The following is a 288358-nucleotide window of genomic DNA, read 5'->3' on the forward strand; positions in this document are numbered from 1 at the left end:
TTTGTGTTTTGGGGTGCTTAGGGATTCTGTTTTTGTGTATTTGACTATCCATTAATGCTAATTTTTTTTTTTTTTTTAAATAGATTCACCCAGCTTTTTGAATTTTGAACTTTCCATTCCAAGTTTTAAGATATATTTATTAAGTTACTTTGCCCATTTTCGGTTAAAGTATTTATATGGCAGAAATTTATTGAAATTTAGGAAATTCTTACTTAACATGACTGTCTTATTTGATAAAGAGAATGCACAAACCTTCAAACGAAATTAAGTAAATTTACAGAACAAATATATATATTTAAAGGATTTCAATATCATAATACGAAAGTTGAGCTACTGACAATAGTAGAGACTGCTAGGACTGTGCAGACGACAAAAGCCTGTCACTTTCAGTGCCAATTGATTCAAGGTTAAGTTTGGATTTCAAATATAAATCATTTATCAAATACTTAGTATTTTGTGCGTGTTAAAAGCATTATGAATATTTAATTAGACAGTTGGCTCACAAGTTCATTGACCCAGAAGAAGGTAAAGTGGATGAAAGTTTTAAACTTCTATCAACAAGAATGGATCGTGTTTATAAAGCAGTGGCAGATGCTGAAGTAGAAAAAGTAAAAGAAGTCCTTCCACCTCATTATAGATATCTCGAGGACGTAAGTGAAATTGTTATACATTACCATCCTTAAAGCAGCACGCCTCCAGATTCACGCTAATTTTTCATGAAAATTTTTAAAATGTATTTTAATGTATAATATTATGAAATAACCAAAAGGAAACAATTTACAACCCACGTAAATTATCAAAAAGTGGTCAAAATATGCATAAATAGCTCTTACTGTGTTAGTAACGCAGTAGAAATATAGTTGTAAATACTAAAAAATCAGTCATTTACCGCACATAACATGTAAAATATTACTTGAATCTTGAATCATTTTACTTTTCCTAAAATCTTAGTACAAATGTCTTAAGTTTGATTTTATTGAAATTCTTTGACTCATCTGGAGGCATGCAGCTTTAATATCTTAAATGGACTTGCCCATCATTAAATCTTGATAAAACCATTCATCAATTTTAGGGGAAATTTTAAAATACATATCGACAGAATTGCCAGTATCAGATCATATTCAAATGGCACTGTTAGAATAGGTAAAATCTATTGCTGACAGTAAAAACCCTTCTACCTGTTGTCCTGCCAAGTTCTTTGCATATTTCCATGGAGTGGGGTGGTTAGGGGAAGCTATCCAGGTGGTTTATGGAAGGTCAGAGGTTCTACTTTGATGCAAACTTATACCAGAATTAATGCATGGATGGGCACCTGAGGTCTTCCTCCGCCAGTAAACCTAATAATAAAATATATATTGGAAATGTTATTTATAACATACATGTATTATGTCTTTCAGGATCTAACATGTCTTTTGATGACTAAAATGATGTTGGTATATGTTTCAGGAAAATTTCAAAGTAAAGAAAATACGAAGACTGTCACAGCCCATTGTCTCACCGTCTACAAGGTTTGCTTATTATTTATATGTCCTATCCCTCTGTAGACACAAGAAAATGTATTTTTTATTGAGTACTTCTGCAGTTTTTATTTTATTTTAAAACCATTTGGGGTCCTGGTTGTCTAGTCAAGTGTGAACAATTTTCTGAAAACCACTGTTGATTTGAAGGTAGCTTTTGAAACTACAAATTTATTGGATCAAGTGGTGGTGTTGGTAGTTTTCAGTCCAGATCATGGCAGTAAGCCACATTGAATTTACAAGAGCTTAGTTCAACCATCGCATCTGTCCCGGGCAGGCTATTAAGTGGTTTGCCAGTATTATTTGCCTCCATTTTTGCAAGGAACTGAAACTTCTGTAAATGCCAAAGCAGAGGTACAGTAGGAATGACCGTAGAAAAGATTTCATGATCAATCACAAGGAAAGTGGCATGCACCGTCAGGGAATCGAACCTGGGTCGCCCAATTAATAGTCCAACCCTGTACCTTAAGCAAACTGGACGGCTTTTATTGAATGAAGACAAGAGTTTAGGAATTTTGTATGTATCCACCAACATTAGCCAGTGTTCCTCTACAAGTTATATGAGTAGCAAAGCCTAGTGAAGCCCTACTCCTATATGAATCATAGTCTTAGGGTAAAAATTTGACCTTGTTAAAATGTGACCAATTGACTTCTGCTTAGAAAAATTTGGAGTGTTTCTCGCTATAGATTTCAGATGAGCGATGTAAGGCCATCATGACCCTCTCGTTTAATGATTTATCTAATTTGTTGCTTACTTTGCAGAATGTTAAATAGTGCTTTAGATGAGAAGAAAGCTGTATTAAAACCTATCCCACCATCACTAGAGAGGCAGTCAACACTGAATGGAATAAAGGAAGGTTAGTCAATCTAAACATATACCTGGTGACATACATGTTTATTCATTTCAGGGTGTACTTTTCTGGATTTTGTTTACATTATGGAACAAGTGTGTTAGTGGATCTTATCTAGAATCATTTATAAAATTTCATTCTACTGAGAAAAAATGAGCCACGTCACTACAAAACCAACATAAAGGGTTTGCGACCAGCATAGAGAAACTGATAGCGAACAGCATGGATCCTGAACAGACTGCGCAGATGCGCAGGCTGGTCTGGATCCATCCATGCTGGTCCATTATGTTGATTTTGTCGTGACGCGGCTCAAATAATTCTACTGGGAAAATTTCATTATACCAAGAGGTCTTAACATTTTGTGTGCTAGAAGAAATATCAGGTCTAGGACACATGTACCAAGTTAAATCAATGCACACATTGTTACTTTAGTGCAGAGGAAGGTAGTCTAGTACTGGTGTAACTCTCCAGGAACGATGTTTAGGAAACTAAACGCCTATATGACTGAAATACTGTTGGGAAAAGGCGTAAAATGAAACAAACAAACAAACAAAAACCTTAGTGCGCTAATGGGTTAACTTCTTATATAATTTTATAGGAATTAACCCATTACTGAACTAAGGTGACAACATCTTGACCATCTAAAAAGACCCTTTACTGTCGATTACACTAACTTAGAATGTAGTATTTTACATTGATATATCCAGTAATGGTAAGGTTACAGATAAGTACAAGGTAGGACAAAGGGAGATAATAATAATCACTTGTTAGGAATAAATATTTTTTAACATGCTTTGTAAACTTTATTTTCAGTGCCAGTGAATCCAGTTATAATAGATCCAAAAACCAAGAAGTTACACGCCATCAATCCATTGAAATATTTCCCTTTTATGTCACAACAATTTGTGAGTATAATGATTATTTTATATTTTAATCAACAATAACATTTTTTTTAAGCATTAAACACCTGACAGAAGCATATAGCCAATAATTAAAAATTGATGTCAAGTGGTGATTACCTGCCAAGTTAATAATCTTACCAAAGTTTCATGCATAGCTAATAAAGTAGGATTTACGAAAAGATTTTACTTTATGAGATATACTGCTATTACAATATACATATATTATATTATTACAGCAATAGATATATCTTTTGATCTTTGTGTATTCATATTTATTTTTCAAAATTCATACATGTATTTATTCAAATTATGTCAAAACATTGTATACGCAAATTATTGTATAAAACATTAATAGCTATTTTATTTTATCACAATATTACAATGTACTTGTACCTCTTTTGTGACCCTGTAAAAATGGTTTAGCCATGCATATATTTCAAAACTTTCAATCATCTAGACAAGTTTGATTGGGTAGTTATTTTTTCCGAAGGAAACTTTAATTATGTTATATTGTAAATTTACCATTTCAGTTAAAAGATCAGTATGAAAAATTTAAACAATATGACATAAATGGTGACGGAACACTAGACTTAAAAGAGGTACTAACTTCTTTTCTTTATATAATTTATTTATCCTGTTAGTACATTTTGATCAAATTTTATTCAATTCTACATGTGACAAAATTGACAATAATGACATGCCCTCACCATAAACATAAAATAGGATACTTTTATTCTACTTCTTAGGAGTGACATGGTGTTTTATGTGTAGACTCTAAATGAAAGTGGCATTTTATGTTTTGGATTTCTCAAATAATAGTAATAACATTTTATTTTTTGGCAAAATTTAATAATAGTACTAATTAGTATAAAAACATGTTTTTTTGTTTATTTGAAAGTAGTTTTTACAAAATTGTTACTGTATGTTATGTATGTCATGGAAAAACCGTGTAATTGGCATTATATATTCTGGCTAAATGAAACAGTTTTGTTTATTTAAAAGTAGTTCTAACTTAACAAAATTATAACTGTATGTTACATGTTATGGGCATACTGCGGAATGGGCATTTTATAGTTTAGCTAAATGAATCTGCTACTGATATACTAACTGTTCTATAATTGTATTTTGATGTAGATGATAGAGATAGTAAAGGAGTTAGGATTTGACTTTAACGTTCATCAGCTACAGGAAGCTATGGAAGAGGTTGACCGTGACGGCAATCATTGTATTGACTTCTTCGAATACATGCTCATCATCGATAACATCTACCGGAAAAGAGGTAACTTTAACTTTACTGACATCCTGAAAACACTGTTGCTTCTGTTGTTTAATCACATATATGTGTCAATTTTGTGACTCCGTAAAAATGGTTGTGCATATATTTTGATGTGATGTCATTTGCGTTATACAAACATAGTGTAAATGTTAGCATTACACTACAGACAAGTCATTGAAAAAATATTCTGTAAACACTCTTTAATTTGGACATGTGATAAATAGAATATTATATTCGTGTAAGTTCAATACTGAATTTATTGAACTCATTGACTAATTTAATAACATTATGCTCGCCAGAGGCTTGCATAATATAACTATTTAACTCATTCAATACAGTATTGAACTTAAACTCATTCAATATCCTCTATATAGGACTATCTGATGATGATTATTAACCCTTTACCACATATATACGCGAAACAACGCACTTTCGACCCCCCCCCCCTTTTTTTAGGCCTCAAATAGTAAAAAAATGTCCTATTTTGGCCCGCAACATAAGTTTTCGTTTGAGAAATGTTGCTAAAAAAATTGAGCACTTTTTCGGCGCCGCCCCCCATCCAAAAGATACATCAGGGGGTTGCCAGAAGGGGGATGTGCCCCCTTCTGTTAGGGGGGTTTGCAGGGGGGCGGAGTCCCCCTCATCGCCAAGAAAATTTTGGACTTGTGAGAGGCTAAAAATGACCCCAGGTCGATCATAATGTAACGTTTAACAAACGCTGAAAAGCCTTTGACTCTATCTCAATCCCTTGAGCAGTTACAGCACTTTGAAATAAATTTTGATGGAAAAAATCGAGGCAAAATAGTGATTTTTGGCAATTTTGAGATGTCCCCTCGTTGCCATGGTAACAGGAAATTTAAGACTGAGCATGTCGTTACAAAGGCAATGGTCCAGTCAACATTGGTGCCAAGTTTGATTAGTATTGAAGCATTTTTCATAGTTTCATAGCAGTTTGAACTTGTAACAGGAGGCTTTTCAGTGAAAACGGCCATTTTTCACAATATGCTCATGGGGGAAAGGGTTAACTAAAAAAATTATAAATCTTACAAAACAACAATTTTTCACCAAAATTAGGTGAAAGACCACATGTGAACATGGAAAAACTAGTTTTTAGGTGATTCCAAAGTTTTTCATCATTTTTTGTTAACCCTTTACCACATATATACGCGAAACAACGCACTTTCGACCCCCCCCCCTTTTTTTAGGCCTCAAATAGTAAAAAAATGTCCTATTTTGGCCCGCAACATAAGTTTTCCTTTGAGAAATGTTGCTAAAAAAATTGAGCACTTTTTCGGCGCCGCCCCCCATCCAAAAGATACATCAGGGGGTTGCCAGAAGGGGGATGTGCCCCCTTCTGTTAGGGGGGTTTGCAGGGGGGCGGAGTCCCCCTCATCGCCAAGAAAATTTTGGACTTGTGAGAGGCTAAAAATGACCCCAGGTCGATCATAATGTAACGTTTAACAAACGCTGAAAAGCCTTTGACTCTATCTCAATCCCTTGAGCAGTTACAGCACTTTGAAATAAATTTTGATGGAAAAAATCGAGGCAAAATAGTGATTTTTGGCAATTTTGAGATGTCCCCTCGTTGCCATGGTAACAGGAAATTTAAGACTGAGCATGTCGTTACAAAGGCAATGGTCCAGTCAACATTGGTGCCAAGTTTGATTAGTATTGAAGCATTTTTCATAGTTTCATAGCAGTTTGAACTTGTAACAGGAGGCTTTTCAGTGAAAACGGCCATTTTTTCACAATATGCTCATGGGGGAAAGGGTTAACTAAAAAAATTATAAATCTTACAAAACAACAATTTTTCACCAAAATTAGGTGAAAGACCACATGTGAACATGGAAAAACTAGTTTTTAGGTGATTCCAAAGTTTTTCATCATTTTTTGTTAACCCTTTACCACATATATACGCGAAACAACGCACTTTCGACCCCCCCCCCTTTTTTTAGGCCTCAAATAGTAAAAAAATGTCCTATTTTGGCCCGCAACATAAGTTTTCGTTTGAGAAATGTTGCTAAAAAAATTGAGCACTTTTTCGGCGCCGCCCCCCATCCAAAAGATACATCAGGGGGTTGCCAGAAGGGGGATGTGCCCCCTTCTGTTAGGGGTGTTTGAAGGGGGGCGGAGTCCCCCTCATCGCCAAGAAAATTTTGGACTTGTGAGAGGCTAAAAATGACCCCAGGTCGATCATAATGTAACGTTTAACAAACGCTGAAAAGCCTTTGACTCTATCTCAATCCCTTGAGCAGTTACAGCACTTTGAAATAAATTTTGATGGAAAAAATCGAGGCAAAATAGTGATTTTTGGCAATTTTGAGATGTCCCCTCGTTGCCATGGTAACAGGAAATTTAAGACTGAGCATGTCGTTACAAAGGCAATGGTCCAGTCAACATTGGTGCCAAGTTTGATTAGTATTGAAGCATTTTTCATAGTTTCATAGCAGTTTGAACTTGTAACAGGAGGCTTTTCAGTGAAAACGGCCATTTTTCACAATATGCTCATGGGGGAAAGGGTTAACTAAAAAAATTATAAATCTTACAAAACAACAATTTTTCACCAAAATTAGGTGAAAGACCACATGTGAACATGGAAAAACTAGTTTTTAGGTGATTCTAAAGTTTTTCATCATTTTTTGTTAACCCTTTACCACATATATACGCGAAACAACGCACTTTCGACCCCCCCCTTTTTTTAGGCCTCAAATAGTAAAAAAATGTCCTATTTGGGCCCCCAACATAAGTTTTCGTTTGAGAAATGTTGCTAAAAAAATTGAGCACTTTTTCGGCGCCGCCCCCCATCCAAAAGATACATCAGGGGGTTGCCAGAAGGGGGATGTGCCCCCTTCTGTTAGGGGGGTTTGAAGGGGGGCGGAGTCCCCCTCATCGCCAAGAAAATTTTGGACTTGTGAGAGGCTAAAAATGACCCCAGGTCGATCATAATGTAACGTTTAACAAACGCTGAAAAGCCTTTGACTCTATCTCAATCCCTTGAGCAGTTACAGCACTTTGAAATAAATTTTGATGGAAAAAATCGAGGCAAAATAGTGATTTTTGGCAATTTTGAGATGTCCCCTCGTTGCCATGGTAACAGGAAATTTAAGACTGAGCATGTCGTTACAAAGGCAATGGTCCAGTCAACATTGGTGCCAAGTTTGATTAGTATTGAAGCATTTTTCATAGTTTCATAGCAGTTTGAACTTGTAACAGGAGGCTTTTCAGTGAAAACGGCCATTTTTCACAATATGCTCATGGGGGAAAGGGTTAACTAAAAAAATTATAAATCTTACAAAACAACAATTTTTCACCAAAATTAGGTGAAAGACCACATGTGAACATGGAAAAACTAGTTTTTAGGTGATTCCAAAGTTTTTCATCATTTTTTGTTAACCCTTTACCACATATATACGCGAAACAACGCACTTTCGACCCCCCCCCCTTTTTTTAGGCCTCAAATAGTAAAAAAATGTCCTATTTTGGCCCGCAACATAAGTTTTCGTTTGAGAAATGTTGCTAAAAAAATTGAGCACTTTTTCGGCGCCGCCCCCCATCCAAAAGATACATCAGGGGGTTGCCATAAGGGGGATGTGCCCCCTTCTGTTAGGGGGGTTTGCAGGGGGGCGGAGTCCCCCTCATCGCCAAGAAAATTTTGGACTTGTGAGAGGCTAAAAATGACCCCAGGTCGATCATAATGTAACGTTTAACAAACGCTGAAAAGCCTTTGACTCTATCTCAATCCCTTGAGCAGTTACAGCACTTTGAAATAAATTTTGATGGAAAAAATCGAGGCAAAATAGTGATTTTTGGCAATTTTGAGATGTCCCCTCGTTGCCATGGTAACAGGAAATTTAAGACTGAGCATGTCGTTACAAAGGCAATGGTCCAGTCAACATTGGTGCCAAGTTTGATTAGTATTGAAGCATTTTTCATAGTTTCATAGCAGTTTGAACTTGTAACAGGAGGCTTTTCAGTGAAAACGGCCATTTTTCACAATATGCTCATGGGGGAAAGGGTTAACTAAAAAAATTATAAATCTTACAAAACAACAATTTTTCACCAAAATTAGGTGAAAGACCACATGTGAACATGGAAAAACTAGTTTTTAGGTGATTCCAAAGTTTTTCATCATTTTTTGTTAACCCTTTACCACATATATACGCGAAACAACGCACTTTCGACCCCCCCCCCCTTTTTTTAGGCCTCAAATAGTAAAAAAATGTCCTATTTTGGCCCGCAACATAAGTTTTCGTTTGAGAAATGTTGCTAAAAAAATTGAGCACTTTTTCGGCGCCGCCCCCCATCCAAAAGATACATCAGGGGGTTGCCAGAAGGGGGATGTGCCCCCTTCTGTTAGGGGTGTTTGAAGGGGGGCGGAGTCCCCCTCATCGCCAAGAAAATTTTGGACTTGTGAGAGGCTAAAAATGACCCCAGGTCGATCATAATGTAACGTTTAACAAACGCTGAAAAGCCTTTGACTCTATCTCAATCCCTTGAGCAGTTACAGCACTTTGAAATAAATTTTGATGGAAAAAATCGAGGCAAAATAGTGATTTTTGGCAATTTTGAGATGTCCCCTCGTTGCCATGGTAACAGGAAATTTAAGACTGAGCATGTCGTTACAAAGGCAATGGTCCAGTCAACATTGGTGCCAAGTTTGATTAGTATTGAAGCATTTTTCATAGTTTTCATAGCAGTTTGAACTTGTAACACAGGAGGCTTTTCAGTGAAAACGGCCATTTTTCACAATATGCTCATGGGGGAAAGGGTTAACTAATATATAGTAATATCATGCAGTAAAATCAAACATTTCTGCATTTTTGGAATCAGTTTCTCACGTGAAAAAAAAAAGAAAGTGCATATTTTTGAAGTTTCACTCATGATAATCCAAATTGTTAAGCATTTACTTTGAATGAACCATGAACATTTTTTATCCACTGTAAATGCTAAACTTAGGTTCAACATTAATATCTGACATTTACATTGTTTACCTTCTAAGTGCTTTGTGTACAGGAAGTAAATATGGCAAACCATCAGCAACAGGAATGTCTGTACATATGTGTCCTTTTCTATAACATATGGCACAAGTTATGATTTGTAAGGAAAATTTTTCTAACACAATATTTGGCCAATATAATAGGGCAAAAGCATTGTTAATTCTGATATGTTTGACACATTGTTTTATACTCAATCTAAAAAGCCTATGCTCTTAAACTGTGATACTTGTATTGTAGATTCGAATTTATTAGCATACTTGTGCCACTTTAGCCGATTCCGTAAAAATGGTATTACACGGTTGTGTTTTCCTGACAATTATTTAAAATAACTTAAAAAAAAAAAAAAAAAAAAAAAAAAAAAAAAAAAAAAAAAAAAAAAAAAAAAAAATAATTTGTTGTTACTTTTTTGCTTTATTCAAAATTTGTGGAAAATAGATTCGCAACTTGATACCTAAATACCATGTTGTCAATAAACATAAAAATATTACATCAAAATGTCTATAGTAATTAATATACCTTACTTGGAATGATATTTGTCAGTTTATAGATATCAGTTCATGTTGACCCATGCTAATGTTGAAATTTAATTGGTTTATTCAAAGTTACATTCCAGATGAATGAAAACTCAAGTCAGTCTGGATAAATCACTCTGTGATTATATTACATAGCATTTCAACACTTGACCACATATAAACTGTTGCTTTTCTTAATAGCTTTCGACATTTAAGTCTTCTTCAGAAAATTATTGATAATTGATGTTTATAAAAGCAACATTTCTAAACACTTGACCATAAAAAAAATAACAAAACTGTGCAAATTGGTGCTTACTATGAATTGTATTTGATTAGCCTTTTTGCAGTCAGAACTGTAATTCTTTAACTTATTTAGTATATTCCCCTTGAACATTTCTTATGAATTACAGAGTATATCCAAAATGTTGTGCTCACTTTAATTTTACAGTCAAAACCTGTGTTAAAAAACCACCTTTGAATATAGATAACCCTGCAAATTAAAGGCCACATTTTGATAACCCTTCACTTAATAAAATGTGATAATGTAACCTCCGTATTATGTCCACTTATCTATAAAGATCATTATTTGAGCAGCGTCATGACAAAAACCAACATAATGGGTTGCGACCAGCATGGATCCAGACCAGCCTGCGCATCCGCGCAGTCTGATCAGGATCCATGCTGTTCGCTTACCAACTCAATTACAAGTAGAGAAACTGATAGCGAACAGCATGGATCCCTGATCAACTGCGCAGGCTGGTCTGGATCCATGCTGGTCGCAAACCCATTATGTTGGTTTTGCTTGTGACGCGGGCTCATTTGTCTCCCCCCCTGGCTGGTCTTTCTTCACAGGTTGGACAATTTGACAGCTTTTTTATCATTCCTTACATTTTTTTGTGCTAAAGGTAATATTCATAGATCATTTACATCATTTATTTATATTATACATGAAATTGTTCATATTTACATGAAATTGTTCATATTTAAATTGAAATTGTTCATATTTACATAAAATTGTTTTATATTTATATTGAAATTGTTTCATATTTACATGAAATTGTTCATATTTTACATGAAACTTGTTCATCATTTACATGAAACTTGTGCCTTGTTTGAAGAATCTGTCTATATCAACCACTGTGATATCTAGTTTTTTGTCGAATACAATTTTTTAATGAACTAATTGTTTGTTGTGTTTGTAAATTTCAACAAAACCAAAACTTATAAAACAGGAAAGGAGATTATTTAACATGTTCAATGTTTTGTACATGTAGTTGTTATTCTTCAAAAACAGTCACTGTACTATGGTAGAATTATATCTTTTTAAGAAATGATTTTTTTTACAGAGATTACATAGTATGAATACATAGATACTGTGTCAGTTGGCATTATTTTGATTTCTTTGATAACAATAACATAACACGATAGGCCCATGACCCTTCACCAGAGAGGGTTTAAATCCTGTCCTGGAGTTTTGATTGTTTCATGTGAGGAAGCTTTACAGCAAGCTTACAAAAGGTTGGTTGTTGTACTTGGGTGCCTACTCTTTGTCTGAATTAATGCAGGAAGAGACACTGAAAGTCTTGTTCACCAAGAAAGCTGGAGAAGTTGCCATTTGACTTCTACAGTGTTGGTTTGACTGAAAATCCAACAAAACAAATAAGGCATGCTTGTTGGATGGGTCCAACATGGAAGATATTTATGTCTTGAATTTCTTTTTTTGGTCAAGTTCCATACGTCACATCCAGGCAGTAAAGGTCATATGGTGACTATCAAATTTAAATGGTGGAGGGATACCTCAGTCTTTGAACTCTAACCTTAGTTTAAGCTAGACTGAAAACTTTCTCTATAGCAAAATTCGAAGTCTGTGGCTGGATTCAAACAGACAGCAATAAAGAAAGTTATTCAAAGCCAACAACCTTAATCACATGGACACAGGGGACTGTTGTGTGTTCAAAACCTATCTAAAGTCTAGATAATGAAATTTGAAATTGTAAAAATGCCTTTGGATAAGTTCATTTCACTGCAATAGTGCTCACTTGCAGAATAATTCATAGGCCAACAGCATGAATGTTTCTACTTACTCCTTTATTTCTATTATGGTATTTTTTGTCCAAGATGACATTAAAATATAATATTAGATGTGACATAAAACTATATATGATAATCAAGGTATTGAAGTATTTGCTAATAAGTGGAGAAAATGTAAAGGCGGCTGGAAAGCTCCGTCAGTAGAGCCTCGGAATGATATTCCCGGGTTCAAGTCCCAATCAGGCAACACATATTCTCACAGTCACCCTGTGACATGATAAAAGAAGTACACAACATGTCTTTACAAAACATTTTATTTATTCTCAGCTGACATTTATTCTACTTTAAAATGAAGCAAAATATTCAAATACAACAGTTAATTTATTACCTCCCTTTAATAATTTCTTCTCTAGATCAATATATAACCGTCAATTATCAGTCATTTGAATGGTACAAATAGATTCTCTTTTTAACTTTCAGTTTGAAATGCCAGAAATATATCTATTGCTCAAGGGTTGTATTGATCAAGTTGGTTTTTTTCCTGTACCTGTTTACCTGTTAAAAGTAACTAATCAAGGGAAGTAACTGATGACTGCAAATAATTTTGCCAAAAAAAATGGAAGACAAATGGTGTTGTTATGGCAACGGTTGCCATTATAAAATCAACTCCGTACACATTTGATTACACATATGTCTAGCATAATACTACAACCACTTTGAATATTAAAGTGATATTTTTAGGAATCTTAAAACTAAATTAATGAAATTGTTTCTATACAAAAACAAAAACAAATTTACCCACAGAAATGTATTCATATTAATACAATGCAGATGAGAAAATGTATGGATTTTGTTTTTATATATAATTAAAGAGTTCTTTCCATACTTTGAAGAATAATTTATTAATATGTGATGTTTTAAAACTTAAACTAGGACAAAAATTGAGGCCTAAATTTTAGGACAATCAAGTTTTTCAAGAATTGCAAAAGTTTATCAAGAGGCGTTTAACAGAACATCAAAGCTTTTTATATAAAACACTCATTTACACACACTCACAGTCTTCTAAACGATTCATATAACCATGTGTAGCAAAATTATGTACATATCAGGCACATGTGTTTGCATAGAAAATGAAGGCACTGTTAACATAATAAGATTAATCCAACGTTATAGTAAATATTTCTTGGAAATAAGAATGTAGCGATACTTCAATGTTAAAATATTCTATTTTTGATTTTTGTCTCAACATTGTATTCCTCCCAAAGAGGAAGTCTGTGTCTGTGCTTGATTCATGTAGTAAATAAGACTGTCTTGATTGGAAATGATTGAATAATAACAATGTTTCTAATATTTTGACCAGCTCTTAACGGGTGTGTACCGAATTAATACTACTTTGGTTACAAAGGTTGTCTTTGGGAGGAATACGGTACCTTCTTCCATGAATAATGTTGTAAAGAATTGTATGATTAATTTCAAAAGTCTGTATAGAAAAGTCATGCAAAGAAAAGCTCGACGCTATGCCAGTTTTGTACATGGGTTTTGTACATATCGGGCAGTATTGACTAGAAGACACTCAACCATGGTTCAACTTTCAAGCATAATGCATAAAGCATCATTTTGGTAATAGCACCATATGAAATCAGTATATAAAAAATGCTAACTATACACATGTATTTTTCAAATAAAGTCTATAATACAATGAAACACATACAGAACAAAAAAAAATACAGTATATCCCTTAAAATAAAGAGATAAATACTTGAATCACAATGGAAGATGTAAATTAAACATACATGACTGAATTCTCAAATTAAACTAATGAAAATGTCTATGAAAGAGTACAAAATTATCAAATTCTCTTTTCTCTCAGAAGCTTTACACAAATTTTCAAGCCTTTATGGTAATATGAATATGGTTGTAGAGACGCTTTACCTAGAAAATCTCATACACACTTGAACAACGACTTATTCTCATTCTAAGATTTCCCGCTTTAAAGAGTTTCTGCTAAAAGGAGTTCTAATTGAGCGTTACTATTATAGTCGCTAGCCAGTGTAACTCGTTGACGTGGAGTAATAGTTGCACGATCCACGTCCGTGACATTCTATCAGAGGAGTGGCAACGGAAATCTTCGAGACAGGAACCAACCGATGCGAGATCGGTACCAGCTCCATCCCCACCAGCACCGGTTCCCTGCAAGAAAGAATCAATTACAAATAAATGAAACAAACAAATATATGAAATAAAAATCTAAATGATATCAAATGATAGAGAAAAGGAACAAAATGTATGTTAAACAATCAGAACTCATTATTTCTAGCGACGGTTAATGTTTAAAAAATCAATAATTAAATCTTAAAAGTAAAATATATAACAAAATTTTTTAAATCATTTAAGATTATCTAAATTTACAAATTTTCTTTTGAATTATATAATACTTATAGAAGATTATTTGTGTATCTTAGACTGTATTAATTCATTGAACAATTTTTTTTTTTTAACATATATAACATAACATATATTTTATTAGTCTTAAGCACATTAACAGCTCATCGACATTTACATACAATATGACAGTTGTACATATAAGGCACATGTGTGTTTGCATAGAAAATGAAGGCACTGTTAACATAATAAGATTAATTCACCTTTATAGTAAATAATTCTTAGAAATAAGAATGTAGCGATACTTCAATGTTAAAATATTCTATTTGATTTTTGTCTCAACATTGTATTCCTGCCAAAGAGGAAGTCTGTGTCTGTATGACAATGTTTCAACCATTCAGGCAGTCAAGAAAATATCAACAAGTAAATATATTATACCATGAGGAAACTGTATCCAATCCAGAGACCAGTCCATCCAATAGGACAGTCTGGAATTCTCATTGTCTGACTGTGTACAGCTATTATCTGAAAAAGAGTTAGAAATAATGAAAATCACTTAGAATCAGTCTGGCATTCTCATTGTCTGACTGTGTATAGCTATTATCTGGAAACACAGCAAGTAATAATGAAAATCACTTAGAACAAGTCTGGAACTTTTATTGACTGTGTTCATTTGTGTTTTTTTTAAGGATTATTTATAGCACCTCTATCAAGTCTGTAATTTCCAATCTTTTGAATGTAATCCTGAGCTTTTCCTTTTTGATGATTACAATGGGCAATTTCTATGGTTCCTAACACTATATTAGTATTTTTAAGGCATTTTTTTATATGATCAGTGACATTTATAAGAAAAAATTCCAAAATACTTTGATCAAACTGTTAACCTATCAATTAATGTCAAATGTTTTTACCTCGGACGGAGCTTCACAGACCACACATCTGCTGATATACGGCTCAATCTGAGCGCCCTCTACAGGGTCCATCATGGCCGTCATTGGCTCGGGCGTGGACAACCAGTAGCTGTAATCACCCCGCCATGCCACATTACAAACGTTGTTGATGTTACAGAACATGAATGGCATAGTGCTAAACTTACGCAGACAACTTCCGGGCTGACCTAGAAAAACAAAAATAAACAAATTTGTATCAAAATTCATTACCTTTTCCATTTTTAAATCCCTTCATAAATTACTTAAGGATCTGGTCATCTTAAAGCACAGAGTTTGATGCTAAAACAATATTAAAATATAACAAGTAATAATATTAAAATATAACAAGTAATAATATTAAAATATAACAAGTAATAATGTGAATATGAAAGATGATTTAAATTTTATGAAAGACAAAAATTATTCTAACATACTTCTAGCAGTTTATAACAGTCAATCAATGATTGGGTAAAGCTATCAAGCATAATTATAATTGCATTATTTATACGCTGATTGAGCTTTTGATGTATAAATGTTTCAAAAACAAAAACCTTTATAAAAGTGAAGTCAAGTCTTAGTAACAACTGGTAATATCTAAACACAAAAATTGCCTCTTAATTTTTCCAATAAAAGTAATAATATTATAAATAGTTTTAAACATCTTATTTTTTTTAATTCTCATTTTCATCTGACATTCTTTTTTGGTGGCTCATTAAAAGAAAACAACAATTTTCAGGATTATAATTACTAACAAATTCATCATAAGTAGGTATGTTAAGATGGTAGCTATTTAGGAGAATAATGGAGTATGATTATCACATGCAAATATAATACTATAAGGGAGGTCATGCTCTTTGTTATAAAAATTATAATATATAATATTGACTCTTAAGTCAAATCAGCTAGTGAAAAGGAAGAAAAAAGGTAAGTTTTACTCTAAGTAATATTTATCTCTACGGAACAAACCATCAAGGTCTCTGACTTTGAAGCACTTGCAGCCCGCACCCCTCCACACACACACACACTGCTATGGGTTCAAATCCCACCAGGAAGTTTGGGAAGAGGCTATCCAGCTAGCTTACAGAAGGTAAATGATGTAACGTCAAAATATTTGCACAGCTAAGCAATACCATTTTTCCAGTCGCAGAAGCGGCTAGGGTATGTGATAAATTCTGATATAAAATGTTTCACTTTTAATTAAATTATGACGAAATTTCTTCTTTCATGATAAAAACATACCCACTTAAACCCTGCTCTGCCAACCCCACCCCAAAATAAAATCTAAACAATACCTATAAAACCATTCAATGATTAAAAATGTTTTGTTTTAAATGAAAGAATGAAATGTAATTAACACAGTACATATAACACATGTATGATCACTGACATCTTTCACGAATATACCTAATTCCTGACCATGAGTCTTTCCGTTACCCTGAACATAGGCAAGAGAATAGCCGTCCCACATCCTGACTGTCCCCTGTGGACATCTCGGCTGGTAACGATTCTGACTATGTCTGTAAACACAGCATACAGTAATATATTGTGTACAAATATTGCACACGTGTAATACTACATAGTGTAAAAATATTGCATGCAAGTCTTACACAACGTGTTATGTTAGAATTATTGCATTCATAATTACACTGATCATGCCTTTATTACACACTATGCATTACAATGTCAAGACATTATTACTACATGTAATTGGATTGTAACATTGGAATATTTTCTTTCTTAATCCTAACAATATATCCAAAACATTAGCCCTGGAGAAGCTCCACAGTCTCTCTTAACCTACCAGATAGCACATAATTTAATGTTACAAGTTGCAGAAAATCATCAAAATCAACAATCCAGTAATATATTGTGATATTGTGATACCACTAATCAAAGTTCTAGAATATTTCTTGCAACAAATTGTGAAACTAAATACAGCTTTTCTACCAGCTGTGATGTTTTTGAAAAGACCTTTAAAACTTATTAATGGTAGTAAAATTAAAACTACACTTGGATGTTTACACCAAAGTTCTTCTTATATAAAGACCTATATGCAATGTTCAATAAAGTTTCAGCTAGAATATTCAGATGTCTGAGTACAGAATTGATCTGCCCTGTTTTATACAGCCAGCAATGGTAAAAATTGAATAAAACTAGACCTATCACTGAAGGTGATAAATACCCCCACCAGCAACTTTTTGAAAAATAAGTAGTCTGAAGAAAAATTTCAACACAAACTATCAACTGTGTACAAAGAAATATTTCAATTAATTGTAATCCCAACTGGGGTCTCCAAATAAGCTTGCTTTTCACAAAGTTTGATTACAATATCTCATTCCTAACTCTAGTTATTGTCCGGAAACCATTTTTCTATTTTAAGGAATGGTGACCTTGACCTTGACCCCAGAGGGTCCAAATGCAATACAACCCGGTCTTCATATAAGCTTGCTATACACCAAGTTTGATAACAATATCTATTCCTAACTCTAGTTATTGTCCGGAAACCATTTTTCTATTTTTAGTAACGGTGACCTTGACCTTGACCCCCAGGGGGTCCAAAAACAATACAAACCCAGGTCTTCATATAAGCTTGCTATACACCAAGTTTGATTACAATATCTCATTCCTAACTCAAGTTATTGTCCAGAAACCATTTTTCTATTTTTAGTAACGGTGACCTTGACCTTGACCCCAGGGGGTCCAAATGCAATACCAACCCAGGTCTTCATATAAGCTTGCTATACACCAAGTTTGATAACAATATCTCATTCCTAACTCTAGTTATTGTCCGGAAACCATTTTTCTATTTTTAGAAACAGTGACCTTGACCTTGACCCCAGGGGGTCCAAATACACAATAACAACCCAGGTCTTCATATAAGCTTGCTATACACCAAGTTTGATTACAATATCTCATTCCTAACTCAAGTAATTGTCCGGAAACCATTTTTCTATTTTTAGTAACCATGACCTTGACCTTGACCCCAGGGGGCCTAAATGCAATACCAACCCAGGTCTTCATATAAGCTTGCTATACGCAAAGTTTGATAACAATATCTCATTCCTAACTCTAGTTATTGTCCGGAAACCATTTTTCTATTTTTAATAACGGTGACCTTGACCCCAGGGGGTCCAAAAGCAATACCAACCGGAGTTTCCACATAAGGTTGCTATATACCAAGTTTGATTACAATACCTCATTCCAAACTCTAGTTATCGTCCGGAAACCATGATGTGGACCGACCGACGGACCGACCGACCGACCGACCAACCGTCCGACCGACCGACAAGCTGACTCCTATATACCCCCCCTAAACTTCGTTTGTGGGGGTATAATAAAATTGTTTGGATAAAAAAGAAACTAATGAGGGACAGGTACACACACTGATGTTATATTCTTCACTTACATCAGAAGAACATATTCTGTGTATTCTGGAGCAGTTATATCAATCAAACAGCCATGCCTATAAATCAAACAGAACATCAGCACACATCATGCAAAAAGTACATTTATGCCAGCATGCAGGTGATATGACTAAATCATTATCATGTCTCCCACCAGAATGACCTTTGAGTTTGTATTATAAATATCTATATCTAAATTAATGACTTATTTTGAGTCATGACTTTTACCTAGATCCTGAGAATGTGCTCGCTGGTTGCCTACAACGTAAGAGAGAGAATATCCATCCCACACCTTGGCGGTACCCGAGGGACAATCGGGTAGGTATGTCTGCTGGCTATGTCTGTAAAAGTATCGGTACAATGTATCACGTGATCAAACCTGTAAACGGCCGTCTATAAATAGTGCCATTGTAATCTTAGTTTCCATGTTTGTTTTTTACTTTTATACAAGCTAAAAGTCAGTAATTCAGATATACATTCTGCACAGAAGTTTCACTGTTTGTCCAAAACTTGTCTTACTTCTTAAAAAAATTGTTGAAAACTTGCCTTACTTCTTAAAAAACCCTGTCTACTTTACCAAATGAAATAAAATCTTAAAATGTTTTGAAGTGTTAAACCCCATTTATTTTCAATGAGCAAACTATTAACCTATTTTTCTCCATATAAACCCCTCAAAATGTCATAGAATAATCTTCTTTTTAATTTTATTGTTTTCTTTAAGTGAAACAAACCTTATGGCTTAAAGTTTTGTCAATTTGCAAAATTCATGACTATCTCATAAATCATATTATTAGTTACTTTAAAAGTTTTAAAAAAAATTCTGGAAGAAACCCACCTCATACTGGTAATTTATAAAATATTCAAATATCTATTCAATGAAACAATGACGAATTACAAGTATTGAAAATGATTTGAGCTGCGTGACAACAAAACCAACATAATGGGTTTGCGACCAGCATGGATCCAGACCAGCCTGCGCTTCCGTGCATTCTGATCAGGATCCATGCTGTTTGCTTACAAACTCTATTTCAAGTAGGGACACTGATAGCAAACAGCATGGATCCTGATCAGACTGCGCAAACCCATTATGTTGGTTTTGACATGACACAGCTCATTTTTATGATCAAAATGAGAGCATTTCAATAGCAAAAGCACTTCAAAAATAGACATAACCTTTACACATTAAACATATAATACAGCAAATCAAAATCCAAAATTTACTTCAGCCTGACTGCCAAATATAGACAACACAATTATACATAACTTTAAACTGCCAAATCTTCACATAAAAAGGTTTCCATTTAAACATCAAATATTTCATATAAAAAGCTTTTCATTTGAAAATAAAAAGTTTCATATCAAAAGCTTTCCATTTAACATCAAAAGCTTTCCATTTTGACATCAAAATTTTCATATCATATGATTTCAATTTCAACATCAAAAGTTTAACCTCAAAAGCTTTCCAATTAACTAAAAAGCTTTTCATTTTAACATCAAAAGTTTCACATCCAATGCTTTCAATTTTGACAACAAAAGTTTCACAGCAAAAGCTTTTTATTAGACTATTAAAAGTTTCATGTCAAAAGCTTTTCATTTTAATGTAAAAAAAGTTTCATATCAAAAGCTTTCCATTTCAACATCAAAAGCCTTCAATGTAACATCAAACTCAAAAGCCTTCAATGTAATATCAAAAGCCTTCTATTTTTAACATCCAAAGTTTCACATCAAAAGCTTTCCATTTTGAAATCAACAGCCTTCTATTTTGAAATCAACAGCCTTCTATTTTGAAATCAACAGCCTTCTTTTTTTACATCAAAGTTATACTGGAGCAGTTTTATCATTGTTTTCTATAAGCCGCGTCACGACAAACCAACATATTGCATTTGCGACCAGCATGGATCCAGACCAGCCTGCGCTACCGCGCATTCTGATCAGGATCCATGCTGTTCGCTTACAAACCCTATAACAAGTAGGGAAACTGATAGCGAACAGCATGGATCCTGATCAGACAGCACGGATGTGCAGGCTGGTCTGGATCCATGCTGGTCGCAAACCCATTATGTTGGTTTTGTCGTGACGCAGCTCAATATCCTTTTTCAATTTGTTACAAAAAGATCATTTTGCATTCATTTTATAGAAGCTTTCAGCAACAATAAACAAGATTAATGTCATGCTGTAATCTGATGTCAAGGCAACAAAATATCAACAAATTACCACTTTTTTCTTATCTTATACCAACATTTAAAAGACACAACCTGAAAAATTCTTTTCTTAACCATTACTTTAACATTCACAAACTTTCAAGTGATCAAAGGGTATCACATATACACACAAAAAGTGCAACACACTTATGTATTTTGAATAGTCAATTCTATAATAAAAATATTTTTCAAGTAAATACTGTTGAATCATAAAAGACTGGAACAACATTCGGTGTTAACATAATTTATTATGTTACATTGTGTAGGAAGCTATAAGCTTATAGTCCAATCCTGGAACCAACCAGTACTGAGCAATGAATGTTAAGTTTTCTTGCTCAATGAAACAACGGCTTGTCCTAACGGGTTTCAAAGCACACGGCTAGAGATCATTTAATTTAATTTAGATTGTATGAGAACAATCATGTTTGTGGTGGAAATTTTTACATACATTACAGGTTGTACTATGTACACAACTGGTTGTACATGAAAAAGAATTTATGTTATAGTAGTGAAACATTTGATTATAAAAAAATGAAGAAAAAATAATCAACTCAGTTATTTGTCCTTTGTTTCAATAAGTACAATTAAAGTCATCAAAAGAAAAATTACCTTGCAAAGAAAAGGCCTGGACCGCCAGTGGCGGCACCATCCAAACCTGGCAGACCTGCATTACCAGGTGGGCCGGTATTACCATTACGTCCTTGTAACCCAGGAAAACCGTCGTCACCTTGTTCTCCCTTTACCCCTTTAGGTCCGTCCTCCCCTTGGAAACCACGGACACCCTTCTCGCCTAGTATACCATCTAGACCAGGTAAACCTACATGGGGAAATATATCAGATAGATAAATATCAGAAATATGACACCCAAACTTTTACTCTTAACTCGCTGCAACAGAAAGTGATTTAGCCTTGCCACCAGGATTGCACCAGGCTCAATTCCACAAACCGGTCCCAACCGGAGCAATCTTTCCCAAGCCTCAATTTAGTTGGTAGTTTAATTTTTTGTATTTCAAAAATGAAATCTCAAGAACTTCTAATGGGTTGCTCTACTTTTAAAGGGATACAAATCCATAACATAAATTCAACAGTTTATTGGTTAAAAACATCAACCTGTAAAACTTTTATAGAGTGGAGAATTTAATTTGACATTTATTTCTGAAATGAAAAATGTCCACTTAATAGACAGGTTCTTATGTAGACCAGAATTATTGTTACATAAACAGACAAATTGTATTGTTCTACAAATAGACAAGATCAATAGTTGTTATATGGAATTAAACAAATGGGAGTTTTTCCAAGCTTATTCTGAAGTGCAAACTTTTACTGTTATAGATTCACAAAGGGCTACCTTGCACAAACAATTAGTCAACCTTTTGCTCTTATTTTGTTGGTACCCAAAGATTAGCTCGGAAATTAAACAAGAGGGCCATGATGGCCCTGAGGTCGCTCACCTGTATATAGCCCCCGTCCCCCGCCCCCGGCCCAATTTTTACCCAAGGGCTTTTATTTGTTTATTTGAACAGACTTGGTAGACACCCATAAGAAGATGTTTCATGCAAAACATCTAAGTTCTAGCTCATTGGGTTTTTTAAAAGAAGATTTTTTAAGTTTTTACTATACACATATAGTTAAAAACAATGACATCCCTCTGGCAGGGCCAGTTTTGACCCCTGGGCTTTTATTTGAACAAACTTTGTAGATATTTACTTAAAGATGTTTCATGCTTAATATCTAAACTCTAGTTATTTGGGTTTTTTCAAAGAAGATTTTTAAGTTTTTGCTATGTATATAAGGAAAATCAATGACCCCCTGGGCGGGGCCAGTTTTGACCCAAGGGCTTTTATTTGAACATACTTGGTAGACACCCATTAGAACATGTCTCATGCTAAATATCTTAGCTCTTGCTCTTTGGGTTCTTTAAAAGAAGATTTTTTAAGTTTTTACTATATGCATATAGGGAAAATCAATGACCCCCTGGGGCGGGGCCAATTTTGACCCCAGGGCTTTTATTTGAACAAACTTGGTAGACACTCACTAGAAGATGTTTCATGCCAAATATCTAAGCTCTAGCTCTTATGGTTCTTTAAAAGAAGATTTTTTAAGTTTTTACTATATGCATATAGGGAAAATCAATGACCCCCCGGGGCAGGGCCAATTTTGACCCCAGGGCTTTTATTTGAACAAACTTGGTAGACATTCACTAGAAGATGTTTCATGCCAAATATCTAAGCTCTAGCACTTACGGTTCTTTAAAAGAAGATTTTTTAAGTTTTTACTATATGCATATAGGGAAAATCAATGACCCCCGGGGCGGGGCCAATTTTGACCCCAGGGCTTTTATTTGAACAAACTTGGTAGACATTCACTAGAAGATGTTTCATGCCAAATATCTTAGCTCTCGCTCTTTGGGTTCTTTAAAAGAAGATTTTTTAAGTTTTTACTTTATGCATATAGGGAAAATCAATGACCCCCTGGGGTGGGGCCAATTTGGACCCCAGGGCTTTTATTTGAACAAACTTGGTAGACATTCACTAGAAGATGTTTCATGCCAAATATCTAAGCTCTAGCTCTTTACAGTTCTTTAAAAGAAGATTTTTAAGTTTTTACTATATGCATATAGGAAAAATCAATGACCCCCTGGGGAAGGGCCAATTTTGACCCAGGGCTTTTATTTGAACAAACTTGGTAGACATTCACTAGAAAATGTTTCATGCCAAATATCTAAGCTCTAGCTCTTCTGGTTCTTTAAAAGGAGATTTTTTAAGTTTTTACTATATGCATATAGGGAAAATCAATTATACCCCTAGGGCGGGGCCAATTTTGACCCCAGGGCTTTTATTTGAACAAACTTGGTAGACATTCACTAGAAGATGTTTCATGCCAAATATCTTAGCTCTAGCTTATTGGGTTCTTTAAAAGAAGATTTTTAAGTTTTTACTATATGCATATAGGGAAAATCAATGACCCCCTGGGGCGGGGCCAATTTTGACCCCAGGGCTTTTATTTGAACAAACTTGGTAGACATTCACTAGAAGATGTTTCATGCCAAATATCTAAGCTCTAGCTCTTACAGTTCTTTGAAAGAAGATTTTTTAAGTTTTTACTATATGCATATAGGGAAAATCAATTACCCCCCAGGGCGGGGCCAATTTTGACCCCAGGGCTTTTATTTGAACAAACTTGGTAGACACTCACTAGAAGATGTTCCATGCCAAATATCTTAGCTCTAGCTCTTACAGTTCTTTAAAAGAAGATTTTTTAAGTTTTTACTATATGCATATAGGGAAAATCAATGACCCCCCGGGGCGGGGCCAATTTTGACCCCAGGGCTTTTATTTGAACAAACTTGGTAGACACTCATTAGAAGATGTTTCATGCCAAATATCTAAGCTCTAGCTCTTAGGGTTGTTTAAAAGAAGATATTTAAAGATTTTTCTTTCGGTTGCCATGGCAACCAGAGTTCTGCATGGAATTAAATTCTTTGAACAATTTTTAAAGGTGACCACCAAAGGAACATTCCTGTGAAGTTTGGATGAAATTGGCTCAGTGGTTTATGAGGAGATGTCATTTAAAGCAAAAGTTTACGGACGGACGACGGACGGACGGATGCCGGACGAAAAGCGATCACAAAAGCTCACCCTGTCACTTTGTGACAGGTGAGCTAAAAATATACTGAATTTCGAGAGTAAATCTTTTGTTTCATAAAATGACAAGATTTATTGTTCTATTAATAGAATTGATTGATTGTTTTATAAATACACTACATTTATTTATTTTTCTTAAATAAGTGAGATATGAAAAACACATGGTTGATGTCGGAATGGAGAAGTGAGAAAGTGTATCGATTTATCCTGCTTTTGTCTAGTTTAATCATGTTTTTAGATAATTTAAATGGTTTCATTATTACTTTTTTTTCCCGATAAAACAGTGTTTAATTATTTTTTCTTAGCCGCTAAATATGCGACGTCATTATAGGCTAACCATGTGACATACTGGAGCTAGATAAGTTTATTCGGCAAGGCTTTATCCAGCTGATAGCAGTAGAGGAATAAATTAGCCGCGTCAGGACAAAACCAACATAATGGGTTTGCGACCAGCATGGATCCAGACCAGCCTGCGCATCTGCGCAGTCTGATCAGGACCCATGATGCTCGCTTACAAACCCTTAACAAGTAGAAAAACTGACAGCAAACAGCATGAATCCTGATCAGACTACGCGGATGCGCAGGCTGGTCTGGATCCATGCTGGTAGCAAACCCATTATGTTGGTTTTGTTGTGACACGGCTCAAATATTGTTTCTAGAAATAAATAGAATTTATTGCTGTACTGCTGTATATTTATATAAATAGACTGCATTTATTACTCATGAAGCTTACCAGGTTGTCCCTTGATGCCGTCTAATCCAGGATATCCCTGCCTACCACGTTCACCTTTCTGTCCGAAGTGAATCTGCCTAATTTCTCCAAGAAACGGATCACCAGGGGCTCCTTTCATACCTGTCCAACATACGTAAAACAAAACACTCAATATATGATAAACAAGCAATTATCATAGTATTGCAAGCAATGCATAAGTCCCCTACCGGCTAGAACCCCAGCAACATTCTAATGGGCCATTGGCCATTCAATTTTACCAGTGAATGAATGACATGAATGAACTTAAATCTTTTGAGTTCTAAGTTTGTCTATATCATAGTAATGTGTTAAGTTTCCCTGCCTAGTAAGGAAATTATGTTTATACAACCTTGTCATATTATTACGACGTGGGATTTTAAAGTAAATCCTATAAGAAATGAAGATCTTGGAGTAAAAAATACCAATTTCTCAAGTTCAAGGGGGACATAATTCTGAAAATAGTCTTGCTAGAGTATTTAACCTTCTCAAAAATGTTGAGTGATAATAAGAAGCATATATAATATTATGAAGTTTGAAGTAGATACATTAGGAAATAAAGAAGTTATTTACAAAAGACAACATTTTTTTTCTCATAATAATTCTAAGTTCAAGGGAGGTAATACTGATAATTTTTGTGCTAGAGTTGTAAACCTTGTCACATATGATGTGGTTGATGACCAGAAACTTATATTTAAAGTTTGAAGTAAACACCTTAAGAAATAAAGAACTTATAGTGAAAAAGCTGAAAAATTTAAATCAGAAATCTTGAAATTCAGACTATTTGTTGCCATAGCAACCAGAATTTTCAACATAGGAAGAAAAGAAAAAGATGTGCATAATCTCCAGACTGCCATCTACCCATATTTCAAGATTCATAAAAATATTTTCAGTACTTTTTGAGTTATCACTGGATCCAGTTTATGTGTTAAATTTGCCATATTTTCAGACTATTTGTTGCCATAGCAACCAGAATTTTCAACATAGGGACAAAAGAAAAAGACGTGCATAATCTCCATACTGCCATCTATCCATATATCAAGTTTCATAAAAATATTTTTAGTACTTTTTGCGTTATCGCGGGATCCAGTTTTGTGGACGGACAGACTGACAGACGGACAGACAGACGGACGGAGGGTAAACCTAAAGTCCCCTCCGGTTAAACCGGTAGGGGACAAATAATGTCATTATAAATATTACACACAAAAGACACTGTGATGATGGCATGTCACACAACAGTTTATATTTACAAGCAGGTCAAGTTGAATAGCTGAAAAAACTCCAGAATATTTGCAGTCACAAGCGGTTTTGAAAATTTTTAGCTATCATGGACCGAAAAAGCAAACTCCACCATGTCACCAGTGTCCATGTATTTAACTGAATAGTTTATTTCTGTGTGTCATTTTCTGGTTGAAATATTGCCTTTAATATCAATATGATTACAGCATAGTCTGCCATCTTTGACCTAAAATCACTTCTCTATCATCCAAAGTCCCGCCATTACCTTAAAGCTCTGCCATGGGTCCTTAAAGATGCTATCTATAGTTACTGAATTTTTCACAAAGGCAAAGAAGGAAATTTTAAACCAATGAACAGAATTTTCCTAATCTTTGCATGATGTAAGAGATTTATATGAATCATAACTGAAAAAGATTTTTGAGAAAAAAAAAACAAAAAAAAACATTTTAGTGAATATTAATTGAAATACAAAAAAAAAAAAAAAATAGATAAATAAAATAAATAAAAACAACCCAAAAACGGGGGTCACAGTCCTTATTTTTGAGATAAATGCCAAAGAAAGCGAATTTTGCTTGTTTAAGGCCAGTCTCATACATAAATAACCTTCTCAGATAATAAAAATGTATTGATTGTTCTATATAATACCACCATTACAAGCATGTATTATTATATAAGATACTGACCTCTAGAGCCATTGTCTCCTCTTAAACCGTAGAATCCATCCAAGCCATCGTTTCCCCTCATACCTTGCAGACCAGGTAACCCTGGTAACCCATCTTCACCACGTTCTCCCTCAACTCCGGGGAACCCTGCCAAGCCACGATCACCCTGAAATATATACATTAATAATATACTTTTTAATTTATACACAAATACTTTTATATTATATCATATGTACAGGATATTGAATGAGAGTAGGTTTAATACTAAATTTATTGAACGAGTTGAATAAAATCATATCATGCGAACCTCTGGCGAGCATAATGTTTTTTTATTCAACTAGGTCAATAAATTTAGTATTGAATCTACACGAAGATAATATTCTATTTATCTCATATATAAAATAAGAATGGTAAACTGTTGAAAAGAGTCGTTTTTCATTGATGCCCCTATAGTGTAATGCTAACATAAGCTAGCATTTATGTTACCGGGTATGTTTGTATATAACACAAATGAGGTCATGTCAAAGTATTATTACACTTGTGTACGAGCTAATATCGTTCTTAATTGATGACTTTATTACACTCCTGCACCGTGGATTATGTGATAAACACAAATATTGCCAATTATTAATTTTCATAGTGTGATATTATGCTCATTTTTAACTGAAAAAGTTCAGCTGAATTTGTTTCATATTTCAAAAGATTGACATTTGGTATAATGTGTTTTATCAACAATTGATAAAGGAAAATTAATCAAACTAACAAAAAACAAAATACTTAATTAATAAACTACCTAAAACTAAAAGAGAAAGACTTTTATCGATTGCACTTTGCTCATAAACTCAAAAAGGCTATTTATAAAAAATTTCCTTGGGTTATTTGGTTTATTTATTTTGTTTGCATATCAAAATATAAAATTAAAAAAAAATTACAGTAAAATGTAAAGTTTTTTAAATTTTTACCATTAAGCATGCAATTTATACGTGAATGAACACATGGTCACTTTAATATACATGCAAATATTCAAAATCCAACAAAAGTAAGAACATACCCAACACATCTTATTCAAACTCAAAAATTACTTACTTGTGTTATTAACTAATGTATATTAAGGAAATTTGTATGTTCAAATTTATTATTAAAGAGTTTTTCAAAACAATATGAAAAAATTCAACTGACCGGGAAACCCTTGAAGCCTCGAAGTCCATCTCTACCGAGACCGCCTTGCTCACCGTCATAGCCTGGTTCTCCCTTCATACCATCCAAGCCAAACAATCCTGACCTTCCCTGGAAACCCCTTTCACCTTTCTGACCTACAACACAATACATAATAACACAACATGACATTAACTGCTTATAATAAGTGTTAACAGCTCTTTCCATAGGCCAAAATAAAAAGCATTCCATAAGAGACGACGCCGCTCACCAGCGTCGCCAATGATATTTAATTTCGTTTTTCATGATGAAAACACGAAACATTGAGATGTTGAGATTACATTTTATTTTGCATGGCAACAAACTATAAGTGAACAGATAACTGTACAGATTACTGTAAAAGCTTTTATTAATTGTCTACATTTCACATTTGTTTATTTTTTATAGAGGCAACCATTATGACTCTCTTTCCAAGTATTTTTACAACAGAAGCAATTTAATTGGCTCATTTAAAATTGTTATTAACAAATAGATTTCTGGGTTTTTTAAATAGTCGTTATCCAATCAGTTGTAAGTTCATTGTCTGTAAATGAAAAATGGACATGTATTTTTAAAATATTAAAGATCTAACAATGCTTAACAAGAGCACCGCTAGGCGGAGCATTATATGCCCCAAAGTCTTTTTTTTTTTTTTTTAGTAAAGATGAAGCATTTGTTAGACATTGGAATTAAATAAAGTATTACCTCCTTCAAATAACAATCCTCCTATGAAGTTTGAATATTGTGGTCCAAATGGAACTTAAGTTATGCCCCAGAAACTGTTTACAGTTTAAAGGTAATAGTGACCAAAGCCTTTGACCTTGAGACCCCAAAATCAAGAGGGGTCTTCTTGCCCAATATGGACAATCATCCTATGAAATTTGAATATTGTGGGCCGAATGGAACTTAAGTTATGCTCAAGAAACTGTTTTCAATTTCAAAGTAATAGTGACCTTGACCTTTGACCTTGTGACCCCAAAATCAAGAGGGGTCTTCTGCCCAATATGGACAATCATCCTATGAAGTTTGAACACTGTGGGCCAAATGGAACTTAAGTTATGCTCCGGAAACTGTTTTCAGTTTTAAGGTAATTGTGACCTTGACCTTTGACCTTGTGACCCCAAAACCAATAGGGGTCTTTTACCCAATATGGACAATCATCCTATGAAGTTTGAACACTGTGGGTCAAATGGGATGCTCCGGAAACTGTTTTCAGTTTTAAGGTCATAGTGACCTTGACTTTTGATCTTGTGACCCCAAAATCAATAGGGGTCTTCTACCCAATATGGACAATCATCCTATGAAGTTTGAACACTGTGGGTCAAATGGGATGCTCCGGAAACTGTTTTCAGTTTTAAAGTCATAGTGACCTTGACCTTTGACCCTGTGACCCCAAAATCAATAGGGGTCTTCTACCCAATATGGACAATCATCCTATGAAGTTTGAATATTGTGGGCCAAATGGAACTTAAGTTATGCTCCGGAAACCAAATTCTTTCAGGCATATAAAAATGAAATTTAAGCCACTTATTACTAGCTTCAATAATATACTGACCAGGTCACGGAAATAAAATCAAGCCCAACTGCATCTGTGTGGAAAACTAACCAGTCTCTATCCTCAAAGCTGCTCCCTCTAAATATTTTAAAAAATTGACATTTCTAAAATTCCTACTGATAACTTCTAAATGATCTTTAAGTAAAGTGAGAATCAAGTACCCAGTATGTGATATTTGTCAACACAAGGTGATGTTTTAAAAACATAAAAATTTCTAAAAAAGGGGAATTAGAATGACAACAAACCTGGCATTCCTGACAGTCCATCCAACCCTCTCATTCCCTTGGCACCACCATAGCTATACCCGTCCTCTCCACGGATACCCGGCAGACCTGGTAACCCATCTAGTCCAGATTCACCTACATACCCATCTGGACCGGGCAGTCCCGGCAAACCATTCGGTCCACGATCTCCGGGCAAGCCAGGTAGTCCTACAACAAGTTGAGGTTAAATACTGAATCTATTAAATGAAGTGAATAAATAGATGATATGGATGAGTGTAGATTTAATACTTAATTTATTGAACGAGTTGAATTCCAGTCTCTGGTGATTACAATAAATTTAGTATTGAATCTACATGAATATAATATACTTTTTGTCACGTATATAACTGTTTAAAAAGAGTTATTTTTCATTGACTCGCCCATAGTGTAACACTTATATTAGCACGCTATGTTTATATATACTGCAAATGATGTCATACCAAAGTGTTATTGTATCATAGTTTGGAGACCTGTCTGTTGATAATGTGTCTGAGTTAAATCATATACATATACATGCACAGTGAGTGCGTTAACTGGAGTGCAGGTATTAGTTACCCGCACTCCAGAGCATGTCAATTGATTGGCTCATTTTTGCTGGGGTTTACTTATTGTGACGGCAGAGAAAGGGAAAGCGATAGAAATATCATATTCAGATGCTTGTTCATTGGTTACTTTTTTTCTGGGTTTTCATATTGTGACAACAGGGAACATGATTTTATGTTGGACTATGATACAAAAGAGAAAGAACATCAAAACACTTGGCAATCTCGTACAAATCAGATAGCCTCATGATTCGATGCTCTTTCTTTTACATACACTAGTATAATATTATTTCCATTAAATGGCTTTATTACACTCCTGCGCCATGATTTATGTGATAAACACAAATATAATATATTTAAAATCACTTTTAAACTAATTATTTCTCTAAAGGAACAAATGTCCACTGAAGCATTTTTCTTAATACATCTTAAGTATAATTATAATGGACATACATGTACATGGTTGAGCCAAAAGATATATCAACATTACCAAAGGTCCTTCCCTAATCTTAATAGAAACTTATTACCTAAAGATATCTTACCTAAACTTATCTTAACAGAAAATTATTACAAAAGTGTGAATTTTAGAATTCTTTTTAGAAATTTACTAATTTAGAGATAGGAGCTTCATATAAAAGGAACTCCACTAAGGTCCAAAGACTTAAAACTTAAAATTTGCAAATCTTACAGATATCAAGTGTTTTAACTAAAATGGGAAAATAGGAGAAATATAACAAAGAAATATATTCAGAATTAAAGATAAAATTGATATATGTGTGACTAATCACTATTAGCTGCTTTTAGGTGAAAAGCTTTGCAATGCTTTTCATTTTTGGGTCTTTTTACACTACATAAATAATTATTCGTAAAAAAAAGGGTGAGGAAATGACCTGAAAATTTGCACTTAAGCTATTGGTATAGACCTACATCAATTGGTACACATATCTCAGAAAAATATTTCTAGTCCCGACATGTCAAAAAAACTCAGTGGAGTCCCTTTAATGTTATAGAATACAAGAGGGCCGTGATGGCCCTGAGGTCGCTCACCTGTATATAGGCCCATCAAACCCCCACCCCCAACGTTGCAGGGCCAATTTAACCCAAGGGCTTTTATTTGCACAAACTTGGTAGACACTCACTAAAAGATGTTTCATGCTTAATATCTTAACTCTAGCTATTTGGGTTTTTTCAAAGAAGATTTTTTAAGTTTTTGCTATACACATATAAGGAAAATCAATGACCCCCGGGGTGGTGCCAATTTTGACCCCAGGGCTTTTATTTGAACAAACTTGGTAGACACCTATTAGAAAATGTTTGATGCTAAATATCTTAGCCATAGCTCTTTGAGTTCTTTAAAAGAAGATTTTTTAAGATTTTTCTATATGCATATAGGGAAAATCAATGACCCCCTGGGGCGGGGCCAATTTTGACCCCAGGGCTTTTATTTGAACAAACTTGGTAGACACTTATTAGAACATGTTTCATGCTAAATATCTTAGCTCTAACTCTTTTGGTTCTTTAAAAGAAGATTTTTTAAGGTTTTACTATATGCATATAAGGAAAATCAATGACCCCCTGGGGCGGGGCCAATTTTGACCCCAGGGCTTTTATTTGAACAAACTTGGTAGACACCTATTAGAAAATGTTTGATGCTCAATATCTTAGCCATAGCTCTTTGAGTTCTTTAAAAGAAGATTTTTTAAGTTTTTACTATATGCATATAGGGAAAATCAATGACCCCCTGGGGCGGGGCCAATTTTGACCCCAGGGCTTTTTTTTTTAACAAACTTGGTAGACACCCATTAGAACATGTTTCATGCTAAATATCTTTGCTCTAGTTCTTTGGGTTCTTTAAAAGAAGATTTTTTAAGTTTTTACTATATGCATATAGGGAAAATCAATGACCCCCCGGGGCGGGGCCAATTTTGACCCCAGGGCTTTTATTTCAACAAACTTGGTAGACACTCACTAGAAGATGTTTCATGCCAAATATCTAAGCTCTAGCTCTTATGGTTTTTTAAAAGAAGATATTTAAAGTTTTTTCTTTCGGTTGCCATGGCAACCAGAGTTCTGCATGGAATTAAATTCTTTGAACAATTTTTAAAGGTGACCACCAAAGGAACATTCCTGTGAAGTTTGGATGAAATTGGCTTAGTGGTTTATGAGGAGATGTCATTTAAAGTAAAAGTTTACGGATGGACGGCCGGACGGACGGACGCCGGACGAAAAGCGATCACAAAAGCTCACCCTGTCACTTTGTGACAGGTGAGCTAAAAAGAGATAGGGATTATACCTCCAGGTGCATTTTCTCCAGGTGCTCCTGGGAATCCATCATATCCTACATCCCCTGTAACAGATATAAAAACAAGTACATGTCAAAATTAACTCTACAGCGACCCAATTAAAATACTCCAGGAACTTGGCAAACATAGCTTTTCAGCCCTACTTATTCTGCCGTAAAAAAAACAAAAACGTTTACAATTTACATCTTGTTAAATGTATCGATAAGAACAATAATGCACATTGAAGCTGTAACTGTTAAAAGTTTGTTACTACCATGGAAAAATAACCAATATTTGCTGATTTCTGCATAACATTATATGATTAAACAAATACCATTTTACTTCAATCAATATCAATATATTTCTGTAAATTTTCAAAATTTCCTTTCAATCATAGAAAATAAGTTTGGTTTTACTTTTCAAATGTACACAAATAAACCTAATTTGTTTGTCATTATTAAAAATCATCACGAACCTTGCATTCCTTTGATGCCAGCTAAGCCTGGAAGTCCAGGAAGACCTGGTACTCCAGCCATACCATCTTGTCCATTAGGTCCTGGCAAACCGGGTAAACCAGGTTCCCCATCTCGTCCATCTAGTCCACCAAGACCTCTCTCTCCTGATAGACCCTTGATTCCATCTAGTCCAAACATTCCTTGACGTCCAGGGAAACCATCTGCACCACGTTCTCCTCGACGACCAGGCTCACCCTGGATACCATCTAAACCAGACTCTCCCTTCAAACCAGGCACTCCAGGTCGCCCAGATAAGCCATCGTATCCCTATTAATACATTTTGACATATTAATAATATTTTTACCAATGTTTATACCCACAAAAATTTGTATACCAGTATAATTTACAGTGCAATATATATAACCACAATACAGTTTCAACAGTACTAATAACAGTGCAATATATATATTTACAATACTGGTATTCCAATACAACTAAAATGCCGTGTTTATACCCACAAAAAAAGATATACCAGTTCAACAAACAGTGCCATGTACATGTTAACCCACAACACAGGTATTAACAACATAAGTATCCAATTGTAAGCTTGGACAGATAGACAGACAGACGACAGTGAATTCATCCCTATATGTGGCCTCTACACTATAGCAGGCAGCACGAAAAAAAAACTAACAAACAAAATAACTCAGTGAATATTTGCTTATTGATTTTTAAAAATTAAACACTCAAAAAATGCACTTACTCTACGGCCCTTTTGTCCGGTGAATCCTGGGAAGCCATCTTCTCCCCTTCCTCCTTTTAAACCAGGTTGTCCGGTTCCGCCTTGTTCACCGTCCCTTCCATTAAAGCCATTTTCTCCTCTCATACCATCAAGTCCTGAAATAAACAATTCATTAATACATGTTTAGAATAATTCATAAATACATGGTAGAAAAATTCATGAATACATGGTTTCATCAAGAATATTAATAATTAAGTTGAAAAGACCATTTTTTTTGCCGATTTTAACACATTTTTTGTTCATATCTAAATTGTCAGTCCATCTAAAAGGGTTTCCTGAAAAGGTTACCAATAATTACCAATTCCTTCACAAGTGACTGTCAACTAACCACACATGATTTCTGAATTTGCATTAAGAGGAAAATGACCATAGTTTATTACCTGGTAGGCCCATATCTCCGGGACGACCTTTAAGTCCTGGGAAGCCATTTTGTCCGTCTCTACCATCTACTCCAGGAGATCCGGGTCGGCCTGCAACAAATTAACACAAATGTATGATAAGTTTAATTTTAACATTATCTCAACATGAATTTAACATAGTTACGGGTTAAAGTGGTTTGGTCTACAATTGGCACATTTTTCCAAAAGTATTTCAAATATTGATAAAAACAAAAGAATGAAACACTTTGATATTCTAATAAAATATTTCTGAAAAAAAAAAAAAAAAAAAATGCTGATAGATTTACCGTAAAATTCCTATTAAACGCCCCCGGGGGCTCAACATTTTCCAAAACGGGGGCTATTATTACAACACAGTTTTTCCTAAATCCAAAAATCACTGTAAATACATTTAGTGTTAGCAAGTGTTGGTAATAACATTAAAAAGTGTTAAGATTTTAAAGTTCATATTATACATATTTGTGTTTACTATAAAATACTATGGATTCTGAATGATTTGAATAAAGTTATGGCTTTAATTATGAGTTCAGCACTGATGAGAAGGTTGTTTACCTTATCAAAAGGCCTGGGGGGCCTTTATTAGGAAAGGGGCGTTTATTAGAAATTTTACAGTATATGCTATATATATAGATGTGTAATATCAAATCATGTATCTCACATTCAATATAAAGATTTCTTCAGAGATTAGTTTTTCACGTATGATACGAAATACTATCAACATAATAATCTATGGTATAACAGAACAATATACTTTAAAATTACTAAATGTTGTATTCAGTTTAACAAAGTATCATCTATCCAGTTTTTTAAAACAAATACATAAATAAGTATATTGCTAAATCGATTGCTAACCCAATTGATCGATCTTATTCCTGATTTTTTTTAATTTAATTTAATAATTTAGAAGCCTTTCATTGTTACCTGGTTCCCCGTCAATAGAACGTCCAAATTCTCCTGGTTGTCCCTTTTCCCCAGGTAGCCCTGGCAACCCTGGTTCCCCTGCTCTTCCATCCTCTCCAGAAAATCCTGGTTCCCCTGACATTCCTTTCCTGCCTGATGCCCCATCTTGTCCTGGGAAGCCATCTCTGCCTGGGAAACCAGCATTTCCTGGTTCCCCCTTAAGACCGTCTAAGCCCTCTCGTCCAGGTAGACCTGGGATACCATCTTCTCCACGGGTACCTATATAAGTAATAACTCATGTAAGAATTTAATCATGAATTATAATACATGTAAATGTTGCTTGTGTGCCCATTTGAAACAATGGCCAAGGCTTCACACTTATTTCTCTTTTTGTGAATAATCAAGTTGTAGGTTTTTTTACCAGAAGTTATAACAATGACAAATCAAACTAGAAATTCAACTACAATGATTGGTTTGTGAATGTGGGAGTATATGATTTTGTTTACATTTAATGACCAGCATATGTAATCACTGCATTGTGAGCATTTCTTTATAAAGGGAGTAATAATTAGCTCACCTCTATCCCCTGGTTCTCCATTTAATCCATCTATACCTTTGGGGCCTGGTGTTCCTGGGCGGCCCTGCTCACCATGCTCACCCTTCAAACCTGAATTTCAAAATATATGTTTATCTAATGTTAAATGATGCTATTTTTTTGTTCTTGATTTTTAAGCATGACAATACAAATATTTATATTTATTTTGAAATCTTTCCTGAAGTTACATAATTATATTGCTTTGTTAATCTGTAATAATCTGACTATACGAAGATAATTTACTTTAATTACCTGGGATTCCTGACATTCCGGGGTAACCTTTCGGCCCACTTGCTCCATTAGCACCTGGGTTACCATCTCTTCCATCAAACCCTTGTAGACCAGCATCTCCTTTCATACCTTTCTGACCTGGGAATCCAGGAAGACCATCGTTACCACGGATACCTATAAGTCCAGCTAGACCATTTTCTCCAGGTGCCCCTGGTTCCCCTTTGTATCCTGCAGGTCCCCGGTATGACTCTCCCGGTAAACCCTTTAGTCCTGGTAAACCAGGTAATCCATCACGGCCGTACTCTCCTGAAAACGGCAATTTTAAAATTTAAAATGATTTGTAACACTTAAACAACTAATGAGTTAACTTTTTTTGCAAGCTTTCATTTATCTTTTTATTAACTTATTGATAATTATGACAATGTATTCCTGTCTGTACCAACAGCTAATGTGGCGGAGTGGCCGAGTGGTTAACGCGTCAGACTAGTAATCTAAGGATTGCTTACCGCGTGGGTTCAAACCCTGTCAGGGGCAAGCTGTTGTTTCCTTGAGCAAGAAACTTTACATTCATTGCCTAGTACTGGTTGGTTCCAGGAACAGATTCAAGAGTATTTCAATAAGCTTAAAGCTTCCAACACAAATCAAACTAAAATTAATTTGTATAAACTAAACTAAAAGCTAATGTTAGATCTTGGTATCTTTTAGATTTAGAACTTTAGTTGTTAAAGTGATATCAATATGAAAATAAATGAACAATTATTTTAGCAAGCTTGTCACACTGCAACAATTTTTGTGCAGGCTGTCTTGGCTTGGAGCTGGCAGATTATTACGTCATTTATTGTACACGACCTGTCTTACATTGGGGGGTGTAAGACAAGCTGTCCTAGCACCAGTATAAACGGTAGATATTCCTGTCTGATATGTGAGAAGAATTAATCTATAACAGATGTTCAGCAGTAAAAGCAACACATTTTATACATTTAAAACTGAGACAAACTTCAAATTTATGTCAAGATTTTAGTAAGTTGAGTCAAAGAAAATAACTTACAGGACATAAACAGGACAGAAAATTATTTCATTGTTCACCTGCTGATAAGCCTTTGCCAACAAGTATAAGAGTCAGGGGGCATCCATGACCGAGTGGTTAAGGTCATTGACTTTAAACTACTTACCCCTCACAGCTGTGAGTTTGAATTCCCACAGAGACTTTGGATTCATTCAAGTGAGGAAGCTATCCAGCTAGCTTAGCAACGTCAGTGGTTCTACAAGGGCACCTGAGGTCTTCCTCTACCAGTAAAGCTGGTAAGTCGCCATATGATCTATACTGTGCTGGTGTGACATTAAACCCAATCAAATTAAGACTTGGATAGCCTGAATATCTGTGCAGTGACTGCAGACTGACCAGGATTTATACAGTGGGAAGCTCATTTTTTTATATTTTTATATTGAAATCCCTTTAACATAGAATGGACTGTTCCAAATTCAAAGTTTGGCAAATCTGGTACATAAATTCAGGATTAATATTTGTTAAGACTGTAAAGTGTACCTTCCATTCCTTTCAATCCAGGACGACCTGGTAAGCCATCTTCTCCGGGTGCACCTGGGAATCCATCAACCCCTCGGAATCCTGGTCTACCGACATCACCACGTGAGCCAGGTAATAACTGACCAAAAAACCGTCCTGGTTCTCCCATCATACCCTACAAAACAAATATAATTCTAACAATAATTTAAGCAGCATACCTCAAGAGTTTTGTTAATAGTTATGATAATATTTCTAAAAAATTTTATGAGAAATTCAGTAAAGGTGTTATCAAGTGGATAAAAAAAAGTAATAAGAGCATGCCCAAGGTGTTCAAAAGTTAGGGCTCTATCAGATTCTACATGTGAAATAAGGCTTTGTGCTAGAACGGAAATTAATGGTTAACAGCCGATCTAGTAACTTAAAGACAAACTGATTAACAAGAGTTCTATTTTTAGATTTATCTCTATTGTCAAGATTCAAACCTGTCACCTTATAGCATCATCCTTACCTTTGGTCCTATAAAGCCTGGTGATCCATCAGATCCAGGTCTGCCTGGCTCTCCAGGTCTCCCATTGGGACCAGCATCTCCTGGCATTCCTGGGAAACCCTTAGCTCCATCTGTGCCCCTAAATCCAGGTACACCGGGTCTGCCATCTTCCCCTAGTACTCCAGGTTCACCCTCCCTACCTGGTTCACCAGGGAAACCAGGTGACCCTTTCCTACCTGTTTGAAAATAAGAATAATGGTTAGAATTCACAAGAAATAAATAAGTATTGTTTTGGGGGTGGGGTGGGGGTTGTTGCTTTTTTGTTGTTGAAATTCACAACAAAATAAATAGTGTTTTGGAGATGGGGGTAGGGTTGCTTATTTTTGTTCTGGTTTTTTAAAAAACATTGTATAACTCTTTTTTGTTAATTTATTTGGGCTTAAAATTTAATATATCCTGGTATTGAATAGAATTTGCTTAATTAAAGATCCTGTGTGTTGTAATTATGGTTGTTAACACACTTCAGTGAAATTTTATATATGTATAACACATAATAAGGCTTCTAAAACAATTTTCAAACATCGAACAATATGTAAAATCTGTACTGCAAATATTTGTCTGGTTATATGTAATCATTAATATATATGCACTCATTGAAAATTTGACTAGACTTTAAACAGAAAATAAATTTCTAATTACCTCCCTTTATTCACATGAAATGTAAATTAGGTAAGATCTTTACAAATAAAGGTTTTTTTCAAACTTACAATATTGATATATCTTCATTTGAGCATTATATTTTTTATATAAAACCATAAAAAAATTGAGTTACTGGTTCTTTATATTTGATAATCTATTTTCAAGACTTTAAAAATATCTTAAAGGCAAATCTATTTAACTTGATAATAATAATATTTAAGTACATACCTCTGAGTCCTGGGAGACCGTCCATTCCCCGTAAGCCAGAGGGTCCCACTTCACCTCTCTCACCTCTGATTGGCTCAAAATCTCGATCTTGGGTAGGAGATCCTTTTTCACCTTAAATGTTACACAATGTCCATACGATAACAAGATATCTAAAATGTTGCATATCTAATGTGTTTTTTACATCAACATATTAAATGTGTACTGATTATTTACATATTTAATGAGTACATCAAGGCATTAAATGTGTACTTATTATTTACATATCTAATGAGTACATCAACATATTAAATGTGTATTGATTATTTACATAATTATCTAATGTGTACATCAACACATTAAATGTGTACAGATTATTAACATATCTAATGTGAACATCAACACATGTTAAATGTACTGATTATTTACATGTCTAATGTGTACATCAATACAAATTAATGTGTATTGATTATATACATATCTAATGTGTACATCAACATATTAAATGTGTATAGATTATTAACATATCTTATGTGTACATCAACATATTAAATGTGTATAAATTATTTACATATCTAATGTGTACATCAACATATTAAATGTGTATAGATTATTTGCATATCTAATGTGTACATCAACATATTAAATGTGTATTGATTATTAACATATCTAATGTATATACCATGTATTGCAAGCATATACAATTAAAGGTGAGATAACAAGTACCTTCCATGTCCAATCCCTGTTTCTTTCTTGGGAGTTACTATATTTTAAGTTGATTTTTTTTTGTGCTGGCTTACAATACAGATTTTTTTCTCGTGAGAAAAATACACAGTGATTATTCTGCTGATTTCAGATGGCCTAGATATAGATTGTTATCCATTTCAACACTAAAAACTGATGTAAACTGACGTCAAAAACAATGTTACAAACATACCTCTTTGTCCTTTACTACCAGGTGTGCCATCAAAACCAGCAAAGCCCTTCAGACCGTTAAGTCCCGGTCTCCCGTCAGTGAAATCTCCCATCATGCCCTTGAATCCTGGTGTTCCTCGTACTCCCGGAATTCCGTCTAAACCGTCGAGTCCTGGTATACCAGGTTTACCCTAAGCAAAACATAAGATTATCATCTAAAACTGTCATTGATTCAGTCAAAGCATATTGACGATATATACAGTCAAAGTGTATTAAGCGACCGGGCAAGGGAAAACACAAAACGGTCCGCTTAATGAAACGGTCTCTTTAAGACAGTCAGCATGATATAAAAGTAAAAAGTTATAAATGACATCTTTTTTATCGTGTTGGATGGGATTGTTTTTTCAACTTCATTTTTATATAAATGTTGAATAAATAAGTATCGCTCCCGATAATCTAAATGGATGCAAATGTAAAAAATAACTTTCTGATTTTTATTGACAAAACAGGTTTGATCACATTACGCTACATGTTTTGATCATTTTTTCAGAATTTTTAAAACTTCCCGTTGTTTTTCCCTTGTCTCCAACACGAAAAACCTAATATAGTGAAGATGTTTTCTTGATTTGTGCATTTTCATTTATTTGAAAAAAACAACTACATCTATTTGTACGATATAATTTTAATGGCTGATCAAGTTCAAGGTCAATTCAATGCAGTTAAATGTCAACAAGCGAAGCGAATACACCATCTCAGTATGGCCGGGAAGCGTTGCATTGTTTATCCCCGATTATTTGGATAATACACGTCACGCGTATACTTTACTTCATTTGCATACGCTAAAACGGTATGGGAAAGAAGAGTTTTTCACAGTTTATTGTTGTGTTTTTATTGTTGACACTTGTGACATAACGAGGTGGCGTTCTCGAAAAAACAGATTATTTGACAGGTAAAAGTGGTCTTTTAATGAAAAAAGATTGACTGTCAATTAGGTGAAAAAATAGGCGGTCCGCTGGTTGCGCGTTGAGCAAAAGTCGCTTAATACATTAAAGATATAGAGAGAAAATGATCGGGGGGAATTTAAAGTGGTCGTTTAAGACAAAAGTCGCTTAATACACGTGGTCGCATGGGCAAGTTAGACTGTATTGATATATGACAAATATCGGCTATACACCAATATATCGATAAATACTCCTAATTTCTTGTATATAATACTTTTTCACACCTGTTTATATAATTTTAGTAAAATGAATATTCAGTTCATTCAAATATGTTGTGTCCTATTTCTAAATGATATTTGCATGATTTCTTTCTATCCAAATTTTGTCATCACCACAATGAAATGTGTCCATTGTGTGACAACAGATTAGTGTTAGACATGGCCTCCTGTTTTTGTATTTGTTCTTAGTGAATTTTCATAATTTATAGACAATTAAATAATTTATAAAAATAATCTATCTTTTCAAATGTGTATTGATTATGATTGACAGAAAAATATCAACAATACATCGATATCTGTCTCTATCGCTGACAGCTCTAGTTATGTCATACTATTCAGTCGTTTAAGAACAAGTTGATTATAAATTAATATCATCTGAAGAACATTATCATTTATCATTTTTATTTTCTCAATGTAAATTTTTTTCTTTTCATAAACACGATGATCAATTTGAACATCAACTTTTAATGTTGCAGAGTTTTAATATGAGATGCTAATTGGGACTTGAACCTAGGATGTGGCTTTAGCTTTTTTTAATTAATTACCTTTGTGTGAAAATCATAACTTCAAAGCTATATTTAGAAATGTCACATCTTACTCTAAAAATTGAGATAATCATTTTTAGCTTGAACCAAATGAAGGAAAATCAGTGTGAATATGTGAATATCTTTTTTTTAAATAGCACTGTCTTTTAGAAATCATGCCTGGGCACCTGCACACTTCTGGGGGCTGGAGAGGATTCATGACAATTTGAGAAATAAAAGTTCTTTCCCTTGTATATTGGCTTCACTTAAACATAATTCACTACATTTTACAACAATAAGTTGTAACTTAGTTACGACTGTGACAAAATTGCAACAGCAATAAGATGAAGGTGAAACTAATTACTTTAAGTCCTCGAGGACCCGTTGATCCATAGTCACCTCTAGGGCCGGAAACCATCGGACCCCTGAGACCCCCCAAACCTTCAAAAAAGGGGCTCCCTTTTTTTTTTTTTCCTTTACTTTTTGGGGAATTTCAATGGAAAAAACACCGACCACTTTTCCAGGGGCTACCCGGGACCCCTCATCTCCAAAATTTTCCTGGCAGACCCTGTAATATAAACATGAAAAATTATTTACACCTTTAAATAAACCTCATGTTTTGTAGAGTACGGTGAGGATGGCTTAGATTTTATTTTATTGAATCAAAGAATATAGCCACTACCTTTTTGAAAATTATTACATTATACCTGTATTAAAAAAAGCAAAGCTAAATTCTTGCTCAATGACCATGACCTTTTGATCGCCAAGCACAAGTCTTACAACAAGAGTATCTCAATTGACCTTTGTGACATAAATGTATAACATGAATAAATCAACGGCAAAATATTCAACAATGTAAAGGAGGTGAAGAATATATGAATCTTACACTGGTTGCCGGTACAGACCGGAATATCTAGCTCGAGGGTGACTGTTTACGGCGGTAACGAGGCTCTGCCGAGTTTCCGCTAAACAGTTACCCGAGAGCTAGATAATCCCGTCGGTACCGACAGCCAGTGTTTGATTCTTTTTCTTGCATATTACATATCAATTATTTTCAGAACAGAAATTACGAAAACCTATATTCTTATTACGCACTTTTTTCTTATAGTAGCGTATGAACGTACAACTTCATTCATAACGGTTAAGTGACGTCATCCAAACAACGCAATTCATTCATAAAAGGCGCGCAGCAATGACGTCATCTAAAGCACGCGACTTGTCTTACATGGGGGGTGTAAGACAGAGTTTTCTAGCACCGGTGTAAACGGTAGATAATCTTGTCTGATATGCAAGAAAACACAATTTTAAGCTTTCCTCTCTAAATTTTCCTAAAATTAAATCTTATCAAAAAAATGTAAATTTTAAACATGTTTGTTCTTGTATCTATGACAAATGCATATATCCATCTATAACAAATATATATATCCTTCACAACTATAGAATGTAGATCAAAGATTTTCTTTCTTGTGAAATGAGGCAAGGTCTGTCAAATAGAATCACATGATTCTGACTCAGGACCCTTCTATTTGAAAGACATTGAATGAGGTAAATTTGAAATAAAACAAGTGCTGATATTGGCAAATTTTTCTAATTCTATATGTATCCTTGACGACATTTATTTTAAAAAAAATCAAAGGATTTTCTGAAATCTTGTAAAAGACCAGTAACATGATTGTGTGTAAAGAAGGAAAACTGACAATCGTAACCATGGTGGTATAACTTACTGGGCGACCTTGTAGACCTGGCTGTCCTGGAAAACCATCATCACCTGGTATTCCTTGGCGTCCGGGGTTACCGGGGAAACCGTTGTAACCATTTTCACCTATATATACATATATATTATTGAAAATTAACTCAATTATAGACGAATTAATAAGCGATGTTTTAAATCAAATCAAAAATAGGAAATTAAAAAGTATCTTTATATACATGTCATCCTTTTCAAGTTAACAACAACTTTTACTCTTTGCTCATTAAGTTGCCACGGAAACAAGCTGATTCCGTCTTTAAATTTATAGAAGAAAAAAACTTTGAAAATCAGGAAGTGGTTTAAAAATATTTAAGATCAAGAATTTTTAAATGCAACATGCTTTAAATTATACACTGCATTTTAATGTTTAAAAATATTAGAATTGTAAAATTTCTTATGATATCATATAAATAAATGAATATAAATATATGTACATTTCTACATTAAATAATATATGTTATTCAGGTATACTTATTTGTTTAGCATCATAAACTTAAAAATATTTTGAATTGGATAGGTTAATATTCCTTCATAAAGTTGTATATGTAGTTAACAATGGTATAATAGTTGGCTTGAAAATCTTAGCATTTCCTTTAGTCTGTTTGAAGAGACAGCCTATCATATGTGATATTATTTTTAAGGTTACTTGGAAAGTAAATAAGACAGTATGGACTGTATCTGGACTGTATCTTAGAAATGTTATTGATTCTCTTACCTGGATATCCCTGGTTTCCTGGTTCACCTTTCAGTCCTGGAATTCCATCTGGACAGAATGGACAGTCATCACCACGGCGACCAGGCCTTCCTGGCAGTCCTGGATTCCCATTTCGTCCATCCTCTCCGTCAAAGCCACGATCTCCGGGGAAGCCAGGCACACCTGGTGGTCCAGTCACGTCGATACCTGTACCAGGAATACCGGGGAAACCAGTCAATCCAGCATCACCGGGAAAACCTGGTAAACCAGGCCGACCATCACGTCCTGGAAGTCCCGGGAAACCATCGAGTCCAATCACAGTCTCTCCAGGCTCTCCCCGGTCGCCGTCAGGTCCATCAGTACCCGGCCTTCCTGGCAAACCAGGCAACCCATCAACACCAGGTAGACCTGAAAATAGACACAATCTTTGATGCATGTCATGAGCACATTATCATTAAAAACTGTTATACAATTAAGGTAACACAGGTTTTGAAAACATGAATAATCACTGACCACTACTTTCCAATACTGGCAATACACAAATGTTAAATCTTTTTTTTTAGTCTCGATGACCTTGACCCCAATCAATTTCAAATTCTAGGGGTGAAGGTGTGTATACAATAACTACATAAGTAAATATCTGAGATAAATAGGCAATAAATGTTTTGTAACTAAAAGTACTTATAGCCTCAATGACCTTAGCCCACATTGACCAAAAACCATACATAAACATTAATTTTACTTCTATTGCACAGAAAAGCATGTAACAGCATATCAAATACCTAAAATATTAGCTTTTTTGAAAATCTGGGTTCTCACTTACGCTTGCCAATGGCGCCGAATACCACAAAATATTAATTCTGACGTAAAAAATCCTCCATTTGAAAATTCTACTGGTGCCAGACAACTAGCACAACGAAAAATCAACAAGCAGCCAAAAAATGTAGAAAAAATAATTTTAACATCAGTGACTATATCAACCTTCATGAAAAAAAAAATTATTTAGGAAAATAAAATAGAAAACATCTCACCATTTAAACCTCTCTCTCCTTTGACAGAGTATCCTCGATCTCCGGGCTCGCCCGGTAGACCGTCCAAACCTGGCGGGCCAACCGGTCCAGGGTATCCTTTCGGTCCTGGATCCCCAGGAAAGCCTGTAATGATGAAGAAAATAATGGTACTGATTACAATAACAAAATATATCAGTAAAATTTTGCTATCTAAAGTTTTCTATCTCTTAAGTAAGATCTTCTTGTTTTGTTTTTTATACATAACTTTTTTTTTCCATTGTAAAGAATTCTATTTTTGTTGAGTTTTTCTTACATTATTTATTTTTATTTTTTTTTCAAAATTCATTTTTGTATTTTTTTTCCCATTTCAAGGAGAATAATTATTTTTTCTTACTTACATAATTAATGCTTTTTTGTTTTGTTTGTTTTGTTTCTTTGTTTTTTTGCCTAAGTAAAAGTAATCCATAAGTACGCAAAAGTAATTTTCTCTGATGGTTCTAGTAAAACAGGCTTAAAAATAACACAGAACAGAATTTACATTATAATAAAATACCTTGTAATCCACTATATCCTTTAGGACCAGGCAGACCTTCAAATCCTGGAAGACCCTTCAATCCTCTGCCACCACCCTCTTCACCTTTGATACCCTATAAATATCAATCTCAGTCAATACGTTGCTAGTTTGTTTGGTGGATAAGTTAGTTTTAATGTTGTTTTTATAACACAATATTTTAGGGACATCAAATCTCAGCGGTTGGTCCAAATTACCAGCTTTCCTCTATACCTAACCAGTGATAAGTAATTTCTCGGCAAGTGACTGACTATTAATCCCATATGACTTTTGTTCACCAATATTATCCCGTTGAAAGTTAGCAAGTTAGCATGCATTAAAATGACCTCTATTCCACCAGTATAGAGCTATGCCTACCTGCATACACGTTCAGTGTGGCCAGACTGTACACTGTTGACAGACTAACTTTTAATTTTTTGTCATGATATCCCCACAATTGATAATGGACAGTTCCAAAAATGGAAGCTAGACTAGTCCATTTAAGAAATTCAGTAGGTTAAGAGTTAAAGCCGCACACCTCCATTTGAGGCAAAATATTTCAAGAAAATCAATATTGTGAAAATTGTACTAAAATTTTAAGAAAAGTAAAAACATTCAAGATCCAAATTATATTTTACATGTTATGTGCCGTTTAGGACCAGTTTTGCAGTACAGAATTTTATCTACATATTTCTACTGCGTTTCTAACACAGTAAGGGCTGTTTTTTCATATGTTGACCACTTTTTGCTAATTTTCTTGGATTGTGCCGATTGCAATATGTAAATTACTATATTTGATTACCTCACCATATTTTACTTTAAAATACATTTCCAACATTTTCATGAAAATTAACATGAATCTTGAGGCGTGCTGCTTTAAAGCCATGCAGCTTTAAGAATAGTTTATAATATGAGTTACGGTACTAAGCTTTCGTTACATACAATGTAATTTCTGAATTACAAAAGAAACTACTGAAACCAAACTAAACAATGCTCTAGGTTATTATTAAGTACATTCTGTTTTCCGTGTAATTCACACCTCTGAATTCAAGAACTTCTAAATTCTGGGAGACAAATGTTTGATAAAATGAAGGATACATCAATCAAGATTGGTGTTCAAAAAATTCCTCAGGTACAAAAATTTCTAACAGTTACTCACTATTTCACCCATATCTCCAGATTCACCCGGATACCCTCGGTCTCCGTTCGGCCCTTTAAGACCTGGCAATCCTGGTATACCTGGGCGACCATTTTCTCCTTCCATTCCCTTTAAACCATAGGCGCCAGGAGGTCCGTCTTTACCACGTTTGCCCTGTAGTCAAATAAAAACTTGATCAATTATCATATGACAAAATTGTGATTTTATTATGTCATACACTCCTATGTTCTCAAGTGAAATGAGCAGCGTCATGACAAAACCAACATAATTGGTTTGCAACCAGCATGGATCCAAACCAGCCTGAGCATCCGCTCAGTCTGATCAGGATCCATGCTGTTCGCTTAACAACTCTATTTCAAGTGGAGAAACTGATAGCGAACAGCATGGATCCTGATCAGACTGCCCGGATGTGCAGGCTGGTCTGGATCCATGCTGGTCACAAACCCACTATGTCGGTTTTGTTGTGACACAGCTCAAATGAGAAAGTGTATGAATATGAATTCAATACACATGACAAACATTACAAGTAAAATTTGCAATAAAAACAAATTAACTGTATGCATGCATTTACCATCAGTTGAAAATTTAAGTATTTTCATTTACTGAAAATGACCATATTTTTTTATCAGTTAAAAATGACCATATTTTTATCAGTTGAAAATGACCATATTTTTATCAGTTGGTTTAAACATATTTATTCAACAAAACATTTAACAAGTGAACAATATTAACAAAGTACATTTTGGGATTGGGCAGAAAATGACATTATATTTTATCAGTTAAAATGACCATATTTCATCAGTTGAAAATGCCTGTATTTTCATTAACTGCAAAAAAGACCATATTTTTATCAGTTAAAAAAAAGACCATAAATTTATTTCATTAACTGAAGATGATCATAAATCAACTGATAATGACCACTTTTACCACACCAAATTGAAAGTACAATGTACATAATATGATTTAAATACTTACAAGTCTTCCTGGTGAGCCTTGTTCACCCTTCGGGCCTTTTGTCCCTGGCTCTCCTGTCCTGCCCTGTAACAGATAAAATATTGTAACATTTTTGTAATATTGTAACATACGTGTTTTATTGTAACATATTTGTAATATTGTAACATATCAATTACATTGTAACATATGAATTATACTGTAACATATCAAAAATACTGTAACATATGAATATTATCGTAACATATTTGTAATATTGTAACATATTTATAATATTGTAACATTTTTATAAAATTGTAACATATTTATAATATTGTAACATTTTTATAATATTGTAACATTTTTGTAATATTGTAACATATTTATAATATTGTAACATTTTTGTAATATTGTAACATTTTTATAATATTGTAACATTTTTGTAATATTGTAACATATTTATTTATAATTTTGTAACATATTTATAATATTGTAACATATGAATAATATTGTAACATATGTAACATATTTATAATATTGTAACATATTTATAATATTGTAACATATGTAACATATTTATAATATTGTAACATATATATAATATTGTAATGTATTCATAATATTGTAACATATTTATAATATTGTAACATATTTGTAATTTTGTAACAAATTTATAATATTGTAACATATTTATAATATCGTAACATATTTGTAATATTGTAACATATTTATAATATAGTAACATATTTGTAATATTGTAACATATGAATAACATTGTAACATATTTACTTATAATATTGTAACATATGAATAATATTGTAACATAGGAATAACATTGTAACATAATTATGAAAAAATATCTTTCAAAGCATAAAAATACATTTAATAATGAAATGTGTGGAAACATCTGTGTGGTACCATACAAGAAAGGACTCCAGCAAGTTTGTCAGCTTTGATAGCAGGAATTTGAGTGATTTGGGAATTTTTTGTAAAGATTGGGAAACAATAAGAATATTTGCCATTGGGAATGGGTCTGTACACTGGGAAATGGCACAAGTTGTTGATATCCCATTGTTTATATACTTTAAACTAGGGGTGTCGCGGTTATCCGTTTAAACAGGTATGGTCAGTTTTTAGCTTAAAACTGGCTAGAAAATTCAATAACCGGTAACTGAGGTTAGTATTTGACTAAGGGGTGGAAAAGTTTTAAATTGATTATAAATATTACCTTACTTATTTTATGACAAGATTTGACAATTGTCTGTATTTTAGTTGTACTCAACAATGTATTTTTCCGATCTGATCGAATACGGTATAACCTCAGCAGAAAATAGTTACTCCATATTTGGATATGTATTGTAATCCTTTCGCATACAACAAAATATGAACAAAATGGCATATCTTGTCATTAAGAAACAAAGTTAATGTTCAAAATCTAAGGATTTTATTAGTACAGTTGGTTAATAGTTTAACACAGTTATTACGTCGCTGTTTACATGGTTAGCATTTTTTCTAACTGTGACACCCATAATTCTTATCAATACCACAGTCATACTATTATCATTTCTTAAATAACAATATTGCTATTGAAAAGTTTATACAGATTTACATATACTACATGCTTTACGGAAGAATTTGAACAATCACATAGAAGGTCTATATATATTTTTCTACACAAAGAATTCTTTTCTCACAGTCAAGTTTTTAGGGGTATTTAAACTTCTCTACAGCACAAAGGCCGACATCTTAACTATGAATCAAGTTATATCAAAGTCAAATTACTGAGATAAGTGTACTTATAAGAGGGTAACAAGAGACTGTGTGTTTTTGTTTTCTTATAAAGAATGATTGTTCAAATGATATAAAGTATTTTTGAGTCACATTTATTTAAAAAGATCTTTTGTACTATCTTGTTACTTAATTAATAATATATGGGAACAGTTTATAAAAAAATATGACATGAAACAAGATTTCAGTTATTCGAAAAAATATTAATTTTGTTAGTCACACGGACACAGTGAAGGTCATATGGTGAGTTTCCAGTTTTACTGGAGGAGGAAGACCTCCGGTACAAATACAAATAAGTGCACTATTTCAGACGCAAGCAGGCACCTGAGCAAACCCACCAACTTTTCATGAAATAGCTGGATAGCTTCCTTAAAGCTGCATGCCTCCAGATGAGTCAAATATTTCAATAAAATCAAACTTGAGAAAAATATACTAAGATGTAAGGAAAAGTAAAAAATTTCAAGATTCAAGTAATATTTTACATATTATGTGCAAATAATGGCAGATTTTTCAGTATTTACAACTATATTTCTAGTGCGTTACTAACGCAGTAAAGGCTATTTATGCATATTTTGAACACTTTTGGTAATTTACGTGGGTTGTAAGGCCATTGATAATGTGCAAATTGCTACCTTTTGGTTACTTCATGAAATAACACATTCAAATACATTTTCAAAAATTTCTTGAAAATTAGCAAGAATCTGGAGCCGTCCTGCTTTAAATGTTTCTGGCATGAACCCACAATGGTGATGGGCGAGTAATTTGAAGTTTGTGATCTGAACCATTTGGCCACGGTGGCCCCTTGATTCAGTTTTATTTTAACAATATTTTGACAACATTTCTGCCTATACATACATAATAGAAGTAACTAGAACTATCACTAAATGTGATTAATACCCCCACAAGACTGCTTCGGAAATAAGGATGTTACTAGTAACAGAATACCTTGTAAAAGAATTGAAATATAATTATAGTAATGGTTGTGGGCAATTAAAGATAGTTGTGGTTCTTATATGTTGCATTTCCTTTCAATGTGGTTGGCCATTGATGAAGTTTAATTGAATAACTCTGTAATAAGTCCAGAAAGACAAAGAAAAGGAACAAAGGGCAATAACTCTATAAATACTGAAGAAAGAGTTATAGTTCTTGTGCACTGCACTTCCTCTTATTGTGCTTGACCATTGTATGAAGTTGTTTTGAATTCAAACCAGTGCGTTTTAAGTTATGCTCCTGACAAGGAAAAGTATCAAAGGGCAGTAACTCTGTATTTTGTCAAAATGGAGTTATGGCTGTTGTGCACTGCACTTCCTTTTAATGTCCTTGACAAATGTATGAAGTTGTATTGAATTTCAAACAGTAGTTTTCAAGTTATGCTCTGGACAAGGAAAAGTAACAAAGGGCAATAACTCTGTAATTAGTCAAGATGGAGTTATGGTTCTTGTGCACTGCACTTCCTCTCAATGTGCTTGACCATGTATGAAGTTATATTGAATTCCAACAATTAGTCTTCAAGTTATGGTCCGGACAAAAAAGGCAATGGTAAAGCAACAAAGGGCAATAACTCTGCAATTACTTTAGATAGAGTTATGGTTCTTGTGCACTGCACTTCCCCTTATTGTGTTTGACAATTGTATGAAGTTGTTTTGAATTCCAACCAGTAGTTTTCAAGTTATGCCCCGGACAAGGAAAAGTAACAAAGGGCAATAACTCTGTAATTAGTCAAGATAGAGTTATGGTTCTTGTGCACTGCACTTCCTCTCAATGTGCTTGACCATTGTATGTAGTTATATTGAATTCAAACTATTAGTCTTCAAGTTATGGTCCGGACAAAAAAAAGCAATGGAAAAGCAACAAAGGGCAATAACTCTGTAATTACTTTAGATAGAGTTATGGTTCTTGTGCACTGCACTTCCCCTTATTGTGTTTGACAATTGTATGAAGTTGTTTTGAATTCCAACCAGTAGTTTTCAAGTTATGCCCCAGACAAGGAAAAGTAACAAAGGGCAATAACTCTGTAATTAGTCAAGATAGAGTTATGGTTCTTGTGCACTGCACTTCCTCTCAATGTGCTTGACCATTGTATGTAGTTATATTGAATTCAAACTATTAGTCTTCAAGTTATGGTCCGGACAAAAAAAAGCAATGGAAAAGCAACAAAGGGCAATAACTCTGTAATTACTTTAGATAGAGTTATGGTTCTTGTGCACTGCACTTCCCCTTATTGTGTTTGACAATTGTATGAAGTTGTTTTGAATTCCAACCAGTAGTTTTCAAGTTATGCCCCGGACAAGGAAAAGTAACAAAGGGCAATAACTCTGTAATTAGTCAAGATAGAGTTATGGTTCTTGTGCACTGCACTTTCTCTCAATGTGCTTGACCATTGTATGTAGTTATATTGAATTCCAACCATTAGTCTTCAAGTTATGCTCGGGACAAGGAAAATGCAACGGACGTCTGGACCGACCGACCGCCTGACCAACCGACCACCGGGTGACTCCTATATACCCCCCTAAACTTCGTTTTTTGGGGTATAATAATTGCATTAAAATAACAAGTTATTTACATTTTCTTTCTATTTCTAAAACAGTCATGCATGTTTTTTTTGTTTTCTTTTGCATATATTGGTCAGACACTTCAAACCTCTTACTTTTGTAGCAAGCCTACCACTAGACAACCTGTCTTGATGATCATGTTAACAAGTAGAATGTTTACACAATAATGTACATAGTGTCTAGGGATGTTATTCAGATTTACTTAGAATATCAAATGAATTTGCTTATTTCTTTTTTGCAGTTGGCTAAAAAAAAATTTCGGAAAAAAATTAATTCATTGAAACCATATGTTTTATTTGTCAATTACACTGTCTCATACTTGTTAAAAAAAAACATTTAAGTTAATTTGTTTAAATCTTACTATACATATCTGTAAAATTTAAACCAACTGGAAATCTCAAATCAAAATTGACTGATTCTTTTATTTCCTCCAGTTATGAAGAGCAAAACATGTAAAGCTTGTAATAAAAAATGTGTTTTAATATTAGTTTGTAGTCTAAAATAAAAGGACTGATGTCACCATAGAAATTTTATTTACTGCATTCCAATACACACCCTGCCATCAGGGTGGCATGAAATCAGAGATGGTGTACGGACATAATCCCCTTCGGACAAAATCCCCTTCATGTATTTTTGTATATCTGGACATAATCCCCTCCATGGGTGGACATAATCCCCTTCATGTGTGAAATTTTGAAGTGGACAAAATCCCTTTCATAAAATTGCTACCTAGGACAAAATCCCCCTCGGAGGAATTTTCGGTTTATAAAGTTGGTATGAGAGCAACATACTGCATTATGCTGTGTGGTAAATATCTTAATGTATAAATAAGTAGAAAATATTTCAGCAGAAAAGCACATTCAATTAGCACATTTTAATCACATTAAAATTGCTTTGTTAACCCTTTCCCACATGAGCATATTGTGAAAAATGGCCGTTTTCAGTGAAAAGCCTCCTGTTACAAGTTCAAACTGCTATGAAACTATGAAAAATGCTTCAATACTAATCAAACTTGGCACAAATGTTGACTGGACCATTGCCTTTGTAACAATGGATAGTATATATCAATTAGAATTATCAACATATACAATCAATGGAACAATTATTGGCTTATAAAAATGTTTTTCATACTAATCAATTTAAAACAATTAAATAAATTGCCTAATCAAATATGTGTTATGCAGTTGATAATTTACCATAACTTTAATGAAAACTTCTAAACTAAATAAAGGTTAAATATTGATACATAATCATAAATAAAAAAACAAAAGTTTATATTATTCATCAACTTTTAGGGAGTAGAATAATACATTAGAAACCTCTGAAACAAGGGGATTTTGTCCGGGTAGTGAAGGGGATTTTGTCCAGCCTTGCAAAAACCTGAAGGGGATTATGTCCACCCATGAAGGGGATTTTGTCCGGGTAGGCGAAGGGGATTTTGTCCGAAGGGGATTATGTCTGACATTCGTCAGAGATATCTAGAGGAAAACCTTGTTAATTACTTACATCATTTCCTCGTAGTCCCGGTAACCCTCTTGGGCCTTCCTCTCCTGGTTCCCCTTTCATACCATCATATCCTTTGTATCCCTTTAGGAACTTTTGGTCCTTTGGGTTACCTTCAAATCCAGCTGGTTCCCCAGGTTCACCCTGTTGTCCAATATCTCCAAGATCACCCTGACAAGAAGATAAATATATATATTATTAAATATGATACAGAAATCTCTAATTTGCTGTATATAATTAAAAATGCTAATTAGAATTTGCCGAACCTTTCAACCTTTCCGCCTTTTTCAGCCGCATTTATTATACATACAAATATATTCAGACAAAACGAGGGAAGTGATGTTACACAGCAGAGTCAAATTAGCGTTTTTAATTAAATAAATATCATATATAATATATAATAAATATATAAAGTACAGTCAAACATGTGTTTAAGACTACCTGTGACTTAATGTCACCCTGAAAACAAAGGCCACTCTTCAACATTCCTTCATTTACTATAAAGAACAAAGTAACCTTATAATATAGACCACTAGTCTGGTCTATAAAGGACATGTTTGGTTTCTTACTTGGATAGTCTTTGTTAACAGGTTTATCTGTATGATGCAACAGCCAACTACTAACATTAATTTTACAACAAATCCCTTATTTTTCAAAGCTTGTGAAAATATTATAAAGTATTAAAAGATGAAAATAAAATCAAATCTTTAAGTGTACAAATACAGGAATGGTAACATTGAAACTCTATAAAAAAAAAATTTCTTAAAACAAAAGAAATCTTAAAGATATACTATGCTCATCTTTGAGTAAAATATCTTAATCAAAGAAATTTGTTAAAACCTATAAAATCCTTACAGAATATGTTTAATTTGAATAAAAATATGAATTAACTATGTTATGAAAGTGGCTTCCCCTTTTACAGTACAAGTAAAGTTGGTATTTTCATAAAAAACTGCCAGTTTTTTTAATGACACTATATATTTATATTGTGACCACCTTTAGTGTGTAGGGTTTTAAACATGAAATATCTACTTTGTGTGAAGTCAAAACATGTTTATTTTATATTTACAAAGAGACTGTGTAGCAATTACCAATAGTTCTTGATATCAAATTTGAGCATTTAACAAAATCAATTTTTTATGGCAAAGAAAAAATCATTATCACATTTACAAATTGTGAGGCAGAGTTCTTGCCCTTAATCCTTATAATAAAACTGTAAACATTATTTTCAAAATTGAAGTCATTTACCAGACGTTAACATAATGATTTTTTATTTACATACAGGATCGCCTTTTGGTGACAATTCCTGGGTATCTCCGGGTTGACCCTGTGGTCCATCCAGTCCGTCCGGGCCCCTCTCACCTGGTGGTCCTCTAGGGCCATCAAGTCCTTGTGTGCCAGGTCTGCCGGGGAACCCTTGTAAGCCCTAAATAATAATAAATAACGAAAAACATGTACTTTTCTTTATATTTCACAAAAATTTACAATACACATTTATGATTCATGTCAACAATCCAAGGTGTAAAATATGGAAAAATAGATCCAAAAATGTATAAATCTCTTCAATGGAAAATGATTGTATTTTAATCAGAAATCTTATCTCAATATAACAAAATAGCCATATCCCTAACCTTGTTACCATGGTTACTTCTTTTACTTATTATCAATGTATGCAAAAAAAGAGTTAGTGTTCAATTGCATGGGTGCAAGTTGAAAATTTGGAAAAACCTGAAAACCTTTCTTCATAATCATTTTCCTACATAATCTAATTGTAAAACATGATAAAATTTGTCACAAAAACCTGAGCTTCAGGCATATGCCTGAAAACTTGCACCCATGCAAATGATGATTAAACTCAGAAAAAGAAAAAAATACAATGAAAAATCAAGCTGGAATATATTATCAAGATTAAAATAATACTTACTGGATATCCATCCTGTCCTGGGTCACCAGGAGTTCCTTTCTCGGAAAATCCAAATTCACCGCCATCTCCAAGATCTCCCTAAAATTAACACAAAATATGCTACAAATGATATTCTTGAGTAATCTCTCCTTTTCAAGACTTAAATACATGTATATTCTTAAAACATTTCCACTTTGATATTTTCTTGAGTGATTTCCCCTTTTCCATACTTAAAAAAAATTCTTGGGTGATTACCCTTTTTAATACTTAAAGATATTCTTGAGTGATTTCCCTTTTCCATATGTAAAGATATTCTTGAGTGATTTCTCCTTTTCAATTCTTGAGTGATTTCCCCTTTTCCATATGTAAAGATATTCTTCAGTGATTTCCCCATTTCCATTCTTGGGTGATCTCCCCTTTCCCGTACTTAAGGGGGCAGGGGACATATTCGGATGATGGCCCCGGTCAAATTTTTTAATAACTCAGACATGGTGTTTTGAAGGTACTGATAACTTCTGATATTTCTCTGTCATTGTAATTCTTTCTTGTTTGTGTGTAGGAAATGAGAAGTATTTTTGGGTTTTTACCCGAAACTAAGCATTTTGGTAGCTTTATATGTATTTCTGACTCTCCGAATGGAGGTGAAGAAGTTAAAAATCAAGCTTTTGACAGTTGGCGCCAAACAAGTAAGAAATTTCAGATAAATTTTGTGAAAAATCTAAACGTACGACAGACACTTTATTGGTCATTTCTGAAAATGCCATAGCTTGCACTGCGTATTACTGATATTTTTAAAGGAATCGGGCGGATTCTGGAGTAATGCTTCACCTTCATGAAGATTGCCATATTGGTATTTTAGGTGTGATTTTTGGCTGGGTGGGGGTAAATATAAATTGCTGTCAGTCATTTTTTGAAGGAGCAATGCATGCAAACTATTATTTTCTTCAATGTATGTCATATATCATTGAATAATGCTGTGCAACTGGTTATCTGCCTGTGAAACAGATTTTGAAATATTTGGAATTGTGTTTCTGGTCACGCTGAAATACAAAATTGTTCATTTTTAGGTCCCCTGCCCCCTTAAGATAACAAGCTTTAAATGCTTGAAATTACAACTGGACATACGTTTATTATATTATAAATAACAAATTAAGAATATTTTTGTCATATATACAAATAAAACATTGAAGTAAAACTTACCTTAGGACCTGGTCTACCATCACGACCTCTAGAACCTGGTCTACCAGGTAAACCATTCACTCCCGGGAATCCGGCTTCACCCTGGCAACAATTTATAATTGATCAAACATTAAGTTATAACTCATCACATGAAACATGTAAAATTAGAAATATTTTTTTTTTAATTGGGCACAAAGGTAGAAACACCTTTATTAACAAATTATATGAACAAATTACATTAATTGTCACTGATTAATGAACATAAAATATTTTAATGTCATCACATTGTTCATCAATCACCAACATACTTTAAATGAATTAAATTTATCTTGTAAAGTCATACCTTTTATTCCATAAATGGTCAGACGGGGCACACAAAAAAACTTTTAACACTCTCCAATGAAATTTTTTTTTTTAAATTTCATCTCAAGTACAAACAATTTAATTATCTATATTCTGAAAGCATAAATTTTAAAAGAAGCAAGATGACTTGAAATGAACTTGCACTAATTACAGTAATTTCTGGAAAATAATTTAGACATTGCTTACAACAGTAGCCTCATTTATTTCAATAATTTTGCATTTTCAACTTTCAATACAAATAATGGCAGAAAATAATGGCACAACAGAATTTTTGAGTAAAAAAAAAATAAGATATAAACTTACCTTGGTACCATTACAACCATCATAGCCTCTCTCTCCAACAGGTCCTTCTATTCCTTCCAGACCCTAAATTATATATATTGAAAATATAATGACTTATGTACATGTACTTTTCATTTTTAACAATCACTATTTCTATAAATATATTTTTCATATACTGAACACGATTTCTTTATCAAGTACATAAATTTATTGTAATGTTAGTATAAGATTTATTCACTGTATTATTTCTTCATTAAATGATTTATTTATTTATCAAATAAATAAATTTAATGTAATATTAGTGCAGGATTTCTTCACTATAATATTTCTTCATTCAGGGATCATTGGTTTGAACCCTTCTCAGGTAACAATCTTATTTCCTCATTTGACACCAGTACTGGTTAGCTCTAGAAAGTGAACTCGTAAGTGATTACATAAGTTGCAAGAACTTATTCAATATCAAGCTAAAATAAATATCTTTCACTAAACTAAATGCACATCATCCATGTACATAAACACATGACAAAAAATACAAGAATACTTACAGGTGTGCCAGGTACTCCAGTGAAACCAGGTAACCCTGTGTCTCCCTGTAATTAAACCAATCAATTAGAATGAAATTATTGTTCATTAAAATTTTAACAAACAAAAATCAAAAATCAAGCCAGAAATTAAAATAGTAACAAGACAAGTTGATATAACCGAAGATCAACTTGATTCAAACAAAAACTTTAACACTCACAAGAATTAACCAAATAGGTGTATTTAAATTCCCTGTAAAATGGAATAAAATAATTAACCATTAACATGCTAGATCAGAGTGATTAGTTTTTGTCACCAGTACAAAAATTGATTTAAACATGGTCATCACTTAGCCTGCAGGCCGCAATTGAATCTAGCAATGCTACCAGTGCAGTCTGAGCTGTCTGATCATGGTTTACACTGTTTACTTTGCAGTCACTAAATATATTGAAATTTTCCCTTAAAAAATGATGAACAGTTTTGTCTATACTATTGTTTGATTTTATTAACCTGTCAATTCCATACTAATTATACGGTCAATGCACAGCATATATTAATATTCGATAAATGTTCGGTAAATTCCGTGAGAGGTACGCAGTAAGATGTGATTAAACTTATCTAGTTTTCGATGAATAAGTAACACTGACCGTTTATGGCGCACAATAGGGTGAACTACGGGTATATTTTAATTCTGAATGTCCAATATATTGTAAGATCGAGTCAGAATATGTCCAGGTTTTTTTCTTATTCATAACTATTTTTTCAACATTTTTGAAGTTATGGTTGTTTCCGTTTTTAATATGTTTTTGCACTTTCTTTGTAAAATACTATACTTTTGTATATAACATTGTTATTATTATAACTGTTTGTTATAATAGAATTAATTCTGGAAATTCATACGGATTAAAATCAATAAATGTAATTTTCAGTACCGTAAAATACAATACAAAATGTGACAATTCAGGGTTTCTTAGGTGTTTCATATCCGTGTAGACAATTTTGCAGGCGCTTGACCATTTCATTAAAAAAATCTTAAAAATAAAGAAAGAATAAGTCTAAAAAGAATGCCGAAAGAAGGGATCGAACCTCAGACCTCTCATGCAGTAGGTAATCACTTAACCGACTGCGGTATTGCGGATGTTACGAGAATCTTTATTAAGATAGTGAGAGTTTTCCAAACATTATTTATATACTCCATATTAATTCTCGTAAAATAAACGGACACAACCGAAGTGGGATCGAATATTTAAATGAGCGCTATAATGTATTCATAATTGACAGGTCAATAAAATCAGACTATAAATGATAGACAAGTGCTTTATTACTAAGGTCTAGTATAAATAGTCTTATATCTTTAAATGACGATATTTTTCATAAAATTTGCAATTTTATAGTAACTAAAAATTTAATCCTTTCTGATTATCAAAAGACCAAAATGATATTTCTATCTATCACACATCCGTGCCAATTTTGTGACTCCCTAAAAATGGTATTGCCTTGCCGTGCATATATTTTGATATGATTTCATTCAAGTTATACAAACACAGTGTAAAGACACGCTTGAATGTTAGCTTTAGAGGGTCTTTATTTTGGTGTGTGATAAATAGAATATTAAATTTGTGTAAGTTCATTACTTAATTTATTGAACTCGTTGAATGAAATAATAATATGCTTGCCAGAGGCTTGCATAATATTATTTTATTCAATTCAATGCAATAAATTCAGTATTGAACTTACACTCGTTCAATATCCTCTATAACTGCAAGCAACATTTACTTCAACTTTAACCCTGAGATGGTTTATGTATAGTATACAAGAAAAACTCACCCTAAGCCCTTTTGGTCCTTCGGCACCCTCTGAACCCTGACTTCCACGTAGACCACGTTTACCCATCGGTCCTTCTGGTCCTGGGAACCCTGGGAAACCCTGAGATCCTCTTAAACCAGGTAGCCCAACTGCTCCCTAAAATATTTATATACAACAATTGTAGGCATGGTAACTCGGTGAAAATTCTGCCCAATTTAGCTCTTGAAAATAAAACATTATTATACATGCATAAATATATGCATAAATATAAGAAAACCTGAAAACCCTGAATTCAATATTATTTCAATTGGTTTCATATAGAAAAACAGAGCTTTCAAAAGTAGAAAACTCTGAAAACTTGTACTGTAAATTAACAATACTGATCTGAGACATTTGAATAATTCAATGACCTCTTTGATGATAACAGTTCGGTAATTAACTAAATATTATTCGGATATTGCCAAAAATATCGTAATAAATATAATTTTTTTAACAAATACAATTGAAATATTACTTTACTGGGAGCTCCCTTATGCCTTGACAAATACATACTTTCGTTTGTGCAACCTTACATTGCCTGTATGAATAAAATATGACAACATTAATTTAACAAAAAAATAGTCAACATTATATTTTAACAAAAAAGTGCGATCAACATTTATATTTTTCAACCTTTCCAAAGCCTGTTTATGAATAAAAATAAATGTCAACATTTTATCGATTTCACGAGAGGTGCAAGTTCAAATGTTCAGAAAATCTCTAAAAAACTCACTGATATTAAGCCTATCGTAATAATGTTGGCTGTGTTCATGGGTATAAATTCAAAGTGCAGATTGGCTGGCTATTTGTTACTTTACTGTTTCTTTCAGCACGTAAGTAACGTAAATATGAGCCGCGTCATGACAAAATCAACATAGTGGGTTTGCGACCAGCATGGATCCAGACCAGCCTGCGCAGATGCACAGGCTGGTCTGGATCCATGCTGGTCGCAAACGCACTATGTTGATTTAGTCATGACACGTCTCATATGTCTTTTATTTGCTTGACACTCATTATACATATACAGTATCTTCTCGAACTTTGGCAACTCATAACATACAAAATGTTTCATACTCTGGAGACTTTTCTATTGAAAATGTGTCAAGAGTTAAACCGTATACCCATAAAAGCACAGTGCACTAACTGTCTTTTGAGGATCAACAAAATAGAGCTTTTTCATTGGCTTTTCTGACTTATTGTGATGAAAGAGAAAGAGATAACAATAGAAAAGTCAAATTCAGACGCTCTTACATTGGTTACGTTTCTCTGTGGCGACAGGTAAAGGTTTTTATATATTTGCCTATGATACAAAAGAGAAAGAACATGAAAACACTCGGCAATCTGATTTATACTTGGCTGCTATGACCCCCTGGTACAAATCAGATAGCCTCGTAGTATTTTACCAGGATTTGACTTAAGTTCAATAATTTTTATTGTAACAACTAGCACTTGGATGAACTTACTGAAATGATCAAGGGAGGTAATTCAAACAAAGTAATTGCTTCCAGATATTGTCTCCCCTGATACCGAATGATTTCAGATTACTCATGAATGTCTTCAATTTTGCTTATTTGTCAATGAAGACTATTTTTTGGCAAAATGAAGATATTGTGATAATGAATTTTGCATTGTAAAAAGCTATAGCCATAATAGGTGTCAAAGGGCATGACATAATTGTGAGACTATATGTATGAAGGGAGAAAACTCTTTTGGGGTAAACTGTTTTGCATCAAGGGAAGTAATTTCAGAGAATGTAGATTCCATAAGGATGTGGGAGGTTTTTTTAGAAGTTGTTAGATAAATTGTAAGATCTTTTATGCACATTTGTTTTAAACATCATATGGATATATATGAACATAAGATTAAACTTTTTAAAAAATGGACTATCTTTTTTAAAAGCATGTTTAAGAAAATTGACAGCAAGTCCCCATGCTCCTTACTAGTCTAGTAAATTAAATAGTACTGACTTAAGGGAAAAGTCATTTTTCATACAAAGTTGTTTTCACTTATATACCTTATTTGTAGATCTACATGTATACAGTGATTTTTTTACAAACTCATCAGTGTGGGTCCTAGGACTCGCTGAGCTATAAATCTATGAGTCCCAAAATTTAGCCGACTAATCTAAGTTACAAGGCTTAAATTATTGCTTTAATGTGCTGCATTATGAAAGGAATATTATACTAATCAAGTTGTGAAATGAAGAAAAAATTAATATTGATTTCCTAACATTAATTACAATGCTCACGATACTGAAATAATTCTTAAAACTGTCAAATAATTAATACGTTTATTCCATTAATTTATTGAGATTAATCAAAACCTTCATTTTTCCATTAATATTTTATGCATTAAATATTATCTGTCATTAAAGCACTCTTAATAACTATGTATGTTAGTGATAATCTAGTACGACACATGCATATTATGCAGATCCCTTATTTCTGAGAATAGAAATGATTATGTGACCTAAGAATCCCTTTGAAGAAATCACTGAATTTTTTGGTATTATATTACCAAAATTCTGGACTCCTGCAGGATCTCCCTACTCAGAAAAATGTAGAATATTTGTGACATCCAAAAAAAGATGCACAAATTTAATAGTGGAAAGAACCTTTGCATTGCCACCAGCTAATAATAATCATGAGCCTTGGACTCGGGATGCAGATACAGGTCAAAAAAAAAATGCCATCGCCAACGCGAAGTACATAGTCCATCTAAAAATACTTTGTACGTTGACTATAAGATTTTTAAGCCACAAAATATAAAACTTAGGAACTATAGACAATTATCAAAAAACAATCAAGTAACAGTTTTATATTACATGAATATTCCATATCTTTCAGTATAAATATAGTTAATAGAAAAAAGAGTGCAGATGCTGATGTGATAGGCATATCTTCACCAATATTAACAAATTCTATTATGAGTATCTAATTACGAAAAACAATTTCAGCCATATCCACTACCTTCCAAAATTAAATAAAACAACAATATTGAAAAAAAAAACTAAACACTAAGCATTGACAGCATATCAAAATGAGATAGGATTCCGTTAAATTAACGAATCCCTGTTAAAGTATAACATGTGAGATTACTCAGTCAAATTTGAACACGCAACGAACTTCTATCTAGTTATATCAAATAAATACGAAAAAATTATATGTACTTGTACAAAAAGAGGGAATAAGAGTGCTCAATGTAAAAAATGCCCCGTGTAAGATGCCCCACTTATCGTCCCGTTAAGAATCATATCCAGTATCCCAAGAAATAATATATCCACGAGATAGAGTGAGTAATTGTAAACGGAATCACAGGAAGTCGTTCATTCTTGGAACTGGATAATTGATGTCCTAAAACACATGTATATAAAAAGTACTGAATTGGGATAAGAATCCTGGGCGTAGTACGATAAAACAGACACTCTCCTACAAACACGTTTTCAAATCAATTATCCGCAAGTTATTACAATCCGGGTACCCACCCATCTTTAGAATATTCTTCATATACTCACCGGGTAACTACAAAACTTTCAGCGGAGTATCCTTACGCTATGCCAGCTTCTGCAACCGGAACTATTTTCAGTAGCCTTTTTATAGAAAAATATAAATTTCGGCAAGTTCGTAATTATTTGTGAAAAATCATCATTTATTTACAATGTTTTCATTTCACGAATAATTTTCCTTCATTGGTATATCCGTAATTGATAAACTAATGTAAAAGAAGTGTTATTTTTTCTTTGGCGGATGAATATTTCCTCGACAAAGCCATTCAACATCTCGTGCTGCGCACTTTGCCTGTCAATCATATGCAAATAACCCGTGCAAACGAAAGTAGGAACATGAAGTGCTAACTCAAAAGAGTTTCTTGTTTAAAATGTTGTAGGTGTAAAGGATATATTTAATATCTGGAGTTAACAATATTGTTTTGTCGCACAAGTGCAATTTTTGACATTCCGTTTATTTGAAAAGCATTCCGTAGGCGAAAATAGACGCTCATTCTCACAACTTATTTCCTGTCTAGACCTTACTTATGAATAAAGCGCGCTAAAAGTAAACTTAAAGGCAGGAGATACTAAAAATTCTTTTTTAAGTGGTCAGTAAATACTTTCTTTATATTGCAAACTAAATACGAACTCAACATTTTTAATTTGTATCTTACGGTTTGAAGCGTATTCGGAAATTTTGGCTCCGCCTTCCGTGAAACCTGATATTCCTTAGTTCTCGCCATTTATCTGGAAGCTGGAAGCACCTAGGATCGGAGTAACATCTTAGTTGAAAATTATTAATGAAAGTGTGTTTTATATAACTTATTTTGGATAGGAGGGTCGGGGAGTGGGCAGCGCTGAGTCCACTCAGCTGTTTTAAGTAGGAATTCTTTTTTAAAGCCAGGAAAAGGGCTTGGAACTCGTAAAAAGGTGCTTTCTTGAAAGCCGTTTTGAACGGCATAGCTCCATTTTTACGGAGCGCTCTTTGGTTTTAATCTGGATGTATATATAGAACAATCATGGATTTAAGGTGAGTTTTTGCATTTATTTTTTAACCTAAAAATAAATAATAATGATTTTCATTTTATAAAACTATTTTTGACTTTTGATTATTAAGTTTATAGCGTTTTTTCTTGGCGTTTTGAGTATTACTTGATTTCCCCTTGGGGTGCCCCACTGGTGCCAATTAAGCTCCTGTCTGGCAGACTGGTTCTTAAGCGTTTGATTATATGTTAATCTGTGTATTGAACCATACTGATTAAGCCACTATCATCATTATAGTCTGATACAATTTGTGTCAATAATAGATATATTAGACAATAAAAAATGCTTGAGACCACGATTTACAATGATATATAGCATGAACCCCATAGTTTTATTATGAGATAGAAATTCTTAGTTTATTTCCATTTTTCCTTTTATTAAAATTATATCAAGCTTCTTTTGTTTCCTCCTGTAGTTATACGGTCTTCAGATCCAAGTACGGGTAAGTTGATCATTTGAAAATGATTCAGCATTTTAAAAAAACAATTTCTCAATTATACATGATATTATTTAAGTATAATTAAAGGAGGAAAATTTTTATCACATGTGCTATTACTCAAAAAATTTATATCCCAAAATGCGTAAATTGTCATATGCACCATCCTGTAATATTGACCTAATAAGCGTTTTTCCTTTGATCCTGTGACAGTCAATATTTTTAACGTTGACTATGTATGGTGAATGTTGAGTGTTTTTAAGGAGTTAATTTTTTAATATTTATCTCTGGGGTCTTATTGTTATACATTTATAAAGTAATCAGTGATTACTCCCCTACGTAGAGTGTGCAATACTATTGTTGGAACAGAACTTATTTATAATAAGTGTTATGCACTGTGTATGCCATATATATAGGATTCATTTTTAATTTGATTAAGAATCTTATATATTTGAAACATAAGCCAGTTGCTGATAAGCCTATGTAACATTTGTGTGTTTATGTTAACTTTGTTGTTTATGTCTTTTCATATTTCCTATAAAAAAAATTCAAGTTTTTCTTATCTTGAAAGGTGAGGTTGTTTATAATAAACATTTTATTTAGTTTGGAATGTTCAAAACAAGTTGTTTTTTTGTTCACTGGCATTATCTTATTTTATTTTTTCAAGAATTCATTTTATAATGATAGAGCTCTTTTAAATATAATACATTTAACTAGTATTTTAAAGTCACTTTCTATTCATCTGTTCTATTCAGTTCTATGGTATTTTTTTCTTCTTTCTTCAAATCTTTGTCATGTGTGCTCTTTGATATTTGCCAATGTTCTTTAGGTCAAAGATAAAACTTATGATAAGTGGTCAGCATCCTGTGGTCAGCAAATCTAGGCCTGCAGGATTTTTTCACACCTCTAGCCGTTCAAACATAGATCTACTTATTTGCTCTTATCTTTCATCATGGCACATATGTCAAATGGCTGCATTATTTCCTGACCACCTACTGGGTTCTAACACTTACTTATTCCATGTCAGGGTTATCATAGGAATTAGACACAGGTTTCTTTTGTTTCTAAGTAAATAATCATACACCCTGTCTGCACATGTAGAAGGACAGTTGGACTTGAATAAACTTTAGGACTGTCATTTTCTTATCTTTTGTTTTAACAGTTTATTATTATAATAATCATCAATAAAATATGAACTTACAGCTTTAGAATGCAAATTAATTATTGTTTGTAATTTAAGTGTTTGCAGATGGTAATGAAACTTTGCAGAAATGTATGTTGTATATTGATGGGGAGATTCTGCCAAGTCCATCAAGATTTCTTATCTAACACTGAATTAAAATATGACAAAAACTGAAAAGTAAACTTTAACTTAGCATTTTTAGGTCAAAATGTCAGACTTGAAAATGTTAGCAAACAATTTAACCTATATTGAATTAACATTACTGTACCTGCTTTAAAAAAGTTAGCATTCAATATGTTACCTGTATCATATTAATTATCTCCCTTTATATTTGCTTCTCATACTGATTACCTCCCCTGTTTAGTATAAATTTTATTAAAAGTTTGATAGTTTTGAGAAACATGTCTGTTTATTCTAAAGAACAACAATTACAATCCAATTATAATTTCATTTTGACAAATTAGTAAATAAACGTTTTGCTACTTCTAACATTAGAAATTATAATTTTTTTCAGTGTTTTGTAAGAAGTTTTGGGTGTTGTACTTTTACTTCAGCATATAGAGCAAAATGACCATTAGAATAAAGTTGAATTGTTTTATAATACACATTTTGTCACCTTAGTGCATTGATGGGTTAACTTCTATTAATTATATAAGCAGTTAACCTGTTACTGCACTAAGGTGGTGATTTGTTTCTAGTAATGTTACATGACTATTTTTAAGTTACAGATTTAAGACATGTTTTTGTTCTTATTATAGAGAGTAAGAAATCTTTCATAATCATTTCATTTCTCAGCTCAAGAGGAATTTTCTTTTTGCTTTCTACCATGGCTGTTGATTATTATCTAAGAATGATTTTATCTATAACAGATCTGTGATCCCAGAACTCTGGGTGGTTTCATATATAAACATCTTGATCTTGGATTTTCACTGATTAACTGATAAGCCCAGCCTATCTGATACTTGATTCCTAAAATCCATTAACAAAGTGTGAAATGACCAGGATGTATATCTTGATCCAATTAACTAGACTGACCATTAACTTTTAAACAGCTGTATCAGCTGTTTATAATTTGTGCTGAATCAGCAATAAATAATTAATAGACCATTCTTAATATTATACAGCTATTTTTAGAACATGAACCAGAACGAGGCGTAACTGGCAAGCTGATAAGCCAGTATAAGCTGTGTATACATATCTTTGGTTCCTAACATTAATTTCTCATTTGTAGAGTTATATATTAATCAAGACAAAGTTAATCCCTCTATAAAGAAATCAATTATATTTATGAGGTATCCATTTATAAGAAGTGAGTAAGAGAAGAGATTTTTTTTTTACTTTCGGTTTAAATTTTGCTGTCCTAACATAATATAAGGTTTATAGATATAAATCTGTGGTGTCTTGTATTATATAATCTTTGTTGTTCTGTTATTTATGGATTCTTGATGCCAGCATAAAGGTAATTGCAAATTGAATCTTACAGATAAGCCCCTAATGACCTGTGGTAAATCTTTATCAGATGTGTATTGGGTGGATTATATCAAACATTTATTGACTCAGTTATAAAGACCGTTTACTATAGTTTCTGCCTAGCCAAATTTTATGTATACATGTACTTTATGAATTTTTAATTTGTACTTCCCAATACTACCAGCAGATACTGGTTTGCGCAATATAATTAAGGGAAATGCCATAGATTACAGAGAAAGAATGAATTTTCTTATTTATTTCAAAATTTAATAAAGACTAAACTTTAATACTTCCTAATATTATATTGTTTTTATTATCCTTTTTTTATTGAAAACCAATTTAAATATACATATAAAAACCATCACATCATCACCAGTTTCAAAAAGTTCCATTAGATCTCAACATCTGACATGCATCCATGTAACAATGACACAAATGCAAACGTGTGCATGTTCCTTTGTATTTTCAATACAAACTCAGCTGAGTTGCAGGGTCTTTACATCTTTTTGGTCTCCTCCAGTTCAAGCCTCATGAAGCATTTAAATATCATTTTCTTCTTATGTTTCTGTAGACCCATAAGATGTAGATGGTTGGCCAGTGGTACTTGTTGCATTATCTTCTTCATTCTTATTATAGACAATGCTGAAAGATATATATTTTACCAAAACATATTATTTATTCAATATCAGTGAGAATTTAAATGTTTTTTTTCTATATTTAAAGCAAATACATTTATTAAACATAAATAACCATTATATTATATGTATTTAAATGAAATGATGAATATGTGTGTTAAATCAGTGACTTTATCATAAAGATTACCTATCAATGAGCATTTTCTTTGGTGAAAGAATTTTTCTTCTAAGTGGCCTTCTTAATTGGAGTTGTTTGTTCAACCCAATTAATCACTGGTGGAATAGAACCATTTTTAAGTGGAGTCCAGTTGTAATCCTCAGTTTAAAATGTTTGGAACACACCACAGTAGATGCAGTGACCCTAAAATATACAACATATATATATAATAAGGAATGATATGGTAACTATAATAGTCAGCTTCAATCCTCTATTTGTAACATAAATTTGAACTGATAATAATTTACAAGTTTCAATTGCTTGTTAGATTAAAAGCAAGCAGTTCTCCCATTATTTTATTCTAAATTTACAAAATCTGTATTTTTACAAAAATATTATTCTGTTCATATAGTGGTCAAAGTTTACAAAATATTATTTTTAGGTGCTTACCTTTTACAATGACCCTTTATCCCTTCTTATCTTAGAAAGTTAGTCATCCATAATTTGTTGTGTGTTTTATTTTAATCTTTATCCTTTGGAATATGGTAAATTATATTTACCATCAGAATAGCACATTGGGACACAAAAATGATAATAAGAACTTTTCTTTGTTAACACCCAACATCGTGGCTATATAGTGAGATAAGAGTGGTCAGTGTGTTTACATTTGTGCCATTTAAACCTCGTTCTGGTTCTGGAATTCCAGGTATGCATATAATTTGAGAAGGGTCTATTCTAAGCTTTAGCAGCCTAAACTCAAAATTTGACACATATGCATAATTTAATGCCAAAATTTAGCAGGCTTAACTCAAAATTGGACACATATGCATAATTCAATGCCAAAATTAGATTAATTTATCATTTATTTGTTGTTTTTTTTTATTATTATTATTCCTAGGCATTAGGGGTAGACACAATTTATTCATTAATTTAAGTGATATATTATTGTTACATTCTGAAGTGCTATTCACAATGGTTTGAAGATTTGAGTTAAACAGGTTTAAATGCTTTTCATTTTACCTCATTTTGCATCATGAAATAATTGTTCTAAAAAAAACAATAGTGGGCAAATGATCTGAAATTTTTCGCTTAAGTTGTTGCAATTGTATAAGAATCTCCAAAAATTATTTCATGTCCCATTCTGTCAAAAAAATCTCAGTGGAGTCCCTTTAAGATTACACATATGTGCAGACAATTACACATATGTGCAGACAATTACACATATGTGCAGACAAGCCTGACTACTACACATATAGTACAAGCAAGTCATTAAAAGTGGAGGCATATTAAGTAAAAAAATTAAGTGTTCATTTTTTATAACATTTAATGCATTTTCAAATAAATCTCTAAACAAACTCCTTTGATGTTGGTAATGAGCAAAAACAAAGATCCTCAGAGAAAAAAACACTACTATGGAAATTTATACAGTAAATTGTATGATAAACCCAAGAATATATTAACTACAGCAGACACTCATAGGAAGTTAACATATTTTTCTGTAAGATTCTGGAACAGTTGTGGGGGAGTTATGATTAATTACCCCTTATGTTAAACTCATCAACATGTAGACAGCAGACCTTTAAAACAACATCAGACTTGAGCTTTTTCCCTGCGTAAAGATTTGTTAAAGAGATTTGAATCGCATAAAGTTGTACTTTAAGAAATTTTTTTTATAATACAGCATTAAAATCTAATACGACTTTAAACCCAATGGATGCTCCCTACTTTGAATTGAGAAATGGATGCTCCCTTCTTTCTGAGATTTACCTCAGGTATAGAACCTGGTCAGACTTCAGGTTATTGAAGCTTTTCATTGGCTCAGTTTCCCTAACTCAGTTCCATTTTGTTAGGATTTTATAGGTTCTGGCTTCATTACTCAATTATGCAAGCGGATTTCAACTTGCGCAAGCGGATTTCAACTCGCGCTTTCATTGACCCAATCTTCATAACTATAACATTATGCAAGCGTTTTATTGGCTTTGGCTTATTAGCTCAATTATACAAGCAAATTTCAACCCCAGCTTTCATTGTCTCGATATACCTTTCTATAACATTATGCAAGTGTTTTAATGACTCTGGCTTATGCAAGCAAATTTCAACTCCAGCTCCCATACTGGCCTGTTTTTCTCATTACCTTCTTCTGTGGTATTCTTTAACTCCAGCAATTCCTACAACTGATTCATGAAGCAGACCAAGGAAAACTGAAACTTCTGAAAATATTTCCCATCTTGTTAAATGAGGCTTTACTGATGTGGCGAATTATTGTTCCTATGTCGTTTTTATTGTGAAGGAATGATGCCAACTTGTGTCCAATTATTAGAAACTTTCTGTTGGTTATTGCCTTTCTATTATCACCACTTTATTCTGACTCTTAGAGTATATTGCTTGAGCCATTGCTGGGAAATCTTTTGATGTTCATGGTATATATAATGACATGTAGGAGGGAAAGAGGTATTATAGGAGAGTGTGTGGGTATTGCAAATGCTGTTAATGATACTGAAAAATGATGCATTGAATTCCTATGTTTAAAGTCATCATCATATTTTAAAGGTAATTTAAGACAATGCTGGGAAGCAAAGGTACAAGTTTTTAGGCATTTGCCTGAAGTTCACTGTTTAGATTAATTTTGTTTTCTTACTCCTGAAAGCGCTCTTTTTCTACCTATTGAAATGATACTGAATTAAGGGCTGCAGGGCTTCCATTAAGTTTCAATATTTGGAAGTTAGATACTGCAAAATCTCTGATATTGGAAGTCACATTATATAGGTAAAGAAGATTCAAGAAGTCACAAGAGTAAATGACTCCCAAACTTCCATTAACTGAAGCCCTGAAGGGTTTTCAGGTTTTCGGATATTTTTAACTTGCTTCCATGTTAATGTGCATCACTTACTTATTTTATTACTTTTCTTTGATAAGGATATAAAATTATTATAATAAGGAAAGAAATATATGTGGTCAGATAGTGTCACTCTGTTGGTTGTCAATTTTTCATTACAGAAATAAGAATAAGTTTACAGTTTTTTAAGAGGACTTGTACCAAATACATGTTATTAAATGATCACAGATCTTTTAACATATTTTTCCTTATGTAAATAAAAAAATTGGAACCAATCAAACTGTTATTCAAACTGAAAAGTTAGCAAAACTAGTGTGAATAAATCCACCGAGAATTTTATCTGGAAGCTGTCTGTTTTGTAAGGATTAACAAAAATCTTGAAAATATTAATTAATCTAAGCACATCACTCATCCAGTAGGCTCTGACTTAAAACATTCAGCTGTTTATACAGTCATTTTCTATATAATTTGTGAAGTTGGCATTTAGGATAGTGGTTTTCTTTAATTGATTCCATCTGGCAAGAGTAGGAGATTCCCAGTGTATGTGAAGAAAAGTCTTGTCTAGATATATATGAGTCACTAAGAAAATCTGAAAAAAAGGGAAATGAGAAAAAAATGAAAGAAATGAAAATAGTTTAGAGGGAAAAGATTAATTCTACTCAGTCAGCATTTACAGTTAAAACCCACAGGCGGCAGTATCAGTGTTTGGAAACCCCACCCCTATCTGCCCCTGGACCCCTACTACAACCCTGAAAAAAAATTCAACACTCTAAGGCTTACTATAAGGTACCAAATACAAAACCACCGATGAAATTATATAAAAAAAAAAATTTTCCACTATCAAAATTATAGTTATAGAAAGGTGTAAAGCCTACTATATGTCCATTTGCCAAACAATGTGGAACACGGGAAATCGTCGTTTCGGCGACTGAGGCGCATTCCGGCGGGATTTCGCTGCATCATTCATTTACATCAATAAAAAGAACTTGAATTCCACAGCTTACTTAATTCAAGTCCAATGAATATCAATATTCTATCGATTTTTTCTATTTCACGGTAATTTTTGACTTGTCGTTGCCATTTTGGATTCTGATACCTGTGTGTTATACGCGATCTGATTGGACGTCCAATTTGGCTCGTCCAATCAGATCGCGTATTTCAACCCAGGTATCAGACTGCAAACTGGCTACGACAATTCAAAAAATACCCTGAAACAGAAAAAAATCGGAATGATAGTGATATTTGTTGGACTTGAATTACATAAACTGAGGAATTCAAGTTCTTTTTATTGATGTTAACGAATGATGCAGCGAAATCCCGCCGGAATGCGCCTCAGTCGCCGAAACGACGATTTCCCGTGTTCCACATTGTTTGGCAAATGGACATATAGAAGGCTTCACATCTTTCTATAACTATAATTTTGATAGTGGAAATTTTTTTTTTTTTATATAATTTCATCGGTGGTTTTGTATTTGGTACCTTATAGTAAGCCTTAGAGTGTTGAATTTTTTTTCAGGGTTGTAGTAGGGGTCAAGGGGCAGATAGGGGTGGGGTGTCCAAACACTGATACTGCCGCCTGTGTTAAAACCACGTTCAGGCCATCCTTAAAAAAATGTTTGTTTGCAGTAACGCGACCGACTCACAAAATTTGCCCCTACTCAAAGTTTTTTTTCATGGTCTGGATAAAAAGATTTTTTTTTTGAATCAGAAAATTATGCCTTGTGCTTTGTTTTTGTTCTTTTTAAGGTTAATAGAAGAAATAAATTGTAGGTCTTATTAAATTAGAATTCAGTTATCAATTTATTAATTGTTACCAGATTATCAAAGCATATATTGTCCAGCATTTTGAAATTCCATGTTTATTTGGGAGTACAGTTCAATAAAAAAAAAAAAAATTGACCTACCTACCCACCATGAAAATTCTGGGTCGGGTTACTGCAAAAATTTTTTAAGGATGGCCTCAGCTGAAAGTCCATGCCAACACAAAAAAGTCAAAAGAGTTTTGTATTATGAACATTAAAACTTTTCCACAATGAGTAATACTTAAATTTTACCTTTTAACTATTGATAGTTACTGTAAGGGGTTTCATTGTATTATTTTGATGTTAAAATATTCGGAATGTGCAAAACATGTGCATAGAACTTAAGGCTGTCCTTGAAAATCTTAGCTTTATTTCTATTTCTTTGCTTTGTAAGTAAAAGACGTTTATATCTTTCTTTGATGTGAACAGTATTTTCTTTCGACGCAGCTGCAATGTGAATTATTTTGATATGCTACAATAAACTCATTTATTTGTTTTAAATGCAAGAAAACTGCCTCGAAAATTGTTAAGCTAATATTTCCTTTTTACTTGCCAATGACTCAAAACTTAAAAATGTTAAAAAAAATTGAGGACTGTTTAAAGTGCAGCCATAATTATGTTAAAATAAGACTTCTTTTAAAATAAAAACCTCTTTTTCAATTTTCCGGTCTGCGCTATATGTCTGCACTATTCGTTTAAACACATTTTAGGGTAGCTCCGTACATTGTTCCTTCAAGAATGTACGAGAGCAGAGAGCACATGGCTCGTAGGCTAAGTATTTTAATGAGGTTAGGTCAAGTACATTACTCACATTGCTGATGTTCTGCTCTGTTACATATCTCCGTTCTCTCATACTTTCAACGCTTGTGCTCCTGTTTATACTCCCCTTGCTTCTAAACTCTTTATTCCAGTCTGCTAAACCTTTACATGCTGGGACAAATTGTCCGCTGCTAAAATTGTTAAAATTGTTGTGTGCAGTTAAAATTGTCAACTCCTAAGATTTATTTTTGCTAAATATGTAATTGTCGACTGCTAAAATTCTAGCCTGCTGAAATTGTTCTAACTATTGTCTGCTAAAATTGTCAACTTCGAAAAAAATTGTTTCTAATTGTTGTCTGCTAAAATTCTCGCCTTCTAAAATTGTTGTCTGCTAAATTTATCGTCTGCTTAGTTTTTGAATATTGAAAGTAAAATAGTAAAGGATACTGGCCTTCCTGTCTGGTACCAACATGTTTGCAAAGGCCTGTTTGGCCATAATTTTTCAACTTAATATATAAGAGGACTATAAAAGTTCTCTTCCCAATTGAAATTCTTGAAAATTATAAAGTTTTCCCAAAAATCTGAACTTACACCAGTATTTTTACTTCCCAAATTAGCAATTTTAGCATTGACTTCCCAAAATCAAGAGGCTAAGGGAAGAAGTTAGAGCACTGTGGGGTAGCTTTCAGATGGCTAAGGATTAAAACGCAGAGAAGGCACCTGTCTTTTATTCTAGAAATTTTATGATTTATACTTCCCCATGAATAATCATAACACTCTCAGACAGGAAGTAGGAAAGTTATTTATGATGTCTTCAATTAATTAATGTCATTTATGCAAGATGCCATGGATAAACTCTTAGAGAAGTTTATTATTTAAAAGCTTTCATTTGCAGACATACTTAGCATCTTTATGGTCTTTATAAAATATGTTTCCATCATCATGAAAACAGTTGAGCTGAAGGCATTTATTTTGTAAGTTCTTGATAGGCAAGGTTTTTGGTCATTTTGCTTCTTCACTGCAAGGTTTTTCGTATTTTCATCATCATTTTACTGTCTTTGTCATTTATGTGTTTTAAATATGGTATCAGTCAACTTTTGGATGTTTATTCCAGAATAAAGTCATTCATTCTTCTAAATAATTCTTTTTGAAATTGGCTAAGAGATATTTTATTAACAGTTTATTAAAACCAGCTGTAGGCTTTTAAGTTAAGAATGTTTTTTCTTCAGTATTGATAAGACCCATCATCTGCAAAGCCATTAGTGTGCAACTTCAACTAAAAAAAACAAACATTTTCACTTTACAAAATAATGTACTAAAGTTGCCATTATCAGATAGGTTTTTATTTTAATAACTCAGTAAAACTTTGAATATTTTCTTGACTTGGTTGTATGAAAGTCAATAAAAAATTAGGCTGTCCTCAACTAATTATCATACAGTGAAACCCCTGATGCGCAGCCCCATGTACAACAGTTAGCTTATAAATTAAACCAGCTGTATCAATCCTTCCCAAAGTAAGACTTGACAATAAATTCACAAAACCTCACTAAAACAACACCTGTCAACAACAACCAACTGTCTCGTTGCTTTGTAGCAGTTTTAATGTAATTCAACTTTGGACTTAATGTAGTCAAACCTGTGATAAAGACCAGTCTGTGAATAAAGACTTTTTTTCAACAACTGTTCATTGATTTAATCAAACAGATTCACCCCTTAAGCGAGACCACTTGTATATAACAACCATGTTTGGTCTCTCCTTTAGATAACCTTTGTTGACAGGTTTGACTGTATGAAGGTTTGACATATCTTTTAACTATAACACTTTTCAACTTTTTCATCTACAATTTAATGAAATTATTTATGATTACATTATACAATATAATAATTTATTTCAGCAGCAGCGGAATCGGTCGGAGACTCAGCCGGAATGTGGCGGTTGTACGACAAATAATGGATGTAAATGTGTCGGAGAGAAAGGATCAAGAGTAAGTCCCAATAAAACTTCTTATAGTACGATTTACTGGCATTTCTTATAGAAATGTTTGAATAGCTTTTTAACTGACTTTCTCATCATATTATATTCATAATATTATACTATCATTATTATTATAATCATAACCGGTAATTATATACTTATAAATGAAATATTGATGACGTAAAATACGTAGTTTCATTTTCCATATTTTCACTGTAAAAAATTAATTTTTCACTACAGTGAAACATATTTTCCATATTTTCACTGGTGTCTTGCCGTACTACTTTTCTTCTTAACTCAGCCAATAGACAATACTAAAGAAGCAGTTTTAAGGTCAAAAAGAAAAAGAAAAAGTACATGATAAACAGAAAATTCAAGGACTGGACTGCAAGAGGAAAAAATAGTAATTGTTATAAAACAGTTAAGAACCAGTGAACCCCAACCCACTATATGATATACATATATATATATGTGGGTTTTAACACAAAATGAAGAAAATCATTCTATTTCTTTGTAGGTTTTAACACAAAATGAAGAAAATCATTCTATTTCTTTTTGTTTCCAGGGTTTTCCAGGACTCCCAGGGCCGCAGGGTCCTCAGGGAAACACTGGGTTTGAGGGACCAGAAGGGCTGATTGGACCTAAAGGCATTAAAGGTGAACCAGGCTCAACAGGTATCCACGGTCCCAAAGGTGACAGAGTAAGTACTTCATTGTTTATACATAATTTTTACATCCTCGTAAATCACAATATTAAGCTGTGAGGGGCCTAGGGCACTGTGTGTTCTGTCCTTGTAGGATTGGGGAATTTTACATTGTCCTTTCCTCATAGGGGAATTTTCAAGCATTGTTTACAGCGCTAGCATACCCAATAAAGTGACAATATTTATGTTCCTTTATTATTACATATTTAATTTTGCTGCATTTAGCAGATGTAAGTTTTTTTTTTGAAGTTGGAATTTAAGATAATAACAAAAGGGCAAATTTCGGCAACAAACTTAGTAAAATAAGAGCTCTGGGTGTGACAGAAGTGCCTTCATAATGATAATCAGTTTGTATATTTTGGAAATGTTCATAGAATGTACCAATAGAATTGGTCTGCGATTGAAAGTGGTTATCAAAAAGTTTGATAAAATTATAAAAAATTAACAATTTTAAATAGCATCATATTGACAGGTCTAAGCGGGATAAAATTCAACTCAGAAAAACATAGAAAAACAAATTTAGACTTAAGTCAGTTTGTGAGGCAGTTATTATTAGAATGATTATCAATCACTGATAATTTTATACCTCAGAAAAATAAATGCATTAAAGTGCATGATGTTTTCCTATAACTGATAAGTAATGCTAGTATTCCTAGATTTTGAAAACATTTGAGTATACATATAGTTTACCTGTATTCATCATTTTGGCGAGGGTTTGTATTATACAAAAAAAAAATCTTTAACTTGGCACAGTTTTGACTCCGGATTCCAAGTATCATAGATTTGGATGATAAATATGTAGATATGAAATTGTGGAAGTCTATGGTGCCTGATGTTTATCACAACGATGTCAGACTGGTGATGCCGTGATGCCGTCTGCTTTATGTCAGAAATAAATTCTGACATTTTATAAGACCAATTGCTCAAAGAATTTTAAAATCTTTGTTTCAAATGGTGTAGAAAATTGAAGATTTTTTGAACAAATTAAAGGGGGATGCCGGGTGAAAGGTAGTGTTTGTCATTATCCAAACAGACCCCGACCTGAAGTTAATTTAGTCGAGACCACCAGAGTGTTACTTGAATGTTTGACATACATATGATAACTTCAGGAGCAAAAAAATTTCAATACAAATTATCTCTTATAACATGCAAAATTTCAAAAGTTTTAAATTAAAAAAATTGAAATTGTCCTTTGTACTGCATCTTTTAAGTATAAGCATGGAAGAATATTTTAAGAGGCATACCCCTTCATTCCTGCATAATTTACTGAAGAGCAATTCGTTGAAAGACAAAAAAAAACTGATGGCATCCAGTTTAAAATTGTTTGATTATGTTTTTGTTTTTTTTGTTTTTGTTTTGGGTTTTACGTCACATCGACACAGTATAGGTCATATCGCGACGTTCCAGCTTTACTGGTGGAGGAAGACCTCAGGTGCCCTTCCGTGCATTATTTCAGGCACGAACGGGCACCTGAGTAGAACCACCGACGTTCCGTAAGCTAGTTGATTATGTTTAAAGAATACATTAAAATCTTGAAACAAAGTGATCCCTCGGAAGCATTAATCACAACAAAATGACATGAAAATTGAAGACATAGATTGATTGTTGATAATGAATAAGTGCAACATCCTGCATCCAAAGTCGTGTTTTTAAGAATTTTAGGCAAAATTTTAATTGAAGATATACATTGATTATCAAGGAATTTCTTCGGAATAAAAATCCTGTTATTAATACAACATTGTAAGTTAAATTAAGATAGAAATAATATTGAAAATTAAAAAAAACAAAAAAAAAAACCCTTAACAATGATATTGCAAAAACTCTTAATGTTAAATAAATAATAAATTTAGTGTTTGAAATTATTTTTTATCCGATAGTATTGCAGTATTTCAAATGAATCGTAACATATTTACTTTGGTAAATCGGCAAACTATTAATGATTCTAGTAAATCATCTGTTTATAAAAATAATTCCAAACAATAAATTGGTTAGTGTGCCATTCTTGACCAGTTTTATTTTGTAAATGCTTACTAATAAATACCAGTCGATACTTAAAAATGCACTTTAAAGATTTGAAAGTTATTAAAATATACAATAGTGCTGTATTTTTTGGTTGGGAGGCAGGATATAGGATGTTGAGTAATTTTGGGTGTGGTTTTACAAGAATAAGTGATATCGACAGCTTGGTGTGAAAGGGTCGTAGCTCATTCTTTATCAAAAATGAGTTTCAACACTTTCGCACCAAGCCCTCAATGTATTGAACTGTTTTTAAAATAACAAACAGTATGTTTAACTTATGATACACACTTTTTTTATGTTTAACTGCCTACTGTTTGGTTTAAACATATTTATTTAGCTGGAACTTGTTTCGCAATCGCAATGGAGTTTAAATAAATATGTTTTAACCAAAACGCCTACTGTTAGGTTTCTGTCAGTTAATAACATAAACTGTTGAATCAATCAAAAACAACTGCAATATCAATTTACAACATTTATCCATGGCAACACATAAAAACAAGCTGTTTATAATTTATTATAAGAGTACATTTCTTGGCAACAAAGTTTGGAAAATTCAGTTTGCAAAATATTCTGTTAATTTAATGGAATCATTGCAAGTTTCATTTTAGATAATTATTTTGACGAATCATTTTCCCAGCCTGCTAGATCCCATTATATTATATTAAAATTATTACAGAAAGTGTTACTGAAATATTAAGAAAGATTTGCAAATTTTCATCTTTGTTAGCTGGTTAAATAAATTCTCAGAAGTTAAGATCACCATTGAGCCAAAATGATAAGGTTCAATAGATTTTTGTTGTATTTTAAATTAAAAAACATAGAAAATGTTCTTTTCTTTAGGATTACCTATTGTATTTTGTTCTATTTGGTTTAGCAAGTGACATATAGAGGATATTGATGGGTTTAAGTTCAATACTGATTTTTTTTAACTTTGATCTATTTTGATAATATTTGTGTATATATGTTGTGTATATGTTGTGTACATGTAAACTGATTGTAATAATGTTATGCTGAGGCCCACATGGAAGATCGGGAAACTGAATGTGTAAGCCTCGTTAAATAAAGTCGTTACTTACTTACTTACTATTATGCTCACCAGTCACAAAAGCGGCACAGGTGTGTGATAAAATGTAATTGTTAAAGAAAAAAGGATTAAAAAAATGACGATTTTTTTTGGGTTGGGGGGGAGGGGGAGGGGGGGGGAGATATCTTTCAATTTTGTATCTCAAACATGTGTGCAACATTGCAAATATTTTTGGTAGTTATTTATAACTTTGATGTATAAACAGGTGTGCATGTCTGTAAATGCAACTTCCTTCTTTATTACATTGTAACTGTACCAAATCTTGTGAACTCAGCATCCCTTCACTGAGTCTGGGATGGAACATGATTTTTACAAGTTCATTCACCTCTGTAACATAGGTTTGTAAATCATATGTTAAACTATGAGTTATGCCAGATTTACGATATGTGTAGATGGAATACCAGGAAGTCAATGTACATTTGAGACAATTATATGGCTCTAACAGACCATTTAGAATTCCCATGTTCTTCAAGCAATTTAGTAATAAATCAAAATCTAAGACAGCCAGTAACCAATTTTCAGAAGATAAGAAGAACTTTTAAAACAAATTTTTACAACTTGTCAACAACAAAAAGACTGCTCTGATGAATAAAATAGCTCACTCATGCCATGTTCATAAACTGGCCGTAAAAAGTGCACTAAACTGTACAAAATAGTGTTCCAAAGTGCCAAATTAAGTTCTGCTTGATTGAAAAGCTACAGTAAATGGATGCACTTGATTTCCATTTGCCATGTGCTAAGTTTGTTCAGTTTATATTTACTGGTATGTAAAACAGGTGCAGCCAAAAGCAAAGTCTTATGATCGGATAAAATGTACCTGTTATACAAACAGCTAGAGAATTTACAAAGTCAGATGAAAAAGCTGCCTACAAAGCAGTATTCAATATTATAATTACCCCTTAACCAAGCTAAATATCTTAAATGGACTTGCCTATCTTTCAATCCGGACAAAACCATTCATCGTTTTTTTTTGGGAAATTTTCAAAATATGCAGAAGCATGATCAGATGTCAGGAATGTGCCAGCTGATCTTGATCTGCAATGGTCACATGGGTAGATTAGGTCACTTGCAGCAGTCAATGGAACAGTTTTAGAATCAAGGGTTATGCATAAAAGGGAAGTAAACCTTTTTAAAATACAAGGGAGATTATCTGATTTTTTTTAGCTAATTCAAAGACTAGGTTAATGGGTAATAAAATATGGTTTTTCTTCTGATTATTAGGAGATTGACCCCATCCACCTTTTTTATGTGGTAATTTTGTAATAAAAGATAGGAAGCAATAGTTACATGTGGCTGAATGGTAAATTATTTAAAGATTAACCTGGCAAAAGTATTAAAGGGTTAACCTTTGTGTAGGAGTAAAGTAGAAAACCATGCATACACATGATGTTTCTTAATATTCAGCTATGTACAGGACACCACTCCCTTTGCTGAAACAACAAAATAACATGAAATAACTGCAATAGTACATACTGATGTTTTACTTGGGTATATATTAATTATACCATGTACTCAAGTCATAAAATTAGTTCCGAGTCAAACTAATTGTTATGAGCATGTCTGTTTGTGAACAATATTTGTGCATTATAATGAAGATATATACCATTGATAGTTTGCCAAATTAGATTATCCCATTGCTTAATCATCATATCAAAGCTAAGACATAAGACAGAAAGTGTCATCTTTTTTGCCATGCCCCTATATACTTAGCAGGTGGGGGGAGGGCATTGATTTGCCTTTGTTCATCCTGCTGATTGCTGGCCTGACCGTGTGTAAACTGACAAAAACAGTGAAATGTGACAACATCAGTGTCCTGTGGACACATTTCTAGTTTCCTTAACATTTATAATTTTATTATAAAGATTGCATATAATACATATGATACATGCATATTTAACCATTATTAAAAGTGGATGAACAAAGATAAGTCTCCTACAGGCATGAGAGAGTGGGAAAGCCATATTTTTTCATTAGTAAAATACATAGTTAAATCATCAACCAAAGCTGCTGAACAAAGAAAAGCCTCTTGAAGGCAAATTATATATGAAATAAGAGTTGTAAAGGTTTTTGATGTAATGCTCTTCACACAGAACCTGCTGTTTTGTTTGGTTTACTAATTGCTAAGCTGTGTAATATTGCAGCTAGATGGATGACTAGGAAATGTTTAATGTAATTGGCATTCATTAGAGAAGACAGGAAATGTGAAAGTTGTATGTTTTATGTAGAAATCTATCTCATCTTTCTGATGATCTCAACAGATTACCTTTCTCTGACTCAAATTTTGTTTGTATATAAGCCAGAAATTAAGATGATGATGTATGTATTTACATTAAAACAATTAATTAATTATCAAATTATTGATAGAAAAAATATCATCAGATCCACTATCAATTTGAGTTACTAATTAGATATTAGACTAGACAGATCTTCCGTGGTGGGGTGGTTTTAAATCACTTGACCCTCACTGCTGACTGTTTGACCTTTGACATGACCTTTAAGACATGACATTCATTTGATAAAGGTATGGGAGAGCTGATGATTCTGCTCTAATCAGGTGCACGATGGTATATGAAATAGTTCACAGAGGTGCACAAGATCCTTCCTACACCAGGAAAGTCATAAGTCATAGTAGGACCTTTACAGTGACAGTGCAAACCATATCAGAATAATAATTACCCCCCCCCCCCCCCCAAAAAAAAAAAAAAAAAAAAAAAATATTTGATTGAATGCTATTGGAAGCTTTGAATATACAAACTGTTGTTTCCAAACACATTCAGTATTGTCAATAGTTTGAAAATGATTGTCAATGTATTTTGATTTTGTTTTCCTTTTATTTCAGGGTAAAATGGGTATGCCAGGATTTCCAGGTATCAGCGGTATTCCAGTAAGTATTCGTTGTATTTAACATGTATTGTTACTCTACCCAAAAATTGCTTCATCGGCTAATATTGGTTGACTTGTATTTGACATGATCATCAGATTTAATTAGTAGGTTATATTTTTACAGAATATTAACTAAGCTTAGAGACTTAAACAGTATGAAAGCTTTATGTACTATGTTGGTCCCACTTTTTATTTGGCCATTAGACGACTTTCAGCTTGTCGAAAATTGTTCACTTTTTGCTTACATGCAGTATGAGGGGAGTTAGTGTTAAAAACAATAGTCAAGACAAAGAATAAGTCTTGAAGTTGATAAGTTCAAATTGAAGATGACAAGCAGAATTTTATATGACTCATATACACTCGGGTTCAAGCAAGTAAAAAAATTCACTGCCAGGAGAAAAAAAGATGATGACACTTATTTAACATGCAATATTTATGTGGTGCTGGACGCTATCTTGGCACTGTGCTCCAGATTTTCCCTCCATGTTTTTGTGTAATGTACTTTGCTTGTTTACACTGATTAGATCTTGTACATATCATTGTGTACCAGAATGTCAGAATGCACTAGTTCATATAGGAACAGATTGCCAAGATTTTGGGGTGGAGATTATTTCAGATAATAGCCTCTAAGCAAAGTGATAGTAGAGAATAAACTGTAGCTACTTGTACTGTGTGTGAATTCTTTGCTTATGTAAAACTCAAGAAAGAATGTGAGTGAATCATAGATGCCGTATATCCTAGCTTGATTTATAGGGCAATGTTTGTTGTACATTTATTTACAACATTCATGAATCTATGAAATTTGTTGGTGTACTTATGATGTTACTCATGAAAATTAGTTTTAGTTTTCAGAAAATGTCCATACTATATAATAGAAAGATTCCTTTGTCATAAAATATAGTAGGTTTTGGCTTTTATTTTATAAAAAAAAAATGTATAAACAAAATGTATTTGTATTGCCTTAAAGGGATGAAAAGAATACAAAGAACTTGCACAACTTTTAAACTAGCTTTCATGGCTTTTAAAAATTATTTTAATTATGGTGTTCAAACAATTGACAGAAAAGATAGTTATCAATATTTTTTATGGATTTCAATGATTCATTTTTAATCTACACGAATACTCAGTGCTTTGATATAGTTTAAATGATGGTAAAAAAATTAACAAAGGGATTAGGGTTATGGCTGTTTGGTTAACAGGCTGGACTAGTAATCAAAGGATCTCGCTAGCCGCGTTGGGTCAAACCATGTTAGTGGCAAGCCTTTGTTTCCTTTAGCCAGAAACTTAAACACATTGTTCAGTACTGGTTGGTTCCAGGGATAGATTTAAGAGTGTGTCTAAAAGCTTCTTACACAAGCTTTTAACATACTGATTAGTGTTGTTGGGATAATTTTTTGGATTTTCATTATTTTTAGCCTCTTTAATAGTCATTTTTGCCTATATCAAATTTAATTGAATTGCTTTATTGAAGATGTTTGGGATTTTATTTCAAATTCCAAATTTCATCCATTGCCTTAATAATTTCTTATAATTGTACATTCAATATTTTAAGGGGTATTTATATTTTGTGTGCTGTATTTCAGGGTTTGCAAGGTCCCCCAGGTCCAAGAGGTCCAGCAGGTCTTGATGGATGTAATGGAACACAGGTATTTATAAATTTAGTTAAGGATAATGATTTGCATGTATTTTTCTTTTTAACAGAAACTTAAGTTATTTTATCCACAGGACGAGTCAAGTGTTTAAATATTCTGAAAAAAGTTCTTTTTAATCTAAAGAAACTAGATATACATGCTAAGACTGTTTGCAGAAAAGTTTATTCTATTTCTTAATAAAGGAATTTATTACAGATATATAAATAAATATAATATTACAAGTATTACAGCTTTGAAAATTAAAGGATATAATTATGTTTGTTATGTTTGTGCAAAAGCAAAATGTGGATCATTTACTTACTTTTTGGTAATTTCCTTAATTCAGATTTTTTGAGAGGAAAATTTGAACATGGACTGATATGAGTATATTCTAGGAATTTTCCTCTCTGTTAATATTTTCATGGTACATTTATACAAGTACCATCCATTAAAAGTATCAATTTCATAAGCTTCTGCCAAGAACGAAATTCTGAATGATTAATAACTCTTCCAGACTCACCTGCCAGAACCTTCTTTTTATAAAGAATAGAAATTTTTATAAAAAAAATGCTTTGCAAATACTGAATCACAAAGTTTGATATTTTCCAAGATAAAAATTCATCAGAATTGCATTCAAAATAACTTACATTTTAACTAAATGGATTGTGACACATTAAAGAAAAGGTGAAACCTTTCTCCATTATAATAAACAATGGTAAAATATTTCTGTTCTTTCATTCTCCCATGGAGATAGATGTACTTTTAAGTAGGAATTCTGGCTAGGTATTCATGATAAAAAAATTATCTTCAGCAATGATAAAATATATTGCTATTTTCTCTTTTATTGAATGATATTTTAGGAAATATTGAAGTAAAGACTGATTAAAATGTCAGAGGTAAAGATTTGATGTGATAAGGCCAGGGTGGTGCCAAGTTTTTCCAGGTTTTAAATTTGAAGTTTGGATAAAAAGAATGATTTACCCATATTCATTAAAACTTCGATTAAATTTGATTTGATTGTAAAGTAGGGGATCTCCAAAATAATTGTTTTACTTGATTCATGATTTTATTCACATTGAGTTAATTAAGTTCACATTAAGTTAATTAAGTTTCATAATACATCATCGTTTTATGCAATACTGATAGTTAGAGTACTCTGATCATTGTTTATGTTTGGTAGATTAGTTCAAGAATCTTAAACAGAATAAATATACTGATGTAGACTAACAAAATAAAGTGTCTGTTAAGTTAATTCAGTTAGAAGTGCATTTCCTGGCCTATTTTTTTCTGCATTCCATTGTAAATGAATGCATTAAATGTGATTGGCAGTAATGCACTCCATGGGGAACACCTTTGCTAATGTGTATAAAGTTATCTAGAGGAAACCATTAATCTTTTTGCATTTCAAGGTAGAAATAATAGCCATCAGTTTAAAATGTTTATTATTAATGATTACCACTGCCAGAAAATCATTAAGCTCTTAAAACTTTCCAGATGGATCTTTGCCATAAATGATTCTTGAGCACAATATATATTCTTTTACTTAATATTTCTTCTTTTGCTTAATATTATTCTTCTAAATCTTTGAATTAAATTGATTTGCTCTGCTTTAAATTGAACAGTCCATTTGAAGTTAAAGTGAGGGGTGTCCATGGCCGGATAAAGGTTAAAGGCCAATGTACTAAAATCTTGTGACCTGAATTTAAACAAGCATTAAGAGAAAAATAAATCATTTGAAATATTTTGAATGTAATTTATTAGTTAATGTCTTTATTGTAAAATATCCTGTTTATAATTCATTTTGCAGATATATTTAGAGTTACCCTTAATGTTCTATTTTCATTTATGTATTTTATTTCAGATATTACATATAATGTTTTTACTAGTGCAATGTTGATAATTCAAAGTTTAATGTTTAAATAAGATGAAAAAAATCATACATACAAACAAACAAATAAACAAACAAATAATATGGTTTGCTAATAGAATAATAATATAATTTTGTCTTGTGAATTTGTTGAAATTATCTTTATTTCAAATCTAGGAAGAATATGTTTTAAGCAAAAATGATAAAATCTGTTGTACACAATCATAATTATAAAGTAATTCTAAAACCTTTTAAAGATTAACTTAAGTATTCATGTATAGAGACATGGCTTTCAATTGCCATCGAGTGTGCCAGATCTCGTAGAGGCCTTTTCCTATGAATTTTCTTACTTGATTTTGATAGGTCAATGTTTAAGGGAAAGCTTCATTAAAATTTTTATGTTTTATCATACTTAAAATCAGTTGAAATAGTGAATTGAAAAAGGAGACACACGTCAAATACCATGTTCAACTTTAACTTCTTTTCCTTACCAGTACATCTATATATCTGTATATCTATCAGTTTCAGTCACAAATGACCTTCATCAGGATCTGATCATTAAATACTTTTAAATATGATACAAATGAGTTCATAGTTAAAACTTACAAAAAAAACATGTCACTGTTGTTTTTTTCATTTTTTTTTTTCATAAAAGACCAAGAATTAAGGTGACAGTTTATACCATCCTTATTGAATATAAGGTTTTATAAACCTTTAAAGAAACATAAAGATATGTTATAGTAAAGGTGCAGTAATCAAATTAAACAACAGCTGGCTTTTTCTTTTATGTAAGTCTTTCCACAAAAGCATTACTAGGTCAAATCTATTTCTGCCAGGTTAATGGTGTTAATTACTCTCAGCAGGTGCCCCATGTCAGAGTAGTTAAAATTGATGTTTGCATAAGTGGCCTGGTGCTGATCATGTATATCAGATACCCCTGACTGGTTCACCATCTGATTTTTGTATAGACTGATACCATACTGGTCTACTTCACAGTCTAGATTTAGATAAGTTAAACCAGTCTGCAATTCATTATCTATAGACTGGTGCCATAATGACTTAAGTCTTTATACTGAAAGAGATTGATTAAGTCACTCTGCTATCATCTCTTCCTCAAGCCAAGAACCAGAATGGGCTATTGGTCTGTGAGATTACAAATATCTGAAGAATGTTTATACAAGTGTTATGGACTGGAAAAGAAACATATATCTGATATGTTTGTAAAAATGTCAGCAGTTCTGTGGGAGCCTAAGAACATCATTCAGTCATTTAGGAGATATATATATATCATTATAAAACAGATTTTTTAGGTACCAAGGGTCTAGATATTTCTATTTGTGTGATTGTAAAGTTATATTTGAGTTAATATGTGGAACAAATACAATATGCTATAAGCTAAACTGTATGAAGCTATATCTCTGCTGCTTCCACTTAACAAATTTTATGTTTTAGTTTTGAAAAAGAATAGGTCCAAAAATGTCTGAATCAGAGAAATATGATTGTTACAGTTTTAATCCTGATGGTCAAATCAGGTTTTTTTGAAATTTGAAGGGTCAAAGAATCATTTCAAGGGTCAAATGGACACCCTGAAATTTGTATATATCCTAATGACCAAATGGCACATGAAATCATTGCTAAATGGTATTTGTTTGGGAACATCTTAATCTGCTAACGTACAATGTTTATATGTTAAATAGGAGAGACATTCTATGTTATAACTCTTTCTAGAAACAACCATTTTGAGATTACACGAACAATATAATTTTACTGTTTTACAACTTCTAAAAATATATTTCATTAGATATATCTTTATATCCTTTAAGAAGAATAGAAATAATTATTGATATTAATTCTGAATTGTAAAGAACAGCATGGGCCAACAAATCCATAAATAATTTCAACCATTTGGGCCAACAAAACCATAAATGATTCCAACCATTTATGATACTTCTAATTCTATTTATAATTCTAAATGTTTTCTAAATGTGCAAAATACTAAAATTTTGCAGAGTTTATCTAGTTTTATCTCTAAACTTCCATTTCCTATACTTCAATTTCCTTGAAAATTGAGGGAAACTTATGCAAGTAAAAAAAATTCCTCACAATTTTTATAAAACAATTATAGCAATTTATTGTTAATATAAAATCCATGCAACTTGATGCAGGCGGAATAGAATGATTTCTCAGACAAATTAAATCATTCAGGGTTACAGTAATTAAGTTTTATATGCATGAAGGCAATAATGTAAGGTTTTCTCACATTGGTTTATTATAAGTACTGCTTTTTCACAGACTGTTTTTCATATTGAAATTGGAGATAAAGATCTTTTGAACAAAACAAAACTAAATAAAATACAATGTTCAATAAACAAGGAGAAAACATAGTTCTGAGGAGCAGTGTCTATAGAACAAAAAGAAAACATTATTGAATTAAAAAGAGAAAATAATGTTCAATGAACAAAGAAAAAATATATGAATTAAGAGAAAGCAGTGTTCAAAGAACAAAAATAATGTTTAAAGAATAAAATAATGAGGAAACAATTTTCAATGACCAAAGGGAAACAATGTTTAAAGAACAAACAAAAAATAATGTCCAAAGAGGATACAGAAAAAAAAATCAAATAACAAACAGAGAAAATGTTTATAGAAAACAGAGAAAATGTTAATAGAACACCACAATCATTGCATATATTCCAAACCAAAGTCAGGCCAATAGATTTATAAATTGTCTATAGATTTAGTATGTTTTTTTTTTTGGTTAGTGGGAGCTTGAATAAAAAAAATAACTTTTACTGTAATTGTTTTAATCTATAAAATGTTTCAACATCTGACCACATTTAGAATTTCATTTGCTTTTCATATTATAAAAAGTCAAAATTACCATGTTAAATATCTTGAATGGACTTGACCATTCTTTCAATCTGGATACAACCATAAATCATTTTAAGATAAAATTTCAAAATATATATCTACCACTGTAATCCTTAATCAGACCTGACTGCACAAATGTTGATCTTGGTCCGCACTGGTTGCATGGGTAAAGACTAGAGTATCTGTTGCCGCAAACAGGCTAACAGTTAAATTATACAGATTTTACATTTTATAATTCAGCAAAGAAAAATCTTTCAGTGGATTTGATGGAACCGCTGATTCAGCAAGAGCCTGGGAATCTTGTAGACTAAACATTCAGACATATTCATCAACAATTTCTAATCTCACATGCCAACCTGTTCATGTTCTTTACACTCAAAATCTGGGGGAGTTTCAGCAAAGATTAAAAGCTAAAAAGATAAAGAGCTGTGTGTGAAAATTCGTAGAAATTCTTATTTTACTCTATTATTTAGTATAAAGCTGTTTTTGTCAGATAAATATTTTCCATAGTCTTGTTACAATCAGTTCAGTGTAAAATTAGAAAATTTAGAAAGTTAAATTTCTTTTAAGTGTGTGAATTTTTTTTTTCAGTGTTAAATTTATTTTAACTATCTTCAGATTTTGTCTGTTTTAACAATATTAGTTTGTATAGTTTCTGTTTGTGGAAAGTTAAAACATTGCAAAAAATACTTTGGTGTTCCTTTATAAAAGAACTTGGGACAGTTTTGTAAGGAAAATGAAGGCACATAAACTAATGATAGCAAAAATTCAAAAATAAAAAATAAAGTTAAAATAATATCTTTAAAAACTCCTTTTGCTTATTTTATATTTCTTTAGGTTAAATAAACATTGTAATGCAATATTGTCAAAACAGTCAAGGTAACAACTGATGTATTTCATTTACCTGGAATATTTTCCAGAAAACACAAAAAGTAGTTCTTGCCAATTTATATTTTAGTCAGCAGGGATTACTAAAATGATTTTCATCACTAGGATTTGTAGAGAAAATCTCATTCCATAGATTTAGTGACAGACAAATACCATTAGTTTCTTATATAAACAACATTTTTGCAATGTAATCAGGAAAAAAAAGAGAGAGAGAGAAAATAGGTCTCAGATATTCATACACCTGAATAAACTACTTTTCTTTGAGGATAAACATTTTCAGAGAAATTTCTCAAAGAGATGGTAATTAATCAGTTTGCCTTTTTCTTCCACCATCTTTATTAATGTTGAATCATAGGAGTTCGGGTGGGGACTGTATGAATACTGTTTTCCTGGCAAGTCTTAGGAAAAGTAGTTCTGGTTTTTGCTGCAAAGACAGATATTTATGAAGGCACTGTAAGAAATAGGTGTGTAGGCTATTATGATGACTCATATACTGTTTACAAATTAATTTTCAACTCCAGAGAAAACAAATAAAATAGAAAAAAATGAAGAAAAAAAAACTGTAACCAAACTTTGTAATCAATTTAACATTCCTTAAGTAATCCAACCTAGACATAAAGCTATCTGATAAAAGAGTTTGAACAATGTTATAATGTTGATTTTTATTGATATACAAGTATTAGCAATATTTGTTTGAAACGTTTTGCTTATTTATGTTTAATTTATTAATCATGTATTCTAGTTGTGTTTGACTACTGCCCTGCACCCCCCACAAAAAAAATAAATGTAAAAATAATATTGATGAAATCCATTTCAACTGTATTGTTTCTTACATCATACATGTGACAAAAGATATGGGGGCCAAAACTGTTGTATCGTTAATGTTTAATACTAGCAATAGTATTCTGGTTTGACATTGATAAGTTTGTCATGATGATATATACACATACTGGACGTTACCCATTTAAATAAATTAAATTTTATTTTTTCTATATAATTATGTTTGTATAGTCTATAACTGCAATCTTGTTGTTTGTATAGGGAGAGCCTGGTGTGGCAGGTCGACCAGGTGAGCCGGGAACCGAGGGTATCCCAGGTTTTGATGGAGTTAAAGGTCAAAAGGGGGAACCAGGAACAGCTGTAGCAGGATTTAAAGGACAAAAAGGAGAGTCTGGACCTTCTGGAATCCCAGGTGCACCAGTAAGTTGGACAGTTTTTTTTTCCAACTTGTGTTTCTCTCATATTATTTACTGTTAATATTAATTGTTTTTTCTAGAAAAAAAAACATTGCTTTAACATTAGATAATCTTTATATTGAAAGAAAATTATTTACAGGTGTTTACTAGTGCTATTTTGAACATTTTGTATCTATAAGAAATAATAATTCTGTGCCATTTTAAAGAATCTTGCTAGTTTTATTTTATTCATTTTACAATATCCTTTTTCTCTATAACCTTTGACCCAGTAAAACATTTCTCTATAATTTGTGACCCAGTAAAACATTTTCTCTATAACCTTTGACCCAGTAAAACATTTTCTCTTTAACCTTTGACCTAGTAAAACAATTCTCTATAACCTTTGACCCAGTAAAACATTTCTCTATAATTTGTGACCCTGTAAAACATTTTCTCTATAACCTTTGACCCAGTAAAACATTTTCTCTTTAACCTTTGACCTAGTAAAACAATTCTCTATAACCTTTGACCCAGTAAAACATTTCTCTATAACCTTTGACCTAGTAAAACATTTTCTCTCTAACCTTTGACCTAGAAAAACATTTTCTCTTTGACCCAGTAAAACATTTCTCTATCACCTTTGACCCAGTTCTCGTCTGTTCCAGGAAGCAGACTCTAAAGTGGTTTAATAAAATTTCAAGCTTTCATCGCAATCACAATCAAGCTAAAATAAAACCATGCTTCAGTTTTGATTCATTACTTTTACACAATATACATGACTGTTTTATACAATATACATGACTGTTTTATACAATATACATGACTGTTTTACACAATATACATGACTGTTTTACACAATATACATGACTGTTTTACACAATATACATGACTGTTTTACACAATATACATGACTGTTTTATACAATATACATGACTGTTTTATACAATATACATGACTGTTTTACACAATATACATGACTGTTTTACACAATATACATGACTGTTTTATACAAAAATGCTGTTGGTATTCCAGGGTCTGAATGGTAATGATGGACTACCAGGACAGCCAGGTGACATCGGACCACGTGGATATACAGTAATTCATCTTTTTGTTTCATAGTTTTAATCTTAAATTGTTAAAGTGAAATGCTTTGAGACAAGGAACAAACTTTTAAAACACTAAATCTGATGGAAAATATATTAGTAGTTGAAATGTATAAAGATATTTACTATCTTGTTGGCACTTTGCGTGTTATGTGCAAAGTTTATCAGATTTGCTATATTTTCACAGTATCTTGACCCCGATGACTAAATTAAATGTAGTTAAAACTATTTGATGTTTCATGTTTATAGATGCAAATTTTAATTGCCATGGTAACAAGTATTATGATAAAGGAACAAGTAGCAAGTTTGATACATTGGTTCACCATTTAGATGTTTTTGTTTAAAATATGACTCAATTTGATGGTCATATATTACATGTTTGTAGGTTTTTTTTTTTAATGTAGAAATTTAATAATAAAACGTATCTGTCTACCAGGGTCCCCCAGGTCTTCCAGGTAACCCCGGTCAGAAAGGTAACATGGGTATCAATTACAAGCCAGAGAAGGGAGATAAAGGAGCCAGGGGGCCTAAGGGTATCCCTGGACCACCAGGAACAACGAAATTACCATTTACCGGAAACAATGAGACATTGCAAGGTACTTGAATTATTATGTCATATTCTCTTGCTATTTTGAAAATTAAGTGTTTTTTTTAAACTCTTTTAAACTTGTATTACTATATAACAAATACGTAATTAAGCAACGAAGTTTGCTCATAATCAAAAAAGGCATTTTAACAGTTGTAAGGTAACTGAAGGCCTTCCAGCAGTTACAACATAAAAGAAACATATCTGTAGATTTTGTTATACATGTACATGTATTAAGATTTTGTTGTACTCTCCCTCTAAAACAAAGAAATAAGTTACAAAAATAATATACATGTATAACATCTTACCCCATGAAATATTATAAGGTCATATTCTGAAAGAAATCTATAAAATTACTAAGTAATCCTTGATAGCTAATATCTGAAGACAAACAAGAAGGAAGATTTTTTTTTTTTTTTTTTTTATAAATCATAATGTCTGTTCAACATTTTTACATTGCTTTATTAGGTGCTAAAGGTGAGAGGGGTATGAAAGGGCAGAAAGGAGAGGCTGGTCCTTATGGACCCCGTGGTTTCCCAGGAGCAGACGGACAACCAGTAAGTTAAAATGATATAATATTATGATGGTTCTTATATTTTAAAATGTCACAGATAATGTTTTGTTCCATGTAATCAAATATTTAAAAATGTCAGAATCTTAAATGTCCAGTAGACATTTAAGCAATTTAATTTTTAAAATATATTTAGAGGCAACAGTTTAGAGTATGCAGAAGGGTCTGAATTTATTTACTTGACCTGGTCTGTTTTGGAAACTAAAGTAATTAGTAACATTAATTAATCAATCAGATAATTAATTAATTAATTAATTACTTAATTAATTAATGTAGTACTTAGCCAGAGAAGAGCCAAAGTGGACTGTTCCAAATTCATTTGTTGAATATACATGTATATTATGTGTATAACATGACTACAGCAAGTTTATTGCAATAACCCAGTATAAGGGTTAGGGTAATGTGTTATAGAGACTTTTAAAAGGTTACATGTATATGACTGTGTATAAAATGTTGTTTGATATATAACACATGTCTAGTTATTCTGGTTATATAACCTTAAATATGTTTAAAATTTGGCCATATAAAATCTAACACAAATAAAGCATCTGTACTAGTATATAGATGATTAATAAATATAGGAACTAATGACATGTTTGATTTTTACTTAAGGGTCGTATTGGAGAACCAGGTATGCATGGAGAAAAGGGTGTCCCAGGAATTGCTGGTCCGAGGGTAAGTCATCCTATAGTATTTATAAACTTTTTGTCACATGTAAGTTGTCAAGGTTGTAACCTGTAAGTTTTGTTGAGGTTGCCACATGATAGTTGTTGAGGTTGCCACGTGATAGTTGCCGAGGTTGCCATGTGTTAGTTGCCGAGTGTTTAAGGTTGCTGACTGCAAATCAGGTGTCCCTCACAGCTGAATGAATGTTCAAATCCCAACACAGGCACTTGAGTTTGCACATGTATGGAAGTACATGTAAGTACAGATGGTTGATAGTTCTACTCTGGTACTATCTCAGGCCTTTGGTAAAACACAGACACCCTGTCAGCTTTATAGAACTGTAAAGCTAAAGAGTCATCATTATGTGTGTTGATGTGCCTTAAAATTTATCCAAAACAAAATGATATGGTTTATATAATCATTTCTTTGTGGAAAACATGTTAATTATTTGATACAGAAAGTCTATTGCAAGAATATCTTTTCTTGTAAAAAGATGTTTTGTTATAGACTAAAATGTTACGTTTACAAAGTACATAGAGCATTGATTATTCCACAAGTCAATATAGATTGATATTTTATTTTGTGTTTGTGGTAAGAAATAAATTTTGTTTATAAAGATGAAGTAATCAGTGATAATGTGTATGTTGATATGTTTCAGGGTAAACAAGGTTTGCCAGGTATCCCAGGATTTACAGGACCTAAGGTAAGAAAGTCACATTGTAATAGTGTAATAAATACGCACTTGGTTTCAGGATAAAAACCCGTTGAGAGGTTTGTAGAACTCTAATTTGATTGAATGTAACAATTTTAGAACGTAGATGTCTTGATTCTAAAACTGTAATTTTTCCAATGTTATGTTTTAGTAACATCGGAAAAAGGACAGTTTTAGAATCAAGACATCTATGTTAAAAAATTGTTACATTCAATCGAATTGGAGCTCTAGAAAGCTCTCAAAAAGCTTTTTATCCAGAAACCAAGTGCCTATGGTGTATTATTTCAAATTTAAAAGGAGAATATGTGTAAGATGTTGTGATATACCGTAGTCAAAACGAGTATAAAAATGGGAGACTACTGTAATACATTTTTAGAGGGTGAACTTTCACAGTAATTTGAAAGATGAGCAAGTAGAATAGTGAATAGAAAAGCTGGTTTCCTAGCACAACAAAAATGTAAATGTTGCAGTTAAAAATGTACTAGTAGCGTGTTAAATTAATTAACCAATATCCTGTTTGATTTACCAGTAACTTGTTTGATTAACCAGAAGTCTGTTTGATTTACTAGTAACTTGTTTGATTTACCAGTAAGTCTGTTTGATTTACTAGTAACTTGTTTGATTTACCAGAAGTCTGTTTGATTTACTAGTAACTTGTTTGATTTACCAGTAGTCTGTTTGATTTACTAGTAACTTGTTTGATTTACCAGTAGTCTGTTTGATATACATGTAACTTGTTTGATTTACCAGTAACTTGTTTGATTTACCAGTAGTCTGTTTGATTAACCAGTTGCCAGTTCATGGAAAACATCAGTTAATTTTCCTGTAGCTCATGCTTCACCAGTAATTTGGTATGTCCATATTAATGGGAAGTATGAAGAAAAACTTCGGTCTTCAGTACAGGTTTGATTATGTTTAATATTGATTTTTTTTTTTATTGAATTTTCAAATAAGGATTTTGTAAAAGAATTGTTTTTATTCAACAGGGTGACAGCGGTGAAGATGGACTACCAGGTTTATCCGGTTTGCCAGGTATGAAGGGAGAAAGAGGTTACACTGGCATGAAGGGTAATGTTGGACCAAGAGGACCCCAGGGACCCCCAGGTGTAAGTTGGTTTCATGTTTTGTTAAAACATCTGCTATATATAGCTTGCATAATAAAAAAAGCAAGGAAAATACACCAACAACAACAAAAGAAAAAAAGTAAACAACAACAAAACAATTGGAAATCATTATTCTTATTGGCACATTAAGTATTGGATGTTGTTATATTTCAGTCTTTTGTTCTGTTATTATTTTTACGGTTTTTCTCAGAATTAAGAAAGAATGGTATATGGGATAAATACAGTATCTGTTATTTATACAGTATCTTCCTGGCAGTTAGTGAGGCTTTCAGTATTATTTCTGAATCCAAAATTATCTTCTTAGTTCATAATTTTCAGGTGTTTTTTTTTCACCCATGCTTTCATAATTTATTTAGGTACCTAACCAATCGTAGTTTTTTTGTTTTTTTTTAAAGAAAATACTTTTTTTTAATATCTTAAAATTTGCATTATATTATTAAAGACTATTTCAAGAACATTGTCACATTGTGTATGAATGTGAATATTGAGGAAAAGATTTTTTACCATATACATATACTCTTTATCTGTAGGGACCTGGAGGTGGTGATGGACAAGTTGGTGACCCAGGACCGCCCGGACCTAGAGGTCCAAGTGGAGAAGATGGACTTCCAGGATTACCAGGTGCACGAGGTGAAAACGGAATTCAAGGCCCTAGAGGAGGACCCGGTATTCCAGGCCCACCAGGACCCCAGGGAAATGATGGACCTGAGGGAGAAAAAGGCGAAATGGGTCTTCAAGGTTTGTTAACTCTTTAAAGACCAAGAAATTGTTTTTAACACTAATGTGGCAGAAAAGGAGGAGATGTAGTTGTATTGATATTTTTTTTTTAAATTTTTTCTTTGCTCTTTTATCATAATATTGAAGAGTATCCACAACAAACATGAGTAATAGTATTTTGGTTTAGGCACTTATATTTGATATTTGTTTTTTATATTTGATATTTGTAAAGTATTTTTGTGTTTTCTGTTTTACATAGGATTTCCTGGATTGGATGGGTTACCAGGACAACCAGGTTACCCTGGTGCTAAAGGTGAACAAGGTTTCAAAGGAGAAGCAGGTCGTTCAATTCCTGGAGAACCAGGTCGTCCTGGTGAACCAGGACGTGATGGATTTCCCGGAGCAAAAGGAGATTCCGGTCCACGTGGTCTACCTGGATTGCCAGGAAATTCTTCAGTGGGTCGTACTGGCTTACCTGGACAGAAAGGAGAAAGGGGCCTCCCAGGTAATTCTGGTCTAGATGGTTTACCAGGTCCCGCTGGACGTGATGGTCCAAAAGGTGAAATTGGTGGAAGCTGTAACCTGTGTCAGAATGGTTACAAAGGAGAAAAGGGAGAAGCTGGGTTGCCAGGACGACCTGGGTTGTCCGGAGAGCGTGGACCAGAGGGACCTGTTGGTCCTAAAGGAGAAGCTGGACTTGATGGTTTGCCTGGTCAACAAGGACTTCAAGGAGTACCCGTATGTATTGTATAATGTTGATTTCTCAAAATTGAAAACAAATTCTACCTATGAACTCATGAACTATATCATTTGACATTTTTAACATTATTTCCGGGTACACATACAGGAGATTCTTTTTTTGTGTGCGAAAGAAAGGATACTTGTAAAATAATATGTGTTTGATAATAAAATAGAATAATACTTTATGCCTTGTACTTGTTAACACAAATGGGAAAATAGCATCTTGAGTCTGAGATAGATAAATTTTGGTGAGCAAAACAAAAAATTAAAACAAAAAATTAAAACAAAAATGAATCAGGCAGAATCATATTACTAAAACAAAATTGGCTAACATTAAATCACTGCCAAAATTGCTAAATTTGTTTAATGCAAAAATAACCATTAAGTTGTTAAGTTAGCAACATGGAAATTTTGGTGAATTTCCTGAATTGACGAAAAATCCCGAAGATGTCCTGTAGCGTAAATATTTACCAACATGTCATAACATTCTCCCCTTCCATTATTTGCTAATATTTTCTCACACAAAATATCTGCTGACTTTTTTACACAAGGAAATATCCACTTATGCAATCATAATACAGTATCTTATTGCTAAATATTCCAAACATAGATAAGATAGTTTTGAACTTACTTGAAATATTATGTTATTTCACAACTAACTGAACTATATGGTACAATATTTTTTATAGGGAGAGAAGGGATTGCCTGGATTACAGGGAATTCCAGGAGAACCAGGGAAAGATGCATTTGTTCCGATTGATATTCTTACACGTAAGTGACTTAAATTATAATAGAAGTGCCGTCCTGGCTGTTATCTTATCCCCCCATCGACACCATCAGCATATGTAGCATAACGTACAAACATGGCAGAATGATAATCTGTCTTGTTTTGCAGTTCAGATTGGAATGACAGTTTTGTCTCAAGGGTATCAGTCCTTGGGAGCTCTGTCTTGAGGTTACTGCCCTTTGGAGTTCTGTCTTGAGGGTATCTGCCCTTTGGAGCTCTGTCTTGAGGTAACCTGCCCTTGGGAGTTCTGTCTTGAGGGTATACACCCTTGGGAGGGTACCCATGAAAAGAGGGATATTAATATTTGAATTTCAAACACATGTCAGATAATTTTTCTTGCATGGTCTACCATATTTTACCATATTATAAATCGTTTACCTCATTAGATTTAATTTTTTAATGGTTATTGATAGCTAGTTATTGATTTCATTTCATCTGTTGCTATTTTCTTACAATAGTGTATGAATTTTTAACTTCATAATGGTTAAGAGCCCAGTTTCATTTTAAATGGATCTCAATGCAGCTTTTAGCTCATGCCAGATGAAATTTATAGCATATGACAGTTCCTACTTTCATATGTGTTGCATAGTTATAACTACATATGTCTTTTTTAACTTTTCAGCACTGAAGTGTGTTGCATAATTAACTACACATATGTCTTTTTTAACTTTTCAGCACTGAAGTGTGTTGCATAATTAACTACACATATGTCTAATTTAACTTTTTAGCACCAAAGTGTGTTGCATAATTAACTACACATATGTCAAAGTGTGTTGCTTAATTAACTACACATATGCCTATTTTAACTTTTCAGCACCAAAGGGAGAGCCTGGAGAGCCAGGTATTAATGGTCTGAATGGAGAACGTGGACCCCCAGGACCCCAGGGTCCTAGAGGACCACAGGGTTTTGCTGGAATCCAGGGAGAAAAGGTATGGTTAATTTTTATCTTCCCCTAAAAATTTCTGATGAGCATATAGTCGCTGCCTTGTCCATCCGTCTATCCATCTTTTCGTCCGTCCTTTCACTTTTCTTGTCCGGGACATAACTTTGAAACAACAAGAGGTATCAACATGAAACTTTGTATTATCCCCCTCTGTTAACATTCTGAACTTTTCTGTGACATAACTCTAAAACTATAAGTGGTATCAACATGAAACTTTGTAGGTAGATAGATCTCATTCAGTAGGTTTGCAGTGCACAAGAACCGTAACTCTGCCTAGCCCAATTTTTGAATTATCCCCCTTTGTTTATTTTACACTTTAAACTTTGTCCAGGACATAACTCTAAAATTATAAGTGGTATCAACATGAAACTTTGTAGGTAGATAGATCTCATTCAGTAGGTTTGCAGTGCATAAGAACCGTAACTCTGCCTTGCCCAATTTTTGAATTATTCCCCTTTGTTTATTTTTACACTTTGAACTTTGTCCAGGACATAACTCTAAAACTATAAGAGGTATCAACATGAAACTTTGTAGGTAGATAGATCTCATTGAGTAGGTTTGCAGTGCACAAGAACTGTATCACTGTCATGCCTACTTTTGTTGTTATTGTCCTTTGTTCATTTTGACACTTTGAACTTTGTCCGGGACATTACTCTAAAATTATAAGAGATATCAACATGAAACTTTGTAGGTAGCTAGATATCATTGGCGAGAACTGCAATGCTAAAAGAACCTAAACAAAGCCAAGTCTAATTTTGGAGTTATTACCCTTTGTTCATTTTTACACTTTGAATTTTACCCAGGACATAACTCTGAAACTATATTCTTTCCTGTGTCCAGAACCTTCTCGGGGAGCATCACCCCGTTCAACCAGTTGTTGTTTATACCTAGAAATCTTCCATTAACAAAATATATACCTTCTACAGCTTTACAGACTAATGTACTTTGTCTGGTTTAACTGGCTCTTGTTTATGAAAAAAAATAAAATTTTAAAGTATAGGCAGAAATAAAAAGTTTTCATTGTATTTCTTTGACTAATTTAGCAATTCATTTAGCATATTGATATTCATAGTTATTTAAATGCATATTTTCAAAAGGTGTGGCAACCTTATTCATATCTCAAGCATTTCACTGTAATTTGAGTTACCTTGTTGATTTTTTTAGGGTACACCTGGTGTCGATGGCATGCCGGGACGTCCAGGTATGAAGGGTGAGTCAGGTATTCCTGGTAAGAAGGGAGAACCAGGGTTTGGTATGCCTGGTGCGGCAGGAGAGCGCGGGGAACCTGGGCAACCAGGTTTGCCAGGACTTCCAGGAATGAAGGGTGACAAGGGTATGGCAGGTAAGACTTAAATGTCATAAGTTACTTCCAACTGTCATTCTGTATGAATTATTAGAAAGAATTAGCATTTCCATTATTTTTTCTAGAATCATTATTTCTGATTGTTTTACATTTTTTTATTTGCTAAACATTGGTTTGTTATGTTACCAAACATTACTTGAGTTAGGTTAAGGCTAAAATAAATGTTATGATTTATTCAATTCACAGTAGATCATTAATTTTTATGTAGAGATACAAAAAAGAAAATGTTTCAATTCAAAAGTTTGTTTCATCTATATCATTTATTCTCAGGTGAAACTATCTTTATTGGAAATGAGCTTAAAGGAGCTAAAGGTGACAGAGGCCCTGCTGGTCCCCCAGGATTGCCAGGACTGGATGGTCTACCAGGATCGGATGGCTCATCCGGGGAACCAGGTCTGCCAGGCCTTGATGGGTTACCAGGACGACCAGGGGAACCAGGATTAGATGGAAGACCAGGAGAGCCGGGACCCAGAGGTAGTTATAGTTATGATATTATAGTTCAATTGTATAAGTAAATGAGGGCCACCTAGTTCAATAGGAAGAGCATCAGATTAGATTTGTTATTCAGGGTAGCCTTTGGCAATGTGAAATTTCTCAAAGTCAATCGTTCATTGACTTAGAGTCTAATGGTCATTTAACTCTCTACAGCTGATTGAGAAATTATGTGGGATAAGCAGTTGGTCATTTCGGAGAAATTGGTTAATTACTGGTTAGTTATCCAGGGTCAAGCCAGTTCGGTGGACCAGCCACAGAGATTTATAAACAAATGTGTTAGAAATGGCAATTTAAAGCAAACAATTGATTGAGGGCTTTATTTGACAATACAGTGTTTGATCCTAAACCTAAGTTGCTGAGTTTTTTTACATTTTATAACTTCACCTAATAAAGTTAAATGAACTTGTCAAGCTTTCAACAAGGACAAATTCATATGAGCCGCGTCATGACAAAACCAACATAGTGCGTTTGCGACCAGCATGGATCCAGACCAGCCTGTTACAAGTAGAGAAACTGATAGCGAACAGCATGGATCCTGATCAGACTGCGGGGATGCCCAGGCTGGTCTGGATCCATGCTGGTCGCAAACCAATTATATTGGTTATGTCGTGACACAGCTCATTTATAATTTTGGGAAAAATTGAAAAAAGTAAGTACTTACTGAGAAGCAAACAACATAGGCCATGATCAGACAGCATGGATGTGACAACTTTTACATGGTCCACACTGGTTGCATGCCTGAGGGAGGCTAAAAGTTCATTCTAACAATATTCCCCTATCAAACTGATCAGGGCAGTCAAGTGCATTATTACATTATTTCGTACAGCATTAAAAAAAACGCAATGATGTTTAATTATAGCAAAATTGTTTTTTTTAAAGGTTTGACCGGTGTGAGAGGAGATAAGGGAGCTGTTGGTGTTGCTGGGCTGCCAGGATTTGATGGACCGCAGGGAGAGCCAGGCGTGCCAGGTCTGCCAGGCCTTCAAGGTATACATATCTTAATTATTTATCCATTTGTGCAAGTTTTCAGGCATATGCCTGAAGCACAGTTTTTTTTTTGTGACGAACTTCATCATGTTTTACTTTTGGATTATGTAGGAAAATGATTTTGAATAACAGTTTTCAGGTTTTTTCGAAATTTTCTACTTGCATCCGTGTTTATAATTATTCTTAGAATTTGGAAATTATGGGATCTCAATATCAAATTTCAAAAACTAAGCTACCAAAGTAGTGGCTTACCTAGAATATAAACTAACTGCAGCAGTTACTTCCCCTGATTGGGGCAGCAGCGCAGTGTGACAGAGGCGCTGTTCAGGGTTTAGTTTATACCAATTTATTTTAGTTTGATTGTGTTGGAAGCTATAAGCTTATTGAAACACTTTCAAATCTGCTCCTGGAACCAACTAGCACTCAGCAATGGATGTAAAGTTTCTTGCTCAAGGAAACAATGGCTTGTCTCTGACAGGGTTTGAACCCATGTGGTCCGCAATCCCTAGATTACTAGTACAAAGCGTTAACCACTCAGCCATACTGCCACTCAGGGTTTGGCCAGAATGTAGAATTAGTGGAAGCTATTTTCCGTGACTCTAATTTTATTAATTTTTCCCCCTTAGTAAATGGTTCTTTAAATGAGAACTAAAAAATCTTAAAAAATAATATTTCAAAATTTGAAAAAAAAATGGCCATTTTTCTAATACTTTTTATACATTGATTAAATTTTCAGGATTGAAGGGTGAACCTGGTATACCAGGAAATGCAGTAGTAGGACCAAAAGGTGAACCAGGAATCAACGGAGAACCAGGCGCTCCAGGATTGGATGGACGAAAGGGTGACCGAGGTAAAGAGGCTTTTAAATGTTGTTATAGCAAATGTGTAACACAATAGATTTAAGGCTTTTATATTTGCAAAAAAAAAAAATTTCGATATGAATTTAGTAATCAAAAAGAAAACATGTTCTGTAGATAGAGCAATTTAGATTGGGAAGTTTTTGAAGCATAATGGTACAAGGGAGGCCCCAGTGATAATTGCACCTCCAAAACATTTAATTTACTTGTGTTATAGTAAAGTAATGCATGGTTTATTGTGTTAATACATTTTAAATAATCAATAAGGCCTTTTGGTATTCATGGTTATATTTCTATGCATTTGATCTTTAACTGTGTATTATTCTACAACAAATACTCTAAAAATTGATTACTTTTTTCCTGATTATGTTGAACATAATTGGTATGGTATGAATTACTGAACATTTAAAGTCTTTTTTGTTTGGGTTTGTGTGTGTGTGTGAAGTGAAAAAGTTGAACGGTTTTTCATAATTATTCATGTTTTGAAATATTTTTTAACTTTATTTAGAGAAGATAGTTGTTAACTTGAATACTTTGTAGCATTATTTTTGTTTTATCAATAAACATTTTACTAGAAGATTTTGTTTTCCATTTTCTACAGGAATGCCTGGTCTAGATGGGTTACCTGGCATGAAAGGAAACCCTGGTTTGAACGGAGCACCTGGTCTTGACGGCAGGCCCGGACTGAAGGGAGAGCCCGGACCGATTGGACCACGAGGATTGTCTGGTGAACCAGGAGAACCCGGATTACCCGGACTACCAGGTTTTTATCATATTACAATTACGTCAGTTTATTTTAACAAAATTAATATGTAAATATACAGAAAAAAAAAGATTTATTTTATGAAAATTTGATAAAATGACTTTATTGAGCTATGAAATTTGCTTAAATTAAATACCACAAACATTTTTTTCTCTGTTTTATTTAAATGCATTATAACATTTATTACATTACCATTTTCCAAATTTTCAGTTTGTTATCATGGGCAACAGATACAGTTTAATTGATTTAGTAAAAGTAAATTATGATGACATTGTTGTATTATTCTAGGAGCTGTAGGATTTAAGGGTGAGCCTGGGTTACCAGGGGTACCCGGACTTCAGGGTGGTAAGGGTGATATTGGAGAGAGTGGATTTAGTGGTAGGGATGGTTTACCTGGTCTGGATGGAGCTCCCGGACCCAGAGGCCCCGATGGTGACGATGGACTCCCAGGACTTTCAGGTAATAAGAACAAACTGGGCGTTTGACATTTTATAATATATTGTAGATATTTTACAAAAGGGAAAAATTCTGTATTTAAATCAATTTAAATCAGGATTTTTAGAAATATGAAATCCTGATTCTCCTAACTGGATAGAATTTAGTAACTTAATTTTCTCTTGTGATAATTGAGATAATAATTCTATTTTTAATAGGGATGACCGACAGAAGGCAGTGATAGAAAATATGCCATTGTCCATATTTCTCTTGATTGCAGACATACAAATACTTTAGTATTATCTTGGAAAACTTACTTTTTAGTACACAGTATTTGATGAATTTTTTACGAATGTGTTTTTTAGTAATAAATATTTCAATTTATCACACACCCGTGCTGATTTTGCAACTAAGTAAAAAAATGATATGATGTTCATTTTTTTAAATTACAAAAAAAGCTAAAAAGGGGCTAAATTTTTGCTTACACCATAGACATCCATGAAAATGATCTTTTTAACTTTAAAAGGCCCTTTTTATTTTGGGAGGTATGTGATAAACAGAATATTTATTTTAATTAAGCCCATTACTGATTCATTTCTCTTGCAGGACCAAAGGGCGAGGTTGGTGTTGTAGGATTCCCTGGAGAACCTGGACGTGATGGGCTGCCAGGATTGCCAGGTGTTCGTGGATCAAAGGGAGAACGTGGCTTCCCAGGACGTGACGGTGAACCCGGACTTTCTGGACGACCAGGTAGGACCTTATATTTGTTGCGTTGGAAAATTTGAAAAATATAAGACATGTTTAAACAGTCATTTGTTAGGTGAAGAAATAACTAAAAAAATGTTTAAAATGATTTATCCCCCTTGTTTGATATGAGTAGCAAATATTAATCTTAAGTGCATTATAGTCAAATCTGTGAACAACGGCCATCCAAAGGACAAAACATGGTCTTTATTAATAAGTTGTCTTTATTAGGAGGGTTATTTTATTCAATTTTATCAATGAAGGGTTATGAAAATTTGACCTTTCTTTGTAGAGTTATCTTTTTTTTCAGTGGTGGACTTTTAACACAAGTTTCACTGTACTCGTTATTATTACAATATTTTTGTCAGTAATTAAATTTCCATTTCCATTTAATTTTAGGCACAGGTAAGTTTATTTGTACATGGCATTGCTAATGATCACTTCTACAATTTTTCTAATGCCATATTTCAGGAGAGAAGGGCGACAATGGAGTACCAGGTTTACCAGGGATGGACGGGGAACCAGGACTATCAGGTTTACCAGGAATGAAAGGTGACCGAGGACTACCAGGTCTTAGTGGACAACCAGGAAGCAGAGGATTTGATGGTACGATAAATCAGATTAATTAACTTGTGTCTCAGATTTATCAGCGTAATTTGTGTAACAAATTTATCAGCTGAATTTGTGTAACAATTTTAATAGCTAAATTTGTGTAACAGATATATCAGATTATTTTTGTGTAACATTTATCAGCTGAATTTGTGTAACAGATTTATCAGCTGAATTTGTGTAACAGATTTATCAGATTATTTTTGTGTAACATTTATCAGCTGAATTTATGTAACAGATTTATCAGCTGAATTTGTGTAACAGATTTATCAAGTTTAATTTGTGTAACAGATTTGCTCTGCTTTGAATTTCAAATAGTCTTTTTGAAAATATTGTGGTTTCAGTATTAAAATTGAACTGTAAAGGCTAATCATGTTCAGTTCTAGCAGGTGGAAAGTTATGTATCTGAAATTTGTGGTCTGGTTCAAATTTAAAATTTTGTTATGTTGAATACAGAGTGGTTATATGTTTTCTTTACAAGGGTTAAAAGGAAACCCTTGCTATTTTAACTTTCCTGCTTTAAACATCTGCTATGGGGCAAAATTGGGATGGGTTAGCCCCCTTCCCTTGTAACCTCCCAAGAGCAAAATTTGGTCAGCTTAAAGACCATATGTCCTTTTTTATCCTTTTGTTATGTTTTCTTTACAAGGAACCCCAAAGGTTTCCAGGTATGAAGGGTGAACAAGGTCTTCCTGGCATCGGTCAGCCTGGTGAGAGAGGTTTCCCCGGGGAACCAGGTCGTGACGGACTTGACGGTTTACCAGGAAATGCCGGAGCAAAGGGAGATGCTGGAGTTCCCGGATTCCCTGGAATGAAGGGGGAACGAGTAAGTCATGAAAATAATTCTGTAAAAGAAATGATTTTGACACGACTATAAATAATAGTCCTTTTGGTGCTTACAAAAGGGATATACCAGTTTGTACTGACAGCATGTTTGCCAAAAAGACTGAACTGCAGCTTCTTTTACATCAAACAACTTCAAATGAGATGCTTGCTAACCTAGACCATAACAATCAGTGGGCTTCTCATATTCAAGCTTGTCGGATGTACGTAAACATGTGAAATTTAGACCATAAAATAATATAATGATAAATTAAAATTAGAAATGAAAATTTGTCATTTGAGATCATTATCAAAAGACATCTTTAGCAAGGATTAAACATTCACTGTCCCTTTATCATAGATATATGATAAAAGTATTAATTTATCAGAATATTGAAAGAGAACTAGTCAGAAACCCTTTATCTCTATATCTAAGGTTTAAAGGATTAAAGAATTAGAATTGCCTTATCTAAAGTTGGTACTCAAAGTCTAATGGGTAAAATCTTTACCCTACCAGAATATTATAATGACGTTTATAGGAGGTAAAAAATTTCAAACAATGATAAATAGGTTAAGGTCTCTGACAATTAAGGAAGCAGTCTTCTCTCTATAATGAAAGAATAGGCAAGTTATTTTCTGTACATGCATCAGTGACAGAAAACTACCATAAATGTGAAGATCTATTGATGACTTTATGATGATTAGGTTATTAATTTGTGACAATTTTGTGTTGATTTTTTTTAAAAGAAAGTTTGTGATGATTTAAAAAAAAAAAGAGTTTGTGATGAATTTTTGATGATTTTATCATGATTTGGTTTTGACTTTGTGATGTCTTTGGTGATGATTTTGGGACGTCTTTGTAATGATTTAAAAAAAAAAATTGTGATGATTTTGCTCAGTGTAATATTTTAAAGGATGGAATAATTCAAATAATATTGTTAAGATATAACTGAAACACAATACATGTACATTTCTGTTTTAGGGAGTTGATGGGTTACCAGGCAACTCAGGACTTCCAGGTCTGGATGGATTACCTGGAATGAAAGGTAAAAATATTTTTATTATATCTATTATATTTTTAGTGTAAATGAAAATATTTTAAAATAGAAAAAAATAAAATAATTAAGAAATTTTGTTGCTCTCAGCAGTTTTAATATTGGCTATTTTACGCTTGTTTAGGGTTATGATACGTGGGAATTGATCATGTAGGTTTTAGATTGTTTTTTGATTGTACATCTTTGAATGCCACTTGTGGCATAGGGTATTTATATTTATATTTATTACAATGGAAATACATTGTATATTTTCAGGAAACGCTGGTTTACCAGGTAGACCAGGGGAGCCAGGTGCCCCAGGTGACGACGGACTTCCTGGTCTCGATGGTGTGCCAGGTGCTAAAGGGGAACCAGGACTTCCAGGACGCTCTGGACTACCCGGTTTGGATGGCATGAAGGGTGAGAGAGGATTCCCAGGACCAGAGGGACCATCAGGTACAAATCTTTGATAAACCCCAATAGTTATCAAAATATTTTTTTTTAAGATTACAGTACTTGTTTTTGGTTGTTTTCTTTTTTTTCAATCAGAATAATTCTAACATTTTGCAGTGTTCTTTCATGATCAGAACTTGAAATACCTGAAATGTTGAGGATTAAATACTTATACAGTCAGTTTTAGAGGATGTGAGAAATGTTATCAGTCTCTCTCACGAGCAGATTTATGTAAACCTGGTGTTTGATTTTTTTTTAATTTTTTACTTTTGTTTTCCTTGATATCACCTTTCCAGAATTTTTTTTCTTATTAAACATATGATAAAAAAAGATTTATTTATTATTGTAAAAGTATTGTTTAACTTTTTTTGTCTCTAGGTGAACCCGGTTTACCAGGAATGAAGGGTGATAGTGGACTTCCAGGTTTGCCAGGTCTTCAAGGACGCAAGGGAGATTCAGGCTTCCCAGGGGAACCAGGTCGTGATGGTTTCAAGGGTGAGCCTGGATTCCCAGGACGTGATGGGGAACCAGGAGTACCTGGGGAGAAGGGAGACAGAGGTAGGGAGAAATTGTTTTATAAAGTATCATTTAAATAAATACATGGTTGCAGATTTAATTAAGCTAGCTATTTATTGCAAGATTGATTTATGTAACAACCAACTTATTTTTTAATGTTTTCACTTGCTTGTCTAAATGAAGTTTAAAATTAAATTTTCATGTTGTTCTTTGTGTACATATAGATTTAAAGTTTAGTCTGTATACAAATTTATTAATTGAGATTTAAATTTGTGTTGTTTTTTTATATACATAAAAGATTTAGTTTGTTCTTGCATTGTTATTTACCTCTGTGGGGTTTTTATGTTATCTTTAGTTTTACATAAAATTTTACATATGTAAACACATCATTTAGTTTATGCTTGACTTTGATTGTTTCAGGTTTTAATGGTTTAGCTGGACGAAAGGGAGAGCCAGGACGTGATACTGTTGGCCAGAAGGGTGAGGAAGGTCCAAGAGGTCTGCCAGGTTTAGACGGTCTTAGAGGCCAGAAGGGTGAACCAGGTAAGCAGGATACTTTTATTGCAATTTATGCATAAACATACCATCACTTGTATAATTTATGTCTAAACATGCCCTTTTTTAGCTCGACTATTCGATAAGAATAAGTAGAGCTATTGTAGTCACCCGAACGTCGGCGTCGGCGTTGGTGTCCGCGTCGGCGTAACCACTTATGTTAAAGTTTTTGTAATAGTTCAAATATTTTCAAAGTCCATTGACATATGGCTTTGAAATTTGGCACACTTGTTCACCATCATGACCCCAACCTGTAGACAGGAGGAGGTAACTGTATCAAGCATTTTGACAGAATTATGCCCCTTTTTCGACTTAGAATTTATGTTAAAGTTTTTGTAATAGTTCAAATATTTTCAAAGTCCATTGACATATGGCTTTGAAACTTTGCACACTTGTTCACCATCATGACCCCAACCTGTAGACAGGAGGAGGTAACTGTATCAAGCATTTTGACAGAATTATGCCCCTTTTTTGACTTAGAATTTACGTTAAAGTTTTTGTAATAGTTCAAATATTTTCAAAGTCCATTGACATATGGCTTTGAAACTTTGAACACTTGTTCACCATCATGACCCCAACCTGTAGACAGGAGGAGGTAACTGTATCAAGCATTTTGACAGAATTATGCCCCTTTTTCGACTTAGAATTTATGTTAAAGTTTTTGTAATAGTTCAAATATTTTCAAAGTCCATTGACATATGGCTTTGAAACTTTGAACACTTGTTCACCATCATGACCCCAACCTGTAAACAGGAGGAGGTAACTGTATCAAGCATTTTGACAGAATTATGCTCCTTTTTCGACTTAGAATTTACGTTAAAGTTTTTGTAATAGTTCAAATATTTTCAAAGTCCATTGACATATGGCTTTGAATCTTTGCACACTTGTTCACCATCATTACCCCAACCTGTAAACAGGAGGAGGTAATTGTATCAAGCATTGTTTCTTACTATCAAGCACTAAGAATAGTTGAGCGTTGCTGTCCTACCGACAGCTCTTGTTGTATAACCAATGCATAAACTTCCTCACTTGTATAATTCATGTCTATATTTCTCTTCCCTATATGAAGTATGACTAATGCATAGATATACATATCTTGTATAACTTATGCCTAAATATGTTACATCTTGCATAACTGATGTCTAAATGTGTTACATCTTGTTTAACTGATGCCTTAACATGTTAGATCTTGTATAACTGATGGCTTAATAAGTTAACACTAGTATAACTGATGCCTAAATATGTTACATCTAGTATAACTGATGCCTAAACATGTTACATCTTGTTAACTGATGCCTAAATATGTTACATCTAGTTTAACTGATGCCTAAATATGTTACATCTGGTATAAATGATGCCTACACATGTAACACCTTGTGAACTGATGCCTAAATGTGTAATGTCTTGTACAACTGATGCCTAAATATGTTACATCTTGTTTTACTGATGCCTAAACATGTCACATCTTGTATAACTGATGCCTAAATATGTTACATCTTGTTTAACTGATGCCTAAATGTGAAACATCTAGTATAACTGATGCCTAAACTTGTCATCTAGTATAACTGATGCCTAAATGTGAAACATCTAGTATAACTGATGCCTAAACTTGTCATCTAGTATAACTGATGCCTAAATATGTTACATCTAGTATAACTGATGCCTAAATATGTAACATCTTGTATAACTGATGCCTAAATATGTTTACATCTTGTATATCTGATGCTTAAATAATTATGTAACAACTTGTATAACTGATGCCTAAATATGTTACAACTTGTATAAACTGATGCCTAAATATGTTACAACTTGTATAACTGATGCCTAAATACATAACAACTTGTATAACTGATGCCTAAATATGTAACATCTTGTATAACTGATGCCTAAATATGTTACATCTAGTATAACTGATGCCTAAATATGTAACACCTTGTAAAACTGATGCTTGAAATTTTAATTTTAAATAATTGTTTTCAGGACCTAGTGGACGAGATGGATTCCCAGGAGCTAAAGGAGAACCAGGTATACCAGGAGAGGGTCTTCCAGGAATGAAGGGAGAACCTGGCTTCCCAGGCAGAGAGGGTAAGTAACTATTTATTTGTATGAGTTACAATTAGGATTTGCAGTGCTCATAATGGTATAATATAAAAAGTATTTTCTCTTTTTTATGCCTACAAAATAAATCCATATTCTATGTACATTGTATTGTACATGTATGTTGCTGTATTCATGAAGCAATGTTTTAATTGTAAGTTTCTGTTTTAATTAGACAAACTGTTTATTTTGGGGTTAACATCACATTTGTTTAGGGTATAAGTAAAACAGACTTTGCATCATTTGTTATTTTATAAACCTCAATAATTTTATTTCTTTCTGAAAAAAAAGAAAAAAAACATTAAAAGCATTAAATTTTGTTTTTATTGAACTGATTACATGTATATGCAAAATTTACAGTTAGTTCAAGAATAACATGTATAAAGTTTAAATTTACTACAAACACAAGTTAGAATTCATGTATTAAGAAGTACATTGTTTAGATAAAGAGTGTGATTTGTATGCTTATGTCTAAATGTTTGTTAAGTCTTTTCTTTCATCTCCATGTTTTACTTTATCCTAATTAGGAGAGCCAGGATTAAGAGGTGAACCCGGACAAGATGGCTTACCTGGTGCTCCAGGACGTAAAGGTGATCGTGGAGAACCCGGTCTTCCCGGACTTCGAGGTGAAGATGGTCTCACAGGTCTACCTGGTGAAAAAGGTGAGATATTTCTATAGCAGAAATGTTCATCAGTATATTAAAGCTGCATGCCTCCAGATGAACCAAAGTATTTCGAGAAAATCAGACTTGAGAATAATGTCTTCACTCTTAACCTGCTAGAAACATGTTACATATGTGATTAGTTTTTGCCATTAGGTATAAAACCAGGCCAGCCTGCACATCCATGGAGTCCGACAAGGCGCTATACTGTTGGCTGGGTAACCTTAATTAAATTTGTATCTTCATATCCCTAGAATTAATAAAAACAGCTCTAAAATTATGGAAAATGGACAAGCCCATTTAAGAAATTCAGCAAGTTAAGTGTTAAGATTTTAAGAAAAGTAAAAAAAGATTCAAGTAATTAACCCCCTTATGTGCAATAAATAACTTATTTTGCAGAATTGATCACATAACTTTCAACTTCTGTATCTATGTCACAGTTTTTGCTTTCCTGTTTTGTAAGTTATAATTTGAGCCATTTCATGACAAAACCAACTTAATGCGTTTGCGACCATCATGGATCCAGACCAGTCTGCGCATCCCTGCAGTCTGATCAGGATCCATGCTGTTTGCTTACAAACTCTATTACAAGTAGAGAAACTGATAGCGAATAGCATGGATCCTGATCAGTCTGAGCTATAAAATTTGTCCATTTCACAACAAAATGAAAATTTATTTTCATTTATTGAAATTTTGCACTGTTTTTGTATTCTAGGTGAACCTGGTATCCCAGGAGTCCCCGGTCTGCCAGGCATGAAGGGAGAACCAGGTTTGAACGGTATTAATGGACCACAAGGACCTAAAGGTGACAGTGGATTCCCTGGGCGTAATGGACTAAAGGGAGATAGAGGTAGGCTAATAAAAAAAAATAATTATAAAAGGTCTTGTTTATTATAGTGTCATATCCCTACTGAAAGGCCCAGACATTTCTGACTTATGAGACACCTTTTGCTTGCATACCATGAACCTCCAATCTCTTACCACTATGACAGGTGCCAGGTGGATAGAAATCAGTGACCATTCATTTTAACTACCTTGCAGCTCAAAGTGGCCATTTCAAAACAAGTCCCATGAGAAACATTCATCCTTCAATTAACGTTCCCCTGGGGCTCGCACCTTTGACCTCCTGATCCAAAGGTGGACGCCTTAACCATAAGGCCTATGGTACTGGTAACCGATTATAAACAAAAATCTTTTGTCGTCAATCAGAGTAGATGCTAAACTCTCACTTTTAAAAAAGGAAATTATAAACTAGTGGTTTAATGGCAAATTAATGCCTCAGAAACAAATAGATTTTGACTTCTTTAGAAAGCAAACAAGTCATGAATTTTATAATAAGTTAACAAAATGGTTTTTGGGAAATGTTTGGTGCTTGTTACCTTAAACAAGAGTAGCAATAAATGTGAAATAATTTGTTATCAAGGTAGCAAAATTTAAAGAAAGTAGTATTTTGACTTCCATACAAAATACTATTTCGCTATATAAACTGTATTTACTGTCAAAAAGAAACAGATGAAAAAGATGGATAAGGTCATTGGCAAATGAATAACTTTTTGGATACTATAAAAGTACTCCAAAATAAGAAAAGCTTACGAGAAAATAAAAACATTCTTGAGTCAGAATGGGCCCTTAAGTGTTTATCTCTCAAGCTTGTAACTTTGAATGGAGCCTCACTTTGGGTCAAAAGTTCATTAAATTACCATGTTCGTTGCTTTGGCATCAGTCTCTGATAATTCCAGGAAGCAGACGACAAATCATACTAGCTGAAAACACTTTAAATGTCAAGCTTAGATAAAACATTTGATATTTAAAATGAAGAAATAGAGAGAAATAGAATCCCTTGAGAAGGTCCCCTCCAACACAGAAAAATTGAAAGAAATAGAGAGAAATAGAATCTCTTGAGAAGGTCCCCTCCAATACAGAAAAATTGAAAGAAATAGAGAGAAATAGAATCCCTTGAGAAGGTCCCCTCCAATACAGAAAAATTGAAAGAAATAGAGAGAAATAGAATCCCTTGAGAAGGTCCCCTCCAATACAGAAAAATTGAAAGAAATAGAGAGAAATAGAATCCCTTGAGAAGGTCCCCTCCAACACAGAAAAATTGAAAGAAATAGAGAGAAATAGAATCACTTGAGAAGGTCTTCTCCAAAACAGAAAAATTGAAAGTATTGCAGGCTCTGTTTTGATAGAGCTTGTTCATGGACAGTTCTGGAAAGTGCAAGCTGCCTGCCATTTACGCCTTGACAATTATTTAACATTACATAGGAAAGCGTGCAATTGTGAATTTAGTAACACTCTCTGTTGTGCCCATACAGCAGTTTTCTTGAACATTTTGTTAAAGTTTAGGAGACATATTGTTTTTGCATTTGCCGTCTGTCTGTCGCATTAAGCTTGTCCAGATTTCACATTTCAAATTGCCGATTTGTACCAACCCTAGTTGTGTATCGCTAGCAAATTCTCCTTCCCTCCAAAAAATGGCTGCTGGACTTGAAAATAGAAAAAAAATCTTTTCTGGCTTTCACAGGTCAAACTGCAGCCGTGATTTACAAGCCACTGTTCCATCTTTAGATTATAATTATACATGGTAGACATATGGTTTTTGTGACAAAGACCCCCTCTAGTCTAACTGAAAATATTTTAACTGAAATTTGTTATAACTTTACTTTTTTCAAACAATTGAGAAGAAATATTAAATAAGATAGTGCACTTTCTAAATATTAATGTCATTTCATTGGAAATTCAATGTTTAAATTTTTGTTGTAAATTTTACTTGTAAAGTAAAAGTGTAGTTGATTTTAAAGATTGAAGATTTTTTTATGTATGGACAAAAAGAAACCTATATTTTATCTGGTATTATTTAAGGTTTCCCTGGAGAAAAAGGAATGAAAGGTGACCCTGCTCCACTGAATGTTGTAAAAGGTGCAAAAGGTGAGCCCGGACCTGAGGGTTTCCCAGGAGTCAACGGTCTTCCAGGCCCGCGCGGAGAACCAGGAGAGCCAGGTTAGGAGTCTGATATATAACATTGTGATTTCTGAATTAAAGTATGTGATTATGATAAGGCTTAATGTAGAAAAGGCATGTTTAACGCGGGGGTAGTTTTGTGCATTAATCTACATGTATTTTGTCATGTCATGACAGTTATCAAGGGAAAGACACAAGATGAAGTCGGTATAGCTTTTGGTCCAACATTTTGTATAATACATTTTATTTTATGCTTTAGTTTATGATGTTAAATTATTATATTACAAAATCCTATGAACTTTAAAAATATCGAGAAACCAAAAAAAATACAGTAGAACCTGTAAAATCGGATCATGATTCAAAAACAAAAAACACAAGTTAGTATTAATTTTAATTCTCCACCCAATCAGCCTTTATAAGTATGTTAAGAATGCCAATGCCTTAATAGAGAATGCCAATGCCTTAATTCAGTAAACATGAATCCTGGCTTATCCGAAAATCTTGTCCGATACCAACCATGTCCGGTTTAGTGAGTTTTTATTGAACCAAGAAATAACGAGCGTAATCATGTCAGCTTTATGCTCTGTATGAGCTTAAGTATTATGAACATGTACATAACAGTTGTGTGGAACACACATTAGGAGAGCAAATTAATGAAAATATTGTGTAGCAGAAACACAAAATTAATTTAACAAAAGTAACCTTAAATTAAAGAGTTGGGGCAAATTAATTGTATATAATTAAAGAGTGAGACTAAAAAAAGTATTGGAGCAACACATTAAATACCGTATTCCAGTATATACCGGACATGGGGATTAAGATGATTAAATGCTAAATTATCGCCTTTTCACCCACCAAAATGCACTTTATTCATCTCTTCACACCAGATGTGGTAGAAGGAAATAAAAAAAACATGTTCTGATTTATTCTTCAGGATTCCCTGGTGCACGTGGACCTCAAGGTGATATTGGTGTCCCAGGTTATCCAGGAATGAAGGGAGAAGAGGGAGCTAGAGGTTTTGATGGTCGACCAGGCTTAGACGGTCTTGATGGTAAGTTGACATAAGCAAATGAAAATGTCACATGGCTCAAATTGTTAAAGCAGCCCGCCTCCAGATTCACGTCAATTTTCATGAAAATTTTGAAAATGTATTTAAATATGTAATATTGTGAAAAAACCAAAATGCAGCAATGTACACATTATGAATGTAATTTACCAAAAAGTGGTCAAAATGTGTATAAATAGCCCTTACTGAGTAAGTAATGCAGTAAAATTATAGTTGTAAATACTGAAAAATCAGTCATTAACTGCACATAACATGTAAAATTATATTGAATTGAATCTTGAATCATTTTACTTTTCCTAAAATTGTAGTACATATTTCTCAGGTTTGATTTTGTTGAAATATTTTGACTCATCTGGAGGCATGCAGCTTTAACCAATAGGCTTCATATTTTTATATATAATTTTTTTATGCACATGTACCTATTATCTCCTACTATATGACATTGTGTTTTAAAGACAACTTAATATTAGTGTATTTTGAAGAAAGTTGAGGAAATTTGACTGCTGTGTAGTGATGGTGCAGAAACTTTTGTAAATAGGTATCGACATTAAACTTTGCAGATGAATACACTTTTATGGGTTGTATTTGTCTTACCCATATGCAGGCCAAAATGTCTAAGGTCAAAGTTCACTTGGACCTGTGAAAACAAAACATAAAACTTGTTTTTAACCAAAGTGTATCAAATAATGTTGAGCCGCGCCATGACAAAACCAACATAATGGGTTTGCAACCAGCATGGATTTAGACCAATCTGCACAGTCAGATCAGGATCCATGCTGTTTGCTGTCAGTTTCTCTACTTGTTAAATGGTTTGTAAGCGAACAGCATGGATCCTAATCAGACTGCGTGGATGCTTAGGCTGGTCTGGATCTATGCTGGTTGCAAACCCATTATGTAGGTTTTGTCATGGCGCAGCTCTTTGTATGTATATGCACCTTGGGGAGTCATGGTAGTAGTCAAAAAGAAAGTGGAGCGTGATTATCTTCAGACGGATCGTGGCCTTCTAAATTTAATATGCATTAACCATATATTGCATTTAGTTTACAAGCTGTTGTTTTTTGATGTTACATTTAATAGACCGTCACTGCCCACCTGCCCCTGAAAGTTTTCAGGATTATTCCTGAACATCAGGATTTTCAGTCTCCTGAAAGCCTTCTATTTCCTATGTAAAACTATAGAAAATTATGCTTAAATCAGGATTTTTAAAATTTCCAACTTGCACCCATAAGACGAGTGTTGGTACTGATTTTGAATCAGCTTTAACTGTGAAATTTTTGTTACTGTTTATAGGTCCTCGAGGTCCGCAGGGTCTTCAGGGTATACCAGGTAAAGCGGGTTACGTACCACCGGTCGGTTTCTTAATGACGAAACACAGTCAGTCGAGAAACGTACCTACATGTCCAGACGGTATGGGTAAAATGTGGGAAGGTTACAGTCTGTTATATGTTGAAGGAAACGAGAGATCACATCATCAAGATTTAGGTAAGACCAATTTCCGACATCTTTATAAGTACCGCACCTTTTTTATCTTGAATCTCATTGGACAGTTGCATGGGAATTTTTTTCATGACTTGTCCTAAATTATAAGATTTTCAGACACTGAAAAGGCCTCGTTATTTTTCAAAATATTTTATAGAAAGATTTTTAGAATGCCAACTTTCATCCACGCTATCTTTAGTTAATATCTTTTATACATGGCTGTTGCAAATAATTGTTAAATTTTTATTTAAACCCTGAACCTGCTGGAAAAAAGAGTGATTACTCTTTGCCAGAAGTATAGAGCCAGCTACTAAATTCTTGCAGACTGTCCCGAGGCTCTGTTCTGTTGGCAACTCAATTTTTGTATTTTTGGTGAACGAAATTCCGTAAATTTTGAATGGAAAGTTTCCAAATGTTTCTTAACATGCACTTACTATAGATCTGACTGCTTAAGTTTATAATACATATATATTGCTAGAATTTTAGTTGCGAAATTGTAATTGTACATGTTAGCTTAACTTCATATTTTGTTTTGTGACAGGTTGGGCCGGCTCCTGTATACGCAGATTCAGTACGATGCCTTTCTTATTCTGTGGTACGGACAACGTATGTAACTACGCTAGCAGGAACGACAAATCTTACTGGCTGTCGACAAACGCCCCGATGCCAATGATGCCTGTTGGGGAGACCGACATTCCTCCATACATCAGTCGATGTGTCGTCTGCGATGCTCCCTCTAATGTAATGGCTGTTCACAGTCAGACGCTTACTATTCCAGATTGTCCGATTGGTTGGAATGGTCTTTGGATCGGATACAGCTTCGTCATGGTAACGCTATTTTATTTAATGACGTATCTTTCTTATTTAGGATCTATAAATTATGATAGTTCTGTGACATCTTTTGTTTTAATTTAAACAGTATTAAATTTTTAAACGTTCTGTACTTGGATTTATATGTGCTTCTGTCAGGCAAATTAACATATTAACAAAAACACGAACAAGTATGAAATAGCACAAGTATGAAATAGCACGTTATGTTATGAAGAAGCAAAAAATATCAACGCCTGAATCCCAGGCTAGGTCAAGATGTACATTTCAAGAAATTATCATGATTTAAAGGACATTTATAATGCATTCTGCCATCATATTACTAATGTTAATGGCTGTTTTTGTTTTTTCGTTTTTCAGCACACTGGTGCAGGACCGAGTGGAGGAGGTCAAGCGTTATCTAGTCCTGGTAGTTGTTTAGAAGATTTCCGTGCTACTCCGTTTATAGAATGTAACGGTGCTAGAGGCACCTGTCATTTCTTTGCTAATAAATACAGTTTCTGGCTGACAACAATAGGAGAAAATCAGCAATTTAGAGTACCTGTATCGGAGACTCTTAAAGCGGGAGATCTTCGTTCACGCGTCAGTAGGTGTCAAGTTTGCGCCAAGGTTGTCCGAGGATAATAAACTTAATTTAGTTAATACAGCTTAGTTTGTAAACTTCATGTGAGATTATTATACATTTTTCATCAGTTTAGGAGAGAATAAACAAAATTTGTATAGTCATTTTTAAGGAATCGTGTTGTTTTGTTCATATTATATGTGCCAGTTTTATATCACTTTTTTTGTATATATGTAATTTTTTTTTCATAATGACTGACTGTAGACAGTGTTTTTAGACAATTATTTCATGTAGAGATGTTTGCTATGTGAATGCGAGATTCTTTGGCAATTTGCCAATATGTGCCTTAAATATGAGATTATATAAATTTTGCAAAACTTTGTAGCTAAACTTGTTTTTTTTGTTGATTTTTTTTGCAAGTAAATTTTTTAAGCTTTTTGTGTGAAATTATAATCATTTGATAGTAGGCATGGCAACAATAAAAAATATGTTTATAAAAAGGCATTTATTAAATCTTATTTGGTAGCCTAACAGTTGCAAAATCAAAAAAAAAAGAAATATTGTAAATTGATGTAAACAAAATATTGCCAAATATTTACCAATTATATTGATAGTTTAATATTTCTAGTTGCCATTTGATACATAAGCATATATACAATTATTCTAACTATCAAATGATTAAAGTTTTTATAGTGTGAGTGATGACGTATGTTAGTTGGCTAATCTGTGATCTGATATCCGATTCACACTGCCATTTGATTGGCTGAGAAAAAAATGGGTAATAGTATGTCTCATTTCATTGGTGGATTCCAAAGCTGTGAAAGCGATTTTCTCATTGGACAGATTATTTAGTCAGTATCCAATCTGATTGGACAATAAAGAAAATTGCTTCGTCACTGACAAGCCGTGAGCCATCTGTAAAATGAGTCGTGATTGGTTGTTATATTTAGCTTATGATTATTATCTATGTCTGTTTTCAATTTTCATCACGGCTCAGACGATACATGTATTATTTAGTATTTCTTCTTCATTTCTGTAAATTAGAGTTCTTCATAAAGAAAATGTTTGAAATTATCATTAAATTAGGAGAAAAAACCGCGTTGGGTGATTAATTGGTAATAAAGTATTTGAGATTATGAAAATTAATAATTAGTGGACATTGATAATTTAATTCTTGTTTTATTGAGTAGTAACGATTTCTAATGTACTATGCAAATTGATTAAAACTATGCAATAATTATAGAAACGTGTTCTTTAATAATCTGGTGAGAATTGGAACTGTTGCAATTACATTGAAGTATTGCCATGCACTATTACCATAATAATAATACTGTATATATATACGTTCTTGTATATATATCTTCTATATTTTAGTGTTGTTTAAATTGTTACATAGCGATCCGGGAGAATTAATCATTTAAAACTTATCTTCTTATTCTAAAGTAATGTTGTTGTATTTTCAAATGTAAAAAAGATAACGAATTTGAATATTAAAAAGTAAAAAAGTCACTATCGACCTAAAAAAAGTTAAAATTTAAACAACAAAATGAAAGTAAACTTTTCCTTGAAAGATTTTCTCTTTTTGGCAAGTGTTTTTATCTGTCAGTAGTTTGTTATTCTTGGTTTTGGAGAAAATAAAACGCATATTTGTAAACAATATAACACCATGAGCGAGTAGTCGGTTTTCAAGTACAGTAGTGATTATAGATATGAGCCACTTCCAACAGCCTTACTCAAAGGTTTGGGGTTCAGCCCAAAGTCAGTGCCTTAGTATTTTTCAGGAAGTGAATTCACTGCATTACCTTCATATAAAATGGACATAACCTGTTTTTATCACCTCTTGATTTTCATATTGACACAATAACGTTCATGTTGATAGTGGTACATGTTGATAGTGACTGCCTTTCTCAATTAAAACATCAAACAGCAAATGCTCAAAACGACTGCTCTCAAAATTTCTGTAAGAGAAGTTGATATTATTTTAATGAATACTCCCTCAGTGAGTTCACCACATGTGCCAAAACTTTGTACAGACATGAGATTCACGTGCTTGTTGTCTCATCATCGTAGCAATCTAGTCACTGTACAGCTTCATTCTTTGTAAGTGCCAAACATCTTGATATATTGTGTCAATCTTCAGAATAAAGATTTTGGTATTTAATATACAGTGTTTTGTGTTCTTATTTATATTTACACATTAAATTTTGATTGGTTAAAATTCACAAAATTGGTTAAAATTCAAAAGCGACACGGCGCAAGTGCGTTATGGTATATACATGTAAAATCGTTGGTTTAGGTTAGCTAAATAGGTAGAGTGTTGGAATGTGAACCGGGCGACCCGGGGTCGATTCCCAGACGGCGCAGGTCACTTTCAAGTTTAGGTATCACAGGGTACATCTTTCATCCATGTACTGCAAGTTGAAAGATTTCTATAATAATTAAAGAATAACATACAGTTATCGGTGAAATATATATTTTTAATTTTCTATAGAAAACTGACATCCGTTAGCAAATACATAAATATATGGGTCTTGAATATTATATCTTCACACTGTTAAAACTGTTATGAATGACTGGTATATCCAGAGATCTGGTAATTACTGTTGTCTTACCGATGGGTGGTTACCACGGAGACAATTTTACATATTTAAAGTTGCACCCCTCCAGGTAATAAAACAACTGTTGCAAAAAGGTGGATATTAGACTTGCTCGAACCAAAAGTGATAAGCCCTTGTCACCAGTATGGAACCAACCAAGCTTGCACATCCGCGAAGTCTTGCCAAGCTCCGTACTATTAGAGGCTTGATTCTTGTATTTTGATATTGAAATCCCTTTTATTTTTCAACGGACTATTTCAAATTCAAAGCAATTTCATTACATAAATTCGCCATGACGTGAGATTTGCAGCAAATTAAGCGAAAATGAGTGTGTTGTTTTTAACGGACGTATTTTTATCTTTTCATAAAAGTTAACATAAACATAGAGATACGATGCTTTAAGAACACCCTTTCTGGATTGTTTCATAAGATTTGATAGCTTTGCAGGACTGGTAATGACAGGGTCTATCAAAGCCAAAAAAAAATAAAAAAAAACTATATATGTTTATAAGCTGTATATTTATATATCTGTATTGTACTAAACCGCTATGATAATGTGAGAGTGACGTTGCATTTTTTGTGTACATAAAAGTTTACAATCTTTGTCTGAATAGGTAAAACAGGGTTTTTAGAAGTGAATATGATTCAAAATCAGAAATAAAATTTGAAAAGTCTCGATGGCAAACTTGGTTAAGTCACTAGGTTGCCATACAAATTAAATTGTATCATGAGTTCGAGCCACACAAGTTGTCAAACCTTTTTTTCCTTTTTCTTTCCCTATTTCTATTTTGACATGAAATGCAAATTAATTGGAATATAAAGGCAGTTTTGTTAAAATTTCGAATAATTTATATATACCGGAAATAATAATTTTTATTCTGTGTAGTGTGTAATATATATTAGTAGTACTTTTGCAGTGCATAAGTTTTTCGTGCCAACTTAACTATAGTTGAAACAATTTATGTACATGTATGCATTCCGTATCAGGTTGCACCAACTTGCTAAATATAGCAACATTTAAAAACAAAGTGAAATGAGAAGTTAATAGAAAATAACACATCACTAATAATCTTTACAAGAAAAAAAGAAATTCTTAATCGATTGATAATTATACAAAAAAATTTGGGACCGAACCTGGCTGTCTTGCATTGATATGTAACTAAAGATTTATCACGCAACTTTACCTACTGCGTTACGCCGACAGTTGGTAAAATTGTCGATATTTTAATTTATATGGCAAGCCTGCTTGACTTAAGATATTAAACACAATATGATAACTGTTTCACACCGTTAAAGTGGACTTGACCACCGCGTCACTAAATAATTATCCTAAACGCACAGTACATGCATACATATTTGGAAAATAATTGGGTAAACAAAAAGGGGACTAAAGAATATAAAAATATTGTATGAGTTTAAGTTCAATACTGAATTTATTGAACGTGTTGAATAAAATGATATTGTGCGAGCATCTGGCGAGCATAATATTATTTAATTAACGAGTTCGGTAAATTAAGAAATGAATCTACATGAATATAACATTCTTTTTATCACATATCGAAAGAAAGAAAAAAAACTGAATGAAAAAAAAAGAATTATTTTCATTGACGCTCCTATAGTATAACGCTTAATGTGTTAGCGCGTCTTTACACTATGTTTGTATAACGGAAATGACGTCACTCGGTCTCGTGATCTCGGTCCTAGTCCTCGTAAACACCGACCTCACACATGGCCAGGTTATCCTGGTGGTATTTGTCGTTTAGTTTCGTGATCCGGACGTACCGCCCTAATATTCTACGTTCACAATACAAGTGTATAGGAGAGTCGTGCACTTCATGTCCCTGGTAAAAAGCGCAAAATTCTTTCGGATTAGTCTTCATTCCGACAGTTATTGTGACATCGTGAAACCTTACGGCGAATAAAGCTGAAAACATTTTTCGTTGTGTAAAGAAGAAAACATAGAAATATTTCAGTATAATATAAACTTTGTCATTGTCGTAAGTAAATGTTAAACTTATATAGAATGATGTTCTAACGCCTGTTTCATATTCATCAGAAATACCACCCGAATCTTAAGCACCCATGGGTTGGTTATATTATAACGCTTCCTACAATAGGATAGAATGAAAATTCTTCAAAGGATATCTATTCAAACTTAAAAATTCAAATTCAAGAAAATAATTCTGAAACGAGATTGTCGGCGTCCTTTGTTTCGGCTTAAACTGTTTCTGATATCAATCAATCAATCAATCAATCAAAATTATAATGTCTTATAATATGAATTAATTGCTTGTAACTACCCTCACAGCTAATATAGTGTAATTTTACGAAAACTTTAAAAAAGTTAAGTCAGAAAATAAAAACATGTACCGTCTTTTTCCCCCACTCAGATCATGTCACGTGATTCAGACACGAGGAAAGAATCCCCGGTGGACATGCATAGTGTAAACAATGTAATTTAAAACTTCGAAAACTAACTAAAATTTACCAAATTTTCTGATAAGAATCACCACACGGCGTATTGAGTACGTTTCCAGTAAATCCACCTCCCACCAGGAACTCTCCTCAAGAAGATCCGCATGCATGCATGACCCATCATTGAAGTCCGGATACCATAATCCGTCGGTTGCCAAGTTTGCTACGAATCCAACATATGTTGAGCTCTGGCGTGCCGGCTTGTAGAGCGCCATGTTAAATATATCTACAAAACACCGCTCATACAATGCATGGCCATATTGAACTAGTGTATTAAATGGACGCTTTTAAAACTCTTAGAAATGATTAACGTTAAAATCAAAGCACTGGAAGTGCTGGTTGCGGCAAACTCTGAGAATTTTTTGCAAATATGTTCAAAATTTGCCCTGATGTTATTTCGAACGTAAATATAATCAAACATTGAAAACAATATGGGTGCTATATCAACACGCACGTTTTTAAACAGTCTAAAAATCCACTAATGAATCAATATGTTCCATATACATGTAATTATGTAAAGTTTATAGCTTTTTTAAGTGAAATTTAAATGTAAAAGAATCAGTTCAAAATGCAAATGTTCTTCTACACCAATAGGGTCTTTCAAATAGAATTCTATTTGAAAGAACATGCTCACAATAGAGGTCAATCTGCAAATTCTTAAAAATGCACCCATGTCATTTCAACATAACTCTTAGCTTTTGAAATAAATCGTTTAATTATATCGATAATGTGTGGGACTTTTTACTTATTTTATGTAATATTATTCTTATAATATTTCACACGACAGGTGTGTAGTATATGGTTTAAATTTATATGCAGCACATATAAAATGAGTTTTGCCACTGCGTTTTGGTATAAATATATTTAGTTAAAATTGCAGATCGTCAAGTAAATGATTTGTCTTTTTTCTAGAAAAGGTATAGGTCGCAGCCTACACGGTCCTTTTTGATAAAAAAAAAACGACGACCAAAGGTCAGGGCGCTTAGTGTTGGGGATCTGGGCATAATAATATTAGTTAAGTAGCAATAATGACATGGTAATCTTCAATGAATAGACATTTCCAGCAAGCAACAACATAGTTACAAAATGTTAATAATTGCATGCGCGCATTACACTTATATCGCGCTCATTTTTTTGCTAAGTTACAGTTATAAACGAACAAGGAAAAATAAACGATTTAAACGAAGACAGCTCTAAAACAGGAGCGACGTAGAAGCGACCGTAACTGGTTAAGGACCTTCTTTTTTGTCCAATGAGATGGCCGTCTATTTTTCATAAACTGTTCTCAGTAGAGTTTATTTACCATTTATTTCTGTGCAACGTTGCATTTATCTGAATAAACACTGTAGGTAAACAACTAAATTATTAAACCTTTTAAACAGCTTCAGCTCCTTTTGGGCTGTTTAAATTGCTGAAGTTTTAAAACAAAAGCAAAACCATATACGGTACTTTGTATGTAAAATATTTAAACATAACTATAAAGATAAAACCGCTACTAGCACAAAGAACAAAACTTACTGAGAAAATAAGTGCATGTAATATCAGGAATCCATGACCCAGTCTTGTTACATATTAGAGATTCTTCTGTAATATTGTAGAGCTTGCTGTTAGTCTTCGTTGATACGTAATTTTCATGACACGTTACTGTAGCACGTGCAGGATATTGTTCCATGTCAGCGTCGACGTAGGCGTTGTCAAAGACGGGAACGCTGCACTCTTTGGAAAAAAATCAATACAAACACAAAAATTTAGAAAATACTCGTGTACCAAAGCAATCATACTTGCTGAATGACTTTGTGACTTGCTGAATTTGTGATGAAATATTAATGCTTCTTTTTCAATGACAAGAGTCGCAATGCAAAAAAAATATTTATTAGACTAACGTTTGAAACGTCGCTTTTCATTTGATAACCGACTTTCTATGGTGGCTGATTTCTGCCATTTCGTGTTTTCGTGTCTTCGCCCCGAAAGTCGAAAGGCGAAGACACAAAAACATACCTATTTGTCGTTAATTTGACTTTCGCCTTTTGGGGCGAAGACACGAAAACACGAAACATTCTACGCGAAATAACGAAACTTTAATACGTGAAGGGACGAAAACATTGTCTAAGTTTTCATGTCGGCGGGGCGAAATATTTCGTGTCCGCGCCCTTTGTTTGTCTTGTCTTCGTGTCTTAGCCACGAAACTCGAAGGTCGAAATAACGAAAATACGGCAGCTTTAGTATCTCATAACCACGACCTAGCTATCTCGTGGCCACGACTTAGTAACCCGTGGCCACGACATAGTATATCGTGGCCACGACTTAGCTCTCTCGTGGCCACGACTTAGTAACTCGTTGCAACGACATAGTATCTCATGGCCACGACTTAGTAACTCGTGGCCACGACTTAGCTATCTCGTGGCCACGACTTAGTATCTCATGCGCTCGAGATAAATAAAAACATACACATGTCATCTTCCAGCCACCGTATATATTGTATAAAATCATGTCGACAATCTTATAAAGTAAACAGAGCTGACCAATTATATATTAGAATTCAAATTGATTTAAGCCGTAAATCTCTTCTTATTCTTATGGTCAGAAAATTTAACGCTCTTTACATTCAGGCGAGAAAATGCTGACCAGTTAAACATATATTGAAAATGCTTACCAGTTAGATATATAAAGAAAAATGATATTTTGCCGTAAAATTGCTATTCATATTGTAATGTCTGCAAAGCTAATATATATGTATTGTATAAAATCATGCCGACCGTTTAATTTTAGTAAAAACTGCTGACCAATTATTATGGAGAGAAAAATGATATTTTGCCGTGAATTTCTTATTTGTTTTTTTGTTTTATTATTATTATTATTATTATTATTATGGGTGCCTCAGGGCACTCCTAACTTTTGTCTTAAGTCATAAATACAAAAACAAGTGCTTAAAAAACATTGCAGCTTTTGTTTTATTGTCTGATATAGATATATACGTAAAAATGGCACCCATAGGAATAGTTCTAAGTTTAGTCTTAAAATTGTACTTAGGACTTTTCTTGAAACGCAGTTTTATCCCAGTTTTGCACTTACGAATAAAATCGGTCCTAAGATTCTTTATGAAACGCACCCCAGCAGTTTAGTATCGCCCCTACCGAAAGGCGAAACCCGAATCGATGTCATTGTCGTTACTTCGACTTTCGCGTTTCGGGGCGAAATCACGACAACACAAAAATCTGCGTATTTTCGCATAATATTTCGACCTTCGGGTTTCAAGGCGAAGACACGACAAACAAAGGGCGCGGACACGAAATATTTCGCCCAGCCGACACGAAAACTAACAATGAAATTTTCGTCCCTTCGCGTGTTAAAGTTTCGTTATTACGCATAGCATGTTTCGTGTTTTCGCCCCGAAAGGCGAAAGTCGAAATAACGACAAATAGGTATGTTTTCTTGTCTTCGCCTTTCGACTTTCGGGACGAAGACACGAAAACACGAAATGGCAGAAATCAGCCACCATAGACTTTCAAACATGCAGTATTATTAACATGCAGATTAACTGAAAAACCTCTTACCTATACTGCATTCTGGCATAGCAGTCCATGTTAGGTTACTCAGACACGTTATAATCTTTCTACCAAATTTGGAATATCCAGAGTTACATTGAATAGTTTGTTTACTGTCCACATAAAAGATATTTCCAATTGGTCCCCCGTTATCTACTTCCGGATATGAACATTCTAAAAAAAGCAACAGAACAACAACAAACAACAAGTTAATACTTAAACTGCATGAGTAAAACATTAGAGCCAAAAAAAAAACCGAAAGTAGTTATAAAACAAGGTTATATAGAGGATATTTGTTTAGTTCAGTGTAAGATCGGAATTTATTACATGCTTTTCGGTGGTTTATAGAAATTTATTACATGCTTTTCGGTGGTTTATAGAAATATATCAGTGATTTAAAACTGGTAATTTCACTGTTTGAAACAGTGAAATTACCACTTTGATAATTTCACTGTTTTGAGTTTAAGCCCATTAATTACGTTGTTTCAGTGAAATGCCAGCGTGCACAGTACTGGGTACCAACTGAATGACGTGACGTCGTAAATGACGTCACGTTGTATTATTATTTGGCGCGCTTTTTATTCAGTATTAGGTTCTATGTCTTTTTAAAACGTTTCTTTGCATATAATAAAAAGAAAATTTGTTTAGTTTAGTGTAAGATCGAAATATATTTCACCTTGTGAACACCAAAAGTTCATATTTCACTCGTGGCTGCGCCACTCGTGAAATATACCTTTTGGTGCTCACTCGGTGAAATATAATAGAGTATCTTGAATTGAATTTGACTTGGATGGATATTTAAGGCAAGGTTCTCTCAAGCGCCGATTTTGATACGCTGTAGTAAAGTCCAGAAGAGCCAAATCATAGTAATAGAACAAAATACCTTGTCAAATTCGACTATAATGTCAGCAACGACATTCCGTTTCACACCCAGTTTAAAACAGTTCTTTCTTTTTTTTGTCTGGCCGTATTTGTGCATGTAATACATGTATTCGATGTAAACTCAAGTTCCTTACTTTTGATTACGTTGAATATTGAACAAATAAATGTTGAAAATATCGAGGATTAGATACTGAGCGAACGTAATGAAACTCCGGGCCGAATATTGAGTGCATGTAAGTAAACATTGACAAAACTCGGGGTTTGATATTAAGCAAATTTCAGACTTATCACTGATTGAACATATAATATATCTCAGAAGCGAACAAGTTAAATGTTGATGCTGCACATCAAAGATGCCGCCAAATGATGTGAACGGTCACAGGGCATGTACATGATAAGCCTTGACAATTGTTCTCTATCCGAAGCAAATAAATTTTTCTTCATGTTCTTGGTATGTGCTCGTTGTTTCATGATTAAGTTGCATTTTTTGTGTCTAAGTAAAATCTGATGCATTTACAAAATAATGCCATGTTTGTAATTTTGAAATGTTTGTCTGTTGCGACAAAGATTGAAAGGTCTGGTCGAAGGAAAATAAATTGAATAACAAGTAAAAATGGAAATGATTGGTATATTTAAAATAAATTCAAGACAAAGACAGAGTTAAAGAAACATTTCTTCGTTGCGCCAAGAATATGTCCATGCGAATTGCATATTAATATACATGTACTTCGAATGAATATGACGACGAAATGTTCTGTTACATGTATTTTACAAAAAGCAAAATATGTCTGTAATATCAAATAATAATTATGAATAAATTGTTAAATATAATCAATTCTTGGTTACGTATTGTTTACTTATTATAATAAAAGATTAAACTACTTGATTAACACAAGTTTGCATATTTTCTTGTTTCTTTTAAATTGTTCTTGTTCTGGAAGTTAATGAGTTACTTGTTAGATGCTAATATGAGTACATGTTATAAATGTATGTTAACGCAGCACGCATCCTCCAGATTCATGCTAATTTTCATGAATTTTTTGAAAATGTATTAAAAAGTAAAATATTGTGAAATGAAATGAAAATAATTTTCACATTGTAAACGAACCCATGTAAATTACTAAAGAGGTCAAAAATATACAAAAAATAGCCCTTACAGAGTTAGTAACGCAGTAGAAATATACTGAATAATACTGCAAAACCAGCCATAAATGACACATAACATGAATCATGAATCTTTTTACTTTTCTTAAAATCTCGGAAATTTTTCTCAGCAATCTGCCAAATAGAATTTCCAAAACAAAGGAAAGAAACAAATAATAATAATAATAATAATAATAATAATAATAATAATAATAATAATAATAACCCTTTGAACTAGTTGGTTATCATTTGTTAGTGACAGCTAACAGGACTCCATCGCTGTTTCAATAATTTCAAGTGGAGAAGTTGAAAGTTGCTTGTGGGCATATACATGTAGGTTAGAAAACAACTGAAATATTGTTTAACACTGAGACTAATAAAGATTCTTTGATCAATTTGATTAAAAGTAATAGAAAGTCAAGTGGTAAGTGGCAGTTGGCACTGTATGTTGAATAATCATATGAGCCGCGTCATGACAAAACCAACGTGATGCGTTTGGTTTGCGACCAGCATGGATCCAGACCAGCCTGCGGATCCGCGCAGTCTGATCAGGATCCATGCTGTTCGCTATCAGTTTCTCTACTTGTAACAGAGTTGGTAAGCAAACAGCATGGATCCTGATCAGAATGCTGGTCTGGATCCATGCTGGTCGCAAACGCATAATGTTGGTTTTGTCATGACGCGGCTCATATGGTTACATTGTTTATTCTAAAAGGGGTTAAGTGGCAGATAACGCTTCTGCACCTTGACATTTCAGCAAATGTTATAAGATGTTAGGTAATAATCAAATGATTTTTGAACTAACAAACGGTCACATAATAGTTAAAAATGATTATATTGCTTCTAACATTACTTGTCTACGGGCATGCAAGGTCATCTTTGAATAATAATAACAAATAAAAGCAGTTTTTCTTGATTATCTCAAAACTGTCATTTTCCACTTATCCCCTTATATAGAGGATATTAAATGAGTGTAGTTTAATACTACATTTATTGAACGAGTTGAATAAAATCATATTATGCGAGCCTCTGGCGAGCATAATATTGTTTTATTCAACGAGTTCAATAAGTTTAGTATTGAATCTACACGAAGATAATATTCTTTTTATCACATATATGAAATAAGAACAGTAAACTGTTGAAATGAGTTATTTTTAACGCTATGTTTCTATATAGCGCAAATGACGTCACGTCAAAGTGTTATTACACTAGTGTAATATCGTTTTTATTAAATGGCTTTATTACACTTCTGCGCCGCGGTTTATGTGATATAGTACTATAGTACTTATAGCCATCGTTTTATTGTTTTTGGCGACACGCAGGAGTAGAACGGTAGTGCAATATTTACAGAAGTAATCGACCACATAATTGAATCTTATGTTTTATTTACCATCTCGAAAACTCGCTACAGGATTAATTTTGTCATTTCCGATTTTGTCCTTATTTTTAGTACTAAAAATGGGCAAGTCAATAAAAAAACCACTATACTTTATGTTGGTTTGAAACGTTAACATGTTAAAACAATAACTAAAAGCATTAAATATGGATCAACAAATATCGTAAAACATTGCCACTTATTTCTATAAATACATTCCTTTTTTATTTATAAGAGCAAGTATTGTCATAAGTGCTAAAAATATTGATGTTGAATAGAATTTAAATTATTTAATTGTTTTTTAAGTGTTTTAAAACAGTCTCTATTGTATACAAGTAGTTTTGCAACCATATATAACTTTAATTCAGACAATATGTCACTGAACATCTCGATCATATAGCGTCCTGTTTGGGCCACCTCAAATGTCGCATATTTTCATTTTAAAAAGATTAAGTAGCGATATTGAGGAGACTATATAGCGTAATTTTATTAACGTCCTCGCGTGCAGTCTATATAGCGAGATTTAATTAACGTTCCCGCAAGGAAACTATATAGCGAGATTTAATAACGTTGTCGCGAGGAAACTATATAGCGAGATTAAATAAACGTTCTTGCGAGGAAACTATATAGCGAGAGTTAATTAACGCCCCGCGAGGACACTATATCGCGAGATTTAATTAACGCCCTCGCGAGGAAACCATATAGCGAGATTTAATTCACGCCCTGGCGAGGAAACTATATAGCAAGATTTAATTTACGTTTAATTATTTGCATATTTAACTTTTATCCTAGTGAAAACGCTATTTTAACCCTATTTTTCAGAAAACTAAGGCTATGAACACTGGTTTACATTTGAATGTTTGTAAGTAAGTGAAAATAACCGAAATTCGAACCCTGGCATTTTGTACATATACTTTCGTATTTTCGATTATGATATGATATAAAAAGAGGATTTTTAAGGTTTTTTTTATTATAAATACAAGATTTCAGACTGAAAACTGTGGAAATCAGTCTTAAAAGTGAATATACCTGGAGTTACGTTAGCTGCTTTATTTTCATTTTCACATATTTGCATGTCTTTGTCCTGTCGATCCTGAAAAATAAAGAATTTAAGAGTCAATTTATTTTCATTACATATTCGCTATGGACTTCCTTTCATTTGTTATAAAGTTAATGCTACTTGTGGGTGGCTATATGGAATTGCTTCCTTCATTTCACTTCTAATGTCTCTAAATGTGATTAAGACTATAAGAAAAAAACTTTCGTCAACTACCAGTCCGATTAGCTTAATAGCCGTCTATTATCTCAATAAGTAACTAGGTAGGGCATTGGACTGTAGACGATGAATGTCACTTTTGTTGTGATTACGGTCATTCGCACTGCACCTCTGGCGTGTACAGAAGTTATCAGTTCCTTGTGAAAGCAGCTAGTACTGGTAAAACTGCTTGACAGCCTGCCCCAGGAACGATATGGTCGGTAAATTTTACACTGGTAAATTCAGGAAGACGGACAAAACCCCACCAGTTAAAACCCCACCACTCAAAATTTTATAGAGTGGACAAAACCCCACCACTAAATTTTATAGAGTGGACAAAACCCCACCACTTATTGGGCAAGATTTGATGAAGTATAATATATATAATATACACATTTTTTTCACATTTTATTTTTTAATTTCAATATAACATTTGTGTAATATAAGAATGAACATTTTATTAACAATGCATGTACATCTTGCATGTGCAATATGCAAAAAAGGTGTTACAAACTGTACACAAAAAACTTAATCCTAATCCCTGAAGAACAAAACAGATTATTTATTGATGTTTTGATTGCAAAAAGGTGTTACAAACTGTAACTCCTTATTGATGAGTTGTTCACACATTATTTTGAGTTTCTGCTGATGCACAATTATTGTTTGTTTTTTAACATGTTTACAAGAAAGTTTTGTCCACTCTATAAAACTGAAGTGGTGGGGTTTTGTCCACTCTATGAAATGTAGTGGTGGGGTTTTGTCCACTCTATAAAATTTTGAGTGGTGGGGTTTTAACTGGTGGGGTTTTGTCCTACATTCGTAAATTCAATGTGGCTTACTGCCGTGATTCGGAGTGCAGACTACCAACACCACACTCCGGTTTCTCTGCCTCAAGGATACCTTGTGGTAACAAGGCTTTGTTTAGTCTCATCTGTGGCGACAACCAGTCTTTGGTTCTTTTTCTTGCATATTACCAATTAATTAGAGTTTAGAAATTACGATAGCTAATATTTCATTGAGCATATTTTAACTTTGAATGTTCCATTTTTTTATTTTAAAAATAGCTCCTTTGAATTAAAATATTATACATCTAAATGCATGTTGAGTCTTTAACGTTTCTTGTATTAAAGGAACTCCGCTGTTTTTTTTTTGGACATGACGAGACTGAGAATAACATTTCGAGATTATTTTCCATTTGATAAAAGGTCTAGAAAAATAACTTGTGTGCAAAGTTCGCTGACTCCATTTTTCTAAAAAAAAAATCAAAAAAAAAATCAATCTATTGGTGAATTGAATAGCGCAATGATAAAATTACATATTAAATTCTGATTATATTTCTTAATTGTCTTTTGCATATCGTTATGTTTTAAGTGCCCCAGCTAATATATGGACTCAGAATTTCATATTTTATTTTTAGGCTTTTAAACCCTAGTGGTGTCCCTTTAAATAAATTTGATATATACTTACATTTAACATAGCACTGCGTTTTACGTAAACACAGTCACCTTTGACCTCCTGCTGACCATTTATCTCCATATAAAGCTGACAGAATAAATTCAATCTCCTGTAAATAAGCCCAGCACAGTTTTCTCGGACTGTACACTGAGCCACACAATATTGTAAAGACAGTCCTAACATTGGTGACAACTTCATACCATCCGAGTTGACCAAACATGTATTTAAACTGGTTACATGAAAGTTAATACATGTATCATTACTCCAAATACGGTAACTGTACGCGGCACCACAAATAAAAAATAAATAGTAAAACATTGTTTCCATATGACCATACTAACACGATTGTGGAACTGTAAGGCATGGCGTTGTAGCGCTCGAAACTGTCGTCAACTGTACGTATTATTGGGGTTACCACTAACAAAATTCGATTGTCCCGCGGCACATTAATTATGTTTTAAATTTCTATTGAATTTAGAACAAAGAGCGCGGTACATTTCTTTCTATGCAGTTTAAATATATCATTATTGTAAAGGCCTGTTTTACATTTGATACGAAACAGTTTAACATTGAATGAATCTTTGCACAAGATAAATTTAATGAATTTGGTAATTTATTCAATACTAAGCTAACTATCTTGAATGGACTTTGAATGGACTTTATCCATTATTCATTCTGAACAAGACCATTTATCACTTTAGTAAAAATTTCAAAACATGTATTGACTAATCAACGAACAGTGTAGTCTATAATCAGACAACCGGCAGATCTTGGTCTTCAATGGTCAAATGGACAGATTCTGTACCCGTCAGCACGTTAGCCAATCTGCACGCAGTGATCTCCCCTTAATTCTTTGGCGTGGATCTCTGCCAACACGGTCCGATATATCAGAATTTCTGATATACTATACTTTGTTTTTTAAAAAATGTTTTATCTACTGCTTTTATCTATCAGTTAAGTTTTTTCTCACTGATAAACACTGTTTATGAATAAATAAATAAATAAATAAATAAATAAATAAATAAATAATATGAAAATTTAGAAATAATTTTAAAAATTATGAGAATATTTTCTACCGAGACAATATTTTGATATTTTATATTTTTTAGCTTTTGAATTTATTTTTTGTTATTTTGTATACTTTTGATAATTTTTTGATAAACTATATCGAACGTAGGTACGAAAAGTAAAAAAAAAAAAATAGAAAAATGACGTGTGATGAAAGTCACATGACGTAACGTCGAAATTCAAATGTAAATATCAACCGTTACATAGAAAATATAACGTCATTTTTCTCTTTCTTTTTTTTAAAACTTTTTGTACCTACGTTCGTTATATTTTATCAAAAAATTATCAAAAGTATACAAAATAATGAAAAATAAATTAAAAAGCTAAAAAATATAAATATCAAAATATTGATATATCAATGTTTGTGATGGCAGAGATCTCTGTACTGATAAGGGGAGATCACTGCGTAGGAGATTGGTGACGTCTGTGAAGCAGTGATTACAATTCTGCCAAGGGAGGTAATCACTGTGAGACGTTTGCACGTTAGCAACGTCATCTAGGATCATACTCGACTGTAATATGGATTGTCTTTCTCGTGCAGTTCTGCTGTCCTTAAATGTGCATGTGGTTAAGGTCATTGACCCACCGCTGTGGGTACGAGCACCATCAGGGACTTGGATTTCTAATGTGAGGAAGCTCTTTAGTTATCTTACAGACCGTCGGTAGTTCTACTCACGTGTCCGTTCGTGCTTTAAATAGTACATGTTGGGGTTCCTAAGGTTTTCTTCCACCAGTAAAGCTTGAAAGTTGCTATATGACCTTTACAATGTATGTGTGACAAAAAAAGTATTAATGCACGTGAAACAGGCAGTAAATATAGCAAAGTATGTACTGGTACAAAGCATAACGCTAATTGCAGGCAATATGCAATAGTTTAAAGGACAATTATCTTAGTAAACAGAAACAAGTCATTGCTCTTTTATATGAAGAATTTTATTTCTGGCTACAAGTTCTATTAATCAAAAGACGATCACTGACCCGTTATGTCATATAAGAACATGCACGTTAGTAGAAAAATGTGATACTGATAAATAGTCACGTGATGTGAGGAGCCACTTGACGAGAGAAACCTGAAATATGAAACAAAAAAAAAAAAACATAAATGAAATAGATAAATTGATTTATTATTATAATTATATTTATAAATAAACTATATATGAGCCGTGCCATGACAAAACCAACATAATGGGTTTGCGACCAGCATGGATCCAGACCAGCCTGCGCATCCGCGCAGTCTGATCAGGATCCATGCTGTTCGCTTACAAACCCTATAACAAGTAGAGAAACTGATAGCGAACAGCATGGATCCTGATCAGACTGCGCGGATGCGCAGGCTGGTCTGGATCCATGCTGGTCGCAAACCCACTATGTTGGTTTTGTCATGACGCGGCTCAATTATAGTGATGGTAAATATAAGTAATAGTTATAGCGACGAGACTTTTATTATGCGGACACATCATGACCTGAGGTCACATCCGGGGTCTTTTAGGCAAAATGAAGTGTCTTGATTCCTCGCCGATATAGTCGGTCCGAACTGTTGAGATATGCCACATCACACACACCCTTTGCATGCATAAATTTAAGGACAAAATATTGACAATGCCCTAGAAACTAGCTTGAAGAAATTCTAAATTTTATATAACATAGTCAGTAGGAGGACACGTGCATAATTATTATGAAGATAACGACATTTATAGTCTTTTGTTCGAAACTAATTTAATTGCGCAACCTTTTCGCTTTAATTGATTAAAAGGCAAAGCGCACAATTACAGAACTAATGTAAACTTGTAAAACTTACTCATTAGATTTAACGGCTACATTGCTTTCATCTGGGTCTTTTTTCATCGGACGAGATTTATTAACTTTACTCATATCGGTCGTCTGTGGTTTCATCTGCTGTGTCACGTTATCAGCTTTTGCGGGAGTTTGGCTCGTCTGCTCCGGTTCCAACACACTTGTTTCCTCTTCAATTTTAGTTTTAGGTTTGTTAAGATATTGTGTCTTTGGTTTTTCTTTGTGAGTGTAACTATTCTGTTTCTTTAATGGTTTAGAGGATTTTGACTTTGAATTTCTATTTAAGTGTTTCTGTGACTTGCTTTGATGCGTTTTCACAATTTTCTTTGCCTTTTTTGTCTTGACTGTTTTCTTCGCTTTCACAATTTTCTTGGCTTGTTTTCGTTTCGCTGCTATCTTCGCTTTCACAATTTTCTTGGCTTGTTTTCGTTTCGCTGCTATCTTCGCTTTGGCTTGTTTTCGTTTCGCTGCTTTCTTCGCTGCATTTGTTTTCTTTACTGTAGCTGTTTTTTTCTTCTCCGTTGCTATCTTTGCAGCTAATTGTTGCTCTTTCTCTGTTAAAACTCTACGTGGTGACTCGCAAAAAGCTCCCACGTCCATGCATTTTTTAAAACATTTATATATTGATCCATCTTCATAGATATACAAATTTGGCATTTTACCCTTTTCAAAGTTACTCCGAAACTGCATAGTTTCTTTGTTGAAAAGAAATCTCGCATTCGTCCCGAATTCCTTCCATTTGATAATAAAGCCATTTCCTTCTAATCGCATAAGCCAAGCGCCGTGAAGTATTTTCTTGAATTTACCTCGATGTGCTTAAAAGAAGAAAAGAGGTGTAAATTATACAACAGTGTGCTGGTATAGAAGGAATGTTTCATTTTAATTTAACAGTTTTGAGCATCAACGAATAATTTCAGGTCACAATATTAGTTCCGGACCTGCAAAAACTATTTTGATGTTTGATTATCAGCCTCCGAAAATTAGGGTTTTTTTGTAGTATATACATGTAGATCTAACACAAGGGAGTATTGATATTGATGTGTACATGTACAAAAATAAATGAAGGCTACATATTTTTTTTTCTCTCCAGGTTTTTACATGTTCCATCCAAAATTAAACCAATAAAAACACCTTGCTGATTTACTATTATCAGAGTTTTGACAAACTGCGACGACTTGAAAAGTTATCATTCCTTGATATAAGAAATTCACAATACATGTATGTTGTACCTACATCTAACAACTCCCTTGACCTGGTTGTACTTTGCATTATCCGATATCCAGACCAAATTACCGCCCGTCTTGTGACACGTTGTTTCTGCTTGCGCTTGTGTTTCCGTGACTTGACCAATGAAGTAACAATGTTTGCCATATCCGAAATACCTTGGAGGACAGGACACTGAAACAAGAACAAATTTGATGACGTCGCATCGGAAGTTTTCAATAAAAAATTTCGTCTGTAGTAAAAGTAGACTTTAGACTTTTATTTAATTCATTTTTCAGGTAAAAGTTACAAAATACAATCGCACGCGCTTCAATCCGAAATGTGTTAATGTTCATCTGCATCGATGTATTCTATGGTGGCTGATTTGGTACACTTTGCGCGTTGCGTTGTCGATAGCTATATCGTTATCGCCTTTTCGTCTTGTCACTGTTGTATGTCATCCTGTCGTTAGTGAAGCACGCAAAATGGCGATGTCGCCATGTCGCTTGGACATAAGTGCTCCTCTTTTAACTACAAAGTCGTACTGTTTTATTCTTACCTTTGTTTTACATGCGATTAGAGCATATGTTTCTTAGTTTTATCATGTAAATTGTCATTATTATAAAATGCTATATATATTTATGTGCTTTATACATTTGTAGTCTCCTGTAACTCTGTATAGAATGGCTATATACATGTTCTTATAATATGTTTTTATGTTATATTATATTGTACCATGTATAAATAAGACTTTAATAAATAAATAAATAAATAAATAAAGAAAGAAATAAATAATTTATATACAAATAGCCAATCCTTTGATTTTAGCCGATCGCCAATGTGATATCGCAACAACACGCCGCACGACAACGCACCGTTTGGTGCGAATCATTAGCGGCATGACGACAAGACGACAGTGCGCCGTTTGGCTCGCGACAACACGACGCTCAAAAGTGTTCCAAATCAGCCACCTTTGTTTCAGAAATAAAGGAGTCTTAACATTAGCGTCATAAGTTAGGACATTCACTTTGAAGCGAAAATTTTCTCAGTTTGTGATATATTTTAGACTTAGGACTTTCAATGAATCACAAGCCATGTCTTTCAATTTAGAGCTTGTTTAAAGAGACTTCACTGAGTTTTTTTTGACATGACAAGAACAAGATTTATGTTCCAGTTTATGTAGGTCTTAACCGATAATTGCAACGATTGGCTCACATATTGGACTGAGACTAATACAAAGACTTGATTTTCGATTTATTTTAGAAAATATTTGAGCCGTGCCATGACAAAACCAACATAATGGGTTTGCGACCAGCATGGATCCAGACCAGCCTGCGCATCCGCGCAGTCTGATCAGGATCCATGCTATTCGCTATCAGTTTCTCTACTTGTAATAGGGTTTGTAAGCGAACAGCATGGATCCTGATCAGACTGCGCGGATGCGCAGGCTGGTCTGGATCCATGCTGGTCGCAAACCCATTATGTTGGTTTTGTCGTGACGCGGCTCAATTTTTTCAAAGGCTTTTTGAACTCAGCTGAGTTCCTTTAAAAGACAAATTCAGTCAATGATTAACGGTCATTTTCTCAAAATGGGGATCATAGGAAGCTGTACAGGAATATAAGTGTTCATTTCCGAAAGAAAAACTGCGGAGGTCTCCATAAAAGAATAGGTTTGAAGAACGGCGAACGATGTCTGACATTAAATTTTAAATTTAGTTATAACGTGGTGAACCTAAACACTCCTGACACGATGTGCCGGGATTGAACAGATTATTATAATGATTGATAAACCTTATCAGCATAAAAGCTTTAGCTAAAGTAAAACCTCATTTGAATCACTCCCAGTTTTCTTCCTGGAACTAACCAGTGCTGATGTCGACTTAGGAGATATGGTTGTAATCCAATAAAGATTGAAACCAACGATCCCAGGATTGGGGCACTAACTCATTTATCACAAGGCCACCTTTTCCGTTACAATAACGGGTACTGGTTATTATTTTAAAAAAGAGTTATAACAGAAAAAATATGTTCACGACTTTATTTTAAGGAAAAAAAAAGAGTAACATTTTTTTTTTTGAACTACTTTCAACCTTTGTGCAACAATACTACAAGCGCAAGCCTTCTAATACTTTTATGTGACCAATTGTTTTACACTAATATAATATGCTGACATTTTAATGTATTTGTACATAATTCAACACAATGGTTCTGTGTAAACGATAGTATATAGTGCATTAATTAAATGCATCGGAAAATAAACGTAAAGACTAATAGTTAACCACAGATATATAAACTTATATGTATCTCCATGAGTAAACATATTTAATGTGGTGAGTTGTAGAATAAAATGCCCAATCAAAACTTACGTTTGGCTCCAACAGGCGGAGGTGGTGTTGGTTTAAGACTGGACGGTGGAAATGGCTTGTCCTCTATAAAGGAGATAAAACCGTTCGTAAAGTCATCTTATACGATCTTATGAAACAAAATATTTATTTAAACACAAAATTTCCCTATCTTAAAGTTGCTTATAGAATATTCCTAATTTTTTTTTTAAATTTTACTCTTAAGTTGCGGGTTGTAAACGTTTGAAGCGTCGTGATAATATTTTCAAGGCATATTCTAGGTTTTTGCTGTATCTAAGTATTGATTGTAAGCTCATTAAAAGCACAATATATGAAGACTTTCATCTAGTCAGTGGTTCTATATAAACATAGTTAAACCAAATTGTAGAAATTCAGTTCCATACAGGGTTAATTTCTGCGACTAAATAGACTTTGAATCAAAGGAAATACAATTAATACACTTGTTACTATATATAGTAACAAAATTGCCTATGATCTCAACTGATTATGAGTGTCACGTGACCTATTATGAGTTTGCGGCCCGGGGCCGAGAACTAGTTATCAGCCCGCAGAACATGTGCACGTGCACACACTGAAACAATGACGTCACATTTAACGTCATCAAACAGTTAACTGTAAAAGTGAAAGTAGGTTGTCAGTACGAATCGCTTTATTTTTATTATGAGACCTTAAGCGTATTTAGTACAAACACATTTTTGTTACTATTGAAATTTGAAGAAATAATACGACAAATTCATTCCCAAAAAAATGAAAATAAAACTTGCTTTTTGAATAACAAACAGAAAACATCTCTGTCCAGAACAGTAGAAGAGTAGACAAGAATTTCAACGAAAGAACTTCAAAGTTTTTTTGTTTTGATTGTGTTTTTGTTATTTTTTGTTGTTGTTTTTTTAAATGCTACAGTAGGTACTATTAGATCTACCAAGTGTATTAAAGACATTAATACACGTCAGCGTCGGGCCGGAAGGTGATAATCGGCCCTGAATGAATAATGGCCCTCGGGCTAAAGCCCTCGGGTCCATTATTCATTTTGCGGGCCGATTATCACCTTCCGGCCCTCTCCTGCCGTGTATTAACCTCTTAATAACACAGTTCTAACCTGCGTCCACGTCATCCGGTAACATTACTTTGGTGCTTTCACAAATCATGTAGTATGACTTAGAACACTTTTCATACCGCCACTTGGCCGTGACGTAATTGAAAACTACGCAATGTGCTCCCGGTTTAATGGCTGCTTCATTCGTAGCCTTTTTATCAACCTTAAAGCCCTTGGCCCTCCATTTACCATCTTTGATATCCGAGATCCAGACCTCTTTGAACTTTTTCTTTACTTTCCGGCCCCTGCCAGTTCCATGCTGTACAATTTCTGAAATGTATGTATTAATATTGTTATAGTCACTGTTTTCAGGGCTGGGAATCAGAACTGCGTCGTATCCTACAAAATGTAAAACAACGCCGCCATCTTGGAAGGAAAAGGGTATGTTTTTATTTATAACTCTTTTTGTTGGAAATGACTGAAAACCAGATATATGCAACATTTTCTGCTTCTTTCGGTATATGTTGCTCACAGGCACGAGTCATAATTTACATTTTTTTTTCACTTTTAAGATGAACACAGGTTTATTTTTTATCAATTCTGGTCATATTTTTTCTTTCCAGATCCGATACTCGTGTCTGTGATGTTGCTTGTACATACATTTTGTAAAACAAAAGTTATAGCGAACTTGAAGCTAGACATAGATTTTTATGAAGTTTTGTGGATACGACGCATGTTATATTGCTTTATCTATCGTTTTTTCCTTCAAATCAATTATATACTCGTTTCAGAGTTTACCATATAAAACTTCAAAATAAAATTCTGCTTCATTATTAAAATTTCATTAAAAAGAGATGTTTATTTTCTAAAACAAAATAAAAAAATAAACCACAAAACAATAACAACATTGATTTGTACGAAATAATACGACGCAGTAGAAATAAAATATGATACGATGCAGTTGTATTTTTTGTCTTTTCAACAATGATTTTGTTGGTAATATACGTCTATTTAACCGAATAATCACTTGCACTTGATAAAAATCCGATCACTCACTGTTTGTTGCTTTTGAATATTAGAATACGTTGTTTCATTTCCAATATAGCATTTGTTTTGAACGTTTACTTTGCGGAAACTACTTTTTCAGATAAACATGAACATATTACTTATTTTAAAATAATATCTGAAAAATATCTTATATTTTCTTGTATCAGCCCTACATTTTTTTGGGCAAAAATATAGAAGACTATGAACTCTAGTACAAAATTCATTTTGGCTAGCTAACTCTATGTAAACTGTAGTACTACATGCTCTAGGTAATGACTGTTTTTTTGTGGTTTTATTTCAAACTTGAACTCTACATTCTAGCTTTACTGGAGGCAAGGACCTCATGTGCGCCTTCTTCATTATTTCAGGCAAAATATTGCACCTGCAGAGAACCATCGACATTATGAAGCTAGCTTGATAGGTTCTCCGGAAAGTCCCTGGTGGTTTTCGAATTCACATCAGTTCAGGGCAAGTTATATGAAGTCAGTAAACATAAACAGCTCGACCTTGGCCGGATACATCTGTCTGTATATATTATAATTGTTTCATTTGTTAACTATTGTTTAACGTCAGCTGTACATATAAGCCCAATTTTTGTATAAACTGCTGCTATGAAGTTTTAGATGCCATGTCTTAAGTATATGGAAAATTCAATCCGTTAATCAGACCTCAATTTCTCTCGTCCCGGCTTAAATTGAAAGTAGGGGAAACATCTACAATAATCATTGAAGCATCTACATGTACCTGTATCAAATTATTGGTATAGTAAGTATGAAATGTTGAAAATTTGAATAATATAAATCTACAAATAACGAATTTATACCGAAAAATGTAAGTGTCGGGTTATAATTGATTCTGAATGTATAATATAATTTTAAACATTCAATGTTCATTTAAGAGAGGAATAATAATTTATTTCAAATACCGATTTAAGTTTCAAATTATAAAGGTCATCTGTTCTCACCGATTTTTTAAGAAAATGAATACAATCAAATCGGCGCGTAATAACGGAGTTGTCGGTAATTGTTGTTCATATCCAATTTGCGCCTCTCTTCCGATAGAAAGAGACTTTTTTAAAATATGAGATTCTTTCTTTTTTATAAAACAAAGGTCATTCCGAATTGATACAGCGTCCAGGGGAGGTTACCCTGGAATATTGAAAATTTGTATCACAAAACTGCAAATGATAAAGTTACAACCCCCATTAGTTTCAAACTCACGAGCACAAGTTTACAAGCATGATAAGGCAACACTTGAACACGTTGTCATATGGGTGTACGATCACGTGTTTCAATGTGTTTTGCATTTGATTGAAAGCCTTAATATAATTTTTATGACATTTTCCATTTTCGTGGAACCAATGAGTGACCTATTGACTTAAGTTCTATGCAAAGTCACTTGTGTGCATTCATAATGATAAAAAAATCACAAACAAGAGATGTTGTTGGACGTCACTAGCATACTTGGCGCATAATAATAGCTGAACCATCAACATTGGACTATGTCAGCAGTTTTTTGGACCTCTTAGTATTTTACACATTCAAATAACCTTAATGACAGGATTAAATAGAGGATTTTCAAGTTTTTTTTCTATAAATACATGATTTATCTTCATCGAGTGGTATGAAAATAAATATTTCATGAGTGGCGGTAGCCACGTATGAAATATGATAATTTCCATGCCACAAGATGAAAATAAATCATTTATTTAATTTTACCCATGAAATATGGTGCTATATAAGTCAAATATATTTCATACTTTTTTCAATAAATATGAAACATAAATATGAAAGTGGGCGGAGTCAAACTCATATTTATTTTAAGGGACTTCTTTCGCCATTTTGTTTGAAAAATCTGATAAATACAAAACAACTTTTTGTTGAATTTTGCTTTGAAAACTATCTAGAATGATAGAAAATGGTCTATCTAAGAAATTAATCCGAACACCAATATCTTTAATTCAGTCATTTACGCTGTCAGACGTTTAAAGAGTTGATTACGTGACGTCACAATGTAGCGCTAAATATCGCGCGCAAAACAAGACAATAACAATGCACAGTCATGCTTTTAACATAAAGTTATTAAATACAAATATAACAACATATTTGTTTACTTGATTTTTACGAATCAAAATAAAACTAATTAACACAAGATGACATTAACTGCTAATAATAACAGCTCCTTCCATAGGCCAAAATAAAAAGCATTCCATAAAAGACGACGCCGCTCACCGGCGTCGCCAATTATATTACTGCGCGTTGTACAATTGCAGTTGCGTAGCAAGCAAGTGGGTTCGTAACAATTTTTCTTTGATATTGAAATTAAATAAAAAGGTTATTTTTTCGGTTTTCGTGAAATATGGTATATATTTTCACTCAACATGATAATGCCACATATTTTCACTCGCCGTCCCGGCTCGTGAAAATATGTGGCATTTTAGATCTATCATGTTTCGTGAAAATATATTTCATATTTCCCTCAAACGAAAAAATATCCTCATAGTATTTATAAAAAAACCCATGATTTTTCCGTTTATTATATACATTTTTCTCTTTTTAGACATTACGATTTGAAAGACTTTCCTTTCAATTTGTAGCAAAGTGTTGTGGCAGAAATTATAAGTAGTCCGGTAAAACACTAGTGAAAACACGGAAAATATGTTTCACTGCAGTGAAAAATAAATTTTTACTGTGAAAAAACGCATTTTATTTCATCAATATTTCTCAGTATTTCATTTATAAGTACATATACGTGCATATAATAATAGAAATACTGACATATATTAAAAGCCAATTAATATATACCTTTAACAAATGCAGAGAGTTTTTTGGCTTTTGATGCGCTTGTTATTGCGACTAGACGTCCCCTATACCCATGACATTGAATGTTGGCTGATTTCGCACTGCGAGTGAATGGAACAAATTTCCAGCAATAATTATATTTTTCTCCATTTATTCGCTCCTTGGACTTTTTGAAGTGATCGATGCATTCCACTGAAAATAATAAAAAAGTGTTAAAAAAGGAAAATAAATAAATAAATAAATAATAATAATAATAATAATATAATTATTAATAATAAAAATAATAATAATACTATTAATAATGATAATAATAATAATAATAATAATAATGATAATAATAATAATAATAATAATAGTAATAATAATAATAATAATAATAATAAATAACGTTCTTTCATATCTTCGTGGCGTGTTTCGATTTGTTTTGCATTTCTCCATATACAGTATGGGATTATTTAAAATCTATCATGAAAAATGATGCCATATCTACCAAATATAGATAAATATAATTTTGTATGAAAAAATGAATATGAAAGTGGGCGGAGTCAAAACTCATTTATTTTTGGGACTACTTTCTCAGGTGTATCTGTTGCAGTCAGTAGCTTCAGCTTTTCATTTCATCATCAGTAATTATTTGGTTATGTTTTAATAAGATAGTTTTAGATCAAGGGACAGGGCGTGAAGTGGTTTCACTTTTGGTTCAAGCGAGAAAATTGGTTGCCAACTGGACAAAATGGCTACCGAGTTATGAATATTTACAACTCTCGCACTAATTTTCTTCAGGTAAGTGAGTTTGCATGTTATTTTGGAAAAATATATGCCCATTTTTAAAAACAATTTTTTATGACACACGCGGCTTCCTGGCTTCTGATTTGATGAAGTTATAATAGATATAATCTGGTCATGTACATTTGTATATATATTTTTTTATTTGAAAGATGACAATAATTATTCTGGTCGGATTTTCTACTCATTTATTCACATCCTATAGTTTTGAAGTTCACCAAACAAGACGAAACATATTTTTGTCAATACTGTGTAAATGTTTTACTTGCATTTTAATTTTTTAATACAGTATATTAATTCAAGAACAGTTGAATTTTTAAAGTAAAGTAGATCTAGATCTAAATGTGTAAAATAAAAATTTAAATCTAGAGTATACTTTACTGCCCCTGTTGAGAAACCGTCATCTGAATGAAAACAGCAGATACACAAAAGCAAAAACACTTGTACGTTTAAACTAATTCTCATGTCCCTTTCACCATTTTCTTAAATTGTTTCCTATATTCTTCTGTTTCTAATATTTTCCATTATTTCCGGTCCTAATTTTACATGACGTCATTATTTGGCGCCAAATGACGTCGCTGTCTGAACGGAAGCAAATGAAAATTTACGATTACTTCCCTTGTTGAATATAATTTAATAATTGCGTGTTCAGGTATTTAATAATAATAACACTAATACTAATACTAATACTACTAATAATGAAACAAATACTAATTCTAATGCTTATTATAATAATGATAATGATAAAAAAAATATTATTATTATTATTGCTATTGGTTTAAACATATTTATTCAACAAAACATTTAACAAGTGAACAATATTTACAATAGGTACATTTTGGAATTGGGCGGAAAGCTATAAAGCTTATGAGTGTCCTCTCCCAGTTATAATATTTTACAATAACAGAGTTCATGGCATTACCATACACAACGGTTAGTTGAAGTATTCAAAGACATTCGTATTTAACAATGTAACATATGTAAGAGCAAATAGTAAAAAGGAGAAAAAAAATAAAAAATTAATGAATAAAGCAATTCCCAAAAAAGTACAAAAAAACAACCACTTATTTTAATACATTTGTGTGTATTTTGTTTTCGTTTTAGAATTTAATAAAAAGAAGCAGCTGTATATTAGCAGATACGCACAATAGATATACACTGAATATTTAAAGAAAAAAAAATATAAGAAAAAGGAAGGAAGAAATGGATGAACAATGATGGAACAATAACGAGGAACAAAGATGCATAATCTATTAAATATCAAATATGTTTAGACATCTCTGGTCTTAAGTACGCTAAAATCGTTTTGTATCTCGGATATATTTTTGAACTGATTTAAAGATTGATACATTAGAATCATAAGGTAAAGTAGTGGAACCAGTAAGAATGACATTGATGGAAGGATTACAAAGTTGTGATAATGTACTTACCGATTCAGGTCGTAGGTTAGTATACTTAGGGCATTTAAGAAAGTAGTAATAAGTATTTTCTCTCGCACCACATTCACTATTATTATTGCTATTAATAATAACGATTATAAAAATAATAATTAAAAAATAGTAAAAAAATAAAATAATAATAATAATAATAATAATAATAATAATAATAATAATAATAATAATAATAATAAATAATAATAATTATAAAAAAACGATGAGAATAATATCATTATTTAAAGAATGTAACACATTAAGAAAATACAATAGCAATCATATATATCTTATTTCCACGTGCTTGCTACTTAATGCACACGTGACCACAGGGATAAGACGCATTGATCTGATATTATCCCCTACCTGACCCCCCTCCCTCCAGTCCCTGTTTCAACCCCCCAAAAATATGTTTTTAAGTCAATATCCACATGAAGTATTCATAACAACAATGATATGACACAACGTTACACAATTTTCATTATACCTCTATAGTATTAGTTATAGAAGGTTAGCAACTCTATCGCCCTTCCAGTACTTTGATTCTACCCAAGTTTATATTCAATGACATAACTCAGCCAAAACTCTATATATTTTTTTAAAAAACTTTCTCTCGATCAATAGAGTATAAATGTATGTATAAAATGACATCTTCCATTTTAAGCAGTGTTAAGTATTTTGTTGCATACGGACACCGAAACAGCCGGTAACGTGAAATCCGACAAGATCTGATTCACTTCCCACGACTGAATCGCTAAAAAGATGCAATGTTGCGCAAGAAATGCCATTGCATCTGTAAAAACTAAACGATCGGTGACACTCACCAAAGAAAATCCGGTCCAAATCTATATTATACCGTAGCTACACGAACAAAATATAAAACCGGTATTTTCTTCGTCACTGCACACAAACTTTACCCGGAATACTCTTAATTTTATCGTAGAGCGACGATCTTTTGAACGATAAAAGTAGAGTATTCCGGATAAGGCATTTGAGAGAAGAAGAAAATGTCCGTTTTGCATTTCTTCGTGTAGCTGTGTAACACCGCAAAACGTCCGTACCGCAAAACGTACGAGTGTGGACGTTTTGCGTCGCCATGTGGACGTTTTGCGGTGCATATCGTACTTGGTACGTTTTGCGGCGAGAGTGTGTCTTTGCGTCGCATATCGTCCATATTTTTTGTATTAAAATATATTCATTATAAACGTTACTTTTATTGGTTCTGTCACTTTCATATTGTTTCAGGTAAAGATATGACGAAATAAACATTAAAGTGTAATATATTTGTGATCCTATATAATTCTGACTTTTTTTATTTAAAAAAAGAAATATGCTTAAGACGAGGATGTTTTTCGAATATATATTTTATGGAATGGAACCAAGCAGCAGCAGCAGAGATATAAAAACGATGATATTGAAATAAATGTAATCTTATAGACATACAGGAAAGGACGGCTATACGGACGGACGAACCGGGGATTGGACTGAGTTAATGACAAAAAATATTAAAATTAAGCTTTGCGTTTGACAATAGCTTTTCATATAATTGCATCAAGAAGTGGGAATGATTTTTTGTGTTCTTGTTGACTATGGAGGTTTGGTTCTACCGTTCATTTTTACGGGGGATGGATTGGAGCTTTTGACAGCGTAGTCATATTTGAGCGAGAGAGCTATATTGTCATGGAGATGGGGCCTTTAAGTCGCCTAGTCATAATTGAGCAAGAGAGCTTTTGTCGCGGGGGGGGGGGGGGGGAAGGGGCGGGGGTGGTGATGGGTGCGCTTTTAGCCGCCTAGTCATATTATTTTTTTTGGTTAGATTTAGCCTATAATCTAACTTTGTTGAGATTTTATGGTCATAGTTATTCTGTTGAAAATTGTCAAGATTGAAGAAGAAATGAAACCGTTGGAGTGGTAACAATGTGAAATATAACGGATATTGTAATTCAAGGGCAGATAACTTTGGACATATTGCTTAGGGTATGTGGATGCTAGAGTGGTAACAAGCTAAATTTAGACGGCCAGACAGACAGGCGCATACTCGGGTGAGCTAAAATTAACACAAAATAACACCTGATAATAACTGGTCAAAATTAACGAAAATTATATAAACTTTAAAATATGGACGTTATGCCTTTTTGCCGCGAAACGTCCATATACGTACGTTTTGCGGTACGGGCGTTTTGCGGTGTTACATAGCTCCGGTATAAAATAGTGTCATCGATAGTTTAGTTTTTACAGATGCAATGGTTTTGTATATACCTCGTAAGGAAGATCACCGGAATTTTTAAATTTAGCAATGAGGAGGCCCAGGGCACGACCAGCACTTTGTGCAACATATTATTTAGCTGTAACATTATAATCTAAGAAGTCATCTAACACAATACTAAGATACATGTACGTACAAGCATACTCAATTACTGGAATACCAACTTTTATTACATGCTTTTCGGTGGTTTATAGAAATATACCTTTTGGTGCTCACTCGGTGAAATATATTCCGATCTTACACTGAACTAAACAAATATCCTCTATATGATACTGCACGTTTATAAAGTGGTTTTTCATAAGATAATCGTGGCGTTTATATCATTAGATTTTTAACAAGTAAAAAATATTTGAACCTATTTAAACGATTGTTTTGAAATATAATAACCCGAACCGAATCCATGAATTTGGGATGTTGAATCCTATCTTTCGTTTAAACCGCGTCGATCGTCTAAGTGGCGCTTATGTATCAATTATTCACCTGTTTAATATTGAATGTTTTCCGGTGTGGTGTGAATTTTGTCAGACCCGTGAGAAACGGAAGATTTTACGTTCTGCGCATGCGCAGGTAGTTTTCGGACGGGGCCGTGAGAGATGTAAGACTTTCTGGTAGAATTGTGTGTAAACCTCGTTTAGAAGCTCATTAATTAATCCAAGTGTAGTTCTTCCTTTTATTCATGAGCATAGAGCTATTTTCTACGATATCTACTTTTATTTATCTGTGACAACGTATCGTGTGGATGAAATATTGTCCGAATCAGTGGCAGTCTTTCGACATCGTTCGTTCCCGATATCGAGTTGATGGGAAATCCTGGAAAATCGTAGAGCTTTGATCGAGGTAAGCTTGTTTTGATATTTATATTAGAATGTGGTAGTTCCAAGCATCGATGAAAGTATGTTAGTTTTTATGAATGCTTACAGGTACTGTAGGCCATGTCAGTCTGTTTTAAGAAATGGGCGGTATGTAGCTCAACCTATCGTTTCTTAATTTTGCTTTAGCAGACCAGCCAGTATTATATTATTGTATACATGTTGATGATAGATCTGGCCTACAAATGGTTGATAACGGGCTTTTCTTAAACTGACACTGATTGTCAGACACTTTTTCAATCAAGACTTTTTACTGAAATTGCCTTTTTTCCCCAGTTAAATGTCAAATACACAGGTTAGTCATTACTCGTACAAAGAGTACAACCTCTGTTTTCATTTTCATCTGCAGTCGTCGCGTAGTAGAACTACATTCAATCTGTATTAACTCCGAGATGAGTATGAATATTAATCACGGTGTTCCGATTGCGATCATACTTTTGAACATACTTGCGATACTGTAACGCTCGCTGTCGACTGGGCCTTCCGGTATGAGGAGGATTCGAGCCCGTAAACAAATAAACAATTTAACATTGGGAATAATTGTATACAAATACACAACGAAAAATTATTATGTTTATTTACAAATATTTTCAGTGATTTTGAATGTTATTCTATGTTTTTTTAACTTAATAAGAAAACAGCAGTTAGTAGGACAGCAAGTGTGGTTAAATCAACAGTCACGACCCCTGGTGATCCTCGCGACATGAGGAAGCTGAAATATATTAGAAAAAACAACAATAATTAAATACTAACATATAGTATACTGGCAATACAAAATGGTTTATGACCGAGTATTATGACACCAGTACAGTCCAGTCAGTCTACATAGCCGAGTACTATGACACCAGTACAGTCCAGTCAGTCTACACAGCCGAGCATTATGACAACAGTACAGTCCAGTCAGTCTACACAGCCGATATTATGACACCAGTACAGTCCAGTCAGTCTACACAGCCGAGTATTATGACACTAGTACAGTCCAGTTAGCCTACACAGCCGAGTATTATGACACCAGTACAGTCCAGTCAGTCTACATAGCCGATATTATGACACCAGTACAGTCCAGTCAGTCTACACAGCCGAGCATTATGACAACAGTACAGTCCAGTCAGTCTACACAGCCGATATTATGACACCAGTACAGTCCAGTCAGTCTACACAGCCGAGTATTATGACACTAGTACAGTCCAGTTAGCCTACACAGCCGAGTATTATGACACCAGTACAGTCCAGTTAGCCTACACAGCCGAGTATAATGACACCAGTACAGTCCAGTCAGTCTACACAGCCGAGTATTATGACACCAGTACAGTCCAGACAGTCTATACAACCGAGTATTATGACACCAGTACAGTCCAGTCAGTCTACACAGCCGAGCATTATGACACCAGTACAGTCCAGTCAGTCTGTCTACTAAGCCGAGTATTATGACACCAGTACAGTCCAGCCAGTCTACACAGCCGAGTATTATGACACCAGTACAGTCCAGTCAGTCTACACAACCGATTATTATGACACCAGTACAGTCCAGTCAGTCTACACAGCCGAGCATTATGACACCAGTACAGTCCAGTCAGTCTTCAAAGCCGAGTATTATGACACCAGTACAGTCCAGTCAGTCTATACAGCCGAGTATTATGACACCAGAACAGTCAAGCCAGTCTACACAGTCGAGTGTCATGACACCAATACAGTTAAGTCAGTCTACACAACCGAGTATTATGACACCAGTACAGTCCAGTCAGTCTACACAACCGAGTATTATGACACCAGTACAGTCCAGTCAGTCTACAAAGCCGAGTATTATGACACCAGTACAATCCAGTCAGTCTACACAGCCGAGTATTATGACACCAGTACAGTCCAGTCAGTCTACACAGCCGAGTATTATGACACAAGTACAGTCAAGCAAGTCTACACAGCCGAGTATTATGTCACCAGTACAGTCCAGATAGTCTAAAATTCTTAAATAAGAAGCTTTTATTTTTTGTGAACTGTCTATTATCAATGTCGAAGGTATTGAAATTCAAATTTGTTATGCGCTCGCCTGGCTTTATGCTTGTGAGTAACATAGGTTAATCACTACCGGTTCCAGCCGTGTAAGGGTTAAAAGTTTTACATTCAAAGCGAAGCGAGTAAATTAATAGAGGATAATGAATGAGTGTAGACTTAATACTAAATTTATTGAACGAGTTGAATAAAATCATACAAATTCAGTAATGAACTAATACGAATAATTATAACATTCTATTTATCACATATCCAAAACAAAACTCAGTTTTCAATGACGAGCATATGCCAGCCTCTGGCTAACAATTAGGGCGTCGACGTCACGTCAAAATATATGCATGGCCGTTCAGTACCAATTTTACGGAGTCGCAAAAGCGGAACAGGTATTTGATAAATAGAGGATATTGAATGGGTGTAAGTACTGAATTTATTGAACGAGTTAGATATAATTATGTTATGCCTCTGGCGAGCATGATATTACTTTATTCAACGAGTTCAATAAATTCAGTAATAAACTTACACGAATTTAATACTTTATTTATCACATACCAAAAATAAAGACTGTTTAAAGTGAAAAAGCGTCATTTTTCATTTACGCGCCTATAGTAAAACGATACATTTAGCGCGTCTTTACACTATTTTTGTATAAGGCAAATGACGTCACGTCAAAATATATGCACGGCCGTGCAATACTATATTTACGGAGTCGAAAAATCGGCACGGGTATGTGATAAATACACTTTATCACATTCCCGTGCTGATTTTGCAACTCCATAAAAAATGGTATTGCAAAATTGGTCGGGCATATCTTTTAAAGTGACGTCACAAACAAAGTGTCAAGACGCTCTAAATGTAGCGTAACAATGCAGGCGCGTCACTGAAAACTGATTCTTTTGCGATTTAAACAGTTTTTATTTTGGATATGTGATAACTAGAATATTATATTCGTATTAGTTCATTACTGAATTTATTGAACTCGTTCAATAAAATAATATTATGCTCGCCAGAGGCTCTAATAAAATAATTTTATTCAACTCGTTCAATAAATTCAGTATTGAACTTACACTCATTCAATATCCTCTATAAAATGATCACACTATATATATGTACATGTAGATGGTTCTATAGGAGAAAGTCAACTTTTCATAATAAGCATACATGCATTTTTACACGCAGATTTAAAAGGCGTTTTCTCACAATTATAATTCACAGAGAGGAGGAGTAGAGAAGTTATATAGATTAACTAAATGCTTACCTGTTTTTAGGTATAATGTTAGACAGACCAAAACCATCATTTTCATTTCCCTTGACGGGCTGTGATGTTTCTAATGCCTTCGATGACTCTGATTTACCCTTGGACTTTGGAATTTTTGTAATGACTTTTGGATTAACCTTTTTACTTTTCACATTTAACTTTATCTTTCCCACCTTTTGTTTTTTACCCTTTTCTAAGTCAAGTATTTGATGGAGTAATTTCAATTCTTCCTCCTGTTTTCGATTCGATTTCGGTGCCTTAGCTCCCTTTTTATCGCTTGTTTTACTTTTATTATCATTGTATAGTGTTATTTTAATAGGTGTCAAGACTGTTCGTGTCTGTTTTCTTTTACTTCCGGTTGATATTGTTTTACGACTTGAAGTTTGTTTTCCTTTATTATATTTTTCATATAATGGTTTCTTCTTAAATGTGGTAGATTTCCTGGGTTTCTTATTTTCACGCTTCGGAATCCGTTTTCTTTTAACTTTTCTGCTATTTTTTCTGTTAGGTTTTCTTCTTTTCACAGAATTTCCTTTTCTCCCTTTCTTTTGATTTTGCCTTCTTTTACCAGATCTCCTCGCTGGCGTTCTTCCCTTTTTCCTTCGATTTTGCCTTCTTTTACCTGATTTCCTCGCTGGCGTTCTTCCCTTTTTCCTTCGATTTTGCCTTCTTTTACCTGATTTCCTCACTGGCGTTCTTCCCTTTTTCCTTCGATTTTGCCTTCTTTTACCAGATCTCCTCGCTGGCGTTCTTCCCTTTTTCCTTCGATTTTGCCTTCTTTTACCTGATCTCCTCACTGGCGTTCTTCCCTTTTTCCTTCGATTTTGCCTTCTTCTACCAGATCTCCTCGCTGGCGTTCTTCCCTTTTTCCTTCGATTTTGCCTTCTTCTACCAGATCTCCTCGCTGGCGTTCTTCCCTTTTTCCGTCGATTTTGCCTTCTTTTACCAGATCTCTTCGCTGGCGTTCTTCCCTTTTTCCTTCGATTTTGCCGTCTTCTACCAGATCTCCTCGCTGGCGTTCTTCCCTTTTTCCTTCGATTTTGCCTTCTTTTACCAGATCTCTTCGCTGGCGTTCTTCCCTTTTTCCTTCGATTTTGCCTTCTTCTACCAGATCTCCTCGCTGGCGTTCTTCCCTTTTTCCTTCGATTTTGCCTTCTTCTACCAGATCTCCTCGCTGGCGTTCGTCCCTTTTTCTTTCGATATTGCCTTCTTCTACCAGATCTCTTCGCTGGCGTTCTTCCCTTTTTCTTTCGATTTTGCCTTCTTCTACCAGATCTCCTCGCTGGCGTTCGTCCCTTTTTCTTTCGATATTGCCTTCTTCTACCAGATCTCCTCGCTGGCGTTCGTCCCTTTTTCTTTCGATATTGCCTTCTTCTACCAGATCGTCTCGCTGGCGTTCTTCTCCTCTTATAACTACGTCTTTTCGTATGACGTCTTGTCGATCGTTTTGTTCGTTTAGATAAGTTTAACATTTCATTTTGTGTCGCTTTTGGAAGATAGTGGTCAATTTCAATCTTTGAAATTTTGGGTTCTGATTCACAGAATGTGAATGCCTTCAAACGTGGTTGTTTGAATTTGGGACCTCCTCTGGCTATTGTAACTTTTGCCTTAATTCCATCTATGGTATGATTAAAGGACGGTGGCTTATGAATTTTGTTGATAATAACGGTTGCTCTAGTATCGCTGCCTTGCCATGCGATATCAGAAATGTTTTGTGGAAGCGGTCCAAGCCAACCATACAGAAATGCATGAGCGATGTTTTTCTTGTTTTCTAGAATATAAAAAAACATATCTCAGAATAATTTGAATCAGTCTCGTTCCCCAAAATACATGTATTACATTTTTACGTTAAAGGCACATTATACATAGGGAACAAATAAATTTTACTTCTTTAGAAAGGACAAACATCAATTTTTATCATGTTTAAATCATGGTTTTAGATAATGTTAGATATTTGTTACCGAAAGATAATAGCGATCAATGTGAAATAATTTTTCACAAAAGTAGCAACATGAAAACAAAGTAGTATTTTGACTTCCCTCTTTACCTCTCGTCAAAAAGAAGCGGATAAAAAAATCGTTCAGGTAATTGGGCAATGAGTAACGTTTCAGATATTTTAAAACTTTTGCGAAATAATACTTTATGAGGCATAATGGACCCTTAAATGTGTATTTATATAAGACAATTATGATTTTTACTCATGGCGAGCAGCAAGCAAGTATTAACCTCTAAATAAAGTAAATATTTTCAACTTTATTTGTGTTACCACGTTTCTAAGATAAGCCAATGTTTCTTGACTACAATTATAAATTTCATAAAAACAGAAATAGCGACATTTCATAAATAAATTGGGTAATTTTATTTACTTTTTTCATTATTCTGCAAGTGCTTAAGTAGATATAGGGGCCTTAAAAGGTAACAACTGACCTTGTAAGTACCTGTTGACCAGACGACTTTTTTCCAAATCAGATATCCAAATCAAATTTCCTCCAGTATTTAAACATCTCATTTCCGCGTCTACGAGCGTTTCGTTGAACTTGCCTATATAGAAACAGTGCTGTTCAAACCTGCCATAACCAGTCGGGCACGACACTGAAAATGAATGGCGACACTTTATAACAAGATTGAATGTTTGTTTCAAAATGAATATATTTATAAAGGCGCATTATGCCCCAGAAACGAATATATATTTTCTTCTTAATTATTTGTCATTAAAATAAAATAATGTAAACAAAGTAGTATTTTCACTTCCATACAAAATACTAAATCACTACTGGCATGCGAGCAGTTCCCGTACAGAAGCAGTACCCGTATTTTTCATTTAAACGCTTGATTTTTACTTGCAATCTTCAAAAATTCATTTCAAATCAAGCAGATGCATAAAAGAGACAAAATCTAAGTGTCAGTTCGGCAGTACGTATAAAAGTCTCATTTTAAATCACTTTCACATGTGCGTTGTCAAAACGTGACCTTGTTTTCTCTGGGGGATTCCGCCTTGCGCGCATGCGCTAAAATACACGTGAGGCATGTTAAAGGGTTTTCCACTAATACCACCTGTTTACAGATAAGTAGGCAATGTGGTGAAAACTTGTTTAATTATCAGAATTTTGATCAATATTACTATATTAAATAATTTTATGGCTTTGATGCGTAAAATATCATGCATTCAAGCATGCCATTGTATGAGAATGCGTTGGGGTAACGGTACCGGGTAATAGATACCAGCGTTTAGTCTACGCTCTATTTCCTGAATTACATCAATTTATCTCTTAGAAAATGGTCTGTTCAACAATTATAATTGAAAAATAGGTCCGATATAACAAAATTGTATAATTATAATGGGTTAAATTTTATGTACGGGAACTACTTCTCTTCATACAAAATAATGGATAATTTCGGTACCCCATATGAGGCCTCATAACTAAGGGTTATTCTATGTTTAGAACATGATGGAATTTCCATGATTTGTGTGACGAGCCGAATAGTGATGTGTAACATTTAAATTTTGGTGAGTGAGCGTAATAAAAAATAATGTTTAAGTGACTACGATTTTTGTACGGGAACTGCTCGCATGCCAGTATAACTAACTATACTAACAGAAGCAAAAAATGGTTAAGGTAATTTTGCAAACGAGTATTTCTTTTCAGGAACTACAAAATGACCCCCAAAAATAGAAATCTTTTGAAATATTAAAAGTAATAGCTTGTCTTGGGCATAATGGGCTTTTAACAAGTTGATTAAAATGATATTACTTGAGCATAATATTACTTCATTCAAAGAAGTCAATAAATTCAGTATCATAATGTTATTTCATGTCATATCCTAAATAAGTGTAAAAGTAGAAATAAATAAATAAATAAATAAATAAATAAATAAATAAATAACGTGTGGTTTAACGATTACATCACTTTGAAAATATATGCACGAGTCGGAATAGCGGCACGGGTATGTGATATATACATGCACACATTATTATATCTCGTAACTTGCCATTTTCCAAATCTAAAAAAAAGTCAAATAAGTAGATCTAATTTAGAACTTTGAACATTTAATGATAGCCTATCTCTCTCAGATATCTTTGTGAACTGTTTCGGATTTTATTTAAACCTTTTTTAAACAAGCCTGCATATCTATTTGAAAGAAACTGTGATCTGTGTTTTTTACAGCCCTTTTTATGGAAAAGGGAAAAAAAACAACAACAGCTGCTTCAAATTGAAATTACATAGATCATTACATAATTAAAAAAATTGCTTACATCTACTTGTATTCCCATCGCCCAAATTAAGACGGCAAACACTAAGTATGACAATTATGTGACATATAAAGGCAGTTGTCATGCTTTCATTATACAGCTTTACTCCATTTTATGTCGTGACGTAAAACATGGCTTATCCGTATCACTACTTCCGGTACTTTACTTGTTTGTTTTTAACGTGACGTCATTATTTCGCGCAAAACGACGTCGCGCCATACTACTTTGATTGTTCTCTCCTTTTCTTCACTCTATTTTTTGTAGACGTAAGGCGTTTTGAATATTATCAAATGTAATTCAACGGATAAGGAATTTCACACTTACTCTACATTAGTTTAGGAAATGTGTACAGAACAGAATAGAATATAATTTATATATATTTTTTTGAAAACATAGATTACAAAATATGAAATTCTGCAATAACATGTTGTGCACATTAATAAACAAGAGAAAAAAGCAATGGGAGTTCGAAATATATGACACAGAATAATCATTGTTATGATTTAGTTTTAATTTAGGCTACTAATCTAAAGTGAAAAAGGGAAAAAGGGAACTTTATATAAATCTTTTATATGTAAATAAGGTTAAATTAAGACAAATTTTCTTAATAAATTTATTCTTATCCATAATTATTTATTTTAAAAAATCTCTTCTATCAAGTCTGGTATGTATTTATTTATTTATTTGTAAAAGTGTATGTAATTTAAACTGTTGTATAATATTTTGTATTATGTATTTTGTAAAATGAATTTGTCTTATAAAATAATGTTTTGTAATGTAATGTCTTATTGTTGTTATATTTTATTACAGGTTTTATTCTAAAAATAAATCTATAAACCTCATTAAGTGTTTATTGTTACCCCCCCACACTACAAATATCTGAATGAATAAATAAATAAATAAATAAATAAATAAATAAATAAATAAATAAATAAATAAATAAATAAATAAATAAATAAATAAATAAATAATAATAAAAGAAATAAAACGCCACCAAAACAAGGAATACAAGGAGTATGTACATAATACATAATTTATGTACATAGTAAAAACGGATTGAAAAAAAGTATTATTTCTTTCGATATTTTTTTGTTATGATCAAATTACAAGGTACTTAAGGAACTGAAAAGATATAAGAGCAAGTATTTCGGGTTTATTATGAAAGTTAATGACGGGTTATATTGTCCAGTATTCACGGTTGTACGATTATAAATTATGACCTTATCCCGCAAGACGGGTGTTATATGATAACCTGTCAGAAATAAATCTTTATTATGAATTTATAATGCTGTACGTTTCCTTTCATTGAGAAAAATATATTTTTATTCGTTTATTAGCAGAAGGATCCATAAAAAACAACTCTTTCTTAGATTGATAACGTTTTACTGAGGTAAATTAGGTTATGGCTGTATAAGAACATTAAATATTCCAGACAATTGGAAATACATGTAGTATGTGATTGACATGTATATAAATTATAATATTACATGACTAAAAAACCCATATGGCTGATTTAACTTTAGTCGAAAGTGACCTTAATTGCTCCGGATATCGGAAGCATAATATGAGCCGCGTCACGACAAAACCAACGTAATGGTTTTGCGATCAGCATGGATCCAGACCAGTCGTCTGATCAGGATCCATGCTGTTTGCTTACAAACACTATAACAAGTAGAGAAAGTGATAGCGAACAGCATGGATCCTTCCTCTGATAAGGCTGCGCGTATGCTGCGCTGGTCTGGACCCATGCTGGTCGCAAACCCATTATGTTGGTTTTGTCGTGACGCGGCTCATATATTTATTTAGATATACTCAATTAAAATTATATTTGAAAAAGAGACAACGTGCTGACAAATGCTTTATAAGTTAAATTTAACTTTATGATGGCAATAAAATCAAAACAAAATTTTAAAGACACTTTAATTGTAAAGGGAGATAACTAGTATAAATATGAACAAAATTACATGCCTGGGTTGTCTCTCGTCTAATAAACTCCATAACAAGATTTCGTATAAGCTGTGTAAATAGATAATATTTAGTAATGGACGTTGAAATCACATAAACTAAGTGAACATCGACACCGATTTGTATAATTATATATTCATATACATGTGTTCAAATATCACCATCTTGACCACAAATTGTATGTATTTATTATAGTTTCTCCATTTATGTTCACATACATTTAACACATAAAACATTACAAACATAACAGAAATATTTAAAGGGGGACAACTCAAAAAAGCTAATATTGTGCTACTGCAGATTCATCTCCCTTTCGTGACAGGGAGGCTAATTACAAAGAAGTACAAACCTGCTGTGAGCAAAGATTATATCAAACATTTCAATTATATTTAATATATCACTAATTTAACATTTAACTTAAATCGACAGTTTCTGTGGGATATATACTTGTAGTCAGATTCCCAGACTTTGGCTGCGCAAACTCGTCAGAGTTGCTAGAAAAATTATTAGATCTCTTTATTTAGCTCTACAGAATGTGATCGATTATTTTTCCGTCTGTTTGTGACGGTGTTCATTTTAAATATCGATTTCTTCAAATTTTAGGCGGACAAACGATGAATAATGCTGCGATGATGAAAACAGGATGGTATGTTGACGAAAACACGACAGAACGCTGACGAAAACGCGATGGGTATGATGTCACAATGAAGAATGTATTATAGTGTGATGATAAAAACGCGAAAATATGGAACGCCGGTACAAAAATGTAATCGTGATGGTACGATGATGAAATGATAATGGAATAATGATGATTACACGATGGAAAGATGATTAAAACGTGATTGTATGGTGAAAGATGAAGACAACGGAACGGCGATGGAACGATGATGAAAACACGATTGAACGTTAAAGTAACTAAACACGGTGAACAGTGATGAAATACAAAAGTACGAGAATGAAAACGCGATAGTACAATTAATCATACAATCTACTTGATAACCAAGAACAACATTTCTCTAACTTACGATAAGCTTCGCAGGCTTTTTTCTTAAATCAGCTGGTACAATAGTCACCGGAAGTTTGTGAGAGCAGTGACTCTCTCGGAATAAAACACCGATCAGTTAAAGGTCCATTAAGCCTCAGAAATGCAAACTGATGTTTAATTTTTGTCAAAATACACAATATTTTACAGTCATTAAAACATTGCCAGGCGTTCTGTCGTTTTGGTTTGATACACATTTGTGTGGGCCTACGACTATTTGTTGAATTTTGGACAAGTGAAAGAGTGTGACAGACGGACGAAATATATTTATACCTGCGACACATGACCGTAAAATGAAGCGCATTTTATTTCGACATAGTGCCGCAATATATTTTTCATCACTTTAAAAATAATTTGTTATGAGTAATCGTTGGTCTATTTGATCATATAGTCGATATACTGTAGCATATATTTGCGCAATTAAAAGATATTAAAAACTTATCACAGTACCTGCACTGAATGTGTGTTTGTTTTTGATAAAAGTTCTTTCTATCCTTTATTATACTCTTTAAGAACAATGTGTCTGTAAAAGAATACTTAAAACTCTTTTTGCCTACTTCAAAACTGTTATTTGTAAACAATTTTGTTCTTATAACTTTGGTAGAAAGTGAGACAAAATAATTGAGCCACGTAACGACAGAACCAACATAATGGGTTTGCGACCAGCATGGATCCAGACCAGCCTGCGCATCCGCGCAGTCTGATCAGGATCCATGCTGTTCGCTTACAGGCTCTATTACAAGTACAGAAACTGATAGCGAAACCTGTTCAAGTTTTAAATTTGTCATTTTCTCTTTTTAGGAATTAAATTCTGATATAGGTAATTTTCATTGTTGTTATGGTTTTGTCGGATTTCTAGTCACACCGGTACTATACAAGTATTATCGAGGCTTAAGGCATTTGTTAATACGACATTAACTATAACATTGAAACATTATTTACAAATCAATCAATCGATCGATCGACAACCCTGCACAAAAAAAACTTCGGACACGGACCTTACAAAACATGCACAGAAGGGTTACGGCATTTTGGTCTCACATACGCTACGAAACTAAATACTAGTATGTAAACAAATAGTAAGTATATGCTTAATGATGACTAAGGTATTTAATTAGTCACAATTAAATAAATTTAAAGATATGAAAGTAAACTGTGTTTTAAAATTAATTCTGATTGTCAGTCAGGAAATTTACCGAAGTAGGCTTTATTTTCCTTTGGATGCCAAATATATACATTCGTTATAAATGATATTGTTTGGCAACATTGACCTAAGACATCTGAATATTCAGTTTCGCCGGTAATTATCGGGTTCCGAAGTATCGGATCAGCCATGATCCAGAGTGAAAACTACCAACACAACCACCCAAGCAGCCAATACAGACCAGGCTAAGCCAGCACGCCCAGATTTATTGACTTCTATGATTCCATGTTTTCAAATACTGAACTTAAATTCTATTTTTCACACATTTCTTAAAATTTCTTTCCTCTTAAATCACAATGAAAACCCGAGTAAAAGTCGTGTTAGACCAAATGGATTTACTTTCTTTTTTTTTTACTTTTTCTTTTAAATATTGGAAGCTTTATAAAATGGCAAAATTATAGGACTTTTAAAAAGTTATAACTACATTGTATATTAAATTTCATTATCACCTTTAACTGAATGTGTTGATACAAAAGCAAAATTTCACGTCGTATCTGAAATAATTTCTTTTTTTTTATCTAGCACCTTACATGATATAATTTTTTTTTCTCTCTATTTCCTTACATGAAATAATTTCTTTTTCTCTCTATGTCATATAAGGTGTTTACGAGAAAAGAACAGCAATACATGTATTATCTTCTGATATAATTTTATAAAGTATGATATGGGCTTGCTTTAGAGTGTGTATGGTATATAGAGTTAACTGTACCGTGAATACAATAAATCTGGTTTCAAACTCCAGTGTAATAATAGTTTATTATCGGACGTTATTCTTGTTGGTTATAAACGGACATCGTTATTTCAAACTTTATTGAAAAATGAAATTTGTTCTCTTTATAATCGTTATCATTGATAACTTGAATGTGTTTCTTGCCAACAATGATAATTGTGGAGTAAATGATCTGAATGCGTTAATGGTACGTCTGCTTCAACTTCGAACAGAATTTAACAACTTGAAAATCCAGCACACTGAACAAATAACAGTCCTCAAGGAAGAGATCAATAATAAATCTTTAGAAATAAAACTTCACACTGAACAGATAGCAGTTCTCAAGGAAGAGATTAATAATAAATCTTTAGAAATAAAACTTATCAACGAAGAAAACAGAAAACAAGAAACAGAACTTGAAGAACTAAGACAAGATGTCAACAATACATCTTTAGAAATAGCGTCAATATCTAAAGATATAGAAATTATCAAAGGTATTCTATTTAAACATTTATTCTAAAGGGGATTATGATATGCTTAAGGGACTCGGCAGGGGGATTTTTTTAACATGGAGGGGTCGAAATTTTTCGTCAAGTATTTTTGCCCTTTTTTATGTAGATCTTTCCAAAACTATGTACAAAAATTTCAGAAATTTTTTTCACTAAATTTTCCTAGTTGTCATTTTTATTGAGCAAAATGACCTAAAATGAAAATTAAAACTCAAATTAGGCTTAAGAATTTCTTCATAATTATATAACCATTTTAGATTCCCCAGTTTTTTTATGTAAGATTTTCAAATTTTATGTCTTTAAGGTTTTGGACCTCAAAGAAGGTTCTTTTAAAAATTTCAGTGCTTAAAATTTTAATAATAATAATTATGAACTGGTTTTACACTTCTATTGATTTTTTTATAACTAATTATCTTCAGGTACACAATGCAAGTTATTGTCAGTGGACACAAATAATGTACCCCTTTTAAAACTTGACTTTTAAATGTGACCTTGATCGCCTCCAAGTAATTTTCAAAACATGTTCAGCGGTTTAAATTTACGAGTTGATAATTGGTAAAAAAGTTTTAGCAACGTCATTTTGGGGCCCATTTCGTATTCGAAACTGCATCCCAAACTGATGAGAAAAATGTTCTACGTGGCAAAGCATTCTTCGATCCTTTTTGAAAAAAAGCATATTTTTTCAAAAATCGGATGTTTTATAAATGTATATACCTTTTTCCTGCTTGCTTTGATTGATGTCTCATCACCAGTTGATGTCTTCATCAACGGAAGTGGTCGAGGGTTGTCATATAAACAGATCACCAAAATGTGAATGAGCCACTTTTTAAGTAGGCATGACAAAGGGCGCATCAAATACAGATTAGTTCAAAACAACTGCAATTTGCCCACTTACTGTTTTTGTACACAATCGAACACTCGTATAAAGATTTGTCCTTTATATAGATCTGAACAACAGATCGGATTAACCCGCACACTGCGACTTTTCCTTACCTAAGTACCATTTATTAAATAGTTCCCCTGATGATTGCTATACTTATTGTGTGCACATATTTTTGCATGTTTTGAAAGAAAGTTTTTGTTTCTTGCATGTTGTTGCACATATATTTTTTGCATAATTTGAACATATATGATTGCATGTTAAGCCATGATTGAGCATATATTTTCAAATGTTGTGCACAAATATTTTTGAACAACAGGTATTGATGACTGTATGAGCAGCCTGTGTCTAAATGGAGCAACATGCAATGACGGTGTAAATTCCTACACTTGCACGTGTTAGTCCCGGATATACAGGAACTTATTGTGACACTGGTATGTGTAATTACTTATATGTGGAACAATCGCATGTCTTTTAGTATTTCTTGACCTATATTAAATAAAATAAACGAAATACTTTATTTTAAATTATAATTTAAAGAAAAAGATGTTTCTTTATGCTGAATAATTAATCAAAGTCAGAAAATATAAAGAGATGTCACTTTATAATTATTACCTAATGAGACTTTTATTAAGTTGATATTTAACAAATTAAGTTAAGAATGGTCTAAGTGTTATGTTTATAGATTTGACGGGGAGTCATATTAACCACTTTGTGGTTCAATGACAATTTTTAGAACTGTAAACAAAGGGAGGGGGGGGGGGTCACGAAAAAGTAAACAATGTTTACCCCACTTCAAATGTTTGTTTGAAAACGTTTTTTTTTAATTTTTTTTTTGCAAAAGAAATACTCATTTATTATTTCTATTAAACAGATATTGACGAGTGCACTCCTGATTTATGTAAGAACGGGGCAACATGTACAGACGGCATTGACTCCTATACGTGCACGTGTGTCGCCGGATATACAGGAACTAATTGTGAGACAGGTAATACAAGTTTTTAGATAAGTTTTTAATATCTAGTTCTTATAGTAAAAACTAAAGTCTTCAGGTGGGTTTTGAGAATCATGCTGTAACTTCAATCTATATAGAATATATATTTAATTTAAGAAAGCTAAAATGCTAATGTATAATAAAAAATTAGTAAAAAACTAGTGACATTTTTTAAAACTTATAAAACAAAGTCAAAAATTGGTATGAACAGAATCAACACACCCCCTCCAAATGGGCCTCCATGTCACCCATATGGATTCACAAGTGAAATATCTGGAAAATCATGGAATTTAGGGTTATTATACATGTAAACAAATATTTGTTTTAATTTATAAATCCGAAGGTATCGTCTCGTACCCCTTGAAAACGTTTTTTTCCAAAGAAAATACTCATTTATTAGTTATATTAAACAGATATTGACGAGCCTGCAAATATATTGATCACATGTAAGAACGCGGGCCAAAATGTACAGACCGCGTTGACTCCATTATATGTGCACGTGTGTCGCCGGATATACAGGAACTAATTGTGAGAACAGGTAATTACAAGTTGTTAGATAAGTTTTAGATATCTAGGTTCTTATAGTCAATACTAAAGCCTTCAGGTGGGTTTTGACGAATCATGCTTGTAACTTCAATCTATATAAAATAAATATTTAAGTTAGAAAGCTAAAATGCCTAATGTAAAATAAAAATTTAGTTTAAAAAACTAGTGACATGTTTTAAAACTTATAAACAAAGTCAAATTTTGGTATGAACAGAATCAACACACCCCTCCAAATGGGCCTCCATGTCACCATATGGATCACAAGTGAAATATCTGGAAAATCATGGAATAGGGTTATAATACATGTAAACAAATATTTGTTAAAAAAAATTATCTGAATTTCTCGTTCTAACTGCATTTACAACAAATTTGGCGACTCAGTTTTAGGTTTGCTGTAAACAATAATTGTTTTTGTTTCTGATATACCTTTTTCAAATATCAAATTAAAACATTTTAATTATGCCTGCCATTTATACATCTATTTTTAATCAAAATTTATTACTAAACAGCCTTAATTAATGTTGACATTTTAATTCAATTCAAATATTTTATTTACGTCTCATCACATGTACATCATATATATCACAATAAAAGTGAATAAAACTGGTAAAAGTTCATATGCCATTCAGTATAGAATTATAAGAGACGTGTAAGCAAAGCTTACATCTATAGGTAAATATAATTAAAAATCATATTTACATACTTATATGATTTATATACTATACACACTTATAATAAATGAATTGGGAATGTTGTGGATCTATCATTTTAAGTTTTTCATATTCCTACTAATGTGTCTAAAAGTTATATATAAAAACCAATTCACTAGTCTGATGTATAAAACAATTCTAATGAAATTTAAGAGAATTAAAATACTAAATTATAATAATAAAATAAATTCATCTGTAAGATCCACAACACTCTAATCTTAAATACCCACAACTACTAATAATACAATTCAAATGTTAAAATAAACACACTGTACTATTAAAAAAGACATTTATATTATTTACAGTACAGTAAAGTTTTTCTTTCCTTTAAAATGTTAAAACAGGCTTTGGCTGTATATTTAACTATGTTTTACATCAGTGAATAATATACAAAATTTCTCCTTATTAGATAAATTATCAAACCCATTAAAAAACTCTTCTACTCTGTGTGTATAGTTCTCTTTATGGAGGTGTACGAATGGACATTTCCAGTAAAACATGTTCTTCATCTTCAATTACAGTTTAAACAATTGAAACAAGTTCTGTCATGTACAATTAAGATTTCATACCGCAGTTTCTAATCTAATCGGTGCCACACCGCATCTAAATTTTGCCATAGCACTTCGAAAATGAAAAGGAAGTGGTTCTTTAACATAGTGTTCAGTTACAAAATGAGACTTTATAAGTCTGTAAGATCTCAACTTATTACAACCATTACCTCTTGCTGAATCAACTCTGTTTACAGTTTGCTTCCATTTCTCAATTTCAATCTATAACAGCTTATTTTCTAAAGTGTCTACAACAGTTTTAGTACATCTATGTAAATTAATTTTTAATACAATGCAAAACCAGAAAACTTTATCATTTGGGCCTCTCATTAGATTGATATTTTTCTTAAATAAGATTAATCATCATATTTAAACATATACCTTTTTTTTAAAACTAGTCATTTAAAAAAAGCAACACATTTTTGTTGGCCTGGTGTATGTTACATTTTTGTCGTCTTATATTTTCATGTTTTTTGTTTTGTTTTAATGATACTTTTAATATTGAAAAGTAAACGCCTGTTTTAGGCTAGCACAAAGGAAAGCGAGATATAAACTCCTGTAAGGTATGCTTTGTTGATTTCTACTTAGACTATCTTTAAAATAAGTAACTTTTCATATAAAACGAAAATTGAAAATCTACTATATTTGTATTCAGTATTGTAACATTATTCATGTAAATTTTACACCCTATGCCTTAGAATATTATTATACATGTATCCTGTTATACATGTTCTAATACTATCAGCAAATAAAAATGTCATTACAAATTGACATACTTGTGCTGTTTTGTCTTTTTCTGTAGAACAACAAATGCTATTCTAGCCAATTTGAAATATTTCATTCACCACCTAAACTTGAAGAAATTATGTTTTACTTAAATATAATAATGTACGAAATTTATACAATTACAAAACTTGTAATAATTTAGATTGACACTTTTAAACATGCTAACTTATTGACGTGAAGCATAAGATCGAATCAGGAAATATTAATTAAAGTTCAAATTTACCCAAAAAAAATATACCTTAATATTTAAAAAATCTCCATTTACTGTAAATAACTAATTTATTTTTCTGTTAAAAAATGTCAACTTAAGAGAAATTATTATAATGAGTATATTTCAATATTTCTGTAATTCGCTGCACATGTGCAGTTTTTAAATTTATTCCCACCTATCCTACCTTAAGAAATAAAGAAAAATACTTGAAAATAGAGAATAATTACATGAAATCACATATAAAGTAAAAAACAAAAGCAGAGAAATACAATAAACATAGTTCAGCGATTTTTTTTCCTGATTTTGGGTGAAATTACCCCACCCACCCACTTTAACTTACAAATTGTGCGATTTCTTCAATTTTTTTTATTATAGCAACTTAAAACACTCATAGTATTTATGAAAAACAAAACAATATTATACAGTTAGTAGCTACTTGGAATATTTTGTTATTTTAGTAACTGTATTTGAATAATTGTGAATAAAAGGCATTTTTCTTTGATATTTTTTGACAATTTTAAAGGACAAAAACTGAAAAGCTATATATTTCCATTGTTATCTCATTATAACTTTATTATTTCTGAAATGTTTGTACACCTTTTTATCGAAACAGCATAATTTTAGCTGTAAAATTTCCCATAAATCAGATCTATATCCGTTTTGCATAAAATCGGTGGCCATATTTGATGCCATCTAAATTCTGAAACGTTGTGAAAGCAAATTTGTAAGATTTGGATTTTGTAAAGAGAGACTAATAGTATATGCTTGCTCTGGTGTAGGTTTCAGATTTGGACAAAAATTGATTAAATGACCCTGGGCTCTTAGACTAATTATCATGTGTTTCTTTTTCTACTAGAATATTGCCCGGCAATTGGTACTTTTTCCAAGAAAGTTGCTATTTCAACAGTACGAAGGTTCTTAAATGGCTTGAAGCTGAGGTAAGTATTACATCAGATAAATAGACATTTTTATTTCCCAGCAGTACTTGAATATAGTATCTGAATGCAGTTAAACAATAAAACATCTACGTTATTATTTCTTTTAGCTTCGATTGCAATTTCTTCAAGACCTGGCTTCAAAAATATATCTTCCTTAAAGAACAAATAACTTTTTTATAAATCACCGACTCAGTAGCAAGTTTTATTTGTCGTTAGCTTTGTGAGCAATAAGTAACGTTTAATTGAACTAGTGTTATAAAGGGTCTCAACCGGCATTTTGGCCATGACTTAGAATATATATAAAATATAATATTGCATCAAAGTCTTCATTTTAACTTATGACACTAGTGAAACATGCAATGCCCCGGAAAGCCAGTAAATAATGTTAACTCATTCTATAATATGTATAAACCCTTACAAAATCCTAGATACGCGCCTGAAATGTTATAAACTATTATCATTATGCACGCATCGTAGTATTTTGCATGATTTTCACGTAAACAATTGAATTATATTACCGTGTTATTGATAGTCAATAGCTTCACATATGTTTCCATGTTTATTGATATGTTTTACAGGAAGACTGTATCGATTTGGGAGGACACCTGGTAGAGATCACAAGTGTGGAAGAGAACAACTTCATACAGTCGATTTTAAGCGTAGGAAACAGATGTAATGATTACAATGTGTCTTGTTGTTTAACATGATAATTGCTTGAGCCAAACAAACAAGAGCAATCACCGATCACATGTGTCGCCTGATGATAGCCAATTAAGCATTAAGCAGTTGTTTTGATTGGTGATTAACCAGTTTGTTTCCAATATATCGCAACTTTTGTGTAGCATGTTGTAACTTAACTGCGCAGTAGGAGACACACAAATCATTAACAGGCAAAAAAAAAGCTTTTCATTTAAGGACTAAACTTAAACTCAGTCAAAAATCATTCAACTGGAAAACACATCAATTATGCACAGCGCCTTAAGGTATATATCAATCCTGTAAAGTTTGACTTAAATTGTATTACAATGTTGTAGTAATAAGAAAAGTAGCATAGACAAAACTTTTACAAGAGGGCCATGATGGCCATGAAATCGCTCACCTTAATGTAAAAAATGTCCATGAACATTAGAATAATATTGACCCCACAAAGAAACTCAGTGACCCCCAGGACTGGCCAATTTTGGATCAAGGGCTTTTATTTAAACAAACTTTGTAGACACTCACTAGAAGATGGTTCATGCTTAATATCTAAGTTCTAGCTCTTTTGTTTTTTTAAGAGATGATTTTTTTCAATTTTATTATATACATAATTATAAGGAAAATTAATGAGCCTCTGCATGGGATGAGGCCAATTTTGACCCTAGGACCTTAATTTGAACAAACTTGGTAGACACTTACTTGCAGATGTTTCTTGCCAATATCAAGGCTCTAGCTCTTTGGGTTTTTTAAAACTAAACTTTTTAAGTTTTTACTTTATAATTTTTGACCACAGGGCTTTTATTTGCACAACCTTGGTAGATATCCACTAGAAAGTGTTTCATGCCAAATATCTAAGCTCTAGCTCTTTCGGTTTTTTAAAAGAAGATTTTTCAAGTTTTTATTTTGGATGCCATGGCAACCAAAGTTCTGCATGGCATTAAAATTCTTTGAACAAAAGGTGATCACCAAAGGAACATTGCTGTGAAGTTTGGATGAAATTGGATTCGTGGTTTTTGAGGAGATGTTGTTTAAATTAAAATTAAGGACGACGGACGGACGAATGCCGGGCGAAATTTTAGCGATCACAAAAGCTCACCTTGTCACTTTGTAAAGGTGAGCTAAAAAGTGGCCATCATTCTGACAGACATGATTGAACTGAAAATGTTGATGATTATAATGCATAACTAAAGTTGGTACAATGAACTTATCATTCTGTAAGGTTACGGTGTAATTGTGCCAGCAGTTCAAGAAAGAACATGGTATGTACTATTTCTATAAGAGGTCAGGAATATTAACATATACAACCGTTTTAATATAAGCCTCAATACTTATGAAGCTAAACGGTTTGAGAAAATAAGTTTTTCTCCTTTTTCTCATTATTCTTACACATGCTGGACATCTGGCAATTTTGTTGGGATGTGCCAGATAAATAACATGCTCCAAAAAAACCTCTTTTCGATGCATTTTATAAATTAAAAGCGCATTCTTATGATGAAGTCATTTCGCCTTTATGTGTGAAGTTGTGAATTCATACGAAACTTAAAGAAAAGAAGTAACGACAAGCCTCGTTACCAACCAGAGTGCAGGTCCCCCACTTCCCAAGAAGGATATCCTGAGATTCAGGCTGAAAGATACAATACATATTATCAATGTGTTGGTGTGTTTTACTTTATCTGCAATATTATAAACAATTAAGTGAAATTAGAGTTTTAAATTGCAATATTGTATCAAATCTTGCAATACTCATAGAATTATAAATTTAAACTAGAAATGTGTCCATAGGACACAGCAGGCGCCCCAACACTCCACTGTTTTGTCAATCTTATGAATCTAGATCTAATATTTTTTGAGCGACATGTGCCACAAATTGAAAACCTAAAATCTTTTACTTAGTAAAGGGCAAGAACTTTACAAATACTGAAAAAATCCACAAGTGAACCCCAAGGTGCACAAGTACACATGATGACCAACATTCTTGTAAACTTTCATGCCTACAGGTCACATTCTTTTTGAGCTATGCATGAACAAGTTGAAAATTGCAAATTTATTCACTAAGTTAAGGGCAATTACTCTAACAAAACTGAAAAAGATCCACATGCAAAGTCCCAGATGCATAGCTTCACAATGATGTTGTTCTTTATTCCTGTAAAGTTGGTTGATTCTAACTCAACCACGCAAGGAAAAAATAACACAACATAATGAAACGGTTTTTACTAACTCAAAGGGCAATAACCCTACAAATACTGGATAAGCGAAACCCCAGGTACACAACTACACATTATGAGCAACATTCCTGTAAGGATTCATGACTCTAGGTCAAATATTTTTTGAGTTATGTACGACACAAGTTGAAAATTGCAAATTTTAACTAAGTCAAGGGCAATAACTCTTAAAGCACTAAATAAATCCACACAAAAATACCCAGGCACACAACTACACATGCTTATCAACATTCCTGTAAAGTTTCATGACTGTAGGTCAAATACTTTTTGAGCTACATGCGACACAAATTGAGGACAGACGGCCAAGGGTAAATCCTAAAGAGGGGCAACCCCCCACCCCCCCAAAAAAAAACAACAACAAAAAAAAACAAAAACAAAACAGCATCATCTTGGACTTTTGACGTAAAAGGTAAAGCTGAGTTAACTGATTAATGAATGAATGTTTAGTGAAAATCACTTTTTATATAAGCGTCTAATATGTTGAATTACCGATCAGATATAATACCTTAATGTAGTCCATGGGTAATGGACGCTATAAGGAACTGTAAAATTGACAACATATGACAGTTATGTGTCTTTAAGGTCACCTGCATTAAATATAATGTACTGTGTGGTTTATGAGATCTGGATATATTTCTGAACTAAAAGTTTGCTGTTAGAAGGGCTTTTTTTCAGAAATGAGGAAACTCCAATTAATCTATAATATCATCATTCCTGTTGCTCAGTGTTAAGAAACAAATAATATCATTCACGTAACAAAATACACAAGCATAATCATTATTTCTAAACAAAATGATTTTCATATGTATAGAAATATTACCCTACCCCACCGACTTTAAACACTTAGTTGACCATTTCACTATATAAAAAGCCTTATATAAAATATCTCTAAATCTTACCACAACGAGAGGTTGTTTTCAGAGTTTGCCTAAGTTTTCTTCACGGTATATTGGTTGATTATGCGAAATATAAAATACTTTTACAGTGTAGTTTTTCTTTTATTAAACTTTGAAAATATCTGGTATTATATTTGCTATTAAATTTGGCATTATTTAGCAAATAATTACCTTCAATAATTATATAATTTAATTCAAACACTTTTTTCTTCCATAAGGGATCTGAGATATACCCAAATAATGTTAAAGAGAAAAAAGGAAATAAAAAAAAGTTGACCCTTCTGCGGTTTGAACCCACGCCCCTCAGTTTCAATGTAGTCAACAAGTGATCCTAGCCTATTTGAAAAAATCTTCAAGGAGGTGTAATGCATAACCCATGGTCTAGCTTAAACTCATTTTTTACAGTTTGGATTGGATTGAATGATACAGTGACTGAAGGTGACTTTGTCTGGGTATCAAGTGGAAATATGGCGTCTGGTGTGTACACGAAATGGGCGACCGATGAGCCAAATGACGCGCATGATAATGAGGATTGTGTGGAGATAATATATACCTCGGGAAATTGGAATGACGAAATTTGCTCACAAGTCTGGCACTACATTTGTGAAAAAGAAAGCATAAGTATGTAATTTTGATTAATTTTAAATGTATTTAATCAATAATTAAGAAAATAAAAACAGAAGGGAATCTGATGCTTAAGTATTTAATAGCAATGTGTAACATTAAGTCATAATCAGAATTGATAGCTTAGCAGTATCATGTAGATATCAAAGTGTTTGAACATCAAAAAAGCATTTACACATTTCCATGTATTAGGCAACCTAATTATTAACATGAATATACATGTATGTCATATTCAAATGAACTAATCATTGGCACTTTGCGTGCAGTTGTTATTGATTTTAGCGTTTAGTTTTATCTCTTTTATACTGAATCACTAACAGTTCTATACAGATTGTTTGTAAAATTTCATGACTCATTTTGTATTTTATAGTTGCCTGATTAACGGCATCATTTACGGACTCTAGAATAAGGACAGATCCTTGAGTCAACTAAAACATGATACGTCTTCATCCATTAAATAACAAACTCACAATGACAATATTAAATGAACGGGTTATACCACCGATCATGACAGTGGCTCTATAACAACGATGGCACAACTGGCAACAAACGAGGAAGAGTATGTCAACTTTAATGTCAAGGTGAAGGTCTTATTGAAGGTTCTTCTAGTTTTAACTTCTGGACAATGTTTACTGGTACTCTCATTGAACTCTTCCAGCTTCAGAGTCATAAAAGATCTTTACTTAAATTATATTCTTCTACAAAGTTGTACAGTCAAGTTGTTAAGAAACACAATCATTTCTAAAGCATTTTTAAAATAAAATTTGTTTTGTTATTTTTCAATTATCTTTTTTTTTTAATTCAGCACTCATGACATTTATCTTCATTTTCTTAAAGATATATTAAAGCAGCCTTCAGCTTTTCTAAAGGTTGAATATATTATTTTTAGATGAATTGTTTCATATAATTGTCAAATCAAAAGAATTGAGATGAAAAATGAAATTTGCAGATGACAAAATACGCAATCAATAAGAAAACCCCTGGATTGATACCTCTAATAATAATCTAACAGTCCACCCTCTTTCTATTTCTTTCCAATAAGTAAAGCGGCTGATTCGTTTCCCGATCTTCTATTTTGAGAAACAAACTTACTGACACATTATAAATAACTCTCGGGATGCTGTTTTGAAGAAGGCTTTGAAAACAATGATATGATGCACTTTAAAGGGAGACACAGGCAAAATGTTCATTTTTTTCTTCAATTTTTTTATTCATTATTCTGTAAATGTCCTCTAAATGAATACATTAGGCAGTCACAGGAACAAATCTTTTCTCATTATAAAGTATTAAATGATGGTTTTCTAACCTGACCCATGTTTGTTTGTTTGTTTTATTTTACGCCTTTTCCCAACAGTATTTCAGTCATGTAGGCGGGTAATTTCCTACTGACCCATGTGGGTCAGGTTAGAGCGTTAAGATTTCACAATAGTTGTCACGGTAAGTTTGGAAATGTTACAAAATATGTCAAATGAATGACTTAGACTTGTTTCAATCATACAATATCCACAACATCTGTTATTGTAACCACCAGAGATTGTTCAAATCACATTATTTGTTTTAAAATTACTCAGTGATTCTGTCGACTTCTGAATTTTGTTCATTATATATAAATGTATTTACGTTTCAAACCCAAAATATATAGAATTTATTACAGAAATTCATGCTGGGATTTTAAACAATGTCATTTTAGCGTGATTTGAGTTCATAAGATTATTTTTATATTTTTGTTATCTATTTGCCCGAGTATCCCTTTAATAGATAAAATTACTGAAATACTTGTAAGAAACAACATAGAATTGTTTTTTTTTCCTTCAGAAAAAAAGCTGAAGGTCGCTTTAAGTTCAAAATTTACCATAACAAATGTTTGTAAATATCTTATGCTAAATCAATTCTTAATAATCATTTTAATCCCAATTTTCTCTACCAAATTCTTTATTTCATTCAAATATATCATCCTTTGTATGAAAATATATAATAAATATTTCCATGTATTAATCTGATTTGTTCACAATAAAGTATTATTACATTACAAAAATATTTTGTTATATCTTTTATCAGTTCTTCACAAATTAATAAGCATTCCAATTACTTTTACTCTGTGTATTTAAGTTAACCCTTAGTCTCAAATAACTGGTAGACTGTGTATTTGTATTTAACCCTTAGCCTTAAATTACTGGTAGACTGTGTATTTGTATTTAACCCTAAGCCTAAAATTACTGGAAGACTGTGTAGGGGGCAGGGGACATATTCGAATGATGACCCCGGTCAAATTTTTTTTATAACTCAGACATGGCGTTTTGAAGGTACTGATAACTTCTGATATTTCTCTGTCATTGTAATTCTTTCTTGTTTGTGTGTAGGAAATGAGAAGTATTTTTGGGGTTTTACCCGAAACTAAGCATTTTGGTAGCTTTGTATCTGACTCTCCGAATGGAGGTCAAAAAGTTAAAAATCAAGCTTTGACAGTTGGCGCCAAACAAGTAAGAAATTTCAGATACATTTTGTGAAAAGTCTAAACGTATGACAGACACTTTATTGGTCATTTCTGAAAATGCCATAGCTTGCACTGCATTTTACTGATATTTTTAAAGGAATCGGGCGGATTCTCGAGTATGCTGCACCTTGATGAAGATTGTCCATATTGGTATATTTTAGGTGTGATTTTGGCTGGGTGGGGGTAAATATAAATTGCTGTCAGTCATTTTATGAAGGAGCAATGCATGCAAACTATTATGTTCTTCAATGTATGTCATACATCATTGAATAATGCTGTGCAACTGGTTATCTGCTTGTGAAACAGATTTGGAAATATTTGGAATTGTGTTTCTGGTCACACTGAAATACAAAATTGTTCATTTTTAGGTCCCCTGCCCCCTATTTGTATTTAACTTTTAGTCTCAAATTACTGGTAGACTGTGTATTTGTATGTAACCTTTAGCCTCAAATTACATGTGTAAAGCTTCAAACTAAGTGTCAGACTATCTGTTTCAAACTGAAGATTGTAGTTTCGTATCACGGTGTAATAATTATATGGTTGGTTGAGGATACGAACTTACAACAACGCAATTCCGTTGTACTTACCACTAGTCCATAAGTCGTCAACAAAAACTGTACTGTCATTTAAAGCATAACTTATTAAGGAATTTAACGAACAACGTTCCGATAATTAATCAATCTCAAGTCAATGTTGCGACACAATACAAAAATTACACCTAAATATGAAAAATATGTAATCTACGTTTGGTTTTAATTATTTTTTAGCTCACCAGAACCAAAGGTATCAAAGGGGGATGCTCGGGCGTCCGTCGTCCGTCGTCATGCATCAATAATCGTTTTTTTCTTTGTAAATGCTAGGCAGATTGACTTCAAATTTGGTCTGTGACATACTTGAGACAGTCACATTTAAATCTGCTCATGTAATTTCAATTGGTCTCTTTTAGGGGTCAACAGAGCTTAAATAAAAAAACAAAACCTTTAAACATCTTCTACTACAAAACTAATTCATGGATTATCACCAAATTTTGTCTGTAGCATTCTTGGGTAGTCTTTCTTTAAAGTTTGCTCATATTAATTTGATTGGCCCCTTGTAGGGGCCGCTAAAGCTAAAAATAGAAATAACTTTAAACGTCTATTTATACAGAAGTAATAAATGGATGATCATCAAACTTTGTCTGTAGCATTCTAATTTTACTATTTCACGTTTAAATGTTGAATTCTGCTTAAGCCGGTGCTAGGGGCGTGGACGGTAACTTGCACTTTCCAGTACCGTCCATGAACAGGCTCAATCAAACCGAACCTGCAACATTTTCAATTTTGCCGTGTTGGGCCTTCTTTAGGGATTCTGTATTTATCTATTTTAGGTAGTTTTTAATCAAGTTTGCTCATATTAATTTGATTGGCCCCTTTTAGGGGTCTCTAGGGGTAAAAATAGAAAAACTTTTAAACATCTTCTTCTACAGAACCAACGGATGGATGGTCACCAAACTTTGTCTTAGCATTCTTGGGTAATCTTTTATTAAGTTTGCTCATTAATTTGATTGGCCCCCTTTAGTGGCTGCTGAAGCTAAAAATATAAATAACTTTAAACGTGTGCTTCTACAGAACTTATTGATGGATGATCATCAAACTTTGTCTGTAGCATTTTTAGGTTGTCTTTTATCAAGTGTGCTCATATTTATTTGATTGACCCATTTTAAGGGCTGCTAAAGCTAAAAATATAAATACATTTAAACATCTCCTTTTACAGAACTAATTAATAGATGATCACCAACTTTTGTCTGTGGCATTCTTTGTTAGTCTTTTATCAAGTTTCCCATATAAATTTGATTGGCCCCTTTTAGGGGCCACTAAAGCTTAAATAGAAAAAACCTTTGAACATCATTTTCTCTTGAAATAATTGATAGATGATCACCAAAAGTTGTCTGTAGCATTCTAAAGAAGTGTTTTATCAAGTTTGCTCATGACTATTTATTTGATTGGCCTCTTTTAGGGGCCACTAAAACAAAGAATAGAAAAACTTTTGAACATCATCTCCTACTGAAATAATTGATGGATGATTACCAAACTTTATCAGTGGCATTCTTACTAATCTTAGGTTGTCTTTTATCAAGTTTGCTTATATTCATTTCATTGGCCGCGTGTAAGCCAACGCTTTAATGCCCCCAGGTGACGGCATTTCATCAAATTATGGTTTAAACATATTCTATGTTCATATTTACTATAAGAAAATATTGACAATGAATAATTTCAAACACCGAAAAGCAATTATTTCTGGTGAACGACCCAGGGCCATCATGGACCTCTTGTATTTTATTTTTATTTAAAAAAAACTTGCTTTTATCAGGTATAGTCTTATCTTTTTTATTTTTTCTTATTTATTTTTTTTAATCAAGCCAATAATAGTATGAGCCCAGCTCCTCCCTGTCCGAAATGTGTGTGGTTTAAAGTTAAAGGGACTCCACTGAGGTTTTTTTTTGACATGATGGGACTGAAAATATTTTTTCTAGATAAAAAAAACATTTGATGTAGGTTAAGTCCACTAATCTTTGTGCAAAATTTCAGATCATTCGCGCACTTCGTTTTTCAAGAATAATCATTCAAATTGAAAAAAATGACCAAAATGAAAAGCGTTTAAACGCTTTTCACTCAAACCGGGCTAAGAAAAACATAAAAATACGATTTTCAATTTATTACAAAGTATATTTCTTAACTATCTTTGCATATGTTTCTGTTTAAAGTGCCCCAGCTCAGTTACGTAAGAAATTCAAATATTATGTTTTAGGCTTTTAAACCTTAGTGGAGTCTTATTAATGGCTCTTCGTTGAAGAATAAATTTGCTACTGTCAACTATTTCAAAGCTCTCTAAAATCATGGAGAGAACAGTTGTCTTTTGTGTGTATTGGCTCATAACAAAGTAATGTAAATGCACGCTCAAAAGGAAGGAAAGAAAAGTTAAAGAAAAAGGTGTTCTTTTTTGAATTGCACTCCTAGAGAGTTTTTTACTGAATATATAAGGTTGATGTTTTGTTACGTTTATTTAGTACCAATGTAAACAATGTAATACACTGGTTCATGTGTCTAAAGATGCGAAAATAAGCCAAACTTTTCTAAGCATATTCGACTTAACGAGAAAAATATAAAAAAATGCTTAAGAGTTGAAATAAGTCAAATTATTTAGGCGATTTTACCTGTGTGTTTAACAAAACATTTAATTGGAATCAACTAAATGAAACTTATAAAAATGTACACTTGAACACAATCATGTAACATCAGTCAATATAATACAATGTACAATGTAATGCTGTACGCAGTTGACTTGTTTGTTTATTGATCATAAGTATCAGTCCATCTTTTCCAACTGGACTAATATTAAGTTACAGAATAAATGACTATTGTATTTTATTCATATACCAGGACCATGAAATGATTAACATCTTCGCTACAGTTACCACTGCTCTTGCAATACATATGGTAGATATTAGATTATGAAATCTTTCCGAATTACTCAATTAAGAAATTATTAATTTCCAACAAATGATTAATTTCAAAAACTGCAAGTCTTTTTTTATCAACATACGAAAATGAGTGACATGGTATTATCGTTTTAGTTAAAATGATGTAAGGTTTCGTTTCGGTGTAGCTGTGTCAAAATTATTTTTTTATTTCAATTATAACCAGTGGAATTAATATAATTGTAATTATTATTGGTACACATTTTGTATATCATAGAATAAAGGTCAAGATCAAATTTTGGCTTCAGACAACTTAATTTTCAAAAACGTAAGCCTGGCGGATGGGGATATGAATCACCTTCAGTGATAGTTTAAGTTCAATTGAACTTAAAACCAACGATAGAAAAGGCGTCTGGCTGGCGTGTTATAACGGCCGTTCTAGCGGGTACGTGACGATCGGTATTCCGTAGTGAATTCAATTGTTATTATGCGTTTGAACAGCCAGTAGTATGCCGCAAAGACGCAAAAAGTGAGGGGATAAGGATACCGTCGTCGATCATACCATGGTGCAAATACGGATTCTTCATGTTAGACACCAAGACGCACACGTCGTCAACGATAAGGCATAGCAGACTGGCGTTTCCGAGAGTTTTACCTATGCCGAAAATTTATCTTCAAATGCTGTTCTATATTTTACTTCGATCTAATTTCAACATTTTCGTAACTGTAGGTAAAACCAATTTGCAAGCCTCGTTACCGCCCAATGAGCGAGTCCTCTCGGGACGGATGGACGGATATTCCGGTTCCAACCGCAACATATGACAGAAATTATTAGTACGCCACATTCTCGTTGTCGATGGGCAGGGGTTCGTCGTTGATCAATCAGGTCAATTGCCATTCCAGTGTTGCTTTACTTCTTGAAGAGTGTGATTCAAATACGTCAATGTATTAATTAACCGATTTAGCAATAACATATTTGCTGAAAGCAAAATAATACATATCAGAAATATAACTTCACCATGCTAATATAAAGAATGTGTGTTTTTTCATTCTTTTTATTATTAACTTATCTTAACTTATCACAGTTATGGAATATAATTACAATAAATGAGCTTAAATGAACCTACTCAAGAAAATAATTTATAATTGTGCTTACCTTTCTTAAGTTAAGTTTTTCATGTTCATTTACCTTTTGTTACTTTTACTTCTTCGGACTTATAACCTATTTCATACATTTTAATATCATATTATAAAATATAAGTAAAATCATAATGGATGGAAATAAAAAGTTTTACAAGACAAGTTTTTTTTCTTAAAAATAACAAATCAGATTTATTCCGTCATAGTGTGAATATAGGGTAAGAATTACTCTTAAACTTCGACCACTAAGTGATCATCACTTCATAGACCACCATTTAATAAGATGTTACAGTTCTTTTTTAAATAACTTTAAAGGATTGGCGTTACTTTTAACAATTTCATTTATTTACAATTTAACAATTTTATTTAACAATTTTATTTATTTACTTCAGTCTCATCTTTACATGTTTACACAAAATTACATAAAACATAAAACACAAACATAAAATACATGAAAAGTCATTCTAAGCAGAATTACAAGAGATTATTTACTTTTGCCTATAAGGGAGACAACTCCAAAGACCATATCACAACAGTTTTATGCACTGAGAAATTGTCCCCCTTAGCTACACAAATTACAAACATAACATCAATTATATTCACACTATTGCATGTTTTTCTTACATAAATTTACATTGTGGTATTAAATTCATTTATTATACTTTATATTTTACATTCTCAAAATGTTACCAACTTAAATATATCAACGATTTGTTTTTTTTTCAACATAATTTACTTGAAGATACAATGCATTGGCTTAGTCACTGGATGTGTTATGCATGTACAACATATATGTGTCCAATTTTATAATATATATGGCAGCTAAAACTTAGAATGATAAGTCAATTCATGACATTGATAAAACATATCATGTCAAATAAAATTACCTAAGACTGTTTGTACTATAAATTTTATACTGTCCAATTAAATTTATCTAAGACTATATAAACTATAAAATAATATTCACTATTTGAAAATTAATAACAATGTTTGATATGTACAAGAGACCACATTCTTAGTGTAGATAAGACATTTTTCTTAAAACTTACATTCCAGTAAAACCATTTACTGTATCTGTTATTCTTTTATATTGATTGAATATGTTAAACACTGACATTATCATCATTTCACTGACATGAATTTAGTTTTTCCACTGATATCTTCAGGTAATCAATGGTATATTTTTGAATTAATAAAAATACCCTGACAATGTCATATGTCCCTAGGCTTATGCTGGATTCAATAAATAATGCAATGGCAATATAACCTTACCACTTGCTTAATTGTTTAAGATAGAAACAATATCATGCTTTTGATTTTATAAGGTATTCACTGACAAGACTGTGGATTTACTGACATATTTTTATTTTATAAGATTAGTAATAAACTGACAGTGTGTATTGTTTTCACTGGAATACATTTGATTTTATAATTAATACACACTGACAATATATATAAAGTTTTCATTTGATATTTTACATTATATGTTTTAAATAAAACCCTTTCTCCACCGTGTATATACAGTAACGCCGGAATGTAAAAATAACGCACGATTCGTGCAATAAGTAACGCAGAAAAGTCAAAGTCTTGCTCTAAACCGTGGTCAAGCCATCATTTTCACGAATGATCTTGGAAAGTAAACAATTTCGTGGAAATAATCTTGATGAGGGATAAAGGGTTATGTCTTTGCAGCCGTATGCAGCTATTCATTTTTTTCAGTTCGGTTTAATAAAAAATATAGTGACCAGTTTACTTACCGCGTTGGAAATCCTGTCAGGTATCCCCCATTTATTGTACAATTCTGCGTTATTTATTGCACGAATCGTGTGTTATTTTCACATTCCGGCGTTACTGGATATACACGGTGTTCTCGTATAATATCAATGATTTTATTCTTATGGCCAGATATTTGTTATACCTAAAGTATCATTATGCCTCATAAACAAATAATTTATTACTTCTTGAGAAAGAGCTAACATGAATTTTATAATTTTTAAATATTTGTTTTAGAGAATGTTAAATGCTCGTTACTTGGCGAAGGAAGCGATAAATGTTAGTAATAAAAGTGTCAAAATGTAAACAAGCAAATATTTAGACTTCCATACAAAATGCTAATTCACTATAACTGCACTTAATTCAAAAAAGCATCAGATGTCACGAAAAAGATGGTTTAGGTAACCTACCAATTGAAATGTACACCAAAGTTAATAAGCTTCTGACATAAAATAAATAAGTAAAAGCATATCTGAGGCATAATGGGTCTTTAATGCAGGCGTCACACCGTCCCGAAATTGACACAAGATGGGCATACGAATATGAAATTTTTAATTTCGTGCGAAGATAGCCCTGAAATTGGTCGACAGTCTCTCAACAGCCGAAACAAGTACGATTCCTACAGAAGGTCACGCGATTGCATCCGAGCCACACACGATTCCTACCGAAGGTCATGCGATTGCATCCGATACACACACGAAGTTACCTCAATGATGCAATTTTGTACCGAGTAGTTTACCAGCAGGACACGCGAAAGTCACAGGATAGGTACACGACGTCGTATTTTGAGTACGATGTCTTCGTACGTGGTTACGAAGGCGTCAAGTGACCTTCACCTCCAGTTGGTATACAACCCACGGCCAACAGCGACAAATTTCAGTTTCAGATAGTATCGGTAGCTAATTAAACTACGTTTCAACTTTATTTTGGCTGTTCATATTACTATAAAAAACAATTCTATTCACACAAAAATCTATGATAAAAGTGATGACTTTGACTATGGTATAGTAAACTATCCACATTTAGTTGGAGACGTACCGCATGCAATATCTGAGGGGTATATGTATCTCAGTAAATTAGATTCGCTAGAGCTTTTAGCAACGTGAAGGATTTTAACAAGCCAAATATTTTCATTACTAGCAAGCTACTCAAACAGGGCTACCGCTATTACAAATTACGTAAATATTTTACAGAGTTTTACAATCGTAACTTTGATTTAATCTCAAAATTCAGTAGTGATTCAAAAATGATTTTAATGGAGATGTCATTGTAATTTTCTGTGGCCTTTACTCAATTATTAAACGTTTAACCAAAAGAGGTTTTGACCCTACTTTTTTTTAGATATACCGCATGCTTAGTGTTCAACACTTTAACAGTTGGTCCTTTCCTCTTTTGATTACATCTACGGACCAACTATACCGCATGCTTAGTGTTCGACACTTTAACAGTTGGTCCTTTCCTCTTTGTATTACATCTGACAGACCAAGTGGGATACGCTATGATGGACAGTTCTTAATGCTGTTTGGGACTGAATTGCCTTAATGTTCGTCTTCTGCCTTTCTTCGTCGGGCCCTTGTAGGTGATTTTTTTGTTACTCTGTCTTCCTTTAAAAAATTGAGTACTTTTGTTATGGTCATATGGGTATTCCTTTATATGTATCTACATGATCATTTCGGTGTTCACTTATTTTACCTTTTGAAACCATAACAACTGTTATACATTTACTTGTCGGGGATTCATTTTATTTACACCGTCTCGTTTATAGAAACATGGTGGGCTAAGAGTGGGGTTTGGTGCACCATTAACCGGTTTAAACACCCCAGTAGTACTTGTGCTGCTGACCGGTCTTTATTCCTCAGATGCACGTTTTTGTTATTTTATTGTTTTGGTGACACTTTTGCCGTTGTCCCTTGTTGTTTTCTCGTCTACGGTAAGTATTTTCCTTTTTGCTCGTAGTTTTATTTATTTAATAAAACAATCAATCAATCATTTATTTGTTTTCTGCGCCAAATGTTTTTAAAAATGTCTGTGGTCTTCAAGCACATGGATATTTACACGGATATGTAGCTTTAGAATGAAATATGCCTTAAGAGAGCCAGTGTAGAAATACAACGTGACCGTGATGTCATTACGGTATCATTTCTAAGATAAACATTGCTCGATTCGAATAAAAATAGTCTTAAGTTTATCAATTATGCACCAATTAATTTGGGACATGCGCCAGTCTACGGGAAAAAATATACGATTGCAACAGAATATGGGATCTTCTTCAGTTTATGAGTCGTTTCATCAAACACTTTGTAGTTGTTTGTAAAGTCCGCTCGACTTCAGTTAGTTACAAGCTATCTGGTTTTCTTGCATTATCTGTTCTTTGCCATGATAAAAAAATCAGGTTTACACAACCGAGGATACGGAAGGCAAAATCCCACCAAACTAGATTTATACATTTACTATTTCGCAAATACATTTACAGGTTAAGAACGATAATTGAATATCCCCCAAGCCTGTATCAGGTTGTTTGGGATATTGTATCAAGCCCATCATTGCATGTCATGAATGATTTGCTACTTATAATACAATAAAGTTATTCAAGCCTGTTGAAAAATCATTTTCCCCATTGTACAAGATCGCTGTTATCTGATGCATGCTTGTTATGGATAAATAAAATAAAACCGTCTTTTGATTTTGTTTAACAAACATACGTTTTCAAATTGAATAGCAATAAATTCTTTAGGACCTAGGTAAAGGTTTTGGAATCGGGGCATCTTTCTGTATCTGTACCTTGCACTATTCTTCAAAATCTAAAATGGCTAATACTCTTCTGGAGGACTCCCCCTATCAATGAGCGTGTATTAATAAATTCAATACAATTCAAATACACACACAAGGAACACATACGAATGAAGATGTGAATTACAAACCAACTTTTGGTAGATTGTTGGGGATTCGCGCAACAAGGAGCTATCAGCTGTTTAACGAAAAATAACAAAAAACCAATTACGAATAGTAGAAGGTAGTTGGTTATTCGAATATCCAACTACCAACTACCTAGCGAACTGCATTCATCCATCATAAGATACCGAGTCCTTTTCATCATTATTTTATTTTAAAGACTATTTTTAATTGAAGGTCTGCAGGCGTAAAGTAACATCTAAAATTAGTCATGTACAAGTGTTCTTTTTCGTGCGAATTACTATTTCTGTATGTGTAATTTTACGCAATTCAAACAATGTTCTCAAAAACCATAAAACGTAGGAAATGCACTTGGTATTGGCATTTGAATTTTTTTCTCTCAAAACCATAAAATGTAGGAAAATGCACTTTATACTGGCATTTGAAGAACTTTTGCGCGCATATGATACGCTAGGTTTTATTTGGATTCAAGAAACGTTTATCACCTTAATGTAATATAATAAGGGGCTCATCACTCGCCATTTTCGCATGGGTATTACTATACAAAGTCACGTGATTCCCTCCCGTGGTGCAAGTAAAAATTAACGACTTATATCAAAAAGAAAACACAAAAGTAACATTGCTTTTGGAACACTCCTTGTGTGCCATGATTAAAAGACATTTTCACATCAACCGTGAATACCGAAGTCATAAACCTACTTTTTTATCTTAACATTATTACAATTTGTTTAATCCTTTTCTTCAATTATCAATTAAAGCACCAGATCAAAGTGAAAAAATAAAATAAAATAAACTGAACTACCGAAAGGATTCAACGCAAAAGTCGCAAATCCAAAGGGAAATCTTCACGTCAATATTTTTGTAAAGAGTTACTTATATGTATATTAACATAGATACAAGGAAAAGTGGCAATGTCTTGGTTATCGGGATGTTTTTCAAAAAGAGCGGTGACCATTTGTTAAAAATGCCTGCCTGTCATTCATGGGGATTGTAGATTCGAGAATTTCCAGGGCTAGGACTATTTTTCTCCACCTTGTTTGATTTCATTGGTATTCTGAATTTTCATTTTAGAATTCCTATGGTAAGAGATGTTCAAGTATAATTATTGTAAATCTAAGCCTGACATTGACCTGCTGCTAACCCTAGAGTGAATGAGAGAGAGGGAGAGAGAGAGAGAGGGGGAGAGAGAGAGAGAGAGATGGCAAAAATTGTAATAATCTACTTTTCAGTGAATTAGTCTGAAAGTGAAAACATATACTTCGCATAGAGTACATTTCATCTTGTATCATCAGTATTATTTAGAATACCTTTAAGACAGTTTAAGATTGTTTTTTGAACCAAAGAATATTTACGCCAAGTTTTGTCTTTGAAAGGGTATTTGAAATTTTCAAACTTGATGAAAGAATAACATATTTCAAATCAGGTATATGTTTTTATATACATCACAACAATAAAACAATGGAATTTTTAGGTATAATATTTTTTGTTTTCAACTCCATATAATTTTATATGCGATTTTCTGCAATTATATTTCATAACCGACTTTTTAAGCAAATTATTTACTCTTTGAACTTGCATAAGTAAAGAGTCAGTACGTTAAAGCTGAAAAGAAGTTAAGAAATTAAAAATGTTTTAAGATGGTCAAATGTATTTAACCAGAAAGTGTATGAAACAATTTGCATAAAATTCACGAGAAAAAAAGTAACTTTCAATCACACATAAAATTTGAATTTGTCATCGGCAAATTTGCCTATGTATGTAGTATGCACATCGACAACTTCAGCACTAAACACAGTCATATCAGCTAAATTCCGAACAAACACTTATTTATCTTTTGTAAGGATCAGTCATCATATTTTCTTGGGCCATCATTAATGCAAACAGCCCAAAGATGATTTTAATCCACTGCGACAAACATGCAATATAATAGAACAAATTTTCAAAAGATACTTGTAGACTGACTTGATGCTGATTTTTATATTATTTATCAATATATTCTGACGTTAGATCATACAAAATGTAAAAATCTCTAATCTTATTTGGAGCTCTGGCCTTTTCCATCATTGGCTATCATAAATTGTTCTGTCAAAGGACTTTCATGTTAACGAACGTTTTTAGACATGTTTCGTCATTAGGCTACTTATTCTCAATGTCCAGCCACCATTGTAAAGGCTAAAATTCAATGTGGGAAAAAGTGTCAAGTCAGGAATGGTAACACGTTGAACATAATACGTAATATAGAATTTACCCTGTAAAATCATAAGGAAAAGCCTTTATCGTATTGTTTGCACTTATTGTTTATATTCTCTATATACTCCGGTAAATTAAGGTTCTTAATTTGGGACCCATATTTGTAGTTCTGATAGCAAATAACACAAAAAGGCAAACATTTTAATTGCTACTATATTTACATACATTTATGACATTTTTATTCACGGCAAAATAAGTTTCCATAACTAGATACTTGGTACGAGTTTTTAAGTTCACATTGTATTTTCATTCAGTTCCTTGTACAATCCATAATTTTAACAAATGCATGTATACATATTAAATTGCAATGACTGTCATTTGTGCAGGAATTGTAAAACATATTATAACGCTTTGAGATGTTCATGTAATCATTTTCACCTTATTGATGTACCACCCCATCAGCATTGTGTGAATGCAGTTGAGCCATTTGAAGATAGGATTTCAGGGCAATCAATACGGGAATCGATTCCTTCCAAGTAAAATGATCCCTTTGCTCAAAATTGACAACAGGAAACACTTTTGATACTGGAATAGCTAGCTGCTTTGCTGTGAGGTCAACAGCCTTTTCTATTATCTTACATCGGAAAATTGCATCGATACTAAATTTAACTTTCTCTGAAAGTATATCCGCCTTTGTTAGAACAGCCATCACAGGAATATCTAAAATAAAAGATTTTACTGTTTGAAATTGTGATTGACAAAATATAAGATCTACTCTTGTCATTCTTTAGAACAATATTTTAAAGACAATGATTAATTAAGATTATTTTGTTAAGATAACAGTCAAGTATAGTTAAGTGCTTACTCTGTAACACACATATTTTGATAATGACAAGCGTGGATTTGAATAAGAGAATGGAAAAGTGTTATAATTTACTAGTAGGCAGAACACATTTTGAAGAATTTCTCAATTGAATACGTTTATTTATTAGTTAAAAATATGTATTTAGATATATGTATATACGAGGGGTTATCCAACAATTCGTGGACTTTCTTTGTTGTGTAAAATATATTTGAGATATTAATTTGAAATTCTTACACTGCTTAGAAGAATAAATAACAAATATACACAGAAAAATTCATGTGAGTAGGTTCTTACAACAATATTTAATTTTACATAAACACATGTCGGCGACAGCGGCGCACTCCAAAATCTTATTGACGTCAACGTCATAATATTAACGTACAGTTTGTGCTACAATGTTACGCAGTCAATGACGGTTACTGCTTCTCAAAGAAATGTCCATCACCAATTTTTTTTTATGCCACTTTAACATTAATTACCGTGAAATTTTCTTTTCTTAGTTCGTCTGCTGATTTTTATCAAATGTTTTTGTAGGTATCACTCCAAATAACAACACAAATTATGATCGTTTATGATCGTGCGATTTTCTAATGACCGCGTTTCCGTCATTTTCAATAAAGGCGTCTGGCGCTTCTGGCGATATCAACAAAAATAAACAGAAATGACGCCCATTATTTTAAATAATTACTTAAATGACATCATAGAAAAAAACATGCGATGTTCAGTGGTTTTCTACGTTAAGTTTTTAGCAAGAAATATACGAAGACTTACTGCCGGGTGCCGTGTATGTGCTTATTTCAAAGCAATATAAAATCTTAATTTATTGACACAATTAACTGTTCCTTTCAAAATGAGTTGATAATATTCTACAATGTATGCTGATTAATTTTCATTACAATACACGTTGACGTTCAAGAGATATTTAAAAAGTCCTAGAATTTTTGGATAACCCATCGTATGTTACCTGTTGCAAACTTGTACTTTAAGGATTTATGGATTCTTATTTTTTTCAGACAAGCTTATTGTTATAACTGCGGGGTTGAAACTATCTTTTGATAAAATAAGTTATTACAAATATCATAGTTTTACTTGTATTTAGTGTCATAATAGTCAAGTAAAAAAACGTTAATAGAACTTTTCAAGTATGTGTAGATTATGATTGGTTGGAACTGGAAGAAATGTTTCATCAAAAACGTTTGGAAAGTGAGCATTCTGTATATAACCTTAATCTATCATTTGTAGTTTGAAAATTGAAAGTTACGTTTTTGAAAAGTAGATCTGAAAAAGTGTTAGATTTGAAAATCAATCAAATAAAAACAAATGTCAACATTAAGTGCAATTGAAATTACACCATACACTCATTGTATTTTCAATCTTCTCTTCAAAAGACGACCAAGAAATGTATAAGGGTTATTTTGTTTTGTATCAGTTGTACGATATTATCAAGAGTTGGTAAATATATTCCACTGAACATCTTAAACGCACTATATCAGAGTGTCAAAGCCAAGAACGAAAAAAATGAGGTATTGCTGAAAAGCAAGAGAAACAATTTTCCATTTTTGTGGGTTTGATACATATTACTGGTTTCGCCAACTTAATTGTCGGCGTAAGTTAACCTTTTCGTTCCGGTTCATTCTCTCAGTAACAATTAAAGTCATTGATTTCAAATTTAGTGTACAATTTTTATTTGTCATAACAGAACGCTATATCAGAAGGGCAGTTAGTCGCTAAAAACAATTTATGGGCAAAATTATCATCCCTTTTATTATTTTTAGAGCACCAGTTTACTCAGCCTTTATACTAGAGTCAGGTATTGGTTTGAGAAATATTTCTAGAGATTCTTTGTTCCCAAGTCTTAATTATAACATGTGTATCAAATATAACAGCATTGCAAGAAGAAAAGGGTGGAAGTGGACAGATAATAACATAAGACAAGAAAATAAAGAAAAAAAAAAAAATGAAAGAGGCAAGTGCAGATAACATGGGGTAAAACCCATTTTCCAAAAAAATGAACGCCCTTTTGTGTTGTTTTTCTCTCGGTCAATTATTTATCAAATATCAAAGTTCACAAGGGCACTAATTTTCGAATACTTGTATTTTTATAAATTGCATTTTTGTTGCGCCAAATGATATTAGGAGATATCTTAAGTGTTCCTTTTTCTGAGTAAATTCTTCCAATTCTCACTAGAACATCGAATTGTCTTGGTTAACAATTACTGCTGCAAGGTTAATTAATTTCTCAAAACCATTCAAAAGATATTCATTTTTAAACTTAGAATACTTGTTCACTGTCAATTTGGGCTTCTTAATCTTAGACATCTTAGAAGAGAATACTTGCCTTTTCCTTAAAAACTGTCAAAAGTATTTCATTGTACAATTGAAACGAAACGTAAACTTTCAGAAAGACTTAATATATTATCGATTAAGATTATGTGGGAGTATCTGCAACGCAGAAACGATAATGCATTGTTTGACATATTAGTTCCCATGCGCGCCATCAGCGTCATATTCATAATTTGGTGTTTTTGAGTTTGTGTCTGCTCGTGTCTCCCCCGTTGATTCGCCTATCTACTTTGTCGCTAACGTTAGCGACCAACGACGTATGTTTCACGTTGTTTGGAGATCATTATATTCAGTAATGCAGTACTGACCTCTTTAACAGTCATAGAGAGAAGAAGACTAACTAATCGAAATTGATCTCACGGATGTAAATAAAGCAATATAAAATAGGTTGGAGTAGAGTAATTGAACTGGCTAACTAAATTTCTCACGCTCGTTAATAAAGTGCTTCCAATTTAATATCGTCTCTCTGTGACAATACATAAATGGTATTGAAGCATTATGACTCAAATTTAATTTGCGTGACTCGTAGGCGTTGTTAGAAGTCTAGTACAACAGTACAAATTTTTTCACTAGTAGGATTCCTTCATCAATTTTGCTCAATATATTGGTAGGATTAGTAAATGTATAACAGCGCAATTAATGTGTTTTAGCCGCATTTCGCAGGTATTACTTTTTGGATTTGAATGACAAGAATTGGAATTTAACTACTTATGTTCTATTTTTATCTAACTGTTGCTCTAGCCACTGACGTGTCGAAAGACTCCATTGACAGTCTCAACAATTCGATAGACGTTCATGTGCACGGAAACTTCACGCTAGGCGGGCGCACACGCATACATATATTTTATTCGCAGTCATAACAAGATTCAGGACTAGTATACTTGTTCAATATTACGAATATATAGAATCTAAAATTCTCGGTTTGTAACGCCCTGTATTTACCTGAGTTAATTGCTAGTTTGGCAAGTACATCACATCTATTATGTGCTTCTGGTTAATCCAATCAGTGGTTATCACTTCTCTGGAGTACATAAGGATATAGTTCGTACACGAGTTTAGGGTACGCATATGACTGTAACAGTAAAACGATGAAGGCGCGTATTTTCGGTCAGAATACTCTGTATATGGATTTCTGATATTAGGATCTAATATGGAGATGCTCAGAGTTCCTATAGATAAAGGCTAATGCACAACATGGTGGCACTCCTCGCTTCTTTATTAACGATATGTAGGAGGTATCTATTCGCTCAATCTTCCACTACTGTGCATGAAATGTTGTAGACGCCAGCATGATAAAACAAATCAGGCCTTTAGAAATTCTCTGCATCCACTCCAATACAGACATACACGGGGCCTCACGCTAATACTCCTATTTCTGATAGGTCATTGGTCTTTCTTTAGAGAAGTATCGAGCTCGCTTGCTTTTAAAGCTCAGAGCAGGCATGGTTATACGTCACAGTACGTTAATCCTGTTAAAGTAATACTAGTTATCGGACAGGTAATTTAGAACTAGTAAAAGACAGTTTTCAAAATATCCTCGTCAGACTAATTAACAACTAAGTCTATTTAATTTATAATGTATTTGAAATAGGAAATTCAAAATTATGCAAACACATGACGTTGCCTCTAAACTATCATCATTTATACTTGATAACTTTCTACACTCGAGTATTATTTATTGGGCTGTAGGAAGAAGTAATTCATATCACCATGATTATACTTCTGTTATCATACTCAGTTACATGTAACTTGTCGTTATATTTGCGGAGTGAAATGTTCTATACAGAATTTTTTCCTTCATTCAAGTATTACCGCTCCACGAGCACGGAGATAGCTCGAGATTATATTACTAACATTGTTGAATTTTATTATCAGTACATCATCACTATTAATCATACAAGGACACAGGACTTATTTGCATTCTATATTACTTATTTATTAGATATACGCATATTTAATAACAAGATGGGCATAAACTAGAACGTACTGTGTGTAAATAACGTCATATTTATCTTTAGTTGTCTTGATGTGCTTATGTTATTACTGTTAAGTATTGGTGTAATTTTCTCACTTCATATAAGGATATTGATCACTAGAATAGAACCAATGATGTTGTGGCAATCAGTGGACTTATGTTTCATTATATAAAATAGTTACAACTTCTTATATTATTATCTATATCTCATTGTGAATATTTTTAGAGATTATGTATTTGTAAGTCATGGATGAGAGATTGCTCATGCATTGGCGAGAACTCACGAGAGGACATCAGTAAAGACTAGAGGACATGGCATAAAAGTCTATTGAATAATACCCTTCAGTGCTTAGGTTTTCGGAGGACACACATAGGGAGTTGATAAATACAAGGAGAATAATGGGAAAGTTTACTAAAGAGACTTGTTTCGTAGATAACGATCAGATTATCACGAGAGTATCGGATAAGTACGTGATTGAGAATATATAACATATAACTCATAAAATCAAGTTTGTACGTGATATCCCAAGTTACATGACTGTGAATCTAATTAGAATAGTAGTATTCATAAGGAAGAGTCGATTTGTCGAGATAACGATCGACATCTATCTCTCTAGCGCCGATACATGTGAGAAAATGTATGATTGATATATCACTAGACACTCAATAATAATATAGTACTCAAATGTTTTAATCATAAATTAGCCACCAGACTAAAGAAGTAGACATACGATCTATATGCTCTTAGCGACATACGGGAGTCAGATAATTTTAGTCTAGATATGCCTATAAGTGTTATAAGCTTTCAGTGAGAGCTGATTCGAGTACTGAGGGCGGAACTACATGATTACTCGTATAAGAGGTATGTTAGAGAAATATTATAGTGAAACAGAATTGTGGTTCCGCGTCGTTAGCGTATATGTGTCAAGAGATGATTGTGGTGTCTCGTAGTGGCCATCTTGTATTATCACGCTACGTAATCAAAATTACAGGACTAAAAGAGATCTAAGATCTCTTTGTAGAATCGTCTGGGCAGTGAAAACTAGTGTGCCTATAATAGTCTTCGTAGTAATGAGTGATAAACTGCATCGATATCTGGAGTATAGTTTCTGGCATGTATAGTTGAGATAAGAATTATACATCGTTGTAGAGACGTTAGAGTTGAGTAGACGATCTGCGCGTGATCGTGAGGATCTGATCAGTATTCAATAAGCCGATAGGATTATATTTTAAGAATATGACTCTTGGAATAATCTGTCTCGAGAACACATATGTTGTAGTAGGATTAAAAGAGGCACATGTTATACTAGATTGGAAAAAAACTTGATGATGGTTATTTCAACCATAGGCTCTCTCGCAATAGTCTAGACTAAAGTATTGACATACGTACGTAACAATTTTTATCTCAATTATTGTTAGAGGAGAATTTACTGAAGATGAAAGATGAGGTAAATTAGATATGAGAGGAGATAGATATAACCTCGTGAGGGAGAGCTAATAATACTGTGCTTGGCAAATGTCTTCATGATGTTTTAAGAATGCCGTTTAAAATCATCCAGCAGCGAGTTTTTCTTGACTTAAGTAGGCACGTTGGTACTAGGATATGAATACGTGGATCTCAATAGATATTATTGTAGGGATTAATCTTCAGGGGATACGGTCATGAACAGGGGTAAGAGAATCCTGTGAATATGTATTGTAGTTTTTGTGTATGAAGACAGGACAATCAAACTAGAAGACACTTTTGGTCCATAAAAATTTTAAATACTCGCAGCAAAAAAATTATAGTATGATTAAAAAATCAAGTATTTCCTGTCATGATTTATGTATATTCATTATTAAGCGAGAGGTATTAAAGCTCTCAAGTATTTTACAAAGCAAGTAGATCATGAATTCAATTGACTTGGTAGGTCTTTCAAGTCTCATATTGTGTCCAAAGAAAAACGTTTTAATTTATATCTGAACCATTACGTCTGTTCAACTCGTTGAAGATTAATGCTATGTGAATATCAGGATGACTCGATGCTAGGTAGGGGTTCAACAGAAGATAACTGGTTGAGAATGACACACTCGAAAGCCATAGGTTGTTTTTTTCGAATACCAGGTGGTGGATTTGTGGCACGTTGTTTTTTTGAGATTTCGCTCGTTCTGGTGGTGGTGGGGGTGTGAGGGTTTATTATAATTTATGAAAAAAAAATGGTGGGTATTAGGGGGGAGCGGGTCAAAGGGGTCCTGCCCTCTATGACTGTGACGCAAGGGTGTAGAGACGGCGGATTTGATAACCGTCCATCTTCTTACATTGCCTAGGTCTATGCCTAATAACATTTGAGCTGGAGAAAAATGTCTGTCTTTTGAGAAATTCTATCATTACTTAAATGGAATAGAAACAAATCGTGTGAGAAAACGACCACAAGCCATTACAGAGTATCTTTCGCAAACAAATTCACGAAATCCCTGCAAGACTACAGAAAATGATATCTTGAATTGCCCAAATACAATCTGGAAGTCATAAATATCCCAGTGAAGTATCTTTACCTCGTAGATGTATTATGGTGAGCTTATCGATCGTGATGATAGTGATCATTGTGACACGGAGGACATATTGTGATGTGATTATCTGATTCATGAGACGCCGCATATGATTATTGTGAAGTTTAACGCTAAAGCACGGGATGTTTTATTCTGATCTTCAATGGGTGTGGAAATCGAGTCCAAAATTAGCTCATGTGACATTTGCGCGAAAAATCAGCGAATTCAAAATAACCACTCATTCGACATGAAATTACTGACATACCGTACAGTAACAGTAGAACAGATATATTGTAAAGGAAAGCAAAATCCTACCTTATATGTGAATGCTACTGTTTAAAATGGCCAGAAGTATCGAGATTAGACAAGAGCCCGGTTTGATCCGGGCGATGCTTCCCAAATAGGTTTTGGACACAAAGTACACCTCTTGTAGTTTTAGAATTATGTCCCTGGACAAAGTTCAAACTGCAATAATTTTAAAATTAGGCAAGGCAGAGTTACATTTCTTTGCACTGGACTTTTAATCTACAAGATCTATATACCGACTTCGTTTCTCGATGATATCTCTTGTAGTTTTACAGTTACGTCTCGGACAAAGTTCAGTGTTATATTGAAAAACGGCAATTACTCAAACAATAGGCAGAGTTACGGTCTTTTTGCAATGAACTTCTATTTTATGACATCCATCTACCTACAAAGTGTTTTTGTTTATACCTGCCATGGTTTCCAAGTTATGTCCAGGACAAAGTTCAAAGTATAAAAATAAACAAAGGGCAATAACACCAAAATAAGGCAGAGTTACGATTCTTGTGCACTGCACATCTACCTATAAAATCTATCTACATACAATGTTTCATATTAATATATCTATATTGTTTTAGACTTATGACCCGAACAAGATTTTTCTACAGAGGGAGATATAAAAAAACGGGGTTATATTGTTCTTTTGCACTGCACTTCTACCCAATTAGATGTATATACCTACAAAGCATGATATAGAAACTGGGTTGATATCTTTTATAATTTAAGAGTTATTTTTAAAATTTAAAAAAAAGCATTTTTTGGAAAAACCCCAAACAAGGCAATAAAAAAGTTATGGTTCTTAGCATTGCCATTTTCCCCAATGAGAAAAATTTTGATCTTCAAAATTTTTAGGTTTCATAATTTTTAAATTTTTTAGATTTATTTCCCAAAACCAAGTTTTGCTAAAAGGAGAGATTTAAAAAAGCAATGCTATTCAGAGTAATGGTTCTTTAACACTGCACCCCGCCTTATTTCTCTCTAACAATGTGTGAAGTTTAAACGAATTATCTCCCAGCATTATCAAGTTATGCTCCGGACAAAACAACGGACGAACAGACGGACAAGGCGGCGACTATATGATCTTCCAGCAAAATTGCAAAATCTTTTTGGTACAAAAATTTAAAAATTTAAATTTTTTGGGGGAATGAAACAAAATAATTTTAAGGTGTTTAAGAAAACCGCCCTTTGTAAGTATTAAGAAAGGGCGATAGGGATTTTAATTAACAAGGGAAACCCGAATATTTACTCAAGGGTTCCCCCAAAATTAGAAAAATATAAACAAAATTTAACTAGGGGAAAATCCGGGGTTTAAAATGATAAACAAATTCAACAAGGAAAGTCCGCGTTAAATGATCGCATCCTCTACACGATCCAGCAACAAGAGTCAGTGGCAAGGAGCCAAGAAAGATCCCAAAATAAAAACAAGACAGGGCACAAGGCAGAGCCATTAGCAGGTTAATCACTTAAAAACATACATAAGAAAAAAATAATTAGTAACTAATAAGAAATTCAAAGAAAACAAATAAATGATTGAGTAAAAGTCCCATAGAGTCAACGGGCACAGAGGACGGGGATAGGAGACACGGGCGAGGGTGGGGGGGGGGGGGGGGGGGGGGGGGGGGGGGGTAAATAATAGAAATAAAAAACAAGGGGCAAAGGGGAAGATACTTACCGTAGACGAGATAATAATAATGAACACAAAAGTGTCACCAAAACAGTATGAGGCAAGAAAGACATACAGAGGAACACAGAGGGGCGCCGCCTTGGAACGGTCAGCAGCAGCATAAGTACTGCTAGGGAGTTTAAACCGATTAATGGTGCACTAAATCACACTCTCTTAGCCCAGCCAATTGTTAACTATAAACGAGACCAGTGTAAATAAAATGAATCCCCGCCAAGTGAAAATTCTAACATTTGTCATGGTTAAACCTATTAAACCTACAATAAAATCCGAACTTTCTAAGGCTGATCAATCAGTCCAGCCCCCCGAATAGCTAGTTAAGATGACACAAACTACAATAGCAGGCAGAAAAATAAAAGCATCAAGAGGGGTGGGAGATTATGTAGTGCAAAATGTTGTTTTTGATGGTCAAAATGTAAAAAAGTTTTACTCAAAGAAAGTAAAAGTAAAGCAATTATGTGTGGAATATCCTTCGCTTTGATTAATTTAGTTCAGCTCTAAAATATTTAGTAATAAAATGTGTAAGTTTGTGTTAAAATGTTTAATGAAAATTAATTTTCTAAACTGAGCAGTACCACAAGAAGCCGGGAATATTCTTTAAATGACACAAATTTCAGTTTGCAAAATTACTCATGTATTTTAAACATTATCTAAATGTTAATACTGTGAGTGGGAATCGCCTTGAATTTAGCAGCTTTAGAAACTGTGCTTAATCCAATTCAGGACATAAAAAATATACCTGTACATTGTTTTACTGTAAATTCTTAATAAATAGACATGATTTAATTTTTTTTAGAAAAGGGAAGAGGACGTGATGTATTTTTATATGTTGGTTTATACCTCTACTCTGATATAGCTGAATGTCCCTATATATAATTGATCAGTAAAAGTCTACAGACATTAAATCTTAAAAGTAGATATATTTGTTGGTCATTCTTTAGTGGGAATAGACACCCCCAAAATTTATGTTTCTTTTTTGAAAACTGCTATGGGGAGATATGCGTCATCCCCGGGCCCTTTTTGCTGACTTTTTTGACATTCCAAAAAATTTTTTTTTTTAAAAAAACGTGACATATTTATTCAAAACACTACTTTAACCATGCATTTACTGGCCCTTCTTGTAAAAGGGTTTGGGGTTTCCGATGAGCCTAGCTGCTAGAGTTATCCCATTTTTTAAAAAAAATAAAAACTGCATTAGGCAATTATCGCCCGGTTTCTATATTGAGCATTGTATCTTAGATGTTTTAGATACTAGTAGTTGTATATGACCAAATAGAGTCATAGGTTTTCTACAGACACGTGTTTATTCATTTCACAGACTATATAAAAATGCAAATGGGTATGGAATGATTCTGTTAGATCTCCAAGAAGGCATTCGATGCTGTAGACCACCCATCTCTTCGGGTGAAATTAAGAACGGCTGGACGTGGTGGTAATATGTTGAAATGACATTGTCAAATCTTTCTCATAGAAGACAGCTTGTTGATGTTTCATCTGGCGCTCGGATTACATGTGGTGTTTCACAAACTTCAATCCTTGGTCCCCAGGTAAATATCAGACTGATGTTAAAATGCCCTAGAGGACGATTTGCAAACTCGTTAGCCATACTTATATGATTTACTACATTAAAAGCATACTGAGTAAAAATCTTTTTTGGGGGTCTAAAAAATACTTAGGTCATGTCTAAATATTAAATGTAATGACACAGCCATTGATTCAACTTATTTGATGAAATATCTCGGATCAATCATTATCTTTTGATGTAATGGCTAGGTCAGTGTTGGTGAAAGCTTATGCAAATTTGAAATATTTATATCGTACTCAACATACTAATTAACTTCTAGGTATGTCCTTAATCCAATGTCATTTTGATTACTGCTGTTTAAAATGGTATCCCAGTCCGTTCAAGATTCTTAAAAATAATCATCAAGTGTTGGGAATAAGCTAACCACGTCCCAAATCACTCTCAAATACTCAACTTGTTACCGGTCAATAAACGTGTTGGTCCGATCAACCTTTGTCATATTTTAAAGTAAAAAATAAACTGACCCCCGGTTACATGGAAGAGTATTTCATCCAACACGACACTTTTCATTCTTACAAGACCATGTTCAGAAACAATGGTCCATTTGCTATCCCGAAGGTCAAATGTTTTGTTTCAAAGTCCTGCAGCCTAGTGTGTTGTTCGTTGTGGAACAAATTGGCAGCTGAATTATCTTGCATTGGCAGGTAAACTTCCATCAAAGTATCTATTAAGATAGACAGTTTGTAATTTTTCAATACATACTCTTTTGACGTGAGTTTTAAATCAACATCATGTTGTTTCCGTATATGAATGGTTTTCAGTCGTTAATCATTTAATATGCAATGATGCATGCCTTTTAGTCTAAGAAATATTCATTATTTAATTATCAATCCTACATTTTCGTGGTACCGTCTTGCTTTCTTGCCAAATGTTTTACCGCTAGGTTTAAATTTGTGACTGTGATATGATTAGAATTATAATTGTTTTATTTAATTTGTCTTAAAGTAAAATATCTAATGCTTGATCATTTACTTCATAGTATATTTATCCTGTTTAAACTTCGTGATACAATGCTGTAAAATGAATGTGATAATATTTAGTTGAAAAGATTTGCAATGCATAAAGACTCTCTATGTCATGCAACCAACACAGACGACCAGAATGGTAATAAGAGTCTCTCTCTTTCTCTGTTTTGTGCTATCCTCCGTTCTTGTGAGCATGTCACAGCTTACTAGAATTAATTGTCATGTTTGTTTTAAATGTTTGTACCAAACATGTCGTTTAAGATGTCAATGAAAAAAACTATCTGTTATTTCCCTTCTACTTGTTATTGTTTTCCAGGCGTAATAAAATGCCTTCTCGTTAAATATACATCAACAAGTTCTGTTGGCAGCACAATTTATCACTGTCTGTGACAGATTCTAAAAAAGATTATTGTTCAGCTATTAGAAAGGTCGATTACAGAATTGCATTCTGGTAGAGGGGGAATACTTTGAAAGTTAAAAAACGTAGCAGTTACAAAAGTTGAACCAATGTTAGAACTTATTATATTATACCAATATATATATATGCAATTTACATAATTTTTGTATATTAATTGTTATTTTTGTTTTGGAGTAATATATGTGAATATAGTATCTAACAGGATTTCATATAACCCGAGCAGGTACGCGAGGAGGAGGATATTTTATCTTGGCAGGTAATGTATCAACATATACCCCTCTTAAACAAAATAAATATTTTATTACTCTTCTCCTGCCGAGAAAGACAATTTTCAAATAAATCAATACTGTTTAAAATTACACATCGGAATAAGATTCCCTTTAGGACACCCTACGCCGCAAAATTACGTAACCGGAGCGCAAAATCGACCATACGCGCATCTTCACAGCTCATATTGTTTACAACCTTGGGCACCAAAAAGGGATATTTGATGAGCACATAACCTGTCTTGCTCTGTGATATATCAATTTCTTTCGGCGGATCAAAATCCAACCAAATAAGGGGTAAATCTAGAAGAGTAATAAATATATATACTCAATGAATGTATTGTATCCATGATCGATTTGATATTAACTGTCATACTCGCATGCAGCTCATATGACTGTCCACACTCAGAGACAATTATTACACAGTGCATCTTATCCGAAAGCCCAGGCGTTGGTTCATAATACTCGTCTTCAGGAGATATACTTTTGTCCGGATCAAACTGCAATTGAAAAGCATTTTATCTACGATATCTTTGATACAAATGTTTTATACACATACATTAATCAAAATAAATACCAATAAAAAGCCAAAATAAATCTGCTTTGTCGACAAATATGAAAAACAAGATCAACAAGGAAGGGCGGCAGTCCTCCAACACAGGACGTTGATCTAATACGTCATATTATCTATGAGCAATTAACATGATATTTAATGTTGAAATGTTACTTTAGCCTTAAAGTGTTTTGGAAAGTAGAGGACGTTTTTACATTTAAATGCATTATGATTGAAGGTGAAAAACAACCTTAAATCCATTGAAAAATTTAAAATAAAACAAAAACAAAAAAAAACAACAAAAAAACAAACAAAACAAAACAAAAACAAAAAACAACAACATAAAACAACACAGAAACCGAAATCGCCACTACCAATAACAATAGATTACAAAAGAATATATTATACATAAAAACTCCCAAACACAAGCACACACACAATGATCAACAAAAATAATATCAAAGAGAATAAAGAGCAACAAGGCAACCTTTACTGGACGCAGCCCCGACACATTAAAGCAACCACAGCAGGGCATCCAGAAGGCACTTAACAAAAAACCAGAAGTGAACATAAGGATGGCGAAAGGAGGAGAGGGACACGTACAGAAAGGTGAACGTTTCGGTTGTCTAAAGTAGTGTTTTTCGTGCGTGCGTTTTTCGTGCGTGCGTATATCGTGCAACGTGCGTTTGATAAAACGCTTTCTCAAGCGTGCATCGTTTACAAGTGTTTAACGTATATCGTTTATCGTGCGTTTGAAAGCGTGCGTTTGTTATCCCCAGAAACGCTTAGCGTGCGTCTGCGTTCGTCAAAACGTTAAAGTACCATGTTTTGCTTCTATTACTATTCAGAAGTTACAAATATCTTAAATAGAGCTAAAAATGTTAAAAATGATAAAATTACGATATTGTATTTCACGTTTAGAAACGTTTTTATTTTGCGTGCGTTTTAGCGTGCGTATATTGTTTAGCGTATTTCGTTAGCGTATATCTTTTTGCGTGCGTCTGCGTATTCGTTTGGTAATGCGTGCGTGTACCCTTTGTTCCTATAGCGTGTAACGAGCGTGCGTATTTTCCACAGCGTACGTTTTTCGTGTAAACTGAAACGCTCACCCTACTGTAATGTGTTAAAATGACAAAATTCCAAAACGGCCCAAAACTTAAATGTAAGTGACAAGGGTTGTAAGGGTGAAAAAGGGGTAAAAATGGAAGACAGAGTGTGTGTGTGGGGGGGGGGGGTAGTGAGAAAACACCTACCGTCAACGACAATCCAACAAGGCAGGCGTCATTAAACATGCAAACATTTAAAACAAGTATCAAGTATTTCGCTACGTGAAATTCTAACAATGATCATAGTTACATAAGACGAAATAAATAAAAAAGAAATAACTGTGTAAATATGCACAAAAAGGTACAGCCTAATGATCATTATTACCAAAGTGCTCGATGCCTTAAGGGAAGACAGAGCAACACAAAAATGACTTATAAGGGCCCGACCAAGCAAGAGAAGACAATTCAGTCTCAAAGGGCTTTAAGAAGTGTCCTTTATAGAGTCTCCCACTAAGACCGTCGGATGTTATTAAAAGAGGAAAGCGTAGCGTTCAACTGTTAAAGGGTTGAACACCAACCATGCGGTATGCCTAAAATCATTGGGACGTAACCTCTTTTCATAAACCGTTTGATAATTTTAGTGATGACAGCAGGACTCTGTTGTTCAAACATTAGTTTGTAATAACAAACGGGGGAAATCATTATCCACTGGCTAAAATTTGTCTGTTAAATAAATTCTGTTGTTCAAAAGTTAACTAACGGATAGAATGCGTTATACAGAGGTTAACTTCAGTTCTTTGACCACCGGTAATGATTAGCAATCATCATTAAAACAGTAAAATCATTGAAGCTTGTTTGAAACAAGAGTTAATATATGTTTATTTTTTCTTATCTAGAACAAGCAATTGATAAAATTTAAATATTTTTAAAACAGAGCTTTAAGAACACTTTTTCAATTTGTTATTGTTGTAGTTAAACTGTCATAACTTTCTTATTTTCAAATAACACATACAAGTGCCAGTATTCATTTTCTTAGTTAGAACATAACACATAAATAAGATGTTTTAACGTATGAAGAGTTAGTCTTGGAATGCCTATTTTCTGCTTGAAAACTGTACTACCAAACCTGACACAGAGGTTTTCTAATAAAAACGCAAGTGCTCCGGAAACTTGTCACAGGTCCACTTTGTATATTGTTTAATGATGCCATTAGTAATAAAAGCCTTCTTTGAATAACAAGCAAGAAAAGTGACATTTTTTCTTGCACGTGTTTCTTGAATTGAAGCTATAAATTCAACATTTAAAAGTTTATGTGGCAATGTTGTGTATAGGTCGGAGAAATCGTAAGTACTAAGAGATCAAGTGTCTGGCTTTTACTTTAAAACAAGACGAAGTATAAGAATCTAAAATAATTTGTTTCACTGGCTGAAAAGAATAAATTTTCTAAAGTTTTGATACAAAAGAGTAGAAATTTGCTACGAGCTCTCTTTTTTAGAACTGTTCTCGGAATCTAATTTTAATAGAACGTTCTGTTCGCCCAACATACTGAAAGCCGCAACCGTAAGCATTCCATGTTAACGCATAAGTAAAATGTGTTGACTGTTTGCTAAATCAGAAATGAAAATTTTATGAAATGTTCTGCCATTAACTGTAGCGGTAATAGTAGACATGTGCGATAAACCGTTATAACACCCCACCTCTTAGAATTACATTTGTTTATAGAAGGTTACACTCTAGACCTATAAGGAAAATTAGTCTGTTTGATATTGTACTTCTTTAAAATTGTATTTTAAATGGGTGAAATTCTAAAACGTAGTTAATTTCTGAAAATGTTAAATTGCAAAATTAAAGACTGCGGAAAATAAATCGAATTAACAGATGACACAATTAGAGGTGAGAGAATGAGAGAACGACAGAAGATGTATTTCTTGTAATAATGTAATGTTGGTGTGAATTAACAGGTCTAGAGTGTATCCGAAGAAGAGAAATACATATACTATTATTTAAATTAAAATCACTCATGATTGTGTATGCAATAAATGACTTTCATTGAAAAATGGTGCATCGATAGAAAAACTGAAAGTCTGAAACAAATAGAGACCTAAAACAATTTATGAAAACTAAACAAAATAATTTACGCAACAGTGAACGCATTGCTTTTAAAAGAGTATAAAAAGTAAATAGAATGAATGGGAAACGTATGCAGGACGTGAAAAAGGACAACAATGAATTCATTGAGGGTGAAAAATATAAGAACATTGATTGTATGTACAAGACTTTTAACGGCCGCCACACGACACAAACACGGTTTTGAGCATAACGTGAATAAAGATCTATAAGGCAAATCCAATCACAGGACGCAGCCCCTCTTTACACCAAGCCACCACAGCAGGGAACCTAGTATGCACCAAACCAAAACCGGGAGAGGACACAAGGGCGGCAAAAGGAGGAGAAGGACACGTAATGGTGTGAAATAAAAAAAGGCATAACGGGCCCAAAACCTACAAAACCTATAATAAACCTACCTTATATCCTGATTTGACATGTCCTTTTAGAATAAGTTTTATGTCATCTAGGAATGGCTTAATGTCAGTTGACAAAATGAACCCAGTCGTATCCCCTAAAACACACTGATCCAAATTACCAAGAAACTGGTACGTTCTGTACTGAAATAGAACCGTTTTATATTGTCTTAACTTTTAATAGTTTTTATTTTGCCGTTAAGAATACATACCATAATACATATGAGCACTATCATTGCATATTTAAAAGTCATGGGCCAATAATTTACTTTTTTTCCTAATTTTAATATACATTGATACTTTGATTAAAATAAAAAAAAAGTTTTTTATTGTTCCCCTCCAGCAAAAATCACAGCTACTCAAAAATTTGTATTGCAAAACAACCACAACAACAACAATGCTGACTCTGATATTTTTGAATTGAATGTATATTTAATGAGATAATGTTGAAAAAAAAAAGTGAAAATATGGTTGTACAATTGCTAAATATCCACGCTTAGTTTTATTTATTTTGTTATTTTAGATACACTAAAAGACTTTTGATTTTTTTCGACCTACCTACCTTCTCTACACAAACTCGCATGGGTCGCGGATTGGGAAACAAAAATAATTTTAAAGCTGGCCTAATCGACATATCTGTCTTGCAAGTATAAAAGTTTCAGGTTTATTTTGTATAAAATGTTTAATTTTGAAGTAGGTTGGTATGTAGATAGGTGTTTGGTAAGGTTAGGGTAGATAGATAGAAAGATAGACAGACAGACTAACAAAATACATGACAGTGGTGTGACATGGAAAATATTATAAACACACATGGTTAGCAACATTTCGATTTATTTAGTTGATTTTGTTTTATATCAAGAATCGTGATGTATGGGTATTTTATACCAAATACAGAAAAAAGTGCTATATAAGTAATCCCTTTAATTATAGACGAATAATTATTGTATTTTGGAAAAACTATTTTTTGCTGTTCAGAAATAGTGGAATAAATTATAGGGAAAATGTGATATTTTTATTGAGTCGCAATAATTAAATTTAGACACAAGCATTTTACAACTGAAAGTATATTCATTTTACATTGAAATTCGATTATTCTAAGGTTTAATCTAACAAGGCTAAATTTTATTGTATCTTTATTGATTATGAAAAGGAAAGTGTGATTAGAGATGCATTATGAGACACACTTATCAAAATTGGTATTATTTATAAAAATGATTAATATTTTTAAGGTAGTATACCCCTAATAAATGCATGTATTCATAGGCTAGAATTACTGTAAACTGCTTTGAATTTGAGGGGCGCGGGTTCAAACCGCAGAAGGGGCATTTCTTATTTTTAAACATTAGTAATGTATCTCTCAGATCACTTATGGAAAGAAAAAAGTGCTTTTTATTTTCAATTATGTAATTATTGTAGATATTTATTGACTAAACAATGCTAAATATAATAACAAGTATGTTACTTGATATTTTCAAAGTGTAATAAAATCAAAACTGGAAGAATATAATATTTTACAAAGTCAAGCAATATCCTTTCGAGAAAAAAAATTAGGGAAACCTTGAAAACCGTCACTCATTTTGGTAACGTTAAGGGATTTTTTCAATTAGGCACTCTTTGTTGGACAATGGTCAAACACGTATTAAAATGGGTGGAGAAGTGTAAAATTTCATACGTAAATTATGAATAGAAACTACTATTTTGCTTATGTGGATTATTAGCTGAATGTTACTTTTTTGTTTCTTACCAAATATTAATGGGAAATCTTTTTTCATAAGGATGACATTATAGATTATTTAGAGTTTACTCATTTTGAAAAAGAGCCAGTCTAATAGCAAAGTTATAGATAAAAAAAAATCCATTTCTCATAAACCATACACAGACACTAGGGGTTTGGAGCTCAAAACGCCTTTAAAATCCAAATAAAATGCATATTTGTCAATCCCAGCACATAGCCGACTGGCACGTTTGAATTTATCGAAAGATAATGTCATTGAAGGAAACCGGCGATAATATTGATGTTTATTTCGGCTGTTGCGTTGATTATATTACCGTTGAAGTTAAAAATTGACCATCATCGTGAAGAATTATATCTTCTGTGTCGATGGACCAAAGGATTATGTGAAAATATTGGAAATGGAATAAAATACATGGTGATTATGACGGTAGGGGTGCGGATTTTTTCCGGCGAACATTTTTATCTTGTGTATTATTATAGATGTTGAAATATGAATTTTTTCAAATCGGCTTATATTAAGTTTTTTGATATATATGATCAGTACATGTGCTGGGATTGACAAATATGCATTTTATTTGGATTTTAAAGGCGTTTTGAGCTCCAAACCCCAAGTGTCTGTGAAACCATACGGTAAATTTTGTTTAAAAATTTGCATAGAGGTGTCCTTTAAGGCATATAACTGTCCTACGTTGTCAATTTTACAGTCTCTTTTTGTGCCTATCAGGGGTATTCTACCGTAAGTCAATAGACACACATGTGTTAGATTTCTCAAAATATGAAAACAATCAGAACGTTTGGAAGAATTTGTTGGGGGAATCCACCTTCCCCTATATTTTTTATTCTTTTTTCCAATATGATAAACTGATTTAAGTCTGAAATGGGGAGTCGATAGGTAGACGGAAAGTGAAGAAGATGTGATCACAACATGTTCAAAACTATCAAATTCATCATTTTATCTATTCCCGCCGATATAAAATAGTGTTGTGCATTAATCAGTTTCAGAACTGCATCTTATCGCTTTCGCATACTGTTTATTAGCTTTCTTATTGATCTTAAAGATATTCCAACACATTTCTTCGCGTAAACTTATTTCAAGTAATTCACAATGTTCACATCATCTCTTTGCGAGACCCTTCTACCAAGCTGATCCAACAAGTGTTCAATCGGTGATGGGTCTAGTGATCTTGACAACCAATCAAACATGTTAATAGTCTGTTGCTAAGGCTCGTTCTGTGTGTGCCTGGCAGTGAGTGGACGGGTGTCATCCTGATGGAACACCGAAGCAATGCCATGTTGGAGGTAGTGAACAACAATCAGCTCAATGATTTCATCGCATGGCTTCACAAATGCCAGGAATCCTGCTACTGTTTATAAGGTTCGCTTGTCCAAGATAACAAATACCATCCAACAAAAGAACGCTTAAACTACGGAAAAGATCACTCTCAATCATATTGACGTTGTTCACCGTCGGGAACGTGTTACAGTATCGCGTTTCCTGTTACAGTGTAGTATTTTTAAGATAAAGGATTATTTGTGGTGAGGACAGATAAGTGATTTTATTCCGGTCCATAATACAAGTAGCTTAGTTTCTAAAATATGTTAGTCTTTTGTGTTTAGAAACGTTTATAATAGTGAAGGACCAGTTGAACCTATTTTCCTTGTTCGCTTAATGCGTTTGAAACAATAAACAGTATAGAGTGAGGTGAATTGTGCAGGGTTACAACATAGACCTAGCGATTTTTATCCGATTTTGTTACAATTTATACCCATATTTCGGTAACAGCTTAGACCTCGATATTTGCTATACACTTAACAAATCTTATAAGTGTGCACGTATAAAAATCAAATTTTCTCAGATACTAATAAACATAGGTCTCTGAAATTTTAACCAAGTATAGTACAGATATGTGCAATGATGGGTATCGATTTTTATGTCAGGGCGATTCGTACTTACTGAGAAATGGCGATGTGTGCAATAATGCGCGAAAACCGAATTTCACATTTCTGTAAAATGTGTATTTATATTGGGTGCAAAAAGGTCTAAATCTCTTGATTTCACTAAAATACAAACATAAAACATAGGATCACCGATAGGGTATAATACTACAATGAATTCCAGGGCATTATGTCACTGTGATTTTAATATTTGCTTTATTGAATTTCAGTAAAGACTGGTTTATGTCGATCTCCGTAACGCGTTGTACCCAGTTGCTAAAAGCAATGCAAACACGATATTTTCATTAATATGAAAGTACCAAGAAAGTTTGTTTTTAGTTTTAAAGTAAAATCTTAGTCAATATGTTTATTTGAGAAAATATTATGCAAATTTATTTTCAAAATGGGCACCTGAAATGCAAATTCCCTTGCGTAAAACTTCTAGACGGCCATTTTTCTTTCAATTGCAAAAATTCTGCAATAAATTTATGTTTTTTGGATGTCTTTATTTTAATAGAATCCTTGATGGTCAATAATAACTTCATTTAGCGCCAACCTGTCACCCTCACGTGCACTTTGTTGTTTATGTCATGTCACGGATGAACGCACACAACAAAAATAACCGTTATTTCTGAATATAGCATTGTAAAAATAAACCATTCAAACGATGAATTCCAAAATTTGGGTAAAAAATGTCAAGTAATAAAAAAGTTATTCACATTTAAAAACTGCACAGTTATAAGTTTTGTTAAGTGTATATATTAGATAAAATGTATGAATGATACATAGACTTTTAGATCTTTAAAAACTCAAGTGGTGAGCTTATTGGCCCGATGGCTATTCGTCCATTTGTCGTACACATGATTTCGGTTGCAATCTAGGATACGAACTCCCAATATATAGATTTTAAAAAAGGCAATATTTAAAAATCCTTCTCATCTCGAACCAAAAACATTCAAATTAAATCATGACCCCGGTGTCATCTCGAATAGTTCTTTGTTGAAGTGAAGATTATTTTGTCATTATTAAATTAAATGTCGTTTTTTATTTCAGACAGTTTATAGAAGTTTTCTTCTTTTTTTAAAAAGAAAATAATATTGAAAGTTATAGAGAATAAATTAAGGTCAGATAATTACAATATCTTTTTTTGAGTCGGGATAAGTCGGAAAGTTTTTTCCTTTACTGCTGTGAATGAAATCCTGTCATGCGTTGGATTCTTTGTATGTGAGGAATCAATCAAGCTAGTTTTACGGAAGGTTGGTAGTTCTAGTCAGGTGCCGCTCGTGTCTGAAATATTTTCACAAGGGTCATCTCCTCGCTCTATACTGTTATATCGTTTATTTTTTCAAAAACATCGGACGAAGCGGAAAAAAGATTCAACTGGGCGTTTACTTTAATCAACGTTTCTAAACATAAAAGACTAGCTCTTTGTAGATTTACTTTACGTAACATAGTGACTATAATTGCAAAAGGGCTAGAAAAAGATCGGTAGTTAACATTCCGCGATTTGTCCGCCATGTTTGACGTCTGCATCGCGAATACACATTCACTCTGACCAATGAATACGACACACGAAATATCAATATCCTCAATAATATACCACCATTAGTGTTTTTGTTGGTTATCTTATATAGGCCTGACTGATATGGAACTATATTTAAACGAGTAATCAGATGGAGAAAAGCTTGAGATTTGATCAAGAAATAATATCGGTCTAAGCGGTGTTTATCGGCTATTTCACATCGGTTTGGAGTTTTGATGTGTAGGAATTGACCATTAAGGCCGTAGGCATGATTGATCATATTTTGCGCATCAAAACGACAAAACCGGTGTTAAAAAGCTGATAAGCACCGCACAGACAATATTATTTCTATTCTTACGTTATAAAATAAGGATGATCACAAATGTTATTTTTTCAGGCGGAAATAAATTCCGGTGTGATTTTCGTATAACGCTGTTACTAAGATATAGATATTATTAAACGAAAGAACTAATAAAAAATGGAATTTTATCATGTTTTCAACAATAAAAACTTACGTCTTAGAATGGAATGTTTTGTGTTTACATCAGTGCCCCATTTATCATTATTTTATGTATGAAATGACGTAAGGGTGTATGAATTACTTGTTTACTTAGGTTGACGTCATTGCGCTGCTTACGGATGGCGCTGTTTTGTCAAAATATTATTAACTGATATGGATCAAATATGTAGCGTTAGTTTATGTGAGATATTATTTCGGTATTGTATGAAAAGAAACCATTATAAGAACTGAAAATATAAATAAAATTTTTTTTTATTGTTGCTTTAAAAAGGCTATGTAAGCTATATAATCGAGGGAGAAAAAAAAGCAGCCGTATAAACAAGTAGTCCCTAACCAGTGTTTATTGGCATTTTAACGCCGTTTTTTTTCTTCTTTGTCTATGATGACAAAATCACGAGGAGTGTTAGAATACAATTATATCCGTTTGAAAAGAAAAAGGTCCTCTCAACTCCATAATAGTAAAGTGATATTCTTTCTTTCTCTTGTTCCCTGTCTATTCGTCTTTGTTCTTATTACTTCTTCTTCAATGCGCATGTTTTAATCAGTAAATTGTCTCAACATATTGGTTAAATAGATCAAACACTAAACTAAGCAATTTATTCCTTTAAAATGAATTCATACTCGTGCTTATACCTCAAATCTAACAGTAATGTCTCTTAAATTTAGTTCATGAATACTTGTCTTAAACATAGTATGTATACGTTAGAAAGCAAGAACAAGTCGATATGATATTTATGCTTTAGTCTAGATATTTATATTTTGATATCATTTATTTGAATTTTTGTGTCGCCTCTACGGTGTAGTGGCGACATTTAGGGATCACTTCTACGTCGTCTGTCTGTCCATCTGTCTGTCTGTCCGTCCGTCCGTCACAAAACTTGTCCGGACTACTCCTCATAAACTACTGGTGTAATTTCATCCAAACTTTACAGGAGTGATCAGTACCAAGTGTAGTTGTGCATATTGTCAGCATTTTCCGGTTCAATGATTTTTGTTAGAGTTATGGCCCTATAATAATTTTTATTTTTAAAGTTTGTCCGGACTACTTCTCTTATACCACTAATGCAATTTCAATGAAACTTTACAGGATTAATTTGTAGCTCAAGTCCTTGCGCATATTGCACGGGTTTTCCAGTTGATTGATTTTTGGGCGAGTTATGGCCCTTTGTTAAAAAGGTGTTTTTTTTTCTGTGTGTTTCCAGATACACAAAAGCTTGTCCGGACTACTCCTCATGAACTACTGGTGCAATTTCATCCAAACTTTACAGGAATGATCAGTACCAAGTGTAGTTGTGCATATTGTCAGCATTTTCCGGTTCAATGATTTTTGTCAGAGATATGGCCCTTTAATAAGTTTTATTTTTAAAGTTTGTCCGGACTACTTCTCTTATACCACTAATGCAATTTCAATGAAACTTTACAGGATTGATCTGTAGCTCAAGTCCTTGCGCAAATTGCACGGGTTTTCCGGTTGAATGATTTCGGCTGAGTTATGGCCCTTTGATAAAAAGGTGTTTTTTTCTGTGTGTTGCCAGATACACAAAAGCTTGTCCAGACTACTCCTCAAAAACTATTGGTGCAATTTTATTCAAACTTAACAGTAATGATCAGTACCAAGTCTAGTTGTGCACTGTCCGTCTGTCTGTCTGTCCGTCTAACACAAAACTTGTCCCAACATGAAATTGGCCATTATGAGGCGACACATGCGATTACTGATCGCTCTTGTTTAAATACTGATTCAAGAGTTTTCAAAAAAGCTTTATAAGCTTCTTACTCAATCCGTAAATTTTATTTTTTGTACTTTATTATTTTTTTGTATATTTATTAAAAATAAAATATTGTTTTAACTGAACGCTCGAAGCTGCAATGATGACAAGAGATTGTATCCAATTTTGAAACGTGGGAGTACGAGTACCTCCCCCTAAAAATAGAAAGTGATGGTTTATAATTGTGTTTTTTATATCTTTTTTGTTGTGTTCAGACACTCAAATATTTGTCATTATATATAGAGGATATTTGTTTGTTTTGTATCAGATGAAATTTTATTTCATTGAGTAGGCTTTAAAAGAGTATTCTCGCTCGTGGCTTAGCCACGAGTGATAATAATGTTTTTAAAGTTCACGAGATGAAATAGAAAATCATCTTACACAAGAAACTCACAATTGTTCTTTTTATTTTATGCTTCAGCACCATTTAAAATGAAATTTCCTCAACATTTGCTGGAAAATCAAAATCTGCATTCCCCACTTGTAGCCCTTAATATCAGGCGAATTTCTCATAAATACCTGAATTTTTGGGTTTAAACAAATTCCAAAATCAACGTTAAATGGTGACGATATTATCTTTATTAAAACAATGTTAATGATCGCTTGTTTTATAATTAAAAAACAAACAATTATTGTTGAAGAACAGTCACACATAGCTGACAATATTTCCGTTATTCAAAGCGGAAGTTTATATATTAGACTTGGCTTATAATGAAATTCCGGAAACAAAGTGATCCTTCGAAAGCATTAATCCCCACAAAATTATAAGAGAATTGCAGACTCGGTTGGATTGAGTCTGTACATGAAGGATAATGAATACGTGCAACATCTCTCACGCCCCCTAGCACCTACTTGAGCGGTACTTAATTCTCAACACTTAATAGTGCTGGCATCAATGATCCTGAAGGACCAGAAAATATAACAACACTGAAGTGAAGTACAGTACCATTTTTGAAATTTGTGTACTTTACGGGAGGAAAAGAGTAACTATTGTGTCTGATGAGGGGGATTGCATTTTGATTTGTTAGCCATTCATGTATTTAAAAGAAAGAACACTTATTTGAGGATTGTTACAGACAATAAATAAGTGTTGACAGATGTGTTAACTTTAAAGAAGCGACTAGGAATCCGGAAAACTTGAAAGGCTTTGTTGTTTACTTATTTATTCTTCATTGCTTTTCACATTGCATCAGGCAGTTATTTCTTGTAGGGTACTAAACTATGCCCAAATATCATCTACAGCAGTATAAATTACTTTTGCTGTAATTATATGTCATTAAACGTAAGAATCATTTTCAGAGTCCTTTATTCCAAATTGTTTATATTTGTTCGGTATTAAAAATCAATCTGATTAACAAAAACACAGAAAGAACGAACAAAAAAGAAAATGCGTCACGTTATTTAAGTGTCTGATGTGGTATACGCGAGTGTTTATACAAAATCGAAAAGAAATCTTTGCAATTTAAACACTTGTACAACTAAATATTTGCAATATCTGGTGAAAAATTGATCCCTCGCAAGCACCTAGAACAGCAGAATTTCACGAAAATTGCAGAATCGGTTAGCCTAGCAACCGAGCCTGCAACATTTTCAATTTTGTTGTGTTTGAAGGGATTCTGTTTATCTCTATTTTATTAAGTCTGTTTATGAGGAATGATGAAAACGTGCAACATCCCTAAAGCCCCGATAACCGGCTTGAGCGATACTCAATTTTTAACACTTAAAATGATCCCGAAGGACCTGAAAAATATATCAACACAGAAGTGAAATAGAGAAAAACAGAATTTGAAGAACTTAAGCAAGCCTGGTTTCCATGGAGTTATGGTTTATAAACTTAGTATGATCATGAGTCATTGTAATTTTTCTGCTGACTACACTAAAAATATGAAGCGTTCTATTAAAGAAGGTAAGACCCAATTATTTTAAGACATACCGCATGTTTGGTTTTGAACCCCTTTCCAGTTGGACTCTAAGTTTTACTCTTTTGTTCCGTTTTTGCATCTGAAGGACCAAGTGGAAGAGTGTATGCTGGACAGTTCTTAAGCCTTTTGTACGGAATTGTTTTATTTTTCGTCTTCTGTCCTATTATTTGGGTCCTTGTAAGTGATTTATGTACTGTTCTGCATCCCTTAAAGGCATCGAGTACTTTTGTTATGGTGATTTGGCTGTTCCTCTTTGTACATGTGTACTTGATCATTTATGTGTTTTATTTACTTCGCCTTATGTAACCATGACAATAGTTAGGCGGGGATTCATTTTATTTAGACCGTCTCGTCATATAGGAACGTATTAGGGCTACAAGTGTGGTTTGGGGTCCGTCTTGAATCCTTGCCGCTGGTTTTTGTTGCTGGGTCGTGTGTGAGTTGGATTCATTGAACGCCGCCTTTCCTTGTCGAACTTGTTTATCATATATTTGGCGTACCTCTAACCAGTTTAAACTCCCCAGTGGTGTTATTACTACTGTCCGTTCAAAGGTGGTACCCCTCGTGTGTTTTTTCACGTGTATGTTTTGTGTATTGTTAAATGTTTTGAACGTTGCACGTTTTGCAATGTCCTATCTTGTTAATGCGTCGTTAACGGTAAGTCTCTTCAAACGAGGTGTCTTAAGCACAGGTAAAAGGGAATTTTAATCAGAAATTACTTTCCCGCCATTTGAACAAGAAAGCTGCAAAAAGACATCATGCAAACGTGTTTTACTCATTAACTCGATAGCTATGTACTTTAATCGGATGTACCTAAAATAATTCGTTATCTGTTGTAGCACATGAATTCGGAAAAGGTAAACAATATGAAAAACGGCGAAAAGTATAAGATAAATAAAGTCAACTTTCTGTTAAATTTCGGGATTTTCTGAATGATAAGGATCTTCCAGAATTTTTATTTAAGAATACTTGCTAGCTAAACTCTATACTCGAAAATATACTGCCTTTGAAAATAAACCTCGAAAAGAAGCCATTTATCTCTTACCAAAGGTAAATATGTGCCGCAGCTTTTTATCGGATTGCCGAAGTTGTGATATGTAAAATAAAAAAATGAAACCACTTCGTTTAAAGCAGGATGTCTCAAAATTAAATTAAAGTATTGGGGTATGAACAAGGAAGTAATTCAAACATTGTAAACACCTCTTATAATCCATATAAATTACTTAATAGGTAATACTTTGCAAATAAGCCCTTAATACGTAAGTCACACAGAGATATATGGTGATACATACTGCAAAATTATTCATTATCTTACACAACATAAATCTTGAATATATTACTTTTTAAAATCTCAGTACACTTTTCTCAAGTAAGATTTTCCAGAAATAGTCTGCTTCGTCTGAAGATATGCAACTTTAAGATGAAATTATTGTCCGTCTTCCCGCTAGTATGCCGTCTTTATGTCATTCGTTAACCATTTGTTTCTCTGTCTTAATACCTTGTTCTCTGCATTCGTATCTCTCTCTGGCTCTGCAAAAATGGTCTGCTAATGCTGAGAGCTTCTTAGCCTGAGATCTCCCCAGCTGTACTTATACTGCTGACTGTTCAAAGGCGGCGTCCCTCTGTGTTCCTCAGATGTATGTATTTTTTGTTATTTCATACTGATTTGGTGACATTTGTTTGTTTCCCTTGTAGTTTTCTCGTCTACGTTAAGTATCTTTCATTTTGCCCCTAACTTTATTTCTTTAATTTTGCCCCCCCCCCCGCCCGAATCTCTTTATCCCATTCCCCCGTGCCTTTTTACTTTTGTTGGCCTATTAATCAATCATTTAATTGTTTTCCTTGATTCCCTTGTCAGTTACTATTATTTCTTCTCATGTATCATTTAAGTGATTAGCCCTTCCGTGCTCTGTCACGCGTCCTGTCCTGTATTTGTTTGGGGTCCTTCTGGTCTCCTTGCCGCTAGATCTTGTTGCGGGGTCGTGCGGAGGTTGCGTTCATTCAACACTGCCTTTCTTTGTTGATCTTGTTTATCATGTTTTCTGAGAACATTTGTTGATTGAAGTTTGATTGTCCGCCTTATTGAAATGATAATAAGTCATTGCAGACATATAAATACTTCAGATTTACAAGTAGTGGCAGTTACTTCCATGGAATAACATGTTTATTACTTTACAAACGATTTCAAAACGTCAGATTTCTACGGGATGGCATTAAAAGACACATTCATTCACGGCTATACTGATCGATTGCTACTTCAAAATTTAAATGACACTCAGATTATTTTATTTAAGTAGTGTAAGCGGTGTATTTAATTTTGACTTAAACTTCAACTGAAATATTTCTAGGTAAAAGGTTAAAATGCATTTAAGCAAAAGTCAGTTTTAACTTTCAAAACTTCAGAACCCAGAGTGAGTTGATATGAAGCAACTAACGCACTTCAGTTTTCATTCTCGATTTTGATCGCAAAGTGCGTTTGATCCAAGAGTTTTACAGTGTACTAAAGTTAATGGTGTGTTATACACAGAATATTGCTCAATTTTGGTCCTCTTATCAAAATAATCTCAATCGGGCGTGACAGAGCAGTCACAAAGAACACATTATAATTATTTTTCTTTTGTTTAAAAATAATTTTTGGTTCTGATTTAGATTTTAATTGTGTTGTAGACAATATCAGACACAACAGTCCATTTCAACGCTCAATTCGATGATTGGGAAACGCCGCCAAAACTACATTGCTGCATTTTTTGATGCAGAGTTTACAAAAATATAATAGAAAACATTATATATATTTTTTGACATTTAAAATTGGCGAAATGTTTTTTCTTGGAAAAGCGATTGATCATAGGTAGCTCTGTTTTTGTCAGACATAAAATGCGGGGTTTTCTCCTGGTTCTAAATAAAAACCTTTGCATATTCCTTAACAATTGTAAACTAGTCTGATTGAAATTAAAATGTTTCCTTAATTTATATTTTGTGTTAACTAAAAAGACCTTCTTACAAAAGCCCGGTTTTTTAAATGAAAATATACTTAAATAATAACAAAAATACAATATTACACTTATATATGAAAGAAACTACTTTCGATACGATTGCAGTTTTAAAAGAGAAGAAACAACAACACAGGCTTCCGTCAGTCAAAGAGGCGCTCGCTCTATGATAAAGGTTACAAATAGATTCCTTTCTTAACATTAGAGCAAATTTTTCTTCTGTTAGGAAAAATAAATTCAAATATGATTTACCCCGCTGGATCCTACAAACTGGTTATGAGGTTGGTATATGAGGAAAGTAATTCAATGCTATATAAAAGTAACCATACAAATCATATGTGAGAAATGTTGATTTTGCCGTCAATTCTATATGGTTGTAGATTCTTCATTCTGATTGGTTATGGGTAAGTGGTGTTTGAGTAGAAATGATCAAATGTTGCTTATTGTATTGATCACTGTCAGTGAACGGAGATAAAACATATTGAAAATATACTTTTTTGCGATTTTTATATAACTTCAAAACGATATCATATGATAACCATGCACAATTTCTCATCAGTCCTTAAATATATATGGTAAACTTAATCTAATAATTCGAGTAATCAATAAAGATTCTATAAAACTGAAATATAACTAACAAACTTACATGTGTGGTAACACTATCTATCTTCGGAGCAGCATTACAAACGGTAGTTTTCCGGCCAACACCAATTGAGGCAAATGAATTAATTAGTGCGGACTTCCCATGTCCACGAATGCCAAGTACAAGAGCATTAAAATTGTTGAGACCGGACTCTGCTGTTGGTCTTATTTCATTTATCTCCTCGAGAAGTTGATCTGCTGTCTGTAATAAGTCATATAAATTGCTGAGGTGATAAAAATATAAGAGTAAAATAAAACAAATTATTTCTCAAATTTTAATAAGCTTGACTGAACAAGGACGCCGAAAACGCTGGCGATATAAGCCCGCATGCAACCATATTTAAGGATTTAAATAAAGGAAAAAAACATACATGAAATTTGACGTTAACATTTGTACATGTTAAAAATGGATCTAAAAATATCTTCAAACTCGGGTTTTATTAAAATATCATTGAAGGAAAGGTGTAAAGGTATCCAATTTGGCATAGATGTACCTTAAGACATAATGGCAATGCTTCATGTCAAAATGAGGCCTTAAAAGGGTTACATTAGATTATATAGATTTTTTTTGAAATATGAATTAGTCTAAAATGGATAAATTTGTAGCTCTGTTTATACCCATTGTATCTTTTTTTATTACATTTCGTTTCATGTGCATCATTATTTCCAGCAGATACTGTATAAATAGATTTACGCCATGCATTATTTTCGCTTCTACGCCTCAAAATTCGAAAATGCGAAACCACAAAGTCCAACTTTGCCTTCTCTTCGTGTTTTCGCTTTTTCGCATTTTTGAGGCAACATAGCGAAATTACGACAGAAGGAGGGTGCGAATACGACACATAAAATATGTCGTATATTCGCATTCCATCTGTCGAATTTTCGCTTTTTGGCGTTCAAGATACAAAAATGCGAAAACACAAAGAAACGACAAAGCATAACTTTGCCGTCGCTTCGCATTTTCGCATTGTTACATTTTCGCATTGTTGCATTTTTTGCTTTTTTGCATGCATTGTAACATTTTCGCATTATGCATTTTTGCTTTTTCGCATTGTTACACATTCGCATTTTCGCGTTCCGGTTGTACATGCGCATGGAGACATCAATTTATCATTATAATAATAATAATAATTATAATAATAATAATAATAATAATAATAATAATAATAATTATAATAATAATAATAATAATAATAATAATAATATTATTATTATTATTATTATTATTATTATTTATAATTATTATTATCATCAACATTATCATCATCATCATCATCATCATCATCATCATCATCATCATCATCATCATCATCATTATTATTATTATTATTATTATTATTATTATTATTATTGTTATTATCATTATTTTATTATTATTATTAAGTTTCTGTAAATATCTGATCTTATTTAATAGTCCTTTATACGTTGTATTCACGTAGCTGTATAATTTAAAAGTAAAATGATTAAATAATATAACAGTAAGGCTTTCAGACTTTTTTGAATCGATTAATGCAACAATTATTATAATAAGTACATTAATTTGATCCTACCATCTTTAGGTTTTCAGTCTATTTTGCTGACGGTTGTGACTGGTGTGACATGAGATATACGATATAGCCACTACCCGCACACATCGTAAAATATATATGTCTGAGATTGAGGTTTTTTTTTCACAGGAAAACATTTTATAATGTCTGTTATTCTAGTACTAGAGATTTTAAGACATTCTTTATTTTATTACATAGAGTTCATGTTTGATTGAGTTCATTTAAAATTTATGTAATAATATTTAAAATTATTTAATTCATTATTACATTTTACCATGTTGCCAGGCGTTCCTCAGGTCTTTAAAACAAAAAGCTCTTGATGGTCATTCTGTCTTCCCCATATTTCACGAATATCAATTAAAGGAGAACAATTAAAGTTCATAAAGTAATTCAATACAACATATTGTATTTAGATTATATTGTATTATGCTGTGCTTATCTTAGTTAATGGTACTTAACTTGGGGAAACAATTAACTATAGGTACAAAAAATGTCATTCGCTGTAACGTTTAGGTATTTTCAGATTTATGTCTCCATGCGCATGTGCAACCAGAACGCGAAAATGCAAAAATGTAACAATGCGAAAATGTAACAATGCGAAAAAACGAAAATGTTACAATGCAAAAAGGCGAAAAAGTATGAAGGCGAAAAGGCGAAAATACGACAGATGGAATGCGAATATACGACAGATTTTAAGTGTCGTGTTTGCTCCCTTCTTCTGTCGAATTTTTCGCTTTGTTGCCTCGAAAATGCGAAAAAGCGAAAACACGAAGAGACAACAAAGTCCACTTAAAGTCCACTTTTGTCGTCCCTTCGTGTTGTCGCATTTTTGCATTTTGAGGCGAATAAGCGAAAAAACGACATCACGTAAATCAGCCACCATGATAAGAAGATACTTATAATAATCAAAGTATGCAATTGAATATCTATTTTACAAAATGGATCTGCATTTGCTATATAAACATGAAAAGAGAGCAATTGTGATATGCCGGTCCATTTTCAACGATTTAAAAGAGGCCGCAATTAAGCAAAAGTTTATAAATCTAGTATATTGTTGTTAAATAAAAATTGATACCAAAAATATCTAAATGTGCTTAGCAGTGGTAAATGAATGCAGTTTGTTAACATATATACTAATAGCATTTTCAGGAATTTTATTTATTTGATATTTTTAGCTCGACGTTTTGAAGTATAAGCCTGTCGTCGATGTTGGTGAAACATTTAAGTTTAATCTGCAATGTCATTTTTTATTGACTGCAAAAGGGTTTCATTTGTAATATCACGCATATCTCTGGGAACACACTTAGGTCACTGACCAAGACATATAACTCAAGTATAAAATATTCTAAATTCATTATCCTCTGCAAACTTTCACATAGGTTTTATAGAAGCGGTGATTCCTATGCAGCGTCGATGTTCTTTTCTTTTATCTCCTACCATATATGCTAGGCTATATATGAAAACAATTCTGCATAGTTTGATGAAGGGGCGCATTTTACCATATCATTATTAAACTTGTCCAACATGGCACAGTACAACGATAACGACGACATTGTATGGTGGGTATGTTACTTTTGCAAATAAAACACATTTTGGTACTGTTATTGTATGTTTATATAAAATAATAACAAAGTGCTAATTTCACAGACGGCGGATGCAACTATAATAATTCTGTGCGGTAGATCTGATTTAATAATTGTCTCTTTCGAGCGGTCACCTTTATATCAAGAAACTTTAACTTTATTACTAATGTGACCATTAGCAGCCTTAAATAATATTGGGCGGCCGGTAATTGAGAAAATAGTGCAGATTGGGATACAAGCATGAAGCTTTCATTTTAAGATCAAGTAGATAACACAAATGAAATGTAAATTTGACGTAATAAAAACAAAACTGTAAATTTTACAAAATTCCGGTTTCAGACCTCTTCACAATCAAATATGGCATCCAATGTGGCCGCCGGTTTTATGCAAAATTGTTATATAAATTTTAAGTTTATGTCTAAAAATATTCTTAAAAAACATGAAGAACAAATCTTAATTTTTGCATACTTTTCTTGTTTGGGTTTCTTAATCTGTATACAAAATTTAATAAAGGTACTTTACTTCTTATTTTGTAATATTCAATCAACAAAATGTGTCTCTTGTAAAACGGGCGGGATAAATTTATTCGATAATTATAAAAGAAAAACAACAAAATTTACACTGGAAAGCTACTTTTCCTTTTGACATCTTTTGCAAATGTACCCATTTTAAAAGCATCCATTTTTGGACGAAGTTATTTTTGTCGTCCTTTGGGTCAAGTTGGTAAACTTAAATATCAAAATAAATGCGCATACAATCGCAATTTGTAAATATTTTTATACATTTAGTTATTAAATTTGATTGCATACTACTACTTCTTTCAATATATTTGATATTATTTATTGATTGTTCATGGTTAAGACATAAGAAGACAATAAATCGACAAAACATGCTTTTAAAAGCAAAAAGGTACATAATTGCCAGGTATAAAGGTAGTCCATTAACACATATTATGAACTCCTTCACACTTTAAAAATATTATAATGACTTTAAAGCTAACCCAATGAGATAAAAAATGCACCTTAACATACATAAAAAAAATAAGGTTAATGTCTCATCATTTCGTCTGTGTGTAGTGAAACAGATATACCAACAAGTCAAATATTGATGCTGCACATCAAAGACGCCGCAAAATGACGTGAACAGTCAATCAGCATTGATAAACCTTCCATATTACAGTTGAATATCCGAAGCCAAATCATTTTTGTCTCCATATTCTTTAAATGTGCTCGTTGTTTAATAACTAAGTTGAATACTTTTGTTTAAAAGTAGAACCTAAAACATAAATTCACAAAGTAATGCCATGTCTGAAAATCTGAAGTGTTTGTCTGTTGCGACAAAAATAGAAAGGTCTGGTCTAAGCAAAATAAATTGGATGACAAGTCAAATTGAAATGATTGGTATACTTAATATAAATTCAAGAATACGTGCAGAGAATATTACCATTTAAATATTGGTACGAATTTGCATAATGTTCGAATGATTTTGAGGACGAACTATTCTGCAGTGATTTCCCCTTACTGACCGTTGCGTAAACTGGGTAACGCGTTTTTGTAGAGAAAACCGCTTCTCTGATAGTGGGCGTGGTTTAGGCTTTGTAACTTGTAATTTTATGTTTCGACAAGTGATATATTGTTCAAAGTTGCCCTGGTTCCATTCCGCCCCGCCAACGAGGACTGAATGCTAGCATACGGAGCATCATATTAAATTTGGCGACAATTTATGGCGGAGCCGAACTTTAACAGAGGTGGAGCAAATGTAGTGAGTGACACTGCCTCAGTCGTTACCTCTGTCAACGGTAAAGTTCTAGAACGATCGACTATAGACTGGCTCATTGGCACGATATTTATTATGTAGATACAATTACATGATGATAAAAAGAATCTGATATTCAAACATTGCACTATCCCATAGAGTTAGAAAATTATTCTAGAGAAATATGCAAACATTGACACTTTTAAAATAATATTCTTAAAGATATTTTTTGGACGAAAAAAACTTAAAAAGCTGGACTAACGTTGTTTGGTTACATATTATTTTTGATCTGTTTAAACATCTTTTATCGATAAATGCACATAATTTGTGCAACAAATTATAATATGATAAAGATATATCAGTTTTGCAAAGAAAACAAATTGGCGGCTGCCTTGGACGCTTTCTTGAATTTTCAGTTATGAAAGCGAAATTTCTTAAGATTTGGATTTTTGGAAAGGAGAAACTAAAATAATTCAAGCTTTAGCGTAAGTTTCTGGTTGTACAAAAGCATTGACTATTAAACGTATGTATGTACGAACGTGTCATTTATATCTTTAATGATCAAAGCGATTCTGGGCCCCAATGCATTTTTGAAATTTGCATGGTCTAAAGATGATTTCCTAAATGTTTCATGCTTGTATCACTATTTGCACTATTTTGACTGCAGAGGCCCATTTCCCACCACACTTTAACTGTTGTATTATGTAAATAAGACATGGCTGTTGGGGGTGATAGAGGATATTGTCAATCCGAGAACTTATATATTATCCCGAGTTTGCGCCATCGAATCAACATCATGGAAAAACTTAAGCTAAAACATCTAATATTTACAGATATCTTCAAAACCCAAGCATAATCTATGCAAATCTTGACAAGACAATATTATTGAAAACAGCTAAACTACTATCAACTTAACCAAAGATAATTAACCAAACAGTACGCAGCAAGCAAATATAATGCAACTACCCTAAACAACTTTTCCAGATCAAATAAGATCACTATGATAAAATTCAACCAAATTCAACAAAGCCAAACATCTCTTTTCAAAACAACAATAATTTTTTGTCTAAAATAAACACACTACACACTCCAAGTGGAATACGGAGCCCCTAAGGTGAGGTGATATTTTCCACACTTTCTTCCTCGGGACTAAATCCGTTTTTACAAAATAATAATTCGTAATTACGAAATAATAATTCCTAATTGCGAGTCATATATTCGTTTTTTACGAAATATTTATTCGTTTTTACAAAATATTAATTTTTTATTACGAAATATTATTTCGTAATTATTACGAAATATCAATTCGTAAATACGAAATATTAATTCGTTTTTACGAAATATAAATTCGTTTTTACGAAAAATTATTTCGTAATTACGAAATATTAATTCGTTCTTATGAAATGTTATTGCGTAATTACGAAATTTTATTTTGAAATTACGATATATTTATTCGTAAAAACGAAATGTGCTTCAAATCCAAACACGAATATTTTGTTTCTGTTTCGTTTAGTCGAAATTATTAAGTTTTGAAATAAAATGTTATGTTTTTATGATCGCAGGGTGCCTATACATTAATTGTAAGGAAATGTACTTTTTTTAAATTGAATAGATTAGTGAAAGTCTTGAGTCCCCTCACCCCTTTTGTTTTAATAATGTACATGATAGATATATGGCCATTTTGGATAGAGAATGACTTCTCACTCAAAATCTTCAGTTCCATAAATACAATAACTTGAGAACCATTCGGCATATAATCGCAAGGTTGATTCAGGCTTGTAAATGATCCCTTTGTGAAATTAGTAGGTTCTTTGTCAAGCTCACAATGACCTTAAATAAGATTTCGTAAAAACGAATTAATATTTCGTTATTACGAATTTATATTTCGTAAAAACGAATTATTATTTAATAAAAGCGAATTAATTTTCGTAAAAACGAAGTAATATTTCGTAATGACGAATTAATATTTCGTACATACAAATTAATATTTCGTAATAATGAATTAATATTTCGTTATTACGAATAAATATTTCGTAAAAACGAATTAATATTTCGTAAAAACGATTTAATATTTCGTAAATACGAAATGATATTTCGTAGAAACGATTTAATATTTCGTAAAAAACGAATAAATATTATGTAATTACGAAATAATATCTCGTAAAAACGAATTGATATTTCATATGAACGAATTAATATTTCGTAATTACAAAGACTAATTAATTACCCGGAAAACAGTGTCGAAAATGCCACCTTTGGGGCTCCGTAGAGGACCTGCCTTAAACTAATGTATTTTCTTTAAATACTCACATGATCATAAAATATTTGCTGTCTTAACGATTTGAAATATACACGAAGAGAGAGTTTATACAAATTGCAGCAGAAACATGTTAACAATAAATATTATTTTAAATATGATATTTACAAAACACCTAGAATAATGTATTCCTGTTGAAACTTAAGCAACTGTTACAGATAAAACTGTATGATAACTCTGACAAAGAATGGAGTACGACAATTCGATTTTTGCAGTAAGACAGTACGATGGTAGCAGGAAGACAGTCCGATGGTGACAGTAAGACATTATTATGTAAACATTAAGACAATAGGATATTAACATACTTTAGATAACAGTTCATTTAAGCATGATATTTACACTACATCTCAAGCAATCTATCTCTTTAAGAAACAAAATCAAAAGATAAAACTGAACGACTATTCTGATAAAAACACTAAGATGGATGACGACAATCCGATTGTGTCAGCAAAACAGAACGATGATGACAGGAAGACAAAACAGTGGAATGAGTTTGACAATACGATGTTAACAGATAAACAAAACGATGTTAACAGAAAGATAGTTCAATGTTAACATATCGTACGCCAGAACGGTGGTAACAGTCAACCAGAACGATGGTTACAATACGATAGTACGTTGTAAGGCAGTGCGGTGGTGAAAGGAATACATTATTGTGTTACATAAAGATATTAGGATGTGCGACAGTATGATGTTAACAGTGAGACAGTGCTTTGTTAACAGGAAAGACAGTTCAACATTAACAGTCTGATAGTACGGTGTAAGCAGGAAGACAGTTCGGTGTCATCACTAACAAAGACAGTATGTTGTTCGCAGTAAGACAGTAGAATGTTAACAGCACGACAGTACAGTATTAACAGTAAAAAAAAGTACGATGTCAACAGTAAAACAGAATAAGACGGTGCGATGGAGACAATAAGACAGAACATGTATTATCACTGTCGGGTACGTGAAACGGTGCAGATTTTCCGTGATACGGTGCTTCCATCCAATATCGAAAAGTCCACAATATATGTTAATTTTGATATATATGAGTGTAATACAAAAAACGTTTGTAGATAAATGTACACGAAATTTGAACCGAGAGAAGTGGTAAATTTTTGAGTCAATCTCCGTACAAGAGACACTTATATTGAAGTAAATACCCTTGTTTATTAAAGTAAATGTATAAGATCATCTGTGCAATTTCAACAATTGTTCGTAATTTGTTTTTCTCGAAATTCGTCTACTTTCTGTTTCGTCTCGACAACGGTGCAGACGCTGTGCAACGGCGTGGACTTTCAATTAGATTTATCCAGCAATTTTCAAATTCTTCTAATGTATCATTTTGTAAGGCAAAAAATCTTTCAATTTTTAATCTGTTTAAAAATTTTCTTTTGAAGATACTTATATCAAGAGTTTGTTTCTTTAATTTACTGGTATAAATGCAATGTTTTGAAAAGAGAAAAATATACGATGTTTTCTTATCTTTAGCATGAAAGAAAGATGTAAAATTGTCATAAGTAACATTTATTGATATTTCATTAATCCATTTGAATAAATTATTCCAGAATACTTGTACCGTTTGGCAGTCCCAAAATAGATGCTCTATACTTTCAACATCCATACAGCAAAAAAACACAAAGACTAGATTCGGTTAATTTACATTGAAGGAGAAATTTGTTTGTTTCAATATTCCTGTGTAAAAAATTATATTGAAAGTTTTGTAAGACGTTATCTTTGCAATAAACAAAAACGTTTTCGTAAATTTTTGCCATTGAAATTCTTTTTGAGGAAATCATTCTTCCCAGTTTATTAGCGATTTTGTTTTTTTTATTTTAACAAAGTCTTATTTGCTTTTGAAACTGTGTTAACTTATTACTGATATTGGACGTGTTTGTTTTTTCTATAATATCGAAAGTGCTTATTTTTTTAGGCGTTGAAGTTTGATTATTTTTTTGTAGTTTACGTTTCCATTCTTTGGGTGTTGACGAAATTAATTTATAAAAGTTGAATATTTCTGTATCAGGAGTTTCAAGTAAGTTTCAGCTGGTGAAAGGTTTTATATTGTATTGTTTTGTTTCAGTGTTAAAAATATCCTTTATTTTATTAATATGTCAACATTTCCATTTTGGAAAAAGAATTAAAGATCCATTATTTTTTATGTGTGACTTCTGCCATATTATTTGGTCTAATAGAGTTTGTGGATTTTTATTAAAATTTATTTTACTCCATGACAGTAGTAATTCTTTTATGAAAGTATTTTCGATTTTAAAATTCATCATATTATTTGTGTTTAAATTACTTTTAAGTAAGTCGATTCCACCTATTTTTGTAATTTTTTCTTTATCATCTCTTTCCACAAGCCATGGTAATTTTCATCAAATATACTTTTAATCCAGCTTGATTAAATTGAATTCATAAAAATTGGCAAGTCTATCATATTTCATCTTCCATATTTAGTCTTGTATAATAACATCCCTAATAACGCACTTTGTCTTTTTTTGAGTGCCATATAAATTCAAAACAGTTTTGTGTAAATGTTTTCATAATTTCTTCTGGAGGACTCTGAAGAACAGATATTATTAAGGTTAGTTTTGAAATAATTAAGGACTTTAAAATTGATATATTGCCAATTGTTGTTAAACGTCTTGCCTTCCATATATGTCTTCTTTAAAATGGTTTAATTTATTCTCGTAATTTAGTTTGGTTATTAATAATACATTTTGAATGGAAAAATATGCCTAATGTTTTTGCACATTCTGAGGTCCAAATTGTATTTGAGTATTTTTTTCTACAAAAGAATAAATCATGTTGATTTCTAAGCGAACTTTTTCTGAGAACTGTATATTTTTTTGTAATTAAGTTTAAGACCAGATATAAAGGAAAATTGTTCAAATATGTTCAAAGTTTCTTCAAAGCTGCTTGATTTACCATTTAATATTGTAGTCGCATCGTCTGCAAACATGCTATTTTTAACTTCAACATCAAAAATTTTAAAACTTACAATATTCCTATTTTGTCTTATAGCTATTGACAATAGTTCAATTTCTAGGATAAATATATAAGGATACAATGGACATCCTTGTCGTACTCCCCTTTTTATAGGGAATGACTCAGACAAAAAACATTGTAAAATATGCTTTTAAATTTGGTCCAAAGTTAAAAAAGATCTAAAGTTTTAAATATATATTTCTAACTTATGCTATCGAATGCTTTTTCAAAATCAGCAAAAGTAGAAGTCCCGGTTTATCTTAACAATGCCGAGTGATACTTATGTTTACTCATCGTTAACTTCCTCATTTGCTTTTGATATGGAAATATATGTTCCACTTTTCTGACTGTCACATTTTAACAATCCGTAATTCAGTATTGCTCATTTGTTTATGTTCAATTTGTGTGTCTGTTACCTGAATTGCTATAATTTCTGAACGTTGCTCTCTTTGACTTATATGATAAAATCAACAAATTTGGGTAGTAAAAAAATAATCAAGAAATATTATTTGCATTTTTACTTGTGATAAACACCTGAGTCAACACACCAACACATGCACAAAATATCTAATTTAAATAGCCAAACCAGTATTTATACATTATACAAACACGATTTACGCAAAAAGGGATCCGAAAAAAGCGAGTGCTTCATAAGATACTTATTGCTTACAAATAAGATATTATTCTTAATATATATAGCTTCAAGACATATATAATTTTAAAATGAAAAGTAATGAAAAAATAACTCACTTCTTTTTGCCATTTGAAGTCTTGATCTGGTTGCCTCCATGGCCGACCTGCAACAATTTGATTTTTAGGATTATGATTCGAAAACAAAGTTTGCAACATATTAAAGATAAATCAAAATATAATCAAAATCACTTTTTTCCAAGTCTTTGTAAAGAGTCAAGTCATTACACAGCCTTAACTTATATTGATTTTAATTGCTCGAATTTAGAATCAACTTTGCGATTTTTATATAATGTATACTAAGAGGCACTTAATTATCAGAGATGTTTGAAAACGTCTTCAACTAACATATTTTCTTCTGGGAAAATCCCAACTTGCAAGAAAATATAGGAGGGTCATTTTTATAATATTGACCACTTAAGATTTAAATCGTTAAGCAGCCCCCTAATTTAAGCCGTTTCACACCAGCAACACACAAGTATTATATGGCTGCAACTATGCACCTGTCAGAGAAGAGATGTCATTTAAGAGATGTAATTAATCCGACATAAGTTATTGGCGGACCTTTTTTAAAGCTTCGTAAGACAAAAATACTGACGAAATTGCATCTATCGAAAGAAATTGTGACTTGTTAACGAAACATTCATATATTTTGAGGAGTCATTTCGTCTTAAAGAAAACGAAAAAATGTGCAAATGCAGAAAATTACCAAGTTGTTTAACTCTGTACTTGTCAGATATGGGAGATGTATTTGAAAAGTAATGGAATCTGATCAGCCGTAATTGCCTTATTTTTGCATTAACAGAACTCCATTACGGTCTTAAAACATAAAATGTTTTATTCTTATATAGATTAGTCGGGAACTTAAAACAGAATTACGCAAATCTGCAAAAGATAGAAATATACTGAGAAATTAATCATAAGTTGAATGTCTTTGTATTTTTTAGCCCAAAACGATTGAAAAACGTTGTTATTTTAAAGACATACTATGTCCATCTTTGGGTAAAATACTTTACGCAGAAATCTACTGAAAACTAGACTAAGTGAATTCTTCCTGAATTTGTCTAATTTGAACAAGTGTATGTGAAGTGAAGTACGGGGCAACTTTTTACAGCTGCCACACAGCACTTGACACCTGCTGTTGTTAAGTATAAAAATCTGGAAACAAAGTGATCCCTCGGAAGCATTAATCAGAACAAAATTACAAGAGAGTCAGTTTGATTAAATCGTAGATAATTTTCATATTCAGTCATCGAAATTCTACATCATCGTTGATCGATTGTAAGTTAAGGCGCCGTTTAATGACTGAGGGAGTCCCCAATTTCTAGTATAGACCTTGCATTGTTCGCAGACCTTATCAAAGAAGTGCTATTTTGACAAATACAGGGAGATTTACTTCCGGGCTAATTCAGGTGCATCTTTGAAATGACTGAATTTACATCAATAGGAAGAAAACTATATAAATACAAGTATTAAACAAAAAGGTCAAGTAGCAATATTAGTTCTGTGCACAAGTATGCACGCTAGAGAGGTTTTAATTTTAAAATGGGGTATTTAAACGCAGGGCTATGTCCTCATGTTAGACACTTCGCCGTAGGACAGCATATTTGTGCCCTACATGAACGCAATATTGTGTGACAAGGAATGAATGAACAAATCTGCAAGCTTTAGGATCTTTAGTTGTACACCTATTTAAATACGTAAGACCATGTCCCCATATAGGCAACATATTGCGTTGACGTGACTTGCACTTTGTCAGCTGGAACAGCTTAGACATACATGACACTTATTTGTCCTTAAGATTAGATACATACATATAAAATGTCGTTAATATTATCAAAGAATTCACTGAGTACAGCACGAAATTAAGAAGTCAGAATCTCTCTATAAGGAAACAAAATCCAGGAAATGTCCGTTGACGATGAGATTGGTGCTGCTGTTGCTTTTACCAGAATAAAACAAAACCAACAGTGTATGCAGCGATCGAATAAATTCTGTTTTATTTAAATGTATTTATGTTTTGTTCGCGGTGTCGACATTTAACCCTTATGAATACTTTTTAATTTTACTGGTAGAAGCTCTCAGATACTTATCCATGCATTGTTTGAATACGAGCGGGTATCTGAAGAAAAACTCCGACTTTTCTGAAGCGAGCTTTATCAAAGAATCAATATATCCCTTAATTGGATATCCATAGTTAGATTTAGATCTTAAAAACGATACGTTTTGGTCCGTTTATTTAGAATATGATTTTACTCCATTGTGACAAATTGAATACAAATTTTGATTCAGAAATTTTGATAATACTGATAATGGTATCACACACTTTTTATCGATTATCTATTTAGATTTTGTCTCGTATCAACTTGTTTACAGAAGTTAATGCTTTTTTTGTTGTCAGTCAAAAAGTTGTACAATAGTGAAGTTTTCATTCACGCAAACTTTAATCTATGTCCTATCTTTATTTGAAAGGACACGACTGAAAGACCAATTGGTCAAAGGCAAGTGAACAGATATACAGATCACTGGATACATCAAGACTATCCATATGATAATAGCTGTTTTACATATTTGTACATAATCATCCGATAAATCATTCCCAGTGCGTTTAAGTTCAAGTCTTGGCGATTTTATCCTCGATTTTTTAAACAGGTGAATATGTACATTGACGTTCATGAACAACTACAAGAACATGTTTCAACACAAACAGTAAAAACCAAGCCGATAAAAAAATTGACGTGATCACATAGTATTTTACGTATAATCAAGTTAAAAACTGAAACAAATAAACCGTAAGGTTTTATTCTACGCATAAACACAAGTACTTATTAAATCGGGCATAAGTTTATGCTAGAAAACATTATTTCATAAGCTTTAGACTTGTCGAGGCGTAAATAAGCCAAAATTGACAGCATGCATAGTCAACCAAGACGGCCCCTAACAGGAAAATTTGTTAATTATCTTTTCTTTCGCATAAGATCTATCGCAACCAGAAAAACGGGGCGAAGGAACTGTTACACAAAGGAGTTCTTATAATAAGATGTCAGGAGTTTATGTGATAACCGTCACGGAGTTCCCGAAAAACGTTACCCATTTCATCGGACAATTTTAAATATACCGAAGAAACATTTGTCAGAGATGGTAATTTTCATCATTGAAAACAGAGATTGAGTTTATAAATTAAACTTTGATGATTTAGCCCGTTTAACACATTGAATAATTTGTCAGTCTATTTATCAGCGCCTCTTGTTTAAAATCTGTTACTTCTCTGTAACATTTCCAAATTATTTGTTCATTCGTACATATAAACATATTCATTTGCGTGATCTTCTTCCTTGTCATACAAAATTACCTAATTATAACATCTCTACTTTTGCTATGCACCATACTTTAATTTTTATATCCTACAAGTATTAAGTAGATTTCTTTCCAATTTCTAAAAATTCTAAATCAGCAATGTTTTGAGGATGCGTGTTGACTAATCTGTAACCACACGTGTAGGAAACTTGGACAGCATACACCCCGATATTTTAATGTTTTTGATGGGGTGTACAATCACATGTCTTTTGTTATACGACGACATTACCGGCCTATTGCCATTCAGTGGCTTAAATATCTTACATATGTCAAATTGATATGGCGAATGTTAACATTAGGCGGCATTCTAGACAAGCAGAGCAATGGAGGGCTGTAGGAATGGAGCAGCAGGGGCAACCTTCATCACCAGAGTATGGGAGAGATACAGACTACATGGTACACCCGCCAGGAGGCATGCTGGAGGCCGGTAAAGGTCACAACACAACACCAGTTCAGGATCGGTATCACGTCGTGCAGGTACGTCAGTCATGCAAGGTTTCAGACAGCAACTACTCTTCGAAATGACAATGCTAATGCTGCGAAGGTCCGGGTTTCCAAGCAGACGGTACGTAGAAGGCTGCATGAGGCGTCCTTCCGAAAATAATTCGATAAGGTATCATTTTGAAAGAATGAAATGCCATATAATAGCTACTCAAATATCTTTCAATGAAATATTTTCCTGACTAAAACTTAACCAATATACAAAACTCAAAAGTATTAAACGTATGACAACAAAAAACGATAAAATTTTATCTTCATTACTATTTATACTATATATTTATTCATTCTTTTTTGTTATAATTTTTATGTTTTATTTATTTATATATTTATTTATTTATTCATTTACATTTCTTTATTATAATCTACACTTTAAATATCAAAGCCAGTCTTCTCTCTTTTTTAGCCGCAAAAATAACGACAATACGTTAAGCATCGGGCATTTTTTCCTGGTACACGTTCAGAAGTCCTAAACCGGACAGCTTCTCAGTTGTCATGGTTGACCGAAGGTATGATTTAACTCTACGCATTGTAGAGAACGATCTCTCGACAGTAGCGGTAGAGAACGGCACTGTCATGAGAAGTGAAAAGCATTCCCTGATTTTGGATACAATTCTTCACTTGTAACTTTTAATGTATTCGTTAAGTTTCCTGGAGTCGTTTCTCGTTGGGCAGCTTGTGTTGGATCAGTCCACCATATCCTCCGCAAGACACATTCACGGAGGAATGTATCTTCATCAACATCCAAGCATGTCTGTAGACCCCTGTGACACAGGAAGACCAGACTTTTAAACCTATAAAATAATCGATAATTGTAATATTACAATTTAAGCAAAGAATCAATTCATTAAATGAAATAATGTTAAAAAATTCCTCGTTATATAGGTAGTAGTAATGAATTTATTGAGCATTTTCAAATCTGCAGTACATGATATAGTAATGAAGAATAAAGTTGCTGTTGATTTAAACATGTTTACAAATTATCATGAAAGCTACAATATAATGTGATAAAGTATTTGTCAAACTATATGTCGCAATACAATTTCTGTCAGTACCCCTCAGTACTGTTCACCCAACGAAACATATAAATACATGTACAGTGTAACTTCTGAAAACCGAACACCCATGGGACTTGTCAAAAAGTTCGGATTTCAGATGTTTCCGGAATTCAGAGGTTTCGGATTATGTGGACAAGACTAAGCCACTAAATGTCACTAAATGTCAAGGAAATGTGGCCATTACTGTTATATCATATAAAATAGTCTTTCAATCAAAATAAGGATGTGAAGGAAAAGAAAACATTAATATTTAACACTTTATTTAATACTGCAAATGCCTTTGAATTTCTATCAGTTTGTAGAAATGTTGTTAATTGCATAATCTTACATATTGTCCGATGCTAGTTAATTAATTAGTACATCAAATGCAATAAAATCCCTAAAAACGTTTGATGCATATATAGTTCCAGCTTATTGTCATTCAATCCGCTAATAAACACTTCAAATTAACTGACCGCCGTAAATTATTTTAATCAACGCATCACTTCAAACATACCATTTCCCAGTTTGTGATTTTAACGTGAGTCAAATTACACGATCACCGCTAATTGGTAAACAATCGATAGGGAGATTAAATCATCTTGCAGGGTAAACATTCTCAATTTACAATGTATTTCACACCTTTGGATATTTCCGGATTTTAGAGGTAAAATTGCTTTGATTTGACTCTAATTTTACGAAAATATCGTCCGGAATTCCGAATTTAGAAGTTACGGAATTCAGAAGTATAATATCAATAGAAAATAGATGGGAAAAAATCGGGACCAAAAAAATTGTTCGGTTTTTAGAAGATTCCAGATTTCAAAAGTTCCGGAATTCGGAAGTTACACTGTACCCAATTTCATACAATATTTTTTTAAATAATGCTAACTAGAGAAATACTGGGTTTTATAGGTGAATTAAAATAACCATCACCAACAGTATAATTCACACCGTGACAAAACTTCTTTTGATGTACGCTATAATTTTCATGATTTCAAAAAATTTGTAAATAAAAATAACATGTAATTATTGCGATTTTTTCTTAATGGTACGGATGCTTATCAGGGCCTACAGTTGATCAGATGTTTTGCGATAAGTTGACTTATTTTTTATTCGCATTGATAAGATGCTTAAGCTTTTTCATGTCTCAATAAAATTTACTGACAAAGATGATAAGTTTTTAGGCATTGATACTGAACTTTTCTTGATATGCTTGAAGCTTTTGTCTCTCCGACAAAAATCCTGTCGAAACTTTGTGATTTCACGACTTTGCTGAAATATTTAGTAAGACGCAATGACGTTACTCGCATTGACAAATAGCTCAGGTATTTCAACAACATTTTGGGAATGATTTTAAACTTCTGCGTATTACGTATTAATCATAACGTCTTCATGGAATGTTTTACGCATTACGTATTTATCATAACGTCTTCATGGAATGCTTTTGGTCAAAACGAGAAGCAACAAGTTGACGTGTTGTGAAACTTTTACATACATGAAGACCCTGATAGGCTTCCTACGGAAGCGTATCAGGGATTACAGTGAGTGAGATGTTTTGCGCTAAGTCGACTTTTTTTTATTCACATTGATAAGATGTTTTTGCATTTCTCAATAAAATGTACTGACAAAGATTAGAAGATTTGAAGCAGTGCAACTGATATTTTCTCGATATGCTTAAGGCTTTTGTCTCTTCGACGAAAATCTTGTAGAAACTTCTTAATTTCACGACTTTGCTGAAATATTTAGTAAGACGCAAAGACGTCACTCCCATTGACAAATAGATCACGTAATTCAACAAGTGTTTTTGCAATGATTAAAAGCTTCTGCGTATTACGTATTAATCATTACGTCTAAATGGAATGTTTTATGTATTACGTAATAATCATAACGTCTTCATCAAATGGTTTTGGTCAAAACGAGCAAAAACAAGTTGACATGACGTGACACTTTTAGATAAGTGGAGGCCCTGATAAGCTTCCGTAGCTTACTATAATGGCATATTATTCGATTCAAATGTCATTATTTCTCTAAAAAGTTAAAAATTTCACCGCAATGTTAACTATAAGCCTGGAGTACGTTTGTTTGAATAGCGTTCGCGCAGCCGTTGAACGTTTGACGTATTCTTCTTTACGTGCGTCTGTTTCCCGAACGTTGTTCAATAATTGAAATTTGCGTTTTTTTCACTTTTTAAGGCATCTTAAAAAGAAAATGTGTTTAATTTTTTAATGAAAATGCTATTTATCACACAAAGAAGTGAAAAAATATTCACATTTTCACCCGTGCTATATTCCAATTTTCTCATTTCTCAGTGTAATAGATATTTACTCAAAACTTACAAAAAATCGTCTCAACATCAATGTTTATCGATTTATTATAAAAAAACAAAAGATCAATATAAAAGCATTTACTGACTTGGGGTTAGCATTTGTGCGTTGTTTCTAGAATTTGCTTGTAAAAGATTCTCCAGCTCTGTTAAGTTTCCAGAATTGCGATGATGTATCACTTTGGCCATTTGGGCGATTTCTCTGACGTCCGACGTTTCTTGGAATGCAGGGATCTACTCCTACATTCGTAGCAAGATCCACAGCTTTCTAGTTCAAAGAAACCCAATCAGCAGTTTCGCCCCTTTATTCTTTAAGATAATTCGAAAAGATCACAGCGTCACAATTATGTCTATATGTCTAAAGATATCTAGAGCGTTTATAAATATTGATCGTTCTGTTGAGGCTCAGTGCAAACTACCTAACCTGAAATAAAAGCATGTATAAAAGTAACGCTGTTACAAGGGTCATTATAAAATCAAACTTTAGCACGGATAGACTATATGCAGCTGCCGGCCTGTCGCCATTTGCACCCAATTCCTCCAGTGATGTTTCTACAGTTCTTAAACAAAATTGAATTTCTATCAAACATTTATATACATGTATATAAAATAATTAAATGCGTAAACTTTTCATCATTTAATTATGACACACATGTTTAATTTCAACAGATATGTGTTTGATGAAAGGCCATTGTCATTAAAGCATCTCGGCAAAGAATTCATAATTTATGTTTATATTGAATCTAACAAACACAGTGATACCTGTATAAGCAGAGCAGCGGCCCTAGCTGTCCAACGTGTCTCAGATAACGACTGAAGTTTATGTCGTTCTTCCATTTCTTCACGGCTGGTGGGGTCACATCCGAGAGTTTGTTGGAATTTAAGCAAACGTTTTGCGGGCATGTTAACCCATTACTTCATTAGCATTTTGTGAAAAATGGCTATTTTCATTGAAAAGTCTCCCGTTACAAGTTCAAATTGCAATAATAATATAAAAACTGCTTGAACACTAATCAAACTTGGCAGAAATGTTGACTGGACCATTGCTCTTGCAACAACATACTCAGGTTTAAATGTTCTGTTACCATGGCAACGAGGGTACATCTCAAAATTACCAAAAATCACTATTTTGCGTTGATTTTATCCATCAAAATTGATTTCAAAGTGCTGCAACTTTTTAATGGATTGAGATAGAGTCAAATGCTTTTCAGCGTTGGTAACACGTTTATCTTATGATAAATCTGGGATCATTTATAGCCTCTAACAAGTCCAAACTTTTCTTGGCATGAGGGGGACTCAGCCCCCTTCAAAACCCCAAACCGAAGGGGCACATTCCCTTCTGGCAACCACCTGAGGTATCTTTTGGTTGGGGGCCGCGCCGAAAAAGTAATCACTTTTTAAACAACAATTCTCAAACAAAAACAAGTGTTGGGGGCCTAATTAAGGCATTTTTTCACCATTTGAGACGACAAAAATGGGGGGGGGGGTAAAAAGGCGTCAAAAGGCGTCTTTATTGCGTAATGGGTTAAGAGTAAATGCTACTGTCTGCAACTTGGCCATCATATCTCTAACATACGTGCAGTTGGATGCGTGGACAATTGCTTAGTTAAAAAAACAATGGGCCTTGCAATGTGTATAAACTGCTTCAGGATATTTTTGGCGGATCCTGTCTTAGACACCGCTATATAACCCGGACATATTTGAGGCCCCGTCGTATCCCTGACACATTATATAGTCCATCTATACACCTGTAGGAATAAAGAAGTTATCATATCATTAAAATAATCTTAATTTTCATGATTAACCTTATCATCCTTATTTCAGTCTCGATAGTAAAGAACATCATCATAATCATCACCATCATCATCATTATTATTATTATTATTATAAATTATTTAGACATATGAGCATTTTGAAAGAGATTTGCCATAAACTGTTAAAAATGTTCTATTAATATCTTTGTTTTATATTGCATACAATAATATACTATAAAATGTACGTACAAAAGAGATTTGTTAAATTGAGTTGAGTGAAAGGATCCCCCCGCGAAAACAATATCTGCATTGCAAAGATGCCAAACTTTTATTAATTTGTATATCAAACTAGATGTGACAATAAAATATTCTAGTACATTTTTACATTTCAGTTTTATATTGTGTTAAAACATGGATCTCAGAAAACTATTTTAGAAACTATACTGTAGTAAATAAAGTTATAATGTTATTTATGCAATTTATTGTGTCAAATTTCTCAATCATTACCTAAACAGCTGAGGTTTTCAAGAAATGCGTTAGCCAATGCTTACCCTGTGGTACTCTTGAACTCGGAGAAACCAAGTAACTCTTTCCTAATCCCCCTGTACATCATTCCATGGTTGTGTCAAAAGAACGAGCTTCGAAGCTTTTTCCAGCAAAAGGATCAGGAAAGGGCGGCATAAAATCTTCATCTTTTAAAGGCATTTAAAAATCCCTGCCTTCAAAACTTGCAGGGCTAAACATTCATTCGGATTCCGAATAAAATCAACGATAAAAACCATCTTCAATAGAGTTGCTTCCCCCCGTGGACAAAGTAGAACTGCCGTGTACCGTTTTTAAATTTATCATTTTTTTAATTTGCCTTCAATGTATACGCTCTGGCGTATTGACATATCGGTAGGTACGCCCCTGTCAGCTGTAACCCAGAACAATACAGAAGCTTTGTTGATCCTAGAATGGACAGCCAAACCCGTAAGAGAGAGAAGAAATTTTATAGGGAGTATGAGATAGGGAGCTGTCATTGATAGTCACTGGTCAAGTATAAAGTCTAAAACTGTTAACAAAAAAAAATCCAATTTAACAAATTGGAAAACAGCTGCGTGATCTAAAATTTGCGGTTCATCCTCTTCTTTAGCATAAAATTAATGTTAAACCCATTTATAAGGTTTAATTGTTCTTCAGCTCAATTAATTACACAGAAAACTTTTCGCACGACGTTTATAAAATTATCCTGAAAAATATTCATACTCAAACATATGGTGCTTAGCAAAAGTTGATTTGTATATTATACGATATTTGTAAAGCACATCTCCAGAGATATCAGGCTTGCAGGCTTGGACGGTAGTTTGCACTTGACAGTACCGTTCATGAACAGGCTGAATCAAACCGACCCTGCAACATTTTCAATTTTGCCGCGTTAGGCTTTCTTTAGGGATTCTGTATTTATCTATTTTATATTACTTATCCCCAGTCGCAGAAGACTTTTCAAATAGTTTTTGAGTCAAAACTACGATTCTTAAATTTAGTAATTCATGATAGCGGTTGCCCTGTTTAAGACTTCCCTAGTAATAAAAATAATCCGTTCGTTAAAATCGTTAATATGGCTGCAAGTACTAGCGAATCTAATTAACTGATATACAACACTGTAATATGTTGCAATGGGTCCACTTTAATCTACATATTGATAAGTCATCTATCTTATCATATATATTTGTGTGAATAGTACTGTTATCGACTGTAATGATGTGGGAAAATGTCAAGAATTCGTTTTATTCATTTGAAGTTCTTTGGGATACACAGGTTTGATCAAAATAAGAATTATTTAAATTAGAGAACATCATCAAAGGTATCGGGAAGTGTCATATTCACTTTCTATACAGACTTTGTTTTTCACCAATATGTATTATTGATATAAAATAATCATCTCGCTCTTGTTACCTGTTTATTTTTACCTGCCGGATTTATTGCTAGAGGTTAAGTGTTGCTTGGGGTGTGGGGATGTGTTCTTTGCTGGCCTTTCTTTTTCTCCTTTCTCATTTTTTTGTAGTTTTAAACATTGTAAACAAAATATTGAGACAATTCATCCCATCCACAGATTGCGATTTAAACGTGTTCGACTTGTTTAAGACTTTCTGTCTTGACTTGAACAAATGATCCTTGTTTTTACTTTGTATATTTTTTCAAATTGGTATCATCATCAATCTACCTTATGGCAACAAATGATATCGGTACTCAAAAGTCTACAAAAGGAATACTTACTTTATCCGGACTAGGAATGACACGTGTGTTCTGTGATTTACTGTCCTTACCTTTGAATTTTGCTGATAACATCTTAAAAACATATCCAAAATCGTTTATAGAAAAATGACAAATTTTAACAAATCGCTTACGGGGAAAACAGAAAATCGAGGATCTTATTTCGCAAGTTCTTAGAAAGAACAGTCGAATCGAGACTTGGTTTGAGAAGAACTTTTGAAAATGCTGGATTATGGAATGTTCAAATTACGGAGTGTGCACTGTACATTAATTTTGACCTAGACTCACTAAAATATAGCGAACGGAATCCTTCAAAAAAGAAAAAAAAGAACAAAAAACCCCCAGCAAAACGGAACATGAAGTAGGACCTTGTTGTTGTTATTCCAAGCGATCTTTCGTTAAAAAAAACAGAAACACAATAGATCCGATTAATCCGATTAGAGAGAAGGGAAAAAAGGCTCCATTCCAACGCACCTTTGTCCAAAATTGAACAAGGGGACTAAAGCCAATCCATAAAACAACAAGGCTGGAAAAAGCCCCGCCGTTGAAATGGCACGGCGGACAAAAGCCCTCCCAAGAAAATGACAGGACGGACTAGCCATTAAAAATACAAATATCTGAACACCAAAATCCTTTCTTGTTATCCTAACTGCTAAAGGGAAGGGGAAAACGAGACGTTACAATAAGCTTTATTAAGAAATCTCAATCAAACTGCATAAGGTCTGCAATTCTTACCTTTTAAATGGTATATTATTGCTTCCCGAGGAAGGATTCTTACTTTTCCCTGATTTAAATTCACAAACCCTTAGGTATTTCGTGTGACAAAATATATTATATATTATATAATATAATGTGTTATCCATTTGCTAAAGACATCCGATATTCGAGTGGTCAAAATTTGAGTAGCAGTGCATGTATATGATTTACAATTTGCCATAATTTAAGAAATAAATAAAATTAACATACCTATTTGTAGTCCCATATTGATACAAGAATGTCTATGCGTTGAAAGATATTCACTTAGCTATTTTTTTAAAATAAATATATAAGGTATAGTAAACGTGTATTCTCTTTTATCTTTTGTGTAAACCAAAAAAGATATGAGAACAAGTTATCAGTAGCGTTTGTTTAATTTTGTCATATGATTTGTATACATGTATTTACCTTTGTCGTCATTTTTGATAATGTTTATGAAACGAAAAGCATTATTAGCTTGTAGCGGGCCTCTTAAGGTAAGTCGTTTTTTAATATTGTAACATTCGATTATATCATTGAAATTTACTAAAAAAGAAATACAAATTACCGATTATTGTCAAATTTAACTTTCCAATAAGTTAGATTTTGTTAACATTTAATGTCACAAATGAATGTTGTTTACATTAGAAGGGTGCTTTGCATCGTATCAAGAAATCTGCAAATAACTCCTAATTTTGAATTTGAACATAGCTATTTGTACATTTTGAATAGTGCTTAAGCTAGTACCAGGGGGGGGGGGCGTGCATGCAAAGTGTGCTTAAGCTATGACCAGGGGGCGTGCATACATTGTGTGCTTAAGCTAGTACCAGAGGGCGTGCATATATTGTGTGCTTAAGCTAGTACCAGGAGGGCGTGCATGCATTGTGTGCTTAAGCTAGTACCAGGGGGGGGCGTGCATGCAAAGTGTGCTTAAGCTAGTACCAGGGGGCGTGCATGCATTGTGTGCTTAAGCTAGTACCAGGGGGCGTGCATGCATTGTGTGCTTAAGCTAGTACTAGGGGGCGTGCATGCAAAGTGTGCTTAAGCTAATACCAGGGGGGGGGCGTGCATGCAAAGTGTGCTTAAGCTAATACCAGGGGGCGTGTATGCATTGTGTGCTTAATTTAGTACCAGGGGGGGCGTACATGCATTGTGTGCTTAAGCTGGTACCAGGGGCGTGCATGCATTGTGTGCTTAAGCTAGTTCCAGGGGGGCGTGCATGCATTGTGTGCTTAAACTAGTACCAGGGGGCGTGCATGCATTTACCACTATCGTCCAGGAAGAGGCTCATGTAAGGAAACCTTATATATTTTCAAAGTTTCCATTGTTTTGCTCTATATGTAAGAACGAAAATGTATCACTTATTGTTTCACACGTATAAAGTTTGTCGTATTCCTCACTCTACCACGGGGGTAAAAAATATAAAAAAATCATAGTATTTGAAATTCTTAATAAATCAAGTGAAGCACTTTTGTGCTCGATGAAAAGGCAAGAACATGCATATGTTTAAAAAAACAAATGCCACCCCCGGCTCATATTCTAATCAGTTAGGCTATTTCAAAAAATGCTCACCCATTCACTCAGTTATAAAGAGACAAAAATACCAAAAACATTGTAAATACAGTAATTAAACTTGGCAGAGTTACGATGTTTTTTTTTTTTGGTATATATAAAAATGAAAAGTTATTGGACCACCTTAGTTGTGTTCCTTATAAATATGAGACATTGGTAAAAGAGTACGAAGGTTGTATAAAAAGTGTAAATAATCTATTGATGCACAAGTGACGTTAACCTTGTGACTCCCAGCACCATCCTAGGCATGTTTCTCCAAATATGAAAAAGATCAGTCTATAAAGACAGGATGTATAAGCCAATGTGAAAATATCCCTTTTTGGCGCACTATTGTCATTGTTCTAGTGAACTCTAACTTAATCTAAAGGAAGAATATCATGCAAGATAACTTCCTACCAAATATGACCAAATATGATAAAGAATGCATGGGTAAAAGGGTAAAAATGAATATTAAGTACCGGCGACCTTGATCAAACTGACCACTAACTTAATCTAAATGATGCAAGTTTTATTTTAAAATATAAAACACATCAGTCAATAAATAAAGGCTATTAAAGCAAATGCGTAGAAGAATATAATTGACACCCTTAACCTTGACACGCTAACCTCTAACTCAATCGCTTTATTCGCTAAAGTGTCAAAATCTATTTTTAGCACTGATGCCGTGACCCAACTGACCCCTTATTCTATCCAAAATAAAAATGCAATGCAAGTTATCATCCTACTTAATTACAAAAAACATCACTTAAAAAATAATGGCTGTATAAGCAAAAATGTAGAAATCTAAAATTGGCACTATAAAGACCTTGATGTAACTGACCTCTTACTCTATCAAAAGAAAGAATAGCATCATACCAAATATGAAATACATCTGTCAATAAATAAAAGCTGCATGGATTTAAGTGTAAAACTATTTTTAAAACTGGTGACCTTTACCGACCGACCCCTTACTCTTTATAAAGAAAGTATATCATGCAAGTTATTTTCCAATAAAATATGGAATACATCTGTCAATAAATAAAGGCTGTATGGGCAGCGGTGTAAATATCTATTTTTAAAACTGGTGACCTTGCACAATTTCCACAAACTCAATCTAAAGGAAGAATACCATGGATGTTATTTTCCTTCTAGATGTGAAATACATCAATCAAAAGATAAAGGCCATAAAATGTATCCACCTACCAAATATGAAAGGTATCATTAAATAAATAAATTGATCAGGAGAAATGAATGATAAATCTATTTTGCCGCAATAATTTTATCACAGAAGGCCCTTTTTCAAATGATAAAAAAGGAAATAAGTGGTAAAACGGGTATCACAGTTATTGAACTTCGCAATATTATGTACTTTGTATTGATAAGTAAGTGTGGATATTTTGAAATATGGTAATTAAGATCAATAAGTAAAGGCGGCGTTCATTCAATGAACGCAACCGCCACACGACCCAGCACGGACAGGCCAATCACTAAAGTGATAAATATTTTGTAACTGATAAGGAATTCTAAGAAAACAAATAAATATTTAAATTAAAGGTGATTATTTGTAACTTATAAGGAATTCCAAAAAAGTAAACAGTATGAAATAACAAAGACATACATCTGAGAAATACAGAGGGGCGCCGCCTTACATCAAGCCTCGGTTTTAGAATGGCACGAAAGTGTCACGTTGAAGGTTCCATGATAACGGCCATATAAACACATCTGCGGATGTTTCAAAATTAAAAAATGTACCAGTTTATGTTTAATGTTGCACTCTGCTTAAACCGGTGATAGTGGATGTGGACGGTAGTTTGCTAATGACAGTACAGTCCATGAACAGATTCAATCAAACCGAGCCTACAACATTTTCAATTTTGCCATGTTGGGCTTTCTTTAGGGATTAATATTTTTTATGTTTTAGCCCCACCATGTTCCTATAAACCAGACAGTGTAAATAAAATGAATCATCGCCAAGTGAAATTCTAACACTTGTTATGATAACAAAAGTTTAAATAAGTTAAACACCAAAATGATCATGTAGAAACATATAAAAGTAAACCCATTGACCATAACAAAAGTACTCAATGTCCTTAAGGAAGGCAAGGTAACAAGAAAATCACCAACAACGGCCCGACGGAGTAAGGCAGAAGAAGAACATTAAGACAATTCAGTCCCTAAGGGCCTAAAGCACTGTCCATTAGAGAGTCTCTCACTTGGTCGGTCAGATGTAATCATAATGTCCAACTGTAAAAGGGTTGAACACTAAGCATGCAGTATGGCTGAATATAGTAGGGTCAAAACCTCTTTAAATACGACGTTTAATGATTTTAGAAAAAAACAACAACAAATTACCATGACCCAAACTCTTAAGAAGTTTGTAAATCACATCGCTATGAAAACCAGGCTGGCTAAAGACCTTGTTGCAGACGAATTTTAAATCATTATTGAACTTTGAAATTAAATCAAGATTACGACTTTAAAATTTTGTAAAATAAATCCGTTATTTCTTATTGCAGTAGCCCTGTTTTTAATGAAAATATTCCACTCGTTGAAATCCTTTACGTTGCTACAAGCTCTAGCGAATCAAAATAACTGAGAAACATAAACCCCAGAAGATGTCTCCATCTAACTGTTGATAATTGATGTGAAGCAGTTGGAATAGATAGAAATTAAGATATTTCCAACTTGCAAATTAAGGTTAACCATTATTCATTTTCTAATTACTGGAAGGGGCAATAATGGGTAAATATGGAAGCCATAAGTATGGTACTTACCCAGAACATGATTTGTAAGTGTGTTTATTATGAAAACATTAGTACAGGTAGAAATTTAGAAACATCAAACTTGCCATTCTAGAATAATATCGTACGGACAGACGGCCGACGGAGGGACACGCGGAGGGTTCAGTTTAATGAAATATGAACAATAAGATCAACAATGAAGGGATGCATATCACAGACTAGACGTAGAAAGACAAATGTAACAGACAACATAGAATCAGATCAAATAAAAGACATTTAAAACAACACCCACATGCAAACATAAGAAAATAATGTCACGTGAGACATTTATCATAAATGTAGCGTATTAAATACCTAAACAAATTGTTTGGTCGTAAAAAGACATTAAAGCTTGATTCAATGCACAATTGCTTTCGTACAAAAACAACGTTTTCATGCATTTTTACAAACTTTGATTTCTCAAAAAGGACAAAACCATATGTTCGTTATTTTCACATTGGTGTCCGTTTGTGCCTGAAATAATTGACAAAGGAGCACAGGGCGTCTCTCTTCAGAGGGTACATGTTAACTTTCTAACTAACCAAAAGAATCTCAGGTCCCATCCGTACACTATTTTAGACAGAACCGGCACATTTTTATACCACTAACGTCGCGTAACCTACCTCGATAGCTTCTTCACGTGAAAAGTCCAGATAATTATATTCCCCGAAATAACCTCCAGAATACATATCCTCTTTAAAAATATCAAATAGCCAAAGGATATATCTAAAACATAATCGATAATCATTGCAACCATTATTTGGATACTTAAAGCACGCTGGAATCTTATATATTCTGAATTTATTAAACATGCTTGTGTAAGTAAGATGAAACGCAAAATTTAGGGCGAACGCAACATGTTCCAAACATGATGACGTAATTACTGTAAATTTTGTTGATTATTTTTGTTGAAGATGTTGATGGTCATTTCGTAGTACCGCATTTTTACATGGCTCAAAATTGCGCATGTTACCAACACATAAATTTCAGCAGCATGTAATTGTCAAATTTTGTAAGGGACACACATTTTTACCGGTAGAAAGACTAAAACGAGTGTAAAATATCCAGCAATATTAACAAATTGTTGAAATGGCACAAACAATTTAGGGATGGCTTCAGTTCGGTGTTTGAGGACAAAAATTTACGTCAGCCACGATTGCAAGTCAATTTTGGAAATGCCTTGCTATTTTTATGATTCCTACACAGGGGGTGTTTACTTATAGACAAGTTAAATATAGGTACATATCCATAAAATATGTGCATTCACAGTTGGTGATTTTATGAAAATATTCTATTCCATGTTTAAGTTATAAAGCAATTTCAGGAATTCATGAATATCCCTTGTATAAAACAGGAATAATATATGATAAATAATAAATATGATTCAAATTTTATTTACAGCATGGCATTTCCTTCGGTATGTTGTTTTTTATTTTATCTATTTTTTAAATTTTTTATACAGAATAAGTTTTCATACTTAAAATGATAAGCTATAATTTTTCAGAAATTAAACAACTGAGGACTCTCTTTTTTAATTCTATGTTGCCCTTCCTTTTGTAAATCTACAAAATATACTCCTACAGAACGGGATGAAAGTACAGTGTATGTTTTCTAAAACGAAAGTTGGTATTCGAATCAGTAATGGTCAGCCAGTTTTTTTTTATTAAATATATAGCTGCTTAAAACTTACTTTGTGACAAGAAAAGCGGTTAATTTAATTGGTGAATACAGGCGGTCGGTAGAACTGCCGGACAGTCGAGCGAAAAAACTTTCCTCTGTGAGAATTTCCTATATTTATCACACACTATACATAGTTATTTTTACCCGTTCTCTTTTGAATTTCTTTTGGGTTTTGTGATTTATATTTTTTCGGACAAGGGATGCTTTAGATTCTTTTTCATATGAAATATAAAGGTAATATTAGTATATATATCATTCTTAATCGAGTGATCCTGAATAAATTTTCACAGATCTATTAACACTAACTTGCCACGTTCATATCATTGCTGTTTCTAAATGCAATAAAATCAATTATGTCCCTTTGATAAACATGCTTCATAATGATATGTAGAATTGTGTTTTTATCACACACGCACGCACATATACAAGCACGCACGCATGCATAAAAGTCTTTTAAGTTCCTAGTTTACCGTGATATGTTTATTTATATATTGTTCGTTAGTATTGCTCAACCTTTCAAAATTTGTGAAGTACAATATTTTACAACTCGAAGTATAGTAGAACAGTTTAAGTTAAACAATTTTATTATTCAGGGTGAATATACACGATACTAGACTATTAACAATTTATCAGCAACATTCAAAAGAGAACGGGTAATATTGTAAAAACTGGGACTACATCGATCAATAAATAACGACAGATATTTGCTAGCAAAAGTGTGTTTTTAATAAAGTGCATCATACTAGTGCAAAAAAGTTTCCTCTGTGAGAATTTTCTATATTTATCAAACGCTTTGGAGCAAAACTTTAAGTACTAATAAATAGATTAAATGATTTTAACAAGTTAGATGTGAATAATTTTGAACCATCTCTATATTGATCTATAGGAACACCCCCCCCCCAAAAAAAAAGTTCTGAAGAACAAATCGTTTCTCTTATCATCGCTTGGTTGTTGATGTCGTCGTCATCATAGTGAAAAAGTTCAAATACAGCCCACACTTAGACATGTTAAAAGTATAGGCTAAGAAGAAATAAAAGATATCTTTATAAGTCCGACATGAAGCAGATGGAAGGCAAGGAGAATTATTTTGAAAGATATTTGTTGTCGAGATACACCTCTATTTTCCAAGATAACTTTTTGAATAAAATTATTTTATACGATATAAATGTTATGAACACGGCACTGAATACTTCATCACCATGACAGGATGTTAATTATAAGACAATAGGTAATATTATTTCGACATCCGGCATTTATTGCAAAAATGCACATTAACCTCGCCAAAATATAAATTCGGCAACACGTGTTAAGCTTCACCTTAGGTGCTCATAAATGTATCAATTAAGGCACAACGGACGTGCACCAGAGTAGAACCATCAGCCATAAGTACATGTAAGTTTACTTAATAGCTTCCTGACATGAAATAATCAAAAGTTTCTCGCGGGATTTGAATCCACGGTGAGGTGGCACATGATGATGAAGTCAGCGACTTTAATAGTTCGACTATAGGTGACGTCTCTCTTAGCCTTATTTTCTTATACATGTAGTTAATGTATGAATCTCCTATAATATCTATCAATCATTCTCTCTTAGCAAACTTTGTAAACATGTTTACGAGCTATTTATAATTACAACTTATGTATCAAATTATAATAAAGTATAAGCAAAATTATTTTGTTTCAGGGTATTTTTTATGTCTTCAGAAATTCCTTTAAAATCCACATATGTAAAAGTTATGTATATATTGTCAGGAAGGTTAACATGTTTTGAAATGGAAGTTATCAGAATTGATATCGTATCAGTTTGAAATTGTTAAAAATCTAGTTAACAACATCTTGCCAATAATTTTGATGTTTGGGCAAAAGTTAACAAGAAGATCTATAAAGAGAGAGAGAGAGAGAGAGAGAGAGAGAGAGAGAGAGAGAGAGAGAGAGAGAGAGAGAGAGAGAGAGAGAGAGAGAGAGAGAGAGTATTCTTCTTTTCGGGACACTCGTGCCTGAATAAGCCAAACAGCAGACCTGCTTTAACTTCGTTATACATTATGACAATATAGACATTATTTTCGAAATTTTCCAAAATTATCTTACAAAACACCGATAATTTATAAAGAGTTATACAATATATTTTTTTCTGATCATTAAAAATATCGATATAAAAGCAAGGAAGAAATGAATTTTTCTACTGAAACACATACGTTTTTCCAAAGTAAATTCAGGTTTTAATTGACTTACAATGATATAATGCAGAAAGACTTTGTCTTTGATTAATTTCTCATATAACATTCTTCAGTTACTGAGAGACCAATTACTTTAATCTGCTATACAGTGTACCTGTAAAATGCGAAAAACGCCACAAGTCTTGTTTTTTATACAAATTGGCATTAAGAAAGCAATAATGTTGTTCAGAATACGACCTCAAAGTTTTGAAATCAAAGTTTGACATTGACCGTTTTGCTTTAGTTATAGATTGTAAGTGTGACGACTCCAAAGAGCCACTTCAAGAATTTCATGAAGCTGCAGTTTTAACTAAATTAAAGTTTTCTTTAGCGTTTCCAAATCTCTATCAATAATTTTGAAATAAAGAGCGTACTTTTATTATCTATCTTCAGTTTAAAAATGAAAATGTCGATTGTCGTGAAGGAAAAGTGTTTCGACCTAATTCATTGTTGAGACTGTCCGATTTTTATAGCGTTAAAACAAAATCTTTACTATACTTTACTATTGATATTGACTTTCGATTAAAATTATATTTTAAAATGTTTAAGGAAACATTTTATAATCATGGTCATAGTTTTAGACATAGTCAACGGTAAAATGATGACTATAAAGTGACATTGACTAAAGTTAAGGAAAAATGAACAAAAAATTTATATTTTCAGATGCTAGTACATGTATATGTACATGAGAATCAAAACGACAACGACGAAAAAATAAAGTTTTATCAAAGGAAACTAACAGAATTGGTGACGAATCATAATTTTACGAGATATGATTGTTGTGTTGAAAATCAAAGGCAAATACCGATGGTTGTTATCATAGAGGAAGATAAATCTGATCTTCAGCAATGTCTTAAACGTATTGACGAAGAATTGATTGGTAATAAAAAGTGTTTGACAAAAAGTACTACACTTTTCTGAATCTCTGAATAAAGTTTAAGAATATGTTTGTTCTTATAAGTTGTTTTAGTTGGCATGTTTGTTTTCTGTCTCTTAACCGTCTTTGTAAAATGTTTGCTTTCTTGGTTAATCCGTTATCTTGCAGCTGTTAATAGATTTTTATAGATATATTATTACAAGATATATAAATTCACGTCGTATTATTAAATTACTTTTTCTTATTTACGTTGATATTAAATGAAAACCTATGGACTTTTATAGAGAAAGAGTATGTTGGAAGAGTCATTGCAGTTGTGGTTCATACAGATAACGCTTCTACTTTGGAGCTCCATATTGAGGATTACAACCTTACTTTGGTTGAAGATTATGTAACAATACATTTTGAAGACAAACCATGTAAATGGCCACTGACACTTAAATATAGGCAGGCTGTCAATAAAATTCGGTATGCATTTTGAATTTCACAGCATCATTTAATTTCTTTGAATGACTTTCTGAACCAAGACAACATTTTCTTCGTTTAAATATATGTTTGAACATTAGACAAAGTATTTGATGCCTTTAAGCATGGTGAATTGAGGGGGGCAATAAAATTATAGTTTTTGCTTTTAATTTGCCTGACATTGTTCATTTTGTAAAGATCAAATCCAAACAAAAATATGTAAGAATATGAAAGCATACTTTCACGATAAATTGACTTCTAGTTCATGATTAAATTGGAGAATATAGGCTTTCTAAACGTGTATTGATAACCTCTACTCGTGAAGTTAGCAAATGTCTAAATGTGTTGGCCTAGTACAGCTTTACAGTATACCGCTCAAGCCGGTACTAGTTGACGAGAGGAATGTTCCTTATTTCATTTTTCTCTTATTTACAGACCCAATTAAACCGAATCTGCAATTTCATGTTATTTTGTTGTGTGAAAATACTTTCGAGAGATCACATTTTGTCCAGATTTGTTTAAACTTGGTGTACACTTTATCGTATTCATAATTGGTTTTCGTTTTATTTACGAGAATGAATGACAGCTTGTTTAGTATATGAGTGTTTCTATCATGAATTACTTTTAAAATGGTGCGAAAAACAAATACACTCTATTTATCATGCATGTTAGCATGGTGTATATAAAGGTATAAAGATAACAGTTTTCCTTGATTTTACATTTTTATATAAACAAAGTTAAATGATATGCAAAACAAAAAAATAGGCTGAACTAATTTTTAACGATGCAGACCTTTTGTTGGTTAATTATTGACTTTCATATTTCGATTTAATTTGATCTCACTGTTGATTATGTAACACTGGTTAATGTTTAAAAGGGAGTTTGTGCATTTCATAATTTTCCTATTTGAGAGAAATTGGCGTTTGCAAAAGAAAAAGGGTACAATAATTTTGGAAAACATTTCGTTTGTAAATATATAGTGATACTGTTTGTTAACATTTTGTAGACCAATGCAAACCTTTTTCATCAGAAGAAAGTTCGCATTGTATTTTCTTCCTGTGTATACTAAGTTAGCATAATTCTTTCCTAATATGTTTAATAAGACCCTTATGCAAACAATCGATCTATAACTGATACTGGTGCCATGCCCCCAAGCCTTACTTGCGAAGAATAGTGTGTACTGGTATATATAATCCGAATTGTAATTGTTATTTTAAACGCATACCGATAGATAACTGACACAATTTGGGGAAAATAATGACCTTATATTTAAATCAAACTCTGTTATCACTGAGAGTTATATTAGGGAAAGAAAGATGCGAAAGATTTTACTTTGATTAAATAAAATTATGCACCAATTATCGTCGTTTATATCCCATGATGCAGAATTGTTTAAATAAAGCAGGACTGTGCAGAAAGTCAGACAAAATTGCGGAAATTGCATGATATCCCATGATAAGCTAAATAGTGCGGCAATTTTGTCAGGTATACGGAAAATCAAAGAATTAAGAGTTTACATGTACTTTATTGTACTCAACTGTATCATTGATTCACAAAATTGTAAACGTTTCCTACTCAGTATTGATATTCCAACGCTTAAAATTAGAAACCGCATTGCTTTCAAAATTATGAAAGCAGGTACATGATTGGCTGTTTAAAGGGTCAAGAGAAAGTGACCTCTTATACGTGCCTTTCAGACCCTAATGCGTACAGTTAATAAGGAGCTGATTTTTATGAGATTGAGGAAATGACTTCATGACCGCGTAACAGGTCGGCAAATTTTTACCACCCTGTTAATGTTCTATCGTTCTCTATACAAAAGAAAATATTTTGAAGCTGCATGCCTCCAGATGAGTCAAAATATTTTTAAAAATCAGACCTGAGAAAAATATACTGAAAATTTAAAAAAAGTAAAATGATGCAATATAGAAATAATAATTTTCATTTTATGTGCCATTATTGATCGTTTTTTTCAGTAATTTGTTAAACATATTTCTATAGCGTTACTCACACAGTAAAGGTTATTTTTGCATGTTTTGACATGTCTTTGTTGTAAGTGCAATTAGTATTGTGTAAATTATTTTCTTTGTTCACCACACAATATATTACTTTTTAATTTATTTTCAAACTTTTCATGAACATCTGCAGGAATCTAGAGGCGTACTCCTTTAAGTTGGGAAATTCGTGCAAATATACGATATCCTTATAGTATCAAATAAACTAGAATTTTAACATAATTGTAAATTTGTTACAATGCGTTTTAAGGCAATATAACGCAAACTAATGGGCGTAATAACGCGGCAAAAAAGGCGTATTAACGCGAATAAAGTCTTAAAAACGAAAAAAAAAACCTAATTACACAAAACAAAAAGGCACGGTCACGCGAATTAATCCTCGATTACGCTAATAAAAGCGTTGTTACGCGAATAAAGGGCATAATGAATGGGACGAAAGACGTCATTACACGAAGAAAAACAAAAATAATGATAAAGTAATGCGGATACAGACGATATAACGCGAAATAATGTGTGCGTAATATGTTCACGCCGATTGAAAGATTGGATCATCTTTTTGTTTAATTTAGAAGTCTCGGATGAATTATTTATTTGAGTGTTTTTTCTTTTCTTTATTTTTTGGATTGCATACATTTCTATTTATCATTTTATGTATTTGCCGTTTATTTCGATAAAATTAGCCCAGTAATTCGATCGTAACATTTTTGTTTCATGAACAAGATGTGTGTATCATGTCTGTGTTTCAAAGACGGGCCTTTACTTTACTCCAATATTTTTCCGGATGTCCCAGCTTTACTAACTATAAGTCGAGCTCAAGTTTCATGCTTTGCACGATCTGTTTCAGCGCTTTGTATTTTGATGTATATTGACCGAATTCTAGTGCATTTGACGTTCTATATGCCATTATAATTATAACAGACGAATTATACTGGCAATAGAAGTACAGCTGGTACAAGATAAAATCATTTTTCTTGTAATACTATTTCGTATTTTAGTGATTTTGCGTAAAGTAAATTTCTTTTAGATTTTGATAAGTATACAATTTTTGAGATTTATGTTTTGTATTTGGGCAGTTATTTATTTTTTACATTTTTTTTATTCATTTTTGTAGATTCATCTTAAAAGCTCTTTCTATTCTAGTGTCTCGTAAGTGCAGATTGCAAATTTACACTGCGGCATGTTAATCGATGAAAGGAACATCATTAATACCATATTTACATAATATTAGTTTTAATTATACTGTATTTGTATGGAAGCAGACATGAACAGTATGTATATATACATGAATTCATAGTATATTTAATATGAGTCTCCCGAATTACTATAACTTTTTTGCAAAATGCTGCAGCATCGTGTATTAAATGCACTATTATACTTCATTTCATTTTTCATCATTTTTGTATTTTCTGACACAGTCACATAAAAATAAACTTAAACATGAAAATACATACAGATGTACTGTACAGTACGATTTAGATTGAAAAGATCAGAAAATACCTCAGAGCTTTCAGCCCTCTGATTTTAATATGTCAACGCAATGTTTATCTTATGTAGGATCTTAAGAAGCATGTTTTTAGGAAGACGTTTCTTTTTGGGAGGCTATGATGTGGCATATATTTGAAACTATTTACAGTGCAGCTTTATGCGGATGTGTTTGAATCTTTGTTTCACGAAATATACGGTGGATTGTTTATTCACGTTATTTTATTGGAGCTGACACGGGCCTTTGACACCTTTTATGTCAATGGCTAAAGGGCGACACATTCCCTTAGTCAACAATGTCAACGCTGTAGAAAGTGTAGCAACGATTTACAAGAACATTTTCAAGACACCCGCCATCGTGACTCATTTTGCAACAACAACCGCATTAGAGAAAACTCATAGGAGAAACCTTATTGTAAAAACCTCAAACGAGGACTCTCGTAGACACAGAGATACTTTGACATAAGTTTGTTTGTGAAGTGATTTGTTCTTGTATCATAATTCATTTGTAAATAATCATTTTTTGGAGATAAATTTGTAGACATTTTCTGTGGTAAGTTAATGGTATGTTTGAGATAACATTTATGATCCACTCTGTGTCACATCAAAGTCCATATTGTGACAATCGATCGCAATCATTCCATTGGCGCAGAAATTATAATAATTACAGACACTTTGATATTTTTCAATATAAGATAACTAACAGGTCTATTTTGCCGGGTGTAATGCAGTAACTCTAAATTCAAATGCATCATATCATTGATTTTACACATGTCACTTAAGTGAAAATTAATTTCTTATCTTATCTTTTAAGTGCGTCATATTTACAATTGATACCCATATGTCCTGTTTAATCACCTAATAACCAGATAGTGTCTTCTCAGTACGTGATAGTGTCTCCATATTAGGCTACAGATATAATGATCACATAATCACGAGATATAACTATGAAGGTGATAGGGTGAACAATTATTATGAGACATCTTCTTTGTCAGTAATGTAAGTAAATAAGGTAAAAAATTCTTAAATATGTGTGATAGTTACAAGTTAAACCTAATTTTGTGAAAGTATTTCCTAATTAGAGATAAAAATCAGACAGTGGCATTAAAATATATCCGTTAATAATTGAAAATAGAACGCACATATATCTGAAACAATTAATCCAATCAATATTGTGCTTCCTTTCTAAGGTTATCAGATGATTCTTTAGCATTTGTATGGTAGTTAATTGGGGTTATAAAGCCTTCCCCTTTCAGAATTATTTTTTATTTAGTTTCGCCCGTTATTTTCTTGTTACGGGCACACGCATTTATTAACTTTGGGACAATATGCCGCTTTTTATGGAATGGCACTAACGTGTCACATTGAAGGTTCCATGTTACCGCCATATGAATACATCTGCGGATGTTTCAAAATTCTAAATTTTACCAGTCCAGTTCATGTTAAATGTTGAATTCTGCTTAAGCCCGTGCTAGGGGGCGTGGACGGTAACTTGCACTTTCCAATACCGTCCATGAACAGACTCAATTAAACCGAGCCTGCAACATTTTCAATTTTGCCGTTTTAGGCTTTCTTTTTGGATTCTTATTTCACTCTATTTTATCGCCACATCAGCGTTGTTTGTGCCATGTGGAGGCTGTAAAAAGTCGTACCGTACATTTAATAAGGGATGTAATATTTCCGATCCTTAAAGATTGTTCAGCACGACATTATTTTTGTGCTTGTGACCTTCCTCTCAAAACCATGTAAACTGCAGTATTTGTCATTTGAAACATGTTTTAATATTTGGTATATGCTTTTAATTCAATGTCCTTCATTTTCCATAAAAAACCCATTTATTTTTAGTATAGGTATGCAAAATGCCGCTCATTTATCAGCACTTATGTTAATATGAACTCAATAACTCCAACATTTTTTCACCAATTTGTAAAAAATCTTGGTACCAAATGGTAGGAAATTGATTACTCTTAAAGGAAATAAAGCTGTCACTACAATCATATCATGTAATCTCGAAGTCACTGCAAGTGTAACTTGACAGAGACCTGACCGCTGGGTTTTTGTCAACATTACCCAATTAAACGGCAGGGTCGTGACTAATCAACGCTTTGGACACCTGCGGCACAAACCGCGAAAAACATTTTTTTTTATTCGATAAATGTCTACTTCCTTTTTTTGTTAAAATATAAATAATGATTCTCCTTGTTGACTGAATTATATCCATTATATATGTTTTATTATAGAATGGTTGACAGTACATAAACACATCTGTTCATATTTTGTGTGCATTATGTCTGCTTCTATACATAATACGGAATAGGGTAGATAAATAATAACTTGCACATGTTTCTGTTTTACAGAGATTTGACAAACAAGAAAACAGTAAGTTTACTTTCTAAATTCAATAATTTATTAATGTTGATATCTTATATTGTGTTATATAGTCACACCGAACTCCCAAACGTTTTGACATTGTATGTTATTTTGAGCATGTTTAAATATTTGATTCTTTCAAAATATGAAGACACACAAATAATCTTATATTTTCTCAAGACATATGTTCAAATGATTCACTTATTCGATTAAAGCCATGTTTAAAACAACAACAACAACAACAAAAAAGAAAACAACAGCATGGTCCTTTTACTATCGTTATCACGGAAATGGTAAGTCTTCGGATAATATGTTTTGTACGGAATTGAAGATAAAGATATTTGTATTTCACCTTAGACTTTTTACTCTGCAATTTCATACGCGAAAAACATCATACACTATTTTCGCTATTTATTTTTTTACAGGTCCTAGTTTATGATGCTGAAAGAGGAGAAACAACGAGTTGTTTTATCAATGACCTTCAAAAGCATCTTCCCAAATTTAAATTGAAAGACTTCCACAAAGCTAGTGACGCAGAAAAAACCTTTCTTAAAGTTATTGCAATTTTAAGGCACATTTCAATACGCGTTGAAGATGACTTTGGTCCATTATGGAATCAATTAGATAAAGGCGTGTACATTTCTTGAATATTATATTTAACAGTTTCTGTTTTTTATTGAACAGTACTGTATGTAATTTGTCAAGACGGCACAGATAATCTCATATTTTTTTGAAATATTCGCTTCAATACAACGTGGTTAGATTTTATGACCAATTGAGGATAATGTGTACTTTCATAACGACACTTACTTTTACAATATTTCATTCTGTTTGCAAGAAAATAATCAAAATAGGTTCAACACTCTCTCTCTGATATACTGTAAACACATAAAGAAGTAAGGTTCTATCTTAAAGGTGATGTAGAATTTCAACTTAAAAGTTTATGAGAATGTAATGAATTGTTTTTTTCACATACATCTATAGTGTCTAAAGGACACGCGTTAAGATAGTAGAGGAAATTTAAAGACAGTCAGTTTGATTCAAAAACGTTAACCCCGTCCATGTCATCTCAAATGCAATGATTGGATTTTTTTTAAATTTCCATCCTTATAATATTAAATCGTTTAGTTCGGTTTCAATAATTCACCGTGTTATGTTTCTTTAGTTTGATTTTAACCCCGAAAATATTTATATTAAATGGCGTGATTTAAATTTCTTTATAGACAAAATTAAAGACCTGAACAGAGTAACCGTCATATATTTTGTTGTGAACAAGCAAGAAACAGGCGTACATTATAGCTTTAAAGACCTACGTAAGTATAAAAGTTTGCGCACTAAAGATGTAGTAGTAATGGACTTCAACGGGAAAACCTTGAGAGAACAAATATGGACAATCGGGACTGTTCCGAAACAGATAAACGACAGTGCTCTACAACATCTTAATGAGAGAATAGAGTCGCATAAAATAAAACTGGGGGTAAGAATATTTAGCATACACATATTAAAAAATACTCGTATTCGTACATGCAAGTTTATATTAAAAATTTTAATATTACAGTAAATTAAATATTAATACTGGTCAGCTGCGTGCCAAATTGTCGTCTGATATATATCACATAAAAATTAGGCATGCTGCAGACCAGTTTTTACCGTTGCTTAAAATCTCTTTCATTTTAAATTTCATTTTAAAATCTTCAGGCAAGTGACTTTACTTTCTTTAGGAATGGTCTGTCAATGTCTTCTTTGATGACAGTTTGGTAGTTGTCCAACAACTAATAGGAGAGTTAAAAGAAAACATTTCAAGCTCGATTAATTTTCAAGAGCCACAGCCTGTTGAACAATTGGAAAATAAAACGTTAACACCGACCTTGGTTATTGCTACCGGAGATGTTAATGTCTGTCAGGAAAAACTTAAAGAAAAAGGTAACTTTTAAATATAAACTTAATCTTTATTTGATCTGCAACAAAATATCATATAATTTTTATTTCGAATTTCCTTACGAGAAAGATTTAAAGGGTTTGTTGTCAAAGGCTCGTCATGTTAATAGCAATGGGGATCCCCTGTCATTTTATATATATTGATGCGTGTGTGATGCGTGGATTTTAAAAAAAAAGACTTGATAAGGCAATATGCCATGCATAAATCATATGTCACGACCGAAACCCCTAGCCTCAAGGTCAATGTGACACTTAGGAATAAGCAATAAAAGCAATGTAAGCACTTTGAAAGCACTTTGAAAATGTTGATAGGGGGTATATCATGCTATAACCCAAGAATCCTCACTCTATGGTCAAAGTAACAATAGGGCCATTGTTTAAATTTAGAAAACCTTGCCCGGGTAATAATTATGTCATGCATTGAGAATATCGATTAAATTTTAAGTAAATGTAAAGCATTATGAGATTGTGTATTTTGTGCAAGACCTAGACCCTTGCTAAAAAATCGATGTCAAATTAGAAGTTCATGCATTAAGGCATTTGAAAGACAAACGAGTTTATGTTATTTAAGCAGTTGTGATAATAACTGCTTTATTTTGACAATAATAATGATTTTTTAAGTGATAAGCCTTGTCCCAAGTTTTATACTATATTTAAGCCTTAACTGTTACTCTTACATTAAGGCCTTGTTGATATCAAAGACGAATTTTATCTATAGTCATATGTCAACTAAGTTTTAAAGATATTTCTTGAAAATAAAGTTATGAAATACTAACTATGCTCTCCTATCTTTACATCGTTATGCATATAATTCTTTGTCCGAACATTTATAGTTTAGGTGCTTTTCAGACATATTTCTTAGCTTGAACAAAATTAATGAATTATGCAATTTTATAAAATTCTATTATGAGTTGTAACGAAGGTAAATGTAAAAATAATAATGCATTTTATCTTATAGACTGTAAGACAGTTATACTTTTGAACATAATTGAACAAGAAGCTATGGTATCTGCTAAGAATGACGATCAAGCATTGAACATTTGGAGGGTAATGCATCAGCATGGAAACTTTTATTTTAAAATTGATTTCAAGAAAAAGTTTGAAAGCTTTGTACGCATAAACACCAGTTTCAGTTAAAAGGTTTCACCCGTTTAAAGAGAAATGTTTTGTCTTTAATATCTATCAAATATAACGATAATAGATTATTGCAATCAAAATAGGAAGCAAACATCGCTGCAATGTTTCCCCGTTAGTTATAACTGTATTGTTTGCAACTTTATATCATGGATGTAACTTGAAAATTGATTTTTTACAAAAGGCATAGTTTTCGATACTGTATCAGATCGTTTTTGTGTATATTCACGGGCTTATTTGATATAATCACATTTGGTTTTGTGTGAAATTCAGAAGTACTAGAAAATATTTCCTACTTGGCAAGAAATGTTGACATTCAAATTGGTAATGATATTCATCTCCGATCCATTTTACTCATGAAATACAAAATCTAGAATTATATCTATTGCATAACAGGTTTTGTTTCAATCTTGTGATTTCTGTGTCTTAATTTTTGTCGCAAACTTAAATTTTGATGGCGTTTTCATTAGTATTTATCAAACTTGATTTCGCTTTTGAACATTTTATAAATTTGACATTTACTTGAATTGTTTAAAAATAAATACAGCTTTTACATAATAGTAGCTGAAAACCATGTGTGGTAAACAAAGCCTTGATAATATGTTGTGAAATATATTTTGATATGTTTCATCCATTCCAACGCGTAATGGCAGAGGATTTACTTGCTTTACAACGATTTTGCAAGAACTAGAACATATTCAATTGTACCATTTTTTCTACGATAAATTAGCATCTGCCAGTGAACATGCTGAAAATTGCAAGGCTTTATATTTCTCATCGATTTGTGTAAATTCATTGATTCTTATTAGTCATTTTTAGGGATTCTTATTAATCATTTTAGGACTGTATTAGTATTTAAGTCATCTCATACTACAAATTGAAGAACAAAGTATATAGTTTTCATAATTTTATTTATCATATCACTTTATGTATAACCAAGAAAAAAAACTTTAAAACTTTGTAAAATGTAATTCCTTTTATTGTCACTGATTCTAAAATTGAATTCATTTTTCTTTAACAGTTTATTCTAGCACTTTTCGTTTCGTTCTCACTGTTCAACAATGTGCTACAGCATATATACCGTCTAATACAAAATTTTAAATCGGTTCAAAAATACATAAATGTTTGTATTGTTTAAAACTGATTTTGAGAAAATTCCCTGAGTTTTATTTATTATAGGCATTGGCAAAAGGAGGGTTTTGTTGTACGAAATATACTAATATAAAAATTTGCAATACATACAATTTACTTATTTTTTTTATAAATCATTTTAGTTTACTATTAATTGTCATTGATTATAACCTGATGACCTACTTTTGTAATTTGTGCAACACTGATAATGTCAAAAGTCTGTTTATTTTAGAATACGTGTCAATGTCTTACAAACGTTTGATATTTTCTGTAATAAACATATATTTTATAAGAAATGAACTGTTTGTTATGTTAAATTCAAAGTATTACAAGTAGAATACTTACTTTTGTCTTGATGATTTTGTGTGTATGCATGTGTGCCCGTGCTTACGCGTGTATGCGTATCGTGTGTTCAATTAATTCAGTTTACAATTTTAATATATATGGTTTTCTGTGTCAAGGAGCCGTAAATATATCATGCAAAAATTTCAATATATTTTTCATTTAGTATGATCTCGACTCATTTAGTTAAGGAGAACAATCGTACTGACATCGGCATCGCAATTTGGTTTAAATTTTGCATGTAAGTTGGTATCTCCAGCCATACTCAAGAGGATGGGTGGACACTATACACGTATTTTAAATAATTATGAAACGTAGCTATACAAGGCGCATAATACAGACATAAAAATGACATAAAAAATAAATAAACAAAACACCTTTTTTGAATTCTATATTTGAAAATTTTGCATCTTCAAATCAATCATCAAAACAACTGAATGTATATTCTTAAAACCTAAGATCATAACTGGAGGTCATTTCCGAATGTCTATAATGCTGACATAAGTTTTGGCATAATAATTGTTAGTTTAAAACTTAAAAGAAGCCATGTTTACAGTATTGACGGCAACGTCTATCCTCAAAACTACCTATGGTATTCACTTCAATACACGTGTTTTGAATCTAACCGGAACTTACAAGACTTAAAAATGTGTCGTGCTTTTTTGTAAGGAATTTAACTTCATCTTTGTTTATTCTTACTTTATCAAGGCTTTTGTTTTACGTTCAAATATTTTGTCACTTCTACAGGTCTTCCTTTGCTAGGTTTTACGTCATGACAAAACAGCATATATCCCTACAGGGTCTACATTCTATTAGTGAAGTGAACCGGTAATTCAGGCATATTTTGGGGGTCAACCAGTCTGTGTCTAGGAACAGTAAGTTTTATATACCAAAATGTTCACAAGGGTTCGAAGAATACGAAAAGGTATTACATTTTAAACCAAATGTCTGGATAATCAAGAAAACCAAGATTGCGTCCAAGTTGGCCGCCAAAATACCACAAAAAAAAACAACAAAAATTATCATTATTGACCATTTTTGTTCAAGAATTTATGAGTCTTTTTTGTCTTCACACATAAATAGGATAGAAAATACATGTTTACTGTAAATAAATTGGTTTTTGGTCATTTTTAAGGGAGAAATATAAGATATTTGAAAGAATATCGTGAAATGAATAAAAAAATGACCTTAAAAATTAAATTTAATATAATTTTTCATTTCCATGACAACACATTTCATTGCTTAATATCCATTTTTCCCTGTTTTTGTGCAAAAATACAACTTCAAAATTTATCATTTATGTCAATTTTGTTTATGGACACTTTTTCTTTGGTGTTATATGATTTTAAACGGATGGGGTATACTTAAATTCAGCTTATATTTACATCTCTAAAAATTGCGTCTATTTCTGATGATTAATTTTCCAATTTATTGTATTTGTCCTGTTGTTGACTTACATGTTTTCTCTGAAATATATAATAGAAGGGGCTTCCGTGACCGAGTGGTTAAGGTCGTTGACATCAAACCAATGCCCCTCATCGCTGTGGGTTCGAATCCAAACAGGGACTTTGGATTCTTTCATGTGAGGAAGCTATCCAGCTAGCTTACGTAACGTCGGTATTTCTATTAAGGTGATCGTTCGTGCCTGAAATAAAGTTATGCTGGAACGTTGCGATAAGACCTATACTGTGTCGATGTGACTGAAAACCCCATCAAGCAAACAAACATATAATAGAAAGTATGTTGATAGCAATTATTGAATTTTTGATCAGTTTTCATAATTGCCATGGTAACATTTTATAAAAAGATAAAATTTTATAGCAATATAAATCTTACGTTATAGGAAAAACACCTTAGAAGCATTAAAGGATTTTGTTTTTACAAAATATGAATGATTCATAATCACCACATTTTTCAAAGGACATTTTAATTGACCATATGTGTAATAATATAGGGTTAACGCACGTTTTTCCGTATTATAACGTCTGCAGAGTCCCGAGGTACGGTTGGTGCCCGAGCCCGGTAGGGCGAGGGCTCCAACAGTTCCGAGGGACTCTGCAGACTTTATAACACGAAATAAACGTGCGTTGACGCTATTATAGCATTAAAATTTTAAACAGATTCATGATGTATATTATATATAAAACACAAACATTAAATCCTTGTGCTTGAACGGTATTTATCCAACTCTACATGTTTTACGTGTGCGTTTTATTTTTTCCGGGGCCAACAACTTGAGAACCGAACGAAATTTCGAATTTTAATTGATTTAACAAAGTTTAACTTTGGAGAAATATTAACTTAAGAAAAACATAACATTACTCTACCAAAGACAAAACAGGCGCCTCAGAAATTCCTAGAATGGTTACAGATTGGCGGTTGGAAAAAGATCAGTGACATCAGATTCAATTTCAGAATCGGTTTTTTAAGCACGCAAGTTTAAAAAAAAATCAGGCATAAAACATTATTCTCTCAAAGAAACATAATGAACATTTATCAATATAATCGTCAATAAAACAACGTTTTCTTATATTCATTTTGTGCTTTCCATTTTTGTAAGTTAATCGGGGGATTAAAGGGAGACACAGGCAAAATTTTTATTCCTTATTTTTGAAGTTTTCATTCATTATTTTGTAAATGCCTTCAAAATAAATATATTAGACAGTCAAAGGAACGAAACTTTTCTCCATATAAGGAATAAAATGGTGGTTTCCTAACTTGACCCGCGTGGGTCAGGTTAGAGCGCTAGCATTTCACAATAGTTGTCAAAGTGAACTCTGGAAACGTTATTGAACATGTCAAATGAATGACTTAGGCTTGTTTCAATCATACAATATCCACAATATTTGTTATTGTAACTTCAAGGGTTTGTTCAAGTCACCTGACTTGTTTTAAAACTATTTGGTGATTCTATTGGCGTCTAAATTTGTTCAACATATATAGATATATGTACGCTTCAAACCCAAAATATTTAGAATTTAAACAGAAATACATGCTGTAACTTCAAGAAAAGTCATTTTAGCGTGATTTGAGAACTTAAGATCATTTTATTTTTTTGTCATTATTTTGCCTGAATATCCCTTTAAACTGAATGACAGATTCTATTTGTTTACATTGACAACTGTCCGTTTCTAAGAAAGGGCGACAACCAAGATAAGCGGCGAAGTCTATACGCCGTAATGCCGGCATAATTACTTGAATATGCGACTGAGGCCCTCGAATTAATAATTCCAATATAACAAGAGCGCATGACTCTGGCAAACAGGCCAAATCGTCATTTTTTGTTTGTTTTCTGGGCCCTGCATGTATTGCGCATAGGTAAAACCGGGCTATAACAAGAGCGCGTGACTATGTTAACGCATGGTTTTGGCCCCGTTATAACATGGGCAAAAGAGGGAAAAATAGCCGATTTAATGCTATAATAATTTAAGTGTCCTCTCTTTATGACACTTCGTGATTTGTAATACTGGGCCTAGATCTACTGAAGAAGACATTGGTTTGCTGTAAAGGTTACTTAATATAAATCCAAGTAGGTATTATTAATTATTACAATTTTTAATTTTTAGTTTATTTTTTATACATTTTTCATGATATTTTTTCACATATTTTATATTTCTCCGATAATAATGACCAAAAACTAATGTATTTACAGTAAACATGTATTTTCTACCATATTTAATTTTTATATGTGAAGACAAAAGTAGCTTATGTGTGTGATGCTGTGTGTGTGCGTGTGTGTGTGTGTGTGTGTGTGTGTGTGCGTGTGCGATCGTGTGTGTGTGTGTGTGTGTGTGTGCGTGCGTGTGTGTGTGTATAAGGTTTGGAGATCATTAGATCACGAAATTCATGATAAACCATAATCTGCATTAGCGTTCCATTTTATATTACAGTACATGTTAAACAGTTATGAGTATGAATAAAGTTGATATTAATTGACATCATTCTCATTTATCGTTTTCAAGTTCTGTTTGATTATTAACATAATTCAAGAGATTTGCTATTTTTATGCTGATTGAAATATAATTGTTAATAACAAATTGTCATGATACGATGTAAAAAACGTCAACATTATAAAAAGACTGCTCCACTCTCTTTAAGAAATGGCGTTACCGAGAACATTTGAACGATGTTTATAGGAATTGAAGTTAGACACGTGGAATATTGATTCATGGTAAACTTTAAAATTGAAGACAATAATGACAAAATGTTCAGTTATTTTACTACGTTTCACTGAACCTTTACACTCGGATGGATATATTCTCAATTTACACATGAAGAAAGAATACAAATATCATCATATAACCCAACTAATATTTTCCCCTCAAGTACATATTTTTCTTAACTTAACACTGCCTGCAGCAGCAATGGCTCCAAACAATATCATTATGATTGTTCTGAACGTCAAATGTGCCTTTAATTCTCGTCAAACTTGACATTTCTTAGGCTATTTTGGAAATTTCACGGATTGTCTTGAAAAAAAAATATTAATGGTATTTTCTTGTTTCCGGATTTTGGAAGTAAATTTGAATTGATTAACGAAAAAGTTACCTGAAAATCGTCCGGAATTCAGAATTTAAAGGTTCTGTAATTCAGAGGTTTAAATTATATAGAAAAAAGAAGGAGAAATCAAGGGACCACGAAAAATGTTCGGATTTCAGAAGTTCCGGAATTCGGAAGTTACACTGTATAATGAGGTAGAATAGACAACTCAATGCGGATTTCTGTGTCATAGGAGAAACGGTCCAAGCATAAGAATGTTCACAAGACCGTATGAATTTCTCCTGATATAGACTCACTTCAATGGAACATTATCAAAACACAGGAATACAAGATCTGGTTGTCTATAGATTCTGTAAGGCTTATTAAAGATGAGTAGCCACAAAACATAGGTAGCACTAAAAAAGGAGAAAAAGAATATTTAAAATAAATGTGAAATGGAGACTTGGAGACTTAAACTTGAAGACTTTAAAGTATTTGTGTACGAAAATATTCCAGGTTTGTTTCTTGAATTTAATTGTTTAAACTAGATTTGTTACAATATTTTAAGACTGAATTAATTTATTTTGTGTAACTTTTCGTCGTTATTATAAAACATGGTTTTTGCTTCAATTTTTTGTTGCAAATATTTATAGAGAACAAAAATCGGTATTTTCTGTGGAGAAAAAGGAATTTTTCTTTGTAAAATTGTGAACAAAATGTCTTTATCTTTGTTATTCTTACATTTGTTTATTATCTCTGTTGAAACTGCCGTTATAATATACTGATGATCATCATTTATTAGACGAATAATGAACGATGATAGAAAGAGTTTGTTTTAAGATGTAGCAGCCAAAATTTCTTAAGATTTTAAATTATTTGCAGTCGTTTTAAGTTTATGAAAAATGTCATTCATTAGTGACTATTAGTTAATTCCAATCAACTCTCAAAATGGTAAATTCATGTATACATAATAGATTTGCTCTATCGTGATTTAAGAACTTTCAACCAAACCTTTGGACCAAATTAAGTAAGCTTCCAGTCATATACAGCATGACCAGACTGTGTTGTATATAAAGACTATCCTGGCCCTGTTTTCATAGGGGAGACATCATTATTGACTAAAACCTTTTAAAGCCTCATTATGGCTCAGAAATGCTGTCATTGTTATTTCTCAAAAACTTTATAGTTTTCGTTACTTGCTACAGTTTCCGGAAAGAAAATAGGCTCTTCCCACATAGATGAATTCTCTTTGCTCCTTTTGCTTTTTTGGCAATTTGTAGCGAATTATTATTTTGTACGAAAGCCAAAATACTACTTTGTTTACATTTTGCTACATCTACAACATATTTATGCATATTCAGCACTACTTTATTCTGTTGTTAAACATCTAATATGCTCTAAATCCAGTATAATAACATAATTAAACACATGTTTGACATTTCTAAAGAATTTAATAAAATTAATATAGATATCCGAGACATAATCTGCGTTTAAATAATAATTCTAGAATTTTAACATGCAGGGATCAACGGTTGACAATAAATTTACAAATCATATCTACCGAAAATGCATGTCTTGTACGTATGTATGCTGCTTTTTTCTTTTAGTTTTCGTTTTTTGGCGGGGGACGGGGAAGTGTAGTTTGGAAAATAAATACCAAGCATAATTGAGTTTTAAACCAGAAACACATTTGTTGGTATAAAATGTTCCGTACTTGATATCACTTGGATGTTTTTTATTTTATCACTAAGGACACAGCTATTCAACATTTTATAGTTGACTTTTATCAGTCTCTTGATCTATAGATCATTATGTTAAGAGTCTTTGTTGCAATGAAAATTATTTATTCATTCACCGTATCACAGTTTAAACGTTGTCACAATATATACACATTCCTTCCATCCTGCTTATTTTGTAATCTAGTTCACAATTGTCATTTAAATTGTTTAAAAAAATGAATAATATTACTAAAAAGTAAATTTCTTTTTTTGCCAAAATAGATTAATAAAAAACACAAAAAACTTCAAAAACTTCATCTTTTTATCATGACGTAAAATACATATCATTTTCTTAAAATTTGTTATGCCAAAGTATAGTGATATTTACTATTTCATTGAATAAGTATACCTATATGTCTATGTTTTAAATAGCCACATGGCTTCCGTACTTTCAAAATTGGCTTTTATGGGCTGTTACTCTGGCAACATACTTTCCAGTAATTCTATATAAATTAAGATCAGTCATTACATTAGAGTCTGATCTAAGATTTTAGATGTTTTTTTATCATTTAAAAGTAATAACTGATGTACTTTTTTTCTAGTAATAACTTTTCCTTCTTTATAATATAAATAACTTCACATTTTTAATTGATCGTTATTTGCATAACTCACTTTCTAAGTTGTTAATTGGATGTAAAATGTACAAATTAAGGAAGAACATTTTTACCGATGTTTAATGTGTATTAAAAATGGAGGTACTTGCTATTTTTGTGATTTATGTCTGTTTGTGAATGATTTGTGTATTTGACTGCATTTATCTTTACAGTATATAACTGAGAATTAAAACAATATTTCATTCAAATATTTTGTTGTTGTTATTCACTCATCAATTACCTTGTGCCGAGTAGAGATACCAAATTCGTAACCGATCTTTGGTTATGTTTTTTTTTTTTTAGACAAAAGTCCCCAACATGAAAAGTTTCCCTTGCCAAGAGTCCGGCGTACGACTAAATGAATGGATGATTAGCCTTTGATCTAGTAACGAGAAAAATAAACAAATTAATTAGGTGGGCCGATCGCCGAGATATGATCAAAAACATATGTTGAAAAACCAGAATAAAACACAAACTTATAGAAAATAAAGAGTTGACAATAAAAGACTCGGTTTTGTTATGAAATCAGAAATTGCAACATCTCAAACACCCCGTAGCACGGGCTTATGATATTTAAGTATCGGTACTAATTAACGGTATGGGAAGTGATGGCCCCAGATGATCAGAAAACACACCTACATAACAACAATAGACCTTGTTTAGAGACCGTAACGATAAGAAGAGGCGAAAGTGACTTTGATAAATGAGACGTTAAAACGTCTATATTAGTCTTATTACATGTTTATCGTGATAACTCTTTTTTGCCTGATTTAAGACTCTTTCGTTACAAAGTATATGAAAAGAATAAATATATACACTACAATGCACTGTGAAGGAGACGATACATATTGATCAATGTTAAGTTTGTGATGTGATAATTCGGCTGAGAGTATGTGTTATCATATTTCAAGAGGTTTGCCAAGGGGTTTGTTATCATGAAATACTTGTAGCTTGTCAGGTTTTTCCTCTTAACCTGTCGTGATAGAAAACTACCGCTGTAAGGTTACAATACATGGTTCTAGGTCATATTTGGCCAGTTTTCACGCATGCTATTAATATAAACAATACTTTAGTTGTCAACCGGTTTCTTCTTTAGCTAGAGAGATCATTTGTGTGCCAGAGCAACTTTATAAAATGGCATAATACCCACCCGCCTAGAACTACATTTTAGGCTATTTCTAACCAGCTGGCTCATTAAATTAATCATGTATTTCTAAAATTAGATCTTTCAATACATAGGTGATTTTGAAAATTTGTCCGATGTGTCGGATTCAACGCTGATGTCACGATAGAATATAGAGAAATAAAGAACGACCAATGGAGAACGGCTAAAATTTTCGTGTATCGTATGTCTGCTGGTACAACATGAAAGTTAGTCATCCATGATCAGCTAGGTATCAGTAATGGAGACGTTTCATAGCAAGATTTTAAAAAAAGTTTATACTTATACCAAACACATAATGGTAGCGAAATTTCAGACCCTGATGTGCTTATTTACAAAAACCGAAAGTAGTCCATACTCATCGAAGCGGTTACTTCCCTTTGTATGTACACTAACGCCGAAAATTTTTTTAAGCTGTTAACTTATCACTATCCCGTGGTCGAGGGGTTTACATGTTTGCTTAGTAAGTGAAAGGTCTGGAGTTCAAATCCCAGTTATTGCAACGCATGCTTTTTTTGAATTGTTTAAGCCAAATAAACATTGAATAAAATATCAGTGTTGCAATTAGTCTTACAGCCAATTTACTACAGTTATACGTTATTATCCCTCGTTCAATAACACTGCTTTAATACAGTGCCAATAACAATATCACTTTTTTTCGGCCCGGGGCCGAAAAGTGATAAAGCTATAAAGCCCGCATTTAAAGTAATGTGATTGGCTAATAAAGCAGTGCCCAAAAATGATATAGATTTATGCAAGAAACTGGGAAATGACAGCCATTTCATTTTAACTCGGTCTATGTGTAGACGTCGACAGGTTGCATAAGTAAAACAAAATATTCTCAGTTTCTAAACATTTACGTCATGATTTTGTAGTGTTTAACCGATTGTGTTATGAATTTAAAACGTGTAGATGTCATGAAAACACAAACAAACATTTACCGACTTGGATAAATGAATTGCAAAGTCGTCTGCATCTGGGAGACAAAAGGAAAAATGTCGGTGAAATTGAATGAGAGGATTAAATGTGAAATATCATAAGTACATACGGAATATTATGTTGTAGTAGCTTTCTGAGGCTTTGTATTTTGCTACCAGCAAGATATCAATTTTCCAACCTTCAGTCTCGCGAGATATCAATTTTCCACCGCTGCTCGTAGGAAAGTTCATAGCCTTAGAAAGTTAATACAACATAATTTTCCTTTTATTATATACCTATAAATGTTCTCCCTAAAATACACGCAAATCTTGAAGCGCAAAAACGCTTCAACGGAAATTCCCGTATTATGTTAGTGACAAATACGGTACCATATATGAAAATGTCGGATCATTTTTTACGTTGGTTCCGATCTTAGCTTTGTATCGCGTTGCATATGGAAACGGGAACCAACATTATTAAAGGCGTGGCCGGTTTTCCAAGAATTACGTATTCATCCGTCAGTTTTGAATCTATTTCTTGACAACTACATTTCATTTTCTGAATAAAACGAAAAGTTATATAATAAATGTATTTATTCAATAAATAAGTGATTTGATATTGGCCCTGTTATTTGTCTTACGGTAAGTCGCATTGACCATCGGCCTTCGGTCTTGGGCCAATACGACTGCCCTAGGACAAATTACAGGGCCAATATCAAATATATTACAAGAAAAGCATTGATGCAAAGCATAAAAAGGCGTCCAAGCAAGAAATGCAGCAAGTGAAGATAAACTAGTAGACATATGATGACAAGATATTCTTATAAACCTTTCAATTGTTACTTGGTTTTTGCCAGAATTGTATATCATTTATGAATGAGCGGACGAAAGACATTGTTCATTATGAACTTTGGTAGACATGCTAGAGAAAGGAGAATTACTTGTTTTTTTTTCACTTGACATTTTACCAATATTAACGATAATATCCAAAATATAAATGTCAATGATATTCAAAATATACTCCCCATATGGTATAAGTTTTATATACTATATAGGTGGTATTTTTTGGATATTATCATTAATATTGGTGATTTGATAGAATTTCAAGTTCATGTGGTATTTTCTTTGGAACGTACCAAATAGTAGTCAAAATCAATAAATCTTTTACATTTTGAAAATAATAATATACATATATAATATTATATTGTAATTGTTATTTTTTATGGTCATTAATGTAATATCGTGATTATTAATAGCAACGGATATATACAATCATTTATCATCCATTTGTGTAACGTATGATCAACACCACACTTGTGTATTGCCTCTTATTATGTTATCGCTTTAGCAAATACCCCCTCTTTAGGTATACATGTTCACACTTAGTAAAAATATGACACTGGTTATATTACCATGTTGATCATTTTGAGCATAATTGGTGCTAGGGGGGCGTTGACGGTAACTTGCACTATCAAGTACCGTCCATGAACAGGCTTAATCAAACCGAGCCTGCAACATTTTACAATTTTGACGTGTTGGGCTTTCTTTTAGGATTCTGTTTCTTTCTATTTCACATCCGTGTTATTTGTGCCGTGTGGCGGCTGTCAAAAGTCTCACCGTACATTTAATCAATGATGTTATATTTTCGATCCTTAAAGATCGCGCAGCACGACATTATTGTTGTGTATACATATCACATGGTATTTTTAGTTTCTTGTATGTTGCCACTTTGTACCTGGGTGGTTCCAGTATTCCTACTTGAATACTGTACAATAACCCTTGGGATATGTTGCCTGCTTTTTAAATTTGTCTTTTGACGTCTTGTCTGTGATATGCAGGCTTCATAACCTCAGATCCCCTTTTTAAATTCCATTTTATTTAGTTCCGCCCATTGTTTTCTCGTTAAGGGCACACGCATTCTTTTACTTGGGGACCATACGCCGCTTATTATGGAATGACACTACTGTGTCAAATCGAAGGTTCCATCATAACCGCCGTATGAACACATCTGCGGATGTTTTAAAATTCAAAATGCCACCAGTTTTGTGTTTAAATGTTGAATTCTGCTTAAGCCTGTGCTAGGGGGCATGGACGGTAACTTGCGCTATCCAGTACCGTCCATAAACAGGCTCAATCAAACCGAGCCTGCAACATTTTACAATTTTGACGTGTTGGGCTTTCTTTAGGGATTCTGTTTCTCTCTATTTTATTATACAATAATTGTAATATCTATTTTAATATTTTAAACATATTCTATTAATATTGTTTTCTTTTTCTTTTTTTGTGTTTTATGTGCTATTTTTATACTGAGTTTTTACGTTTACTACTTTTTTAAATTAAAATTGTAAAATAAATTTTAAGAATCAAATTGTCATTTTGATCTACGATTATAAGTCAAAAATTAACTGGAAAAAAGTGAGTTAATTATGGTTAATCTTTCAATATATTATATTGTTTATTCTTAAACCTTGTACATGTATTTTTGTATTTTTCTTTTTCATTTTTTTTAAAGAAGCAATCAATTGAATAATTCATAAAATTTAATTTGTAACTTAGAATAATTCCTCAGCATCTTTATTAGACACGAATAACAAATTAAATAAAATGTTTTAAAGTTGATGGTGTCTTATAAATACCATAAAAATGTACCTTTTTACTCAATTATTGTACATATTTATTGTTTTATGTCATATAAATATGTATGAAACATGCTATTGTTGTTGTTGTTGCTTTTTTCTCGAATGGTATGTTTATGTATTTATAATAATAATCAATAAATTTGAGAGTTGCTCTGTGGTTATTAATTATTGTAACCAAACTAAGTGACAACTATTCATTTTGGAAAAAAAAATATTTATATACTCTAAAACCGGCAGAGACCGGACAATGAACGTGTGATACTATTCGCCGGTCTCTATAAAGCCCGGTCAAAATAGACCGGTGCGACCGGGAATAACCGAAAGGATACCGGCGAATAGTACATCTCTCTATAAATAGATTTTCGGACTTTCACAATGTTCAGGTCATCATTTTATTTACAGCTTTCGGATACATGTACAATAATAACATACCATAATAACCCACTATGTACTACAAAATGATTAATAAAAAACCCCGAAGAGCTCGATTAATTGACGGAAAATATTATATCATTTGAATAAGTTTGCATTGCGAAATTCTCCAGTTCGCTATTCATTGTACATATCGCGAGATTTGCGAGATTTCATTTTTAATAATCAAACACCCTCATCCCAATCGGAATGATCGGCTATTACGACCGACTCAAAGGCCTGAGAAGTTGCAATTGCCCTTCTACAAAATCTGATTTCATTCCATAAGGGGCGTCGCGTTTCAGCGCGTACGCGAATAACACTGGTACAGCATTGGTGGCACTATAATAAACAAATTGGTTTATAATCTCACAATCTTCACCTTTCTGTCATTCTGAGACCCAAACAAATCCAGCGCCTTCTGTGTTTTGGTTTATTCATTTACTTAATGGTACCAATATACATGTAAGGAAAGCGAATATACGGAGATACCACACGATCCTGTTTTGTTAGCTGCTTCTAGCACATATTTATTAGTCTTATTTGACTGCTACTAGCACTAACAAAAGAAGCGATAAGCAAAACCAATGAAATTTAGCGTATTTTAATACACCTGTTAAAATCGATTAAGAGTTAAAAGTTTTTATTTGAATCAAGTTGACCTCTGGTTATATCAGCTTATCTCGTTGGTCAACGGTTTAATTTTTAGACTTCTGATTGGATTACTTTAAATTTGTGTTATTGAAATTTATAGGTTGTTTAACTACCTTTATATATATCATTTTGTTCTTGCTCGCCATTCTGTTACTTATTTTGCAGTCGTGATCACGTTTCAAGTCTTTTTTGCCCACCCACCTTAGCCCATTTGGTTTTGCAATAAGTTTTATTGCATTTAATTATATTAGTACTGCGTTTTACTAAACATTTATAATGATTAGTAATTCTTTGTGGATTGATTAATATATTATTCTATAGTTTAATAGTGTTGACCAATTTTGCAGCTATCTAGTGATAATTCGTGATCATTTATTAACCTATTTAAATATTATTATTGATATTTCTGGCTTGGTTTCTTAAATGAACAATAATTAGAGTCACGCACATTGACTCATTGTACACATTCCGCAATGTTTTAAATTTAAAGTGCATTGGAGACAACAAAGAAAGGAAGTTTCGTGTTTGAGTCAAATGGTATGTAGCTCACGAAAATTTTAGTTGACATGACTATTTCACATTTATTAGTTACCTCTGATTACATTTCTGTTATTTGGTCCAGTAGGCCTAGGGAGGCAGTACACAGTTTTGGTCGTTTAGTTTCGAATTGGCTAGGGTCAAATTTACAAATAGGAGACAGTTTTGAAATTAAAGTGGATATTTGAGGTACTTAATATTTATAGTTACTATATTTCAAGTTTCAGTGACTAGTATTGTGTTTCAGTTATTTAGTAAAATTGAATTTAGTGGTGTTGACTCTTGCATTTTGAAGGAGTACCTGTTGGATGTTGGGAGCTAGCCGGTTTTTTTTCAATGCGTTTATTTAAGGTCGCCGCCGGAAAGCCAATATGGGCGACCGTACACTCAAGTCGGGCCATCCTAGAGCGTCCCGCCAAGATTTTTTCGTCGATTTTTTTCCAGCTTTATTGGTGGAGGAAGACCCCAGGTGCCCCTCCGGGCATTATTTCAGGCACGAGCGGGCACCTGGGTAGAACCACCGACCTTTCGTAAGCCAGCTGGATGGCTTCCTCACATGAAAGATTTCGACCCGAGTGAGGATCGAACCTACAGCGGTGAGGGACCTGTGATCTCAAGTCAGCGACCTTAACAACTCGGCCACGGAGGCCCCTGAGCTAGCCGGTGAATCCGGTCTTAAATTTAAAGGGTATGCAGAAGACTTAGAATAGTGAAAAAAGAAGGTGAATGACTCCCCGTTTAGATGTTATTTCAGATTGTGCATTGTTTAAGAAGGAAAAAACACTATAGCTTGTGATATAAGTTTTTTACGTTAATATATTTTTGTTATATTGCGAATAGGGGCAATCTACTTTTTTGTCGTTAATTTCGCGACCAAAAAAGGCTATGTGCCAGAAAACTAGAAGGTGGACTGTATTTTTAATTGTTTGCTGTGGGATACATATATACATGTTAAATATGAAATGCATGTATTTCAGGTGTGTGATTACAGACTTGTGTGTTAGGTTTTGATTGTGTTGCAGTCAGTTGTTTGCCGAGAAGCCTTGAAAACTGTGTATTGCCCCCTTTAAGCACTGAATTAGTTCAGTATGCAACTAAGAAACGAAACACCTAAACGAAACGAATGATAAAACCAAAGCCAAGTTGAATTCCTGAGCATTACCGCAGATGAATAGATTTAGCCTGATATGTAAAAGAAATACAGTTTAATTATCTTCATTGCAAACAAACACACAGACTATGATATAAATAAACAAGAGGGCTATGATGGCCCTTATATGGCTCACCTGATTATGAAGGTTCATTCCCATTTTATTTGGGCTGTGTGTCCTTGTTTTTAACCACAGATGACCAATATTTGTACTTGACCAACAACTTTTGACCGACTTTCCGGTTATTTGGATCACAAGTCATCAGTAGCCTCTAAGGAGTAAACAAGCTTTTTCCATATAAGGGGTGTGTGATCTAGTTTCTGAACACAAGCAACCCATATTTAAACTTGACCTGGAAATCATCATAGCAACCATTCTGACCAATTTCCAGGATATTTTGTTTGGAAAGATACCCCTCAGAGTGTAAACAAGATTTTCCAATATACAATAATAACATACCATAATAACCCACTATGTAATACAAAATGATTAATAAAAAACCCCGAAGAGCTCGATTAATTGACGGAAAATATTATATCATTTGAATAAGTTTGCATTGCGAAATTCTCCAGTTCGCTATTCATTGTACATATCGCGAGATTTGCGAGATTTCATTTTTAATAATCAAACACCCTCATCCCAATCGGAATGATCGGCTATTACGACCGACTCAAAGGCCTGAGAAGTTGCAATTGCCCTTTCACAAAATCTGATTTCATTCCATAAGGGGCGTCGCGTTTCAGCGCGTACGCGAATAACACTGGTACAGCATTGGTGGCACTATAATAAACAAATTGGTTTATAATCTCACAATCTTCACCTTTCTGTCATTCTGAGACCCAAACAAATCCAGCGCCTTCTGTGTTTTGGTTTATTCATTTACTTAATGGTACCAATATACATGTAAGGAAAGCGAATATACGGAGATACCACACCATCCTGTTTTGTTAGCTGCTTCTAGCACATATTTATTAGTCTTATTTGACTGCTACTAGCACTAACAAAAGAAGCGATAAGCAAAAGCCAATGAAATTTAGCGTATTTTAATACACCTGTTAAAATCGATTAAGAGTTAAAAGTTTTTATTTGAATCAAGTTGAGCTCTGGTTATATCAGCTTATCTCGTTGGTCAACGGTTTAATTTTTAGACTTTTGATTGGATTAATTTAAATTTGTGTTATTGAAATTTATAGGTTGTTTAACTACCTTTATATATATTATTTTGTTCTTGCTCGCCATTCTGTTACTTATTTTGGAGTCGTGATCACGTTTCAAGTCTTTTTTGCCCACCCACCTTAGCCCATTTGGTTTTGCAATAAGTTTTATTGCATTTAATTATATTAGTACTGCGTTTTACTAAATATTTATAATGATTAGTAATTCTTTGTGGATTGATTAATATATCATTCTATAGTTTAATAGTGTTGACCAATTTTGCAGCTATCTAGTGATAATTCGTGATCATTTATTAACCTATTTAAATATTATTATTGATATTTCTGGCTTGGTTTCTTAAATGAACACTAATTAGAGTCACGCACATTGACTCATTGTACACATTCCGCAATGTTTTAAATTTCAAGTGCATTGGAGACAACAAAGAAAGGAAGTTTCGTGTTTGAGTCAAATGGTATGTAGCTCACGAAAATTTTAGTTGACATGACAATTTCACATTTATTAGTTACCTCTGATTACATTTCTGTTATTTGGTCCAGTAGGCCTAGGGAGGCAGTACACAGTTTTGGTCGTTTAGTTTCGAATTGGCTAGGGTCAAATTTACAAATAAGAGACAGTTTTGAAATTAAAGTGGATATTTGAGGTACTTAATATTTATAGTTACTATATTTCAAGTTTCAGTGACTAGTATTGTGTTTCAGTTATTTAGTAAAATTGAATTTAGTGGTGTTAACTCTTGCATTTTGAGAGAGTACCTGTCGGATGTTTGGAGCTAGCTGGTTTTTTTTTTCAATGCGTTTATTTAAGGTCGCCGCCGGAAAGCCAATATAGGCGACGGTACACTCAAGTCGGGCCATCCTAGAGCGTCCCGCCGAGATTTTTTCGTCGATTTTTTTCCAGCTTTATTGGTGGAGGAAGACCCCAGGTGCCCCTCCGGGCATTATTTCAGGCACGAGCGGGCACCTGGGTAGAACCACCGACCTTCCGTAAGCCAGCTGGATGGCTTCCTCACATGAAAGATTTCGACCCGAGTGAGGATCGAACCTACAGCGGTGAGGGACCTGTGATCTCAAGTCAGCGACCTTAACCACTCGGCCACGGAGGCCCCTGAGCTAGCCGGTGAATCCGCTCTTAATTTAAAGGGTATGCAGAAGACTAAGAATAGTGAAAAAAGAAGGTGGATGACTCCCCGTTTAGATGTTATTTCAGATTGTGCATTGTTTAAGAAGGAAGAAATACTATAGCTTGTGATGTAAGTTTTTTACGTTAATATATTTTTGTTATTTTGCGAATTGGGGCAATCTACTTTTTTGTCGTTAATTTCGCGACCAAAAAAGGCTATGTGCCAGAAAACTAGAAGGTGGACTGTATTTTAATTGTTTGCTGTGGGATGTATATATACATGTTAAATATGAAATGCATGTATTTCAGGTGTGTGATTACAGACTTGTGTGTTAGGTTTTGATTGTGTTGCAGTCAGTTGTTTGCCGAGAAGCCTTGAAAACTGTGTATTGCCCCCTTTAAGCACTGAATTAGTTCAGTATGCAACTAAGAAACGAAGCACCTAAACGAAACGAATGATAAAACCAAAGCCAAGTTGAATTCCTGAGCATTACCGCAGATGAATAGATTTAGCCTGATATGTAAAAGAAATACAGTTTAATTATCTTCATTGCAAACAAACACACAGACTATGATATAAATAAACAAGAGGGCTATGATGGCCCTTATATGGGCTGTGTGACGTAGTGTCTAACCCCAGGTGATCCATATTCGAACTTGACCTAGAAATCAACATTTTAACCTTATTGACCAATTTCCAGGATACTTGGTTCAAAACAGCAGTGAATCTTATTAAAGGGAGATAATTAAGCCAGACATATACAAATAACGAAAATCAATGACCCCTGGGACAGGGTCAATTTTTACCCTGGGGGCTTTTAATTGAACAAACTCGGTAGACATCCCCTAGAAGGTGTTTCATGCCAAATATCTAATCTCTAGCTCTCTTGTTGTTGGGGCGTCCCTGGCCGAGTGGTTAAGGTAGTTTACTTCAAACCACTTGCCCCTCACCGCTGTTGGTTCGAATCCCGACAGGGACTTTTGATTCTTTCATGTGAGGAAGATATCCAGATAACTTACTGAACGTCTGTGGTTCTACGCAGGTGTTCGTTCGTGCCAGAAATAATGAAAGAAGGGCACCTGAGGTCTTCCTCCGCCAGTAATGCTGGAACGTCGCGATATGACCTATACTATGTCGATGTGACGTCAAACCCAAAACAAACATTTTTTTTTTTACAAGATATTTTTTCAGTTTTCATTATATACATATCAGGAAATCAATGGCCGCCGGGGCCGGTCCAATTTTGACCCAAGGGATTTATTTGACCGCCTCCGTGGTCGAGGGGTTAGAGTCGATGACTTCTAGTCCAGTTACATCTCTGGCGTGGGTTCGATCCCCGGGAGATGCTTTGGTAGTTTAGCACGGAGGAAGGTAGTCTAGTACTGGTGTAACTCTCCAGGAACAAGGGTTAGGCAACTTCCTGCCTATATGACTGAAATACTGTTGAAAAAAGGCGTAAAATGAAACAAACAAACAAACAAACAATTATTGAACAAACGTAGTAGACATTCACTAGAAAGTGTTTCATGCCAAATATCTAAGCTCTAGCTCTTTCGGTTTTTAACAAGAGGTTTTTAAAATTTGTACTATATACATGTACATATAAGGAAAATCAATGACCCCTACGGCAGGGCCAATTTAACTTGATAGAACTGTTCTTGAAGAGACAAAAGTTCATTAAAACTAGCATTAAATGTATTCTCACAAAAATATAAAGAGTATTTATCAATGTAAACAACAATGAAACAACATTGTCTCATATTCATTTTGTTTTGTCATGTTTTCCATGTTAACCGGAGGGTTAAACTGACTGACAGATAAAATTGTTTACATTGACAACTGTCCGTTTCTTAGAAGGACTCACCCCGGTACGGAATTAGACCCGTTTTATTCTAGAAAGTAGTTCTTTTAAAGTTTAAAGTGGTTCAATTTAAGTAATCTCTAGCTTGAATGGTCATAATTAAAGTGTATGTATTGCATCTGTGTAGCTTTTTTGTGTTATATGGTGACTTTAAAAGTTGTTTTTTGTGTATTCTTTAGGACCTCATTTGTTGGTGGAAGGATTAAAGATGTACTACCCACCAGCAGTTAGGAGTTTTTAAGTGGTGAATTTAAACAGTGTTACAACAGAATGAAGATATCTGAAAAATGTAGATGGTTAACAAATTATTTTTCAGGCATCATTTCACTTAGATAGTGTTGATGTTTAAAGTTTAAGACTGTATATAATTCAACAAGAACAGAGGAATCCAGAATTAAGCCTCAAATGTGACTGATTTACTTTAGAACAAAGAGTGCGAAAATTCACTGGGCCGAGACCAGGAAGGGCGACAGCCATGATTAGCGGCGATGTCTTAATGCCGTATTTCGGATATGTGTATAAAATACGTTACTATTTGGTTGCTGTAAGCCATTATGCGATAATGGCCCTCGAGTCAATAATGTCCTTCGGGCATGCGGCCCCTAGGTCATTATGCACATCTTCGGACCATTATCGCATAATGGCGAGCAGCATCCAAGTATGAACCTCTAAATAAATATTTCAAAATTAATTAATGGACGATGCAGCATGGAGAAATGACATAAACTTAGAGAACACCGACACCGATTTGTATAATTATACATTTATATACATGTGTGCAAATATCACCATCTTGTCCACAAATTGTATGTATTTATTATAGTTTCATCCATTTATGTTCACATGTATTTAACACATAAAGCTATTCAAGAGGAAATATCTAAAGGGAGACAACTCCAAAGCTGTAGATTCATCTCCCTTTCGTGACAGAGAGACTAATTACAAAGAAGTACAATCCTGCTGAGCAAAGAAGATAACAAACAAACATTTCAATTATATTTAATATATCACTGATTTGACATTTAACTAAAATCGACAGTATCCGTGTTATATATACTTGTAGTTAGATTCCAAGACTTTGGTTGCACATAATCGTTAGAATTCTCTATATAATTATTAAGCTCTACAGAATGTGATCGATCATTTTTCCGTCTGTTTGTGACGGTGTTCATTTTGAATATCGATTACTTTTAATTTTACATGTTTTACGCGGACAAACGATGAATAATGCTGCGATGATGAAAACACGATGGTACGTTGATGAAAACACGACAGAACGCTGACGAAAACGCGATGGGTATGATGTCACAATGAAGAATGACTATAGTGTGATGATAAGAACGCAAAAGTATGGAACGCCGGAATAAAAATGTAATCGTGATGGTACGATGATGAAAAGATAATGGAATAATGATGATTACACGATGGAAAGATGATTAAAACGTGATTGTATGGTGAAAGTTGAAGACAACGGAACGACGTTGGAACGGTGATGAAAACACGATCGGACAATAAAGAAATTATACACGGTGGAACGGTGATGAAACACAAACGTACGAGAATGCAAACACGATGGTACGATGGAAAATGAAGATATCCCGATGAAATGATGGCACAGTGATTAATACACGGAGATTCGACAATGTAAACACGATGAAACGACATGGTGTTTACACGATAGTACGAGTTTAAAAGCCACAAAAGTACGACAATGAAAACGCGATAGTACAATTAACCATACAATCTTCTTGATAACCAAGAACAACATTTCTCTAACTTACGATAAGCTTCGCAGGCTTTTTTTCTTAAATCAGCTGGTACAATAGTCACCGGAAGTTTGTGAGAGCAGTGACTCTCTTGCAAATAAACACTGATCAGTTAAAGGTCCATTAAGCCTCAGAAATGGTGATGTTTAAATTTGTCAAAATACACAATATTTTACAGTCATTTAAACATTGCCAGGCGTTCTGTCGTTTTAGTTTGATACACATTTTGTGTGGGCCTACGACTATTTGTTGAATTTTGGACAAGTGAAAGAGTGTGACAGACGGACGAAATATATTTAAACCTGCGACACATGACCGTAAAATGAAGCGCATTTTATTTCGACATTGTGTCGCAATATATATTTTTTTTCATCACTTTTTGTTATGGGTAATCGTTGGTCTATTTGATCATATAGTCGATATACATATATAGTCGATATACTGTAGCATATGTTCGCGCAATTAGAAGATATTAAAAACTTATCACAGTACCTGCACTGAATTTGTGTTTGTTTTTGATAAAAGTTCTTTCTATCCTTTATTATACTCTTTAAGAACAATGTGTCTGTAAAAGAATACTTAAAACTCTTTTTGCCTACTTCAAAACTGTTATTTGTAAACAATTTCGTTCTAATAACTTTGGTAGAAAGTGAGACAAAATAATTGAGCCACGTAACGACAGAACCAACATAATGGGTTTGCGACCAGCATGGATCCAGACCAGCCTGCGCATCCGCGCAGTCTGATCAGGATCCATGCTGTTCGCTTACAAACTCTATTACAAGTAGAGAAACTGATAGCGAACAGCATGGGTCCTGATCAGACTGCGCGGATGCGCAGGCTGGTCTGGATCCAAGCTGGTCGCAAACCCATTATGTTGGTTTTGTCATGGCGCGGCTCAAATGAACAATATCATAGGTTAACGTAGTAATAAGTAATAACAGATTCAAATTTTTGTTTTATCTTGCTATTTACGACCAGAACATTTTAGAAAAGTATAATTGATATATATACCAGTCATAATTATTTCATGAAACAATCCTCAACTTAACAACAACAAACAAACAAAACAAACCTTTTTGTTAACCTGTTCAAGTTTTAAATTTGTCATTTTCTCTTTTGTAGGAATTAAATTCTGAGTGCAATTTTCATTGTTTTTGTCGGATTTCAAGTCACACCGGTATCATACATGTATTATCGGGGCTTTAGCCATTTGTTATTAATACGACATTAACTATAACATTGAAACATTATTTACAAATCAATCAATCGATCGATCGACAACCCTGCACAAAAAAGAAAAGAAAAAAATAAGCCGCTTGTAAATAAATTGATTGAGTTTATATGGAATTTGCGCTTGTTAACTAAAATATTTCAGACATATTCATGTATCACTTTATTATGTGCCTCCAGCCGACCCATACGACATGAATCACTTGATGCTTGTCAGTAGAGTGGGCAGTTAAAGATAACACATGAGGATATTCCGTTACGATTCCACAATCAAATAATCAAAATGTAATTTCACTGTATTCGAATTATTAAACTTGCCAGCGGATGAGTAGCAAAATAATCCTCTTGGATGCTAATTTGAATTCTTCGGACCGCACTGTATTCTTACAATACAAATAATTCACAACATAATTATCATTATGGAACATTACTTACACAGAACATCCAATAGAACATCCATAGAAATAATCGCAATTCCTCGACCATTTCCGTCAAACTTCGTACACGGACCCTTAACATAAACAGAAGGGTTACGGCATTTTGGTCTCACATACGCTACGTAACTAAATACTTGTATGTAAACAAATAGTAAGTATGCTTGATGTTGACTAAGTTTTTTAATTAGTTACAATTAAATAAATTTAAAGATATAAAAGTAAACTGTGTTTTAAAATTGATTCTGATTGTCAGTCATGAATTTACCGAAAAAATTATTTTTCTTTGGATGCAAAAAATATACATTCGTTATAAATTATATTGTTTGGCAACATTGACCTTAGATATCTAAATATTCAGTTTCGCCGGTAATAACCGGGTTCCGAAGTATCGGATCAGCCATGATCCAGAGTAAAAACTACCAACACAACAACCCAAGTACCCAAGTAGCCAATGCAGACCAGGATCAGCCAGCACATCCAGATTTATTGACTTCTATGATTCCATGTTTTCAAATACTGAACTAAAATTTTACATGTCACACATTTCTTAAAATTACTTTCCTCTTAAATCACAATGAAAACCCGAGTTAAAGTCGTGTTAGACCAAATGGATTTACTTTCTTTTTCTTTCTTTTTTTTCTTATTGTAAATTATGCATTGCAATGCAAATTTTTAATATTAAATATCATTATAACAAAATATGAATAATACAGAATTTGAAAGCAGGAAGTTAATATCACAGGTATTAATTTACATTTTTCTATTACCGGTAATTATATAGTAATTTTACCCTTTTATTGTAGTAATGAATAGCAGTATCATTTTATATAATATTATAAAACTTCCCGATCTCAACTTTCCTTTGTACTGTATCCTCTCTAATTCAAGAACCCAAACCATAACTTTCACCACTTCAATTCAGGAACCATACTTGTACCCCATTAATTAGAACCATATAATTTACCCATCTTATTAAAGAACCATATCTGTATACCCCAATAATTAATGATCTTTAGCCCCTCTTAGTTTAGGAACCATACTTGTACCCCATTCATATAATTCAAGAACCATACATGACCCCTTCTCATTTATTTTACTTTTTTTTTAATTATTTGGATTTTTTTGGTTAAAAAAAAAGCAGCTCGGTCATTATTAATTATTAATCTATAAGGTAAGATTTTTTTCTACTAAATGTGGTGGGTCGTGCTAATTACAGGGGATGTTAACTATAGAAACAATATAGTATTTCATTAGATTTACTAGTGCAGGAAGTACTCAGGCGCCCCTCTGAACAGTCATAGACAGGCACCTTAACTGAACTACAGTGCAACTTCTTAAAACCGAACACATGTGAGACTTGTCATTTGGAAGTGTCCAGAATTCAGAAGTTCGGACGTATCTGAACAAGTAGAAACATTAGGTTAACATTGAACATCAATTGTTTAAGAAAAGATGAAAAATATTGGAAGCTTATCAAATTCATAAAATGGCAAAACTATAGGACTTTTAAAAAGTTATAACTACAGTGTATATTAAATTTTATTATCACCTATAACTGAATTTGTTGATACAAAAGCAAAATTTCACGTCGTATCTGAAATAATTTCTTTTTTAAATACATTGTATCTCCTTACATGAAATAATTTCTTTTCCTCTATAATCTCCTTAAATGAAATAATTTCTTTTTTTTATCTCCTTACATGAAATTATTTCTTTTTCTCTCTTATCTCCTCACATGAAATTATGAAATTTTTTTTTTTATCTCCTTACATGAAATTATTTCTTTTTCTCTCTTATCTCCTTACATTAAATAATTTCTTTTTTTTATCTATCTCCTTACATGATATAATTTCTTTTTCTCTCTATTTCCTTACATGAAATAATTTCTTTTTCTCTCTATCTCATATAAGGTGGTTACGAGAACGAACAGCAATACATGTATTATTTTATGATAAAATTAAATAATAAAATTAAGTAAAGTATGATATGGGCTGGCTTTAGAGTGTGTATGGTATATAGAGTTTAGAGACAATTACCTGTACCGTGAACACAATGTATCTATTCAGTAAAAAAATTCAGATTGTTTGGTAAACACCAGGGTCAAATTTAAACTCCAATATAATAGTTTATAATCGGATGTTATTCTTGTTGGTTATATAAGCGGACATTGTAATTTCAAACTTTATTGAAAAATGAAATTTCTTCTATTTATACTGGTTATCATTGATAACTTGAATGTGGTTCTTGCAAACAATGATAATTGCGGATTAAATGATCTGAATGCGTTAATGGTACGTCTGCGTCAACTTCGAACAGACTTTAACGCCTTGAAAACCCAGCACACTGAACAGATAGCAGTTCTCAAGGAAGAGATCAATAATAAATCTTTAGAAATAAAACTTATCAACGAAGAAAACAGAAAACAAGAAGCAGAACTTGAAGAACTAAGACAAGATGTCAACAATACATTATTAGAAATAGCGGAAATATCTAAAGATATAGAAATGATCAAAGGTATTCTATTAAAACATTTATTCTAAAATGATGATAGTGCTTAAAGGGGACTCGGCACTGGGGTATTTTTTAACATGGAGGGGTCAGAACTTTTTCTTCAAAATATTTATTTATACCATTTGATGTAGGTCTATACCAATACTATGTACAAAATTTCAGAACATTTTTTCACTAACTTTTTCCAAAGTTATCATTTTTACTGAGCAAAATGACTTAACAAGAGCTGTCACAGGAGACAGCGAAACTCGACTAATAAAATACTGGACGCAGTAAGGAAGACAAAACTATGAAAGAAAAATTAATTATGTATAATAATGTTTTAAGTTATAGTAAAAAAATAACATTGTCAACATAATTTCCAAGATCAAGGGGAATAATTCTAGAAATAGTCACGCTAGAGTTATGAACCTTGTCACACAATATGTGTGTAATGATAAGAAATATATATTTGAAGTTTGAAGTAGATACCTTAAAAAGTAAAGAAGTTATAATATTTCGTAAAGAAAATCCTAAGTTCAAAAAGAGATGAATCTGTAAATATTGATTCAAGAGTTATGAACATTGTCACATAAAATGTAATTGATGATAATGAATAAGTATTTGAAGTTTGAGGTAGATACCTTTAAAACTAAAAAGTAATAGTAAAAAATAACATTTTTCTAGTAAAAAAATCTAAGTTTATGGGGAGATAGTTCTTGCAATATTGGTGCTAGAGTTATGAACCTTGTCACATAATATGTGGATGATGTTAAGGTACATATATTTGTAGTATGAAATTGATCCCTTAAGAAATAAAGAAGTAACAGTAAAAAATAGTATTTTTAAGGAAAATTCTAAGTTCAAGGGGAGATTAATTTGAAAATATAGGTGGTAGAGTTATGAACCTTGTCACATAAGACGTGGTTGATGATAAGGTACATATATTTGAAGTTTGAAGTTGATACCTTAAGAAATGACAAAGTTATAGTGAGGGCGACTAGGACAGCTCTCCATATACTTCGTATAGTCGAGCTAAAAATGAAAATTAAAACTCAAATTTGGCTTAAAAAGCTCTTTAAATCAATTTTCTGTTTAATTTTGAGTATATTTCTTCAAAATTATATTTCCACTTCATAATTATATTTTCACACTTGTGCCAAGTTATTTCATTTTATTTAGTAGTTTAAAAGTTATGGAGGGGACACAAAAGTGTTATGGGAGACAGATGAACATTCTAACGAGACAATGTAACAAGCAAATTCGTTAAATTTATATCCCCACACTGGATATTACTAACACAACAACTGGAGGCTTTATTAAATAAATTTTCCATGGCATACAAATTTACTTATCATATTTATGGTTCCCATTAAGTATTATTGAAATTAATCTAGCAGTTGAAAAGAAATAGCAATACTGGTTTATATACATACTGCACAACTAATCAAGGGCCATAACTCTGTCTAAAAGGGTCTGACCAGAACAAGGCAATGATATGTGTATCTCCCCTTGGTATTGATGGATCCCATAAAGTTTCATTGAATTCCAGCCAGTAGTTGCAAACGATTATTGCTCTATATGCAGCACTGCATAACAAATCAAGGGCCATTACTCTGTGTTGAAGGGTCTGACCAGAACAAAGCAACCATATGCACAGCTCTTTAGTATTGATGGTTCCCATGATATGCATACTACACAACTAATCAAGGTCCATAACATTTGTCTTGAAGGGTCTGACCAGAACAAGACAATGATTTGGATTCCAGTCACTTAAAGATGCTGAGAAATAGCACTGAAATGATTAATGATATACATGCATAATGTAAACCTAATCAAGGGCCATAACTCTGTCTTGAAGGGTCTGAACAAAACAAAATGACAATATGCGCATCTCCTCTTAGTATTGATTGTTCTCATAAAGTTTAGTTGAATTCTAGCCAAACTTTGCAGAAAAATGGCGCGAAAACAATTATTGCTCCTTATGCATACTGCATAACAAATCAAGGGCCATTACTCTAAGTTAAAGGGTCTGACTGGAACAATGGGATGATATGCGCATCTCCTCTTGGTATTGATGGTTTTCAGAAAATCTTATTGAATTCAAGCCAGTAAGTTGCAGAGAAATAGCACAAAAACAATTATTGTTTGATATGCATACTACATAACTTATCAAGTGACATAACTCTGTGTTGATAGGTCTCACCTGAACAAGGCGAATGATGTGCGCATCTCCTCTTGGTATTGATGGTTCCCATAAAGGTTTTTGGAATTCCAATCAGAAGTTGCAGGGAAGTAACGAAGAAACAATTATTGCTCTATATGTATATTGCATAACTTATCAAGGGCCATAAGTTTAAGGGTCTGACCCGAACAAGGTGACGATATGCACATCTCCTCTTGATATTGATGGTTTCCATAAAGTGTTATTGAATTTCAACCAGTAGTTGCAGAGAACTAGCGCGAAAACGAAATTCGAACATTCTTACCAGAGCTACATTATGGGGTTTTCTTTTGTTATTTCTTTTGTTCTTTTTAACTCCACAATGCAGATAATAACCCCACAAGAGAAACGGAATGAATGACATCAAAGACATCTATTGTTATGAGAACAATAGACCAAACCCCATAATGTAGCTCTGGTTTGTACGGACGGACGGATGGATGGACAAAGCCAAAACAATTGGCGACTGAAAGAGTGGCCTTTATTACATGTATTTCGGTGGTTTATAGAAATATATCAGTGATATAAAACTGGTAATTTCACTGTTTTGAATTTAAGCCCCCAACGTTATTTCAATGAAATACCAGCGTGCACAGTACTGGGAACCAAATTAATGACGTGACGTCGTAAATGACGTCACGTTGTATTATTATTTGGCGCGCTTTTAATTCAGTATTAGGTTTTACGTCTTTTTAAAAAGTTTCTATGCATATAATAAAAAGAAAATTTGTTTAGTTTAGTGTAAGATCGAAACTTATTTCACCTTGTGAACACCAAAAGTTCAACTTTCCATTTTAGTACTCATATGATATTGTATCTTTTTCTTCGGATTTTTTTAATCATGATATAGTTCTTCCTAATTCTAAGACAATCAAGTACCATATTCCACATGTTTTTGGTTTCCTTTAGATGTTTCTAAGGAGATAATTTTTGTATATTCATAGATATAGACGATTGCAGTCCAAACCAATGTCAGAACGGGGCAACGTGTGTTGATGGAGTTACTTCTTACACATGTTCATGTGAAGCTGGATACAACGGAACTTTATGTGAAATAGGTAAACATGTATATCGATAATAACATAATATATTTAATATTATTACCTTATTGGTTTATAATAATTTATTTTAGTTTTATTTTGTTGGAAGCTATAAGTTATTGAAACACTCTTGAATCTGTTCTTGAAACCAATGCCCGCTCGTTTGACCTAATCCTGCCCAGATAAGCCAGTTATATGATTTTAATTAACACTCAATACACTTTGATTGTTTAAAATGAAGCATTTAATTTTCTTCCCTTTTTTTCCATATGTAAAGATATAGATTCCTGTAGCCAGAACCCATGTCACAATGGAGCATACAGTTGCTGAGACATTACACTTCAAAGATCATCAAAAATATTTCCATGATTTTTTTTTCAAGATCATTCGTGAAAATGACGACCTGACTAGCGTATTGATGACGATTTTTAGTTTAGTTGATATCTTTAAATACAATAGCATACATATTACTTTATGATTTTTTATATTCTGTGAAACTGCTACTCATGTCATTTTACACTTAATTTAGCAGATAAAACGTAATTGAGACCATTTTTACGAGGTAAACGCCAAATTCGTGAATGAAGCACTGAAGCAACAGCAGTTATCTCATTAAAAGTAACTAAATCTTATTTTACCAGCTTCCTTCTATTGTAATACGACACTTGTAGTTTGACAAATGTCTTAGGTATACAAAGTATGAAAAAAAATGTTTTAAATGTGTTAAATTAACATATTTATTTGACGAAACACAAAATCACCTTCAAAATGGTAATCAGCTTGTCTTTCTCACGAATGATCTAAAGAAGTAAACATAGTCAGAAAAATTTAATAATGCTGGTTAAAGTATAATATCGTAGCGCCGTATGCGCTAATTCATTTTTTTAAATTTGATTTAGAATAAAATATTTTGGTTTGTTTACTTACTGTGTTATTCGTTTTTGCAATACCGTTGCACAGATTCGGTTTTACTTTTCCGTTATTTGCACATTCCTGCGTTACTGTTTTATGCACGGTGTATTAACCCCTTGGTGGATCAATGACAATTTTAGAACTGTAAACAAAGGGTGGTCAGGAAAATGTAAACAATGTCTACCCCACTTCTAATTTTTGTTTCAAAACGTTTTGTTTTTTGTTTTTTTGTTTTTCTTTTTCAAAATATAATTACACTCATTTATAA

At 33.0% G+C, this 288358-nt stretch overlaps 10 protein-coding genes and 1 pseudogene across 11 annotated transcripts in view; 6 read left to right on the top strand and 5 right to left on the bottom strand.

The window, feature by feature from the left end:
• Positions 1–490: 490 nt before the first annotated feature.
• LOC132717258 (EF-hand domain-containing protein D1-like) lies at positions 491–12364 on the top strand (the record flags this gene model as incomplete). Its single annotated transcript, XM_060700692.1, has 7 exons — positions 491–650; positions 1447–1508; positions 2280–2374; positions 3182–3273; positions 3801–3869; positions 4405–4549; positions 12228–12364. Coding segments are annotated over 7 exons (760 nt in total), but the record flags the coding sequence as incomplete, so codon positions are not given.
• Positions 12365–13985: 1621 nt separating this feature from the next.
• Positions 13986–64345, bottom strand: LOC132717259 (collagen alpha-2(IV) chain-like; annotated as a pseudogene).
• Positions 64346–75813: 11468 nt separating this feature from the next.
• On the top strand, positions 75814–120422 carry LOC132717260 (collagen alpha-2(IV) chain-like; the record flags this gene model as incomplete). The annotated part of the gene is made up of 37 exons (XM_060700694.1): positions 75814–75909; positions 76465–76599; positions 82545–82589; positions 84172–84234; positions 90887–91045; positions 92053–92115; positions 92560–92719; positions 93178–93266; positions 93893–93955; positions 94605–94649; positions 95645–95764; positions 96313–96520; positions 96759–97237; positions 97930–98011; positions 98842–98957; positions 100136–100313; positions 100605–100808; positions 101709–101816; positions 102553–102666; positions 103275–103436; positions 103725–103895; positions 104478–104621; positions 105087–105221; positions 105489–105508; positions 105874–106050; positions 107029–107092; positions 107357–107536; positions 107912–108091; positions 108470–108592; positions 110585–110689; positions 111229–111363; positions 112079–112213; positions 114226–114363; positions 115259–115375; positions 116681–116872; positions 117411–117697; positions 118058–120422. Coding segments are annotated over 37 exons (5256 nt in total), but the record flags the coding sequence as incomplete, so codon positions are not given.
• Positions 120423–122556: 2134 nt separating this feature from the next.
• Positions 122557–127105, bottom strand: LOC132717261 (uncharacterized). The gene is made up of 4 exons (XM_060700695.1): positions 126886–127105; positions 124850–125047; positions 123345–123557; positions 122557–122780 (listed from the first exon to the last, which is right to left on the bottom strand). The coding sequence occupies exons 1-4, from the start codon at positions 126902–126904 to the stop codon at positions 122557–122559; spliced, it is 654 nt and encodes a 217-aa protein (XP_060556678.1). The 5' UTR covers positions 126905–127105.
• A 7864-nt stretch (positions 127106–134969) lies between these two features.
• Positions 134970–149714, bottom strand: LOC132717262 (uncharacterized). Its single transcript, XM_060700696.1, has 7 exons — positions 149699–149714; positions 144302–144490; positions 140514–140780; positions 139418–139480; positions 137082–137246; positions 135853–136663; positions 134970–135124 (listed from the first exon to the last, which is right to left on the bottom strand). Exons 1-7 carry the CDS (start codon positions 149712–149714, stop codon positions 135025–135027), a joined length of 1611 nt encoding a protein of 536 aa, XP_060556679.1. The 3' UTR covers positions 134970–135024.
• A 495-nt stretch (positions 149715–150209) lies between these two features.
• LOC132717266 (serine/arginine repetitive matrix protein 2-like) lies at positions 150210–157336 on the bottom strand. The gene is made up of 4 exons (XM_060700700.1): positions 157170–157336; positions 155342–155506; positions 152915–154685; positions 150210–150361 (listed from the first exon to the last, which is right to left on the bottom strand). The coding sequence occupies exons 1-4, from the start codon at positions 157249–157251 to the stop codon at positions 150271–150273; spliced, it is 2109 nt and encodes a 702-aa protein (XP_060556683.1). The 5' UTR covers positions 157252–157336; the 3' UTR covers positions 150210–150270.
• A 4859-nt stretch (positions 157337–162195) lies between these two features.
• LOC132717263 (C-type lectin domain family 4 member E-like) lies at positions 162196–174138 on the top strand. The gene is made up of 7 exons (XM_060700697.1): positions 162196–162580; positions 164350–164463; positions 165230–165308; positions 168127–168208; positions 168787–168880; positions 172431–172646; positions 173020–174138. Exons 1-7 carry the CDS (start codon positions 162196–162198, stop codon positions 173025–173027), a joined length of 978 nt encoding a protein of 325 aa, XP_060556680.1. The 3' UTR covers positions 173028–174138.
• Positions 174139–186803: 12665 nt separating this feature from the next.
• On the bottom strand, positions 186804–239890 carry LOC132717269 (interferon-induced protein 44-like). The gene is made up of 6 exons (XM_060700703.1): positions 239759–239890; positions 227625–227671; positions 216704–216901; positions 203671–203811; positions 199875–200046; positions 186804–187336 (listed from the first exon to the last, which is right to left on the bottom strand). The coding sequence occupies exons 1-6, from the start codon at positions 239772–239774 to the stop codon at positions 187056–187058; spliced, it is 855 nt and encodes a 284-aa protein (XP_060556686.1). The 5' UTR covers positions 239775–239890; the 3' UTR covers positions 186804–187055.
• An 8531-nt stretch (positions 239891–248421) lies between these two features.
• On the top strand, positions 248422–255609 carry LOC132717264 (uncharacterized). The gene is made up of 4 exons (XM_060700698.1): positions 248422–248633; positions 248915–249098; positions 254950–254971; positions 255388–255609. Exons 1-4 carry the CDS (start codon positions 248561–248563, stop codon positions 255607–255609), a joined length of 501 nt encoding a protein of 166 aa, XP_060556681.1. The 5' UTR covers positions 248422–248560.
• A 577-nt stretch (positions 255610–256186) lies between these two features.
• Positions 256187–259377, top strand: LOC132717270 (uncharacterized). The gene is made up of 3 exons (XM_060700704.1): positions 256187–256439; positions 256684–256885; positions 257859–259377. Exons 1-3 carry the CDS (start codon positions 256314–256316, stop codon positions 258035–258037), a joined length of 507 nt encoding a protein of 168 aa, XP_060556687.1. The 5' UTR covers positions 256187–256313; the 3' UTR covers positions 258038–259377.
• Positions 259378–283508: 24131 nt separating this feature from the next.
• LOC132717268 (neurocan core protein-like) overlaps positions 283509–288358 on the top strand; it is a 12772-nt gene continuing 7922 nt past the window's right edge. Inside the window, exons 1-2 of one of the 2 annotated variants that reach the window (XM_060700701.1) lie at positions 283509–283938; positions 287083–287196. In XM_060700701.1, the coding sequence (XP_060556684.1) occupies positions 283617–283938; positions 287083–287196 (436 nt within the window). In that variant the 5' untranslated portion in view covers positions 283509–283616. The remainder of the gene's footprint in view (positions 283939–287082; positions 287197–288358) is intronic. The other variant, XM_060700702.1, reaches the window with a different exon arrangement.

The sequence above is a fragment of the Ruditapes philippinarum genome, unplaced genomic scaffold, assembly GCF_026571515.1.
Source record: "Ruditapes philippinarum isolate M1 unplaced genomic scaffold, ASM2657151v2 ctg949_1_1_1_1, whole genome shotgun sequence".
NCBI lineage: Eukaryota > Metazoa > Mollusca > Bivalvia > Venerida > Veneridae > Ruditapes > Ruditapes philippinarum.

What these genes read in the sequence shown, in the direction of transcription:
- LOC132717261 (XM_060700695.1), bottom strand. An exon ending in TACATGCACTTATTTTCTCA is followed by an intron (nt 123,558 to 124,849) that starts GTAAGTTTTGTT and finishes GGTGTTTTGTAG; the next exon opens with ATATATTTAACATGGCGCTC. An exon ending in GATTCTTATCAGAAAATTTG is followed by an intron (nt 122,781 to 123,344) that starts GTAAATTTTAGT and finishes AAATGTTTTCAG; the next exon opens with CTTTATTCGCCGTAAGGTTT.
- LOC132717262 (XM_060700696.1), bottom strand. An exon ending in ACCGGATGACGTGGACGCAG is followed by an intron (nt 139,481 to 140,513) that starts GTTAGAACTGTG and finishes TCTCCTTTATAG; the next exon opens with AGGACAAGCCATTTCCACCG. An exon ending in GTAGCCGTTAAATCTAATGA is followed by an intron (nt 135,125 to 135,852) that starts GTAAGTTTTACA and finishes TTCATATTTCAG; the next exon opens with GTTTCTCTCGTCAAGTGGCT.
- LOC132717266 (XM_060700700.1), bottom strand. Translation starts at nt 157,251, where the DNA reads ATGACAACTGCCTTTATATGTCACATAATTGTCATACTTAGTGTTTGC. An exon ending in CGATGGGAATACAAGTAGAT is followed by an intron (nt 155,507 to 157,169) that starts GTAAGCAATTTT and finishes ATTCATTTTCAG; the next exon opens with TGTCGTGCCCGACTGGTTAT. An exon ending in AACATTATACCTAAAAACAG is followed by an intron (nt 150,362 to 152,914) that starts GTAAGCATTTAG and finishes AATATATTTCAG; the next exon opens with CTTCCTCATGTCGCGAGGAT.
- LOC132717263 (XM_060700697.1), top strand. Translation starts at nt 162,196, where the DNA reads ATGAAATTTGTTCTCTTTATAATCGTTATCATTGATAACTTGAATGTG. An exon ending in CTGGAAAATCATGGAATAGG is followed by an intron (nt 165,309 to 168,126) that starts GTTATAATACAT and finishes TTTTTCTACTAG; the next exon opens with AATATTGCCCGGCAATTGGT. An exon ending in TTAAATGGCTTGAAGCTGAG is followed by an intron (nt 168,209 to 168,786) that starts GTAAGTATTACA and finishes TATGTTTTACAG; the next exon opens with GAAGACTGTATCGATTTGGG.
- LOC132717269 (XM_060700703.1), bottom strand. An exon ending in TAGATAGTGTTACCACACAT is followed by an intron (nt 203,812 to 216,703) that starts GTAAGTTTGTTA and finishes GTTCTATTTCAG; the next exon opens with TACAGAACGTACCAGTTTCT. An exon ending in ATGTCAAATCAGGATATAAG is followed by an intron (nt 200,047 to 203,670) that starts GTAGGTTTATTA and finishes TTTCAATTGCAG; the next exon opens with TTTGATCCGGACAAAAGTAT.
- LOC132717264 (XM_060700698.1), top strand. Translation starts at nt 248,561, where the DNA reads ATGGTTGTTATCATAGAGGAAGATAAATCTGATCTTCAGCAATGTCTT. An exon ending in CAGGCTGTCAATAAAATTCG is followed by an intron (nt 249,099 to 254,949) that starts GTATGCATTTTG and finishes TCTGTTTTACAG; the next exon opens with AGATTTGACAAACAAGAAAA. An exon ending in ATTTGACAAACAAGAAAACA is followed by an intron (nt 254,972 to 255,387) that starts GTAAGTTTACTT and finishes ATTTTTTTACAG; the next exon opens with GTCCTAGTTTATGATGCTGA.
- LOC132717270 (XM_060700704.1), top strand. Translation starts at nt 256,314, where the DNA reads ATGGACTTCAACGGGAAAACCTTGAGAGAACAAATATGGACAATCGGG. An exon ending in CGCATAAAATAAAACTGGGG is followed by an intron (nt 256,440 to 256,683) that starts GTAAGAATATTT and finishes TACTTTCTTTAG; the next exon opens with GAATGGTCTGTCAATGTCTT. An exon ending in GGAAAAACTTAAAGAAAAAG is followed by an intron (nt 256,886 to 257,858) that starts GTAACTTTTAAA and finishes TTTATCTTATAG; the next exon opens with ACTGTAAGACAGTTATACTT.